The sequence below is a fragment of the Schistocerca americana genome, chromosome 2 (assembly GCF_021461395.2).
Source record: "Schistocerca americana isolate TAMUIC-IGC-003095 chromosome 2, iqSchAmer2.1, whole genome shotgun sequence".
NCBI classification, from domain to species: Eukaryota; Metazoa; Arthropoda; class Insecta; order Orthoptera; family Acrididae; genus Schistocerca; species Schistocerca americana.
In genome coordinates this window covers 435,333,316-435,582,740 of record NC_060120.1, presented here as the reverse complement: position 1 = coordinate 435,582,740, position 249,425 = coordinate 435,333,316, and the positions used below count along the sequence as shown (strand labels likewise).

Genomic DNA, 249,425 nt, shown 5'->3' with positions numbered 1-249,425 from the left:
CCGCATTGACGACATTCGTTATGCTTTATGACGCTGAAACCATCGATAAATAAAGGCCTCGCCGCTAAATCAAAACACGAAGAACTCGCAGTGAAGTGTGTTCACTCTGATATAGCGTTGTTCATGCACCAAATCAGAAACAGGTTTTTATTTTTTCGTGTCGTTGACGCAGCGAACGCTGCTTTCTTGTAAGTCTGGGGTAATTGAGGGTGGTACTTTTTTCCAATTTCCGCCAGGGCTTCACCGTAACAAGTAATGTTATTTGGCTCCAGTTTTGTAACAGACTGCTTCAAATCAGACGTCAGCGGAACGAAAATGATCACCACACGACGTCATAGTCAAACGGAGTAGGGTTCACGCTAGTCGGAATGTCAGCACATCGTCAATTCGTATTATCCCCGTACCGAACGGTGAAAGTGCGATACCATCCGTGAGACACAAAATCGGCGTGTAAAGTCGGTATTATGGAACTAACAACGATAAAGTTTATTAATGGAAAAGAGAAACTACATAATGAATGTTCTTGATCAATTTTGTATGGTAAGAGCTAAACATATCAAAACATCGACATTTATTTGATAGCGAAAATATATACATACAAATGCATCAAACAATATTTACATTCGGGTACGTACAGCCTGTTTATCTTATCCATTATCCTCACCGTCAATTTTCCCCTGTGTAGCATATAACAATAAACAATTGCATTTTTCTCCTTCAATAGCTGACTTTCTCACTTAATAAAGGGTTATTTAATGAAAATTGAGTCCTCAATTTTTATTTTTATTTATGCACAGTGGAGGTGTCAGCTCTGATATGTTAGCGTGAAACCTAAATCACTTTTCGATTTCAGAAAACTGGCGTCTCTTATGGAAGAACACTCAATGAAAAAAATATCCAAGTCTCGTGAAACGTTAGCATTTTTCGCGATAACAAGAGAAATAATAAAACAAAGGCGTAAATGCACAATATCCACTAAAGTAACATGAGTAAAAGGACTAAAATAGGTTAACTTCCGATATTTGAAGAAAATGACACAGTTATTCCTACTAATGCTAGCGCCAAAGCATTCTTCCAGAAAAACCTTGATGATGACGTCCCGTTCATTTTCTACCCGTCGATGGCCTGAGTGAATAGCTCGATTTGGAATGCAGTGGGTCGTATGAATAAAAAAAGAGAGCATTCTCCAGAGCAGATTCTCAGCCCAAAAAATAACACTCTCCAAGGAAGTTCTCAGTTTCGAATGAATATAAAATTCGAAGTACATTCCTTGACAAGGGAGTTCTTCCTTAATACGTCCCCTCCCTGGGAAGATTGTCGGCGTTTGTCGTCTGGCTCAGAACTCACTGCAATCTTACATTTCATTCAGCTTGCTCAATGAGGCAAACCATTTAATGCAGAAATATGGAACTGGCATCAATGTGTTCTGAAAGAGATGCACTATGTTTGGATTTTACTTTCCATGAGGCGACAAATTATTAAGATCATTAGAGACAGAAAATGCGTTTTCTGACGATGGTACCGAATTTTCGACGTGCGGGAAACTTTTTTGTTATTGAAGTTAGGTGAATACATTACGCAAGCGATATTTTAAGAATATATCACGTTTTCATCTACTCCATCAGGTACTCTGTTAGAGTTTTCTAACAAGAGATAATTTTGGTTAAATACGAGGGCAGTTCAATAAGTAATGCAACACATTTTTTTTCTCGGCCAATTTTGGTTGAAAAAACCGGAAATTTCTTGTGGAATATTTTCAAACATTCCCGCTTCGTCTCGTATAGTTTCATTGACTTCCGACAGGTGGCAGCGCTGTACGGAGCTGTTAAAATGGCGTCTGTAACGGATGTGCGTTGCAAACAACGGGCAGTGATCGAGTTTTTTTGGCGGAAAACCAGGGCATCTCAGATATTCATAGGCGCTTACAGAATGTCTACGGTGATGTGGCAGTGGAAAAACGCACGGTGAGTCGTTGGGCAAAGCGTGTGTCGTCATCGCCGCAAGGTCAAGCAAGACTGTCTGATCTCCCGCGTGCGGGTTGGCCGTGCACAGCTGTGACTCCTGCAATGCGGGGCGTGCGAACACACTCGTCGAGATGATCGACGGATCACCATCAAACAATTCAGTGCTCAACTTGACATCTCTGTTGGTAGTGCTGTCACAATTGTTCACCAGTTGGGCTATTCAAAGGTTTGTTCCCGCTGGGTCCCTCGTTGTCTAACCGAACACCATAAAGAGCAAAGGAGAACCATCTGTGCGGAATTGCTTGCTCGTCATGTGGCTGAGGGTGACAATTTCTTGTCAAAGATTGTTACAGGCGATGAAACATGGGTTCATCACTTCGAACCTGAAACAAAACGGCAATCAATGGAGTGGCGCCACACCCACTCCCCTACCAAGAAAAAGTTTAAAGCCATACCCTCAGCCGGTAAAGTCATGGTTACAGTCTTCTGGGACGCTGAAGGAGTTATTCTGTTCGATGTCCTTCCCCATGGTCAAACGATCAACTCTGAAGTGTATTGTGCTACTCTTCAGAAATTGAAGAAACGACTTCAGCGTGTTCGTAGGCACAAAAATTTGAACGAACTTCTCCTTCTTCATGACAACGCAAGACCTCACACAAGTCTTCGCACCCGAGAGGAGCTCACAAAACTTCGGTGGACTGTTCTTCCTCATGCACCCTACAGCCCCGATCTCGCACCGTCGGATTTCCATATGTTTGGCCCAATGAAGGACGCAATTCGTGGGAGGCACTACGCGGATGATGAAGAAGTTATTGATCCAGTACGATGTTGGCTCCGACATCGACCAGTGGAATGGTACTGTGCAGACATACAGGCCCTCATTTCAAGGTGACGTAAGGCCGTAGCATTGAATGGAGATTACGTTGAAAAATAGTGTTGTGTAGCTAAAAGATTGGGGAATAACCTGGTGTATTTCAATGCTGAATAAAACAACCCCTGTTTCAGAAAAAAAATGTGTTGCATTACTTATTGAACTGCCCTCGTAATATGAGGCGTAATTGACCACTCTCCAAGTATTCAAGTGGTCGCGCGTGCGGTTTCGACACGAGAAACAGCGCTAGGTTTGTAATGAACCAGTTATTATGCTGTAAAAAAAAATTATGATGAACATGTCAAAATGTCAGTGACACTGTTGTCTGGTGCGTACCCAAGGATTCTCCCATACACTAGTCTGAAAACCTGGGTCTGCCAAATAGCACAAAAATGTTTTCATTTTCGCTCCATTCGGAAGCTCGCGCCTTCTTCTTTCATGATTTCTGGGAAGGAAGTTCACCAGCCAAATACTGTTTTTATTTTAAGCCTATATAAGCTTCTACGATTTCTCTCTTCAGTATTTCCTCGTGCTAGGTACACCTTTTTTTGCCTACCAAGCAACATGAATTTTTCCATTCTACTAAAAAAACTCTGTAAAACTTAGCCTGAAAACAACTTACTCGAAGTACTTACAGATTCAAGTGAACCACATGAAAAACAAAACGACTTTGTAAATGGGACAGAACAAAGAATATTACTGACGCTATTTAGGAAACCAAATGCGAACGTGGTTTCAAAAAATTTGCCACTGATAAGCTGTTCTCCTAAGGCACTCTCTGTTAACAGAAAGGAAACAAAAAACAGCGCAGAACAATATTTCACATACTGCAAAGGGAGGCAGAAGATCGATAATCTCAGAAGGGTTAGTACAACTGAAATTGAACTGTATGTCGCCGGTCGTGGTGGCCGTACGGTTCTAGGTGCTTCAGTCTGGAACCGCGCGACCGCAACGGTCGCAAGTTCGAATTCTGCCTCGGTCATGGATGTGTGTGATGTCCTTAGGTTAGTTAAGTTTAAGTAGTTCTAAGTTCTAGGGGACTGATGACCTCAGATATTAAGTCCCATAGTGCTCAGAGCCATTTTTGAATTGTATGTATAGAATCAAGAGCGAAGTGTAGCCACTAAATTTAGGAGTACAAGTAAGCAGAAGTTAACTTGTATAATAAAGTCAGGAGCGAAATTTAGTGCAGTCACAATAATGAGTCGGGATCAAACGATATTGCAAGGAATAAAAAAAAAGATCTCTTTATCTCACTTAAAAGGAGTCTATTTGAACTGAGACCCTCCCAGGGGACACCGCCTTATAGTAGGCACCTTCAGTGCCGGGCGGGAGGGTTTGTGTGCTTCAATGAAGTCGAGAGTTATGCCGGCAGTAGCATAGCTACTGGCAGTGTCTCCCAAGCTGGATTGGTCTTGACAGAGGAGTCAGACAAAGTGTGTCCCACAACATAGGGCAGGGAGGGCTCTAGAGGCGTAGTGAAGCCAACTTCCCTAGAGGAGTAAACCTCATACAAATCCTGGTCCTCCAGGTTAGGGGTTGGGCATGGGGTTAATAACCCCATACTGAAAAAAAAAGAATATTACGGAAATTCAACAGAAGCCTCGGAAACTGGATGGAAAGCATGTATCACGACCCCGGCAAAGGAAATGGATAGAGGATCTAACAGTAGCATCATGGAATGTGAGGACAGTGCTTCAGCCTGGAAAAATGAAAGAAATAACCGATGAAATCTTAAAATTCAAATATGATATTTTAGGGCTACAGGAAATAAGATGGCAGGGGAATGGGCAGATAGATAAACCTGAGTACTCATTGGTATATAGTGGACCAGAAGAATGAACAGGCCAACTTGGAACAGGGTTTATAATAACTAGGGAAGTTAGGAAAAGCCTTCTAGAATTTGAAACCATAAATGAAAGGATGTGCAGACTCAGACTAAAAGATAAATTTAGGAATATATCAATAGTTAATGCACATGCACCAATAGAGGAAAAAGAGGATATAATTAAAGAACAGTTCTATGAAGACTTGGAAAAAGTATGCTATGCAGTACCTAAATATGACCTGATGCTAGTAATAGGAGATTTTAATGCAAAAACAGACTTGGAAAAAGTATGCTATGCAGTACCTAAATATGACCTGATGCTAGTAATAGGAGATTTTAATGCAAAAATAGGAAGGAATGAACATCCATATGGAGTTTCTGGAAAATATTCACTACATGAAGAAAACAATGAGAATGGAGACTTACTATGCCAATTCGAAGCAAGGAATAATATGATTATTAAAAGTACCTTCTTTCCACACAAAAGGATCCATCTGGGTACTTGGAAGTCTGCAGCCAATGCAGCAGTCAATCAGATTGACCATATTTTAGTGATTGCACGCCACTCCACGTCAGTTACGGATGTATGGAGCTGCAGAGGACCAAACTGTGATTCAGACCACTTTGTGATAAAATAAGTCTTGAGAGAGAAACTGTCACTAACAAATGGCAACAGAATGGGAAAGATGATGAAATGGAATACAGACAAACTGAACATCCCTGATGAAGTAAAAAAATAACAAGTATCACTAAGCAGAAAGTTGAGCAATGAAAGTGCTACAGAGAGAAACCAGAAATAATGTGGAACAATATAGAGAATTAAGGAGAAGAGCTGACAGACTGTGCAAGAGAAAGAAAAGAGAGTGGAATAAGAAGAAATTTCAAGAACTAGAACTGTAGGAACAGAGTGAAATAAAAAAGTTCTATCATACCATAGGCAAAATGAAGAATAGATTCCAACCAAAAACAATGGCCTATTCCAGTAAAGATGGGAAAATGATAAGGGAGGAAGAACAGATAGTGGGAAGATGGGCAGAGTATTTCAAAGATACGCTAAGAGCCAGCCTAGAAGATGAAGAGACAGCCGCACAGGAGGGAAGAGTGGAGCTGGAAGTAGACACTGGAACCAATGAGGCAAGAAAGCCAACACTACAAGAACTGCAAGAGGTCTCCCAGGCTGTGCACAAGTCAAAAAACAATCGAGCCCCTGGGGAAGACAGCATAACTGCTGAATTAATAAAAACTGATGGTGAGGCTGTAATAAAGGAACTGCACACATTACTAACAGATACATGGGAAACATAAGCTATGTCAGATAATTAGAAAATTGGAATAATAGTCCCCATTTATAAGACAGGGGACAGAACAGCATGTGAAAACTATAGAGGTGTAACACTCCTAAGTACAGCTTACAAGATCTTCACAAGTATATTAAACGAAAGGATCCATAAGTGTGCAGAAGGCATACCAGGGGAATATCAGTGTGGCTTTCGACCAGGCAGAGGAACAACTGATCAAATATTTGTGATACACAAATGATGGAAAGGTTCTATGAATATGATATAGATCTGCATTTCCTATTCATCGATTTCAAACAAGCCTTTGACAGCATAAATCGGCAAGAACTATACAGAGTACTGAAAGAAGTTGGTATATGTGCTAAATTAATAAGACTAATCAGAATGACAATGACAGAGACAAGAGCAAAAGTCAAGGTCCTTAGCAGAACAAGTGAAAGCTTTGACTTTAATGAAGGTGTGAAGCGAGGGGATAGTCTCTCTCCACTGCCCTATTCAATATAGCCCTGCGTAGTGTAGTAAATAAAATCAACAAAAGAGGCACCATATTTATGAAAACTAGCCAGATATGTGCATACGCTGATTACATTGCTATAGCAGGAAGAAACACCAATACACTCGTAGAAACATACTGGACAATGGAAAGAGAAGTCTTAAAAATTGGCCTCATAGTAAATGAAAACAAAACAAAACATATGGTAATGTCACAATCTGAGGCCAGAAGAACCCATAAAAACCTAAACATCAATGGGAAATGCTTCAATGGAGTGTCTTCTTTTAACTACTTGGGAGCCCTAATAACAAATGACAACAGTATTGGAAAGTCTATAAGGGAAAGAATACAAGCAGGAAACAGAGCTTACTTTGCAAATATGCAGCTCTTCAAACATAGCCTTGTTACAAGAAAAACTAATCTGCTAATATATAATTCCCTAGTCCGCCCAGTTATCACATACGGCTCAGAGGCATGGACGTTGACAGAACACGATAAAAATGCACTAACAATCACTGAGCGGAAAATACTACGCAAAATCTATAGGCCAATAAGGGAGGAAGAAGGCTGGAGAATACGCTACAATGCCGAATTCAAGAGTTAATACAAGGCAGGGACATAGTAAAATTTGTTAATACGATGGCTAGGACACCTGGAGAGATTGGCAGAGGATAGAATTCCAAAGAAAATGATTAAAGTTATGATCCATTCAGTTAGGCTAAAAGGGAGATCTAGAAGAAGATGTATAGACCAGGTAATAATGGATTTCACCAATATGGGAGTCCGGGGGTGGAGAAGAACAGCAAATAACCGAGAAGTGTGGAGCAAGATTGTTGAAGAAGCCAAGGCTCACCAAGGGCTGTAGCGCTACTGAAGAAGAAGAAGAATTTGAGCTGAGAGGAACATATGTAGTCATTTTTTCAGTGCCAAATCGACACGACCTGGCAGAGTTGTCGTGTGTCAACAAAGAAACTGAAAGTGCTAATACAGAGATGCAGAATATTTGCAGTCGATTTGAAAATGCAACATTTGTGGACATTAGAAATGTGAGGGAAGATTCCTCAGTATACACGGTTTTCACCTAAACAGACTAGGGAAATAAGTTATAATAACGAAGATTTCAGAAAAAGTAAATAAGATCTCAAACGCGGAGGGTGATTCTATAAAGGTCATACTTCTCATGGACAGTAAGTGCATGTTACCTGGAGAATCAAAAGTAATTTCTGCTGCCAGTGCAGCTAAATCACTCCAAGGTAACTTGCGATGTCGTTAAAGGAAGGAAACATCCCAAATGACAATAGTTCACAGAGAAGAATCAGACGAACGAGGTTAGGCAGTGTGCCTAATGCAACATATGATGGGCTACCATCTATGCCGATTTTTCAGCTTCCAGAAACATCTCAATGAAATACAATAAATACACAGGAGAGCACAGTAGTAATGTCAGATCAAGCACCCAGAGTATCTGTAACAGTAGCACCACCATCAGCGAAAACAAAGTTGGAGAAAACAGCAGTGGCAGCAAACCTTCATTGTATCCCAGAGAGCAACACATGATGTGCAGGAAACTTTTGTTTCTCAAGGATTTTTGGAGCTGCACCAGGACAAAGGACAGAACGTGACACTGAATATTACTAATATGACTAAACATACTCATATTAATAAAAAAAGTAGCTGAGATGCAAGCGAATTTAGGTAGCATTAGGAATAAATTGTTTGAATTGTCGAATTTCCATAGTAATGAGTAAGTAGATTTTACATGCTTATCGAAGCATTGGCTGAGAAGTAATGAGGTAGATTTCTTTACTCCTCAAGGATACGCTGCTGCAGATGTAATGTGTCGAGATTTGGAAAAAAATTGTGAGGCAGGCATATTTGTTAAAGAGGGTCAAGATTCACAGAAATTGATATAAAGCAATACCGTTCCAAAATAGATGAAGATTTCTACTGTATACATCTTGTGGATCATAAGCTAACCATTATAAGTCTCTACAAATCTCCAAGTGGTGATACTGATATTTTCTTGGAAAATAATAATGAAAAAGTCATTAAAATCTAAAACAAAAGTTACAACCTGTGGGGACTTTAATACAGATATTGGAAACGAAAGTGGGCAAATCACTAAGTCATTTTCAGCCTCCTCAGAAACTTTATATTTTAGTATTGGAAATACCACATGTAATGGAGTATATAGATCATCACTGTTAACACTGAAAGGGTTTTGTACACTATCAGTATTGTTGATGGGGGATTTGCAGACAGTGACGCAATACTCCTTACGTTTACCAAAAAAACTGAAGGAGTCCCATCTAATGCAGATGGCACTACTAAGAAAAAGGAGACATGGGTCATAGGACAGAAGGGAGAAGTGGTACACCAACTCATCCAGAAATGTAGAAATATTAAGTGAGACTATATTTACAAGTGTCAAATGGAAATAAATGAAACTGAAAATGCTTTTGAGAATTTCATTAAAATTTATGTAGATTTGTGGCATACTTGTTCTCCTCTTGTAAAAATCAGTTATAAAAGCAAACTTATAAAGAATAACATTAAGTGGTACACAGATGAAGTTGCCAATATCCGACAAAACATGTTATTTTTGTACCATATATATAAAATTTCTGCTGAATACGGAATTTCAGCTAAATATGGATCTGAGCTGAAAGATGAATTGTACAAAACTTATCTTGAATTAAAAGAACCTTAAAACTAAGCTTAGAATGGAAAAAAGAACAGCATACAAAAGTACATTGGAGGTGCTCTTAATAAGCGCAAAGATGTTTGGGGCAGCTGCAGAGTATCCCACATATCATGAACATAACATAGCTCTTGACCCAGACATATTTAATGTTTTTTCATGCATTCTGCATTAAAGCTACAGGTACTAATGCTACTGATCTACTTCAGCAACACTGACACAGGAACTATAGCTTTAAATGGAGCACATTCACACCTACTGAGATTTGAAAAGTAGAGGCGAAGTTCTTAGACTCCAAGAGCATAGACTACTCTTGGTTGTCCAATTATATAATTAGAAAAACAGTGTACATAATTGGTGAACCACTGGCCTTTCTTTTTTAACACTTGTCTATGATTTCGAATATTTCCTCTAGCACTAAAAATATCGAAAGTTATTCCAGTGTAAACAGAAGGGGATGAACGTGATCTCAAAAATTGCCAGCCAGTTTCAATAGTTCCTACTTTCTACAAAATATTTCAATTTCCTTATTTATAACCAATTAACATCTACTCTGAATTGCATAATCTAGGTTCTAATAGTCAATTTGGCTCCTGCAGTGTAAGAAATACTACCACTACTGTTCTTTCAATTGAGAATGAAGTAATAGTAGTCGTTTAGAATAAAAATAAAACTTCACTTCCTTTGTGTGATTTAAGTAAAGCATTTAACTGTATTTCTCATGATATCTTACTTACTACACTCAAATTCTGTGGTGAACAAGACTCTGCATCGACAGTAATTGTATCATACCTAAACAATAGGAAACAGTTTTTCGCCATCAGAAAAGGCATTTAAAGGTGCAGAAAGAAAATACCGATCATGTGCAACCCAACTTGCACTTGTCTCACATGACATACTGAAAGCTTTAGATGAAGACAATCAGGTAGATGCAGTATTTTTTGATTTCAGAAAAGCATTTGACTTACTACAACATCTATTTTTATTGACAGAAGTTCGATCGTATCAAGTGAAATTTGCGACTGGATTGAGGTCCTTTTGGTAGGGCGGACACAGCATGTCATCTTGGATGGAGAGTCATTGTCAGATGTAGAAGTAACTTTGGGTGTACCCCAGGGATGTGTGATGGGACCATTGTGTTCAATTCGTATATTGTGCCCTCGCAGACAATTTTAATTGTAACATCAGGCTTTTTGCAGATGATGCCATTATCTGTAATGAAATACTATCTGAAGGAAGCTGCAAAAATATTCAGTCAGATCTTGATAAGATTTCAAAGTGGTGCAAAGATTGGTAATTTCCTTTAAATGCTCAGAAATGTAAAATTTTGCACTTCACAAAACGAAAAAAACATAGTATCCTATGACTATAACACCACTGAGTCAATGTTGGAATCGGCCAATACATACAAAGTACCTAGGTTTAATAATTTGTAGGGATGTAAAATGGAATGAGCACATAGACTCAGTTGTTGGTAAAGCTGGTGGTAGACTTCAGTTTATTGGTAGAATACTGGGGAAGTGCAATCAGTCTACAAAGGAGATTGCTTACAGTTCACTTTTGTGACCCATCCTAGAATACAGCTCAAGTTTGTGGGACCCGTACCAAATAGGAAAAAAAGGGGAAACTGAATATATAGAGAGAGGGGCAGCACGAATGGTCACAGGTTTATTTAATCCATGTGACAGTGTCACAGAGATACTAAAGGAACTGAACTGGAAGACTCATGAAGATAGATGTTAACCATCCCTGGAAAGTCTACTATCAAAGTTTCAAGAACAGGCTTTAAATGGTGACTCAGTGACTAGACTACAATCTCCTACGTATCGCTCACATAGCTATAGCGAGAATGAGATTAGAATAATTACTGCATGCATAGAGGACTCAGACAATCATTCTTCCCGTGCTCCGTTCATGAATGGAATAGGAAGAAACGCTACCAACTGGTACAATGGGATCTACCCTCTGCCATGCACCTTATGGTGCTTTGCAGAATATAGATGTGGATGTAGACATAACTCACACAAATCTGAAAGCTGGAATTCAACTGACTACATAAGGATTAAAGCTGTAAACAACTGAAATTAACAATCACATAGACAATGTCGTAGGTAAGGCGAAACACAGACTGCATTTTACTAGCAGAAAACAAATCCATAAAGAGACTGCCTACAGCACGCTTATCTATCCTCTGCTAGACTATTCATCTGTGGGTGGGATCCTTACCAGGCATATCTGCATCAACATTTACATGGATACTCTGCAAATCACACTTATGTGCCTAGCAGGGGGTCCATCAAACCACCTTCACAATAATTCTTTATTATTCCACTATCGAACAGCGCATGAAAAAAACGAACACCTGTATCTTTCCATCCTATTTCTGATTTCTCTAGTTTTATTTTGATGATCTTTTGTCTCTGTGTAGGTCTGCGTCAATAAAAGGAAGTTGGTGATTGAAATTTCGTGATAAGATCCCGCCACAACGAGAAACGCCGTTTGAATGAAGTCCACCCTAAATTTTGTATCATGTTCATGGCATTCTCTGTCCCACTTCTCGATTATACAAATCGTGCTACCATTCCTTGGCCTTTCTCGATGCACTCCATTAATCCTGTCTGGTAAGGGTCCCCCATCATGCAGCAGTACTGCAAGGAGAATAGATTAAAGTAGTGGCTGGCCGTGGTGGAGGAGCTGTTCTAGGTACTTCAGTCCGGAACGGCGCGACTGCTACGGTCGCAGGTTCGAATCCTGCCTCGGGTATGGATGTGTGTGATGTCCTTAGGTTAGTTAGGTTTAAGTTAGGGTGTCCATTCGTCCCGTTTTTCCCGGGACAGTCCCGTTTTTTACCAAAATGTCCCGCTGTTCCGAAAGTTTTTTTGGGGACCCTCAAATGTCCCGTTTTTTATGATTCCGCTTGGCTAGAGTATTTTACGCTACTGGTTGTTTGACTTGCTATTAACTGCGTAATTATTTACGCTAGGAAGCGTGTGATGACTTTCAGCATACTCCAAACATGCACCGAACTATGAAAAATCGCAAGTAATTTTAAATGCACTATAGGTTCTACATCTACATCTACATCCATACTCCGCAAGCCACCTGACGGTGTGTGGCGGAGGGTACCCTGAGTACCTCTATCGGTTCTCCCTTCTATTCCAGTCTCGTATTGTTCATGGAAAGAAGGATTGTTGGTATGCTTCTGTATGGGCTCTAATCTGTCTGATTTTATCCTCATGGTCTCTTCGCGAGATATACGTAGGAGGGAGCAATATACTGCTTGACTCTTGGGTGAAGGTATGTTCTCGAAACTTTATCAAAAGCCCGTATCGAGCTACTGAGCGTCTCTCCTGCAGAGTCTTCCACTGGAGTTTATCTATCATCTCTGTAACGCGTTCGCGATTACTAAATGATCCTGTAACGAAGCGCGCTGCTCTCCGTTGGATCTTCTCTATCTCTTCTATCAACCCTATCTGGTACGGATCCCACACTGATGAGCAGTATTCAAGCAGTGGGCGAACAAGCGTACTGTGACCTACTTCCTTTGTTTTCAGACTGCATTTCCTTAGGATTCTTCCAATGAATCTCAGTCTGGCATCTGCTTTACCGACGATCAACTTTATATGATCATTCGATTATAAATCACTCCTAATGCGTACTCCCAGATAATTTATGGAATTAAGTTCTTCCAGGTGCTGACCTATTTTGTTGCTAAATGAAAAGGGATCTTTCTTTCTATGTATTCGCAGCACACTACACTTGTCTACATTGAGATTCAATTGCCATTCCCTGCACCATGCGTCAATTCGTTGTAGACCCTCCTGCATTTCAGTACAATTTTCCATTGTTACAACCTCTCTATATACTACAGCATCATCCGAAAAAAGCCTCAGAGAATTTTCGATGTTATCCACAAGGTCATTTATATATATTGTGAATAGCAACGGTCCGAGGAACGACACTCCCCTGCGGCACACCTGAAATCACTCTTACTTCGGAAGACTTCTCTCCATTGAGAATGACATGCTGTGTTCTGTCATCTAGGAACTCTTCAATCCAATCACACAATTGGTCTGATAGTCCTTATGCTCTTACTTTGTTCATTAAACGACTGTGGGGAACTGTATCGAACGCCTTGCGGAAGTCAAGAAACATGGCATCTACCTGTGAATCCGTGTCTATGGCCCTTTGAGTCTCGTGGATGAATAGCGCGAGCTGGGTTTCACACGACCGTCTTTTTCGAAACCCATGCTGATTCCTACAGAGTAGATTTCTAGTCTCCAGAAAAGTCATTATACTCTAACATAATACGTGTTCCAAAATTCTACAAGTGATCGACGTTAGAGATACAGGTCTATAGTTCTGCACATCTGTTCGACGTCCCTTTTTGAAAACGGGTATGACCTGTGCCCTTTTCCAATCCTTTGGAATGCTACGCTCTTCTAGAGACCTACGGTACACCGCTGCAAGAAGGGGGGCAAGTTCCTTCGCGTACTCTGTGTATAATCGAACTGGTATCCCATCAGGTCCAGCGGCCTTTCCTCTTTTGAACGATTTTAATTGTTTCTCTATCCCTCTGTCGTCTATTTCGATATCTACCATTTTGTCATCTGTGCGACAATCTAGAGAAGGAACTACAGTGCAGTCTTCATCTGCGAAACAGCATTGGAAAAATACATTTAGTATTTCGCCCTTTAGTCTGTCATCCTCTGTTTCAGTACCATTTTGGTCACAGAGAGTCTGGACATTTTGTTTTGATCCACCTACCGCTTTGACATAAGACCAAAATTTCTTAGGATTTTCTGCCAAGTCAGTATGTAACAACAACAACGCTGTACTATTGTACATATAATAATTTTTTCTTCTGATTTTCGATAAATTAGTGTAATAGATGTTCTGATTTCATTTCTTTTTCTTTTCATGTCATTGTCTTAAGAAAACTGTAAACAAATTTCGATGTGAATTTTAATGTTTATGTCAAATTTCAAGCAATATTGCAATAGAATTGAAGTTTAACAAATGTTGAGGCTGTTGTAAGATGTTAAAATTGTAATAGTGCGTCTGGTCCATAAGTAGGCAATGTATTAGAATATGTAGAATGCAAAACCTCGAGTGAATACCCTGTCTGTAGGGGAGCGGTAAAAGGTGGATGGCAGGCGAGCACGGGAAAATGCACACGGGCGCTGCACGGCATAACGGGCTCAGCAGTAGTAGTCGGAGTTGGGCATTGGTCTGAGCAACACGTTCTGGATCGAAGAGGCTCTCCTGGAAGACGTAGTTTCATTGAGCCTCGGATAAGCCGTTCCGACGCCTATACAGCATGGCAAAATTCCATAGGCACTAAATAGAAAAGTATTGCGACGCTATGAAGAAGTAAAGTGCCGATACACCAAGAGCCATTGCTGTGATTGTATGTGTGCACTGTGCTTCGCCATCTCGCCGCCTGCCAACCACCGCATCGATACGAACAGGTTGAAACTCTTATAGTTCAATTCTTTTATCTTGGCGGCTCGCGCATGCCCGCCCAGACGCGGGAGATTGCTGCGTTGCCAGTTGCACACGACGCACGCGCCAATAGAAGCAGCGCCATAGTATAGCATAGTTCGCAAACTTACATTTAGGGGGAAGCGCGCAGTTCATGAAGTAAAGCCACCACGGCCGCATTAACCCTTACGCTGCTACAAAGACGTGCTCCCTGCCTTCCGCGCCGTGCGCGATTTTGTCACTGCACTGCTCGCCTGTGCAGACACATCGTGTTCCGACTGCTTTGACACTCTTATCAATCGATTCCACAAAAACTATTTGGCCCAAAAATTAGATTTTAACACATCTTCTTGACTGATACCTTCCCCCCATAAATGACTTAATTTTGTTTCGATGTTCAACGCAGTTATTATGCAGCATTAAATATAGTAAACCATTGCACGAAATTTTGAAGAGTTTGCAGAGGTAAAAGTCCATAGAGTATACTTTCCGTATGGTCGATTTTAGTTGCCACAATGTTGAGAATGAAATGTGGACAAGATTCCTAAATTTCATATAAAATTTACTGTATAACAATAGCTCATTTAAGTACCACATAGGTGTCGTATGTAATATTGAGAAATATTCCGTCTTTCGCGACTGTAATAAAAGTTTTATTTACACTGAGCACATTTGGCTTTATTTTGAAGCACTTCAATCAATCAAAAGGAAGTAGACAAAATACATTAAACAAAACTGTGGACTTACAAAAACATTGGGACTTGAATATACCGTCTATCAGTGAAGTGCTCTGAGCTATGTCAAATATAATTTTTGTGTGTGGCACACACAAACATCATTTATTTCCTAAAACACTGATCTGCCAACACAAACGTTGAATATTGTGTTACCGCAGCACAAAACTACGAAAGGTGACTTGGCAATGGAGGAGACAAAATACTGTCCACTGAAGATGCTTAAAAAGAGAGAAACGCGTCTGGTCTAAATAAGCCCCTTATTACGGTTGCAGAAGAGGAATATATTTCAGTACCATTGCTGAAACTGCGACTGTGGAACAAAAACAAGAAAGAAAACATGAGTACCATTATGTATGTGCCATACCTTTCCTTGATTGAAGTGCTTTGAAATAAAGCCAAACGCGTCCAGTGTAAATAATACTTTTATTACAGTTGCGAAAGACAGAATATTCCTCAATATTACATACGACACCTCTGTCGTACTTAAATTAAATGAGATATTGTTATACAGTAAATTTTATATGAAATTTAGGTATCTTGTCCACATTTCATTCTCAACATAGTGGCAACTAAAATCGACCATACGGAAAGTATACGCTATGGACTTCTACCTCTGCAAACTCTTCAAAATTTCGTGCAATGGTTTACTACATTTAATGCTGCATAATAACTGCGTTGAACATCGAAACAAAATTAAGTCATCTATGGGGGGAAGGTATCAGTCAAGAAGACGTGTAAAAATCAAATTTTTGGGCCAAATAGTTTTTGTGAAATCGAATGATAAGTGTGTTAAAGCAGTGGGAACACTATGTGTCTGCACAGGCGAGCAGTGCAGTGATGACAAAATCGCGCACAGCGCGGAATGCGGCGAGCACGTGTCTGCAGCAGCGAAGGGTTAATGAAGAGACAAAGCACTAGAAATTTCAAAAAATTGCATTCAAACGAATATAATTCGTGAAGTTAGGCATTTCGATATTGTTTTTAAATAATGAAAATAAGCAGTGCACAAGGTTTGAACTCATAATCTTTCACATAGCAGCCCAACACCTTAACCGTTACGCTAACGCAACTCGTGTGAGTACATAGCGCCATGAGGATTATAACACGGCACGCAAAACACTGACAAACACTGTTGGTATGACTATGAATTACTCACGCTTCGTCTAAGTACAATAGGAAATAAACAATTACCGCTGTTCTTTATTGCGAAAAAGCGATTCGTGAGAGTGATACAAACACCTTTCCTTGCTATCACCTGAATTAGGAGTCTTATTGCTTGTTTGGCTTAATTAATTAATAGAATATGAAGCAATTGGTATAAAGAATGTTTTTTCCAAACTTTCTATAAAAGAATGTCTGCTATCAAGACATTGCTTTTGTTCTATTACTTTATATATGACTGAACGTTTCTAAAACTGAAGACACTCGTCCATGCTCTGCACTGCAGTCGAGATGTGGCAACGTCATTCTCTGTTCATTGGCTGACTGTGTTTTGTGACGCAGATGCGCAGAACGAACCTAAACTCGGCCGCCAAGATAAATGACGTGCATTTTAGTACTGTATTCGTGTGGACCAGTGTTACTTTGGTTCCATACTGTTCAATAACAACTTAAATTTTTACCAGAACTGTGCTATCATTTAATTATCCTCAAAACTAACCTAGCCAGGGTCCTTTCCAAATGTGGTGCAATCTGAGTGTCCCAAAATGAAGAATTAAAGTTTATGTTAATAATAATTACCTGCAGACCTAGCTATGTTAGAATGATCTTTAAAGAACTTTGTTGTTAACGAATTAATAGTCGAATAACATAGGTCTGACAAAGTTGGAAGATAATTTTGAAATTGAATTAGTAATGAAGTTTAATTATTTTGAGGCAGATATAATGGTATTTTAAATGAGTAGGAAATAAGATAAAAAGAGTAGTATCTCATATATTGGATATCTTGAGTGCTTAATGATTGCAATAAAAAACTGTTTTAATACAGTGATCATAACAGTTTCAGGGCTCCGCCTTTTTTTATTCATTTGAATTCTGAAGTGTTCTAAACTGATTAGACCAGCCAAGTTAAAGCCAATCTAAAAACCAAATTTTATCAGTGTTTTACATTTATCAAAATTGACAGTGTGTGTGTGTTTCGAAAGTACTATTTCTAGGGTAACCTATGCCCGATTTTAATCAGATCAATGGACAGTACGAAGTTGTGTAGTAATCATTATAGTGTAATGTTATGTATTTACGGTTTATCCATATCAGTACAGAAAGTGAAATTATCAGTTCAATAAATTTTCTGGTTCTAAAATTTACCATATTATGCAGTGTTACTACGTGTTGTTTTGTATAAACGTACATCAACTTGTACAGGGAAGAAACTCAGTTAATGCCCAATTAGGCTGGCGACCGTATTATTAACAAATTGGTAGCATCTGCTGTGTTGTTTCTTGTCCGTCCTGACGTGTAGTTGCATTTCGGAGTTGCTTGACGTATCATTGTTATTACTGAGTGGGTGTAAGTCTGATTTGCCTCCATTCAGGTACACGCAGTCAATGTCTATACAAAAATCCTTTCTCTTAAGGTGAATCCCGTCAGCTTACTTTAGTACAGGCTTTAAGGAGTATCGTGTGCACTAGCGCAGCATTACAAGTACATAGAACTTTACTTTCGAATTCATTGAATGCCTCTCGCATAGCCCTCCTCGCACTACATTTCGCTTCGTGTAATTTTTGTTTGTCTGGAAGGCTTTGGCTATGCGTATGTTTGCTGTGAAGTTCCCTTTGCTTCCGCAGCAGTTTTCTAACTCGGTTGTTGTACCACGGTGGCTCTTTTCCATCTCTTACAATCTTGCTTGGCACATACTCATCTAACGCATATTGTACGATGGTTTTGAACTTTGTCTGCTGATCCTCAACACTATCTGTACTTGAGATAAAACTTTTGTGTTGAGCCGTAAGGTGCTCTGTAATCTGCTTTTTGTCACTTTTGCTAAACAGAAAAATCTTCCTACCTTTTTTAATATTTCTATTTACAGCTGAAATCATCGATGCAGTAACTGCTTTATGATCACTGATTCCCTGTTCTGCGTTAACTGTTTCAAATAGTTCGGGTCTGTTTGTCACCAGAAGGTCTAATATGTTATCGCCACGAGTCGGTTCTCTGTTTAACTGGTCAAGGTCGTTTTCAGATAAAGCACTTAAAAAAATTTTCACTGGATTCTTTGTCCCTGCCACCCGTTATGAACGTTTGAGTCTCCCAGTCTATATCCGGCAAATTAAAATCTCCACCCTGAACTATAACATGGTGGGAAAATCTACTCGAAATATTTTCCAAATTATTCTTCAGGTGCTCAGCCACAACAGCTGCTGAGCCAGGGGGCCTATAGAGACATCCAATTATCATGTCTGAGCCTGCTTTAACCATGACCTTCACCGAAATTATTTCACATTTCGGATCTCCGTCAATTTCCTTCCATACTATTGCACTGCTTATCACTATAAACACGCCTCCCCCTTCACTGTCCAGCCAGTCTCTGCGGTATACATTCCAATCTGAGTTTAGGATTTCATTACTGTTTACGTCTGGTTTCAGCCAACTTTCTGTCCCTAGTACAATATGGGCGTTGTGACCGTTTATTAATGAGAGCAGTTCTGGGAGCTTTCTATAGACGATCCTGCAGTTTACTATTAGCACATTAATATTGTTATTCCCTGTTGCATTTTGCCTACTCCTACCTTGCTGCGTCTCGGGTGGCGTCTTGTCGGACCTAGGGAGGGAATTCTCTAAACCTAAAAAACCCACATGTGCACTCCACACGTACTCCGCTACCCTTGTTGCCACTTCCGCCGTGTAGTGCATGCCTGACCTATTCAGGGAGACCCTACATTTTACTTTGTTACGAATAACAAAGAAGATTCTTCTCTTCTAAATCGATCCACTGAATCCGTCCTTTCGGTCCAGAGATACTCTACACCACTGATACTTGCTCTCTGGCTTTCGTCACCACACTGTTAATGTTTTGCACTGTGCAATCACTGTGTCATTATGCCAAAACGAAAGTGTAATTTTAACAGCAATATTAAAAGCAAGTTTCCTTTTATCACTGGTAGTGGAGAAACTGTAGAATGTACGTTGTGCAGATCAAAATTTGCTATTGGTCATGGTGGAAGATCTGACATTGTGAATCACATAAAGACGAAGAAACATCACATGAGTGATTAAACAAAAAGAGCAAATAAATGCGTGAGTGACTGCCATGTAAGCCTAAAATCAGTAACAGTAATAGATAGGCAGTTGGCAGCACAAGAAGCTACGTTTGCATGGCACAATGCAATGCATAACCATAGCTTTAAGACAATGGACTGTACTACAGCAGTTTTTAAAAAACTTTTCGATCCTAACTTCACATGTGGACACACAAAATGTAATGCCTCAGCAGGTTTTAAATGAAGTGAAAAGTACACGATTCATTTCTGTAATGATTGATACATCGAATCATCTGGATTTGAAGTTGGTTCCTCTCCTTATCAGGTATTTTCACCCTGAAAAGGCATCAGGGTTAAAGTGCTCGAATTGGTTAATTTAGATGGAGAAACTTCAGATTTACTTCAGAATTATGTGCTAGAGGTTTTAAAGAAATATGATCTTGAGGGAAAGGTGATTGCAGTTTCTGGAGACAACACTAACACCAATTTTGGTAGTAAGTAGAGGGAAGGAAAAAACAATTTGTTCTATAAACTGCAACAGAACACAGTGAATAATATAGTAGGTGTTGGCTGTCCAGCACATGTGGTGCACAATTCCTTACAGACTGGCTCAGATTGCCTACCCAACGACTGCCAATTTATTGTAAACAAAATCCACCAGCATTTCCACATATATACAGTAAGGGTTGAATCTCTGAAGTCATTCTGTAAGTTTACTGAAACTGAATACAAAACTGTACTTGGGCACAGCAAGACAAGGTGGCTTTCCAGTATTGGAAAGAATTGTAGAGATATTTCCTGCATTGAAATCATATTTCATTTCTCTTGATAAGTGTCCTGTTATCCTTAAACAATTCTTTGATAACCCTGTGTCTATTGTTCTTCTACATTTTCTTGTTAGCCAGCTAAAACCTTTCTCCACAACAATTAAATGTATTGAAAAACAAGAAATCACAATAGTGGAAGTTTATCAAGAAATAAACAAATTATTGGGTAAATTACAATGTAGAAAACCGGAAAGATTACTCACATCCTTTGTACATGAGACTCTAAGAAAGTTGGAAGAAGAGGGTGAAATTACAGTAGAACAATTTCATATTTATGCTGACATCTTCTATGACTCTTGCATTGAATATATTAAAGAATGGTGTTTCGCATTTCTCACACCTTTTAAAGCATTTGACTGGTTTAATACTGAAAAGGGGCAGCTACAATGGAAGGATGTTCAGGACTGTTGTGTTTTTGTTAAAAGTATTGTACCAAATTTTCCTGTTGATGAAGATGAACTGTTCGATGAATTTTCATGTGAAGAAGGAGACAAAGAAAGTGTTAGTGCAACGTGGTGTAAAATATTTGCTTATTTCAAAAGTAAAAACATTAACATGAGAAACATGATTCATTTGGTGGAGTTTTGTCTGGCAATTCCTGGGTCAAATGCTGCTGTGGAACGTGTGTTTTCGATAGTGAACGCTTTGTGGTCAGATGAAAAAAACAGAATGAATGTTGAAACAGTGAGGGCCTTGCTCATTGTCAAAACACACTTTAATGGTGTATCGTGTACTGACTTTTATGATAGAATTTCAAACGAGTGCCTAGCAAGCGGTACCTTCAGTTAAACCAGTTATCAGGGAATTTTCCTATTCCAATCACCTATTAAGTGCAGAAAAATGGTTGTTTAAATGCCCCTGTGTGTGATGTAGTTAATCAAATTTAATCCTAATGATCCATCCCTGTCGGACTGCTATGTGGGCCTTGTGGTATATCCCTAGCGTCATCATTTAAAATCATTTCTTTAAACTTTGTAAGTAAGCTGTCTTGGGATATATTACATCTCTCTTCGAGAACGTGCCACTTTAGTTCTTTCAACATCTCTGTGACACTCTCCCATAAGACAAACATAGCTCTATCTATTTGAACTGCCTTTTTTTGTAGACTTACAATATCTTCTGTTAGTCATATGTATGGATCCCATACACTTGAGCAACATTCTAGGATGGTAACTTGAGTGCTTTTTAAGCAAACTCTTTTGTAGACTAATGGTGTTTCCCTAGTTTTTTGTCAATAAAATGAAGTCTGCTACTGGATTTACACATGCCTGAGCCTAAGTGATAGTTCCATTGATGTCATTCTAATGTGTTACCCTCACGTTTTTGGATGAACTGACGAAATCCAACTGTGACTCAAAGATACTGCAATCATAGGATACTACTTTCTTTGTGTTTTATAAAATGCATCATTTTACATTTGCGAACACTCAAACAAGTTACCAGACTTTACACCACTTTCAAAACTTTTCAAGATCTGAATATATATTTGTGAAGCTCCTTTCAGTCTGTACATCATTATAGATAAATGCATCATCTACAAGAAGTCTGAGGTTACTATTAATATTGTCCATAAAGTGATTAATATACAATATGAATGGCAAGGGACCCAACACATATCCCTGGAGGACACCTGAAGTTACTTCTACATGTGTTGATAACTCTCCATCCAAACCATGCGGATAACATCATGATACTGTCTCCTGTGTGGGATGATATTCTGTACTGAACTGTGGTGATATTAAAAGTCTTCTTCATAATTTTTGTTACACATTCCAACATTGATTTTATATGGTCTTTAAGTCAATCCCTCATCTAGATGTAGGTCGAGATACTGATACACATCGTCCCAACATATGAGCTATCCAACTGCTCGCTCAAATATACTCTCAGCGAGGGACAGGCAATTCCTTAAACCTGGTTTTAAGCCGTCAGCCCATGTAGCCAGCACCAACATTCGTCTTCCAGCCAGAGATTCCCAACTGCAGCATTATGTGCCCTTCCTCCTTAGGTGTATGGAGTTATAGGAAGACACTGTGACATCAGGGATCTCAGGCGACGTTTAAGGCTTCAGGCATGCCACAGCTTTCACTACAGATTGTCAACGCCACTATACCCACAAGCAGTGGCTTGAAGTCTGTCAACAGTGGCCAACAAAGTTTGCAGGTGGTTATAGACAATGGCTAATTCCCTCTACAAGTGCAATCCCTAATTACTTGCATTATTCAACAAGAATTACACTACAAATCCAAGAAGTCACTAGATACTCCTGCTACACTGCTCCTATGTATCGTTCAATCATCTGGCCGTTTGAAAGCATGGAACTATACCACAAAGTGAGATAACACCACATTAACTTTCTAATAATACGCAAACAGCTGTAGAAATAAATTCCACTACTGTACACAACCACAAGTAAACAGCTACCTATCACTTTCAAATAGGCAAGAAGCTTGTAACAAAACAACTAATTTAGGTGCATCTTAGAAATGAAATACTGGTGCTGATGCTGCCTACTGGGCATGTTAGGGACCACACACTATGGCAGTTTATTATTCATCATACATCAATAGTGTAAGTGGTTGACATGAATGATTTAATGTGTGGTTTACAACTCGATATTATCAGCATGCATTTTGTAATTCAATGTGTCTTTCATGCATCTCGTGAGTTTTAAATAGTTCTCAGTTGTTACCATTTGTCCACATTTTGTAGTAGGGATAAAGTGAGTAATTACAGTGTATAACAAACCAAGATTTGCAGAAAATTACACGACCAACCAAATGTTGCAGCTCCACCGTATTTTAGTTAATGTTTATTCTGATTTTCGGCTATAAACCATGAGATTAATGGATCTCATTTAGTTTTCAAATATATTTTTACATGTACAAAATATTACACCACTCCAAATTTGTTCATAATGTAGCAAAATTTTTACATGTTTCTGTGTGATAACAGTAGGCTGCAAATGTTAGTTATCCTACACATGTCACTTTACAATAATCTGTATCCAAAACAGAGTGTGTACATATATTATACATAATCTAAATTTTATTTTTTCCCATTATTTATAACTAATATCACATGGACTTCATTATTTTCCAAAAGTGTTTTATATTATGAGTATCAAAACTGAATTTTCATCAAACTAAGAAATAGCATTACATTTCAAAAACACACTTAAATTTTTCAGAAACAACTTATATTGATGTTGTTGTTATTGTGGTCTTCAGTCCTGAGACTGGTTTGAAGCAGCTCTCCATGTTACTGTATCCTGTGCAAGCTTCTTCATCTCCCAGTACCTACTGCAACCTACATCCTTCTGAATCTGCTTAGTGTATTCATCTCTTGGTCTCCCTCTACAATTTTTCCCTCCACGCTGCCCTCCAATACTAAATTGGTGTTCCCTCGATGTCTCAGAACATGTCCTACCAACCGATCTCTTCTTCTAGTCAAGTTGTGCCACAAGCTCCTCTTCTCCCCAATTCTATTCAATACCTCCTCTTTAGTTTTGTGATCTACCCATCTAATTTTCAGCATTCTTCTGTAGCACCACATTTCGAAAGCTTCTATTCTCTTCTTGTCTAAGCTATTTATCGTCCACGTTTCACTTCCATACATGGCTACACTCCATACAAATACTTTCAGAAACGACTTCCTGACATTTAAATCTATACTCGACGTTAACAAATTTCTCTTCTTCAGAAATGCTTTCCTTGCCATTGCCAGTCTACATTCTATATCCACTCTACTTCGACCATCATAGTTATTTTGTTCCCCAAATAGCAAAACTCCTTTACTACTTTAAGTGTTTCATTTCCTAATCTAGTTCCCTCTGGATGACCCAACTTAATTCGACTACATTCCATTATCCTCGGTTTATTTTTGTTGATGTTCATCTTATACCCTCCTTTCAAGACACTATCCATTCCATTCAACTGCTCTTCCAAGTCCTTTGCTGTCTCTGACAGAATTACGATGTCATCGGCGAACCTCAGAGTTTATATTTCTTCTCCATGGATTTTAATATCTACTCCGAACTTTTCTTTTGTTTCCTTTATTGCTTGCTCAATATACAGACTGAATAACATCGGGAATAGGCTACAACCTTGTCTCACTCCCTTCCCTACCACTGCTTCCCTTTCATATCCCTCGACTCTTATAACTGCCATATGCTTTCTGTACAAATTGTAAATAGCCTTTCGCTCTCTGTATTTTACCCCTGCCACCTTCAGAATTTGAAATAGAGTATTCCAATCATCATTATCAACAGCTTTCTCTAAGTCTACAAATGCTAGAAATGTAGGTTTGCCTTTCCTTAATCTCTCTTCTAAGATAAGTCGTCGGGTCATGTGTTCCAACATTTCTACAGAATCCAAACTGATCTTCCCCGAGATCAGCTTTATCAGTTTTTTCCATTGGTCTGTAAAAAATTCGCGTCAGTATTTTGCAGCTGTGACTTATTAAACTGATAGTTCGGTAATTTTCACATCTGTCAACACCTGCTTTCTTGGGGATTGGGATTATTATATTCTTCTTGAAGTCCGAGGGTATGTCGCATGCCTCATACATCTTGCTCACCAGATCGTAGAGTTTTGTCAAGACTGGCTCTCCCAAGGCTGTCAGTAGTTCTAATGGAATGTTGTCTACTCTGGGGGCCTTGTTTCGACTCAGGTCTTTCAGTGCTCTGTCAAACTCTTCGCACAATATCATATCCCCCATTTCATCTTCATCTACATCCTCTTCCATTTCCATAATATTGTCCTCAAGTACATCACCCTTGTATAGACCCTCTATATACTCTTTCCACCTTTCTGCTTTCCCTTCTTTGCTTAGAACTGGGTTTCCATCAAAGTTCTTGATATTCATGAAGTGGTTCTCCTTTCTCCAAAGGTCTCTTTAATTTTCCTGTTGCAGTATCTATCTTACCCCTAGTGGGATAAGCCTCTACATCCTTACATTTGTCCACTAGCCATCCGTGCTTAGCCATTTTGCAGTTCCTGTCAATCTCAGTTTTTAGACGTTTGTATTCCTTTTTGCCTGCTTCATTTACTGCATTTTTATATTTTCTCCTTTCATCAATTAACTTCAATATTTATTCTGTTACCCAAGGATTTCTAGCAGCCCTCGTCTTTTTACCTACTTTATCCTCTGCTGCCTTCACTACTTCATCCCTCAAAGCTACCCATTCTTCTTCTACTGTATTTCTTTCCCCCATTCCTGTCAATTGTTCCCTTATGCTCTCCTTGAAACTCTGTACAACCTCTGGTTCTTTCAGTTTATCCAGGTCCCATCTCCTTAAATTCCCACCTTTTTGCAGTTTCTTCAGTTTTAATCTACAGTTCACAACCAATAGATTGTGGTCAGAGTCCACATCTGCCCCTGGAAATGTCTTACAATTTAAAACCTGGTTCCTAAATCTCCGTCTTACCATTATATAATCTATATGATACCTTTTAGGTTCTCCAGGGTTCTTCCGTGTATACAACTTTCTTTCATGATTCTTAAACCAAGTGTTAGCTATGATTAGGTCATGCTCTGCACAAGATTCTACCAGGCGGCTTCCACTTTCATTTCTTCCCTCAAATCCATATTCACCTACTACGTGTCTATCTTGACCACAATAATGCGTTCACTATGCTGTTTGTAGGAGCTTACCCACACTCCTATTTTTTAATTCATTATTAAACCTACTCCTGCATTACCCCAATTTGATTTTGTATTTATTGCCCTGACCAAAAGTCTTGTTCCTCCTGCCACTGAATTTCACTAATTCCCACTATATCTAACTTTAACCTATCCATTTCCCTTTTTAAATTTTCTAACCTACCTGCCCGATTAAGGGATCTGACATTCCACGCTCCAGTCCATAGAACGCCAGTTTTCTTTCTCCCGATAAAAACGTCCACTTGAGTAGTCCCTGCCCAGAGATCCAAATGGGGGCCTATTTCAGTTTCCTTTCTCCCGATAACAACGTCCTCTTGAGTAGCCCCGCCAGGAGATCCAAATGGGCGACTATTTACCTCTGGAATATTTTACCCAAGAGGATGCCATCATTATTTAATCATACAATAAAGCTGCATGCCCTCGGGATAAATTATGGCTGTAGTTTCCCCTTGCTTTCAGCCGTTAACAGTACCAGAACAGCAAGGCCATTTTGGTTAGTGTTACAAGGCCAGATCAGTCAATCATCCAGACTGTTGCCCTTACAACTACTGAAAAGGCTGCTGCCCCTCTTCAGGAACCACACGTTTGTCTGACCTCTCAACAGATACCCCTCCATTGTGGTTGCACCTACAGTATGGCTATCTGTATCGTTGAGGCGCGCAAGCCTCCCCACCAACGGCAAGGTCCATGGTTCATGGGGGGACTTATATTGATATAAAAGCTGAATACATACAAAACTTGTTACATGACATGCTTTGAAACTGTTGAATTTATTTTTGGAACTAAATAAAATGTTTCCTATATTATTTTGTTTCTCAGATTTTTGTAAGCACAGAATGTTATAATTTTGTCTGTATTTATCAGTAGCATAAAATCAGATGTTATGAAAATCTCCAATCTGAACAATTAGGTCCTGGAACATTCCAGAAAAACATATATTAATTTACAGAATCTAATGCACACCAAATCAGTTGGCATCAGTTAGTCTGCATTTAGTCTGCGATCAAACTACATTCTGTTGTCACACTGTGATCTGTAAGAACATGTACTTGTACCTGAATGTGTCCATCTTTTGAAAAACTGTTGTGCAAAATGCTCTCTTGTGTGCAAAACCATGTATGAAATGCTTTACTTCTGTGACTAGATATGGATTTGAAATAAAGTGAGATGAAATAATGTGAAATGATATTTTCACTGAATAATGAACACCCTGGACCAAAATTATCTCCTAGAGGAAAGATGAACACTGCGTTTTTACAATGAAAATATTACTATAAGTCATATAAATATAATACTATTGAAATTTTATTACTGAATATGTTTTATTTTTATTTCATCTATGTCTACCACATCATCTACGAGAGGAACCAGAAACGTCAGTAGTTTGTCTGATATACCTCTTAAACCTTTGGTATTGTTGGAAAGTAGTCACATTTCAGGTGGTAGCCCCATTTTACAAAATTATTTCTCCTGTCTCACATAACTTTTCAGCCGCAATAATGGAGGAGAAACAGTCACAAACACTCAACATTACTTGTAAAGAAAAAAAAAAACGACAGATATATAACTGCACCTACCCAGATCTGCCAATGTTTTAGTTATTTATGGTCACGTCAGCTGCAACATCACCAATTTGAAACAGTTTCAGTTCCACTATCTAATTTCTGGACTGCTCGTCTGACAGAATGGTTCATGCGAGCGTAGTGCATTTTTCAGCAATATGATGTGTGACGTCAAAAACAAATTAAATCTTATCTGCATCAATTTGGCGAAGAATTGTTTAAAGGTTTACAAGACATAATTTCACAGCTTACCTCCAAGCAGTCAGATCAGAACTTTAAAGACAAGGAATAAAGTGCCTATCAGTACCTAAGGAACAACGTACTAAATTGTCCAGAACGAAAAGACCATCGGGAATAGAATCTTTTACAGCATAAATAGATATGGTACCTACCTAAATTGGCGGGTCAGAACCTGTTTTCAGACTCTGACTCACGGCGGTGCTACAGGAAGGAACACACCAGAACTTCAGATTGATGCAACCCGAGCTGAAGCGGATCAGGAGAAAGATTAAATTTTCTCTGCTTTCAGGGATCTACAGTAGAGATGGGTCGTTCGTGAACTAACGGGTCCAAAAGAACGGAACGAGCGAGGAACGGATTCTAAGGAACGGTATTTCATAGTTCACTTCGGTTGCGGGTTTCTACTTATAGTCCCCGCGAACGGGAAACGGTTGGTCTCGTTCCCGCAACAGCACGTCGGCTGGTCTCGTTCCAGCCTCGGTACCGTTCCCATCTGTCTCGATCTCCGTCTCGGTCTCGCTTGAATGGGATTATCCTACGTCGCGTGGCCACTTGTCACAGTTCCACTGCCGACTGCTCATAGTTCAGTATCGAGTTGTTGTTCGTTTCGTTCGCTCCGCACGCCCATTATAGATCTGTTTCAAACGTTTTTGTACTCTGAACTTCTGGTTCTTTTAGTATTCTATTCAGCGTCCTTGACCAGTTATTAAAATGTATTTTATAATTACGTAAATTATATTAAAAATTACGTGGTATGTAATACATACATGTTTTCATCTAACAAAACAGCATATCAGCTTACTTCACTATTTCGATAAACAGCAGAAGAAATACTTGTAAACAGGCAAGATTTTTTTGTTATTATGCAAATGAAGTCGTCCCGGCACACACAAGTAGCCATTTTCCGTCTTTCTTTGATCCAAGGTAAAAGAGCATGTTCATCGTTATGGAAGGCAGACCAACTTACAACCTAATGAAGCCCGAGCTCCATAATCGAGTGTCTGGTGTCACATTTTGTAAAGAGAATATGATGTTGTTGTTGTGGTCTTCAGTCCTGAGACTGGTTTGATGCAGCTCTCCATGCTACTCTATCCTGTGCAAGCTTCTTCATCTCCCAGTACCTACTGCAACCTACATCCTTCTGAATCTGCTTAGTGTATTCATCTCTTGGTCTCCCTCTACGATTTTTACCCTCCACGCTGCCCTCCAATGCTAAATTTGTGACCCCTTGATGCCTCAAAACATGTCCTACCAACCGATCCCTTCTTCTAGTCAAGTTGTGCCACAAACTTCTCTTCTCCCCAATCCTATTCAATACCTCCTCACTAGTTATGTGATCTACCCACCTTATCTTCAGCATTCTTCTGTAGCACCACATTTCGAAAGCTTCTATTCTCTTCTTGTCGAGAATATGATAACTTCTACAATATTATTTCAGTGGTACAGTGTGGCGCACGAAAAATTGGCCTGAGTACTAGACTGCTCACTGTCACCCACTAATCGTCATCTATTGTTTCTAAATTGTTGTAAGCATTAGCTTATTTGTTATTTCTTCACTGTCTAATTATTACATGTTTATCTATTACATGTTTATCTCGTACCGGTCAACAAATCATGCGTAATTGGCGAGCAGTCTGTACTCAGGGCAGGTTTTCCCTGTGCCACCTTACACACACACACACACACACACACACACACACACACACACACACACACACACATTGATTGTGACTGGGTCAAATATCTCACGAAGTAAGCATCAAACGAAAAAACTACAAAGAACGGAACCTGTCTAGCTTGAAGGGGAAGACCAGATGGCGCTATGGTTGGCCCGCTAGATGGCGCTGCCATATGTCAAACGGATATCAACTGCGTTTTTTAAATAGGAACGCCCATTTTTTATTACTTATTCGTGTGGTGCATAAAGAAATATGAATGTTTTAGTTGGACCACTTTTTTCGCTTTGTGATAGATGACGCTGTAATAGTCACAAACATATGGCTCACAATTTTAGACGAACAGTTGGTTACAGGTAGGTTTTTTAAATTAAAATACAGAACGTAGGTACGTTTGAACATTTTATTTCAGTTGTTCCAATGTGATACATGTACCTTTGCGAACTTATCATTTCTGAGAATGCATGCTGTTACAGCGTGATTACCTGTAAATACCACATTATTGCAATAATTGCTCAAAATGATATCCGTCATCCTCAATGCATTTGGCAATATGTGTAACGACATTCCTCTCAACTGCAAGTAGTTCGCCTTCCGTAATGTTCGCACATGCATTGACAATGCTCTGACGCATGTTGCCAGGCGTTGTTGGTGGATCACGATAGCAAATATCCTTCAACTTTCCCTACAGAGAGAAATCTGGGGACGTCAGATCCGGTGAATGTGCGGGCCATGGTATGGCGTTTCAATGACCAATCCACATGTCATGAAATATGCTATTCAATACCGCTTCAACCACACACGAGCTATGTGCCGGACATCCATCATGCTGGAAGTACATCGCCATTCTGTCGTTCAGTGAAACATCTTGTAGTAACATTGGTAGAACATTACGTAGGATATCAGCATACATTTCACCATTTAGATTGCCTCCCATAATGCCGCACCATACATTAACCCACCAAGGTTGCTGATGTTCCACTTGTCGCAGCCATCGTCGATTTTCCGTTGCCCAGTAGTGCATATTATGCCAGTTTACGTAACCGCTATTGGTGAATGACGCTTCGCCGCTAAATAGAACGCGTGCAAAAAATCTGTAATCGTCCCGTAATTTCTCTTGTATCCAGTGACAGAACTGTACACGACGTTCAAAGTCGTCGCCATGCAATTCCTGGTGCATAGAAATATGGTACGGGTGCAATCGATGTTGATGTAGCATTCTCAACACCGACATTGTTGAGATTCCCGATTCTAGCGCAATTTGTGTACTACCGATGTGCGGATTAGCAGCGACAGCAGCTAAAACACATTTGTTGCAGGTCGTGGTTGACGTTTCACATGTGGCTGAACACTTCCTGTTTCCTTAAATAACGTAACTATTCGGCGAACGGTCCAGGCACTTGGATGATGTCGTCCAGGATACCGAACAGCATACATAGCACACCCCCGTTGGGCATTTTGATCACAATAGCCATACATCAACACGATATCGACCTTTTCCGCCATTAGTAAACGGTCCATTTTAACACGGGTAATGTATCACGAAGCAAATAGCGTCCGAACTGGCGGAATGTTATGTGATACCACGTACTTATAGGTTTGTGACTATTACAGCGCCATCTGTCACAAAGCGAAAAAAGTGGCCCAACTAAAACATTCATATTTGTTTAGGTACTGCGCGAATATGTAATAAAAATGGGGATTCCTATTTTAAAAACGCAGCTGGTATCCGTTTGACCTATGGCAGCGCCATCTAGTGGGCCAACCAAAGCGCCATCTGGTTTCCCCCTTCAAGCTAGACGAGTTTCTTTCTTTGCAGTTTTTTCGTTTGATGCTTATTTCGTGAGTGTTTGTCCAGATGCAAATTACAAACTGTTTCAAGCAAATGTTCTTTAGCAGTCACGGGGACATCAATCAGCACGATTATCTTCGTTGTAGCTTTGTTTTTTACAAAGATATAAACAGCGGTACGACTTTTTTAAATGGCACCCTGTATTTTTTATTCAGTAATTCATTTCCTCTTCTAGAGACCTATTCAAAAATGTCACAGCGTACTATTCACTGAAACACAACGTTATAATTACATAACACAATATTGACGTTGACGCTCCCAGCGCTTAGTGCTGGTACTCAAGGATAATGGAATACATCCACGTGCTGATGTTGACAGAGGACAAATGTAAATATAAGTAGAATGTACACCTATCATTCCGTCAACCATCGTCAGTTGAAGAGTTGTGTGAGCATAATGTACATCAAAAATGAGAAGGTAAAAATGCTACTCATCTATGGGAAATGTAAGTTAGCAGAACAATAATTTGCAATACTTTTTCTTATGTACAGGTACATTTAGTACAGTAGTTTATTCCTTTTAATTACTGTTCTATAGAGTAGGTATACGCTCAGCTAGCACTCAAGCTTATTTAAAGGTGGATATTGAGTTTAGGTTCAGTTGAAAATTCAAGATTGAAAAATCAACCTGTTACACAGCTTATTTCAAGGTGGATATTGAGTTTAAGTTCAGTTGAAAATTCAAGATTGAAAAATCAATCTGTTACTCAGTTTACATCAAGCTGTAAAAATTTAGCTTGAATTAAAATAATTTTCCCAAGCTTGAAATAAACTGTAATTTCCCTGGAAGGCTGTACAGCAGATGCGCGCGCAGCATAGCTTCCATAGATGTCCACGGGAAGCGCCACAAGCGTTTATAAGCCTTGCACTGACTCTGCAAGGTTTACAGCCATTTTACTATTGTGACGCGCGTTAATGATTGTTGACTGTTGTGAAGTTTGTTTTATACTGGAAAATAGTTCGGAAAGTGTGTGGCGTCCCCTGCCTTACTGCTACACTGGGTCTGAAGAAGATATATAGTGTATTACAGGTACGTTGGTGCATTTTTCTCTAGTGGTACGTTAATATTACAAATGTTAACTATTATTACGTAACGTAAAGAAATATCATATTCCTTTACGTAGAAAAATTGAGCCTGGATGAAAGTGAAATGGATTACCAGCTAAGAATACATATTACAAGTTGTTCAGCACCAACAAATTAAAACTTAATGTTATTTTACCTTTTAAAATATCGCCTTTTTATATATATCGCCCTATTACGTTTGTTTACTTGTAAGTACTTGCGTGTGTCACACCATGAATGAATAATCATGAAGTGTGAAAAGTGTCTTTGGGAATACAAATAGTAATGACATGGTGAACGGGAAAAAGTGCTCAAGAACCAGTCACTACACAGGTGTCAGTCTTTTTTATTTACGTAGCTTTTACTGCTCTTCATCTGCTCTTAATTTTGTTGTTCCCTAGGTGAAATAATACTGCAAGGCCTACAGGTACTTTTTAATTTTATTGTTATTTGTAATGTGGCTGAAATCTAAAAAAAGGCAATATTAAAATATGACAAGAAGAACATTTTTTGTTCTTTTACATTTCAGTTCCACTGAACTGGTAATTTCTTCAATTCATTTCGATTCCATCTTTTATTTCATTTTGATTCAGTTTTACTCACCAAAAAATAATTGTGGATAGAGTAAAATGTCTACATTTTTCTAAGCCGTAGTTTCCTTGTAAGCTTACAGTATGAGGTGTATATGATTTCAAGTAATTGTTTCTTTATAATTCAGTTTAAATGGCCCTGAAACTGTTAGAAATAGTGACGTGTGGCTTCTTCATGAAGTCATCGCAAAATTACCCAAATATCATCTTCACTTTAAAAATTTCAAACAAAAAGTTATTTCAAATTGCTTTAAAAACTCTTTGGAATGAAGTCACCAGAAGCAGCTGCTTACTTAGTGACGTTTATACTAGTTAATGATTTTTACTGCATCAGTGAGTTTGAAGTTATTTTGCTAATCTGGGGCATAAATTATATTTAGGTTGATCAGTGTAAACTTTTTACATTTTTTATGTTTAGGTATGGCTAACATTTTCTTTTACCTTTTACAGGACCATTATACCGGCAGAAGTCAGCGATATTTGATCCTGCTCTGGTCTGTGCGCTGGGGTTGGAGGGGCTTCAGAATAATTAAATTTTAAAATAAAACAATTTTAAACACTTTGAAAATAAAAAAATTAAACATACATGTCTTGATAATTTTTTTCACACCGTTTCCATTCTGGTATTTATTTAATTAATTAGGTTCAATAAATTCAGATTAATAATTATGTAGCTTAAAACAAGCTGTAAATACCAGGCTGTATTCCACGTGTGTAGATACAGCTGGAGCCAAACTTGATAAGTCAAGCTTGAAATATAGCTTGAACTCTGCCAACTTTGATGTTTGTTTCAAGCTTGAATCCAACTAACAGGCCTGAATATTCCAGCTTTGATCAAGCTTATATACTTGAACTTTACATCTGGAAACAAGTTTGAAACCGGCTTACTGTGCTATCTGGGACAGTAAAGGCTGTCCTTCCTACAAACTGTATCGACATAACGTTTCGTTTATTATTGTTGTTGTTGTTGTTGTGGTTGAAAGTAGGCGAAATGATACGCAGGCAGAGGAACTACAGAAAGCGATATCCTAACAAGAACACACCTTCCCGACGGATGTTTTCCCATCTTGTTGCGATGCTTCAGGAAACGGGAAGTTTCAAACCACGACAACGCAATCGTTGTAGCACTCGCAGAGACGAAGCTGCCGAAGTTACTGTTCTCACTTCCGTTGCTATGAATCCACATGTGAGCACACGACAGCTTGAACACGAAATTGGCATTCCTAAAACCAGTGTACATCGTGTTCTTACATGTCACCATATCCATCCTTACCATGTACACCTACATCAAGAATTACATGAGAATGATTTTCAGAATCGTGTACAGTTCTGTCTGTGGGCACAGCAGCAAATCATCGCCAACCCAAACTTCTTCTCCTATGTTATGTTTACTGATGAATGTTCCTTCTCAAACAAAGGGCAGGTAAATACAAGGAACATGCAGTATTGGTCCAGCGACAACCCATAATGGCGTAGACAGGTGGAACATCAGCGTCATTGGAGAGTTAACGTCTGGTACTACAATTATTGACCTTTATTTCATCAATTTTAGTCTAAACGGTACAGCGTATGCCAACTTCCTCAGACGAATTCTTCCTCCTCTTCTGGATGAAGTGCCGCTAAGAACCAGATTGCTTATGTGGTATCAACACGATGGATGTCTAGCACACAATGCCTTGCGTGCACGTCATGTTCTGAACCGAAGGTATCCTGCCAAATGGATTGGTCGAGGAGGAACAGTTACTTGGCCTCCTATGTTTCCTGATTTAACTCCTCTGGACATCGTCTTTAGGGATGCATTAAAGATGTTGTCTATCTCGATATTCCAACAACTCCAGAGGACATGCAGGAACGTATCGTGCTTCCTTGTAATTCTCTTCAGCAGGCAACATTGGATGTAGTAAATAATTCTTTCATGCAAAGAGTGCACCAGTGTATCGGTGTCCATGGTCACCACTTTGAGCACCTTTGAATATTCTACTCCTGGGCAATAGTACAGGAGAGTCAAAGTCAATTTTGTGTTATGTTTTTACTTGGTTTTAATTTTTTTTCTAACAACTCCAGCAAGTGGACAAGTTTGTGATCCCGGCTCTAAGTCAGTGTTGTTTTATGTAATTAATAACGTTGTGTTTCAGTGAATGGTACACTGTGATACATTTTTGAATAGGTCTTTAGGAGTTGAAGTGAATTACCAAATAAAAATTACAGGGTGCATTTAAAAAAAAGTCACACTGCTGTTCATATCTTTGTAAAAAACAAAGATACAACGAAGGCAATCATGCTGATTGATGTTCCCCTGACAGCTAAATAACATTTGCATCAAACAGTTTGTAATTTGCATCTGGACAAACAGCTATTTAGGGTGGTTAATATATATATATATATATATATATATATATATATATATATATATAGTGCGAGTCACTAACTATTGCCACCAAGAATAAAACTGAAAGTATTATAGGAACTGAAAAGTTTGTGGGACAAAGTTGCATGGGACACCGGGAGCCATAATATGCCATTGGTTTTTTTGTTGCTAGGTGGGATATCTTGGCCATTCTAAATAACTGTTTGTCCAGATGCAAATTACAAACTGTTTCAAGCAAATGCTCTTTAGCTGTCAGAGGGATCTCAATCAGCGTGATTGCCTTCATTGTAGCTTTGTTTTTTACAAAGATATGAACAGCGGTATGACCTTTTTAAATGGCACTCTGTATTTTTTATTCGGTAATTCATTTCTCTCCTATATAAATATATATGCGTGTGAGCGTATGTATGTGTGTGTATGAAAAAATTATTAAAAAAGAGTAGGACTGTGTAGTAGGGCGATACTTACTTTTGTGGCGCCTCTAAGATCCAAATTCTGTACCTCACAAAGTCTGTCCTAGCAGACGACACTATCCACGCAACCGCACCTGCTCTTTCTCCAAAGAGCCCGTGCGCAATAGGCAACTGCTGACAGGAGTGTATTTTCCTGCATCAACACACGCAAAAACGGGCGCTTCCGCCGGATTTCTCGCGAGCTGGATACGACGCCACTCTCGTGTGTGAGCGTTCATGGAGCAATAGCAACAGCAGCTACACATGGGTGTTGGTTACAAATTCCTGTTTCTTCAGAAACCTGGCGGAGACCTGTAGTAACCTGGTCGATAATACCACTAGCTATTTCCACCGCATGTTGAAATCACGTCTTACCTGCTGCGGCGGCAAATGGTGCACTGCTTTGCCACTGGCCTTGTTAGCCTTGTGGGCTACCCACAAGGCCGTCTTGGAGGCATCCCCCACCGACTTGGTATGTGGATCACCCTGGTCCTGCGAGGTGACCAGGTGATGCTGTGACCAACCACAGCTGTTATGTATCTCAGTCTATGTATCCCAGTCTATGTACAGTAGCTTCAAGACTACATGGTGCAGCTGCAACTGACACCTCTGTGACGCCATGACGAGCACAAGACTTTCATGCACCACAACCTTAGGTTGTACACTCATGTAATGCCTTGAGACTCGGGCCTCCAGTCCGGTAGACCATTTGCCAGGTGCAAGTCTTTCGATTTGACGCCACTTCGGCGACTTGTATGTCGATGGGGATGAAATGATTATGGTTAGGACAATACAACACTAAGTCCCTGAGCAGAGAAAATCTCCGACCCAGCCAGGAATAAAACCTGGACCCTTAGGTTTGACTTTCTGTCGCACTGACCACTCAGCTACCGGGGCGGACTACTCAAGCAATGATACACATCGATAACTGTCAGCCTCAACTCTACCCATGGAACTCGGGCCTTACCTCATTCTACAGAGAAGTGACAAAAAATTCATTGGGCACCTCTACAGTGCCCAGTCAGTGGTGTTCATTGACAGGCTAAAGCCAGCTTATGTGTTCACCATTGATATCGTGGATGCACCACCAGCAGTCAGGGTATCCTTGCCAACCACTGACATCACGGATGCCACTGCTGCCACCAAGGCTGCCCTGACACAACCAGTGCCTGGATCGTAGGTGCAGCCACATTGTTCCTGTTCGCTACCCCTTCTGCCACCGTTCACGAGCATACGGACCCTGATGTCAAAGGCACAACACATGACATCGAGATCCATGCTTCATCATCGCTTCATGCTTCATGCACCACTCCTCTGATACCCCAACGGCCCTGGCACAGCTCAGAACGCAATCTCCAGCACCCAAGAAGCGATGCCTTTCCCTACCGCTATGCCAGGACGCCACTAGGGTGACTAGTAGATGGCAGACACCTGGAGCGCTCACTGAAGCCCGCACACTCCAGTACATGTTGCACCACATGTACTGTCAGCACCATGCGTGGCAACCGACGTTCTGCCTACCCTATTTCCTCAGTGCCACCACGCATCCAGCGAGACTGCACTTTGGTGCAGCTCCTGATGCTATGCGGCCCACTTCCTGCATTTGTCACCACATCACACAACACCTTCTTCTCTGAGTTGCAAGCCCAGCTGTGCGTCTCATGCCCCAGGCCACCACCCACTGTCACATAAAGCACACAGCTTGGACAAAGACTGTGACACAGCAGACATACGCCGCTGCCACCGCCACTGTCGTGGCACAACCCCGCCTCGCAGCAGTCAGCTGCCTTCACCTGCTGGTTGCAGCACATGCACACCGGAACATAAACGCAGGGGCTGTCAAGCTCACGGACCATCTGTGACTAACCGCCCGCCACACGCCTTCTCTGGCCACACCCAGGTGTCTATGTGGTCTGTGCCAAGGTCATAGACCAGCTGCGTCTACCTGCCAAACGCTGCATCCCCACCACCACATCCTGTGACAGAGGCCCAGCTGTTGCTCTGCATCGCACACTGCTATGTTTCGCTCCTAAGTCACGTGGTGGGCATCGACGTCCATGCAATCTGTTGTCAGACAGGCGCCTCTGAACACCCTTGTCACCTACATTCTACACTCGCATCATCAGTGACCGATGATCCAGAACTGCACTCAACATCACTTACCTGGCATCTGCCTCTCGGGGGGGGGGGGGGGGGGGAGGGGTCTATGGGGTCTTATTTTGAAATCATTGAAAGAAACTAATTCAAATATTTCGGTTTTGAAAAGGGTCGGCCCGAGCAGTTGCTACGAAGGCACTTGTATATGGTTTACCACTATCAAGCAAGTTTTGAGTGACATATCTAATATCATGAATCAAAAGGAAGAGTGTGGTAATCAAGCTTACGGACTAGTTTCGAAGATGGTAAGTTGATAAAGAGAATAATGACTATTGCTTTGAATGAAATCCTAGAAGGCTTGCGAGAGACAAACGCTTCCTTGCAGTCGTCTGATCAAGACACGGGGTACACCCTTTATAAATCGTTAGACGGGTACATCCCAGCATTGCAGTCCACATTCTCAGATACTGATGCAAAAGCTAAAGTGCCGATCGGCTGTGAAGAATAGAAGCAACAAACTTCAAGGTGACGCAAGCAAAACAGAAAGTGTGACCAACTCAGGGGTCTGCTACACTCGATGCAGCATTTTGAAGTTTAGTTCTTTATTGTCATAATTGATAATAAGCCATCTGCATTAGTAACTAGGCGCATGGAAGCATACCATTAGGTGACTGGTGTATTCAGAGTACTTTAACAGCAGACGAGATATTGAAAAGAATTTTAATCACCTTCAATGTTTAACCCAGACGATTTGGAAGGAAGCCTTGGTGACGAACTGGCGCAGTTTGTGAAGCTGCTCAAAATAGATGTGACTGCTGCTATAGACGGCAAAAAGGGCAGTCCCTGGAACTGCAGTTTTATAAAGTTACAATGGAAAATTATTTGAAATTGTGTTTCCCAAATATAGAAATAAACTTATTGTAGGCGTTTGATGATCACCAACTGCAAGCTATTTCAAAGAGCATTAAAAATGAGTTAAGGAACACCAAATGGAACAAGAACATCTAAATGATCTCACTTTAATGAACATTGAATGTGATTTGCTTAGCCACACTGATTTGACTAATGTTACCTCTAATTTTTCCAAATTAAATCGAGAATAGTTTGTTCGTAAAGTGCTGTTTTATTTTATATCCTAAATCTTTTTGAGGCCTAAAGCAAACCAAGGGCCTCTTCTTAGTATTTGCTACGAGACCCGCTCTGGCGTCATCCAAAATTGCAACAGTGACAGTGACAAAAATCGCCCAGAGTGAGTCGTGGGATTGTTGACGGTATTGTGTCAGCCATACGGCGCTTGCGAAGATCAGTTTGTTATGTCTGGTGTAGCTGATACAGTATTCCTGAATAGAGTTATTTCTCAAGTAAGAACAAATATCGTACTAGTAGGTAATATGAACACGTGCTAAGGAGTGTTACGCGTTTATCGGTATCACATGCACGGAACACTATTAGTTCAATAATATAGTGTTGCAGACAATACGTTTAGTACTTCTTTCTTCAGTGATATAAGTAAGGACTTTTTTATATCTTATAAACGTTTTCTGCTATCTGCAGAGCGCAAGATGAAACGACTAACAGATGGAAATGCTCACTGTTATGAAAGCTTAGAATCAGAAGCAATATTGCTTTATTGACTAGAGCCGCATGTGAATCTCTTGGAATGCGGAAACTATACGTTAGATTAGATTGGATTTACTTTCATGCCAGTTGATCCATAGTGAGGAGGCCCTCCAGGATGTGGAACATGTCACAAAAACAATAAGACATGACAAATATTTACAACTGAAACAAATAAGCTAATAAATATGGTAATGCGGTTTTTGTGGAATGCGTGTAGACGGCTACCGTAACAAAGTTGTGTGTGAGTTCGTTCGTCCAGGTGTAAAAAAGGAGAGACGCCCTTATTTTCACCCAGAGGCAAAAAGTTTTTCATTGTCCTTCATTATTGTTCTGCAGCCAAGATATGTTCTCAGTTTGGGATATTGCTGTAGTTATTACAGTTTTTTCATGCGTTTATATTCTCATATGGATACTGAATTTCAGTAATATTTTTACATTTTTTGATTAGTGGACTGGTATGGTTATTAATTCGAGTGCTCACAAAATTTTAAGTAAGAAATTGATTAAACTGCACTGTAGACACATCGTTTGCAGAAATTTTGCGGCACTCGGTTGCAGTTAATCCATTTACTTCTCAGCATTTGCAGAGCATACGCTATAGAATACTGTCTCATCGACTCTGTGGAGATGGAAAATGTAGGAAATGTCAGTAAAACGGACGAAGTAGAGATGTGATTTCAACAAAAGAAACTATTAGGCTAAAACACACCAGATCGTATCGCGTAAGTGGATATGATCAGTTTAGGCCAATAAGATATTATTTTTCAATTGTGCGATACCATTACAGCCTATTCATTTAATACTTAAAAGTGGCAGGAAGTACAAAATCTGGCGAAGAAAGTCTGTTCGTCAACTAAGTTGAATCCAAATTCTGCATTTGAATAGATTTTATCACAATGTTCCAGCAATCGGCCCATGATTATTTTCCTTACTTTAAAATTAACACAGTTATTCTTCATATTTTTTATTTCTTTTGGTATCAGAAACATAATATTCACAGAAATTAACCCACATAAACTATTAAACTTTTGGTGCTTCACCATCAGATCCATCCAAACAGGCTGAACGGAATTCTATATTCTCATTGTAGTCGGAAGACTCGTCATGTGAGAGTCAGCAATTCGGTTAATATTTAAGGTAATTCTCATTTATTGTTCGATGTCATTTGCGTATTTTTTATTGGATTGCCATCAACTGGCCCAACTTTTGTGGAAAAGTGATGATTTTCTGAGTACAGTTTGACAGAGTGCATAATTAATCGTTATTGTTTAAAAAAAAAACCTTTTTCCTTGAATGGACTAATGTTGCCCCATTGCACGACAACTTTACCCCATTTACAGTTTTATTTTTAGAAAATTCTGTAAGATGATATAAGGTAGAAAAAAATGCGGTTAAAGTTATGAACTGGTATTTTACGGAATATTTTACTCAATGAAAATGTTATACGTAGGAGTGCAAAACAAGTAGGGGAAGTGTCAGTTTACGTACGAGATCAGAGAAGAGTGAAGTTAGCCGGGACCAAAGCACAGTAATATCCTCTCCTAATTGTCTTGGGCTCAATTATTCTCGTTTTTTATCTGAAAATCATAGGTCATTACATCTTCTTTCCCTTCTGCTGGCCACTTCCAAAAATTCATAGGTTTTTCCCATGCATCACTTAAAATTTTTTGGTTTCTTCTGCTGTGACAAAACAAACAGGTTTGACTGACAAGGGAACCTCCCCATCGCACCCCCCTCAGATTTAGTTATAAGTTGGCACAGTGGATAGGCCTTGATAAACTGAACACAGATCAATTGAGAAAACAGGAAGAAGTTGTGTGGAACTGTGAAAAAATAAGCAAAATATACAAACTGAGTAGTCCATGGATCACATAGGTAACATCATGAGAGTGTGAGCTCATGAGTGTCGTGGTCCAGTGGTAGCGTGAGCAGCTGCTAAAAGAGAGGTCCCTAGTTCGAGTCTTACCTCGAGTGAAAATTTTACTTTCTTTATTTTTGCATAGTTATTATCTGTCCGTTCGTTCACTGACGTCTCTGTTCACTGTAATAAGCTTAGTGTCTTTGTTTTGCGACCGCATCGCAAAACCGTAGACGAAAGGACGTGCCTCTCCAATGGGAACCGAAAACATTTGATCGCAAGGTCATAGGTCAACTGATTCCTCCACAGGAAAACATGTCTGATATATTCTATACGACACTGGTGACGGCATGTGCGTCACATGACAGGAATATGTTGTCGACCCACCTACTTGTACACTTGGCGAATGGGTACAAAGATTCTTCTACCTTGCCCGATTTAGGTTTTCTTGTGGATAATCACTCCCAAAAAAGTGATGAAAACATAAGAGTTTGTCACATAAACTGAAAATAAAAAATTAAACTTTTGACTCGATGGAATATTTGAACCAAGGACCTTTCGTTCCGCAGCTGCTCACGTTACCACGAGACCACAGCACTCCTGCGTCCCTAATGTCCTTGATATTACATATGTTCCCATGAACTACTCAGTTTGTATATTTTGCTTATTTTTTCACAGTTACACACAACTTCTTCATGTTTTCTCAATTGATCTGTGTTCAGTTTTTCAAGGCCTATCCACTGTGCCAACTTATAACTAAATCTGAGGGGGGTGCAATGGGGAGGTTCCCTTGTGAGTAGAGGTATCCATTATAACTGACTGCAGAATCATTGTTTTCTTTCTGTTAATCTTTCGTGATTGGCCCTCTTATTGAGTAGGGTTCTCATTTGTGTCACAACCTTTTTGCCCACACTCCATGTCATCACGTACAGAATCATTCATACTCGTCACTAGGGGAGCCGAAACATCAGTAATTTTTCTTGGCCTTCACACCATTGTCTTTTTCTCATTTACAGGTGAGTCAAGCATTTGCACTTCCACGTCTGCAGGTGTAATTCCTCTCCCAGGCTCCACATTCACCAATTTCCTTTTGTTTTAGCACACAACAGATGTAGCCTTTGCTCTCTTACTAATTACGATTTCATGGAATGGTTCACTGACACATTCAATTTTCACAGACCTTGCAGCACCAAAAAGCCTTTGAGAACAACATTTGCATCCAAAGGATAGATGTCACAACTTCTACAACTTTAAACCATGTTTTCTTCTTTGCCTTGTGGAGATGAGATTCTGTCACTAGCTTCTTAATAATTTTGGGAACCCGTCATTAGGCATAGTCCTCAATTTTTCTCCATACTTAATTTTGTGCCATGAATAAGTGTATTTACTGAAACTGGGGCAGCTTTGGTCTGGGACAAAGTTGTTCTGGACAGCTTATATTGCAGCCCCAAGTGTGATTTTGAAATGTTGTAAGACAGCACACAGAAATTAAGCTTTATGAAAGGGATCATATTATTTGTAATTAAATAACATTGATGAACAGGTACTTATTCAAATTTTAAGGGTGAAGTTAAGATCCACACACAAGGGAGTTGTTATAGGACTTTAACACAACCAAAGAGGGGAATCCCTTGTAACAGTGCTTCCAACATGAAAACAGAGTTGGAAACCAGTGTGACCAATTTAAGACTTGAGATTATACATACTACTGAAGAGTATAGAATACCTGGATTTCCAGTGTCTTCGGCATAATCTCTGGAGGGAAATAATACATCTTCTTTCTGTATGTGGATGAAAGTTGCCTTAAAGGGCCAAAGATGGCCCATTTTACAGCACATGTTTTGATCACTTAGGATCATGAAATATCTAAGTAGTTGCATCAGCAACATGTCTTGTTTACTCATAATACATGTCAGGGTCCTGGAAGATGATCCTGAATGAGTGAAACATGTAATCTAATTTATAATATGCAACTGAGACCATCAACAATTGAGAATTATCTTGAATTCTATATTCACTAGAATAAAACCAAGACAAGCTCTCGAGACATCTATTACCCCACAAAAGAAAGAAAGAAGATTAGACTTTGACACTTTCAGTCTTAGAAGTTCTTTAAAACAGAGCACTGACTAAGATAGAGGCAGAGGGAGCAGGGAGTTTACCCTCTCCTTGTTGGAATAACTGTTCCTGTATTTTCCAGAATGGCTTTTGGGAAACGACAGAAAACGTATCCCAGACATTTGAATCCTGGCAAATTCTAAATAAACCAACGGAAGGAATTGTAGGAGAGAGCATAACATTCCATCAGTCTTTACTAGAAATGGAGTGCAAACTCAGACTGTGTAAAGATGGGAAAGAAAATCAGCTGTGGCCCACTATGACAAACAAAACGGACGTATAGCCTACATCACTTGATTGTGGAGTACAGTAAGCAAACAAAAACATGAATCTGAATGCCTGAATAGGGTTTCGACCTCATTCCTTCTGAGTGCATATGTGGTGCCTCAACCAGTTCACATCTGGCTCAGCTCATCCAATAGCACATCAAAAATTTTCAGTAGTGTAAGCAGTGAAAATTAATTGTTTTGAAATGATACATAAGATACAATCAAGCTATTCTGTTCAATGTATTAATTTATCCCTGAGCTCTAATCCTACATGAAATCTAGAAGAGTGCTTGTGGTGTTTAACCCCCCCCCCCCCGCCGCCCCCCATTCCGTATTTCATGGGAACCACTGACTTCGATGTAAGAGCTGCATTGTGTACTAGTGTCAACCATCATGAAACCACAATCAAGATGATACACTTGTAGGTCGTAAGTAGTTCTTTCCCAAATCAACTATTTCTTTTTAACTAAATATGCTGTCCAAGTATGTTGTTCACTTTGAAAGTGATATGGCTGTCTGCTGAAGATTGAGGAAATCTAGTGGGTTATTGTTATGGATTGTACGAATTTACAGCAGTTTACTGTACACTTTCATATAACACAAAGTGTGTTGTAAATACTAGCATTTTCTTTTAATAAATTGAAGCTTGTTCACTATAATATTTTCAAACATTGTCAAATTTTATAAAAAAATTCTAGATAAATTTCCACTCTGCCCATTGAGAAGGAATTTTGGACACTTGCTTTATCGGTTACGTTATTCGTACAGAAGTTTATATGTGTACTAAGTGTTATTCCTTGTATGACACAATCTGGGGTATGCTCCCGTCTCGCTCATCTTCAATTTTGTTGAAATTTATGCAGATTGTACCTCACAAATCTGTACGAACTTCCACCAAGTGTCAGCATCATCCACGTTCTAGTGTAGATGCTAGAGCCCCTTTTCATAAGAAATGAAGATAGTTTCTATCTCACGGTTTTGAAACATTACACCTTTTAAGTATTATGGTTTTTTGTATTAATACTTCAACAAACACTTATTTTATACCGTTTTTGTGGACAATGACATGTTATAATTCTACTTTGAGAAGTTTTTTTGCAATGTTCATTCAAATACAGAGTTTTTGAAGAGACCTCTGATGTCTTTGGAAAATCATTTGTGTTATTCAAGAATAGGAATGGGTCAAGTATCATACCATGTGGGGCACTAGTTACCATGGAAAATCATTTATGTTATTCAAGAATAGGAATGGGTCAAATATCAAACATTATGAGGCACTAATTTCCTACTTTGAATTTAGTTTCGTACCTGAACCTCTCCCTCTCTCCTTTTTTTCCCCAGATGTGAGTCCATCAATGCTAGGTAGATTCCTTTAGCACATTTTAATTCTTTGCCAGTTTCAGTACAAATTATTTTTGTATACTTCTATGTTATAATGTTATTTACAGTTTCTTCCACACTGCCTCCTTACATTTACATGTTTTTATCCTTTTGTTATCTTACTTTTTCTGTGTTAGTGACCCCATGTGTGACATTACATTTTACATTAATGTCGTACAAGATACCATTTTGTTTACTAGAAAGTAGAATTAAAGATACTAACTACACTTACCAAAATCACAGGATAGAAACAATCAACAGAAATTCTTATTTCTCTCTCTCCCTCCCCTCCCTCTCCTGTCCCATCCTCCCCTCACTCCCTCTCACTCTTTCTCTATCACTCACAATCACTGTCTCCCTCCATCCCTTCTCCTTTCCCTCTCTCTCTCTCTCTCTCTCTCTCTCTCTCTCTCTCTCTCTCTCACACACACACACACACACACATACTGCATCTCATTTCTATTAGATGTCAGGCACATTTCCACTGGTATTTTGTCAAATATTTTCGGTATTGTTTAGTTTTTGCAAACTCATGCACACTCAGCCCAGTCAAATACTGCTCAGCATGTGTTTCATGTGCTGCAGAGTGTCAACAAAAGCATTAGACTTGTTTCTCATCACAAAAAAATGGTACAAAGAGAAAAGTTATGCTCTTTTTGATGGAGTGGTCCCAAGTTAATGTAGTGCAATATTCAGTTTAATGAAATGCATTCAGGGAGAGCAAAATACAAATAATAACCAGAGCTACAACAATGACTGGGTAGTACAGAAAATGAAACAGCTGGCCATACTGTGAAAAATCCCTTCAAAATGATACTGTTTCAGAACATATTAATATTATGGCTGCATGGTTCGCTCTCTGTCTATAATGAAGCTGATAACAACAACAGACTCTAAAAAATTGCAAAATATTTGTCTGCCATGTCTTTCTTGCTTGTCTTGCTATGTTTTATGTGTGGACTCACAACACCCTAACTGTTTGCTATTGCCATGCAACACTGCTGCTAGTGAGATGGTCTATGCCACTTTGTATGTTAGTGACATGCAGCAGTGCTATGTAGTTGCTGTTAGAGTACTGGCAGTTATTGAAGTTTTGCTGTCCTTATTGATACTTATTGCTAAACCAAATATCACAATAGAGATGATTTAATGAAAAAGGCACATAAAATTCGTCTTAAAATAACACCATTATTTCTGATGAGAAAGAAATGGAAGCTTTTTGTTGGTGCAGTGCATCACAAACAACATACATTGAGCTGTCTTTATTGGGGCTAACTCTATTTACACAGTTGTCTGGACTCTTTCTGAGAAATTAGGTATTCGATTTTAGTATCAAAGAGTAGCTTTCTCACCCTGTCTTTCTAAGTAGTGACCCAGCCACTGTAACCTGCCCCCTTTTCAATGTGTATGTACAGGTATTTTAACTCTGATTTTATCAAGTTACTCTGCAGAGTTCTGTCTACATTTTATGGATAGTCTTGTATTACTCTTATTACTCTCCTGATGTCAGTGTCATATTTTAAATGCTTTCTGTTGATGCAGCTTTGTTTTAAATGTGTTATTATTTTTAACAGATTTTTCACCACCTATGTGTCTATTTACACTGAGATGACAAGAGTCATGAGATACCCCCTAATATGATGGCAGATCTACTTTTGCCCGGCATAGTGCAGCAACACAACATGGTATGGACTCAACAAGTCGTTGGAAGTCCCTTGCAGAAATGTTGGGCCGTGCTGCCTCTATAGCTGTACATAATTGTGCAAGTGTTCTGGTTCAAAAATGGTTCAAATGGCTCTGAGCACTATGCGACTTAACTTCTGAGGTCATTAGTCACCTAGAACTTAGAACTAATTAAACCTAACTAACCTAAGGACATCACACACATCCATGCCCGAGGCAGGAAAGTGTTCTAGTGCAGGATTTGGTGTACTAACTGACCTCTCGATTATGTCCCATAAATGTTCAGTGGGATTCATGTCAGGCAATCTGGGTAGCCAAAATAATTCACTCAAACTGTCCAGTATATTCTTCGAGCAAATTGTGAACAGTTGCGGCCCGGTGAAATGGCCCATTGCCATCCATAAAAATTCCATTGTTGGTTTGGAACATGATGTCCATGAATGGCTGCAAGTGGTCTCGAAGTAAATGAACATACCATTTCCAGTCAATAATTGGTTCGGCTGGACAAGAGGCTTCAGTCCATTCCATGTGAATGCAGGCCACATCATTATGGAATAACCACCAACTAGCACAGTGCCTTGTTGACAACTTGGGTCTATGGCTTCATGGGGTCTGTGCCACACGCATACTCTACCATCAGCTCTTACAATCTGAAATTGTGACTCATGTGATCAGGTCACAGTTTCCCAATTGTCTATGTTTCACACAATATGACCACAAGTCCAGGAGATGTGTTGTGGGTGATGTGTTACTGTTAGCAAAGGCGCTCTTGTCTGTCTTTTGCTGCCATAGCGTATTAACCAATTAATGCTGAATTTCGCTGCATTCCTAATAGATATGTTTGTTGTGCATCCCACACTGATTTCTGCAGTTATTTCATGTAGTGTTGCTTGTCTGTTAGCACTGACCACACTATGCAAACACTGCTGCTCTCAGTGATTAAGTGAAGGGTATAGGCTGCTGTGTTGTCTGTGATGAGAGATAATGCCTGAAATTGGTATTCTCAGCACACTCCTGATGCTGTGGATCTCAGAATACTGAATTCCCTTACAATTTCCAAAATGTGTGTCTAGCATCAATTACCATTCCAGATTCAATGTCTGTTAGTTCCCATTGTGTGGCCATAATCAAGTCGAAAACCTTTTAACATGAATTACCTGTGTACAAATGACAGCTCTGCCAGTGCACGTCCCTTTTATACCTTGTGTATGTGATACTACCACCATCTCTGTATATGTGCATCTCACTTCCTCATGAATGTTGTCATTTCAATGTATTTCATGCTAAGGCTCTGATGTTTTCAGCATTTAGTGCCCTAAAACAATAATCACATCACATCATACGTGTACACAGTGAAAAAAATAAATTGCAAATATCTAATGAAACAGGAGGAGAGACACAGTGTATACTTGCATGGTGGAAAGGGAGAGAATGGGAGGAAATGACTGGACAGCAAAGGAAGAGGGTAAGAGAATTAAAAGGAGACAGCTAAGGGTGTAGGCTACTGGAAATTTGGCCTGGAGGATGACTTTAATAGCAATTTTTGTTAACTGTTTGAAACTAACACATCTTTAACTTCTTTACGTACACACATTAAAAAAGTTTTGCATCAGCCCGGTTCCCAGAACTCTTGAAGATAAATGTTGACTGTGGATATTGCATCATAGACACAGTCCCTTTGACTGTTCAGAGATGCCACTAAACCCATCCAAAGATGTAAACAACCATGCATGAGCAGCGCCTAGGAAGGAACTAAACAGCTTGTGTTGTCTGTAGTTCAACCATGCCTAGCCAATCAATACCGCAGTTCAATCGTGTCTGCATTGTTACAGTGTGCCAGGAAGGTCTCTCAACAAGGGAAGTATCCAGGCGTCTCAGAGAGAACCAAAGTGATGTTATTTGGACATGGAGGAGATAAATAGCGACAGGAACTGTCAATGAGATGCCTTGCTCAGGCCGCCCAATGACTACTACTGCAGTGGATGATTGCTATGTACGGTTTATGGCTCGGAGGAATGCTGACAGGAACACCACCATGTTGAATAATGCTTTTCGCACAGCCACAGGACATCGTATTACGACTCAAACTGTGCGCGATAGGCTGCATGATGCGCTACTTCATTCCCAACGTTCATGTGAGGTCCGTCTTTGCAGCCACGACACCATGAGCGCGGTACAGATGGGCCCAACAACATGCCAAATGGACCACTCAGGATTGGCATCACGTTTTCTTCACTGATGAGTGTTGCATATGTCTTAAACCAGACAGTCGTCTGAGACGTGTTTGGAGGCAACCCGGTCAGGCCGAACGCCTTAGACACACTGTCCAGTGTGTGCAGCAAGGTGGAGGTTCCCTGATGTTTGGGGGTAGCATTATGTCGAGCTGACGTGTGTCGCTGGTGGTCATGGAAGGTGCCTTAATGGCTGTATGATACATGAATGCGATCCTCCAACCAATAGTGCAACCATGTCGGCAGCATACTGACGAGACATTTATCTTCATGGACGACAATTCGCGCCCCAATCGTGCACATCTTGTGAATGACTTCCTTCAGGATAATGACATTGCTCGTCTAGAGTGGCCAGCATGTTCTCCAGAAATGATCCCTATCGAACATGCCAGGGATAGACTGGAAAGCGTTGTTTATGGATGACGTGGCCCACCAACCATTCTGAGGGATCCACGCTGAATCGCCATTGAGTAGTGGGACAATCTGGACCAAGAGTGCCTTGCTGAATTTGTGGGCAGTATGTTATGACAAGTACAGACATGCATCAGTGCAAGTGGACGTGATACTGGGTATTAGAGGTACCGGTGTGTACAGCAATCTCTGAAGGTCTTGCTGTATGGTGGTACAACATGCAGTGTGTGGTTTTCATGAGCAATAAAAAGGGCAGAAATGATCTCTATTCCAATTTTCTGTACAGGTTCCGGAACTCTCGGAACCGAGGTGATGCAAAAGTTTTTTGATGTGTGTCTATTGTTTCAAATTTTATGATTCCATAAAGTTCATTCATCAATCCACTCACACATTATCTTCCATAAATTCCACCTTGAAGGAGAATCTTTAGGAACGCAGAATGAGTCAAATTAAATATTAAGTGCAGACACAGCATCTGTAGGATACTTTTCTAAAATAAGTATTAGGTTGGTGCTTAAGTTCATAGCATTTTTCGTTTGCATGTTTGTATTCTGGTTGATATGGGTTTCTTTAATGACTGTCATTTTTTATTTGTAGTGCACTGCTGCTATTTTGTAGTTTACTATTGCTATTTGAGTTTACATATTGTCATTTTGTCATGTGGAGATGGTGAGTGGTTTTGTGGATGCTATAAAATGGAGTGCCAAGTGGAGAAATCGGAACATTTCTGACATTTTCTTCTGTTTGAGTTCTATAAGAGGGGTGACAACAGCAGAGGCAGCCAGAAACATTTGTGCCATGTGTGGGGGTAATGTCATTCAATGACAAGAAAATGATTTTCTCATTTTAAGGAGGATTGTTTTGACATTAGTGAATCTGCACATTCAGGAAGACCTTCAGGGTCATTTAAATACATTAATCCACAATGATCCACATGATTGTACTCAAGACCCGGCAGTTGTGATGAACTCTGGCCATTACTCCATTGTACAACATTTGCATGAAATGGTGAAGGTTATGAACAGCACCGACTATTCCTATTCTGTATCATTACTGGTGATGAGATATGGTGTCTTAACGCTAACACAAAGAAAAGAAAGCTATGGTTGAGTCAAAACAAGGCAGCTATGCCCAGTACAAACACCTCTGTGTATCCACGAAAGATAATGACATGAATCTGGTGGAACAGTGATTATATGGTGTAATATGAATTGTGTCCCTGAGGTGTAACCCTCACTGCTCACATTTGTAGTCAACAGCTGAGTTGACATGCAGACACAGTCCAGGAATAATGACCAGGAAGACTGTGTGAAATAATGCTACTCCATGATAATGGCTACCTACATTCTGCTAGACGGACAAAAAAACACTATACAGGAGTTGGTTGGAAAGTCATTCCATACCCACATTATTCACCTGATCTCACACCATCAGATTTTCACCTTTTTCACTTTATCAAACAACCTTCAAGGAACTTCCTTGTTGGATGAAAATGCTCTCCAGACATGGCCTGAAAAGTTCTTCATCTCCAAACCACATGATTTCGGCAGGCATGGAATCAGAAAGTTACCCCAGGATTGGCAGACTATTGTAAATAGTGAAGGAGAATACATCCACAATGTAGGAAAAGACAGATTGCTATTTGCCAAAAAGATGACATATTAAGTTGCAAAAAGGTGCAATTAAAAGACACACATAAGCTTTTGGTCACAGCCATTGTCAGAAAAAGAGAAACATACAGCATTCATACACACAAAGAAGCACACCTCACACACACACATGGTCACCAAATCCAGCAGCTCAGCTGGTGTATGTGAATGGATCCTGTGTGTTTCTCTTTTTCTGATGAAGGCTGTGGCTCAAAGATTATGTATAAGTGCCTTTTAATTGTGATGGTCTCCATCATAACATGTCATCTTTATGGAAAGTAGCAATTGGTCTTTTCCTATGTTGTTGATATTCGTACCTGGAGTTTTCATTATTTGAAGAAGAAAATATTATTGATGACTCAAGTCTCTGTTATGTGTATCTGTTGTTGTGAAAATACCAACCCATTAACAACTAATTATTACGAGTGCCAATGTACTCTTTGATAATCATGCAGTTTTCTATGTGTGTGTGTGTGTGTGTGTGTGAGAGAGAGAGAGAGAGAGAGAGAGAGAGAGAGAGAGAGAGAGAGAGACTGTGTATGTGTGACTGTGCGCATGCATGTGTTCGCACCCATAAATATACCTGTAAGTAATTTTAATTTGTTTGTGATTGCATTGTATCAATTTTTGTAAGATTAACGGTTAAGCTGCTTGATGTGAATTAGTTGTAGGTCTGGTATGATCTGGATGTGTTTAAACCCTTGATCAATATACTTCTCTCATCAGGAAATATAAGATTTTTGAGGAAATATGGTGTCTTTATTAAGCAAGAATAGGAATGTGTCAAGTATTAAACCTTGAGGGAAACTATATATATTGTTTCCCTACTCTGAATTAAGTTTCATTCCTGCAGTAACGTTTGTTAATATGACCTTCTGTTTTCTCTGTTTGAGATATGACCCCATCTGGACCAGGTAGATGGCTTTAAGACCATAGTTTAACTTTCCTAGTGATCAGACCAATCAAAGAAATTTTTGTATTTCAACAATTGAATCATGTTGAAGCATTTTCGTCATTTTTAAATGACTTCCAACAAAATAAATAAATAAATAAATAAATCAGAACTACAGGTTTTGAGATGTGGTATGACGGAACTTTATTTTTCTACAGATACAAATATTTTATCACACTTTTAAAATGTGCAGACAAGTGTTAAAATAAAGTTTTAAGAAGTCTAAATTTCAAAACACCCCCCCCCCCCCCAAAAAAGGTCAAAGTATGGGAACCTCTCTTTTTAGAAATTGGCACAGTGAAAACCCATTTTAGTACTCCATGATATACATATTTTATATGCTAATGATGTTTTTAATCCTTCTCTGACCAAGTTCCCACATTTCTCAGAAATATTCAGAGGTCTGCCTGAGTAGTTTCGAAGTGACCTGCTTGTTAACTGTCGGAAAAACACTGATGATCCAAAATGTTATCACCTGCTTAATAACATTTTGGCCCACCTTTGAAAGGCAGTATAGCAGCAGTTCTGCATGGCATGGATTTGTCAAGTCCTTGGTATGTTTCCAAAGGTATGTGGCACCAGATGTTTACATACAATACCTGTAAATTATGAACCAGTTATTTATGAGTGTGGAGCTGGAGCGTGCTAGTATCTCAGATGTCTTCTGTCAAGTTTAGATCAGGCTAATTTAGTGGCCAAGACAACAATGTGAGTTCACTACAAGGCCCCTCAAACCACTGTAGTACAATTTTAGTCTTACGATATGGACAGTTATGCTGTTAGAAAAGACCACCAGCAGAGGAAATGCGTCATGAAAGGATACAGGTAGCCTGCAGTAATGTTTGCATAGCCTATAGCTGCCATGATGCCTTGGGTCATTCCATGTAATCGAGAAATCATTATCAAAAAATTAATTTTTCTGTGGGAATATTTTACTCTGTTACATAAGTAGTTTGGGCATTGAATTTTGTTGGCAAGATTGATTTTCCCCTCCAAAACCTATTGTTTTCTTGTGGGAGCCATTGTTGTGAAGACTATATCGTTGAGTTTGTTCATGCAGAAGATTTGATCAATTTCAAGGTAAGTAAAATTCATGAAATTTATAATTAGTCTTTATGATTTATATATGGCCTTTAAATGCATACTTCTACTTCTTCTTTATGGTATATTTTTAGAAGCAAAAAATTTAAGCATGATAACCCAAAGTGCGTAACATGAGTTACCAAATGCCAATTTTTTTAAGATTTTCACAAAGTACATTAAAGTATAGAAAGTTATATGCCATGCTGTCCTTCACATAAGTGTACCTGATAATTTGGTGTCTCAAATAAATTTCCTCCTGGAAGCCTTCGCTTGGTATAGGATATTTAATTCACATAATGTGGTTTACCTTTATTTATGTCACGTGAGTTACCATAATTTTTGTAGGATTAGTTATAATTTTGAGCAGTCATATTGGTTCTTAATTACATACAACACAATTAACAATATATTTCAACATATTTAATGTATATTTATCTCCATATTCCACATAAAATCCCATAGGGAATAGCTATTTCTACTTTACAACAATTTGCAATTTTTGCAGAATGCCTTTAAGTGCAGCAGAAAAGATGAGAAGAAGAAGGCAGAAATTGAAAGATGCAGGCAGATATGAAGAGTATAAAATCAAACACAAGGAAACTGTGGAAAAATTTAGGACAAAGAAGCAGGAACAGGAAAAATGTTTGATTAAAAGAGAACAAGAAAAGATTGCTGCAGACAGGAAACAGAATGTTAGCAAAAGAGTTGTGAAGTGCAGGAAGTGGCTAAAGGAAGCATCTTCAGCTGCACCAAGTAGTTCTGCGTCTCCACCATATAAAAATAGGTCTTCATTGGGAAAAGCCATATCGAAAGTAAAAAGTGTACTTCCAGGATCACCCAGAAAACAAAAATGAGGAAGAAGGTACATTATAGTATCTTATTGATCATATTCTTACCATGGGACCTAAATTTTTAGAGCACTGCTACTTTAAGAGAGAACAATCAAAGAACTATCAGAGTGATGAGGAATCACTGCCTTCTGCGATGCTAACTGCCATGATGCAAGTCAATTTTTCTGAAAATTTTATATGTTTAAGTCAAGATGAAATTCAAAGTTTACATTGGCAACAGAATCAAATTAATATTTTTATCGCCGTGATTTGGCATTCAGGTACTTCTCACCACTACGTGTTGGTATCTGATAATCTGGACCACACAAAAAACACTGTCATTCCCTATGTTGATAGACTTCTTGAAGAACTGTCAAAAAATATTACATAAGTTACAATCTGGTCAGACGATCCTGCTTTCCAGTTTAAAAACAGATATATTGCAGAGGCTATAAAAGTTCTAAGTAAGAGTCATGCCAAAAGAATTACACGGAAGTACTTTGCAACTTCTCATGGGAAGGGGCCAGTGGATGGAATTGGTGGGGCTGTCAAAGGCCAAGTTTGGTCTCGTGTGCAAAATAGGAAATGTGTTGTAAACAGTGCAACAGATTTTGTGACAGCATTGTTGAATTCTTCTTCTAATGTGACAGCAGTTCTTAAGGGTGAAGAAGACTTTAGCCAAAGAAGCAAAAACTGCAGCTCTCGGCCTTAATCAAGAACTGCAAGCCTTTCTTGAACATTTCTGAAATTCATCACTTGGAACTCTATAATAATGAAGTTGTACAACACACCACTTCATCATCTGCAGAGAAAAACACTAACAGAACAGAAAAATCACTATAATTGCAAGTAGATGACTGGGTGGTGGTAAAATACGACAATTCATATTTTCCTGGTAATGTTACTAAAATTGAAAATGGTGAGTTTAAAGTTGATGTTATGATGAAAGAGGGGAAGTTTTGGAAGTGGCCTGAAATTAAAGATGAGATATACTACACTAAAGACAAGCTTGTCAGAAAAGTGAACCCTCCAAGTGTTGTAAATTCCCATGATTTTTTTCAAGTTTGACTGTGATCTGTGACAACGTAACGTGAGTTACCATATGTTGTAACGCGAGTTTCCTCTTCATTATGTTTTAGTATTTATTTTATTGGTGATTAAATGTTTGGAACTGTGTTAAAATACTTATAAGATCGTCTGGAATTGTGTGTAAAACTTACAAGAAATGTTCACATAAAACAGAGCAGACTTTTGTATTTTCTTTATTATATGCAAAAGCCATTTCTTGGAAATGTAATGTGAGTTACCAAGAATAATTATAAGATTTGGTTTTATAAATATAGTAATGTAACAGTTATTGTGATATAGATTTATAGAGCCTTCTGTATAAAGTGTGTTTTGAGGTATAAAAAATATTTAATAGAAACACTTCCTTCTGTTAATTGTCCAAAACTTATAATATAAACATCACTCAGTAATGTGTTACCATCGAATGACCCTATTCGATTACTATCACAGGTCCCATGGAAGACCAGGTCAGTGTCCCCACAGTACAATACTGCCCTCACCAGCCTGTGCTTGTTGTGTGGATAATGGAATATCGGGACACTACCATCACCTTGGAGTAATGAGAAGTGTATTTCGTTTGACCAGGTGACAATGTTGATTGTCCTGCATTCACTGCAGTCATAACTGATATCATTAGGATAACATAGGAACATGTGGTCGTCTGCAGCAGAGGCCCATATTTAGCAGTGTGCTCTGAATAGTGTGCTCTGAACCACATATGCTTGCACCAGCATTGTGCACCGCATCAAGTCTACCACAGATCACCACCTGTCTCACTTTACAATGTGGGCAAGCCTCCAATCTCCACAGTGTGATGAGGTGTGGATGTCCAACACCTTTCTGCCTGCTTGTGATTTCACTGTCAAACAACCACTTACTATAAAAACCTATGACTGCAGTATGTGTACGGCCAACCAACTTTGGTGTTTCCAAGATACCTGTTTCTAGGCACTTGGCCATAACAATGTGCCCTTTCTCAGAGTAGCTTATGTCAGAGGAGCTCCACATTTGCAGCCTGTGTTGTCAGTAGAATGATACCCATTCATCTCAACTACATTTATAGATTTTCCTTGCTGTCACACATGCCTGCAGCACTGCTAGGAGGCATTCAGTCTAGCAGTGGGCAGTGGTCATAATGTTTTGGCTCATCAGTACATCAACCATCATCAGGTGCTCTGATGTAACAGGGTCATACAATAATGGCAACATGGCAAAGTGGTATAATATAGTGAGAGTTCTGTGATTCTCTCTTCGAGAGGAGTTGGAAGGACTCATTCATCTAATAAACTAGGAAAGTTTTACTAATTTTCCTTTTTCAGATGGATGGTTTTGTGAAAGGCCAAGTTCTCTTGGTAAAGACGAAGGAAGGAAATCTTCGTGGGTGTTTTCATTCAATATCAGATGATTGTTCCATACTGACATTAACTGATGTGAAGTGGCTGCCAATGGAGGACCCAGTGGACGGGTTGTTTCACATTAATTGTTTTGAGCTCCTGTCTAGTAAGTATAAATCTTTCTTAATGCTATGGGGAAACATTCTTTAGAGTAGCACATAACCTGCCATGCACTGTCATTCGATTCTAGAAGAGCTGTATATAGACAAGTAAGATCTGGAATGTACATCTACATCTACAGTTCACATTTAAATGCCTGGCAGAGGGTTCATTAAACCACTTTCACACAATTTGTCTACTTTTCCACTCTGGAACAGTCCATGGGCAAAGCAGGCACATAAAACTTTCTGTGTGAGCTCTTATTTCTCCTATTTTATTACAGTGATCATTTCTCCCTTTGTAGGTGGGTGTCAAAAAAATGTTTTTGCATTTGGGGGAGAAAGTTGGAGATTGAAATTCCATGAAAATATCTCGCCACAGCAAAGAATGCCATTGTTTTAATGCCTGTCTCCCCAATTCATGTACCATATCCATGAAACTCTCTCCTCTATTTCGCAATAACACAAAACAAGCTACTATTCTTTGAACTTTGTTGATGTCCTCCATAAATCCTAGCTGACAAGGATCTTGTACCACTCAGCAGTATTCCAGAAGAGGACAGACAAGTGCAATGTAGGCAGTCTGTTTAATAGCTTTGTTGTACCTTTTAAGAGTTCTACCAATAAAACTCAGTCTTTGGTTCACCTTTTCCGCAACATTAGCCATGATCATTCCAATTTAAGTTGGTCATAACTGTGATCACTAGGTATTTAGTCGAACTGACAGCCTTAAGCTTCGTGTAACCGAAATTTAATGGATTACTTTTAGTACTCATGTGTGACTTCATACTTCTCATTATTTAGGATCAATTGCTACTGTTTGTACCAAACAGATGTCTTATCTAAATCATTTTGCAATTGGATGACTTTGATGGACAGTAAAGGACAGCATCATCAGACAATAATTTAAGATTGCTGCTCAGATTGTCACCTAAATCATTTATAAACTCTGATCAGTCAGAAAATTATGACCAACCTATTTTTTATATAAACTCATCCAGTCAATAGGAACATCACCTGACGAGGAGTGACTGCTAGTCAGACACACATAGGGTGTGTGAACATACTGTCTATTTGTAGAATGGGGACGGTGTGCAATCTGAGTTTGACCAAGGCAGACTGTGAAGGCCCAGAGGCTCAGCATGAGCATTTCGGAAACTGCACAACTTGTCGGTGTTGGGGGAGCACTGGGGAGAGTGTTTGTAACATGTGGCAAAACCAAGGTGAAACCACGTCCATAGGTAGTGTGGTTGGGCTGCCACCCCTGATTACAGATGCTGGACGTAGTAGGCTGGGCAGACTGGTAAAACAGGGCAGGCAGTGAACTGTGATAGAACTAACGTCAGACTTTAAAGCTAGGCAGAGTACAAATGTGTCTTAATACAGAGTGCACCGAACAGTCCTGACAGTGGTGGGCCTCCCCAGTCAATGACCCATGCTTGTGCCAGTGTTAGCACTGCGACATTGGCAACTATGACTGAAATGGACATGTGACCATCGGTACTAGACATTGGCGCAGTGGCAAACATTGCATGGTCTGATGAATCCTGATAACTCTTTCATCGTGCTGGTAGGAGTGCGCAAGCCTGTCATCTTCCAGCAGAATAACTCCTTGACACCTGTACTGCAGGATGGAGACAAGAAGGCAGCAGCTCCATTATGCTTTGGGAAGATTCGCATGGGCATTCATGGGCCCACAGGTCATCATGCAAGGCACCATGATGGCCAATGAGTACCATACACTGGTTGCAGACCACATACACCTTTTCAGGATGATCGTGTTTCCCAAGAGCAGTGGCATTTTTCTACAAGGTAATGTGCAGTACCACAAGTCCAGGAGCAGGATGGAGTGGTTCGAGGAATACAGTGGCGAGTTCCATTGGATGTTTTCACCCCTGAACTTGCCAGATTTGAAGAGCTCATTGCCCTCCTCCCCAGAATGTACAGGAATTAGGTGCCTTGTGGGTGTAGATGTGGTGCCAACACTCTCCTGCGACCTACCAAGGCCTCATTTGCTTCCATACCACCATGCATCACCGCTGTTATTCATACCAATTAGGTAGGTGGCCATAACGTACTGGTTGATCAGGGATATATCATTTCCTTGGGGAATGCCATATATACTTCTGTTTTACTCTTTTGCTGTCAATCGGTTACTACAAACTTTGACCTTACTGACAGGAAGTCATGAATCCAGTCACATAACTGAGATGATAAGCCATAGACATGCAATTTGGTTATATCACTCATGAAGAACAATATAAAAAAAAAAGCTTTCTGTAAATCTTCACTAAATTTGATATCCCCTGTTGATACCACTCATTACCTCACGGGAATAAAAAAGCTAGTTACTTTGAGCAAGAATGATATTTTCTAAATCCTTGCTGACTATGTGGCAGTTGATTGTTTCCTTCGATGTAATTCATAATAATCAAACGAAGTATATGTTCCCGAATCCTACTGTAAATTGACATTAGTGATATGGATCTGTAATTCAGTGGATTTCTACTATTTCCTTTCTTGAGACTTGGTATAACATGTGGAACTTTCCAATCTTTAGGTATGGATCTTTTGTCAAGTGAGGAGTTGTATGATTGCTAAATATGGAGCTAAAACATCAGCATCACCTTAAAGGAACCTAACCGGTATGCAATCTGGGCCAGAAGAGTTGCCTTTATCTACTTCAAAGTCACTCCTGTCTGCTATAGTTCTTAATTCAAATTCTGGAATATTCACTTCACCTTTCTTGGTGGAGGAAGTTTTGAAAACTGTGTTTAGTAACTATGCTTTTGTGGTGCTGTTATTGGTGCTAATACAGTTGCTATCACACAGTGAAGTTATTGATTGTATCTTGCTGCTGGTGTACTTAACATATAATCAGAAACTTCTTGGATTTTCTGTCAGTTTTCAAAACGAGATTCAATGTGGAAACTACAAAAAGCATCTTGCATTGAAATCTGTGCTAAATTTCAAGCTTCTGTGAAACTTTGCCAATCACAGGGACTTTCTGCTGCAACAGTATTCTGACCTTTTTCTTGTGCCCTGGGGGATCAATTCCATCTCATCAATTTATTTGGTGTTAAACTCTATATCGTTGTAAATAATATTTCTTTGAATTTACGTCTGGTCTACACTTACATAGTTAGTTTGGGTGAAATGGTGACAGTCTCTTAGGAAGGCATCAACCAAATTTTTATTGTCTTGCTACAATGACCTTGTGGACTCTTAACACTTGTAAAGTCATCATGATCTCTATTTTTTCAGGTTTATTTGTTTCTAAGAGGTCAAGTATGTTTTTGCAACCAATTACACTTAGAGTTGGTTTCTGAACTAACTGCTCAAAATATGTTTTGGAGAAAACATTTAGGACAATTTCTAAGGATTTTTATACAGCCAGATTTTAATGTGTATATTGGTCAACACAACAAGGGTAGATTGAAATCACTACTGACTGTAACTGCATGAGGAGGGCACCTGTTTGAGAAGATGCTCACGTATTCTTTGAACCTTTGTCACCTGAGTGAGGGGTCAGTGAAAGGACCAATTTTTAATTTATGCAGTTAGTGAAGTATAACCATTACCCACACTAACTCACAGGAATTATCTACTTTAATTTCACCACAAGATAAACTACTTCTAGCAGCAACAAATATGCCAACACCAATTGTATTTAATCTTTCTGAACACAGTAAGGTACTTTGTAAAAATGTCAGCTGAAATTATCTCTAGCTTTAGGCAGCTTTCAATACTATAAAGATTTGACCTTGAGTACTTTCTATTAGCTCTTAGAGCTCTTGTTCTTCTCCAACAAAACTATAACAATTTACCACCATAATATCTGTGGTTTCTAGGTTTATCACCTTCCTATGCTTGATCTGCACTCTTTGAGATGGAAGGCTTTCTTGCTCTTTCTCTAGACTCTCCAATCTAAAAAAACTGCTCAGTCCACTCGAAACAGACACTACTTTGCATGTAGCTGTCTTCTGTGTGTAATAGACCCCTTAAATATTAAGCATAAGCCAATACTCCACCACCCTATGGCACAAGTGAAGGAATCTGCAGCCTGCACGGTCACAGAATAGAATGTAGGCCAATGTATCATTTTAATGCAGTTGTCAGCACAACATACAGTCTCATCAAGTATCATTTACCAATGTTCATCTTCAGTGCCTTACATTCTGTACAATGGAGGTCATTGTGATAGTCCTGTTGCATGAGGTGAATTCTACATGTGTGTTCATAACAACAATGTGTGTTCATAACAACGGTAATGAACATCTCCAATCCTATACTTAAAACAGTTGCTGTTTTTCTTGACAGTTCCTGTTGTAATGATGCACTGTGAAATACTGGAGTCATAATGATAAAATTGTGCCTCATTTGGCAATTTATGATTCATGTTTTTCATCCTTCGTGGTTCAAAAGCTTCAGTAAATATTTTCCAGTTGCTTGGAATGCTTCATTGTCTCAGCAATCTATTTATTTAGTTTATTATGAGGTTCAGTTGATTTCAGTAGCAGTAGAATTGCTGGGATATGGAACGAGTCAGTGTTTTTTTAATAATGTTGTACATAATTTGTGTTAATGATTTTTTGTAAAATTTAACAACAAAAAATCCAGGATGGAGTGCGACAGTATTATGAAAAGGAAAGTTGCCACTCTTCATATAGTGGATATGCTGAGACGCACATAGGCACAACAAAAAGACTGTCACACACACACACACACACACACACACACACACACACACACACACACATTCATGCAAACGCAACTCACACACACATGACTGCAGTCTCATGCAATTGTAGCCACATTGGCAGTGTATGAAGGTATCTTTGAAATTGCTCGGAAAGTGATTAAACTAATAAGACCCTGCAAAACAAACTCAGTAGGCATACTGCACATTTACAAGTAACATATGAATGTACTGAATATGAAACCACATACCTGCTGTTACCAGAATCAAACTGTGCTTCCACGTAATGGTGAACCAACAATATTCCCCTCTTCTCTACTCAACTGCCAGTCATTTTATTATTCAGATCCAGGTATAGTTCCCTTATCAGTGGAAGTACTCTTTTAAATGTTTGTTGTGTGTCTGAAAGCTGGTTGGTTTCAGATCTCGAATCTAGTCTATCCTCTGCACGTTTCTTCATTGCTGCATAACTACTACAACCTACATCCAATTGAATCTGCTATCTGTAGTCAATCCTTGGCCTCCTTCTATAATTTTCTCCCTCTCCACCATTGTCTAATTATCTATCCCTTGACATCCCAGAGCATGTCTTATCAACTGATACCTTCTTTTAGTTAAATTGTACCATAATTTTTCCTCCAGTTTGATTCAGTATCCAGTCTGCAAATTTCAAAAGGGTCTATTCGCTTTTTGTTTTTATGTGTATCATCCAGATTATGGTCTAGTGGTTAGCATCACTGCCTCTAGACTGCAGGATTCTGGGTTTGGGTCCAGGGCGGGTCAGAGATTTTCTTCAGTTGCGGAATGGGCGTTTTCTGTTGTCCTAATCCTTCCATCTCATCATCCTCAACACACAAGTTGCTGAAGTGGTGACAAATAGAACGACTTGCACCAGGCATTTGAACAACCTCGGATTGTGTCTCTCTGTCAATAAAACCTTATCATCCCATCATTTCTTTACTGGTTATCATCCTTGGTTGACTTCAATTTAAGTTTACAGTTTTACTCAGATAGTTTTGTGTTGCATACATCATTATTATGATTGATTATAATTATGTGGAACAAGTTATCTACACACTTAAATTTACATTTTTCAGTAGGTGGCAGATATTTGTTGAGAATCATGTAGCATACTGCTATGTTTTATGAAAATGTTTATTATTGCTCCTAGTTCTGATTGTTACTAATCATCGTTGGGGCAGTAAGTTTTTCAGTTGCAGCTTCTGTGTGGATACAAGATAATTGTTGAGCACCCTACGTACTTGAGTGCACACACATGCACATGCATGTGCGCGCACACACACACACACACACACACACACACACACACACACACTGTTTTCTGCTTCACACTGTATGACATTAAAAGCACAAATTGAAAAAGTTAAAAAAAAGATATTCATTCGTATGATAAAAAAATAGAGGAGAGAGAGTGTCACAGATGTGATAAGTGAGTTCATGTTTTTCATTGCTGTGAAATGTTTTCATAAAATATCAATCACTAAGTTTCTCTTCCGAATGCCAAAATATTTCTTCGACTCCCACTTACATAGGGAGAAGTTACCATCATAATAAAATAAGAGAAATCTGAACTAACATGAAAAGATTCAGCTGTTCATTTTTTTCCTTGTACAAGAGTGGAATTGTCAAGGAACAGTCTTTTAGTGACCATTTATGGTCACACAGGGGTTATACCATATTAAGTCAACACACGATCCAAATCCCATCGTCTCAGATTTTGTTGAAATATGGCGCAGGTGTAGTGTTGGTATAGACTTAGAGAATTATGAAATTTTACTGAGATATGTCAACTCATTTCTGAATTACAGAGCCATAAAGTTGTAAGTTGCCCCACAAACAGAGAACAGCAGGTTTTAGATTTGCTGTAGAAGCTTTTCCAATTGAGCTACAGACCTGAGATGTATAATGTTTAACAGCATTTTTCACACCCTTTCCTATGGTATACAATAATATATAGATTAATATAAGAAAATTCTTTTCAAAACTAAATTTAAAATTTTCATTTTTTTTCAAGAAGTACTTATTTTATAATTTCCAAATTTATTCCATGCATAGCTAGTATTGTTGTAGATCACAGGCCAAAATATAAATTTGAGATGATAATTTCTTCATTGTTATTGTTGTTGTGGCCATCAGTCCAGAGACTAGTTTGATGCAGCTCTCCGTGCTACTGCATCCTGTGCAAGCCTCTTAATCTCTGAATAACTACTGCAACCTACATCCTTCTGAATTTGCTTAATGCATTCATCTCTTGGTCTCCCTCTATGATTTTTATCCTCCACGCTTCCCTCCAATACTAAATTGGTGATCCCTTGATGCCTCAGAATGTGTCCTATCAACCGATCCCTTCTTCTAGTCATATTGTGCCACAAATTCCTCTTCTTCCCAATTCTTTTCAGTAGCTCCTCATTAGTTACATGATATACCTCTATAACCTTCAGTATTCTTCTGTAGCACCACATTTCGAAAGCCTCTAGTCTCCTCTTGTCTAAGCAATTTATCATCCATGTTTCACATCCATACATGGCTATGCTTCCTGCAAATACTTTCAGAAAAAGCTTCCTGATGCTTAAATCTATACTAGATGTTAGCAAATTTCTTTTCTTCAGAAACACTTTCCTTGCCATAACCAGTCTACATTTTATATCCTCTCTACTTTGACCATCATCAGTTATTTTGCTCCCCAAATAGCAAAACTCATCTACTACTTTAAGTTTCTCATTTCCTAATCTAATTCCCTCTAATTTGTCTGAATTCCATTATCCTCATTTTGCTTTTGTTGATGATTATCTTATATTCTCCTTTCAAAACACTGTCCATTCTGTTCAGCTGCTCTTCCAGGTTCTTTGTGGTCTTTGACAGAATTACAAGGTTGTTGGCAAACCTCAAAGTTTTTATTTTTTCTCCATGGAGTTTAATTCCTACATCAAATTTTTCTTTTGTTTCCTTTACTTCATGCTCAATATACAGATTGAATAACTGTGGGGATAGGCTACAAAGCTGTCTCACTCCCTTCTCAACCATTGACCCTTACTACTGCCACCTGGTTTCTACAAATTGTAAATATCCTTTCGCTTCTACAAATGCTATAAATGTTGGTTTGCCTTTCCTTAACCTGTCTTCTAAGATAAGTCACAGGGCCAATATTGCCTCACATGTCCCAACATTTCTAGGGAATCCAAACTGATCTTCCCTGAGGTCAGCTTCTACCAGTTTTTCCACTCATCTGTAAGAATTTGTGTTAGAATTTTGCAATCGTGACTTATTAAACTGATAGTTCCGTAATTTTCACATCTGTCAATACCTGCTTTCTTTCGGATTGGAAATATTATGTTCTTCTTGAAGTCTAAGGGTATTTCACCTGCCTAATACATCCTGCTCACCAAATGGAAGAGTTTTGTCATGGCTGGCTGTTCCAAGGATATCAGTAGTTCTAATGGAATGTTGTCTACTCTCGGAGTTTGGTTTCGACTTTGGTCTTCCAGTGCTCTGTCAAATTCTTCACACGGTATCATATCTCCCATTTCATCTTCATAGTATTGCCCTCAAGTACCTTGCCCTTGTATAGACCCTCTGTATACTCCTTCCACCTTTCTGCTTTCACTCCCTTGCTTAGGACTGGTTTTCCATCTGAGCTCTCGGTATGACAGCTGGTTCTCTTTTCTCCAAAGGTCTCTTTAATTTTCCTTTGGGCAGTGTCTATCTTACCCCTAATGATATATGCTTCTACATCCTTACACTTCATTAGTAAAATAAATAAATAAGTAAATAAATAAATAAATAAATAAATGAAGACCGAAGCTCTTTTTACAATAATGTGACTGTTTACTCATGTTAATTGTTACAACAATACTCTTTGCCTTAGAGTGAGTGGAGCTGTTCCTGAGTGGATGTGTTCTGAGTTGGTTGTGTGTAATAAGTTAGTTACTTATGAACTGGTATTAAAGATTAATTATTCTTATGCCAAGTATTTCGTGCTTCCATAAAACAAGGTGTTATTGGAAGCTATAAAGTGATTTAAAATCAATCATGAAAACGTAAAGGTACTGCTAATTTTTAACGAATGATTTTCTATTTTAACATATGTGCATTTTAGTGTTTTTTTCCTCTCCAGATGTCCCTCAAGATGGAAACAGTCACATTGAGAATACAGTGTTGAGATCCATTACAGAAAACAAATCACTTTGTATAGACAGCAGAAAGCTCAGAAATCTCACATCATGGATGCTTGAATTGCATCCACAAATAGTCAGTGGTTCAAAAATCTGTGGTTAATGTGGGAAAAAATCATTATGTTAAAAAATGCACAGTTCCCAAGTGACAAAAATGTTGAATACAATCATTCTCACTCAGAAACATTCCTCCATAGTGATACGGAATTTATAACTACTTCAGAAGTTGTCCAGTCACTTAATATATCTCTTGAGCAGTTGGGCGAGTCTCCCATTGCAAAGACAAAATGAATTACAAGAAGTTTTACACATTGAAAGTAAGAAAAATTTCCACAACTACAAAGTGTTAACTTTTTTCTGCTTCTGCTGAAAGTTTGTCATCAGAAAAAAATAGTGATGTTGAGAAATGTGAAGTTGTAAAAAGAATTTGAATAGTAAGTTTTCCCATTGTATGGTAGGACAAAAAGACTAATGCTTCTATCATGTTTACCAGATAATTGAATCATTATGAAGGTAATGTGTGAATTTAATCTGCTGAACTATATGGCCAGGCAGTCATAAGTAATTCTTAAAGAAAAAGACTTTTTGGAGGGTCCAATTTTAAAACTAGGGAAAAGCTTTCCAATAGAGACAATGGGAATTGTATATTTATTTTATGAAGATGATTTAGTTAGTACGACAGTGACAGATATTAAAGACTATGTAACAGTTACTGAATCAGATGGAAGTTAATCTAAGATTTTAAAAAGATTCATAGTCCATAACTGCAAAGAAGCATACAAAAATTTTAAAGAAAATTTTTTCAGCATAAAAATAGGTTTCTCTAAGTTCGCTGAATTGAGATCTAAACATTGTATTGTAGATGGTCAAAGTGACACAAACTATTTGTGTGAGCACAAATCACCAAAACGTGAAACTAATGATAGAAAATACTAAATTGAAAACTATAACAAAGGTAAAATTTGAGATTACAGGTAATGCCTCACAAAAGAGCTTTGTAACCCATCATCTATCAATTGCATCAGTGGGAACAGTGCCTACTGTCAGGTGGAACTGAGATGCATAAAATTTTGGAAGAACCTTTGTTGAAAATTCAATTAAAAAAGTACAATTTCACCAGTGTGTTTCAGTTGACCTTTGTAATCTAGAGACTTTGGAGATATATTCAGAGGTGTTTATTGATTTATTCTGCAGCAAATTGTCCTCTTTGGTTCAGCATAACTCCACTGCCATGCAGCAGGGATATTTTCTTAACTGCACAAAATAAAACTGGAAGGAATCAGAATTCATTGTCCTGTGTGATTTTTCTGGTAATTTGATTTATTCTGCAGCAAGTTGTCCTCTTTGGTTCAGCATAACTTCATTGCCAAGCAGCAGGTATATTTTCTAACCGCACAAAATAAAATCCGAAAGAATCAGAATTCGTTGTTCTGTGTGATTTTTCTGATAATTACAGTGGAGTTCTGCAAGATGAACATAGAGTTACCACTGGACAACACTCCATCCCTTTGTTATATATTTCAAAGAGGAAAACAAAGTTGAACATCTTAGTTATGGGCGTATGGCATCATTGGTCGGGAGGCCCCATCCGGTTAAGTTCGGCTGCCAAGTGCAAGTCTTATTTCAGTCAATGCCACATTGGTCGACTTGTGCACCGGTGATGAGGATTAAAGAATGTTTTAAAATACAAAAACAAGTACCCGTAGCAGTGTCAGTATATATTGAAAGACCCAATTTTTCAGGTAGCTAATACATGTCATCAACTCACCGCTTCACAGCATTAGTGTATGTTTATACACTGAAGATCCAAAGAAACTGGTACACCTGCGTAATATTGTGTAGGGCCCCTGTGAGCACGCAGAAGTGCCGCAAGATGGCATGGCATGGACTTGACTAATATCTGAGGTAGTGCTGGAGGGAACTGACACCATGAATCCTGTAGGGCTGTCCATAAATTCCTTAGAGTATAAGGGGGTGGAGATCTCTTCTGAACAGCACATTGCAAGGCATCCCAGATATGCTCAGTAATGTTCATGTCTGGAGAGTTTTATCATCAGCAAAAGTTTAAGCTCAGAAAAGTGTTCCTGGAGCCACTCTGTAGGAAATCTGGATGTGTGGGGTGTCGCATTGTCGTCCTGGATTGCCCAAGTCCGTCGGAATGCACAATGGACAGGAATGGCTGCAGATGATCAGACTGGATGCTTATGTATGTGTCACTTGTCATATTTGTATCTAGACGTGTCAGGGGTTTCATATCACTCCAACTGCACACGCCCCACGCCATTAAAGAGCCTCCACCAGCTTGAACAGCTCCTTGCTGACATGCAGGGTCCATGGATTTGTGAGTTTGTCTCCATATCTGTACATGTCCATCCGCTTGATACAATTAGAAATGAGACTCATCTGTCTAGGCAACATGTTTCCAGTCATCAACAGTCCAATGTCGGTGTTGATGTGCCCAGATGAGACATAAGGCTTTGTGTCGTGCGGTCATCAAGTGTACATGAGTGGGCATGTGGCTCCAAAAACCGATATCAATGAAGCTTCGTTGAATGGTTTGCACACTGACACTTGTTGATGGCCCGGCATTGAAATTTCTGCAATTTGCTGAAGAGTTGGACTTCTGTCATGTTGAACAATTTTCTTCAGTCATCATTGGTCCCGTTCTTGCAAGATCTTTCTCTGGCTGCAGCAATGTCAGAGATTTGATGCTTTACCAGATTCATGATATTCAAAGTACACTTGTAAAATGGTCGTACCAGAAAATCCCCACTTCATCGCTACCTCAGAGATGCTGTGTTGCATGCCGAATATAACACCACGTTCAAACTCACTTAAATCTTGATAACCTGCCATTGTAGCAGCAGTAACCAATCTAACTACTGTGCCAGACACTTGTCTTACAGAGGCGTTGCCGCCTGCAACACCGTATTCTGTCTGTTTATATATCTCTGTATTTGAATATACATGAAAATACCAGTTTCTTTGGCGTTTTAGTGTATGTCACATTGTGTCTGGTGTAGAGAGTGATCCATGTTGTTCTTTCACGTGTTATAGTGAGTTTTTCCGAAAAAATGGAAAGGTCAATGCAGAAGATGGTCGAGTTATTACATACCTCTGTACCAATCTGAGGTCTGCTTGTTGAATTTGTGAACAAAGCAGTAAAAGAACAACATAAAAAAAAGATGCTCTGCAGAATTCATTCTCCTTTCACATTCATAAGCAACCTGGAAAGTAATGACACTTTTAAGGAAGTACTTTTTGATGATTTATGCAGGATCATACCAACTAAATAAAAATTTGATAATATCCATATTTAATGATGTTTTTCACTTAGTTACACGTTACACAAACCTTCAGGACTTCCACCAATGCCCCCTTAATTTCAGATACTATTTGGAATTTAAAATCAGTGGATGACATCCAAGTGAAGTTTTGAAAACCAGAGCCATCTTCCGTATTCAGCTCCTATAGCAAGTTATTACTGCCAGTTCTTCTCTATTATGTTTTCATCCACAACAGTGACAACACCTTTTACTTTATTTGCGTAAACTTTCTTGGGGTATTAATAGTTCAGCACCATTATTACAGTTTCCTCATCAGTAGACATAACATAGCTGAAAATACGAAAACTATACGACAAACAGCGCCACAGACTATGGAAGTACACTGCAGGAAATCACTGTCACCAGTGTGTACAGAATACAAGAAACGAAGATGGAAATATGTCACAAAATGACACAGGAAACATGTTTCAAGCACAAATATATTTCCATATGTTTCCTTTGACAGTTTTTACGAAGCTTAAACACAATAATGAAGAACGTGTGTGTGTGTGTGTGTGTGTGTGTGTGTGTGTGTGTGTGTGTGTGTGTGTGAGTGTCTTAAAATGGTGTAAGTATTTTGTTCTTCTTCTCTTAGTTTTAGTTTTTGCATATTTAAATTTGTGATTTCGTAGCAGTTTCCTTACCTGATGAAAGACTCACAGCAGTTCAATCATAATAATCGCACCCTTGCTTGACACGTACTGGACAACAGACTGTTCTAAAATAAGCTTGATTTATGTCAGTTGATATCACACATTTTAGCTTTACAGTTGAATGTTTGGTATTTACCACTTGAGAAATATGCACTCTGTTTCCTTTCACACTTGCTAAGTAGAAATATTTTTCTACAGTGCTTAATATTCCTGTTATTGTTTGTAGTGACTGGTCTCTATAACAGCCTTGTGTTACTTGATGTTCATATGTAAATTGACTGAATATAAATGTTTGGGTCTTCTAGCCAGCATTAGATGTAAGACATTATCCTTGTAAGTTGTTCCTGTGACTAAACAACTAAAGGCAATTTTCAGAGGAAATTTTTGGGTAAGCCTTTAGTACAATAGCACCAAATCCTTGTGTTTTCCCCCAGGTACAATCACTCGAGCCTCAGACTATTACTGGTTAGTGAAATCCCTGCTCCCCCAGAAGCTGTTGTCATAAAATTGTGAGACATTGAATTTCCTTTAATTGCTTTAAACCATGCATCAAGTGGTATGTTAAAAATATCAATAAATACTAAAAGCAATGGACTGTTAATTAGTTTATGAAATTTTCTTTTTGTTTCCCACAGTTCGTGTATTGGAACCAGGAAATAATGCAGCATCAAGCAAAGAGAATAAATCGGTCTGCAACTTTAAACTAATGAGACATGTTCCACCACCTACTCATCCTGGACGTGATGTTGGAAATGTAACTGAATGTGATGTCGTTCCTAATTACAACCCATTTTTACTCAGTGGAAATCCTTCTTGGGGTCAGTAACAAGTTGAATAAATATTGTGGCATTATACCTATTTATAAAAGGTTTGCTGATAGTATAGCTGTTTTTGTTCTTAGTAGTTGGGAGGAATATATCTCAACATAGAACAAGTAAAATAAAAAAAGGCACTGCATTTAGGCAAAAAATGGTGTTACTGCAAAGCATGTACAAAAATAATTATAAGCATGGCACTAAACAGGCAGATGCTTATTTTAAGGTATATCTCTATTACCACGTGATCCGTGTGAAACATTTACATTTTTATAGTTTTAAGTAATAACATACCAGTATTACTTGTAATTTTCAACTTCTAACTATAACATTTACATTTACCTGTTGTCGAAGGGAAGTGTAATGAGAAATATGAGTGTAAAATACAATGTTGTGTTTGCTTCTTACATGATATATCACTAAGGCAACAATAGCCTCTAACTGTATTTTGAGATTTTGCTGTGGGGTCTTTATGTCGAACCCGGGACTCCAGACGGCAGAGCTGAAGCCAGGACCCATCGTGCCATATTTTGTCAGGAGGCCGAGCAAGTTCAAGAGCGTCGAGGGGCAGTGCAGAGTGATACAGCGGTATTCGGTAACATTGCGTTATTCAGCTAATTTACACAGGGTGTATACGATCCGGGACAACCGGGAGATCCGGGAAAAACCTGGGAATTTTTTCATCCGGAAAAAACCCGGGAATTGTTTAGAATTCCGGGAATTTTTCATTGTTTTAGTTTTCAGTAAAATTTTTGTGATTTTGACTGGTAAGAACCAATACTCTAACAAAGTATATTATTGTATCCCACTACTGCAGAATAATACTGCAGCAGCAAAACATGAATGGGGGGGGGGACTCAAGTTGCAAAGGAAATGCGCCGCATACAACAACAAAACGGTGCTCATACGAGCGTCTGCCAACAGTAAAGTGTGTCAAAGGCTTTAGGAACACTATGCAATGCTTTATAACAACAAATTGCCTCCAGTAAGCGTGATTCGTTTGAGCAGTTGCGGGCAGGCTCTTGCGCATGCGCAGTTGAGTCGCGTATGAGTAGTACCTTCTCCCGCTTCTGGTTACGGAAGTGTGGCTGGGCACCACTACTTAATATTGCCCCTGTTCAGAAATATCGTAAATCCGGGGCTGATGCACAGAGCAGTCCGAGTTGTGGTGGGGAGGTGGGTAGTCTCCACGTGACCTGTATTTGTTGTTTCCTCTTCGTTTATTGCTCTCACGTTAAATGATAACAAAACGGATTTTTGTGGCCGGGAGCTATCAGATGAATTAAAATACGTTCGCATAATTATGGCAGGCTAAAATATGTTAATAGTTTCAGATTTTTTTCCACCTTTGACAGTCAAGCATTAATCGCCTTACAGAACAATGATGTTATTTTTGCCGGTTTGCTAAAGAGATTTTGCTTTTATTAATCCTTTCTACTGAGGCAGTCAATTTATTTGAAACTAAGTGTTTAATTTCACACTATTGGCTAGTTTCAGCTGTTCGCTACATTTCAAGTGCACGTATGGCATTATGCTATAATAAAGAACCAAACATGAGTACTGGTACTCCAAGAAAATTTACATATGGATGTGCATTTTAAGCCGAATTAGACATTTTAGTATGGTTTGCGAAATCCCGATGCTCTTGAAGTATTCTTTGATGTCTTGTTTCTTTTATGACATAATGTAAAATCTTTTAATGTTTTACACGTACAAACATATGGGCTTCCTGCATCATCGTAGCTGCACAAGCACGGTGATGCCAGTTATCTGGCGCTTTTTTGCGACTGCAGAAACGAACCTATTTCTAACAGGTCGCGGGAAAATATTGCGAATGGTGGTTTGAAAAGCGTTACATTCAAAGCAGATTTCCTTCTCTGAAAGATGAACTATGTGGGAGAATGTACGATGAATTTCTTAAATCACAAAGCGCTTGACTCTCCTTTAAAAATCAACTCTTTGAGGATGACCATTTAGAAGAATTTCGAGCCCAGAAGATGAGACATTTGAGACGTTATTAAAAATTTTGCTGGCACATTTGTGTGATGTATCTTAAAGTGTAACATGCACAAAAAAAGATCAACATTATATGTGGAAGCTTAGCTTCTCTTCCAACTTATTAATCTCCGAGACCAATATTATAGTCTATGTATATTAATTTAAGCCATTAACTTTTCTTATTTGTGTATTCGCACTACTTAAAGAGTGATCTTGCTATTGGCTGACTACAACACGTGTCCTATTGCTGTCATCAGCTGGTGAGATCACGTGAATGAGCTATGACGCTTACAAAAGCGCATAGCAATCTCAATTTCAATGCTTCGGAAAGTGACATGCGTTGTTTGGTGGAATTCAGATTTATACCTTCGTAATAAGAAAATATGCAGTGTACGTGTTGCTGCACATCAAAGGTCTTTCAAAACGTGTTTTTGCCCCTGAGTTTCGTTTTCTAAAGTGCCGGGAAATTCTACGTCGGTATATAAAACCATAAACATTCAAAGGTTTGATGAGTTTTACAGTGCCGAGGAAGAGTATACTGTCACTTAACACGGAAAAAGAGTATTTTCACCTGGGAGAAAGTGTATTTTTAACCGGGAAATCCGAGAAAAATCCGGGAATTTTTTTTCCTTGTCCATGTATACACCCTGTTACAGTACTAGATGGTGAAGCATAGTGTCAGCGTGCCGCCCGCCAATGTCCCGCGATTCCAGCTGGCTGTCATCAAGGCCCCTCCACCCCGTTCGGCCTGCTCTGTCCGACCATGGGATGAAGGTGGGTGTACTGGTCACCCGTGGCCCTTAGGCCGTCGCTGGTCCCAGGACAGGACTGGACTCGAACCAGCACCCTCCTGGACACTGTGCCGCAACTTGCCGCTAGTGGTGCATGCTGGATGGCAACACCCGCCACTGTCTGGCACTGTTGCAGTGCTGCTGCGCCTCCCACAGTGTAGGCCTTGCCCGGACCCCGGTACGCCAGGTGGGAAACGAATGTGACCTGTAGACTTGAGTGGATCCAAGCCCCTCCTGGACTCGCTGCAGACCACTGTCACTGTCCTCTTTCAGGCAGACTGTGCGATCTCCAAGTTCCAGGGTGCCGTGCCATCCCGCCCTGGTGTTGTGTCCCCGGAGGTGGAATATAGTCCGAACAAGACTGTAGAAACAAAGTACAAGTTCATGCCGAATACTTATAACATTGCTGTCAGACTGGCTATGAGTGTAGACCAGCACAGGTCCGTCCTGACACTTGACTGACCTGGCACGTTCTGTTAAGCTTTTTTTTTAAAGAGCTGGAGCCCCTCCACGCCCACACTGGCATGATGGCCAACTCAAAAGATCTACTGCCATCTCTGAGTAAGGGTTAGTTTTCACTAGAGTGAGGTGTTGCAGGATGTGGGTACTGTGATGTTTGTGTACATCTAGTTAAGGTTAACCATTAATAAGCGCTCATCTGGAGATAGATTGGGTCGGAAGTCGAACAAAGGGTAGCAGTCTGAAGGGCAGAGGAAAAAAAGTGCCAAGGCAAGAGCCAAGGGAAAAAAACCTCTGCGATAGTTAGGTTGGGTGGTAAGAGCAGTAGCGGATGTCTTGCTGGCTGCGACAGGTCATACAAGGGTAGGCTTTGTTAGTAGTGGGTATCATACACGTCAATACCTTTGATGTTGTGTGGTGGTGTTGCTCAGCGGCTACCACTGGGTGCCGGTGTTGAACTCTCAATCAGCATCAGCAACCTGCAACAGTTAGGTTTATCATCATTTTTGTGTCCGATAGGTCATATATCAGATGCACAGTGTATGGAGATGTTGGCGATTTGTTTGTGCGTCAGTGGGTGAGCTCGTCGGTTTCCCTCCTGTGGCTTGTTGGTCGGCTCTAATAGCAGCTGGTAATTTTGTCAGCTGTCAAGCTAAAATTGCTCATTTATTTATATTGGTTTCTCGCTCGCTTCTGACGTAGTGTCAGAGAGAGACAGAAACTATGGCAGGGATAAATTCCCAAATGTCAGCCATTTACAAATTGCCACTCCTGGTTCTGGCCTAGTGCCCCACCTCATACATTGCAATAACTTATAGCAACGCTGCAGTTTCCTGCCTTGTTGTTGCTCCACTCAAAATAAATATTGCGTGCAATACCACTGTTACAGCTCCGTGCCCGCAAGTGCCGTGTTTACCTTGTCTGGCCTGCTGGCCAGCAGCCCCAGATTTCATCGTCCAACCGCGCCATCATTGAATTTTGATAAAATTTCCCTTTCCTTCGACTATGACTGACACTAGTGCAGCAATTTTAATTGAACTTTGTATTTTATGTAAGCTTGTTAGACTGTAGTAGCAATAGGTAAATCACAGTTCAAGGTGGCAGTGACAAATTTATTTGTTGTTTCAGAGATTGTACTCCTTTAGAAAAGGCAACTTGTGTGACAGACAGAGATAATGGATTACCACAGTGGTTATGGTTGTAATCTGTGCTTATTTGTGTGTGAATTATCCAGTTAATAATTACTTCAAAACAAAAAAATGGTATTTATAATAAGATAATATGAAAAGTGAGTTTCCTATTTGTGATTAGTAAGTTAGCTTTGTAAAATGTAGGTATGCAGCTGGGCATATGTGATGCTCTTTTGTGTATGACAGTTAAGCATCTCTTTTATGTTACATTTTTCCACAAATAGTAAGTTGAAGCTGAAAATCAGTATGCAGTGTCAGGAGCCAGTTAAAAATCCTTTCTAGCAATACCTCATTCATATCTGTGTGGTTAGTATATGTCGACAAAATGGGACGTTGACTTGAGAATTAATAGATATGATATTGATAATTCCTTTTACATATGTGAGCTTCTTCATGCTATTACAAACTTACATTTAAAATAACTTTTCAGATTATGGATGCCAGTGATACCACATTATTTCTCAGCTACAGTTGTACCAATTTTTGGGTATAAAGTAAATTATTCATTTTTTCCCATGATTACGCACAATGCATTAGCACTCTGATGAAGTTCTGTATTTCTCAAAGTTGGTCCGTTATGTATTGATAATTTTATATGGTTCTGGATTATAATACAAAAATATTGTTGTCTTCCCATAAATGACTCTACAAAGTACAAAATACACCCTCGTTTTTATTTCTGGGTGATAATAGGTATAACATTGTTGACAACAGATGCCACTTATACACTCCTGGAAATGGAAAAAAGAACACATAGACACAGGTGTGTCAGACCCACCATACTTGCTCCGGACACTGCGAGAGGGCTGTACAAGCAATGATCACACGCACGGCACAGCGGACACACCAGGAACCGCGGTGTTGGTCGTCTAATGGCGCTAGCTGCGCAGCATTTGTGCACCGCCGCCGTCAGTGTCAGCCAGTTTGCTGTGGCATACGGAGCTCCATCGCAGTCTTTAACACTGGTAGCATGCCGCGACAGCGTGGACGTGAACCGTATGTGCAGTTGACGGACTTTGAGCGAGGGCGTATAGTGGGCATGCAGGAGGCCGGGTGGACGTACCGCCGAATTGCTCAACACGTGGGGCGTGAGGTCTCCACAGTACATCGATGTTGTCGCCAGTGGTCGGCGGAAGGTGCACGTGCCCGTCGACCTGGGACCGGACCGCAGCGACGCACGGATGCACGCCAAGACCGTAGGATCCTACGCAGTGCCGTAGGGGACCGCACCGCCACTTCCCAGCAAATTAGGGACACTGTTGCTCCTGGGGTATCGTCGAGGACCATTCGCAACCGTCTCCATGAAGCTGGGCTACGGTCCCGCACACCGTTAGGCCGTCTTCCGCTCACGCCCCAACATCGTGCAGCCCGCCTCCAGTGGTGTCGCGACAGGCGTGAATGGAGGGACGAATGGAGACGTGTCGTCTTCAGCGATTAGAGTCGCTTCTGCCTTGGTGCCAATGATGGTCGTATGCGTGTTTGGCGCCGTGCAGGTGAGCGCCACAATCAGGACAGCATACGACCGAGGCACACAGGGCCAACACCCGGCATCATGGTGTGGGGAGCGATCTCCTACACTGGCCGTACACCACTGGTGATCGTCGAGGGGACACTGAATAGTGCACGGTACATCCAAACCGTCATCGAACCCATCGTTCTACCATTCCTAGACCGGCAAGGGAACTTGCTGTTCCAACAGGACAACGCACGTCCGCATGTATCCCGTGCCACCCAACGTGCTCTAGAAGGTGTAAGTCAACTACCCTGGCCAGCAAGATCTCCGGATCTGTCCCCCATTGAGCATGTTTGGGACTGGATGAAGCGTCGTCTCACGCGGTCTGCACGTCCAGCACGAACGCTGGTCCAACTGAGGCACCAGGTGGAAATGGCATGGTAAGCCGTTCCACAGGACTACATCCAGCATCTCTACGATCGTCTCCATGGGAGAATAGCAGCCTGCATTGCTGCGAAAGGTGGATATACACTGTACTAGTGCCGACATTGTGCATGCTCTGTTGCCTGTGTCTATGTGCCTGTGGTTCTGTCAGTGTGATCATGTGATGTATATGACCCCAGGAATGTGTCAATAAAGTTTCCCCTTCCTGGGACAATGAATTCACGGTGTTCTTATTTCAATTTCCAGGAGTGTATTTGATTAATTTACAGACCTACATTATGGGAAGCATGTGATGTGGCATGTCCTGATAAAGTTGTTTTATGTGCACTGTATATCCAAAAGTTTTTCATTCACAAGAAGTATAGTTTAATATAGATGGATCTTAAATCTTAAAAGTGGAAATGTTCTCATTGTTAATTTGTTCTGGATGTTTCCAGAATAAAATGTAACTTATATATATTTTTTGAAATTCGTGCCAAAGGTGTCACATATACTTCTGTCAGGTTAGCTGTTCAGTTCAGGACACACATTTTGTAAGCTCTTAGAACAATGAGATACTGTACATTATGTTTTGCATGAACATTACAACGTATAGTATACAATAGTGTTTCTGCATTAAGTGAAGGTGTTATTTGACAAGAATGATCTAAAAATAAAAAGTATTGATGGCAAGAAACTGGAATTAAGCTCTAGTTTTATCAAAACAAGCACCCTGGACCATATTTAATTTCAACAAGGTTATGCAATGAGAGCTACAACCATACGCTGATGCCTACTTCAAGTTAAGTAATATTAATAGTATATTGTCTTCCCTTAGAAAGACATTACATATATTGCAGAAATAGTGTATAACACTAGATTGCAATAAGGCTTTATATTCAATACGAAATATCTAAGGGGAATATGTGCGGGCTCTAGCTGGGATATGAATTTTTTCAGAAGTATGTTATTATGTGAAAACAATATTTTGAAAAAAATTGTTGAAGAGAACATGATGCTAAACATGAATTCTGATAACTGGGACTTCTAGCAAATGAAAGTACAAATTCAGACATAAGATCGTAAAGCAAGACTTCGAAAGAAGAGACAAGAAAAATGCAGATTAAAAATTTCTGTTTTTTGATGTGTGTAGTTTTTGAAAGTAGTAAACATGGTAAAAAGTGAAAAATCTATAAGTGAGTCAGTGTGTACTGCGCCAGGGCATCAGATGTGGGTCAGGACTCAGACCATTTGCAAGTTGAATGAAAACCAGACAAGGACAGTTTGTTGAGAACAATTTTAGCTAAATTAGATGAACTGAAAAGTGAAATGAAATCCAATAATGACTGCTTAACATCTGTACTGAAATCTGAAATACAAAAGAGCAGAGAATGAGTAATAACTAATTTAGAAGAAAACAGTAACATAAAAAAGCATATAAGTAGCCAATTTACGGAAGTAAAAATCTCAAATAAATAACCAATTTACAGATGTAAAAAATCTCTTTGATAGTGAGGTAAAGGAAAGTAATAGCAAAATCAGTTGTGTTGTTGTAGGTTTTTGTGAGGATTTTGGCTCCAGTAATAGTTTGACAAAAGTGAAAAGACCTCTGTAAAATCTGTGTTGCCAGTAACCTTTTTTTTTTTTTTTTTTTTTTTTTTTTTTTTTTTTTTTTTTTTTTTTTTTTTTTTTTTTTTTGTTAGATTTACAAGCAAAAGAGCTAGGAGAAATTTCAGGTGTTAAGGCAGTATGTTGGACAGGTGCTAAACAGAGAACTGGTAAGACTGGAATTTGCTATTGAAATAATAACCGTATCTGAAACAGATGAGTTACAGGAAATTCTTGATGAGGATTGTTAATGAACATACTTCAGAGAACTACAATCTCTATTTGTGATGTTGGTCTGTAACATTTTCGCTAAATATGGAAACTCTCTTATATACTGTATGTCATAATGTTCAAGGAAAGACTTATTGTGCAGTATCTCATTGTTTTAAGAGCTTACAAAATGGAGAATGTCCTTAGCTGAACTGATCTGATGGAAGTACAAGTGACGCCTTTAGTGCCAATTTCATAGTACATATATGAGCAGCTGCATTTTACTCCAGAAACATACGGAACATTTGGTAAGTCCAATTACCTAAGAGAACATTTCCATTTTTTAGATTTAAGATCAATCTATACTAAACTGTTTTTTTTTTTTCTGAATGAAAAACTTTTGGAAATATAGTGCAAACAAATGATGCTGAGATGAGTGTGAAAATAAATTGAATACTTTTTCGAAATAAGCCGTGTCACATGCTTCACATTATGTAAGTTTGTAAATTAATCAAATGTAAGTGGTGTAGGATTGCATTGTGTACTTTGTAGGGACATTTATGGGAATACAACATAATTTTCATCTCATAATCCAGAAGCATGAAAAATTATCAGGGACTTGATGCTCATGCAATATTATTTCAGAAATTTCATTTCTCAGACTGCATGCTTTTTTCAACTCATCACTTTAACTTTTCATAATTATCTTCTATCCATCTGTCATCTTCTTTTTTGTGTAGAAATTATTTGGTAGATACATAGGTGACTTATAATAAGGAAATAATCTCAGAATGTCAGGAAAAGATTGCTCTGTAATGTTATATGCTGAAATTGAAAATTTTCCTGTATATTGAAACTAAAAGTATTTATTATTACTATTTATGTTGAAAACCTTTTGAATATGAAATAACATTTATTACTCATTATGCAAATTGAATGTGGATAAGAGAGAAAGAGAAAGGAAAGGGAAGGAACTATTAACGTCAGCTGCACTGGTACTTTATACAGAATCAACAGTGATGAGTGAAAATGTGTGGCAGACTGGGATTCATCCAGAAATCTCCTGCTTACTAGACAGTTGTGTTAACCACTGCACCCTCTGGACACAGTGTTTATAGTAATTGCGTGCACTATCTCGTCACGTCTACCAGCCTACCCACATACCCACCAAGCACCCACCACCTGTCCACAGTCACCATCCATGTCCTCCATGCTCACTACTTTATGATTCCCACAGGACATCGAATGTAATTATGCATCTGCACTGAAGGCGGTGCATTCGTTGTTCATTGAGGCGAATCAGTTATATGAATGCATGGTGTCTGGTTCTTTTGGACATGTCTGAAAGAACAGACATCATACCTTCATCTAACATTATTACATTTAAAGTTTAATTCGAAGTCTGTGTGATCGAAAGTTGTTTGTAGGATACTTATATGCATTTTTCAGACATAATTTACATTTGATCTAAATTGTTCAAAGAAAGATGTGATCTATAGTATTGTTGCTGTTTTGAAATAGTTGACGGTAAATGGTTATGAAATTTCGTTTTGTGGAACTTTTGTGAAATTTTTAAAAGTATGTGGTTTTGATGATCAAAAATATTCATTATAGCACAAAAAATATATTTGGAGCTGTTACAGACTCTTCATCGATGCACCAATCATCCAGAACACTGATATACGATATAAAAAAGTATCTGAGGCACATTCAGGCCACCTAACCTCTTGGAGCCGTGCTGAGTATTTTTTTTTTTTTTGTATGGTTTTGCGAAACTCAAGGTTTTTCCAGATAAACCACATGCCTATTACTTTCTGTATGCAATAAATGTGTAGTTCAAAAGACCGTAGTTCTCAAGGCAGCAATATCACTTTGTTCCATAAGGGATTTGTGTCCATCCTTACATTTTCCGAACTAAAAAACCCAAGTCTTTTAGAAGGCAAAGAATGGGCATTTCCAAATCCTCATTTTCAATTGTGTATTGTAGTTGGGTATGGACTTAACTGGCCGTAGGATGCTTTGCTCTGCTGTAGTATTCTAACAAATATTCCTGCAGACCATGTCTTTATTAAAATTGTCCCTGTGAGTGAGTCTGCATTTCCCTTTAAATTTCTTTTTTGGTGAATGGAAGACAGTACTTACAGCCTCTGAAGAAATTATGATGCCACTAACATGTGGCATTGTTCTTTCTCAGACTCTTCTTGCTCCTGCCATTATGTTTGTGCTTGAACAAAATTATAAGACTTTAAATATTACATCTTTAGTTTGTTTTTAATGTTCACATTTGGTCCTGGTAAACACCAATAAGATGCAGGCTAGTAACTGTGCTATGTACAAAATGTTACTCTACAGTACCACTTATAACAATCTGTGAAGGAGAACAATTTCATGGAACAAACCGAAACAATCACATCAAAGTAGGAAATTTTGATGACTGACCAGCCTATACCTGACACAGCAACATTACAGGGGCAAATTGGCATAAGGCATAAGGGGCTGACACGTGTGCAACCTTGAGCCACCTGGTTTCATTATGGCAACTGGAGTGTTCATTATGACTTGACGAACACTAGGTTAAAAAACTGTATCTTCTGTGGTTTGATTTTATAACTGTTTATATATTTGGCATCAGTTATCGTCTTATTTTTATTCCTTTCTTTATGGACTTTATGCTGACTTTTCCAAATGGAGAAACATATACAACACATGTTGAATGTGCATGCTTCTTATGGTGTATCAAGATTTAAAAGAACAAGGAATTGGGATGCATATTTAAGACCATCAGTTTTAAATTACAAGACAGGGATTAAATGCCCTCGGGCATCATTTTGATTTATTTATGTTATGACATAAATTTACTGATGAAGATGACTGGGATACAGTAGACACTTAATATACAGAGTGAACCAAAATTAACGATTTCGTGTGTCAAAGCACAATTCCTTGGATCCTAACAACACAAAAAGTCTGTAACAAATATTTCTTTCTGTGCATATTTTTAGTACAAAATGAACAGTAAAGAACAGCTTAATCACATGTACAACAAGCATCTTAATTTAACATTGCAAAGTTATACTACTCAGTTAGTGCAGTGGATAGAATTTTGCACTATAATACGTGAAGAAATGAACTGGCAGTTTAGAAGATAGATGGAAACTAACCTGAGAAAGTCTGCCAACAAAGTTTCAAGAACTGGCTTTAAGTGATGACTCCAGGAATATACCACAAACCCCTACATGCCACTCTTGTAGGGATTGTGGGAACAAGATAAGATTAATTACAGCACACACAGAGGCATTTAAACAATCATTTTTCTTGCGCACCTCATTTTAGTGGAATGGGAAAATGCCCTAATGACTCATACAGTGGGATGTACCCTCTGCCATGCACTTTGCAGTGCTTTGCAGTGTATAGTTGTAGATGTATGTTTCCTAATTTTAGACTTCGTGATATGGTGTGTGGCTTCTTAATCACTATACAACAATTACAAATACTAACAAAGAGATAGAGGGGCTGGCCAGTATTTACCTCAGCTCAGTACAGCCGATAGATACACAAAAAACAGAACTGAAAATTTACGTTCCTAGCTTTCGGAACAAATGTTCCTTCATCAGGGAGGAGAGAGGGGAAAGAAAGGGAAGAAGGGAAAGTGGATTCAGTTACTCACAACACAGGTTATGAAGCAACAGGGAAAGGAAAACACGGAGGATAGCAAGGATGGAGGCATGGTGGTCAGGGGGAAGCCAAAGATATTCTGCTGTAAGTACTGTGCCAGCTTCAAACCAAAGAGGATGCATACAGAAGTAAAGAGGTATACAGTATAAAGATAAACACAACTATGTAGGATGAAAAGATGCGTGAATGGCTAAAGACGAAAGGGAAAGAGGAGAAGACTGAAGAGTAAATGGGAGTGAGGTTGTTTAACGTAGGTTCAGTCCAGGGGGATGGCGGGATGAAAGGATGTGTTGGAGTGCAAGTTCCCATCTCCGCAGTTCAGAGGGACTGGTGTTGGGTGGGAGAAGCCAAATGGCACATACGGTGTAGCAGATTCCTAGGTCCCTAGAATTGTGCTGGAGGGCATGCTCTGCTACTGGGTATTGGACATCTCGTAGGCGGACAGTTCGTCTGTGTCCGTTCATGTGCTCAGCCAGTTTAGTTGTTGTCATACCGATGTAAAAGGCTGTGCAGTCCAGGCATGTCAGCTGATAAATGACATGTGTAGTTTCACACGTGGCCCTGCCTTGAATTGTGTATGTTATACCAGTAGCGGGGCTGGAGTAGGTGGTTGTGGGGGGATGCATGGGGCAGGTTTTGCAGCGGGGTCGGTTACAGGGGTAGGAACCGCTGGGTAGAGAAGGTAGTCTGGGAATATTGTAGGGTTTAACAAGGATGTTACGGAGGTTAGGGGGGCGACGAAAGACAACTCTGGGTGGTGTGGGGAGAATTTTGTCAAGGATGATTTCATTTCAGGGGTTGACTTGAGAAAGTCATATCCCTGGCGGAGTAATTTGTTGATGTATTCAAGGCCAGGAACGGGGAGGAATGTATTGCTCGGGAGACTGTTTGTGGACAAGGTCTGCAGGATAGTTGCGGGAGAGGAAAGCACTGGTCAGGTTATTGGTGTAATTGTTGAGGGATTCATCACTGGAGCAGATACGTTTGCCACGAATACCTAGGCTGTAGGGAAGGGAACGTTTGATGTGGAATGGATGGCAGCTATCAAAGTGAAGGTACTGTTGTTTGTTTGTGGGTTTGATATGGACAGAGGTGTGGATGTGAGCTTCAACAAGATGAAGGTCAACATCCAGGAAGGTGGCTTGGGTTTTGGAGAAGGACCAGGTGAAATTCAGATTCGAAAAGGAGTTCAGGTTATGGAGGAAATTAAGGAGTGTTTCTTCACCATGAGTCCAGACCACAAAGATGTCATCTATAAACCTATACCAGGACAGGGGAAGCAGCTGTTGGGTCTTCAGGAAAGCCTCCTCCATGTGGCCCATGAAGAGGTTAGCATAGGACGGAGCCATCCTGGTTCCCATGGCCATTCCCCTGATTTGTTTGTAGGTCTGGCCTTCAAAAGTGAAGTAATTATGGGTTAGGATGAAGTTGGTAAGCGTGATAAGGAATGAGGTTTTTTGGAAGATCTTCGGGTGGGCGTTGGGAGAGGTAGTGCTCAAGGGCAGAGAGACCATGGGTATGTGGGATGTTTGTGTAAAGGGATGTAGCATCTATGGTGACAAGAAAGGTTTCAGGTGAGAGAGGAGTGGGAATGGATTTGAGGCGTTCTAGGAAGTGGTTTGTGGAGAACCATCTTGGCCGTCCCATTGTAGCAGGCTTCAAAGCCCCAACAGAACGTATCTCAGCTCTGGTAGACCAACACCTCCAACCTATCACCCGCACACTCCCATCCTACATCAAAGACACACCAATAACCTGACCAGTGCTTTCCTCTCCCGCAACTATCCTGCAGACCTTGTCCACAAACAGATCTCCCGAGCAATACATTCCTCCCCGTCCAACAACAATGTTCCTACCCCCAGACCACACAGAAGCATCCCCCTTGTCACCCAATATTATCCTGGCCTTGAATACATCAACAAATTACTCCGCCAGGGATATGACTTTCTCAAGTCAACCCCTGAAATGAGATCATCCTTGACAAAATTCTCCCCACACCACCTAGAGTTGTCTTTCGTCGCCCCCTTAACCTCCGTAACATCCTTGTTAAACCCTAAAATATTCCCAGACTACCTTCTCTACCCAGCGGTTCCTACCCCTGTAACCGACCCTGCTGCAAAACCTGCCCCATGCATCCCCCCACAACCACCTACTCCAGCCCCGCTACTGGTAAAACATACACAGTTCAAGGCAGGGCCACGTGTGAAACTACACATGTCATTTATCAGCTGACATGCCTGGACTGCACAGCCTTTTACATCGGTATGACAACAACTAAACTGGCTGAGCGCATGAACGGACACAGACGAACTGTCCGCCTAGGAGATGTCCAATACCCAGTAGCGGAGCATGCCCTCCAGCATAATTCTAGGGACCTAGGAACCTGCTACACTGTATGTGCCATTTGGCTTCTCCCACCCAACACCAGTCCCTCTGAACTGCGGAGATGGGAACTTGCACTCCAACACATCCTTTCATCCCGCCATCCCCCTGGACTGAACCTACGTTAAACAACCTCACTCCCATTTACTCTTCAGTCTTCTCCTCTTTCCCTTTCGTCTTTAGCCATTCACGCATCTTTTCATCCTACATAGTTGTGTTTATCTGTATACTGTATACCTCTTTACTTCTGTATGCATCCTCTTTGGTTTGAAGCTGGCACAGTACTTACAGCAGAATATCTTTGGCTTCCCCCTGACCACCATGCCTCCATCCTTGCTACCCTCCGTGTTTTCCTTTCCCTGTTGCTTCATAACCTGTGTTGTGAGTAACTGAATCCACTTTCCCTTCTTCCCTTTCTTTCCCCTCTCTCCTCCCTGATGAAGGAACATTTGTTCCGAAAGCTAGGAACGTAAATTTTCGGTTCTGTTGTTTGTGTATCTATCGGCTGTACTGAGCTGAGGTAAGTACTGGCCAGCCCCTCTGTCTCTTTGTTAGTATTTGTTTCACATCTTTATATGAGATTTTCCATTAATTATTTATACAACAATTACAGCGGGTTTTATACAAAACACACGAAAAAAATGTGTATGTGTGTGTGTGTGTGTGTGTGTGTGTGTGTGTGTGTGTGTGTGTGTGCGTGTGTGTGTGTGTGTGTTTGCGCGCGCTTGCGCGTGCGTGTGTCAAAAAGGAGGACAATGGAGAACAGTGCTAAATGAAGTGGTGTGCTGGAGACTGGAGCCTGTTACAGATACTATACTCTTCATTTGGGCACATCAAGAGGATCCAGAAACCAAATTAACAAGAAGAATTATAGCGACACTGGAATCTGAAACAACAACTAGGACAGCGCCAAAGAAATTAGAGAGGATACGGAAGAACTAGAAATAGTCCTGGATGATCTACAAAACGAAGCAGAAAATCTCAGGAAAATGTAAACAAGAAAATAAGATGCAAACCAAAAATAGACAATTGACAGATGAGGAAATACAGGAAAGATTAGAACAAATTGAGAAATACTGGGCAGAAGGAATGAAACATGGATGCATTAAAGAAGTTGGTAAGAAAATGATTGTGCAAAGTGGTTTAATGAGGCCATAAAATTGTATACTAATGACATGTATGCTAGGTAGTTCCTGTGCAGATATGCAAATCACATAGTCACATTGTGTAAGTGTATTGTTTCACACTACTCCACCAACTGCATTAGAATCCAGTTTCCAGTATATCCTTGTGCCATGGGTTCTGTTGATTAGGACTAATCATCAAGCTTGCCATTTTTAAACCCATTACATTTCTTAAACACATTTCGTCACCAGCAGGGCTATCAACTCACTTCAAAGGTACTCTGTTACCATTTGTATTATAATCATCTGGAGCTTCACTTCAGAGACATGTTCCCTTCTTTTTCCATCACTGAGCAGAGTTCGTCTATAGGCTAGACTTACTCCAGCTAATGAGGAAGCCACTATAAAAGCTATACACCAAGAACTGAAATGAAGTACATGTGAGGTAGCTAGGTAATTGCCTGCATTGCAACAAACAGCCAGAACCTTTCCTAGGAAATGGATTAGTCATGGAGGTTCCGTGTTATGATCTTAATATTTGGCTGATTTGAATCCACTAGATTTCATCTTTGTGGGGGCACTTGAAGGAGTGTGTTTATTCTACTTCACCCATGAGTGTGGAAAAATGGGTAACAGGCTTCCCTGCAGCTCTTGTAACTGTAGATGAAGTTATGCAGTGAATGTTCAGGGAAGCAAGAAGCAGTGGCTTGCTCAATATTTAGAAATTAAAGAGAGGTCGCTTTGAGCATCTGTTATGAAGGCTGTGTATGTTCTGTGAAAGACATGTTGTCAGTGGTAATGTGTTTGATATATTACATCTGGCCCCTCTTACTGAATTTTATATGTATCTATAACATCTTCACATTGATAAGCCTTGTAGTTATTTCTTTCCTATTGTAGGTAATTTATTTTTAACTCTCCTACTCTTTACCCTTCATTAATTTTTCTGACATGTTTGACTAATAATTGTTATGTTCAACATTGTAGTACTGGAATTTTTATTGTTTAAGGAATACCATGTGCTACCTCATTATTGGAGAGATTAAAATCACAAAAATAATTAAACCCAAAATCAAATGATGAACCCTACCCACCATCTGTGTGACACAGCTACACGATATTGAATGAAGATATTGTCATACGTGTGATATAGTATTACCCTATGTATCACATAAATTCATTGGTGTAAAACTGCACACACAGAGTCATGCTAACAGAACTCATACACATGACCACTGTCTCTGGCTGCTGTGACCAGATTGTGAGCAGATACGCATGATGGGAGACATAGTCCTGGTGGTGGCGGTAAAGAGGGGCTGAGATGGGGGTTGATTTGATTTGATTTTATCAGGGAAGCAAAAACAACATTGGTGAAGCCCATTGGTGAGTTTATTGTGTAGTATCATGCCCTGTGTCTCTAGTAAAGCCAACCAATGCCCTTGAACAGTGCAAGGAGATCCTTTACCAGTGCTTTGCTAGACACATTTTCTTCAGGTCTGGTTGATCTGCACATTCTGTGTCTTTTAATCTCCAATGCCTCGCATTCAAAGATCAAATGTGATGTGGTTTCCTCTCCCACACCACACATCCTACATTTGGGGTGTTCTTCTATTATCCCCATTGTATGTAGGTGTTCTTTGAAATTCTCACTGCCAATCAATAGTCCAACTGTGAGTTCCATTTCTCTCCTGTTCAAGCCTAGGTTTGAGACACTTCTCTTAGGACATGGCTCCAGCATCAATACCTTTCCATGTTTTTGATTTTGGACCTTAGCCCAATATTCTACATGGTGTCTGCTTGTCCAGTCTCATAGTTTTAGATCATTGCCTTGGTGATTGTCAGGATAGGTTCTGGTCCAATAAATGGTGTCATCGCCCCTATCCTGGCCAACCTATTGGCGTGCTCATTACCACTATTTCCTGAGTGACCAGGGACCAACAGTAGGTTTACCCTGTTGCTTTCCCCTACTCAACAAGGGCTTTTGCATTCTGCTACGATCTTTGGTCTTGTTGCAGAGGCTCCCAGTGCTTTCAGGGCTGCTTGGCTGTCTGAATAAATGAAAATGCTACAACCTCTGTAGCACATCCACAATTTCTCCTCCTCACACACCCTGATAGCAGATATTTCTGCTTGAAACACGGTGGCCATCTTCCCTAGACAGAGTGCACTCTCCAGCCTTGACTGCACCCTGTATACCCTGGCCCCAACATCTTGGTCTGTTTTCGAACTGTCAGTGAACCAGACTATGTCTCCAGTATGGTGTCGAAATTTGTTCTCCCAGAGCTCTGTAATTCCAATTACTACTTTGAATGGCCTGTTGAAGCAACTGGGAGTTATTATATAGTCGACCAGCATTTCCCCAACCATACCTATATCTACCTGACTCAGTATTTTACTGTGAGATCCTGGATATCCCAGTGAGTTCCAGTTTTTGCCAGTCTTTAACCTGTGTGCTCCTGCTGCTGCCTCCATCTTTACCCACAGGTATAATGGGAGCATGTCCAACACGGTTCCCATCCCAGCAATGGTTATGCTGCTAATTCCGCCTGTATGGCTAAGCAGGCCAATTTCTGCACCTTAGCTAGCTCCTTACCAGCTACCTGCTGTTGTACCTTTTTCCACTGCACTGTAGCCCCATAAGTGATGATAGGTCTTACTACTGTGGTGTATATCCAGTACATACTCTTGGGGCTTAAGCCCCAATTTTTACAAGCTCTCCTTGTACTCACTAGATTACTTTTCGCCTTAGAACATGGGCTCTGTATGTGAGGGGTCTTCAATAGTTTCTCATCCAGGGTTCCCCCTAGGTATTTCACTATCCCCTTCACTGGTAAAGTTTCATCGAGAAGCCTGAGATTCCAGCATGTGTGTGGGATCTGCTTCCTCATAAATGGTACTACAACAGTCTTCTTAGGACTGACCCTTAGATCCTGTTTCCTGCACCAACTTTGCACAATGTTTAATGCCCCTTGTGCTATTGCTCTGACTGCACTTGAAAATTTGCCAAGTATTACTATGACAAGATTGTTGCATATCCATGGCTCCAGTTTTTTAAAAAAAGTAATCTACATTTTTGTATAAATAACACACTAACTGAATATGCATTCATGTTCCAAGATTCGGCATAACAAATTTTAAGTGAATAATTACTTGAATTATGTTATGTGTTATGCATTGATAAGTTTCAGTGCCATTCCGGAAGCACAAAAGTAAAATATTAAGAAAAAAATGACGATAATATTACACGAATGAAAACACTTTGTACCAGAACTATGTAAAGCACAAAGAAAATATGTAAATTAATTGGTCACATATGTATATAGATGATTACAAATGTTAAATGTCCTGATGTACAGTATATACAATTACATATTTTGTTCAGAGATAAATTCAGAAGATGACCATTTTCGCTTTGCTTGGCATTTATACACCTACTCGGGAACATCCCGTATGACAGTCCAGCAGAAATCTGCTGAAATAGTAGGGCTCCACTTTCTGGCATACCTCTTCTCAAATGTGGCAATATCTTGATGAAATCGCTTCCCACGTTCATCACTTACTGCACCACACTCTTTGAGGAAGAACTCAAGATGAATATGTAAGAAATGCATTTTCAATGACATGTTGCAATCAAGTTTTTCATAAGATGATAACATGTTATCTACAATCTCCTTGTAATTTATTGCTAGTTTGTTCCCTAAGAACTGTAAACAGACTGTCTTAAAACATTCCCTTGCATGCTTCTCATCACGTTGTATGATTCCATCAAAAGTATGGTCTCTAAAAAGCTCTCAAATCTGTGGGCCTACAAAGATGCCCTCCTTTACTTTGGCATCACTTAAGTAAGGGAATTTTTGCCATAAGTACTTAAGTGCATCACCATCTTTGTTCATTCCCTTAACAAAGTTTTTCATGAGACCCAACTTGATGTGCAAGAGTGGGAGCAGAATCTTTTTAGGGTCTACTAGAGTTAATGTTCTTTATACCTGCTTGAAGAGATTTTCTTGTGGGCCATTAGTGTGTACTGTAATGAGATGCACGAGCTCTGCTATCTCATTCACAGAGAAAGCAGCAATATTTAGTATACCATTACTGCCTACGTAATAGCAGTGCAACCACTTTCAAGTCACCACAAATCTGCCATTGAGAGTTATTATACTCGATGGTTTCTAGTAAAATTTTCATGTTTTGGTATGACTCTTTGATATGCACACTATGCCCAACTGGAATAGAAGGAAGCTCATTACCAACATGTAAAAGCACTGCTTTTAAGCTCAACTTTTGACGTATCAATAAAGAGTCTCCACTCATCAAGGTTGTAATTAATTCCGAGAGCCTTCATTAGACCATTTATGCCTACACAGCCCACAAGACTATCTTTCATGTTAAAAAGAAAGTAGTGAATTGTTTCTCTCTTCTGTGGTAGAATGAAACATTTACATTGCTTTCCAGAAAATTGCGCTGCTGCAATCTTGATGCTAAAATCTCAGCCTTAGCTTTAGAGACCTCCAAATCTCTAATGAGATCACTTAATTCATTTTGAGACAATTTTTGTGCATCATCAGTTGATATATTTGGAAGAAGCTCTGGATCTTGTGATGTACATGGTTCAGTACATTCAGGATCCCCATCAGAAGTAATCTCGTACTCTGTCGGTGGTTCAGGTATTGGCAATGCTTCCCCATGTAGAACTGGACATATGGCAGATGGAATGTTAGCATAGATCATTGTCCGCTTCTCCTTCTTAGATATTCTCTTCTTGATAGGAGGAACTTTACAAAAGTAGCAGTCACTGACATGGTTTGTTGGCTCTTGCCAGATCATGGGCACTGCAAAGGGCATTGAACGTTCTTTCTCATGCATGAGATTCCTGAGGTTGCTGGCAAAAGTGTTGCAGATCACATGTGGAGCCCAGGTTTTATCCTGATGATCTATTTTGCACCCAAAATAACAACTGTAAGCTTCTTTAATCAATGGAGCTATTTGCTGTTTTTGCGAAGTAAATGTCACTTCTCCACACATACACACACACACACACACACACACACACACACACATAGCAAAATGTGTCAGCACTGTTAACACAAACTGTGGCATTTTTGTTCTCTTCAGTAGCAGTCAACTTGAACAACTGGTAGTTAATCTGGAGACAAATGTGTAAAAATTATTACGTGCGTTAATGAAGTCACTGAAGTTGAAGAAGAGGGAGACAAAAAGATCACTAAAATTGGTATCAAAATGTTTGTATCCAAAATATTGCACACAACCAAGAACAGGGACAATAATATAATCCATTGTTACTAATTATTATGACTTTGACAATCCATTATAATATTTGATTTTAAACTTTAACATAAAAATCTGTGTATAATTATCTCACTGTAATAAAAGAGTATACAATTAAAACTAGAGCTAATTTTGAATTGTCTTTGTGATATTTGCGGTCAGCATGTTAGAATTGATAGGAATTGAGTATTTTCATTCGATTTACATTTTCATTGTTGCAAAGTGTAATCATTTACCTTTATATACAATAACTGAAAGAAGCAGCAGTTCATGCATGGCACCAGTGTTAGGAAATCAAGCAGTATAAATAAAGACTTGTTCACTTAGGCTTAGATCAGGAAAAACCTATGAAAGATTGGCATTATTCTGAAACACACCTTTTGAAAAACTTGCTGGCACCTATAGAAAGTCTGGTTTTGAATAATATGTAGTTCAAGAGTGCAAAGGGCTTAACGGTGACTTTTTCACTACATTACCAAATTGAGGAGAACAGAATGAAGCATATAGTATTAACAAAATCTAAACCTCAGGAATTATCTTATACACCTCTGTATACAGGGTTGTCAGAAACAGTCTGAAAAGCCAGTAAGGGTGTTGCAGGGTAAGTTGCATGAGAAATAATTGTCAAGGAAAAAATTTGGTATGTTGTGCTGTTTTTGAGTTAATTAGTGTTAAGTCAGCCAACCAGGCTGTTGCACATGCAAATTCATGTGGCCTGCTAGAGATAGTGTCGCCAAACATGTTTTTCATTTGGTTTCCTAGAACCGAACAAGACAACGATACAAAAATTAGGTACGACATTAGTGAGGACTGAACCTGAGCCAAAGGTAAATTCAATGTTAACTAACTAGGAAATGGCAAAACATATTGAATTTTTTTCTTATTAATTATTGCTCAGGACAGCCTACCCTGCAACATCATGACAAGATTTTTAGGCAGTTTCTGATCGCAGTGTAACACAATTATATGTTTGTAAATAATTTTGTACCAAATTGTAGATAAAGAAGTGTTGAAAACTTTTTACCTATTGCATATCCATGGACCATTTCACTTAGGATGTTTGGAATAATCATTGTAACAGTTCTTTTGTAAATATTGCGTTTTGTGTTTTCACTTTTCTGAGATGCTTCACTTCTGTGAAGGTCTTCTTCTTGTGGGTCTATTGATGGAACAGTGTATCTCATCTAATGTAATATAACTAATTTTTAGAATTCTGTCCAACAGAAAAATTATTTTATTAGTGATTGTAATTTTTCTGTAGCAATTAAAGAAGAATCCTTTACATAAATATGAGAAATATAGTTTTTCATTGTGTTTGAACAGATAGAGAGGGTTTGACATTTATGATTTTGAGAAATGCTTGTTTTGGATATAATACTAGGCATGTGTGGCTGTGATTTTGTTATGCCTACCACACATCCACGTAGCGTGTTCACAGCAGTTGTTGATAATGTGGAGCATTGAACTTGTTTAACTTTTTGTGGTGTTCATCTTACATGTAATCTAAATTAAAGAAAAATTTTCAATAAAGCGCACTCTGATGGTCATTTGAAAAGTATACACATATTGATGAAAAAACAGGTTTTTTATTCTCTGTCTGGCATAAACATCATTTCAGAAATAATATTCTTTGAACCAATATGGGTTTCTTCTTTGTTGGCAGCAATAATTTCACTTATGAACTGGCTGATTATAAAAAAAAAAAATGTTTTTCCCTGATCAACAATCACCATCTGATTAACTATGACCACCTAGGTGCATTCACTCTGGAACACATGAAGGGCTCGATCACATCCACAAAATAAATCAATTTAGTTCATTTTTTCTAAATGTTGATAAAAATTATTTGTTCCTTGCTTATATGCTTGCTCTCTGTGACACTTTTAGAATGTCCGAACAAACTGTTCAGCTTCACAGTTAGACTGAGGCTGAAAAGTTGCAGTAGACACGTGCTGGATGCTGGTGATGCTGTTGAAAATTTGGCGAAGTGAAGTGTGAATTATTGTCCAAGACAATGACCTCAGGAATAACTTCAAGACAAAAAATAGAAGACAAAACTGAAACCATGTTTGCAGTAGTGGTGGATGTCATAGGGACAACAAAAGAAAATTTACTGTATGCGGACATGGCCACTCAAAAAGACATTGTGATGGAGCTGATTGATGTTCCAAACATCTTTGCAATGAGACATCATTCATGCAGTTCAGGCATCCATACCCTACCATGTACAATGACATTGGGCAAGTAGCTTTGTGTGACGTATACCCCAATGAATCTGATGCAGTAAAGACAAAACTACCCATACAGGGATTGAGGTATCACAAGATGCACATTGTCATTCACCAATTGCAACAGCAGAACACCTGACCGTGCGGGTAGCATGTGACAAGAAAAGACAGAAACATGCCACTGGGTGGGGAATTTGTTTTAAAATACAAGATCACCTATGGTGCACATATTTTGAAAAAACCTGAAGAGCTGGGTCAGAAGCAGTTGCTGCAGCACTATGCTGAAAATTGAGAGTAAAACTTTAAAGATTTTAAAAATCCTGAGTATCAATTTGAAAACATGATTCCTCAGGTGAATGCTGTGTTAATACTGACTGGTAATCAATATAAGTCATCAGAATGTGGCATTGCAATTTTTGTGCTGTCAGAGGTGGGAAAGGCTTTGCAAGGATTGAACGAGGCCATTAAAGGCCAATGATCTGTAATCATATAGAAGCTCCGATTTTACAAAAGCTGGTGGAAATTGATAACAACTGGAGATAATGGTGATTATCTCTTTTTAAAGCTGACTGTAATTACTCTGTGCTTTGTTAACAGTTTTTGAGGTAAAACAGTAGGTCTGTCAGAAGAATCAATTCTGTGGGAGAATTCAGCTTCAATCCCACAAGAAGATGCATCCACAGTTAACAAAATGGGCTTACCCGGATCAAAATGTATCTAACAACAGTGGCTTAATAATGAGTTCTTTACTTGCTAAAATGCATCCTGACATTCTTGGGACCACACAAAAATATCATTTCTCTGGTGCTCCCGGTTCACAGAAGCATCAATTTGCACATTGGTTTTAATGAATTCGCAGGAATGTACAAAGTAGCAGCATGAATTTTCTGTGTGTTTATCATGTGTCTTGGAAGAAGGAGCACTTAAACTTGTAGCACTTTAAGCCAGCCACAGAAAGAACTTGAAACAACCAACCTAAATTTGTCAGATGTTCAGCAGGCATATGACCTGCAACAATGATATTGTCCAAATAGTTTATACAAGAGGGACTCTTGTCATTAATTGTTCCAAGAACTGTTGAAAAACAGCAGGAGCTGAAGCACTTCTGAACAGTAGTCTTTGAAACTGGCGCAAACCTAGGTGAGTGTTTATCACAAAATATTGCTTGGACTGCTTGTCCAGTGGTAATTGTGCCTCATGTGAATCGTCTTGGAAAAGAATCTTCCCTGCCCTAGTCTATCCATTTATAACTCAGGTCATAGAAGAGGAAAAGAATCCATGACAGTTTGTGGGTTTACTGTTGCTTTAAAATCAGCACATGGATGCAAACTGCCTTATGGCTTTTTTGAATGACCAAGGGTGATGCCCATTGACTTGCAGAAACAGGTTAGATAATCCCAATGTCTTTTCATCATTGCAGTTCTACAGCAACCTTCTCACCTATTGCATGGGGTACAGGTGGTGCATGAAAAAATGGCAGTTGCACTTTTTCTTTGACAGAAATGTGTGCTTCAGAATTATTAGCCCTCCATAAACCTGGTTCAAAAGGTCTGTTTACTTATCATACAAGTCAGAAACATTAGTGGGAGGCACTGAAACACTGAGTTGTATCACATTGCCTTGTACACAGGTTGAACAACTTAAACAAATTTAAACAAAAAATGTTTGCCATGTTTCCAGCATGAAGTACCTTTCATAACTCCACAAAAAGTTGATGGCAAGCTGCACATATGAAGTACTAGTACTTCGTGTCTGTTGTATGCAGCAAAACAGAAATATACTACTGAACTGTGGGCTACCGATCTTTTCATATGTGTCTTTGTTAATAAGGGAAACAGATCCACCAGTGTTTTAAATGAAATTTAATTGTCCTTCGAGGCACTCATAATTGATCAAAATGTTTGCTCTCCTGTCTATGGAAAGCAGCAAAAGAGTTCCATGATCCGAAAAGTACAAGCTCTTTAGGGGTCTCACTATTACAGACTACACTTGTTGATAGCAATGCTGCGACCGTGTGCCTGCATGACATCAGCCAGCACTCGAGCTTGGGTTGCCTTGTAAAACACATTGTTTGAATATGACCTTGCTTTCCAAGCTGGAAACATTTTGCGTCATGATATGAACAAGCTTTTTGGTCATGATTAGAAAACCGTTGAGGACAAGACTTCCTCATAGTACCAGGAGACTGAAAGTTCTTACCTCTATGTTTACTGTTTGTCTGAGCCCTATTAACACTGGCATTAACTTTAGACTGTGAAGTGCACTTTGAATAACAGAAATACATGGAGCCTCAAAATGAACTTCAGTTGAGTCCACAATAGTCTGAGATTCCAAAGTAGACAGTGCTGTTTTTGATAAGGATACAGCAATTTTAAAATAGTACACAACAACACTTGTACCTGCAATGTCTTGTTAGCCCTCTTGATTTCAGGAATCCAGTATTTGAACGTTTGTGCTGTCTGCCTCTTGAGCTGGGAAAATTTAAACCTTACTGCTGTGACATGCACCTGACTCTCATAATGTTCATTCGGCAGCTGAATCAGATTGTCGTAACTGGTAGTCTTGGGATGAGAATTGGGGCACAATTTTAAGCACATGCAATACATGCTGGCACTGACCATCAACAGTAAAAGTGCAGTGCATACCATACTTGTGATGGTGTATTCAGCGAAGTGGACCTCCAACTGTGCACGATGTTCCAACCATTTCTCTTCCATGCTACTGAATGGGAGAAATTAAGGTGCAGCAACTTGTGGCAGTGTTGCTTGCTGTTAGAGGAAGGTTGTCATCTGTTGTACACTGAGTAACTTGACATTTATTATGCTGCACCTGAAACTGAACAACTTTGGACATGCATGCATGTGCCAAAGAAACACCATAATTCGGAATAACACAGACACAGCTATATCGTATTTATCCGCCAATACCGGACAAGGGAACTGGGTTTGGGTTTGGCCGTGGGTCATGTTTGGATATCCAAATAGTAAGGTGACCAGAAAGTGGGAAATTGGAGTTAGAGTCCCACTCTGGCACAAATTTTCATTGTCATCAATCCATTATACAATTGAAGGTTGTCTGTATTCGCAAGTGTGAATATATTTCATGTATTTCATAATGGTTGTAGTCGCTGCAGTGCCTGTTGCTTCAGATGTTCATGCATGCCTGAAGGAACATTGCATCATAATTCAGAACAACACAGCCACTGCAATATCGTATGTCAAGTAAAATGTCTCCCCTGTATGAGAATGTACATAATAGATGTCCAAGTACAGGTTGTAAACACATGGTTGATGACATATAGAAGTTTGGGTCTGGCTATGAGTTGTGCTTGGATAGCCAGATGGTAAGGCGATTACTTGTGATAAAAGGAAAAATCAGATTTGAGTCCTGCTCTGCCACAAATTTTTGTTGTTGTCATTCCATTATACAGCTGATGGTTGTCAATGTTCACAACTGTAAATACATTTCATGTATTTCATAATGACTGTAGTTATCACAGTGCCTGTTTCATTGTGTCATAATTCAGAATAACACAGGAACTGCAGTACTGTATTTATCTGCTGAAACCAGAGAATTGACTTTCACGTAAAATGTCTCCCCTGTTCAGAAAGTACAAGTTGTTGGGGGGTAGTTGGGTTGTTTGGGGGAGAAGACCAGAGAGCCAGGTCATCGGTCTCATTTGATTAGGGAAGAATGGGGAAGGAAGTCGGCCGTGCCCTTTCAAAGGAACCATCCTGACATTTGCCTGGAGCGATTTGGGGAAATCACGGAAAACCTAAGTCAGGATGGCCAGATGCGGGATTGAACCATTGTCCTTCCAAATGTGAGTCCAGTGCACTAACCACTGCACCACCTTGCTCGGTACAGGTTGTAGATGCATGACTGGCGACATATGGAAGTTTGGGTGTGACTGTGAGTTGTGCTTGGATAGCAAAATTTTAAGGCGACTGCTTGCTATAAGAGTGAAATGCAGGTTTGAGTCCTGGTCTGTCACAAATTTTTGTTGTTGTCATTACGTTATACAGCTGATGATTTTCCATATTCACAACTGCAGGTACATTCCAATGTCTTCTCTTGTGGATACACTGTATTTTTTGAGGTACCAGCCTTACTTCGGCAACTCACTGTTCGGCCAACACCTCAAAAACGTAAATACATAAAGTGAATAATACTTTTTTGTTGCTCCGTTTTGTTTACTTTGAATACACATTGCAGCATAGTTGTGATGTAATAATGGTGCAGTCAATTCTGTCTTTAAGTTACTGTAATGAATGTGAACACCAAGATGTTTGGATACCATGAATTCTGTGTGTCAGTGTTTTGTTGACTTACCACCGTTTATAGATCATTTCAAAATATTATTTTTTTCAACTACCTATATGTGATACACTTGTAACACCATCAGTCCTACATGCTTATCTCCAATATATCAATTTATTTACTTCATCCTTAAATATATTTCACAGTATAATACAATAAGCATTGGTTGATTTTGGTTGCTATAAACATTTTACATGTGCTTGTTGAGCCTAAAACACCTATTTTCATGGTGTTCTTCTTATTTCCCAGGGAAGTCTTTAAAGAAGCTGGATGATACAATCAGGAGACTATGTGTTGTAACAGAGAAGTACATTTTTGTGGATGATGCTGAAACATTCGAAGCTGTGGTCTGTATGTTATGTCGTCCCACAATATGTGCTTGGTAGAATGTATTATACTCTCTATTCTTATTCAATTTTCCATGTGTTAGTGGCATGTAAATCTTTTACATTTAATTATTGCAAAACTGAATGTTTTCGAAAGAAAAATAATGAGAAAAATCTGGGGACCAGTGTTGGAGAATGGCGTGTGGAGAATTCAAAAGAACAATAAAATTTATCAGCTAATGGAGCAACCCACTATCATCCAGAAATTAAAAAGAAGGAGACTGCAATGGGCTGAACATGTGGCTAGAATGGAAAACAACAGAATCACCAAAAAAGCCTTTGACGGAACTATTGAGGCAACAAGACCATTGGGGTGACATCGTAAAAGGTGGAAAGATGGCATAGAGAAGGACATCGCAGCATTAGAAATTTCCGCAGGGTAGAGAGAGACTGCGAGAGATAGAAGGCAGTGGATGCAGATCGATGGTGCAGTGCCTGGTCTACAGGGCCTGTGATTACTGAGGAGAGGAAGAAGAAGAAATATTGTGAGATAATGTTTCACTTCGGATTGAATTAATTAAATGCAGATGTATTTTCTCTTATACAATTTTATTTCGGGATGCTATAATTTTCAGTTGATCTCCATTTTTATAGTATTTCTAAAGCTTTGTACTTTTTAATGTTTTTTCCTGAATTGCTTCAGTCGATATCATTACAGTAAGTTTCTTCTACAAAGTGAGAGGGACTTTTATGGTGGCAGCTTAGACTAATGTTTGGGATCAAAGTATTTTTCGCCAGGAGGAGAGAACTTTATTTAACAAGAACTTATTCTAAAGAAGACACACAAACTTGCAGACAGGCACAATTAAAAGACACTTGCATCAAGCTTATGGCCACAGTCTTCATCAGTAAGAGAGGGACATTCACCTTTCTCACACATAAGCAAGCACACCTTATGCACAAATGACTGCCAGGTCCAGCATCTTGGGCTGAAATGGCATTCCTGCCTGAGATGCTGGAGTTGGCAGTCTTGTGAGTGTGAGGTGTGCTTACTTGTGTGTGTGGATCCTGCATGTCTCTCTTTCACTGATGGAGGATGCAGCCAAAAGCTTTATGTAAGTATCTTTTTAATTGCGACTGTCTGCAACTTGACATGTCTTCTTTATGTTATGATAAGCAGCGATCTGTCTTTTCCTACATTGTTGATACTCCTACCTGGAGTTTCCATTGTTTCATTTTTGTAGAACTTTTATTTAATGTAGATGAGTAGACTAGCTTTAATCAAGACTAAAAGTAGTATATGGAATTCTTCACAGTATCAGCAAAAATAGTGAAACAAAGCATTATGCAAATCAACCCACAGCCATAGTGAGAAAAGTGGTATCAAATTCAAATTGGTGATCACTAAATCCAAAGAATTCTTCCTAAAAGTAGCTGAAACTACGAACAAAAAAAGTACCATTAAAAGCAAATCTATGAGACCTTACAACAGAACATTCCGAAGTGATCAAAAGTATCTGGACACCCCAAAAAAACATATGTTTTTCATATTAGGTGCATTGTGCTGCCACCTACTGCCAGGTACTCCATATCAGCGGCCCCAGTAGTGATTAGACACCGTGAGAGAGCAGAATGGGGCATTCCACAGAACTCATGGACTTCGAACATGGTCAGGTGATTGAGTGTCACTTGTGTCTTATGTCTGTACATGAGATTTCCACACTCCCAAACATCCCTAGGACCACTGTTTCCAATGTGATAGTGAAGTGGAAACATGAAGGTACATGTACAGCACAAAAGTGTACTGGCTGACCTCATCTGTTGACTGACAGAGACTGCTGACAGTTGAAGAGGGTCACAATGTGTAATAGGCAGACATCTATCCAGACCATCACACAGGAATTCCAAACTGCATCAGGATCCACTGCAAGTATTATGACAGTTAGGCGGGAAGTGAGAAAACTTGGATTTCATGGTCGAGCAGCTACTCATAAGCCACGCATCATGCTGGTAAATGCCAAACAATGCCTCACTTGGTGTAAGGAGCATAAACATTGGATGACTGAACAGCAGAAAAATGTTGTGTGGAGTGAAGAATCATGGTACACAATGTGGCGATCCGATGACAGGGTGTGGGTATAGCGAATGCCCGGTGAATGTCATCTGCCAGCGTGTGTAATGCCAACAGCAAAATTCGGAGGCGGTGGTGTTATGGTGTGGTCGTGTTTTTCATGAAGGGGGCTTGCACCCCTTGTTTTGCATGGCACTATCACAGCACAAGCCTACATTGATGTTTTAAGCACGTTCTTGCTTCCCACTGTTGAAGAGCAATTCAGGGATGGTGATTACACCTTTCAGCATGATCAAGCACCTGTTCGTAATGTACGGCCTTGGGTGGAGTGGTTGCATGACAATGGCCTTTGGCAAAGTGGTTGCATGACAGTAACATCCCTGTAATGGACTGGCCTGCACAGAGTCCTGACCTGAATCCTATAGAACATCTTTGGAATGTTTTGGATTGCTGACTTCGTGTCAGGCCTTACCAAGCGACATCGATACTTCCCCTCAGTGCAGCACCTAATAGAACATATGCCTGCGAGAGTGGAAGCTGTCATCAAGGCTAAGGGTGGGCCAATACCATATTGAATTCCAGCATTACCGATGGAGGGCATCATGAAATTGTAAGTCATTTTCAGTCAGGTGTCTGGATACTTTTGAGCACATAGTGTAAGTAAACAATTTTGACATAATGTGGTGGATGTATAGTGAGGGCAAAATAATACAACATGTTTTTTTGTTTATGCCTATTTTTACTTTTAATGTGTAAAACACACCTCAAAATGTCAGTTGGCATGTTAGGTTGAAAGGGAATATCTTTGAAATATAATTAACTTTCTTGAAAACTGAATAATCAGCTTTTGGAATAATTTGAAATTTTGCAAAATATCCCACCACCATTAATTTATTTTGAAAAACGAAAACTTTTGTTATAACATAAATTATAGAAGCTTGTGAGACATATACATCCATGTATAATAATGCTGGTTTCCGAATTACCATTTTTGGAAAACAAACTGTACACAATGTCCTGCTGGAGATTTTCAGTTTACCTAATTAAAATATCTAGAAACTTATTATTATTCTAATTATTGATTTTACTGATTTTTGTTTTATGTTTTAAATTGTTATTTTATTTTTTACATTGATGTTTTTGGTTTACCATTTCACAGATGTTTATTGTTGGTTGAAAATAATAAGTAATCATTATTATGGTGCAAAATTACTCCAGTAATTTTAAACTGTAAAGAAATTCTTAAAGCTTAATGTTTTTTTACACCATGCACCTAAAATCAATGAAATTTCTTCACATAGTATATACAACAGGGAACTCAGTATTAAACAAAATTCAACAGGATTTCAAATTGTCATAGGTGATCCTCCAAATATCCTGATGTATACCAATCAGTACATTGGTAGGTCTTGATGAAGAGAATGGATTATGTACTAGTGACTGCAGCTTTATTATATTGTTTCTCAAGTGGAAACTGATACCACCATAATCATTCAGCAGAACTAGATCTGAAATTCTTCTCACAAAATTCTTCCAACATCAAAAGCTGTGTATATCCCATGGCTGTACCTATGCCATCGATACATTTGGAATCATCAGATGACCACATTCGTTCTCCTCAGGTATGACATTCTAAATGGTTCTTTCACATTCCACCATCCCCAAAGAGTCTAACAGTAATACAGATTTTTCTCCCTCACTCAGAAGGAAAACATCTTTCAAATATCTTTTGACTTGGTCAGATGTTTGTTTGCCAGATTTTGATGCTGTCATAAGGACATTTGGAGCTTCAAAAAGAGATTCTTGAATTCTCGATTCAAAATCTCCATTAATCTTTAGTTTCTTTTAAAAATATGAGAAGTTGGGTGGTCAGCATGAAAAAACTATTTTGAATGTCATCCCCAAGGACAGGAAACTTGTTCACCTGGTCATCCCAGAGGACTTGACAGCAGCACACATACAACCATGGGATGTATGTGGTTTCAGTGTTGGAAGTACTTTGTGAGCAGATTTTCAGATCTAGTTCTGTTGAATGAGTATGATGTCAGTCTTCACTTGAGAAATAATGTAACCAAGCTGCAGTTTGTAATCAGTTCTCTTCACCAAGGTTTACGAATGCCCAACACAATCAGTATATTTAGAGGTTAACCCATGACAATTTGAAATTTTCTGAATTTTGATTTTCATTGTGTTCTCCCTTTTCTGAGTTCACCTAACATTCCTCTCTCCCAAACCTACAGAAACTTGGGTCCATCCCACATTAAAAATTTTGTAACGGTGTGCATAGCTTCTAACCCTTAACTTTTTAACTTCCAATGATGAAGTTTTCCATAGCATATTGAATTTACCTGGTTATTTTAAATGCATTTTTTCCTGACTCCTTCTTTTCTACCACTCAGGCTATGCTTATTGCAGTGCTTAACTCACATATATTATGTTGAACTGTGTAATAACAAACCTTCTCTCAGGTTATCCTTTCTATATTGATTTTCCCTTTAATTATGCTTAACATTTATGCACATGTTGTCAAAAGGTTTTTCACCAATGATCTATTTATTCAATTACGATGTTTATGTTTCTTTATTATCAAGGTGTTCATAGTCTGCCTACCACAAAAATGATGACAAAGTGGAAGTTGTGAAGAGTGAATGTACTTTAGACGAATATTTGCTCTGTGTATTATAAAGTAGCTTCCCATGTTCTGTTAAGCTCACTACTATGTTTTTTGTCAATCCACAATATTAAGAAAAGACTTCCCTTGAGAGGAGAAGTAGTTGTGTGTTAGGATAAGTTGGTTGGATGTATGAGGGATGGGGTAGTGGGTTTGAAGTGTGAAGGATGTTGGAGAGGGGGTGTTCAATAGGAGCAAGACCACACTTATGAGGGATGTTGATGCATAGGGAGGTTGTATCAACAGTGATGAGCAGAGATCCAAGAAGTAAAGGGGTGGGGATGGTGGAGAGTTGTGAAGGGAGTGATTGGTATCTTTGATGTGGGGTGCCAGATTTCAGGCAGTTGGTTGGAAGTGTTGGTGACTGAATGCCAAAATTCTTTTAGTGAGGGCACAATAGCCAGATAAATGGGGTGTCCTAGGTTGTTGTGTTTGTCGATGTTGGGAAGCATGTAGAAGGTGGGTGTGTGGGGTATCATAGGAGTGAGAAGGGAAATGGATTCAGGGGAGAGGTTCTGAGAAGGACCTAAGGTCTTAAGCAGAGATTGGAAATTATGTTGGACTTCTGGGATGAGATCACTCTGGCAGAGTTTATAGGTGGAGGAGTCAGATAATGACCAGATGCCTTTCACCAGGAGGTCTGTTCCATAAAGACAGTGGTGGAACCTTAGTCTGCAGATAAGATGATTAACTCCTGATTTGCTTTGAGGTTGTGTATGTGTGTCCTTTCATCTGCTGAAATGTTAATGTTCTTAGGAACAGACCTGGGTTAGGGTGGTGAGGCCAAGATGGAGGTAAAGATTTCCTGGGAGATGGCCAAGGGGTTGTTAGGTGGAAGGGGGGAGGATTGCAGTTGGGTGTTAGTATACACTGGGTGGTGGGGGTGGGGGGTCAGGGGCAGGTTCGGTGCTGGTGTTAGGTTGTCTTTGGTTGGAGGAACTGGTGGCAAAGAAGCGTTTCCATTGCAGGGATCGGGAGTAAGAGAATAGGTCTTTGACAAGGCCAACATTGTTAAATTTGACTATGGGGCTGAGAACTTAGGTGGAAAGCTTAACAGGAGTGTTCTGGGTATGTTTCACTTCTGAATTTAGTGGAGTGTTGGCAGGAAGTTTTCGGGGATATGTCAAGTTGAAAAGGTCAGCTAGGCAGTGTCTGGATGCAATGAGGGGTTGAAAGGAGGAACACTGTGAGTAGATTAGGGGGTGGATAGTGCTTCACCATGGTGGCAGTAGGATGTCAGCAGTGTTGGATAACTTATGGTAATGGTGTCGAGAATGTTCCTCCATGTGCTGGATACTGAGGGATTCAATTTCAGTGATGTGATGTATGTAGCAATGATTGCACAGTAGCAGTATTTTGCAGAGGGAGCAGAGGTGATTTTAGAAAGCCTGTGCCATGGAGATGTGTTTTTGCAGTACCAGGTTTGTGAGGGCCAGGGATGGATGGAATGTGACAAGGTAAATGTCATTTTGAAAGGAGGATGAGTGGTGTGATCCAGAGAAAGGAATTTTTATGGTTAGGTCATTGGGGAGAAGGAGAGGACAATTCCATGGTTTAGGCAGCATTTAAGGAACATGATGGTGAGTTGCATGCAGGCACAACAAAAAGACTATTTACACAAGCAACCACACTGCACACCATATGACTGCTAACTCTGGCAGCTTGGACTGAAATGCAGCTGGCACATTGAACAAAAGTTTCAATTTGGAGTTAGACGGGGAAGGAGGAGGGATAGTAGGGTATGGGTGGGGAGTGAGAAGAGTGCTGTCTGGAGGAGCATGCAGGACTACAGGAAAGAATGAAAAGTGGAAAAGGAGAGGAGCAGGGAAGGGGAAAGATGGGCAGGAACATCGGCGGAGGGCGGCACACAATTTGGGTGGGGACTGAAAACAGGGTCGTGTTGAGGGTATGTGACAGACAGGCGGTGGTAGGACAGATGGGGTGGGAACTGTTAAGTGGAGAATATGGGGACAGAAGGTTACTTAGGTTAAGGCTGGAATAATTCTGGAGCGGAAAATGTGCTGTGAGGATAACTCCCAATTACCGAATTCGGAAAGGCTGGTGGTGGAGGGGAAGGTTCAGATGGCTCTGGTTGTAAACCAGTCATTGTAATCAAGCATGTTATATTCAGCTGCATGTGGTGACACAGAGTGATCTACGATGATGCTGGCCACAGTTTGGTGGTGGCCATTTGAACTGATGAACAACTGATTGGTAGTCGAACCAGTATAAAATGGTGTGCAATGATTGCAGCGGAGCTGGTATATGATATGGCTGCTTTCACAAGTGGCCTTGTCTCTGCTGTGGTAGGATAAGCCTGTGACAGAACTGGAGTAGGAAATGCTGGGTGGGTGGATTGGGCAGGCCTTGTATCTGAGTCTTCAACAGGGATATGATGCTTGTGGTGATGAGTTGGGGTTTAGTGTGACATAGGGAAGGGACTAGGATGTTATGGAGTTTGCGTGGGTGACAGCATACACTTTGGGAGGGGTGGGAAGGATCTTGGGTAGGATTTCTGTCATTTCAGGACAGGGTGATAGGTAATCAAAACCCTGATGAAGGATGTTGTTCACTAGTTCAAATCTGGGGTGGTACAGAGTGACAAAGGGGGCTTTCCTCTGTAGCTGGGTTCAGATGTTGGTGGGGGATTGGTGTGTGGGGAAGTGACACAGAAAATTTCGATGAGCAGCAATCTGTCCCTTTAATAATCTTGTTAAGGACTAGGTCCAGGGGATACTGGCTGTCAGAGTAGGCCTTTGTGAGACTGTCAGCATCCTGGGAAAGGGAGTATTTGTCACTGCAGATACAGTGTCCAAGGGTGGTCGGGCTGTGTGTGAGGGACTTTTTGGTGTCGAAGGAATGGCAGCTATTGAAACACAGATACTGTTGGTGGCTGATGAGTTTAATGTGAACAGAGGTGTGGATAGGGCCATTAGAGAGGAGGAGATCAATGTCCAGACATATGACACCCTGGGTTGAGGAGTACCAGATGAAATGTATAGGAGAGAAGTTTTTGAGGTTGTGGTAATGATGATAAGGCGTCTCGACCCTTAGTCCAGATCATGAAGAGGTCATCAGTGAACCTTGAACCAGACCAGAGGTTTGGGGTTCTGGGAGGATAGAACGGTTTCCTCTAGATACCTAAAAATAGGTTGGTGTAGGAGGGTGCCATGTAGGTGCTCATGACTGTGCTATGGATGTGTTTGTATACCTTTGATATCTTTGATCTGGGAGCCTAGATTTTGGGTGCTTAGTTAGAGGCATAGGTGAGTGAGTGCCAAAGGTCTTTTAGTGCGAGCACAATAACTAACAATAATGGGGTATCCAAAATTGATGGGCTTGTGGATGTTGGGGAATATGTAGAAGGTTGCCATGAGGGGTATCATAGGTGTGAGTAGAGAAATGGATTCAAGGGGGAGATTCTGAGATGGGCCCAAGTTTTTAAGCAGGGATTGTAGGTTATGTGTTGAACTTCTGGAATAGGATTGCTCTGGCAGAGTTTAAAGGCGGGGCAGTCAGATAATTAGGAGATGCCTTCTGCAAAGTAGTCACTGTGATTCATAACAACAGTTGTGGCACCTTTGTCTGAAGGTAGAATGATTAGGTCAGAATTTTTTTTGAAGGGAGTGAGAAAGGTATGTTATTTGATATTGAAGCATAGAGGACATACAGGATGTTCATTTTAACTAAAGACATTGAAATACCTTAAAAACTACCCAGAGGATAAAAAAAGGTTATAATTTCAATTTTTTTGTGTCAGAGGTAGACACCCTGTGATACCACACTTGACCCGTCACTCCAGCCCGTGCATTGGTAGGGGGGATGCAACTTTGAAATCTTCAATCAGAACCCCCGTTTTTTATTGCTGATTACAGTTGTATGGCAAAGTCTACATCCTTTTTGCCTTAAACATTTTCTTTGTTTTGTCACAGATGGCACTGTAGTTGGAGGATCAGAAATTGGTACACAGTCATTACATACGACATGCTACACAATGGCCCTTAAATATGCAAGGGTGCATGGGACCCTATTTCCATGCTGTGACTGTAGGACAGGCCAGTATTTCATAACTTCTAATTGGAAACCCCATTCACAGTGTCGTATTCCTCTAACATATCGAACAGGGGACTACTCGACCTGCTACTGTTTCTGTATAGTGAACTACGACATGTCATAATGAGTAGTACACTGTGACTGGAGCTCACGTACTGTGCAGATGTAGGACAAGCAGCAGCTCTAGACATTACAATACTTACACAGTGTTTGTTGCCTGTACACCTACGTATCACCTGGAGTGGAGTGCAAGTGGATGGTGAGTTCTGCAACTGCAGAAGAAAAATTGAAATGATCTTGAGATTTATGGAAAATGCAGCATAAATGTTGAGGCTGCTGTTGCCTCATATGCTGAACATTTTCCAGAGAAAGCTCACTCTCATTCGTTCATTTACAAGGTTGTGAATGCCATTATGTCTGATGGCAGCATAAAGACCAGCAAAGGGAACCAAAGCATACATTTCACAGAAGAAGATAATGAAATAGCTGTAGTAGTGGCAGGCCACCACAAGCCATGGATAAGCACCTGGCAATTAAACATCGGTCCAGGTATGTCTATAGATAGCATTATCACAATACAGCATTGTCATAAGTATTGTCCACACTGAGTCTTACTGCATCAAGAACTTCATTGCACTGATTTCCATAACTGGGTAATGTTTTATGAATGGGAATGTCAACAAATGCAAATGACCCCATGTTCTTTGCCAATGTACTATTTTCCGATGGGTGTACATTCACAAACCACAGTAGTGTTGACCAGAATAACTGAAGTGTAAACAATCCCCACTGAAACTTCCTGGCAGATTAAAACTGTGTGCCAGTCCGAGACTCAAACTTGCGACCTTTGCCTTTCGCGGGCAAGTGCTCTACCATCTGAGCTATCCAAGCATGACTCACACCCCGTCCTCACAGCTTCACTTCTGCCAGTACCTCGTCTCCTACCTTCCAGACGTTACAGAAGCTCTCCTGCTCTGGTTTGCAGGAGAGCTTCTGTAAAGTTTGGAAGGTAGGAGATGAGGTACTGGCAGAAGTGAAGCTGTGAGGACGGGGCGTGAGTCATGCTTGGGTAGCTCAGATGGTAGAGCAGTTGCATGCGAAAGGCAATGGTCCCGAGTTCAAGTTTTGGTCCGGCACACAGTTTTAATCTGCGAGGAAGTTTCGTATCAGTGCACACTCCGTTGCAGAGTGAAAATCTCATTCCGAAAAATCCCCACTGGTATATTAAAGTTGATGTTACTGTGTTTGAACACTTACTCTAATTGGAAAAGTAGAGTAGGATTCACCTCCAGCTATGGCCACAGGCAAATCGAGTAGTCCCATATTGAATATGTCAGAGGAATACAATGCTGTGAATGGGGTTCCCAATCAGATGTTATGAAATACTGGTGTGTCCTATCCTTGCTGCATGGAGTTGGGGTCCCACGTGTCACTGGATATTTAAGGGCCATTGAGTAGCATATCGTAAATTACATTTGTGTACCCATTTCTATTCCTCCAATTACGGTGGCACTGTGGCAAAACAAAGAAAATGCTTCAGACTTATGTAGATGTTGCTGTAGAATTATAACCTGCAATAAAAAATATGAATCCCATAGAAGATTCCGAAGTTGTGCCCCACTACCCATACACGAACTGTGGTGAGGGGGTCGAGTGTGGTATCGTTGGATGTCACACTCTGAGACAAACAAATTGGAATTATAACTTTTTTTGATCTGATGTGTAGTTTTCAAGATATTTCAGTGCCTTCAGTTAAAATGAACACCCTATATATATTATTAAATATATGATTATAAACAACATGTGTGCTCAAGCACACAAAACCCATGAATGCAATAAAATTTTTATTTTACAAGCTCTATTTGAATGTAGAAAATGTGCTTTTATATGTTCTGTATGTATGAATTGCATCGTATTCTTTCCTTTTATGAATAATGGTTGGTTTTTGTATATCTTTTAAAGGGTATGTTTGGTAATGTAATTTATTCATAAGTACTGTAAGTCATTAAGTACAGAAGTACTTATGACTGAGAGGGAATATTATGCATCATATATACTTTTTACTGTGAGAAATGCTGTCATTGACTACACTCTTACAGATCGACAACAAAAATTTAATACTTCGAACAAGTGGTTACCCAATCTCTATTCACCTTGTATAGGGGTGTTGTTAGGATTAATTTTCAGGGCGTGTATGGATGAAACTGAGACGTCTGTTCTGTATAGTATAACTAACAATCTGCTTCCTCCTCTGTCTCGGTGAAGAACCCTTCAGGGTGGGCATCTTGAGGTGAGATGGGAATCAGTCTTTGGAGATCTAACTTCTTTATTTTTTCAATTCTAACACATTTAATCTTATATTTTCTTTCTTTCTTCTCTGACAGGAGTGTTCTATTTTCCTTCTATCCAGATTCATTTGTTTTTTTCTTGCTGAAGCCCTTCTTTTGTCCGTGCCACATTGTGGTAATTACAATCTGTTTTCACAGGTAAAGCCAGGAGATGAATCAGGTGATACAGGGTAACACACTTATTATGAATTGAGACAAACAATTTTTTATTTATTCATTTTTATTTAGTTATTTATATTTTTTATGCACAGTGAACTAGAGGATCGTTTATGTGGTGGTTTAAAGAAGGTTTTAATGATGTCAAGAGATCAGGGGTAGAGGAAGGGAAACTATTCCCTAGGTCCAATAAGGCTTGTGACATGCTAAATGTAAGATGAGAGGAAACAGTGTGTCAAGCAGGCTGTGTTGCCGCTGCTGCAGTATATGGAATTAGTGTTATCACTGGTACAAGAGAATCGATGGCTCGTTTAGCAGATAAGGAGCAAAATTAATTTAAAGAAACTTGCACTATCTCTGATAATGAGTGTCCTAGTGCGTAAAAGACTTGTGTAATAGTCATTAATATGTTTAATGTGAAATGGTAGGATAGTTATAGTTATCAAAAAAGAGGTGAAACCGAGACTAACAACAAACAATGGAAAGTCAACTTTGGAATATCAACAACTTTAGGAAAAAGATAGATTGCTACTTATCATAAAGATAACACGTTGAGTTGCAGACAGGCACAATGGAAAGAATATTACACATTTGGATCTCTGGCAGCTGTGACTGGAATGCAACAGTCATGTTGAATGAAAATAGCAAATAGCAATTTGGTGTGAGGCAGGGAAGGGGAAGGGATAGCAGTAAATGAGTGGGGAGAGGGAGGGTGGGGGTGGGGGGTGGGGGGGGAAGAACGCAGTCTGCCACAGCATGCAGTGACCGCTTGAAGGCATGACTTGCCTTCTAGGCACAGTGCAGGAGGCTATGAGGTAGGGAGTTGGGGAGCAGAAAAGTAAGGGACCAGGGAAGGGAAAATATGGAATGTGTGTTTGCAGAGAGCTGCATACAATAAGAGTGGCTAGTGTCAGGTTGATGTGAACAGGGGTGAGTCGACGGGACAAAAACTGTTGTGTGGACGGTGTGGGGAGAGTAAATTACCAGTTACCATAGGTTAAGGCCAGAATAATTTTGGGAGCAGAGAATGTGTTGTAACCATAACTCCCATCTGTGCAGTTTGGAAAAGCTGGTGGTGTAGTGGCAGATCCAGTTGGCCTGAGGTGTGAAGCAGACAGCATTTGTATAAGTTATCCAACCCTCTGACATCCTACTGCACCACTATCCAATCCCTGTCATAATTATATTATTCCTACTCGTCAATGTGTCATAGCCCCCCAGACCCTGCCTAGCTGACATTTTCAACCTGCCACATACCTCAAAACTCGCTACTCCACTAAATGCAGAGCCAAAACCTTCTCAGAACACTGTTGTTAAGCTTTCCACCAAAGAACCAAGCCCCACAGAAGTTTTAGTCTCATTCAAACTCCTCACCTTTGCCATGCACCCAAATTTAACCCTGTTGGACTTATCACTGACTATTCTCCCTGCATTGGAAACACTTCTTTGCCACCAACACTGACCTCTGCCTCTGCCTGTTCATACCACCATATAATCACAATCCTCCCTTGCTCCCACCTAACAACTCCCTGGTTATCTTCCAGGAATTCCTTACCTCGAACCTGACCTCATCATCCTTCTGCAGGTCCCATCCTAGAAAACAAACCTTTCAGCAGAAGAATGGACAGCTATACTCAACCACAAAACAGATCCTGATCTCATCATTCTTCCTGCAGACAAGCGTTCCACCACTGTCGTTACAAGTCACGATGACTACCTGGCAGAAGACATCTGTCAATTATCTGGCTTCTTTGCCTATAAACTCTGTCAGAGTGATACCATCCCAGAATTCTAACATAACTTGCAACCCCTCCTTAAAGCCTGAAGCCCTTGCCACTACCTGTGCCATGAATCCATTTTCACCCTGACCTCTATGACACCCTGTTCATATGCCTCCTACATATTCATCAGCATCCACAAACCCAACAGTGATGTCAAGAGATCAGGGTAGAAGAAGGGAAACTTTTCCCTATGTCCAATAAGGCTTGTGACATGCTAAATGTAAGATGAGAGGAAACAGTGTGTTGTTTATTGTACCAATGTGCTGGTTATTGTACCTGGGACTGATAGAATTTCAGCACTCAATGACCAACACCAATCATCTGCCTGAAATCTAGCTTCTCACATCAAAGATACCAAACATTTCCTTCACCGACTCAGCATCATCAGCACCCTTTACTTCCTGGAACTGTACTCGTCACTGATGATGCCACTTCCAAATACACCAACATTCATCATGTGCATGGTTGTAATGTTGTTGAAAACTACCTTTCCTAATGTTCTTCAGACTTCACTTCCTTATCTCTCATACAGCTTACCAACTTTCTGCTAAAACACAACTACTTGTCCTTTCAAGAGAAGGTGTACAAAAAAATCTGCAGCAGTCATGGGCACCTGCCTGGCACCCTCCTATGCCACCAAAATTATTTGCATTTTGACAGCTGCCACTCCCTCCACGCCAAAAAGTACGTCCCATACAACCTGACCACCTAGGATGCGATATCTGCAGTGCTCCCATGCCCAGTACACTGAAAGTCTCACCAAGGATTTCACCAACAGACACAATCCCACAGACCTAGCCCATGACTAGATCTCCCGTGACTTTTCTCCATACGCCGTCAATCCTCCCACCAACCGCAAGAACCAGCTATGAAGAGTGCCCCTTTTATCACCCAATAATACCCCAAACAAGAACAAATGAACAATATCCATCATGAGGGTTTTGACTACCTATCATCATTCCATGAAATGACGGACATCCTACCCAAGATCTGTCCCACCCCACCTAAAGTGGTGTTCCGTCACCCACCCAACCTCCAAAACATCCTAGTCCATTCCCTATGTCACTCCCAATCCAAACCTCTTGCCACAAACATCATATTCCTGCTGAAGACTCAGGTACAAGACCTGCCCAACCCATCCACCCTGAAATTCCTACTCCAGTCCTGTCACAGGTGTATCATACCTTATCAGAGGCCAGGCCATCTGTGAAAGCAGCCATGCCATATATCAGCTCTGCCACAATCAATGCATATCTTTTTGTATTAGTATGACAACGAACCAACAGCCACTGTCAAACTGTGGCCAAGAAAATGGTAGATTCTTCTTTGGCACAACTTGCAGCTGAACATAATCTGCTCGATTACAAGTGCTGCTTCACAACCTGAGCCATATGGATCCTCCCCTTCACCATCAGCTTTACTGAACTGTGCAATTGGGAGTTATTCTTACAACATATTCTCTGGTTTCAAAATTATCCCAGCCTTAACCTACAGTAACACACTGTTCCCACTTGCTCCAAACAAGAGTTTATGACCTCCCTGTCCTATCACCTCCTCCCTGTCCACATACCCTCGTGACCGCCTCACTGTGCACGTTCCCCACCCTCATTGTGTGCTGCCCTCTGTCAACAACTCGCTTGTCTTTCCCCTTCCCTGCTCCTCTCCTTTTCTGCCCCCCCCCCCCCAATCCCCCTCCCCCCTGCCCCCATCTCACTGCCCCACAGCCTCCCGGCACAGTGCCTAGCAAGCTTGTCATGCCTTCAGGTAGTCCCTGCGTGGTCTGCCAGACACTGCTCTTCCCTCCCCACTCCCATTCCCTTCTATCCCTCTCCCTTCCCTGCGCAACTCCAAATTGCAGCTATTGTTCAACGTGACAGCTGCTGGAGATGGGGTTCATGTGTGTGTGTGAGGTGTGCTTGCTTATGTGAATGTGTGTGTGTGTTTCTTCTATTCTGAAGAATGCTTTGGGCTGGAAGCTAAACTTGTAACAATCTTTCCATTGTGGCTGTCTGCAACTCAATGTGTCATCTTTACAGTGAGTAGCAATTTATTCTTTTCCTAAAATTCTTGATATTCCAGCCTGGGGTTACCATTGTTTTATTTTGCCTAAGTTTTTTCTGTCATCCCATAACCCTGTGATGTTTTTCTTTGTTACTATTCCCTAAAACATTACTCATCTCAGTGACCATTCCTTCTCTTCCATCCAGTGTTTTATATTCGATTTCCAAACCACACGCTCTCTGACTTCTGAGGTATACTGTATTAACCATCTCATCTGTGCACAAAATGAAGCTACTTGACTGTGTGGATTGTTGGTGCAGCATATCATGCACCAAATTTTTCCGAACGATAATTATGATTATTCCTATTGAGCACATTTCTTCACTCATCCTCGTGTATCTTCACATTTACTTTCCACACCTAACCTGCCATACCCCACACGGCCACCTTCTACATGCTCCCCAAAATCGATAAACCCAACAATCCTGGACACCCCATTGTCGATGGTAATTTTGGCCCCACTGAAAGAAATATCCCCCTCCCCCCCCCCCCCCCCCCCCCCCATTTTTACCAACAGTTCCATCCATTTGCCCGAAGTCGTGCGTCCCACATCAAAGAAACCAACCAGTTCCTTCACTGAATCTCTACCATCCACACCCCTTTACCTCTTGGATCCCTACTCATCACTGTTGATGCCACTTCCCTACACTCTAACATCCCTCATGCCCATGGTCTTTCCCCTATTGAATGTATCTTTTTCCAATGTTCTTCAGACTCCAAACCCCTTTACCTCATCCCTCATACACCTTGCCAACTTTATCTTAACACACAACCACTTCTCTTTTGAAGGGAAGGTATACAAACAAATCCATAGCACAGCCATGGGCACCCGCATGGCTGTGCCAATTGAGTGTGGGCCATCTAGAGGGAACCTCCCTAGCCTCCCAAAACACCAAATCTCTGGACTAGATAAGGTCCACCAATGATATTTTCATGATCTGGACCCAGGGCTAAGACACCTCATCCTCATTTGTTCATGACCTCAACACCTTCTCTCTCACCTGTTTCATCTGGTCTTTCTCAACCTTGCATGCCACCTTGCTGGACGTTGATCTCCCCCTCTCTGAAGGCTCCAACCACACCTCTGTCCATATTAAACCTGGCAACAATACCTGCATGTTGACAAGTGCCCTCCCTTGCACACCAAAAACATCCCTTCCAGACAGACAGCCTGGTGACCAGGGGACAGCGCCCCTCCTGAAGTGATGTTCTATTGCCCACCCAACCTCCACAACATCCTAGTCCATCACAGTGTCACACCTGAACCCAGCCCCTTGCCTCGAGGATCTTATGCCAGTGGAAGGCTCAGGTGCATGACCTGCCCAACCCTGTGGCTAAACATGCAGCTGAACACAACACACTTGATTTCAATGGCTGCTTCTCACCCCAGGTGACCTGGATCCTCCACTCCACCACCAGCTTTTCCGAACTGCGCAGGTGGGAATTATGCTTACAACACATTCTCCGGTCCCAAAATTATCCCGGCCTTAACCTATTGTAACTTACTCTCCCCACACCCTCCATATAACAGTTTTTGTCCTATCATATCCTTTCCATTGATGTCACACTCACACCCCCTCTCATATTATGCTGCTCTCTGCCAATGCACCTTTCATCTTTTTGATTCCCTGCTCCTCTCCTTTTACTTCATAGAAAACTAAACATGAAGCTACAAAGCAATTAGCTGGAATTACCAATGAACATTATTTTGCTGAATTTGCAAAGGGTGCTAATTGTCCAGCGATTTAAATTTCTTTATTGCATCAATATTATATAATACTTTTTCTTGTCCCATTTTAGGGCCTACTAAACAGATTTTGGATGTCGAATACCAACTGTTTTAAAATGTCCGTAATACTTCGAAAAAAATTTACTATTCTCTTTATATTTGAATTACAGTGATAATACTCATTCAGTTCTAATTCATATGTATTAAATATGGGTGTATTCGCAAGTGCATTTTATTTCTGTGTTCTGATTTCTGCTTGCTTTATGTAAACTGTTATCTGCCACCTTAAGAAATTTTTCTGCTTCTATCTTTTCTTAGGTGGCACTTAAATAATCTTAATATTGGTTCCCCAGTAAAATTTTTTATTCATAACTGTGGCAGGATAGTCCTATAGACATGTGTGGTAATTTGTTTATGATCACTTGAAACTCGGGAATCATCTGCTCCCGTATAGTACTTTTCTCAGAATAATATTTTCTGCACAGTCATCTTTCTTGTTTCAGTATTCACTCTCATGGTTTCTGTTGTGTTGTGGATGGTATTTTGAAATACCCAAACTAGCATTTGTGTGTGTGTGTGTGTGTGTGTGTGTGTGTGTGTGTGTCTATATATATATGTGTGTGTGTGGAGTAGCAAATTACAAAATGTGCCAAGGAAGGGAGTAAATAATTTAATGACTGTTAGTGACATGTGTAGCGTGGTAAGCTCATAATTGTCTTGGTGTGTATATACACTCCTGGAAATGGAAAAAAGAACACATTGACACCGGTGTGTCAGACCCACCATACTTGCTCCGGACACTGCGAGAGGGCTGTACAAGCAATGATCACATGCACGGCACAGCGGACACACCAGGAACCGCGGTGTTGGCCGTCGAATGGCGCTAGCTGCGCAGCATTTGTGCACCGCCGCCGTCAGTGTCAGCCAGTTTGCCGTGGCATACGGAGCTCCATCGCAGTCTTTAACACTGATAGCATGCCGCGACAGCGTGGACGTGAACCGTATGTGCAGTTGACGGACTTTGAGCGAGGGCGTATAGTGGGCATGCGGGAGGCCGGGTGGACGTACCGCCGAATTGCTCAACACGTGGGGCGTGAGGTCTCCACAGTACATCGATGTTGTCGCCAGTAGTCGGCGGAAGGTGCACGTGCCCGTCGACCTGGGACTGGACCGCAGCGACGCACGGATGCACGCCAAGACCGTAGGATCCTACGCAGTGCTGTAGGGGACCGCACCGCCACGTCCCAGCAAATTAGGGACACTGTTGCTCCTGGGGTATCGGCAAGGACCATTCGCAACCATCTCCATGAAGCTGGGCTACGGTCCCGCACACCGTTAGGCCGTCTTCCGCTCACGCCCCAACATCGTGCAGCCCGCCTCCAGTGGTGTCGCGACAGGCATGAATGGAGGGACGAATGGAGACGTGTCGTCTTCAGCGATGAGAGTCGCTTCTGCCTTGGTGCCAATGATGGTCGTATGCGTGTTTGGCGCCGTGCAGGTGAGCGCCACAATCAGGACTGCATACGACCGAGGCACACAGGGCCAACACCCGGCATCATGGTGTGGGGAGCGATCTCCTACACTGGCCGTACACCACTGGTGATCGTCGAGGGGACACTGAATAGTGCACGGTACATCCAAACCGTCATCGAACCCATCGTTCTACCATTCCTAGACCGACAAGGGAACTTGCTGTTCCAACAGGACAATGCACGTCCGCATGTATCCCGTGCCACCCAACATGCTCTAGAAGGTGTAAGTCAACTACCCTGGCCAGCAAGATTCCGGATCTGTCCCCCATTGAGCATGTTTGGGACTGGATGAAGCGTCGTCTCACGCGGTCTGCACGTCCAGCACGAACGCTGGTCCAACTGAGGCGCCAGGTGGAAATGGCATGGCAAGCCGTTCCACAGGACTACATCCAGCATCTCTACGATCGTCTCCATGGGAGAATAGCAGCCTGCATTGCTGCGAAAGGTGGATATACACTGTACTAGTGCCGACATTGTGCATGCTCTGTTGCCTGTGTCTATGTGCCTGTGGTTCTGTCAGTGTGATCATGTGATGTATCTGACCCCAGGAATGTGTCAATAAAGTTTCCCCTTCCTGGGACAATGAATTCACGGTGTTCTTATTTCAATTTCCAGGAGTGTATATCATGATCAAATCCAGCCTCACTGAAAGCCTACGAGCTTCTACTTGTAAAGGCATATGTCTCTCTATCATACATCATTTAAATGACACTGTCATTTAGAGTCATCAAGTGGCTCAGAAGCTGTAAGATATGTCTGATGTTCAGCAGCTAAAATGAGGATTGTATTTCAGCAGCTAAAATGCAAAGAAGTTGCATGGAAGTATGAGTTAAACACTTTGAGGATTGCATAACTATTATATTCATTGCATTGAATCATATTATGTAGGACATATTAAACAATAAAAGCATTTTCACAAGTATGATACAGTTCAAGATTCAAAGAGTGAAAAGATTTTTCTGAGAATAATTATTGTTTCACGTTTCATGTTATGTTCTTCAAATCAATAAACATCTTGATGTGTGATCTGAGGTTTTCCTGGGGTTCAGAAATCTTGAAAATTTCTTGGGTATTCAGCCGGGTAGCGTCGTCCAAGCGGGTAGCCTTTTGGATGATGCTACCTGGCTGAATACCAGAGAAATTTTCAAGAATAAACATCTTCTGCTACAAACTATCAGAAGCAGCCTACATGTTAATATAGAGTATAAGCAAATTCCTTTCCAAATTTCTCCCCACTCCAGCCAGCCATTTCAGCATGAAGGAGTAACAAACATACTCACACCCAGATGTTCACATTTATAATATATATGGGATTTTAGAGCCCCAAATTAACATTTGAGGTTTTTGTATACACCACACAATAGCTAACTAACATTTCTTTCTTAGTTGCTGTACAGTTGAGCCCATGTTCATTTAAACTTCTACTCATGAAGGCAATGGTTTTATGTTATCTTATTTCGGGATACTATTCACCTTGTAATAGTTCACATGCCACACCATATCCTGAAGTATCTGTCACTAATTTAATTGCTTTGATAATTGTAGGGTGTTTTAATACTGGTGCAGTCATTAAAGCTTTCTTAATGTTTCAAAATGCCTCTGATGTCCCTTTGGTGCATTCCCATTTAGCTCTTTGCTTTAACAGTATCAGTAGCCTAGTATCATTTGTAAGTCAACCTTATATGAAATCTGACCAAACCTAAGAAAGAATGTAATTATCTCACATTTTTCGGTTCTGGGCAGTCCTTGATTGCCCTTAGTTACTGTGGGTCTGGTCTTATTCCCTGTATTACTATGATATGTTCTAAAAACTTGAGTTCTTCTCTTATGAAATGTAATTTTGATAACTTAATGGTAAGGCATTTTTCATAAAACATGATGTTTGAGTGAACAATATACAATATTCTTCCTATGTCACTGATACTAGCAAAATATCATCTACTTAAATTATTAATTCTTGTAATGACTCTTTATCCAGTACTTCATCCAATGCTCATATAAACTCTGAGACTGAAATGTTTAATCCAAAAGGTACAGATCTAAATTGATATGAATTTACATCAAACAAAAATTCAGTATGCCTTCAGGAATTGTCTTGCAGTTTTATGTACCAGTACCTGGCAGTCAAATCCACAGAGCAAGCAATTTGTCAATACTGATGAGTCTGTCTCTCTCTGTCTCTTTATGTTTATAGAGTGTTCATGCATTTAATACCAAGTGCACCCGTATATTAGTTTTTTTTACTACTAAGGTGGATAATAGATTGTCAATACACTTAAACTTCTGTCCATTACCTTGGTTTCCATCATCTTATTTATCTCTTCATTTACTGCAGGTTGTATATTTAACGGAACAGGGAAAAGTTTACAAAATAATGGTTCATTGTCTTTTATTTTAAACTGGCAGACATACTCACCAAGCACTCCAGATTTATCGGAGAATGCTCTACTATACTTTAACAAGATTTTATATAAATCTTGCTTTCGTTCTTCAGTTAAAATATTAAATTCTAAGCCTTAATCTGTATTTGTTCATTTATTCCTCACAATCCACTACTGATTGTTCTTTGCATACCACCTGAGCAGTAGGGAGTAAATGCATTTTAACTGGCAGTATAGATTAGATAGATTACATTAGATTAGATTAGATTAGTTTTTTGTTCCATAGATCCATGTTGAGGAGATCCTCGTGGATGTGGAACATGTCTTTTTTTTTTTTTTTTTAAGCTGAAATAACAATACTAATAGTATGAATATATACAATACATCATTTGTTTCTATTAAAAAATTCGTCAGTGGAGTAGAAGGAGTTGGCCACTAGTAAGTCTTTCAGGCTGCTTTTAAACCGATCTTTATTTGTAACTAATTTTTTTATGTTTGCTGGCAAATTATTGAAGATGAGTGTTCCTGAGTTGTGGACCCCTTTTTGAACTAAAGTAAATGCTTTTAAGTCCTTGTGCAGATCATTTTTGTTCCTGGTATTGTATGTATGAACTGAGCTGTTTGTTGGAAAAAGAGATATATTGTTTAGGACAAATTTCATTAAGGAGTAAATATAATGAGAGGCAGTAGTTAATATACCCAGTTCTTTGAAGAGGTTTCTACAGGATGTCTGTGAATTTACTCCACAAATAATACATATTACACGCTTTTGGACTCTGAAAACTTTTGTTTGACTTGAAGAGTTACCCCAAAATATTATACCATATGACATTATGGAATGAAAGTAGGCAAAGTATGCAAGCTTTTTCATTTTTATGTCGCCTATGTCTGATAACACTCGAATTGCAACTACAGATTTCTTAAGGCATTTCTGCAGTTCTGTGGTGTGCTCCTCCCAACTGAATTTATTATCAAGTTGTAATCCCAGGAATTTAAGACTGTCAACCTCTTCTATCTGCTCTTCTTCATACTTTATGCATATGCTGGGTGGAAACTTCTTACAGGTTCTGAATTGCATATAGTGAGTCTTTTCGAAGTTTAATGTCAGTGAGTTGGCTTTAAACCATTTATTAATATCCATGAAAATATCATTAGCAGATCTTTCTAGAACTACACTCGACATACTATTTATTGCAATACTTGTGTCATCTGCAAACAAAATGAACTCTGCTTCTGGCAGTGTAACAGATGATTTATTTGCTAAGTTATTTGTCTTAAATGGTACTACATAATAGAATTTCCACAATTCCAGTGCAATACTTTAGCTTCAAAATCTAATCAGTTTATATGTCAGTTACCAATCAACATCTAATTAGTGTTTGCGAAAGTCTTACTTCCTGAGCTTGTGTAAATATCTGCTTGCCCTCCCCACACATTTCCTACTACTATAGGTTTCACTTATTCTTCTTCTAACAGCTTATCTTCTTCCAATAACCATTCCCATGTAGGAATAGCCTTCGTGGAAGCAATCGATTTCTCTGTATATTTCTCTGTATATAGGCCTATGATTTCATTGTTACTTTGAGGTTTCTGGTCCATCTTTCAGGATGTTTCCCATTACTATAACGGGATAATTGCTCATTTCTTGCAGTGGTTAGTAAAGGACAAGCTATGTTTTACAATAGTGTCAACAGCTCTTGAGTTACTGGGTATAAATATCTGTAAGTTATTATTCTGTTTATCATTTTTTGTTTTCTTTCCAGTGTTGCTGTTCATTTTATGTATGCAACAGAAATTACATTCTTTTCTCTTTTGAAATTTCAAGGGGTAACGAATGTCTTCAACTATCCTCTGGGTTGTGGTTTTCTCTTGTTGTGTAGTCTCCTCTTTCTTTTCTAAGCTGTCCAGGCCTTCTATAGAGACCCTCAACAGTGGTCCATCCCCGATAGCAAATCCCTCTCTTAAGATAATCTCCTAACGAAGGTCGCACAAATTTTTTTTTCCTCTACAGGATTATCTAAATATTTAGTCAAGTTAAGTGGCACTCAGTGAATTTATTGTAGCTACTCCATGTACTGAGAACCTACACAGCCACACAATGTATTTCTTGTAGCTACTCCATGTACTGAGGGCATACATAACTGTCATGGCTGCTACCAAGCAGTAGTACTCCCTTCTTCCTGACATTGGTGATACTGCTCTGCTTCCTACTCATGGGCAGAATGTGCTGCACATTTCCTATTACTACACCAGTTTGAGGCTGCTCTCCCCTCAACTGTGGCAGCTGGAACCTGTTATTGATATGCACAACAAAACTACATTTTCCTCCTCCCATCCTTTCCACCAACTGCCAATATCCAATCACTCCCCCCTCACCACTGCTCACCTTCATCCTCATTAGTTTTCTCCTAGCTTCTGCCACATGTGCATGAAGGGCACTGGTCTTCCATTCTTTGAGCTCTGCACATTTTGCAGTTCCAACAGATAGCCTCTCAGTAGTGACCTTCCAGGAGTTCAACCCCCCCTCCCCACTCCCCAGTGAAACCATTTGCTACAGCTCCCACAAAATACCTCCTACTCACATTCCTATGGAAACTCCCACACTTTTTTCCACTCATGATCAAATAAAATAACTTTAGCCAAGGAAAGAAACCTAATACTTAAAACTAAAAGAATATTTTGAGATCTAGCATGTTTACTCGGTTGTAAAAGTATGTACTCTGCAGTAATATGTTAAGTTCACCATGAGCGTTCAGTAACATCAGATGTAAATATGTCAGCAGAAATGTAAGACTGAAGGCACACCTACCAGAAATTCAAAACAACATAAAATATTTCTTAAATGCAACACAGAGTTCTAAAACCTTTATTTGTGCGACAAAAGACACTAATGCAGATACTCACAGTACCAGGACCTTGTAAAAGACCAGTGAATGTGCACAGTTTGTTATGGGCTTGATTTCAATATATAGTGTGAATTAAAGATGCGACACTTGGTGGATGACGTGTGATTCCTTCGTGGGTACAGTAACATCATCTGTATCCAATGAGGTACAAAAAACACAATAGGTAGGCTACACTAGGTTTTACATTATGCTAAGCCCAGTCATTCCATTTGGAATGTTTGATTTCCAGGCATATCATCACAGAGCGTGTATGAGCAACACTTACTTTACAGATAATGTTCAAAGTGACCACCTTGCATTTGCAAACACTTTGCCACTTGCTGCGTCATACTTTGCTGGACCCTACCCAACACTCCTGCATCCACTATTGCCGAAGCAGCATGCACACCAGCTATTAGGCTATATACATCCATGGATAGAGAACTACAGACTTTTTTCTGTAAGTGTCTCCACATATAAAAAGCCATTAGATTAAGGCCCAGAAAACATGAAGGCCAGAACACTGGACCTCCATGACTTTAAAATTTTCTTGGAAATGCTTCATTGAAATAGCTACACACATTCATTCCAAAGATTGGCAGTGCATTGTCATGCTGAAACCAGAGCTGTTGCCGAACACAATAGGTAAGGGCCCAAAAGTAGTCCTCGCATGATTTGAGCCCACACGTTTATGCCAAAGCATGTCTGAAAGCCATGTTCATGGGGGACATGGGTTGTGTTCCGACCAATAATGGCTGTCATGTGGGTTGAAAATATGTTCACGAGTGAAGATAGACTCATGTGTCATTATTTTAAAAAATATTCATTATCTTCTACTTGGTGCAAAAGCCATTCACAAAACTGTACTTGTTGAAAGCGGTCTTCTGAATTCTGGTGTTGTGTTGACGTGTAGTGATATGAATACAGTTCTTCATCACGCAACATGTAGTGATTCGAGAATTTCTGTGTAAATTCTAGAACCACTCAGCCTTCTACCATCTTGAACACACAATATTCTGGATATGAGTGTGGGATGGTAGAATCCTACCTACTGCGCACCACATGTTTGTGTGTGTAGGTTTAAAATAAGTCATGGGAAGAAAGTAGACGCGACAGACAAATGGCACCGACAGGTACCTGCCGGGCAATCCATAGATGTTTTAGTGAGTGTGCAAGGAAGAATCATGGAGTTTATGTGTAGCTCTGTGCTTATTGTGGCATTGACTATTGGTATTAAAGCATAGACAGTTGAAAAAGAACTCTTAAAAAACTTGTGGCGACTATAGACCTCGCACACCTGGCCCCAGCACAACAATCAGATCAAGAACTTGAAAATTGCCTAAACAATGACACAGCAGGCCTGTAGCTCAAGCTCATTGATGTACCAGAATCAGACACTAAGATATATTGTGACACCTCCAATAACAAAGCGAACCCATTCGCCCTGGCAGACCTGCGCAAGCAAATATTTAATAACCTCCACGATTTATGTCATCTAGGGGTAAAGGCAATGACAAAGCTCGTATCTGGTCATTATGTGTGGCCAGGGATACAAAAAGATTGTGGTCAGTGGGCTTGCACGTGCGTCAGTTGTCAATGCAGCAAAATTTCATGTCATGTTCATGTGCCAGTTGGCAAATTCCCAGATACGACCAAGAGGTTCGCCCACGTCCACTTGGACGTCATGGGACCTTTACTGCCCTCAGAGGGTCAACGCTATTTGCTAACCATCATTGATAGATTCACTCACTAGACAGAAGCTACTCCAATTGACAAAAGGCTGGCTGCCGCATTTATGTCCAGCTGGGTCACTCATTTCAGCTGTCCATTACATATAACAGCTGACAGTGAACTCCGTTTTGAGTCCGAATTGTTTACTCATCTGAGCAAGTTTTGCAGCACATCACATCACATAGCAACGAGGTATCATCCAGCCAGCAACAACATGGTTGAACGGTGGCACCGGCCCTCAAGGCCGTCTTAATGTGTCACAAATCGAAGTAGATCATGGCTCTTCCTTTAGTGCTACTCAGCCTCCGCAGCATCACTAAGCCAGACCTCAATGCATCCCCTGCTGAGTTGGTCTGTGGGGAATCCCTGCAGCTACCATGTGAGTTTATTGATCTAGGTGCCTCACCAGGGGACTTATCACAGTCGTCCCAGTTTATAATACAATTGCGGGATCGGATTTCATACATTGGACAGCATCCAGCATCGTAATGTGGAACACCACATACTTTTGTATATAAAGAGTTAAAGTATTGCACCCACGTCATGCTATGTAAAGGCAGCATTAAACCAGCGCTCATGCCACCTTACACTGGACCACACCGCGTAATAACAAGACGGGACAAAACGATGGACATTACGGTGAATGGGAAAAGGAACACAGTGTCGGTTGACCGAGTTGAACCTGCTTTTGTCTTGGAGGAATCTTTAGATGCGTACAGTTCCCTCCACTGACTGGTGTTTTCGCCAGCTGATAATCCAGCACCTCACGTAGCTCCTTTGATGGGGACACAACGTACATCGCAGTCTGGACATCATGTGCACTTTCCGGCCAGATTCAAGGACAGCGTCTGAGGCAGTTACCAACAACAACGGTGCCCTGCTCTTCTGTGGGGGGCTGTGTGGTGAACAAGGCAGTTGTGCGGCTGGCAGCCGCCATCAGCTGATCGAACGCAAGTGTCAACGAGGTTCGCATGCCGGCCACGTGAAGTGCTGACAGGTACTTACTCCTTGCTGCGGCGCGCAAGCATTCCATGACTTTTAAACGATGTGCTACATTATAATTGTTCCGTTGTTGATTTCACAGAATGTTTCTTGGAAGTTCTACCCAAGTTTTCTGTAACTTTCCATTGGTTATTATTGTGTAATCACTGCCTATGTTATGTGTTCTTTTGTGAGTGATCTTCAATTATAATATGATAGACATGGAAGAAGTACTTCTTCCACAATAAGAACGCGATAGTTAGTTGCGAGCCTAATGGACAGTGCAAACGCGACGAACTCTTGACGTAACCTTGCTATAGGCGAAACTTTTTTCTGATTCGTGTTGAGAGAAGTTATGGTATCTAAGCCAACTTTCTTTTAACTGTAACCCAATTTGTTTCCGAGATTCGGCTGTACGAGAGACTTACAGGAAGTTACATATTTATGTGGAAAGTGAGAGTTTATTGTGTATGGAGGTTAAATACATCGTAAATTGACGAAAAGTAAAGTTTGTATGTCTACTTATTTCATAAGTAGAAAGAGTCTAAATATTCCTGTACCTAGTATTATTCTGCAGAGAAGAAGTCAAGAGGGTTTCCAGTAGCAGCTAGCCAGGAAAGAAGAGTGGCTGCAAGTTCCATGTAAGTCCCCTCGTAATGAAGTGGAAGGTGGGTTGGGGGAATAAACTGATATAATTCAGATCCACACTCACAGTTTAAGTTGTTAGAATGTTAGAACGTGGGAACTTGTGTGAAAGGACCAAGAAAACAGGAATTTGAAGTCAATAACGAGAGAAGGGGTCATGGGTGACTCGAAATCGATAGTAGAAAAAGGGAGAGAAGGAAACATAGTTGGTGAATATGGATTGGGGTTAAGAAATGAAAGAGGAAGCTGCCTGGTAGCATTTTGCACAGAGCACAACTTAATCATAGCTAACACTTGGTTCAACAATCATAAAAGAAGATTGTATACATTGAAGAACCCTGGAGATACTAGAAGGCATCAGATTATATAATGGTAAGACAGAGATTTAGGAACCAGGTTTTAAATTGTAAGACATTTCTGGAGGCAGATGTGGACTCTGACCACAATCTATTGGTTATGACCTGTAGATTAAAACTGAAGAAACTGCAAAAAGGTGGGAATTTAAGGAGATGGGACCTGGATAAACTGACTAAACCAGAGGTTGTACAGAGTTGCAGGAAGAGCATAAGGGAACAATTGACAGGAATGGGGGAAAGAAACACAGTAGAAGAAGAATGGGTAGTTTGAGAGATGAAGTACTGAAGGTAGCAGAGGATCAAGTAGGTAAAAAGACGAGGGCTACTAGAAATCCTTGGGTAACAAAAGAAATATTAAATTTAATTGATGAAAGGAGAAAATATAAAAATGCAGTAAATGAAGCAGGCAAAAAGGAATACAAACGTCTCAAAAATGAGATCAACAGGAAGTGTAAAATGGCTAAGCAGGGATGGCTACAGGACAAATGTAAGGATGTAGAGGCTTATCTCACTAGGGGTAAGATCGATACTGCCTACAGGAAAATTAAAGAGACCTTTGGAGAAAAGAGGACCACTTGCATGAATATCAAGAGCTCAGATGGAAACCCAGTCCTAAGTAATGAAGGGAAAGCTGAAAGGTGGAAGGAGTATAATAGAGGGTCCATACAAGGGTGATGTACTTGAGGGCAATATTATGGAAATTAAAGAGGATGTAGATGAGGATGAAATGGGAGATATGATACTGTGTGAAGAGTTTGACAGAGCACTGAAAGACCTGAGTTGAAACAAGGACCTGGGAGTAGTCAGCATTCCATTAGAACTACTGACATCCTAGGGAGAGCCACTCCTGACAAAACTCTACCATCTGGTGAGCAAGATGTATGAGACAGGCGAAATACCCTCAGACTTCAAGGAGAATATAATAATTCCAATCCCCAAAGAAAGCAGGTGTTGACAGATGTGAAAATTGCCAAACTATCAGTTTAATAAGCCACAGCTGCAAAATATTAATACGAATTCTTTACAGGCGAATGGAAAAACTGGTAGAAGCCGACCTTGGGGAAGATCAGTTTGGATTCCATAGAAATATTGGAATATGTGAGGCAATACTGTTCCTATGACTTACCTTAGAAGAAAGATTAAGGAAAGGCAAACCTATGTTTCTACCATTTGTAGAAAGCCTTTGACAATGTTGATTGGAATACTCTCTTTCAAATTCTAAAGGTGGCAGGGGTAAAGTGCAGGGAGCGATAGGCTATTTACAATTTGCACAGAAACCAGATGGCAGTTATAAGAGTCAAGGGACATGAAAGGGAAGCAGTGGTTGGGAAGGGAGTGAGACAGGGTTGTAGCCTCTCCCCAATGTTATTCAATCTGTATATTGAGCAAGCTGTAAAGGAAACAAAAGAAAAATTTGTAGTAGGTATTAAAATCCATGGAGAAGAAATAAAAACTTTGAGGTTCGCCGATGACATTGTAATTCTGTCAGAGACAGCAAAGGACTTGGAAGAGCAGTTGAACGGAATGGACAGTGTCTTGAAAGGAAGATATAAGATGAATAGCAACAAAAGCAAAACGAGGATAATGGAATGCAGTCGAATTAAGTCGGGCGATGCTGAGGGAATTAGATTAGGATATGAGACACTTAAAGTAGTAAAGGAGTTTTGCTATTTGGGGAGCAAAATAACTGATGATGGTCGAAGTAGAGAGGATATAAAATTTAGACTGGCAATGACTGAAGAAGAGAAATTTGTTAACATCGAGTATAGATTTAAGTGTCAGGAAGTTGTTTCTGAAAGTATTTGTATGGAGTGTAGCCATGTATGGAAGTGAAACATGGACGATAAATAGTTTGGACAAGAAAGGTATAGAAGCTTTCGAAATGTGGTGCTACTGAAGAATGCAGAAGATTAGATGGGTAGATTACATAACTAATGAGGAGGTATTGAATAGAATTGGGGAGATGAGTTTGTGGCACAACTTGACTAGAACAAGGGACTGGTTGGTAGGACATGTTCTGAGGCATCAAGCGATCACCAATTTAGTATTGGTGGGCAGCGTGGAGGGTAAAAATCGTAGAGGGAGACCAAGAGATGAATACACTAAGCAGATTCGGAAGGATGTAGGTTGCAGGGAGATGAAGAAGCTTGCACAGGATGGAGTAGCATGGAGGGCTGCATCAAACCAGTCTCAGGACTGAAGACCACCACCAGAACAACATCAACAGCAACAACAAGAGAAGGAGCTGTTATGTGTTGCCATAGCAACCAAACATAATAAGACAATAGAATTACTCCAAGAAATTGGAATATGTGCAAGTATCTAATGGAGCAAAATTTAAATGGAAAAATGGTGAAGAAATGAAAATATTCAGAATGATAAGACAACAAAGAAGATTTTAAAGTATTTGTCTAAGAAGAAATATGCATGAAGAAGATCCAGTGTGGGGAGTATACAGCTCTCACACACATTGCAGGGACGCAGATGTCGAAACCAACATACACCAGATGTCACCAACACCAGCTGCAGTTCACTGGTGCTGACCTGCCTCCACATCTGCTCACCTTCACCACGTGAATTCTACATCGGGTGAACATTAGACAAAACTTGATTACTTAGTATGAAGTGATACAAGATACTGTTGAGTGAACTTTTATTGTGTGATTATCATATTTAAAGTTATTTTTAAAAGCTTAAAAGAGCATTAAGTTCTCAATTAAATATCCAGAGTGAAGCCTTAAATGCTCAGGGTGAGACTCTAAGTAAAGAACTATACTTAGTAAATTCTCAGTTAAATGCTCAGAGTGAAACTGTAAATGCTCAGAGTGAAACTCTAAATATTTAAATGACAAATTTAGGTTTGTTAAATGCCAAAGTAGACTCTCAAAGCAAAGAATTTAGTAATCTATGCAAAGGCATCTGTGCCTTGAAGACTGAGTCCGATGCTACAAGTAATAAAGTAGAGAACTTAAAAGTAGATTTAAAGAATGAGTTGACAAATTCTTTGACCACACACATAAATCATATGTTTACTGACCTTAGCCAGAAACAGAAGGACACTTTTCATGGTTTATCAAGATCCCGAGTTATTTCTGATGTTTCTTCCAAAATAGTTTTCTTGCACCAGATTCCTTTAAAACCTCATTAAAGTATTCTGTCAGCTATCCCCCAGGGATGTTAACATTCTAAGTAAATGGGCGGAGTAACGACCATCAGTTCCTGAGTTGTCTTTGGTGTTTCTTCCAAAATAGTTTTCCTGTACTGAATTCATTAAAATCTAGAACTATTCTGTAATATTTTTGCTCAGAAAACTGGATATGACTATAAAATAGAGCACAACGTAAGAGAATCACAGAAAAAAGTGATATCTTGATGAAATAAACTGAATACAGTGTTATATTTGTAGAAAATATAGTATGATGTGACTAGCTGAACAACTGTTATACCGTAGTGTATAGATTTTCTATTTTGTATAGAGTATCTTATACCTTTTATGAGACATAATATAGATGGGAGGGTTTGTATAAATTTTGAAAGGGGTGGGTATTGTAGCTAAAAGCATGATTTTCAAGAACAGGTAAAGCAGGACTGACACAAACACACATCACACCTTTCAAACAACCCTCACAAACAAGTGCGTCTGATTTTTCATCATTTGCCATTTCCATAGGGTTGGAAGGGTTTCCTGTCTTTGGGGCTATCTTCATTTTCTTCTTCGATTCTAGCGTCCACATCTATTTTTTCTTTTCTTACTTCTCATTTGCGGACCTGTCTATTTTCTCCCTCTTTTCATATTCACAAAATTCTATTGCTGAAGTTCTTCCTTATTTCCATGTTTACTAGAAACCTAACTCTTATCTTCAGATAAGAAGGCCGAAAAATCAGACTACATGAACAAACATACACACAAATACACACTTCTACACAAACATTAAATTATGTAAGACAAAGCCTGTCATGATGTGAAAACCACCAGGTGTTGTAGGGGAAAATGTGTGTACATATGGAAATATGCACCCATATATAGGAAGCTATGACAATTCAACATTGAATGTACATAAGAAGAAGTGCACATAAACAAGGAGCAGTGACAGTTCTAAACAGAGATTAGAATAGGCACAATGAACTGATGTCAAAGAGAGACAAAAGCATATAAGTTCATAGAACAAAAACTCTACATAATGAACAACTATAAAACAGTAATGAGTAAAGGATAAATAAGAAAGAGGAATGAACAGAGAAAGAAAATGAAAGTAGGAGAGGAATTAGTCATGTTGATCATTAAGAAACGTCAGTGTAATAAGTACTCTGATGAATTGAGGGATAGTGGGACGTAAATAGTATATGTAGACATAGTAGCTATTGAAAATATAGAAGTTGATAAGTAGAGGAGGACTCTAGGGAGTAAACGATATATTAAAGAATGAATGTGAAGCTTAAGTAGATTTATATCTTTGCCAGACAATACTTAATTATAGTATACATAGAAATGTATACTAGGGTAATGAACCGTGAGGCCTACTCAGAAAGGATAAGGAGGCTGTATGCGGCATTCACTAAGTATAAAGGGCAGGCATACCTATGTGGAGATAGTACAATCTGTGGCCTAAAAACAGGGATGTTTTACAAGGGGCATACCTACCAGAATGGAAAGAGGAAGTTCTCTCATCGGGTCAACCCACAAGCAAGGAATAGATGCTGATCCTAGGAGAAGGGGACAGTATTGTGACAAATGTCACAAATTTTATAGGGATTATTCTGGGAAGTGTGAATTCTATGAACGACTAGCATTATTATTTTTTGTGGAAATAAATGAGTGTCAAAAGAACACTTTCATTTTGTCCTGAGTTCCTCCAAGCTGCAAATAATGAAAATAGTACATAATAGGTAAAAGGTAGTATAAAAGATAAGAATAGAAAATAGATTTCTTGTGTGTCATAAACACCTGAAATTTATGATTGAAAAAAAAAGGAAATAAAGAAAAGAAAAAGAGTCCTCACAATTCCTAAATATTAGTAAAGCTGACTAAAACCATGAGTAAATGCTCACTTCTTAATAACAAAGATAAAATAAGAAAAAAGTAGAGAAACAATAAGCGAAAGATTGTTCAAGAGAGGACAGAGAATTGTTATTGAAAGGAAAGATATGTATATAAACATATGTAAGATATGAAATGTTATTATGAGTGATATTATTTGCATAATCATTATGCATAAAATATCGCTTGTTCAATTTGAGGGAGGGATATGTAGTGATTCGAGAATTTCTGTGTAAATTTTAGAAACACTCAGCCTTCTACCGCTTCGAACACATGATATTTTGGATATAAGTGTGGGATGGTAGTATCCTATCTACTGTGCATCACATGTTTATGTGTGCAGGTTTAAAATCAGTTGCGGGAAGAAAGTAGATACGGTGGACGAATGACACCGACAGGTACCTGTCGGGCAATCCGTAGATGTTTTAGTGAGTGTGTAAGGAAGAACCATGGGTTTATATGCAGCTCTGTGGTTATTGTGTCATTGACTATTGTTATTAAAACAAGAGAAGGAAAGTTGCTACTCACCATGTAGCGGAGATGCTGAGTCGCAATATGCGCAATAAAAAGATTCACACAGTTAAAGCTTTCAGCCATTAAGGCCTTTGTCAGCAGTAGACACACACACACACACACACACACACACACACACACACACACACTCATGTAAATGCAACTTACACACACATCTGCAGTCTCAGAGAGCTGAAACCACACTGCGAACAGCAGCACCAGTGCATGATGGGAGTGGTGACTGGGTGGGGGTTAGGAGGAGGCTGTGACGGGGAGGGGGAGGGATAGTATGGTGGGAGTGGCGGACAGTGAGGTGTTGCAGTTTAGATGGAGGGCAGGAGAGAAAGTGTGGAGGGGGGAGGGTGTAAGTAGCGGAAAGGAGAGAAATAAAAGAAATTAAAAGACTGGGTGTGGCGGTAAACTGACGGCTGTGTAGTGCTCGAATTGGAACAGGGAGGAGGCTGGATGGGTGAGGACAGTGACTAACAAAGGTTGAGGCCAGGAGGGTTACGGGAACATAGGATGTGTTGGTGGGAAGGATCCATATGGCACAGGCTATGAAGCAGTCACTCAGATGAGGTATATCACGTTTGGCAGCATGTTGAGCAACAGGGTGGTCCACTTGTTTTTTGGCCACAGTTTGTTGGTGGCCGTTCATGCGGGCAGACAGCTTGTTGGTTGTCATGCCAACATGGAATGCAGCACAGAAGTTGCAGCTTAGCTTGTAAATCCCACCTACAAACCGTGCCACAGTGATCCCATTCCAGTAATCCAGCAGTATCTCCAGTCACTACTCAAATCCTTAGGCACATCCCAGAACCTCTCCCCAGAGCTCATCTCTCTACTTGCCCCTACCACTCCCTGCACTCCCACCTTCTACATGCTTCCTAAAGTCCATAAACCCAACCACCCAGGACGACCCATTGTGGGCGGTTACTGTGCCCCCACCGAGAGAATATCTGCTCTTGTAGACCAACACCTAGCACCTATTACCCAGAACCTATCCTCCTGTGTAAAAGACACCAACTTTTTCCTCGACCGACTCTCCACAGTTCCTGTCCCTTTACCACACAGTGCCCTGCTCATCACTATTGATGCCACCTCCCTGTACACTAACATTCCTAATGCCCATGGTCTTACTGCTATCGAACACTACATCTCCAGACGCCCTATGGATTCCAAACCAACAACCTCCTTTCTAGTCTCCATGACCAACTATATCCTCACCCACAATTACTTCTCCTTTGGAGGCATTACCTACAAACAAATCCGCAGTACAGCTATGGGCACCCACATGGCACGATCCTATGCTAACCTATTCATGGGCAATCTAGAGGAATCCTTCCTAAAAACCCAGTATCCTAAACCCCTCACCTTGTTCAGATTTATTGATGACATCTTTGCTATCTGGATTGAAGGCAAGGACACCTTATTCACATTCCTCCAGAACCTCAACAACTTCTCTCCCATATGCTTCACCTAGGCCTACTCAACCCAACAAGCCACCTTCCTAGATGGTGACCTTCACCTCAGAGATGGCTACATCAGTACCTCCGTCCATATCAAACCTACTAACCACCAGCAATACCTCCACTTCGACAGCTGCCACCCATTCCATACCAAGAAGTCCCTTCCGTACAGCCTAGCCACCCATGGTCGTCGCATCTGCAGTGATGAGCAGTCCTTCTCAAAATATACCGAGGGTCTCACTGAAGCCTTAACTGTGCATAATTATCCTCCCATCCTCGTACAAAAACAAATCTCCCGTGCCTTATCTTTCCAGTCTTCCACCACCTCCCAAAGTCCCACAGTCTGGCCACAAAGGAGCATTCCCCTTGTAACTCAGTATCATCCGGGACTGGAGCAGCTGAATTTCATTCTCCGCCAGGGTTTCAATTACCTCTCGTTGTGCCCTGAAATGAGAAATGTCCTGCCCAGTATCCTTCCTACCCCTCCTACCGTGGTATTCTGCTGTCCAACGAACCTACACAATATACTCGTCCATCCTTACACAACCCCTGCTCTCAATCCCTTACCTCATGGCTCATACCCCTGCAATAGACCTAGATGCAAGACCTGTCTCATACATTCTCCAACCACCACCCATTCCAGTCCGGTCACTAACATCACCTATCCCATCAAAGGCATGGCTACCTGTGAAACCAGTCATGTGATTTACAAGCAAAGCTGCAACCTCTGTGCTGCATTCTATGTAGGCATGACAACCAACAAGCTGTCTGTCCGCATGAATGGCCACCGGCAAACTGTGGCCAAAAAACAAGTGGACCACGGTGTTGCTGAACATGCTGCCAAACATGATATCCCTCATCTCAGTGACAGCTTCACAGCCTGTGCCATATGGATATTTCCCACCAACACCAGCTTTTCTGAATTGCGCAGGTGGGAACTTTCCCTGCAATACATCCTATGTTCCCGTAACCCTCCTGGCCTCAACCTTCGTTAGTCACTGTCCTCACCCATCCAGTCTCCTCCCTGTTCCCATTCCAGCACTACACAGCCATCATTTCACCGCCACACCCATTCTATTAATTTCTTTTATTTTTCTCCTTTCCACTACTTAGCCCCCCCCTCCCCCCCTCCCCCTCCTCTGCACCTTCTCTCCTGCCCTCTGTCTAAACTGCAACAATCCACTGTCTGCCACTCCCACCATACTACCCCTTCCCCTCCCCACCACAGCCTTCTCCTTAGCCCCACCCAGTCACCACTCCCATCATGCACTGGTGCTGGTGTTCGCAGTGTGGTTTCAGCTCTCTGAGACTGCAGACGTGTGGGCAAGTTGCGTTTACATGAGTGTGTGTGTGTGTGTGTTTGTGTGTGTGTGTGTGTGTGTGTGTGTGTGTGTGTACGTGTGTGTATGTGTGTCTACTGCTGACAAACGCCTTAATGACCGAAAGCTTTAATTGTATGAACCTTTTTGTTGTGCCTGTTGTGACTCAGCATCTCCGCTATATGGTGAGTAGCAACTTTCCTTCTCTGGTATTGTTACATTCTATCCTGGATTTTCCATTGTTTGATTGTTATTAAAACAAGGATAGTTGAAAATGAACTCTTAAAAAACTCTTGACGTAACCTTGCTATAGGCAAGACTTTTTTGCTTTTTCATGTTAAGAGAAGTTATGGTATCTAAGCCAACTTTCTTTTAACTGTAACCCAATTTGTTTCTGACGTTCGGCTGTATGAGAGTCTTACAGGAAGTTGCATATTTATGTGGAATATGAGAATTTATTGTGTATGGAGGTTAAATACATTGTTAATTGAAAAAAAGTAAAGTTTGTATGTTTACTTATTTCATAAGTAGAAAGAGTATAAAAATTCCTATACCTAGCATTATTCTATGGAGAAGAAGTCAAGAAGGTTTCCATCAGCCAGCTAGCCAGTAAAGAAGAGTGGCTGAAAGTTCCAAGTTAGTCACCTCATAACGAAGTGGAAGGTGGGTTGGGGGAATAAACCGATATAGCCCAGATCCACACTCACACTTTTAAGTCGTTAGAATGTTAGAAACACTTAAACAACCAGTCTTTGAGATATCTGAATCTGCCTTGCAATATCATGGATACTTCACTTTGGTGATTGGTGAATACTTTCAAGAATCATGTCCGCTATTTGTGGCATTTGTGTGGTTCTTGGACGATATCTGTCCGTTATTTGTGGATGAAGACCACCTGTTTCCTGAAGGCATTGTTCCAGGTGATGTGAAACATTCTTATTGGGATGGCGCCTTTGAGGGTACTGTGCAGTATACGCACAAGCAGCAGCAGCAGCAGCTTGGTTATCATATGCGACCAACACCATAAGCATATCGATGTATTCATAATTTGTGACTCCATCGGGATGCCGCCCTACATGAACTTGACAGGCCCAGTTATGGTTGTGCACTGCGCACTTAGTAGGCACATGCATGCAGTGTGGTGGGTCCCACTGTCGTGTGATAGGCTTTTGTCATGTGACAAAATGATGCCCTGCTTCTAAGCAATGGGAATTAGGGAACAGACCTTCCAAAAGTTAAAAAGGAACCTGCTAAGGATTCAGGAATCTGATGAGGATTTGCATCATAGTTCTATGATAGATGTGGGTTTGATGTCCCAGCATCTACTCATTGAGCTATGACAGTAGTGCGGGATGATACATGTTCCACTGTACATTCTGATTCGTTGCAAGCTGTGGCAGTGTTTCCAGTTCCTCATTTTCATACATGTGTTTTCAAAATTCACCTAATATGATTGTGCTATATAAACTTTTGTCTTGAGTCTGGATGAGGAATCACATGAGGACCTCGCAAGTGCGGTACTTTTTCTTCACCCTCTATAAACAGAAGTCAGATTTAGATAATGACTATTGGAAATTCAATTTACAGTGCACAGGTAAACCTTTAATATACAGGGTGGTCTATTGATCGTGACCGGGCCAAATACCTCACGAAATAAGTGTCAAATGAAAAAACTACAAAGAACGAAACTTGTCTAGTTTGAAGGGGGAAACCAGATGGCGCTTTGGTTAGCCCGCTAGATGGCACTGCCATAGGTCAAATGGATATCAACTGTGTTTTTTTAAACAGGAACTCCCATTTTTTATTGCATATTCGGGTAGTACGTAAAGAAATATGAATGTTTTAGTTGGACAACTTTTTTCGCTTTGTGATAGATGGCGCTGTAATAATCACAAACATATGACTCACAATTTTAGATGAACAGTTGGTAATAGGTAGGTTTTTTAAATTAAAATACAGAATGTTGGTACGTTTGAACATTTTATTTCAGTTGTTCCAATGTGATACATGTATCTTTGTGAACTTATCATTTCTGAGAACACGTGCTGTTACAGCATGATTACCTTTAAATACCACATTAATGCAATAAATGCTCAAAATGATGTCTGTCAACCTCAATGCATGATGTCCATCAACCTCAATCCATTTGGCAATACGTGTAATGACATTCCTCTCAACAGTAAATAATTCGCCTTCCATAATGTTCGCACATGCATTGACAATGCGCTGACGCATGTTGTCAGGCGTTGTCGGTGGATTACGATAGCAAATATCCTTTAATTTTTCCCACAGAAAGAAATCCGGTGATGTCAGATCCGGTGAACATGCGGGCCATTGTGTGGAGCTTCGACGACCAGTCCACCTGTCACAAAATATGCTATTCAATACTGCTTCAACCGCATGCGAGCTATGTGCCGGACGTCCATCATGTTGGAAGTACATCGTCATTCTGTCGTGCAGTGAAACATCTTGTAGTGACATTGGTAGAACATTACTTAGGAAATCAGCATACATTGCACCATTTAGATTGCCATCGATAAAATGGGGGCCAATTGTCCTTCCTCCCATAATGCCGCACCATACATTAACCCACCAAGGTCGCTGATGTTCCACTTGTCGTAGCCATCGTGGATTTTCCATTGCCCAATAGTGCATATTATGCCGGTTTACGTTACCGCTGTTGGTGAATGACGCTTCGTCGCTAAATAGAACACATGCAAAAAATCTGTCATCATCATGTAATTTCTCTTGTGCCCAGTGGCAGAACTGTACACAACGTTCAAAGTCATTGCCATCCAATTCCTGGTGCATAGAAATATGGTACAGCTGCAACTCATGTTGATGTAGCATTCTCAACACCGACGTTTTTGAGATTCCCGATTCTCGCACAATTTGTCTGCTACTGATGTGCGGATTAGCTGTGACAGCAGCTAAAACACCTACTTGGGCATCATCATTTGTTGCCGGTCATGGTTGACATTTCACATGTGGCTTAACACTTCCTGTTTCCTTAAATTACGTTACTATCCAGTGAACGGTCTAGTCACTTGAATGATGTCGTCTAGGATATCGAGCAGCATACATAGTACATGCCCATTGGGCATTTTGGCCACAATAGCCATACATCAACATGATATCGACCTTTTCTGCAATTGGTAAACGGTCCATTTTAACACGGGTAATGTATCATGAAGCAAATACCGTCTGCACTGGCGGAATGTTACGTGATACCACATACTTATACATTTGTGACTATTGCAGTGCCATCTGTCACAAAGCGCAAAAAATTGTCCAACTAAAACATTCATATTTCTTTACATACTACACGAATATGTAATAAAAATGGGGGTTCCTATTTAAAAAAACGCAGTTGATATCCGTTTGACCTATGGCAGCGCCATATAGTGCCATCTGGTTTCCCCCTTCAAGCTAGATGAGTTTCGTTCTTTGTAGTTTTTTCGTTTGATGTTTATTTCGTGAGATATTTGGCCCGGTCACTATCATTGGACCATTCTGTATAGTGAAGCCCCTACTTCACATTTTCGCATGGTGCACACTTAAAAAAAATGCAAAATTGAGGAAAATGTTTAAACTGGCCCCCCCCCCCCCCCCCCCCCCCGCCCCGCAAAATATGAGCGGAGACAAATGTAAGTGGCATATACGATTAAAAATTGCAATCCTTTCCTGTAATTTTTATAAAATCTGTCCGAGTGAAGGAAACTAAATGTATAATACAGTATTTATACAATAATTTGTAGTAATGAATTTCATCAGTTCTTTAAAAATGACAGACATACAACAACAACGAAAAAACTCATCAGAAATTGAAATTCGTATCTGTGTACAAGGTAATCGAGCTGTTTTCTGACATGCTATACCTACAAATTATTCATTCAAAACACAAGTTTTTGAGTGATCATCCTTTGTGCTCACCTAGAAAAAAAGCAAAAAATTGATGAAAAAAAAACCAATTTAATTAATCCAAAAACGTTACAGCAGGTAAGTGGTTAAACGATAAGCATAAATGCGGATATCAGTGTAATGACATATTTTGCCAACATTGCTGTTACTGTTCAAGCTTTTCTTAGGAGCCGCACTTCATATGATCACCACCATTAAAGTGTTAATTTAGGCTTGTTGAGAGACACAGAGCGTGAAAAAATGAGTTCATTTCCCCAACTGATATTACAAGATTATTAGAAGTTGGCTCAGTGAGTTTCTGTGCCCTGTGTAAAATGTAAATTTGAAAGAAAGCTCAGGTGCTACAATTTCGCTTCATGGCCTCTATCGTGCCCTTTATCACTGCTGCCAATATTTACGATCTTCAGTGAGTGGCGCAAAGTATGTGCATAAGTAATGTATGTAGTTGTTGCAACTGTATCATGTTAGATTTGAGCACAAAAGTCTTAAAAATGTGCTGTCACAAAGTCATAGCATATCATCTGTACAAAAAGTATATTTTCAACACTTCACAAAATGCTTTCACCTCTACCTGCACTCACTTCGCTGCTGCCCCTCTCCACCAATCCAGTTTGCGAGCTCATATTATGTACGTTAGTGTGGCATGGTGGCTGTGCTGGCTGCTGGGTGAGTTAACAAGTCACCAGCCATTAAGATTTCACTAGGCAGAAATGGGCGTTGTTTCCTTGGTTATGGCCGGGCGTCTTCTCCGAGGCTCAGTGTTTCAATTTGAAAGGTTGACAATTGATATTGTTGCTGAATACAGTACATCGTAAATACTTGCAAAATTGATGAGGCTGAATTATAAGTGGCACAAGGAAAGCTGATGTCTGGGCCCCTTTGTCACGTATTAGCTCGGTCTGGAATACTTTGCATCCACTGTCTTGTTTTTCCATTACCGCTGCAACCTAGCAGTAGTTGTATCACATTTGTGCGGTGAAGTTCTGTGTTGCAAGTTGTGATTGTAACACTGATCATGGATTATGTCAGCATTTCCTCTTTCACATCTCCCCTCTTCACAATGGACTAAAATATTCCCTTAATTCCATCACCACCCGTGGTGCGAACTGTCTGTCTTTTGAGTCACTTGTAACTAGTTCAGTCACATCAAACATCAATACGAAGCAAAAATGGCAAAGTCAAGATAGATCTCAAGTAAGAACTTAGAATTGAGGTAAACCTTACTAGAAAGAAATCTAAAATCAAGGAATTTTTAGCATTGATCTTACAGGTTTTTCACTGGTACTATGAATTTATGGTGTAGAATTGCGAAAAACGTAAAACAGAGAATGCAAAATCAAAGTTCTACTGTAATAACAACTGAACTTACTAAAAGTGTGATAGAGGTGAAAAGAATGAAATTCAATCAAAACTGAAATCACACTTGTTGCTTGCCAGCCATCTTATCAAATCTGGGGAAAGGAATGTCTTGTTTTAATGCTCCTGTTTCTTCACAGTTACTACTAATTAACTAAACATGCCCTTAAACTACTTCAGGTTGCTAAATAATAAGAATCCATTTCTTACAAAAACTTAATTGGTGCTTTTTGGGTGTGGCATGTCATCAGAATATCAGATACAAACTTGATACAAAGTATCATCTTAAGTGTCAGTAGAGCACAATTCTTAGTAGAGTTACCTTGAAAGAAAAGTCAGGGGAAATAACATACTTGTAACCAGAATGAGATTTTCACTATGTAGCGGAGTGTGCGCTGAGATGAAACTTCCAGGCAGATTAAAACTGTGCACCGTAGCGAGACTTCAACTCGGGACCTTTGCCTTTTGCAGGCAAAAGGTCTATCAACTGAGCTACCCAAGCACGACTCAAGACCCGTCTTCAAAGCTTTAGTTCCGCCAGTACCTTGTCTCCTACCTTCCAAACTTCACAGAAGCTCTCCTGCAGGAGAAGCTTCTCTGAAGTTTGGAAGGTAGGAGATGAGGTAATGGTGGAATTACAACTGTGAGGATGGGTTGTGAGGTGTGTTTGGGTAGCTCAGTTGGTAGAGCACTTGCCAGTGGAAGGCAAAGGTTCCGAGTTCGAGTCTCGGTCCGGCACAGTTTTAATCTGCCAGGATGTTTCATATTTGTAACTAGTTACCAAAACATTTATTAAAATCAAACAATGGAAACTCTAGGTAGAAATATCAACAATGTAGGAAACAACAGATTGCTACTTACGATAAAGAAGACAAGTGAAATTGGAGACAGGCACAATTAAAAGACTCTTACACAAAGCTTTTGGCCACAGCCTTCATCAGCAAAAGGGAAACACGCATCATTCATTGACGCATTCTGAGCTGCTGGAGTTGGCAGTTTGTGTGTGTGTGTGTGTGTGTGTGTGTGTGTGTGTGTGTGTGTGTGTGTGTGTGTGAGAGAGAGAGAGAGAGAGAGAGAGAGAGAGAGAGAGAGGTGTACTTGCTAGTTTGTTTTGCTGACGATAGCTGTGGCAGAAACCTTTGTGTAAGTGTCTTTTTATTGTGCATGTCTGCATCTTAACATGTCTTCTTTATGATAAGTAACAATATATCTTTTCTGACATTGTCAAAAATTTTATTAATGCTTTGTAACATGATTTTAGGTTTCAACACTTATCTTCAAGATGTTTCTGTCTTCATTTAATAAGTAATAATTTGAATGGTGTTAATATAATAAAAGAAATAGACAGTTTCTGGTATTTTTTCTTACACGCTGTCATAAATCCTTACTGTTGAACATGGTTAGACTGAGAGAGTTGTTCATATTGATTTTTGCAACTTGACACTTGTTGTTGTCTTCAGTCCTGAGACTGGTTTGATGCAGCTCTCCGTGCTACTCTATCCTGTGCAAGCTGCTTCATCCCCCAGTACGTACTGCAACCTACATCCTTCCGAATCTGCTTAGTGTATTCATCTCTTGGTCTCCCTCTATGATTTTTACCCTCCAATACTAAATTGGTAAACCCCTGATGTCTCAGGACATGTTCTAACAACTGATCCCTTCTTCTAGTCAAGTTGTGCCACAAACTCCTCTTCTCCCCAATTCTATTCAATACCTCCTCATTAGTTATGTGATTGACCCATCTAATCTTCAGCATTCTTCTGTAGCACCACATTTCGAAAGCTTCTATTCTCTTCTTGTCCAAACTGTTTATCGTCCGTGTTTCATTTCCATACATGGCTACACTCCATACTTTCAGAAAAGACTTCCTAACACTTAAATCTATACTCGACGTTAACAAATTTCTCTTCTTCAGAAACGCTTTCCTTGCCATTGCCAGTTTACATCGCATATCCTCTCTGCTTCGACCATCATCAGTTATTTTGCTCCCCAAATAGCAAAACTCCTTTACTACTTTAAGTGTCTCATTTCCTAATCTAATTCCCTTAGCATCACCTGACTTAATTCGACTACATTCCATCATCCTCGTTTTGCTTTTGTTGATGTTCATCTTATATTCTCCTTTCAAGACACTGTCCATTCTGTTCAACTGCTCTTCCAAGTCCTTTGCTGTCTCTGACAGAATTAAAATGTCATCGGTGAACCTTAAAGTTTTTATTTCTACTCCATGGATTTTAATACATACTCCGAATTTTCTTTTGTTTCCTTTACTGCTTGCTCAATATACAGGTTGAATAACATCAGGGAGAGGCTACAACCCTGTCTCTCACTTGAGACTTAACGCGAGTAGAACATTCCCTCATGGAAAACAGGCATTAGAAAAATACATTACGAAGACTTATCTTAGTTTTTGAATGAATACACTGCCATTTGACTATATTGTTGTTTATGTAGTTACAACCTAGGTTTTGGCTTTTTATGCCATTTTCAAGTGATTGAGTTTATTTCATTAACATATATTGGAGAACATAAAGCTCAAAACTGTAAAAAAGGCCAAAATGTAGGTTATAATTAAATAAACAACAATACAGTCAAATAGTGGTGTTCTCATTTAAAATTTATTCTTTGACTGTTGCTCAGAAACATCAATAACTATTTATACTAGTATCAGTGCAGGAGATAAAACTGAAATATCATCAGAATTGCAGTTGATTTGGGTTGAGCTTGGTTACTATCATTTCCTGGAGTTTTATTCCAGTTAATTGAGTGGTATTAGAAATAGAGTGCACTCAAGATTCATTTTTTTCTTACATGACAAGCAGAGAAATAACTATATCTCTCACTTGAAAAAGTGTCGTGAATGTGTGGGCAGTATTATTCCTTTTTCTCCCTGGAACTAATTGTGTACATGGATTAGGCAGTAATGCAGAAGAAAGAGCATTCATGAGTAAACATTTGTAGCTATTTTTCTGGTTTCACACCTAGTCTACTTATGGTAGATTATGCAACTGGCTGGAAGGAATCATTTTATTTAAATTATGTGCTGAAATTAATGGAAATTTGAGCATTTGTTAACAGTAGACCATTAGTATGTTTAAAACATAAACCATCACTCAAAATGAGCTTTCAGTATGGTATACTAAAAAGAATTTTTGAAACAAAGTTTTACGCTGTCATTTCTCTTCCTGTGTTTCCAACAGTTTGGTTATGAGACACTACCTGAAATTTATATCTGCACCTTCTTTGCCTTTTCAGTGGCTTAATAAACAATAAATGCACTGTATACTGAAGTACGTAGTAGCCTTCTAAATGTTTTCGCATAACAGTTAACATATTTATTTGTTTGTTAAAGTACAGGCGTTCAGATTACTGCCAGTGCAAATATTTGCTGCATGCTAGAATGTACTTCGGTTTCCAGCTTGAGAGGTTAAAATATAATACAAGTGCACTGCACTACACTCCCCTGCAAAAAAGTTCATTACAGAATCTGCAGCAAGGTTCTCTCATTCTGTAACAGCCCAGGTGAAGCCATGGGAAATAGACTACATTGTGGTTTTAAAATTCAGATACAGCCATATTCTAATTAAAAAGATGAAATGTTTTGAAATGAACAGAGTATAATGAAAAAGACGTTGGAATTCTAGGTATTAACTAAACGAGAGAACTTAAGAGTTAATTTGTGTAGCTAAACACTGTCTTACACACAATAAAATGTTCTAATACTTATTTCCAAAGTACTGACAGTCTGCAATAGATATCATATCTGAATATGTTTAATTTTTAAATGATTATTTTCCCCTGTTTATCGAAATAACTTCTCTCAGTTTATTTTTCATCACTTGAATACCCCAAATATTATGATTCTTCCGCTACTATGAGGATATGAACTGCATGATAGAACTATCCTTAGTTAGAACACAGAGATAAAATCCAAAGGTGAATAGTAAAACATTTGAGTTACTTTTGGTGGATAATGCCACACAAGAATGGAACTGAGTGACTAACACTAAACAAGCATAAATCACTAGACAAAATAGCATTTAGGCACATGTGTGAGATAAGTAGTTTGAGAAAAATTCTTGAACTAGTTCCGACGATCACCAAGCAACTGTGATCAATTTGGAGCCATTGATTGAACAATTACTGCTAGCCACAGATAGTTGAAAATTGTCAGCAGCATTACCTGAACACCTTTTTCACTGTATATATGTACATATTTGTTTTGGAATGCTTCTTGGATAGACCTATTACTATCCAAAGGATAGCTCCCCTAGCATTCTATTTTCATACCTCTGCTACTGTTTGTCATCTCTGTATCACTGCCACTGTTCACTGACGTGTGTGTGTGTTTTTCTGCAATCTCTGCTGAGGCTGATGCCAAAGCTGTCACTGAACCTGCAGTAGGATGTTTCCTTTTACATAAGCTATAGACACCTATTGCCATAGACTCAAACCATTAGGAAATGTCTGCACCTTGTGCTGCTGTGGAATTGTGTGGTTTTCTGTTACACATAATGCAATCATGTGAGCCATCTGTCTGCAGTCATTGTTCTGAAATGGTGTTTACTGCTACGTACCTACTTGATGGTTGCCTGATTTCTTGGTGGTGTACGGATGCAGTCCAGTTCATCAGCAATGCAGCATTTAGATGGAAAAGCTAATGTTTTTCACAGAGAGTGCTTGATGTTGAATTACAAATTGATTGAATATGACATTTGCAGATTCCACCAGCACTTCAGAAATTGTTTGAAATCTCTGAAGGAGGTCATACATTTGTTAAGGCACTGGACTGGCATTCAGTTGGACAGGAGCACAAATTGCTGTCGGAACATTCAGATTTAGTTTGTGTATGTTTTTCGTCTATCTCTTAGGCAAATGTTGAGTTTGTGCCTCTAAATAAAAAAGCAATTAAAGAAAATATTTTTGTAACTATGACAAGCAACATAAAACACCATATCTTTGGTCATCTATATGGACTGCATCTACATCTATTTACATACTCCACAAGCCACTGTACGGTGTGTGGTGAAGGGTACCCTGTACCACTAATAGTCATTTCCTTTCCTGTTCCACTCGCAAATAGAGCATGGAGAAAAATGACTGTCCATATGCCTCCATATGAGACCTAATGTGTCTAATCTTATCTTCATGGTCCTTACACTAAACGTACATTGGGGGCAGCAGAATTGTTTCATTTATGTAATACTTGCATGTTGTTTGAACCTACCGGCAACAAATTTAGCAGCCAACCTCTCAACTGATTTGATGTTTCCCTTTAATCTGACCCAGTGTGTATCCCAAACACTTGAACAATACCCAACAATAAGTCACTCTAGTGTCCTATATGCTGTCTCCTTTACTGTTGAACTACACTTTCCTAAAATTCTCTCAATGAAAAAGTCTACCATTCACCTTGTCTACTACAATCCTTACATGCTCATTCCATTTCACATCACTTTGCAGCATTATGTCTAGGTATTTAATCAACATGTCTGTGTCAAGCAGCATGGTATGCTGTACTCAAACTTTATGGATTTGTTTTTACTACTCAATTTTTCTACATTAAGAGCTATCTGCCAACTAGAAATTTTGTGTCATCTTGAATACTCTATAGTCACTCAATGATGACACCTTCCAATACACCACAGCATTGTCAGGAAATGGCTGCAGACTGCTGCCTATTTGTTTGCCATATCATTTACGTATATAGAAAATAACAGTGGTCCTGTCGCACTAACCTGAGGCACTCCTGGTGGTATCCTTATCTCTGATGAACTCTCACAGTTCAGGAAAACATACTGGATTCTGTTACTTAAGAAATCTTTGAGCCACTCACATACCTGGGAACCTATTGCGTGTGCTCGAACTTTCTTTAGCAGTCAGCAGTGTGACACTGTGTCAGATGGAAATCTAGGAATATGGAATCTACCTGTTGCCCTCCATCAGTGGTTTGCAGGACATTGTATGAGAAAAGGGCACTCTATGAGCTTTGCACAAGTGATGCTTTCTAAAACCATGCTTATTTGTGGACAGGAACTCTTCCCTCTCAAGGAAATATATTATATTCAAACTGAGAATACATTCAAGAATTCTGCAGAAAATTGATATTAAGGATATTGATCTGTAATTTTACAGGTCCGTTCTTTTATGCTTTTTACGTACAGGAGTCACCTGCGCTTTTTTCAAGTGACTTGGGACTTTGTGATGGTTGAGAGATTTGTTATAAATTCAAACTAAGTAGGTTGTTGTTTGTTTTGGGGAAGAGACCAAACAGCGAGGTTATCGGTCTCATAGGATTAGAGAAGGATGGGGAAGGAAGTCGGCCGTGCCCTGTCAAAGGAACCATCCCGGCATTTGCCTGGAGCGGTTTAGGGAAATCACGGAAAACCTAAATCAGGATGGCTGGACACGGGATTGAACCGTCGTCCTTCCGAATGTGAGTCCAGTGTGCTAACCACTGCGCCTCCTCGCTCGGCAAACTAAGTAGGCCCCAGTGCTGTAGAGTACCCTTAGTCAAACCAGACTGACTTATTTGCTTTCGACTCTTTCAGTTGTTTCTCTGCACCAGGGATGCTTGTTACAAAGTACTCCGTATGGGAGTCTGTGTGACTGTCAAACAGTGGTATGTTTATATAGTTCTCCTACGTGAATGACTTCTTAAATGCAAATTTATAACTTCGGCTTTACTCGTGCAGTCTTCATCTGCCATACAAGACTGATGAATGAGTGACTGGATAGAAGCTTTAGACTCACTTAGTTATTTTATGTAGGACCAGAATTTTTTCGGGTTCTCGGCAAGATCTTATGCTAAGGTGTGACACTGGTAGTTGTAAGTGTCATGCATCAATCTGTTTACAGATGGACAAATTTCTGTTAACTTTTGCCTGTCATCATTTATGCATTCTCTTTTGAGCCAATAGTGCAACAGCCTATGTTTCCTCGGCATTTTCCAATTTTCATTGTTAAATCACAGTTGGTCTTTCCCATCCTTAATCCACTTACTTCGTCCATACTTCTGCAAGGTATGATTTGCAGTGTATTTCATCTTTGCCCATAATTCTCCTCTGTGTCCATCATACTGGAAATAAATGATGTCAATTCATTGTCTAAGTGGAATGCTATCAACTTTGTATGTGCTCTTTCTAGCAGAAATATTCTCCTAGCATTCTTGATTGATTTATTAACTTTAGTAACCAAAGTTGTTACGATGATATCATGATCACTAATCCCCATCTCTATACTGATACGATCGACTAGATCAGGCCTCTCTGTAGCTACAAGGTTAACAATATTTCTGTTGCATCTAGGCTGTTGAACTAACGGCTCAAGACAGTTATGGATAGGAAAAATATTTTACAGTCATGATAATATCGTAACATGATAATTGGTCTTGTGACAGAACCTGTGGAATTATAACCAACTTTATACTTTCAAATATTACAACAAATAGTCTGTCAGTATTGCAAACCTTTTCACATTGCATACACAGTTTCCAGTATCATGATGATCACTACAAATCAGTATGTGAAAAGGGAAATTACTATGGACATACATAAACATAACTAATGCTCCAATTACAAGTGTTCATGTCAGAAACAGCTGACGACTGATGAAGAAGTGGTGTAAGCACAGTGACCACCACATATGTCCACCAGGTGACACTGTGGTGGTTGACTGGATTATCTTCATGTATACAGCATAAAACATAGATACATAATTCCATATAATTATTAAAGACTATTTTAATTTGTGGTGAAGGGTACCCTGTACCACTAATAGTCATTTCCTTTCCTGTTCCACTCGCAAATAGAGCATGGAGAAAAATGACTGTCCATATGCCTCCATATGAGACCTAATGTGTCTAATCTTATCTTCATGGTCCTTACACTAAACGTACATTGGGGGCAGCAGAATTGTTTCATTTATGTAATACTTGCATGTTGTTTGAACCTACCGGCAACAAATTTAGCAGCCAACCTCTCAACTGATTTGATGTTTCCCTTTAATCTGACCCAGTGTGTATCCCAAACACTTGAACAATACCCAACAATAAGTCACTCTAGTGTCCTATATGCTGTCTCCTTTACTGTTGAACTACACTTTCCTAAAATTCTCTCAATGAAAAAGTCTACCATTCACCTTGTCTACTACAATCCTTACATGCTCATTCCATTTCACATCACTTTGCAGCATTATGTCTAGGTATTTAATCAACATGTCTGTGTCAAGCAGCATGGTATGCTGTACTCAAACTTTATGGATTTGTTTTTACTACTCAATTTTTCTACATTAAGAGCTATCTGCCAACTAGAAATTTTGTGTCATCTTGAATACTCTATAGTCACTCAATGATGACACCTTCCAATACACCACAGCATTGTCAGGAAATGGCTGCAGACTGCTGCCTATTTGTTTGCCATATCATTTACGTATATAGAAAATAACAGTGGTCCTGTCGCACTAACCTGAGGCACTCCTGGTGGTATCCTTATCTCTGATGAACTCTCACAGTTCAGGAAAACATACTGGATTCTGTTACTTAAGAAATCTTTGAGCCACTCACATACCTGGGAACCTATTGCGTATGCTCGAACTTTCTTTAGCAGTCAGCAGTGTGACACTGTGTCAGATGGAAATCTAGGAATATGGAATCTACCTGTTGCCCTCCATCAGTGGTTTGCAGGACATTGTATGAGAAAAGGGCACTCTATGAGCTTTGCACAAGTGATGCTTTCTAAAACCATGCTTATTTGTGGACAGGAACTCTTCCCTCTCAAGGAAATATATTATATTCAAACTGAGAATACATTCAAGAATTCTGCAGAAAATTGATATTAAGGATATTGATCTGTAATTTTACAGGTCCGTTCTTTTATGCTTTTTACGTACAGGAGTCACCTGCGCTTTTTTCAAGTGACTTGGGACTTTGTGATGGTTGAGAGATTTGTTATAAATTCAAACTAAGTAGGTTGTTGTTTGTTTTGGGGAAGAGACCAAACAGCGAGGTTATCGGTCTCATAGGATTAGAGAAGGATGGGGAAGGAAGTCGGCCGTGCCCTGTCAAAGGAACCATCCCGGCATTTGCCTGGAGCGGTTTAGGGAAATCACGGAAAACCTAAATCAGGATGGCTGGACACGGGATTGAACCGTCGTCCTTCCGAATGTGAGTCCAGTGTGCTAACCACTGCGCCTCCTCGCTCGGCAAACTAAGTAGGCCCCAGTGCTGTAGAGTACCCTTAGTCAAACCAGACTGACTTATTTGCTTTCGACTCTTTCAGTTGTTTCTCTGCACCAGGGATGCTTGTTACAAAGTACTCCGTATGGGAGTCTGTGTGACTGTCAAACAGTGGTATGTTTATATAGTTCTCCTACGTGAATGACTTCTTAAATGCAAATTTATAACTTCGGCTTTACTCGTGCAGTCTTCATCTGCCATACAAGACTGATGAATGAGTGACTGGATAGAAGCTTTAGACTCACTTAGTTATTTTATGTAGGACCAGAATTTTTTCGGGTTCTCGGCAAGATCTTATGCTAAGGTGTGACACTGGTAGTTGTAAGTGTCATGCATCAATCTGTTTACAGATGGACAAATTTCTGTTAACTTTTGCCTGTCATCATTTATGCATTCTCTTTTGAGCCAATAGTGCAACAGCCTATGTTTCCTCGGCATTTTCCAATTTTCATTGTTAAATCACAGTTGGTCTTTCCCATCCTTAATCCACTTACTTCGTCCATACTTCTGCAAGGTATGATTTGCAGTGTATTTCATCTTTGCCCATAATTCTCCTCTGTGTCCATCATACTGGAAATAAATGATGTCAATTCATTGTCTAAGTGGAATGCTATCAACTTTGTATGTGCTCTTTCTAGCAGAAATATTCTCCTAGCATTCTTGATTGATTTATTAACTTTAGTAACCAAAGTTGTTACGATGATATCATGATCACTAATCCCCATCTCTATACTGATACGATCGACTAGATCAGGCCTCTCTGTAGCTACAAGGTTAACAATATTTCTGTTGCATCTAGGCTGTTGAACTAACGGCTCAAGACAGTTATGGATAGGAAAAATATTTTACAGTCATGATAATATCGTAACATGATAATTGGTCTTGTGACAGAACCTGTGGAATTATAACCAACTTTATACTTTCAAATATTACAACAAATAGTCTGTCAGTATTGCAAACCTTTTCACATTGCATACACAGTTTCCAGTATCATGATGATCACTACAAATCAGTATGTGAAAAGGGAAATTACTATGGACATACATAAACATAACTAATGCTCCAATTACAAGTGTTCATGTCAGAAACAGCTGACGACTGATGAAGAAGTGGTGTAAGCACAGTGACCACCACATATGTCCACCAGGTGACACTGTGGTGGTTGACTGGATTATCTTCATGTATACAGCATAAAACATAGATACATAATTCCATATAATTATTAAAGACTATTTTAATTTACATTAATATATAATGCAGATCAGAGAAATATAGAAATTTTATGTATATAATTAAAGTACATAACTGTGATAAATTTTGTAAGATGAAAATATTTATGACATATATTAGGGAACAAAAAAATTATTAGGCTCGTAGTATTTTTAAAATGTAGACAAGAACTTAAAAGGAAAGTTATCTTCAGGGAATGATATCAGTGTTATGGTGTAATCTGTGTCATGTTCACAATTTACATTTGAATGCCCATAGTTACAATCTTATTTTCTCATCATAACAGCTAGGCAATATATTCTTTTTTTTCTTTTTTAATTTTTTTAAAAAACAGTGGCATACACACAATATTTGAAACCCATTGAGGTTAAAAACAGTAACAGAGCTTATATAATTTTAACCATAGTAATATGATATTCATGCGTGTCATGTATGTTGCCCAATGTCTAGGTTACTCAGCCTGGAAGTGAGTTGAATGGCAATCATCATGATCTACCTCATAAAATTAGAAAAATTAAAATAGTGGTGATTTGTACATAGAATTTATACAGGAAATATCCTAAATCTAAGTAGTAAATCGAAATATAGAACAAATTTTAAGAACAGTGTCATGCTTTTAAAAAAAAGATTACTCTATCCTTTGTTACCAAATTTCAAAACTCTTTAATGCATTTAATATATCCAAATCTGTAATGCAAAACTAGTACAATCTGTGTTTTCAAAAAATTGTAGGGTCATACAAGTGTTAAATGCCATCCAATGCCGTAATTTAAATCAGGAGAAACACATGACTGCTGTCTTCATTTACATTTTACAAATGAGATAAGTTATCATGCGCAGAGAAGGGTATTAATTATGTATGTAGAACTCCTGTATTTATCAGGTTAAAATAAATTTCTTGTTATATATGAACATGCTGCTCGTGGTCTCGCGGTAGTGTTCTCGCTTCCCGAGCACGGGGTCCCGGGTTCGATTCCCGGCGGGGTCAAGGATTTTCCCTGCCTCGAGATGACTGGGTGTTGTTGTGTCGTCTTCATCCTAATCATTCATCCCCATTACGGTCGGAGGAAGGCAATGGCAAACCACCTCCACTAGGACCTTGCCTAGTAAGGCGATGCGAGTCTCCCGCATCGTTCCCCTACGCTCTGTAAAGAAGCATGGGACTTCATTTCCATTTTTTTTTCCATATGAACATGTCACTCAGTGTCTACATGGACTCAACAGATTGTAGCTATTGAGACGCATACACATGTATAATATGTACAGGGTCAAGAGAAACGTACTAACAACTTCCTCGCACTTTATATACATGTCAGATCTCTCCCATAAGATGAGGATACCTTCTTTGTATCTTGCAGATAAGATGTAAATGAAGATAGCAGTCATACATTTCTCTTGATTTATATTATGTTGTTGGATGACTAGTAACATTTGTTTTGATCCTTTAATTTTTTTAAAAATATATTGCAGTAGTTTTGAATTTTTGATTTGGCTGTATTAAATAGTCTCTGAAATTCTGTAATAAAGGACATTGTTCTCTTTTTTAAGCATAACATTGTTCTTAAAAATTTGTCCTGTATTTTGATGAACTAGTTAGATTTATGTTATTTCCCATATAAACTGCAAATACAATTGTAATTTTTATGAGGTACATAATGATGAGTAACCTAAACATTGAGTGACTTAAGTGATGTAAAGTACTGATTTGCATAAAAATACACTGATGTAGTTAATTGTTTGATAATTGAAGAAAAAGATCTTTATCAAATCTGAATCCTGAATAATTATCTCCTGAGTTTATGGCAGATATACATGTCTGAAAGTAATGTGTCTGGTGCAGACTACAGCCACTGTTGAACGTGAATAGAAGAACTCTTAAATACAGACAGACGACAAGAGGACGGTTGCTCATAATCACAACCACTGAAGCCAGTAAACTGGCAGATAGCAATTCCTGGTGCCTAAGTTCATAAGAACTGTGGTTGAGGCTGAAGCTCATTGCTGATGGTTGGCTGTGAAGGCACGGTGTCCCTTTTGGTTCGGTGGCTGGAACTGCTTGGCTGCTGCAATGCATAGACCCACGGTTGTTTCAGCAAACCAAACTGACAGCAGAGCACCCATGCAGCATCCTAAAAAGCTGGGCAAAACAATTTTGCTTGGAGGGCAACTGATTTCCATATATGAAGTATTTCTTGCAATTGCAGCATTGTTGATGGTGATATTGGACTGCTGGTAGTGAGGTTGGCTCCTTTTGTGGCAAAAACAGTGGCACACATTTCTGTGTCTGCTGGTGGAGATGCCTTCAGTAACAAACCAGTGTGACATTGTTGTCCAGAGAGTTTACATTCAGTCCTTCTGAGATGGTGCTGCCATTGGACCAGAGCTTTTGTCAAGTCCCAACACACTTCACCTACACCAAATTTTTTCTTTTGTCTTAAGTGTTATCTGCATGGCTCTATCAGGATGTTAATGACAGTATGGATTTAGTTAGCTTGCTTGTCAACCTTTACAATGGTGATGAGAGGTAAGAACTTTCCTTGGTTGGGGTGGGTGTTTGGTTACAACAGGTTGCTGATTCTTGTGGAACTGGCAGGACTGATGCGCTGAAGTAGCAAGTTATTACTTTATTGTTTTAACCAAACATTTGTTCTTTGAGGGGTCAGACCAAAACCCCTTAACAGTATGTCAGGTGCTTTCATTATCACTGAGAAGGACCTTATCAGGAATGAGTACTTTTACTGCCTCTCGGTCTGCTAACTACTGGCCACTCGGACTAAATAATAAATCATCAACAATTTAAAATATTTCATATCAATCAAGGGTTACTTGTCCTACAGTACAAGAGACAAGTACCAATCAGTAACTTGTTCCTGCTATTAACTGAAATTCCTTTCACTTAGTTGTTTGAGACAGCAATAGGCATTCTCTGTTCAATGCTATTCCAGTGAATACTGAAAATTGCTACTTAGCTTGCAGTTGCTGTGTGTCCACCAGAGACTATCACTGTATTCTCATAGTTGAAGTGTCTATTGCATTATTATATGTTGCTGACGTGTGTTACAGCTTTCTGGCTGCTTGAAGCACTCCGGCTGCTCACATTACTTGCTGAGTCTCTACTTTCCCTTAATCTGCTCCTGTGTGAGATTTTATTCTGTTCTACTTTTATTCTGGGTGTGCATGGCCTTCTGCAAAATTTGTGTGAAATATTCAGTTGGAAGCTTACCTTGACATGTGGTCATCTTAATATTTGACTTCAACTAGAAATTCCTACATTACGTGCATTATGCATGTGACCTCAACCCCCATCACCTTGGCGAACCACCAACAATAATCCTCACTGGCGTGTTTGGTCACAGGGAAACAAATGGTTTTTGGTTGCCTCGGGGACTTGTTGTCCCAACCTGTTTGTCACTCATCTGTTCTGTGCACCTGAATGCCTGTGTCCACTCCCAGTTGTGAACTAACATGAATTAAAATTATTAGCATTTTTTACAGTCATGACACTTTACCAACCCACCGGGCACACCTGTACTGCTGGTTAGCTGTTGTTGCAGGATGCTCTGATGGAGGATATTTATGTGCCATTTTGAAGTTGAAGATCTAAATGACTTGACCCTCACCACACCCCTCCATCATTATGTGATTTTTGGTAGTAATGTATTCTCTATAGTGCTTGGTTTCTAGTATTTGTCTGTTCATTAAGTAACTGTTTATTGCATGTTAATACCTTGTGTATGTGGAAGTTTTGTCGAAATGATAGGAGTTACCTTCTGTCTTTATTGACTTTTATGACGTTCACATCTTTCTCTATTGTATTTGATCTATGGAATTTATGTTTAAGGTGCTCTACAAATGTTGAGTGGTTTTCACTGTATTTCCATGCTCTGATGTGCTTCTTATATCTTGTGTCAAATGTCCTGCTGGTCATCCCAATGTAGATTTTGTCTGAGTCCCTACAATTGAGCTGGTAGATACTAGATTGTTGGCATCTGTCTAGTTCTGGTTTTTGTTTTGAAACTTGAGTCTGTACTGAATTACTCATTTTGCAGGTAATGTTTATACCCTGTTTTTTTAAAAATATGTTACCAATTTTGTATGCGATTTTATTGTGGTGCAATATTGTATGCAGTTTTCTTGTGATTGTGTTGCTTTTATGTTTTGTTATGATTTGTTTTGTTTGTTTGTTCCATCATTTTTGTTTTAATTTTTATGTTATATTTATCTGCTAGTATTTCTTTGTATCCAATTTAGTGCTATATGTTTCTCAGTGTCTAGTTCTTTTTGGTTATCAGAAGTGTTTAGGGGATTGAATGTGCTTATCGTGTAACTGATTGCAACTTGTTTGTGATTCTGAGGGTGGTTTGAGACAGTATTTATTATTGTGTCTGTTGTTGTGGGTTTCCTGTAAATATAAAATGTGTGGTTCTGATTGTCTTTTTGTTCTGAAATTTATCTACCATGAATATAATGTCATCAATATTCCTGTTCTAGTAGATGATGTAGTTTTTCTTTGTTATTACATCTTGAAATACTGGTTTTGTGCATGATTAATGAAGATGTGAGCCGGCGTTCCTGAAAGATATGAACCCATAGGCAACCTTCTTCTTGTATGTAGTACTCCTGACGGAAGATAGAATAGTTTTGTAGTCTTACTAATTGTAATTTTCAGTCTAGAAAGCAAGCCCTGTTGCAAATACCTTTCACTGTAGATCACTGATAATGTTTTATTTCAATAAAACAAAACACTTTTAGTGATAAAAACACACATTTTCTTGTAGTTGCAAAGATAGATTCAAAATACCTTAAGTAATTACGAAACAAGTATGGGCAATAGGGCCACACACAAGATTCAGGTTTCTCCTCCTCATCCTTCAGATACTCCCTCCAGTACCTTTCAATGTTTACAGATTCTGGTATTCCAGTCTATGCAAGGTGTAGGTTTGTATTCCAGTCCAGCACATAGTCTTAATCTATCAGGAAGTTTCTGAACAGTCCTGATCCTTACTAAAACCTTTGGTTGTGAGGACAGTGATATTCTACAGTGCAAGTAATATGGTACCAGCCCTTTAGTATAGTTCTAATGTTATCTTCTTAACAGAATTAAGTCTTGTCCTGAAAGTGTAAGAACCTCAACCTCGTACATTGCAAGGGCAAGGGATCAATGCTTCTGAGTGATTTTCTGAGTGTTGCACCACTACCTCTTTATTTTATGTTGTCTCGTTGTCTTTGTAGAGCTGTACCATGGGAAACAAGGGGAGAATTTAGTTTGGCAACTGGTATCTTCTTTCTATAACACAAACTGCATGCATAGAGTAACTGGGTTCTTTATTCATAAGAATGGAAAGTTTACTTAACTCAAGATACTCGTTGAGGTACAAGCTCTTCTGTATAGTCCACATTAGCCTCACTGCTGGTGAAGTACAAAGTTAGCTATGTACACTTTTATGATTGCTATGTGCTCCCTGTCTCTGAGTTAGCAGTGGAGCTAACGGCTACTGCGATTTCTACTGGGCTGCAACTGATGACACTGGATTGTACTATGGGCGACAGACTTGAGCAGACTCACCCTCCAGCCTGTGGCTGCGATCCTCAAATACTGGCAGCTGAGAGGGCATTGATGGCGTGTTTCCTGTGAGCCTGTTGTTGGCCTCTATCTATCATCTCGCTACCTCCTTGCTGCAAGGTGTGCTGGCACCAGCTTATGCCAGCACATTCCTTGCCCCCAAAATGCTGCGTAATTGTCATGTAGTGAGGCTGCGAGTGACAACAGGGAGGGAGGCAGGACACTGGACGTGCAGATGGATCAGTAGCCCTAGCTGTGGATGATGGCATACTCCCGACCGTACCCAACATTACACTTGCAAGGCAACAGGAACATCCTCCAGAAAGCTGCTGCTAGGGCACACGTCCAGCCTAGAGTGCGTGTGCTAGGGTGATGGCAGCAGTGGGGACAGTGACAGCAATGGCATGTCCAGGTCCATGGACTCATTGAGCAGGGACAGCGAGGGCAAGGGCGCATCGTCCATGCACTCCTCCTGGGATGCCCTGGTGGCACCAGTGCGTGGCTGTGAAGGCCATGCGGTCCAATGACATCCGCGAATTTGGTTCTGATGGCAGCACTGAAAACGATTGGGATCTGCATTCAAATACATGTAAGAGCCAATGTGTTCCTGGATCATGCCTCTTTCCCAGTGCCCACAGTTGCCATAAACCATGAAAAGAACAAGATCACGTTATGCAAAGCGATATTTGTGAACCATTGGTGGTGCCAGATGCTGCGGTGGGTGTAGCAAGTAGAAATTGAGACTTAGGCCAAGGTGAGAATGCTTGTGGTGAAGGAGAATGGTTCTCCATGCGTGCGCAACACTGTGACATCATCTGTTCAATGTGGGCATCCAGGCCCTGCCAAGTACAGTACTGTCATGCTAACTGTTTAGTGCAAACAATTCCCCAATGTCCTTGAAGGAGCAATCACAACACATCCTTTTGCAACACTTTGGGAATAAGCACATGGGATTGTCCACTTTCATTTTGAATTAGAATTACACCTATGCCGATGTGCAAAACATCGGCGCGGAACTGAGTTCTGGGTACTGCTCAGTGAATGAGGCCAAGATATGTGGATGTTATGCAACAAAATCTTGAGGTCTGGCTCTGCTTCTGTGGCCTGCACATGTTTTCTGTAGTGCCAAGGAAAAGCTTCTAGCAATTCAGAGTCCTGTGCATCGATTTGGCAACAAGATGTGGCAGATGCATCAAAAACAGAGTCTGGGCGAACCGGAAGGCAAGATAGGGGTCTGCATTGCCATACTTTGCTGTAGGTCTGTACACAATTTCATACTGATACTGCAAAAGCAACAAAGCCCAGCTTTGCAGTTTGTGAGCAGTGCACATAGGAACCGGCTTTGACAGATGAAACAAGGACTGCAAAGGTTTGTGAGCTGTCACTAAACAGAACTTGTGACCAAACAAATAGTGATGGAATTTAGTCTCACCATTCACAATAGCAAGAGCTTCTTTTCCCATTTGCAAATTATTGCACTGAGTTTGAGTACTGTAGTTCAGTTTGAAAAAATTTACACTTTTCGAGACAACACTTCTGCTTCTGACAACATCCAGAAAAGAGTACACAAATTGGCAACGTGCTCCTCTGGTGGACGACCTGAGATGACAATTTTGGCAAGGTAGTCTGAACAATATGGCACTTTTGCAGTCAGATGTTCCAAGTAACACTGAAAAATGGTGGGGGTAGAAGCACTACTAAAGGGCAAACACAAATATTTTAAGAGCTCTAAGTGTATATTTACAGCAAATACTTTCTGTGATTCTTGATCCAATGGAATTTGCAAATAGGCATCACACAAATCTATCTTAGAAAAGTAACATCCTGCACCAAGCCTGTCCATGAGTTCCTCAGGGTGAGGTAACGGGTAAGTGTCAACTACTGTCTGTGGACTGACTGTGGACTTGAAGTCAACATAAAAGCAAATGCGACCAGAAAGCTTAGGCAACAAAACTACTGGACTTGCCCATTGACTAACTTGACTGGTAGCAATTACACTATTATCTGGCAATTCTTTCAATTCCCTGGTTACTTTGTCTCTTAAAGCAATTGGAATGGGGCAGGCCCGGAAAAACTTAGGCTGCACATTGTCTTTCAATGTAACATGTACTACAAAGTTATTAGCTTTTTCCATTCCTTCTGAAAATAGTTCAGGAAATTCTTTAAGCAAGCTGTCTACAATGTCTTGTGATACAAATGTAGAAAGTGACTGTACATTGTTGTGGATGCTAAGGCCAAACTAATTAAAGGTATCTAAACCAAAAATGTTCTCACTGTCTCTTGATTTCAGCACCGTAACATTCACTGTTCTCGTGTGAGGTTTGTAAGTGCAGGCAATAAAACTGTCCAAGCACTGGAATTTCCTGTCCATTGTAAGCAGTAAGATGCTTGTTAGATTTAGAAAGGCATGGTGAGCCTAACTGTTTGTACGTGGCACAATTAAGCAAAGTGATTGAAGCAACTGTGTCTAACTGAAAGTTCACACAGTGGCCAGCAATTCATAATGAGTGGACATAGACTTTTTTTTCCACACGTGTAACACGCTGTGTTATGTAATGGGCAATCTTGTCTTTTATGGCAAGGAAATTATCTATGGTAAGTTCACAGGTCTGTTTACATGTTTACGTGGCTGTGTATGCACTCGATATTGTGGCTGCTTGGGGCAGTCGTGAGCAAGGGGTGACTCAACCTGACAAATCGGGGCCTGGCCAAACTTATCAGCCACTATGGCACCCGAATCCTATTGCTCTAAGATTTGCAACACTTGAGGAAGTGAAGGATCAGAGTACTTTAGGATCTGGTCCAATATTCTACTGTCAGGCACATTGAATGTTATAGCATCCCTAATCATTAAGTCACTGTAAAAGTTGACACCACCACACTTAAGTTTACACTTCCTAGTCATACTCGTTAATTCTATATACCACTGACAGTATGTCTGTTCCGGCTTTTTCTGCAAACCAAAAGACTAATATCTGTCCACAGCTACTTGAATTTGCTGGTCATTGTACTGAGTTAATGCAGCGATTACTTCAACATAACTGAGTTCGTTGGGAGACGCAGTTGGGAATAGTTTTTGTATTAACCTGAACACTGGGGACCCGACAATCGAAAGAAAGTATTGTAGCTTCATATTACTGTGAACTCGATGAACTGCATAATGAGCTTGAAACTGTGTCAGGTATTTGAGCTATTCCTATTCTGTTTTGTTAAATTGCTGGAACGGTGGTATGCTGATCGGTGGCACTTGTTAGGTGTGTCGGTTGGTTGGCTTCTGTTATTGTACGGCCGACACCGCTTGTGCAGTCAGAAGTTGTTGTACCGTCATCAGCAAGGCAGCAGTTTATTGGTTCTGGAAGTGAAAAGCTTGTGTTAGATTCATCCTAATGGCAATCTGCAGCTGCGACACGGTGGCAGGGGGTGAGGTGGCTATGGCTTACGCAAATATGTTATAGACAACAAAAAAGCAAGCAAAGTCTCTGAAAAGAGAAAGTTGGTTAGTTCTGTGCCTCCCCTCCTCGAATACATGCAAGAACACAACAAAAATTTAGCAAACACTCTAATGCAATCATCCAAGCTATCTGAAACACAAGAGAAGCAAGCAAATTCTTCTTCACTCGAGGGTTCTCGTTGCCATCTTTCATGTCATCTTGCTGTCTCTGTATAGTTGCACCATGGGGAAAAATGAGAGGATGTTGCTTAGTGACCAGTATTCTCTTTCTATAACACAAACTGCATGCATAGATTAACTGGGTTCTTTATTCAGAAGAATGGAAAGTTTACTTAACTCAAGATATTCATTGTGGTACAAGCTCTTCTGTATGGTCCGCTTTAGCCTCACTGCCAGTGAAGTACAAAGCCAGCTATGTACATTTTTATGGTTGCTAGTGCTGCCTGCCTCTGAGTTAGTGGTGGAGCTAACTGCTACAGTGATTCCTGCTGAGCTGCAACCGATGACACTGGAATGTACTGCCGGCCGAAGTGGCCGTGCGGTTAAAGGCGCTGCAGTCTGGAACCGCAAGACCGCTACGGTCGCAGGTTCGAATCCTGCCTCGGGCATGGATGTTTGTGATGTCCTTAGGTTAGTTAGGTTTAACTAGTTCTAAGTTCTAGGGGACTAATGACCTCAGCAGTTGAGTCCCATAGTGCTCAGAGCCATTTGAACCATTTTTTTTGGAATGTACTATGGGCGACAGGCTCAGACAGACAGACTTGCACTCCAGTCTGTGGCTGCGATCCTCGTATGGTGTGCTAGCGCCAGCTTACCCCAGCACATTTTACATGGTGGATGTAGCTGCAGCCATGCTAACAGCAGACATCACCATTGATTAATGCAAGTAGCCTCAGAAAGGCAGGATGGGAGGAAGACACAGAGGCATTCTTTTGCAAGAAGCTGTAGACAGGCTGGGCTGACCCAGCAAGAACAGCCATTCAGGACCAGGTTGTAGGCAAAATTACCACACATATAGACCTTGACACCACTGCCAGGGCTGCCCAGCACTGACAGAGCAAAAATATGAAATCTAGACTGTAGTAGCACTGACCTGGGGTACCACACATCCTGTCCAAACATCAGTCCCCTTCCCTGTCCTACACGACAAGGAGTGCTAGCCTGACAAAACAGTGGTGAGCCAAGCCTTCATAAGTACTACCCATTTTAGGCCATGTAGTATCTGTCACCATTTGCAGCCAACTGTTAGAGGTATTTCATACCAGCTAGCAACCTGAAGTGGGTCACCCAGTCTGCTAATAAATGCTGGCTTTACTAGCTGCAGAGCTATGAGCTGCACCAAAGTCCAGATGCCACTAGTAGCTCAACTGGAGCCTTCCAGATGGAGGAACACCTACTGCCTGACTTCTGCAAATTGCAGGATGTCTACTTGGTGGTCTGTGGTTCATAACTGGGCATGACTAGATGCTGCCTGCTGTGTCCAGGCGCACACTGCTGCTGCTAGGTTGTCTTTGCAGACGTACCTTACTGCTGCAAGCCACTGTCACTGCTGCCTATTCTGGGATCCTTGGTTCAACAGTGCATGCATAAGTGTTTTCTGCACTGAATTGTGTGTCTGCTCCAGCAACCGCAGATGACTACTGCATAGGACAGCATAGTTGCTTACTGTTTTTCCTGGACCCTGATGCTGCACTTCCTTGCTGACCTAGTGTGACAATGGGTCTGCCTCATTACGGCCTGCTTAGCATTGTGATCTGTATATGCCATTGAAGACTGCATGCTGATTCCTGCACTATTGCCATGCTCCAGGGTTAGAGGCTGACCTGACCATTGAGTGCCAGAATACAACCACTGAACCTGATGAAATAATAAATGAGTGTTATCACTTATTGGCAGATGGCCACTTTGTTCCAAACCATCCGCTTGGCTAATCAGCTCACACCATCACTTGTAATGGAATACTTCATCACAGCAACTGTCTGACACCTGGTCATAGAACTAGCTTCTGACAATTACAGTCAGAAGTAGCCAACTGTGTTTGGGGTGGTGTTGACAGCCACGAAGCATAGCCTGATCAACACAGTAGGGCAAGTTCAGTAACTATTTTGTTTTTCCTTCTTACGTTGTGTGGGCAAGTGTGTTGACAGGACACCTTGATTTTCATAGGACCTTGAAGGTGAATTTTGTTAGGCCGGACGAAGACTTAGACTTGTCTCAGTTTTGAGGGAATGCAAGAGAGAGCTATGCAGTCTGGTGAGGAGCGCACAGTGTAATTGCCCCAGTGTGCCCTGTACAGAATCGGCTCCAGTGATGTGCTTTTTATTTGTGCTGTAGGTGTGGCCTTTATGCTAGCCAGTATCATAAAACCAAATGGCTGATGATTAGATAGAAAGATTAAAAGAAGTGCTTCAGAGTTATGATTGACTATGCTTTTGTTACTTTTGTTTTGTTTTGCTGTTGTATGTTTGTGTATCAGGTAAAGGCTGCATAATGCCTGAGTCAAAAACACGGAAGAGGCTGTTCGGTCCTTGTTAAAACAAGTAGCTCAGTTGAAAGCAGATAATACAGAACTGTGTAAACAGTTGAATTCTTTAAGAGAGGACAGGGCCTCGTCCAGTTTGACTGCTCCATCATTAGATTCAGCTGCCATTAAAGTAGTTAGTCCCTTTTCAGGTAAAACAGCGGAGGATGCATTAGCATTTATAGATGAGCTCTTGGCAGTTTCAAAGCTGGGGTTTTGGACTGATGTTCATTTGTTACAGATGACAAAGTTGCTCTTAATGGGGTAAGCAAAAATATATGTATCCTGAGGCCTTCAGGAATGCTCTGACATTCAAGGAACTCTGTGGAGTTATAAGCTGATTGTGTTGGGAACAGCTGGAAAGTGGGTTACAAAGACAGAATGAGTCCCATCAAGAATTTTGTGGATAGAATATGGATGATGAATGTCAATACTTATCAGTTGACAGATAATGGTGAAACAAATAGAATCATTCTGCAGGAATCAAGACATAGGACAGTAGATGGATTTCTATGGTGGCTATCACCTGAATTGTCAAGAAGCGTATGCAGAGAACTTACAAAGGACCTGGCTGGTACCATTGATGTGGCCACAGCACTGATGGAAATAGACATGGTAATGAAAGTTCAGAATATAAGAAGGGACCTCTTAGTACTGATGTGAGGTGCTATCAGGTAGATGTTCAGGTCACGTTTGAAGAAAGTGTCACCAGCCACATTGTAGAAAATGTGGGAAAGTGGGACACAGTGAGCAAGACTGCAGAGGTAAAGAATAACAGGAAAGTACGGAGTGCAAATAATAAATTGTTAAATGGCAACAGGAACACCAATTATGCCAAATGGCATTCCCAGTAAGTTTTGATGATACAAAAATGGATGTAGATGTGAAGTGTTGCTTGATTGGTGTAGTAGACAGTAGGGAATATACATTTTTATTAGGCACAGGGACTCACATGTCTGTGGCAAGTCTGGATGTCTTGGGAAAGAGGCAGTTAATCCCTCCACGATATAAGTTATGTGGAGTGGGCGATAGTGATATATTGTCATTAACGTTTCAGGATGGAGCAAAGTGGTTCTGTGAAAATATGGATGTTTTGCCCCTTGTAGGTAAAGGGCACTGTATGATGTTAGGGTTGAATTTTCTGTATGATCATTAAGCTAAAATTGGTCTTTGGTAATGTCCAATGGAACTCTTTGAGGAACATTGTTACAATTGGTAAAAACTGTTGCCAGTGATGTACTGTTGGTAGGTTAATCTGTCATCAAAGATAAATCAGTTAAGCTATAAAAAAAGTTGTTAGGATTCAATTTGCAGTAAGAGCTGTAAGATACAGGGATCTTACTTTGAGTGAACATGAGAACAGGATACCTTCAAACATAATGTGTGTCATGGTACTACTTGAAGAGAATGATGATCTGGATAAAGAGTTATGGTTTCTACACAGGAGTGTTGTATGAATATGGGGAATAGACAATGAATAAGTAGTGCCCATCAAGGTGAATAATTTTAGCACTGAGGATTACATTGGTCAAAGGGATTATTGGTTGTCAATTTAGATTTTCGTAGGTGAAGATGATCTAGACAGGCCAAGTTCAGATCCTTGCTATGAGCAAGCTGCCAATATAAGTGCATTAGACAAAGATGATTTAGGCAGGACAAGTTCAGACCCCAGCCATGAGCAAGCTACTAGTATAAATGCATTATGTGCAAAACTGGAATACAGGAAGGAGTGGAGAGAGTGGTTACGGAAAAACTATTGTTGGAATTTGAAGACCTACTTAACCCGTATGACACATTGCTAGCAGTCCTGGTGACGCAACTCAGGATTCCAGCTGTAGGTCACTCATCTGTGTACTGAAAGCCATATAGTGTGACCTATCACCTACAACCCAACCGGTGATGGAGGAATTCTTCAACCAGCAATTAATTAATGGCATCATTGAGGAAAGTGTTAGCCCATGAGCTGCACCGGTCATTGCAGATTGAAAAAGTTGCAGGGTGGAATGAAGAAACACTGATTTCATTGTGCTACTATTACCTAACCAATTAGATTAGATTAATTATTCATTCCATAGACCCATAAAAGAGGAAATCCTCCTGGGTATGGAACATGTCAGATAAACACATTACAAAAATGTAATTAGAAAAACTTGAGTTTCATTAATTTAAATGATTCTCAGTCAATAAACAGTAAAATTATGTACATGAATTAAATTTAAACTTCTAATATTTACAGGTTTAATACTTACATCTGCTTTCATTAAATCCATCATTCAGACATTTGCTAGTTTCTTGGCTATTACAACCAAGTATTGTCAAAACTTACAGTAAATGATTCATTTCAGTGATCCTCAGTTAAGAACAGTCAGATTATGTACAAGATTTAAAATTAAATTTCCACTATTTACAGATTTAGACTTACATGTGATTTCCATACATCCATCATTCACACAGTAGGTAGTTACTTGGCTGTTACAACCAAGTATTGTCACAAATTAAAGTATAATAAATTTTCATGAAAATGGTCTACTGCACGTGTTGAGAAACTCATGGATGGAATAGAAGGAGTTGGCCACCAAAAATTCTTTTAAATTATGTTTAAATTGTGCCTTGTCTGAAACTAAACTCTTAATGGTTGCTGCTAACTTATTGAAAATATGTGTTGCTGAATACTGGACTCCTTTCTGGGCAAGAGCAAGTGATTTTAAATCTTTATGTATATTGTTCTTATTCCTAGTATTGATACTGTGTACTAAGCAGTTAGTTGGAAAAAGAGATATATTATTTGCAAGAAACTTCATTAAGGAATAACAGGGTGTATACGACCCGGGACAACCGGGAGATATGGGAAAAACCCGGGATTTTTTTCATCTGGGAGAAAACCGGGAAAAACCCGGGAATATTTTAGAATTCCAGGAATTTTTCATTGTTTTCAGTTAAATTTTTATAATTTTAACTGGTAAGAACCGATACTCTAACAAAGAATATTACTGTATCCCACTACTGCAGAATAATACTTCAGCAGTAAAACATGAACGAGTGAAAAAACGAAAATAAAACTTAAACTGCAAAGTAAATGCGCCATATACATCAACAAAACAAAGTGCTCATTCAAGGGTCTGCCAACAGTAAAATTTGTCAAAGTCTTTAGAAAGAATATCCAATGATTCATAAGAACAAATTGCCTCCGATGGACGTGATGTCACAACTTATTACATTAGATTCGTTTTAGCAGTTACAAGCGGAATCATGCGCAAGCACAGTTGAGTAGTATCCCGCCTCTGGCTACAGAAATGTGGCTGTTGGCTGTGTAAGCAGCCACAGGTTCGAATGTCTTGTTTCTTTTATGACCTAAAGTAAGATCTTTTAATGTTTTACACTTACGAACATACGGCCCCTACGACATCATAGCTGCACAAGTGCGGTGACGCCTGTCATCTGGTGCTCTCTGGCAACTGCAGAAACAAACCTATTTCTAACAGTTCGTGGGAAAATATTGTGAATGGTGGTTTGAAAAGCGTTACTATCAAAGAAAATTTACTTTTACGCAAGTTGAACTACGTACGAGAATGTACGATGAATTTCTTAAATCAAAGAGCATTTGACTCTCATTTAAAAATAAACTCTTTGATGACGAGCCATTTAGAAATTTCGAGCCCAGAAGAACAGACATTTATATCGTTATTAAAAATTTTAATGGCACATTTGTGTGATATATCTTAAATTGTAATACGTGCATAAAAGACCAACATTATATGTGAAAACTTAGCTTCTCTTCCAGCGTATTAATCTTACAGACCAATATTATAAGTGAAAGTTTTACTTTTCTTGTAGCAGCACTATGTATATTAATTTAAACCATTAAATTTTTCTGTTTGTGTGTTCGCGCTGCTTAACAGTGATGTTGCTATTGGCTGAATTCATCACGTGTCATAAGCTCTGAATACCTGGTATCATCGAGTGATGAAAATCACATGACATGAGCTATGACCGACTTACAAAAGCGCATCACAATCTCGATTTCAATGCTTCGGAAAGTAACATGCGCTGTTTGGTGGATTTCGAATTTATACTTTCGTAATACGAAAATATGCAGCGTACATGTTACTGCACATCAAAGATCTTTCCAAAACGTTTTTTCCCCCCTGTGTTTTGTTTTCCAAAGCACCGGGAAATTCTACGCCCGTGTATAAAACCATAACCATTCAAAGGATGGATAAGTTATACAGTTCCGAGAGAAAATGTACTGTCAGTTAACAGGGAAAAACTATGTTTTCACCCGCAAGAAAATGTATTTTTAACCAGGAAATCCGGGAATTTTTTTTCTTTGTCCACATATACACGCTGAATAAATATACTGAGAAGCTGTGGTTAATATGCCCAATTCTTTGAAAAGGTTACGACATGATGTTCTTGGATTTACACTACTCATTACTCTTATTATACGCTTCTGTACTCAAAAAATTTTTCTCTGTTTGTGGAGTTACCCCAAAATATGATACCATATGACATAATGGAGTGAAAATAAGCAAAATATGCCAGTTTTTTTATATCTCCTATGTTTGACATCATTCGCATTGCAAACACAGACTTGTTTAGGCGCTTTAGCAATTCGTTAGTATGTTGCTCCCAACTGAATTTATTATCAAGTTGTAATCCCAAGAAGTTTACACTCTCAACTTCTCCTATTTCCATGTCACCATATTTTATACACACACCAGAAGGAAATCTCTTGGAAGTTCTGAACTGCATATAGTGGATCTTTTCAAAATTTAATGACAGTGAATTGGCTATGAACCACTTATTAATGTCAGTAAAATTTTGATTAGCTGCCCTTTCTAAATTTATATTTGATTTACTATTTATTGCAATGTTTGTATCATCTGAAAATAAGACAAACATGGCATCTGGTAACGTAACAGATGACAGGTTATTAATACACACAAGAAACAGTAGTGGACCTAGTATGGAACCTTGGGTAACACCACATGTAATTTCTTCGCAGTCAGATGATGTCTGATTGCCTACTGCTGAAGTGTTACGTAATGCCACCCATTGTTTTCTGTTAGTAACATATGACTGAAACCACTTTGGAGCACTACCAGTGACACCATAATATTTTAATTTACTTAAAAGAATGCTGTGATTCACGCAGTCAAACACCTTTGACAGGTCACAGAATATGTCAGTTGCCTCTAATTTGTTGTCCAATGAATTAAGGACATTTTCGCTATAAGTGTAAATAGCTTTCTCAATATCAGAACCCTTAAGAAACCCAAACTGTGACTTTGACAGTATGTTATTATCACTAAGGTGCTTAAGTAGATGTTTGAACATAACCTTTTCAAAGATTTTTGAAAAAGCTGGCAAAAGTGAGATCGGTCGGTTATTTGATGTTATTTCTTTGTCCCCTTTCTTGTGGAGAGGTATAACTTCAGCATATTTAAGCCAGTCTGGGAATGTTCCTGTGACAAGTGATTGATTACACAAATAACTTCACCAAATCACTAAGACAGATGTACAACAAACATCCAAGATAATTAGTTTTGCAAGCAGAACTCTTACTGAATGTGAGCGATTACATTCAGTAATGGAGCATGAAGCTCTCTCTATAGTGTGGGATTTTAAGAAATTTGAATATTATTTGTGGGGAAAACACACCAAAGTCTACTGTGACATACCAAGCACTGTCTTTTCTCATGACATTGCAAATTGGTGCAAAGAAGAATAACCTGATGATGGTCTCTTTACTTGCTGGAACTCAGTTTTGAGGTAATGTACATCAAAGGTAAACAAAACATAATTGCTGACACCTTGTCAACCCTACCCCAAACGTCATGTGGAATTTTAGAATTCAATGAACAGAATTCTCAAACCATGTCCTACTTATGCAAAACAAAACACACCAACTCTATTAATGTGTGGTAGCCCTTAAGAAATTTTTATACTATTTACAAAGGAGTCCTATTTTACTGACATACACCTAACGAAGAATGGTGGTGCATATGCTTACCTGAAAAGTTTGTAGATGAATTCATTCTTTACACTCATTCACACACACTAACACACACACACACACACATACACACACAAATAAGTGTGAATGATAGGTTGGTTAGCATTGGACCAACTATGTACTTAGTTTATAAGATAATATTAAGTTTTTTTGCAAGGAACACTGCAAGGACATGTCCCAGTAATGACAAGAAAGAGAATTTATGTAGCTGGTTCCAAAAGAAGTGGGCCACACCAAAATACAAGTAATTATTTATATATAAATGTATGTCTGAATGTGATAGTGTAAATGTTATGTGAGAATATGAGGAATTTATAGTATGTAAAATGTTGTGAAATGAAACTGAGGTCCTGCACTACCAAATAATTAAAAGAAAAGAAAGGGGGGGGGGGGGGGGGGGATCAGACCAAAATTGAAGAATGCAAGTAACGGATATGAATGCCAAATACAAGTGTTCAAGACCCAATTACATAAGATCATGGCTTTTCTGAATGTCCTTCCACAAATATTTATTTTAGCATAACTTTTGTAGCAAAGTATTTATTTAAAAAACAAAGAATCAAACACCAGCCGAACAGGCTGGACCAGTGGCACTGCCTGGCTGCTGTGTTGTCCTCAGCCGATAGGCGTAACTGGATGCAGAGGTGGAGGGGCTAAGTGGTCTGCACATAGCTCTCTTGACCATTGTCAGTTTTCATGACCAGTGGTGCTACTTCTCAATTAAGTAGCCTACAGAAGGTCATACCTGGACGGTGACACATTTAAGTGCTAGCCAAGCCCTACAGTGCATAAGTTTGGTGATCTGATGGGAACTGGTGTTAACCACTGTGGCAAGGCCATTGAGTAAATAGTTTGTTGCAAAACACAAAGAAGCATTCACAGAGTATTTGCTTAGTTATTGTGTGTTCTGCAAATGACTGATTTCAGCAGGAGATGATAAATGTTTCTTTCCATTCCTTATCATAACTGTCTGTAGATACGGAGACCAGCTCCTGGTAGATTTGAGAGAGGTGCGGCTAAGTGTAGTTTTGCTTGCCAGTGTCAGAAACGCAAGAGTGAAGTTCTCTGTTCCTTTTGTTGGTAATCAAGAATTATAAACACTTGAGTGAAATGAGATGATGGTAGTAATTCATGCATATCATCAGATTTTTTATATGTATATTGTTTTTTCAGGGAGCACTAACTCATCATGTAAATATAAATGATGAATTAATGATGAGAATTAATATGAAATACCTTGTCACAGAAATGTTTGCTTACGAATACGAATTTTGAAGGCAAAAATGGCTTCTTAAATGTTATTCACTTATGTGTAAATATTGTTTTTCAGACAGAGAAAATAATGTGACAGATTCATGTATAAGCTTGTATGTAAGTAAAATGTATTAGACCTCATGTGTCAGCTAATATTAAAATGACATTTATGTGTAGTTATAAGGAGCAAATGTACATCATGTTTTAATTTCTTTGTGTAAGTGTTGTAAAATTTTATGCACTTGTATAAAGACATGTAAGGAAACCTGTATATGAAAATGGCGTTTAACATAAGTGAAATTAGAAGGGACTTCAAGAAAACTGTCTGCACATCATATGTTTACTGTGAGTTGAATGAGAAATACACACTCGAGTGAAGTAGTGACTAAGCTTGTGTATACCTATAATGACAAAAGTGTTCTAACCGCCATTTGTAGTGCATTAGACACCAAACGTTACTACAAAGGATGAATTAAAGTAACAATTTTATGAGAAGGAAAGTTGCTACTCACCATATAGTGGAGATGCTGAGTCGTAGATAGGTACAACAAAAAGATTTTCACATTTAAAGTTTTCGGCCTATGGCCTTTGGCAACAATAGACACACATAGAGACTCCGCTATATGGTGAATAGCAACTTTCCTTCTCATAATATTGTTACATTCCATCCTGGATTTTTCCATTGTTTGAATTACAATAAGTCGTTTATGGACTTGCCTGGAATATGTGAGCTCTTGACGTGGTGCTGATGATACGGGATGGCCTTTTGGACCCTGAAATATGTGATGTACTATGTGATCTACATAAAAACGGCCAGAACTTTATGGCTCCTCTGTTGCAGCATCAAACTTTTTAACCAAACAAACATCAGTGTCCACTTATCCTACGGAAACCTCTGGACACTATAAGAACATCCAATTCATCATTGTCTACAAAGTTATAGACCCAAGGCTGTGAACAGTTTTCCATAGTTGCACCAATGGTACTTCAGGACATGCACACAAGAACACTTCTTTGTGTGTGGAGATTTGGGTGTGCAAACTATGGATGGTGGTTACACCTCAAAAATGGAGCAAAAGACTATTCAAATGAGCCTTTTCTCGAGTCATGATCTCTCAGAAACTGAACCTTTAAAGTTTTGTAAATTTCATGTAAATTAATTGTACTATAAAAAAGTTGACAAATCAGGGGATAAATAAAATATAAATTGGGCACAAGGAATGGGGGTTTGATACGCAGCTAGACCAAAAAGTAGTTTAAGTGCTACGTGCATATGAAATTTGATTATTTATGTTATGTATATTTGTAAAATGCACAACTACTGTACACTGTCATCCAGTAATCATGGATAACATCAGTAGACAGTAGGGTGGCAGTTGTTATGGACCTTATTTTGGTGTAGCCATTAAATTTATGCCATTCAGTAAGTATTGGAACACTGTGCCTGGCAAAGATGTAATCTAAACATGCCCACGCCAAAAGGATATATGTAAGAAAGGAAAGATGAACATATAGCTCCTTTTATTATTTCCTTAAACCAATATCAAAGTTTTTCACTCTTAAACTATCAATCTCCTGATGCTCATGATTCTGGGTGGATATATTGTGTCAGACAACAATAAACGTTGGTGTAAAAGTTTTTACAATACATCCTCTGGAGAGAGAGACAGTTTCTTTCATTTCTAAATTTCTTCGTTGTGAAAATGATACCTGGATGCATTGTAGCCTGCAAACTTTCGAACACATGGTGACATTATTTATGATTGTATTATACTGCATTCTTTATTACAGAGCTGAACGCTGCATTTTCTTCTTCAAGAAAGAAGAGGGAAATATCACTCTGTTCAAAGGAGAGTTAATATATCAATCAATTTAGACTGTTATGAATATAATAGAGGGAAACATTCCACGCGGGAAAAATATATCTAAAAACAAAGATGATGTAACTTACCAAACAAAAGCGTTGGCATGTTGATAGACAAACAAACAAACACAAACCCACATCCTTTCATCTTTCCCTCTCCTTCCCTCTTTCCTGATGAAGCAACCGTGGGTTGCGAAAGCTTGAATTTTGCGTGTGTGTTTGTGTTTGTTTGTTTGTCTATCAACATACCAATGCTTTTGTTTGGTAAGTTACATCATATTTGTTTTTAGATATAATTTAGACTGTTACACTGACAATCGTAGCGAGAAGTTGTGGAGGTGCGGACTTAGACGCATGAATTGCTGCTGGTGAAAGTATCCACCAGCCACACACTTTGAAATAATACACATTATTTGCTTCTCCTTATGGACCAGTACTTAAATTCCAGAACAAAGATCCGTCAAGTAGACTTATACTATGGGTGTTAAAATTGAGTGAGTTTGATTTTGAAGTAGTTCAGAAACCCAGTAAGAAAAGTGGTAATGCAGATGGGCTTAGCAGGAAAATTGACATAGTGTGGACAGTAGGTTGTAGCCTTGCTGAAGAGCAGAGAGCGCAAGTTGCTGATGCAAATTGCAAGCTGTGTGCAACACAACCACATGTTGTCATTCCCCACAGGGTGTTGTGGAAGTCAGCAAGACTGAGGCCTCGCATAGTGTTCCCTTCTGTGCTGTGGGAAGATATATTGAAGGAAGCATATGATCATGTATTGTCTGATCATGGAGGATGGAACACCACAGACCGAAGAGTAGCTGAGCTTTATTGGTAGAGAACATGTAAACAAGACATAAATCAGTGTGTGATGAACAGACTGCAGTGGGCAGCCACTACATTCTGACTATTATAGGTAATTTCTCCCACTATGGTGTGATTGTCAACAGGCAGACATAGTAACACATGCATTGGTAAATAACTGGTTTGGTGTTCCAAAATTTATAATCACAGATCAGATGACTGACTTTAGTTTGTGTTGATGAACCATTTATATCATATTTGTAAGCCAAGAACTAGCCTATTACATGCACAGGCTAATGGAAGGACAGAACACGAACATCAGATGAGAGGTAATATATTGAGCTGTTGCATCCATAATGACTGGGATACTTTCTTATTGTACATGGTAACAGTTTCTAATTTGAAAAATCATGATAGCATAGGCCTATCACAATACTATGTCATATGTGGTAGGAAAATCCCTTTACCATCTGAAGTAGTCAAACCAAAGATGGGGAAGAATAAAGAATGTGTATGGAATTGCAGGAGGCTATTGAGACAAGTGTGGAAACAGATGCAAAAAGCTAATACCAAGGCCATTGTGCAACAGGAAAGACTGGGACATCCATAATGTGATAGATTTTTTAGAGTACACTGCTGCATTTGCTGTCTGAGTGACCAAAGGATATTTATTTCTTTTAAGATGTAATTAAAGAGTTTTTGCACATTGTGATTGTATGAAATAATTACAAAGTGTGATTTTTTTGTTTGATGTTGAATGAACGGGGATCAGAGCAGCACGGTTGCATTTACTTTGCTCTGTGTGCACTATCGCTATGCTGGTCAGAACAAAATCTTTAGCTGATGGCCAGTGACTGTGAGAAGATACAGCTGCTTTGTTCAGATCACCTGTGACCATTATTTTTTTAACTGTGGAAAATAAAAGATGGAAACTGTTGGAACTAACTGTGGAAATGATTAGTCTTCATGTTGCACCCAGTAACAAAAGAATGTCTGTTTGGAAAACTAAGTAATTGTGATTAAGACACACTTCTGTTAACTGTTGATGCTTTAAAAAAACGAAGAGTGAAGATAAGTGTTGTGTTACAGGGTGTTAAAATTAAACTATGCTGTTTGAAAATTGGAAGCTTTGAAGAATGTTAAATGAAATTGGAGTTTTCTAATAATTATGAAGGTGAAGTGACCAAAGATAATTTATTGCTGTATCAGTAATATTAAAAGATCCAAAATATACAAGAAGTACTAGCTTTGAAATACTAAAAGTTCGGTTAAAGGAAAAGCTGTGCATATCCTAAAATAAAAAGCTACAGGATCAGTTTAATAAAAAGGAAATTTCATCTCTAGTTGATCCTCTCATTTCAAACAAATAAAGAATAAAATTATCTTTTGGTGATGCAATAGTGATGAAACATAAACAATATTGAAAGGCTGTTATCTAAAGGAGCCACAGATTTTTGAGATGTAGTATGACAGAACTTTTGCTGTGGTTGAAACAACGTGAAATAAATGTTGTATTCACGTTTAAAATGCTCAGGCCAGTGTTAAAATAACATTTTTAGAAGTTTAAATTTCAGAAACACCACCTGGAAGGTCACAGTGCCAGAACCTCTCCCTCCCTCTCTCTCTCTCTCTCTCTCTCTCTCTCTCTCTCTCTCTCTCTCTCTTTTTTTTTTTTTTTTTTTAGAAAAATCATGCACCAGTTATAGGTATGGATCTTAAATGATGGACTTGGAAGGAGAGTGATTACAGATTCTTTTCCAGATAAAACCACCAACAAAGCTAACTCTGGGTTGCATTATAGTATTGGCAGCACTGCACCTCTACTGCGGCAAAGGAGTGAACATGTTGCAAGACTTGACTACTGGAGGAAGGGGACTTTTTTCCAGACAGGAAGACATCTTAACCAGCCCCTACTATACACTAAAACAAACATACAATTTGTGGGAAGTGAGAAATGAAGTATGGAGGCTGGGAGAAGCATTCTCAGAACTGCACTTTGAGACAGTGAATAAGGGCATGTTAGGAGAGATAGTGGGAGAGTGCTGAAGGCTTATGTTCTCCTACAAATGCCTGCAAGATCAGTTGTGGCAAGCAGTGTATTTGGTGCCATGTATGTTGCAACAGCATAAGAGAGGGTGGTTGCATGTGGGAGGTAGACCATTGAAAACAGTATTCGGGACAGTGATCATCGATGACATACAGGAGCTTAATGACTCTCTAGTGCTGGCAGGGAGAGGAGCAGAAGGTAATAAGGTTCTAGTGGAAAGGCTCATCATGTGCTTGGCAAACCTAATAAAGCAGAGAGCATGAAACAACATCAAGATGCTATGAGGGCTACCAGTGGGACTAATGGGTTTTGTGAGAGTGGCTACCATTACAGTGAATCGGGATCTAAATGTAATACAGACCCAGTTAGACTGGTGCTCCCATGACAGCTGTGAAAAGACTTTTGTGAACACTTAGTGGAGGTAGTTGGGTTGCAGGTGGCTATATATCATATGGTACATGGACAGTTAAGCCCTACCCTGCTGCCATGTAAACAGCTTCTGGCAGGACTACTTAAGGCGCAAGAGGAACTACTGTCTCCATAAGAGCTCTTTGCTACTCCAGACAATGTGCTCATCTGATTCCTGGTAGCAAGTACTGATACTACGAATGGTATACAGTCCTCTCCTACACCAGGACAGAAAGACTGTGCATCCTGCACCACATCCTTATTTTCAGAGAGCAGGGGTACAATGGATATAGTCCATGTGAAAAACTGAAGTGGTTATCATGAGTTGGTCATCATGAGCTGTTATGAGCAAGGTTGACTTGAGAATACAGTATGACTAGATTTGTGAGGCAGTGGTATGATGATTCAATGGCATGGCTTGTGACTTCTCAGGCCCAAGCATTCATCTCCAACTACCATAACAGGAGCTACAACTGCAAATATGACATACCTTTTGTTATACTGATCTGAAAAGCCACTAGAAGTACTCCTAGCCAAAAACCTAAAGCACCTTGGACTCTGACCTGCCCAGCTTTCCAGGCAAGCTAATAAAGGTTGCATTACAGCAGAGAAAATGCTCCAGCAAGTACAGCAATATCGTAGTGTACGACATGCAGAGCTGGAATAATAAATGTTTCAATGTGGGTAGAACTGTGGTCTTTGACTCTTGTCTGTCCAGCCTATATCTATTTAAGGCAGAGAACCGCCCACCCACATGAACTCCCTGTATACCAGTTACCAGCTGACTGGTTCGCCCTTAGTAAATAGTGATTAATTATACAGCCACTGAACATTGGGGTTCAAGTCGAGTTAATGTGAGAGAAACTTGACTGGACTATATAGTGCAGCAAGTCAGTAACATAGCTATTGCCAGTCTGTGATCCGTTGAACTGGATAACTTCCAAAGAGGAAGGCTTATTGCACCACAACCTTTTTATGTGGTGGATGGGCAGAGCTGACCCAGCAAGAATTGCCTTCCAAGGAAATGCAGTAGGCGTAATTATGACATATATAAATTGCAGTGCTTCTGCCAGCAGAAATAAGAAAACCAGAATAAATGCTGCTTTTTTTAGCCATGAACTAGCTGTCACTGCCTGCAACCAGTTATGAAAGGTACTCCATGCCAGGCTCTGAAGTGGGTCACTCAGTCTGCTACTTGGTACTGCCTCCATTAGCTGCGGAGGTAAGAGCTGCACCTTATTCCAGATGCTGCTGAGAGCTGAATTGGTGCCTTACAGCGGGTGGCCCCCTACTGGCTGACTTATATTGTCTGCAGGTCACCTACTTGGGGTACTACCTGTCCTGACAAGAGTTGCCATTTGCCGTGTGCTGTCACACTCTGCTGCTGCTATCTTGCCTTGTGTGAGTACACTCCACCCCTGCAACCACTGTCACTGTTGCCTATGCTGGGGTCATGAGTTCATCCTTTGTGTGTGTTTGAGTGTTTTCTGCTCCAATTAGCACATCTCTACCAGCCACCGTGACAGCTTCTTCAGAGGTCAGCATAGCTGCCTGCTGCCCTGGCCTGGGCTCTGGTAGAATTCCTTTCTGCCTTAGTACTGATGATGGAACTTGAGCTGGCAGCATCAACAAAGGATACATACTGATTTCAGCACCCTCGCCATGCTCCAGGGCTTGTCTCTGACGCTGGCCCACTGACTACAACAACACAATCCCTGTACCTGATGAAATAAGAAATCAATGTCACTTCTATTTATATAATTTGTTAGTGGGCATCCATCCACTTGATTTCAAATGCTCTGCCCAGTTTATCAACTCATACCATGAGTGCCACTTGTTGTGGGATATCTAATTACATGAGCCATCCTAACATACTACCACACCTAATTGAAAATTTATTTACTTCTTAGTTTTCTTTTGAATCAAGATTTCAGTGTGGAGGTGGTCTTTAATTCCTCATAGTCCACCCAATTTCCACAAAATATTTGTAAATCATATACACAAACCTTCCACATGAATTATTCATTTAGTCACATCAGATCAAAATCCCTACAGTAGTTCCTGTGACAGAAAGCATGACATGGGACTTTAATTTATATATGTACAGAAGATAAAGAGGTGGAAAGAACAAAATTATTTTATTTTATGACAATATATAGAGCATCAGACTGTTCAATACACCACCCCCACATATGAATCAGTCCATCAAGTACTAGCATTTAATAGATTTAATGGTTCGGTGGGAGCAGGGCCCAACAGTGACTTCCAGCTACTGAACAGCTTTTATCGCAGTTATTTGTAACAATGTATAGCACTAGAGAGAGGTTACCTAACATTAATTTCTGAATTTTAATCATAACTCCACTCATTGCCCTGTAAATTAAACCACCGCTACACCAGACAAGTTGCTCAGGCATAGATATTTGGTGCTGCTCATGTGAAGCTGGTGTGAGTTGCTAGTATATATATAAACCGAAGATCCTTGCCACAGTTTCTGTCTCTATGTGTGGTCTAATTTCAGGAACTACTATAGCGATTTTGATAAAGTTTTCACTAATACATTGATTGATCCACAAATATTTTGTGCAATGTCATGAATTGAAGTCTCCCATCGCTCTCAAAATGATGCCATTGCCATCTAGCAGTGAATGGCAGAACTTCTCAGAATCAACTTTTGTGACAGAAGGTGCAACCTACCAATGTTGTGTATTGGTGTGTGCTCATGGATGACTGTCAGTGGAGTCAGGTGACTGACACTAGCTGTAGCTCATGGCAGAATTTTAATCATAAACTCTGTGCAGTGGCCCGCAAACAAAATTACCACTATGCTAGACAAGTTATCTGTACTTAGATACTTAGTGCTGCTTGTAAGAAGCCAGGGCAGATCACTACTGTGTGTAATAAATATTTCACCTTCCTTAATTACATGTTTCATAGATCATATTCATAACAAATGTTTAGATGTGAAATGTTTCAGCTGAACAAACTAGAACACATACTAAAATGTATAAAAATTGATAAATATTAGTATGTCTACCATCTTTCTGTATAAATGACTATTTATTTCTATTTCTCTATGGTATAGAAAGAGTTGTTAAGGAGAACCATCTGTAATCTACATTGGAAACACTTCTGTTATCTGTGAGAGATTTGTTTTTGCATGGGTAGATTTGCAAGGTGTTTTATAACTGCACTTTTCACACCTTTCTGTGCTGAAGATAGATTTATTAAAGGATAACACAGATCGGTTTTCTTTCTAATTTTGTGTTTCGGAATATCTCTATTACTCTCAAACTCAGAAGGATTTTTGGTAACAACTTTCATAAGAGGTTAATATTCCCAGCTTCTAAAGATATGGCTATAGGATATACATCTGTGGACACCACATATAATTCTAATTACTATCTTTTTTTCAATGAATATGTGTTACCTAAGTAAATAATCTATAATATAACCCATAAAGACCAGCAAATGAAAATTACAGAATATGTAAACTTACTGGCTTCTGTATCTCCAATGTTGGCAATTATTCTTAGGTAGAAGTAGCCATGGATCAGTTTAATAAAAAGGAAATTTCATCTCTAGTTGATCCTCTCATTTCAAACAAATAACGAATAAAATTATCTTTTGGTGATGCAATCAGGTTTATCAGGTCTACTATAAGCTTTTTGGAAGCTAATGTTCTCACTAACATATAATACGTACATAGAATGGAAGTGCTATCCTTGGGCTTTCATTAACAATTGACGACTTTTGTTAAAACAAGATTCATTATTAACTTCATCGTGAACAATATCTGATGATGCCACTCAAGAATGTTTAAGGTACTGCATATTCTAAAGTCATTCTCAGAGGCTCTGTCCAAGTTGATGGACAACAAACATCCGATGAACCAGCTCCGCCACCTACTGTCCGCTGTGCTTGGGTGTTAGTTACACACAATGCATCATGGCATCACATCACTGAGGAGACTGAAAATTACAAATTGAACAGCATAAGCTTATAAAGTTAATGGCTTAAAGGCTCCAAAAATGCTTATTGGAAATCAAGAAATACTGCATCTACCCGACTGCCTTTATGCATTGCTTTCAGGATGTTGTGAGGCTCTGGCTCTAAGCACTGTGGGACTTAACATCTGAGGTCATCAGTCTCCTAGAACTTAGAACTACATAAACCTAACTAATCTAAGGACATCACACACATCCATACCCAAGGCAGGATTTGAACCTGTGACCGTAGTGGTTGCACAGTTCCAGACTGACGCGCCTAGAACTGCTCGGCCACACCAGCCGGCGATGTGAGGAAAGTGTGAATTGGGTTTTGCATGATTTCTGAAATCTGTATTGGTGGAATGGAGATGGTCATTCTGTTTAAGACACCTCATTATGTTTTAGCTCACAATATGTTCTAAGATTCTGCTCCAAATGGATGCCCAGCATATTGGACAGTAGTTTTGTGAATCATTTCTGCTTCAGTTTGTGTAGATGAGTGTGACCTGCACTTCTTTCTGACTGCTGGGCATAATTTTTTTTTGTTTGAATGATTTATGGTAGATTGTAGTACAGGAGAGAACTAACTTAACTGTAAATTTGGTACAGAATCTGGTAGAGATTCCATCAGGCCCTGAAGTTTTATTCAATTTTAGTAATTTCAGCTATTTCTCAGCACAACTGACGCTAATATCAGGACCAGTCAGTTCATGTTGCCCACTTCGCAGCATCTTTCTGTCTTTAGAGCTATGTGTTGTTACAAATAACAGTGATAAAAACAACCATTCACTCTCTCACAGATGATTGATAAGTAGTGCAGGAATAACATAACATCAACTAATTGTTGAGGAGCCACAGATGGTTGCATTTGAGGCTTCATGTGGCTGTATGTAAACTAGAGAAAGATTAGTAGCTTGAAAGCTCATTAAGTACAGGGCTATTACAAATGATTGAAGTGATTTCATAAATTCACTGTAGCTCCAATCATTGACATATGGTCACGACACACTACAGATACGTAGAAAAACTCATGAAGTTTTGTTCAGCTGAAGCCGCACTTTAGGTTTCTGCCGCCAGAGCGCTCGAGAGCACAGTGAGACAAAATGGCGACAGGAGCCGAGAAAGCGTATGTCGTGCTTGAAATGCACTCACATCAATCAGTCATAACAGTGCAACGACACTTCAGGACAAACTTCAACAAAGATCCATGAACTGCTAACTCCATTTGGCGATGGTATGCGCAGTTTAAAGCTTCTGGATCCCTCTGTAAGGGGAAATCAATGGGTCGGCCTGCAGTGAGCGAAGAAACGGTTGAACGCGTGCCGGCAAGTTTCATGCGTAGCCCGCAGAAGTCGACGAATAAAGCAAGCAGCAAGCTAAATGTACTACAGCCGACGGTTTGGAAAATCTTACGGAAAAGGGTAAAGCAGAAGCCTTACCGTTTACAATTGCTACAAGCCCTGACACCCAATGACAAAGTCAAACGCTTTGAATTTTCGGCGCGGTTACAACAGCTCATGGAAGAGGATGCGTTCAGTGCGAAACTTGTTTTCAGTGATGAAGCAACATTTTTTCTTAATGGTGAAGTGAACACAATGTGCGAATCTGGACGGAAGAGAATCCTCACGCATTCGTGCAGCAAATTCGCAATTCACCAAAAGTTAACGTGTTTTGTGCAATCTTATGGTTTAAAGTTTATGGCCCCTTTTTCTTCTGCAAAAAACATGTTACAGGACATGTGTATCTGGACATGCTGGAAAATTGGCTCATGCCACAACTGGAGACCGACAGCGCCGACTTCATCTTTCAACAGGATGGTGCTCCACCGCGCTTCCATCATGATGTTCGGCATTTCTTAAACAGGAGATTGGAAAACCAATGGATCGGTCATGGTGGAGATCATGATCAGCAATTCATGTCATGGCCTCCTCACTCTCCCGGCTTAACCCCATGCGATTTCTTTCTGTGGGGTTATGTGAAAGATTCAGTGTTTAAACCTCCTCTACCAAGAAACGTGTCAGAACTGCGAGCTCGCATCAACGATGCTTTCGAACTCATTGATGGGGACATGCTGCGCCGAGTGTGGGAGGAACTTGATTATTGGCTTGATGTCTGCCAAATCACTAAAGGGGCACATATCGAACATTTGTGAATGCCTAAAAAAACTTTTTGAGTTTTTGTATGTGTGTGCAAAGCATTGTGAAAATATCTCAAATAATAAAGTTATTGTAGAGCTGTGAAATCGCTTCAATCATTTGTAATAACCCTGTATATGTGTTGTTACATTTGTCTATGTACCACACATCTCTCAGGTGTTACCTTTTCCCACATGTGTTTGTTGTTTTCATCGTGGGATTTTCAGTTGTGTAACCCTTCTGATGTTAGTTTTGTTTTCAGAATTTTGTGCCAATATCAATGCCACTAGTAAACTCTATTGGGAAGAATTTCCCTGTTACGTATTCTTGTCAGAAGTACTTGGAATTTTGATTCCTGAAGGTTATTATTAGCTAGCCAATCTGTCTTCTTGTAATATGTAGCTGACTTTGGTTAATTTCAGGTGGAGCATCTTGAAATGGAAACAATAATAGCTTTGGAATTTGAAGGTGTTACTTTTGGTGTCTGGAGAAAAATTAGACTAATAAACATAGCAACATGGCAAAGAACCTTCCTTCTTGATCTGCAAGCTCTTGATACTGTGTTATTTATCAAGAAAATGAAGGGAATTTTAGAATCAGAATACATATTAAAGGTGATTCACAATTGCCGGCTTATTTCAGCAATTCTTCTTCAGGATTATAGCATAATGCTAAAGAATGTATTCGACACACAGGTAAATATAGAAATGTTTCAAGTTTAATGATTTTGTTTTAAGCTTTTGTAAGAGATCATATAAAATTTAGTTTCTGTCTTTGACAGTAAGTTTAGAGATGAATGGGGGTTTTGGAGAGAGAGAGAGAGAGAGAGAGAGAGAGAGAGAGAGCAAGCCTTACTGCTGAAAAGGCAGCTGCAAAACGTAGGTATTAATCATGTTTGAATCTGTGTTAGTGACTAGAGAGAGAACTCACTTTATTCAAATGTTACTTCATTATTTTTGTGTTCTAGTTCATTCATATTATTCTCAAATGCCAAGGACTGGTTACTGTGCTAGTGAGATAGCTGAAAAATATATTGATACCTGTATTATTTTTTTTCCCCCATAGGCAATTGGAAATACATCTGAGGTTGTATAAAGTGATTTAATTTGTTTATTATGCTTCAGTTTTTATTTAGTTTGGTTTTCATTCACCCAAAACTGCCATTATAAATAAATAAATAATGAAAAACAGTCCTCGTGGAAGTAGTATTGTCAAACATGGGGAATTACTGTACTGCATCTACTGCTCATTCCCTCTTGACACAATATACTATCTGTAAACTATTTCTTTAGTGCAGGGGACTAATTCTAAATTTTCAGAACCTTGAAGACTTTGCGCTGTTAGTAATTTGTGTCTTCTCACTTCCAGTCTTAGTAGTCCAACAACAATATGTGCAGTAGTACTGTAATAGCAAGTGTAGAAAGCCAGCTTCATTTCACTGTGCTTTGTTGAGACCCTTCATTCTAAGATGAGTTGAAGCAGCTCTAGATCTTTCACTACTGTTATGATACATTATCAGAAAAGAAAAATTACTATCCACCTGCTAGGTACAAAGTACATAACACAGGTTTATTGATGTCACTGTGTGAGGGTTTTGGGAGCTGCTCCCACTGCACCATTCCATCCGTATAGCAGCCTATGTATTTGTTCCCATCACCCCTGCCCCCTGTAATATTAACAAACATGAAAGGGTTTGTTTTTGCAGTCATTCTGTTTTCAAGTAAATAGTAAAAGAAAGTAACAGTAAGGTTGGTTTGACTGTTCAGTACAAACCGTTGAAGTCTACAAGGATTGTACAAAAAGTATCAAGAAAAGTGTCAGTAAAATAGATTTATTTGAGATATTGCTACAGTGCTCCAAAATTACTCAAAGTTCAGCCATTGAGCATCGACACACCTTTGCCAGCGGCTTTCCCATTACTCAAAGGCTCCCTGATAAGCAGTTTCTGAAATGTCCTTAGGATTGTGCATGGAAGCCTCTTTGACAGTACTTAGAATCCCATTGTGGTTTCCTGTGAGGAAGGATTTCACTCTTGGGAATAGGAGTTAGTCTGCTGGTGTCAAGTCAGGACTGTAAGATGGTTGGGAAATCTTTGTGATGCCATTTATCATCATGCAGTCAGTAACAAAGGAGCAAGCATGGCTGGGCACATTGTAGTGAAGTAATTTCCAATTTCCGGCAATGACTGACCTCATCTGGTTGACGCTTCCCTTCAGTCTTCTTACTACTACAAGGTAAAAAGCATCTTTAACTTTCTGCTCCCCAAGTACAAATTTGTAGTGGACAACCCCCTTGGTTTCAAAGAAAATGATGAGCATGGCTTTAACTTGATTTTTTTCATTTGAGCCTGTTTTGGTTGATGTGATGCTCCAGTGTGACATTTTGAACTTTGTCACTTTGTTTCCAAATCACTTTCGAATATCTAAGTTTTGTCTCCTGTGATTATGTTGTCCAAAAAGCCAGGGTCTTCTTCGGGGCATTGCAGAAGGTCTTTGAACCAGACGTTCACCTGTCAAGGCCTTCAGGATGAGTTTAATGCAGATCTGTCATATCCCCAAAACCTTCAGTGATAATGGTGTCCACTGTCATCTTATCAATGCCAATTATATGTGCTCACTTAACCGACAGTCTGAATCCAACACTTCATGCAGATGTTGCACACTTTTTGCGTGTTCACTGTTTAGCTAAACTGAACTGTTGTGGCAGCAACATCCTTGGTGCTATCTAGCTGGCTTCCTGGAAGTGTGGAGTGCCACCAGATATCAAGGGCATTCATTCAGTTTTGTGGTACATCCAAAGAACTTTCGGCATTCAAATAGCAGTGTAGTGCAAGCAGAAGCACATTTGTTGCCAATATACACAACTCTATGTGTCATAAATATCAATTTAGTTTATATAAATATTATACATATATTTAAACAATGGAAAATCAAGGATGGAATGTAACAATATAATGGAAACGATAGATGCTACTCACCTCATAGCAGAGATGCTAAGTCACACAGAAAGGCACAACAAAAAGTCTGTTGGAAAGTTAGCTTTTGGCCAGCAAGACTTTTGTCAAATGTAGACAACATATATGCATTGACACAAAAGCAACTCGCAGACACTTCACCACAATCTCTGGCAGCTAGAGCCATACCTATATTTGTGTATAAAAATGAAAGATAAGTAGCAGACACTGTGTTTATTTCAGCATTGTCAAATAATGCATGTGTAATATTATGGAAGAACTGAGTTCATTTCTTCTGTGTCAATTCACAAATACATGGTGTATATAATACACCTATTGTTTGTTTGAAATGGAAACAAAAAGAAAATAATGTTCATATTTGCTAGTGGCAAGAGTTCTTAGTGCTTTGTACAACGTGAGAAAAGTGTTACCTGATGTTGATACAGCAAGAATAGCAAGAATAAAGTGTGTGTGGTATGTAATTTAATTGTTGATGATTGACAAAAAGGAAAAGTAGAAGTAAGCTCAAGAATTAATGTTTATTTCTGCAATTTCATTTGTCTCACAACAAAACTATGATTTCAATGTATTTCTGTGGCACCAATGTAGTTATAAAATAAACTTTGCATACCATTTTAACTGAGTGCTTACAATGGTGAATGTAACATAAAATAGAAATATTAAATGTCACCAATATAAAACACCAAAGAGCTAGGAAATAGGGAATATATTAGCAGTTACAATGGTCATAACTGGCAAAAACAAATTGGGCAGTCTGCAGCTGAGAATCAACTATTCACTGGGCCTGGCTGGGTAGCTGTGCCCCGTTGTTGCCAATTTTTAAAGGGTTGATATTCCAAGAGACCAATATGACTGCATGTCTGCCATCCCTGAGACAACTGTACAAGTTTTTAAGAAAATAAGTTTGTCATTTAATAAGAGAAATAGATGCAACGAGATCCGATGTTTGATTTTGAATAATTGTATTGATAAATAATTTTCATCAGGAATCTTTTCCATGTTTGGCAAGTGCTACATAATTCATTTTAAGTCAAGATACTACTAGAGTAAATTTTATCTTACCATGAAATGAAGTCATAAGAAATAGATACAGTTCATTTTTTGCCAACTTAAATGCTATACTGGACCAGCCTGGTATTTTAGTGGCAAATGAATTCCGTATTTCCATAGACATCACTTAAATTATTACAAAACTCTTGAGTATGGCAATACATTTTTGTTTTGCAGGTAGCTGATCTCTGTGTTGCACTTAATAAGTACCAGGAACTACCTCTCTTTGTCCGAAGTCTACCTGATTGTCTTAATCTTTACTTGGATTTACCTGAAGTGCTTATTCATCGACCATATGTGCGAGATGGCTACATTGATGTAAGTTTCTACAATGTATATGCCTTGCACCACTTAATAACATACTTTGAAGCTTTTCAAAACATATATAATTATCATGACCTATGATTGTGTTTATTGTGGAAGAGAGTTAGAAATGATGGTGGTGTATTTCTTAACAGACTGTTATTGATGAATTAGAGAGATATGTAACACATGATTCTTCATCTTAAAACGTATGTTTCATGTGGAAATGATTATTTCTGGAGTCACAAAGGTCTTTGCCAATAGCTGTTTTGTCTGCTTGATAGCTGAGATTCTGAAGGATTGCTGAAAATGACAATATTGCCAGTGATGACTGAACAAATGTGGTCAAATTCAAGAGAGTCCAAATTTAGGCCAAGATATGTGTAACCTAACTTGATGCACAAGCACACAAAAACTCCATTAACATTATTCTAAGTAAATACTGATCTTAAATCAATCTTCTCCTTTGTTTTTGGCATCTACAACTCTTCCCATTTAACTAATGTGTTTCTTGTAAGATTTTGCTGTGCACTAATCTGATGGTGGTCTGTGACGAAGTTCCTTTCCACATCTCTATGTTAGCATAACTTACATGAGGGTAAGTCCATTATTATCCGCAATGTAGTTATAAAATTTTATTGTAATCAAATAAGAAACTTACAAAAACATCATTTTTTGACATAGAGTCACCTTGCATTTCAATGCACTGATCCCTTCATAAAAAGTACTCGGTTGAGCTGTGAGCCAGGAATGCACCGCTTCTTTCACTGCTTCGCCCGAGGCAAATTGATGGCCCATTAGTGCCTGTAATAGTCAGAAGGGGCAAGATCGGGACTATATGGAGGATGATCCAGTACTTCAGATTTGAGTTTCTGAAGCGTTTCAGTAGTGTGGGCAGCAGTATGCAGATGGGCATTGTCGTGCAACAACACAACACATTTTGACAGAAATCCTCAGCATTTGCTTTGAATTGTAGGCTTTAGCCTGGCAGTAAGCATCTCACTGTAATCTACACTGTTTATTGTTGTGCCCCTTTACCCATAATGTTCCAGTACTGGATCTTGTACGTCCCAAAAAACAGTAAGCATTAGTTTTCCTGCGGACGGTTGGGTCTTGAACTTTTTCTTGCACAGCGAATTTGGATGTTTCCATTCCATACTCTGCCATTTACTCTCCGGCTTGTAATGATGAATCCATGTTTTGTCACCAGTAATGATCCTGTACAAGAAGTTGTCCCCTTTGTTACCATGGTGATCCAAATGTTTTTTGCAGATCTCTAAGTGTGTTTGTTTATGCAACTGTGTGAGTTGTTTTAGGACCCATCTTGCACAAACTTCAAGAAACCCAAGTCTGTTGTGGATGATTTTGTAGGAAGAACCATGACTAATTTGCGTCTGTCCAAGAGAATCATTTCACGTGAATGCTCAATGGTTTCTTCATTTGTGGTGGTAAAGGGCCTTCATCATGTGTAACACTTGTGCGACCATTTTGTAATTTTTCAGTCCATTTGTAGATACTCTGTTGTGGAAAAACATTGTTCCCGTACTGTACTGAAAGTCTTTGATGAATTTCAGCCCCTGATATGCCTTCCGACCACAGAAAACGGATCACTGGACGTTGCTCTTCTTTGGTGCAAATAGACAGCAGAGCAGCCATGATTAACAGCACGGCAGCGATAATGAAACTAACCTAGCTGCTTGAAAATTGCAAAGATACAACAGCAAATAAACAAAGCAAGCATCATCAATGTAAAATGACACTACTACCAAAACAAACAAAAATATACCTAAATTGCCGATAATAATTGATTTACCCTCATACCAATGATTGTGTGCATTTGAAGCTCTTATCTGTAAATTTAACAGTTGGTGTGCAATGTGTTTATGGATGTAAAGTACACTGCTCTGCAAAACTTCGGGATGAGCTAGATGAAGTAACATAACATATTATCTATTTGGTAGAAACGAATGAAAGTGCAGAAGCAGAGGCCTTCTACTCGTGCACAGAAAGCTGGATGTTACTTTGCATGAGGTCAGCATGACTGTAGCGCAGTATGTGGCTGGCCCAACAACACAAGGCAATTCAAGAACAGGAAAAGACAGTGTGCCTCAATCACTGCATTCATCTCCATCGTTTTGGAGAAACCACTAATAATGATGAACAGGTTGCCTGATATGATAGATCAATGGTCATTTGTCTGTTGTGTAGAGATCCTCATGAAATGCCTTACCTCTCTGTCTCAATGTAAACACTAAAATCATTGCACAGTACAGAAAAATGTGTGAACTTGGGCTGATTGAAGTGGCCAAGGATACTAAATAGTATTGATATATAGGGGTAGTGTAAACTATTTCGATCATTAATATTTGTCCAACAGGACAGGAAAGGTAGTGGCTGCACACTTTGTTATATGAAAAACATATATCACTGTCCTGCTTTAACTGTGTCAAGCCTATCAATAGTGAAGGTGCAGTATGCTGCCAATAGTGCATTTCCTTTGATGGAGTCAATCATCATGATTACCCCTTTCCCTTTTTAGCTGCTATATATAACATGGTGGCTCTTTCTACACAGCTGGTCATATAAGTGGCAAATCCATGAGGTCAACATGTCACTGATGTCAAATTAACATGCTTGGATTATCAAATGATTATCATTGCATTGCAATGATACAGAATTGGTGTGAGTGACATCATCTACATTCTGTGTATCACATGGTCTCATGGTATGGTATGCCATTGCATATACACTGTGATCTCCTCTCGATCATGTAGTTGTTAATTCTGACAGCAGGTTGTTCATATCTGACATGTCAAAGTCAGTGGCTGTCATATCTGACGTGCTAAGGTCAGCGGCTGTTACCTGTTTTTAAAGTGTTTCAACATGATGATGGCAGGCCAAATCTAGAGTGTGCTGCTGTCACCTGTCTTGATACAGAGGGTGTTGAACAGTCGCCCAGACAAGAATGTTCTACATATCTTTCACTCATTGAAAACATTTGGCCATGGGTTTACAAGAGATTGGCATGCTACCACACACACCAGGCACGATGCTAAATGAAGTTTGGCATAGTGTTGAACCAGGATATGTCTACCTGTCAACCAAACTCAGTTAGACTCAATACACAGACAAGTTGAGCATTTTTTACTGCTAAAGGTGACAAGTCTGTGTATTAATCCATATCTACTCTGCAGAAGTAGGAAGCTAGCTTAAATCCTGAAATGTCTAACATATCTATACCTGACTAACATATCCTCTAGCTTAATCAGAATTATTACTGATAAAACCATAGAAAAACTCGTACCCTCTCATTTGCTGCCATTTATAGATGAACAAGTGTCAAAATCACTATTCAAGTGTGATGAAACATAAACTAGGATCAAACTTATTTTGAATATTAAATTATCCAGATGTCGTTTGTACGAGTATACACATAATTACACAATATCAATTAAGCCATGGTTTGGTTCACCTTGAAGCCATAAATGTATTGCTTGGATTTATGTAAAGTCATGTTCACCTTAATAGTGAATCACTAAAGGAGACAGTAGGTTAAAATCTTATCTTGTAGTCTTTTAACACTGAAGTTGTCCATTTTTTCACCCTAAAACAGTAATTACTACAAAAATTCTCATTTGTTCGATATGAGATAGCACAAGTTTATCATATAGTGCAATATGTCAGATAAATAGTCTGTATCATAACAACCTATGAGTTATTATTTGATTGCTTAGGGAAATTCAGTTATAAAATAATGAAATTTGTGCAAAAATAATGAAACTCGTATTAGAAAGGCAAATCTTTAATGCATCATCTCCAATGGACGGAATCAAGAGACGCTGAATTGTTTCTCTATTCAGTGAATTTCATTGCAGCTCACCTGCATGCCGTTTGATGAGGCAATTGTGTTGTTCGATATGAGATAGCGCAAGTGTATCATATAGTGCAATATCTCAGATAAATAGTCTGTATCATAACAACCTATGAGTTATTATTTGATTGCTTAGGGAAATTCAGTTATAAAATAATGAAATTTGTGCAAAAATAACAAAACTCATATTAGAAAGGCAAATCATTAATGCATCATCTCCAATGGACGGAATCAAGAGACGCTGAATTGTTTCTATATTCAGTGAATTTCAGTGCAGCTCACCTGCATGTCGTTTGATGAGGCAATTGTGTGACTGGCCATTGACAAATTTATAATGATACTTAAAGCATCTCACACTAATCTGACATATATTTATATGGAAAGATGGGAATGTGGGTGTTTTTATCAAGTAAAATTTCTTCTATAAAATTTAATATGTACAAAACTTGATAGAGTTATACACAGATTTTGTCTTCTTCATATTTAGTCATAAAAAACTTTTCATGTCAACCCTTCAGTGCTTTAGAAATAGTGCTACAGCACTGAGTATAGTTTGGCCACGTAACATGGCATTTGACATGGAGAGACTCAGGAATTGCTTAGGCTCCATTTTGCCGTGTTGCTAACAACATTAGTAACAACTCTGATACTAGGACCAATGCTTATTAAAGAAGTGTTCCTCGCAGTAAGGTATGTAGTAAGATTCCTTCTGCAGTCATAATTGATGCAGTGACCTCAATAATAAGAACAGTCTCCTTCTTCTGGAGCCACTACTTCTACGCATCTTCCATACATAAACTATCAAACACGAATATCGATGCAAAACCCCTCTGTCCAACCTAACATTTCATATTAAGATTGCTTCTGAATCCTAACATTAACATTCATTATACGATCACATTTCAGTTACATGCTCTTAGATAAGGCGCACATCAAAAAACTGATGTTATCGTATTAATATCATAATACAGTGTTAGCAACTACATATCTATTTCTCCACTATGATTAACAATAGGTTACTGTTGATACCTCAATTCAGCATAATGCTAGTTAAGTACTATTTTTAAATCTTTTAACTACTACAGGCCAAAATGGGACCCACTGCCAAGTGCCCAGTAAGTTGTCAGAAGTTTCCAAGTAGACTTTGTATACCAATAATTTTGAACAACATGTTACTGGCGTTTCTTCTCCCTTTAATCAGTTAAGGATGGTTGTAAATCTTGAGTACTATACATAAGCCTACATTTTTCTGCTTTTATGCCTCTTTGGTTAACAATTATTTAATGTTATCTACTGACACTGACTGAGCGAGTGTATACCTGTCCTTTTTTCCCCCTAAGGTAAGTCTTTCCGCTCCCGGGATTGGAATGACTCCTTACCCTCTCCCTTAAAACCCACACCCTTTCGTCTTTCCCTCTCCTTCCCTCTTTCCTGACGAAGCAACCGTTGGTTGCGAATCCTTAATTTTAAATTTAGTACTGATGCTTTGGAATATTGAGTGGCTTGTAAACTGTTTCAAGGTGAATGGGATCCTACAAGAGAACATAATACATTATCATTTGCCAGTAGAGCTTGGATGAAACATGGATTGAATTATACGGCAACAGAGAAAGAGTTACTAACTATAGTCTGAAGCATACAAAAGTTTCAAACTTTGATATGGGGATCCAAAGGATCCAAAATAGTGGTGTATATTGATCATCAAGCTCGAGCATTTCCCGTGGTATTTGTTTAATACATGGGAGACTGATATGGTGGGTATTATTCTTACAAAATTTGGTTACTGGTGCCCTGTAACATTTTACGTTGGGAATGAATGATCCGGTAAGGACAGATGGTCCTGGAATTACTTACAATATAATTCTTTTAAAATTAAGTTAGACCAACAGTGAAGAAAAGAATTTAGTCTTATGCATAAGGAACGATACAGCTGATGATCCATATTTTAAAGATAAGTGGTTGATGATTAAAAGAGCTTTAACCATAGATAATAAAACATCAGAATGGATGATACATAAAGAGGCGTTATTGTGGAAAATGAAGAGAATAAAGTTGAAATGGGAACTATGGATACTTGTCACAATAGAATTGGGCCTTATTACATTTATTCACAAGGGATACGGACACCTTGGAGTACAGAAGTGTGTAAAACATGTGGTAAAGTTTTATGATTTTAAGAACTTAATTAGAAAAATATGAACAATAATAAGAACCGCTGAAAGATGCCAGAAGATAAAGGAAGACAATTGAGCTGTTGTGTATAAATTGTATCCTGTAACACCTTTCTGCAGTGGATTTTTTTTGTAAAACCTTCCTGCAGGCTGGGGTGGAGTATTATATATATTTGTGCTAGTAGAGTGCTGGTCCAAGTCTGTTAAGCTCTGCCCTGCGAAACAGTGATTCATTGTTTGAGAGAATATCTCAGAGATTAGGGAAAACCACACAAATTATTGACTGATAATGGTCCACAATTTATAAATGAGGCATTTAAAGAATTTGTAGCCTGGAAACAAGTAAAGCAAATAACTATTTCTAAACATCACCTTCAAAATATTGTAAACCTTGTGAATGATAGTGAATGAGATTTTGCATCTTTATAGGACATATTGTCCCACAAAACAGACATCCTGAGCACAGTTAATTCCTGAATTTTAGGGACTGATTAAGTGAATTACTGCATGTGATGACAGGACTATCACCTGTAAAGGTAATGTATAAACTTTTAATAGGATAATTACTATTAAAAATGTTTGGTTGGTCTAAAGGGAGAGAATTAACTATAGGTGAAGTACAGAGGCAAGTAGAGGTTAACCTACAACATAATGAACAATGTCTGCAGTGACAGAATAATATTGCCCAGGTACCGGAATTCAAAATTGGTGATTTGGTTTTAATAAGTGATCATCATTTAAGTTGAAATATTAAAGGAGAGACAAGTAAATTTTTTCCTAAATTGTGGGACCATACTGAGCATTGTTCTTAGTGGAGCCAGGAAGTGGTAAAGAAAATGGGTTGTATAATGTAGAAATGGTGAAATAATTTCAACCCAGAGTATAACTAGCTGACACACATTAATATGACATCATTATAAATAATTTTAAGTGTTATTTGTTTAGAATAAGTACACATAAATCAATCAATCAAGTTTTCTTGATGATACACAAAGGACAACAAATGACACGGTATAGAGGACCCAAAGCTTAATGAACATATACATGCACACACATATGTGGGTAACCACAAGGATCAAAAGGACACCAGAATAAAATTGTATAGTGTTTTTTGGAGGGAGAAATACAGTGCCGTAATCTTATTTTCTTATAAGACAATAAATGAAAAGCTAACACTGAAGAGGTACAGTGATCACAGTCACACGAGGTAGAAAGGGGATGTGATGGACATAGATAGAAGTATACATAAAATTTAAGGAGGAGGCCTGAACAAAGTAGACTGTATAGTGATCAGGAAGTCAGAAATGTCTGGTGGATAATATATTTGAAGGAAGATTGGACCGTAGTGAGTCTTGAATGGAATACTCATTATTAGGGTACTGGAGGGATATGATGTACCTTGTTATGGTATAATATGGAGTTGTGTTGTGTAGGTTAACACCCATAGATGGGAAACTATACCAGCTTTGGGTGGACCTGTAGGAGGGATGGCCCCAAACATATTTTTTGTTGATGAGTGAAGGAGGTAGAGGGATGCATCACATTGTATTTTGAGTAAGTAAGGGAAAGAGTACTGGTTCCTGGAAAGATGGAGGAAAGAATAAGTTGAAAGAAAAAGAAAGGGAAAATGGCTGAAATAAAGTGAAGTTTCCTCCAGATTGAAGGACTTACCTGTTATGAGCTTTATTAGTGGGATACTGTCATGTTCTGAGGTTTGACCTTTATAGTAAGATACTGTAAGATAATCTTTAAAGAAGTGCTAAGGCACATGCACATTCCTGAGTTGTGGAAATAAGTAATAAGGCAAAAATGATATGTATTTGTCAGAAATCTGGAGACAAGAAACAATTAGAAACTGCAAAATTGTTTAATGAAGAACGCGAGTAACAGTCGAATTCTTAAATAATATTACAGATTTTAAATAGTAGAAATAATTTATTTAACAATGAATGATGACAAAAATATAGAGCCCACATAATTATATTGGGATGACAGATTTGGTCTAATAAAAACAATGAAATATATATTAGATAATAGGAAATTTCTTTACAGTAAATCTAGAAATCATGTAAGATGATGTAGTATGCCGGCCGGGGTGGCCGACTGGTTCTAGGGGCTACAGTCTGGAACCGTGTGACCTGTACGGTCGCAGGTTCGAATCCTGCCTCGGGCATGGATGTGTGTGATGTCCTTAGGTTAGTTAGGTTTAAGTAGTTCTAAGTTATAGGAGACTGATGACCTTAGAATTTAAGTCCCATAGTGCTCAGAGCCTTTTGAACCATTTTTTGATGTAATATGCATGATATCTTTCATTCAAGTTGGAGAGTAAGTAGTTTAAAATCATATTTTGCTAGGAAATGCCTTGGTACAGTCTTAGGCCCTTTGATAAATTGATGATATTTACATGAATGTAGAGAGAAAAACTATTATTTTATGCTAACAGACCCAGAGTGGTGCAAAACACTGTTGCTAGGCTTTTGTTAATGCAGAAACAAGAACATGTCCAGGAGTTGCACCTCCAGTGGGCACGAGTGGTGAACACATGTCATCACTTGCTGTGGTGGATGTGTTATTCCATGCAGCCGCTCATAGAAGGTGTTGTGGTGGCCCACCAAAGAAAACAAAGAGCCTGTATTAGTAGTGTACATTATTTAAAAAGTTATGTATTGGACTTACTCTTTTGTGTACAGACTAAAGAGGAGGAGCCTGGAGATCATTGTAAAGTATATTGTATTAATGGTTAATTTGACAGTACATGTTTCAAATGATGTAACTCTGATTATGACTGATTTACATTGTTTGAGGAGTGTAATGAGTTATTTTTGCAACTAATTCATGAAATCTTTGTGGAAGGAGATCATATCACAGTGAAGAAGATTATAGACTGGGACTGAATAGCAGGACAAGGTCTGCAAGATAGTGTTGTTGGCAACCATAGATTCGAAAGATATTAGCAAACAAACTGAATATACAATAGTAGTCTACTATGCTGGGAGGACATATGTAACTGATAGGTTTGACGTCTCCCTCTGAGGATTGGCACAAGACAGTGTGTGATTAGTCCAAAGTGAGCTTAACCTACATGCGTATACCACATTAGTAATATGAAATTGTCTCTATGTATGCACAGTAACTGTTTATCTTACTTGTACCTGTGAAATAAAATTCCTTCATGTATTTCTCCAATTTTCACTGTTACTTGTGTTGTTTTGGGGTGAACAATGAATGTGATTGTTTAGATTGACATCTTTTAGAGTTCGTAAATTGAAACAGAGTTTTCTTATATCTTTTTTGTATTTATTAACTTTTTCAAAATATATAGCAGTTTCCTCTTTCCTTTATAACTTGGGTTGGCTACAAACCTTCTAATGCCTTAGATGACAAGAATCGATGTGGAGTTGACACAAGCAGACATTTTGCTTGTGTCTGTATATGTGCGGATGGATATGTGTGTGTGTGCGAGTGTATACCTGTCCTTTTTTCCCCGTAAGGTAAGTCTTTCCGCTCCCGGGATTGGAATGACTCCTTACCCTCTCCCCTAAAAACCCACATCCTTTTGTCTTTCCCTCTCCTTCCCTCTTTCCTGATGAAGCATCCGTGGGTTGTGAAAGCTTGAATTTTGTGTGTGTGTTTGTGTTTGTTTGTGTGTCTAGCAACATACCAATGCTTTCGTTTGGTAAGTTACATCATCTTTGTTTTGTATATAAAAAAACAAAGATTATGTGACTTACCAAATGAAAGTGCTGGCAGGTCGACAGACACACAAACATACACACAAAATTCAAGCTTTCGCAACAAACTATTGCCTCATCAGGAAAGAAGGAAGGAGAGGGAAAGACGAAAGGATGTGGGTTTTAAGGGAGAGGGTAAGGAGTCATTCCAATCCCAGGAGCGGAAAGACTTACCTTAGGGGGAAAAAAGGACAGGTATACACTCGCACACACACACATATCCATCCACACATATACAGACACAAGCAGACATATTTAAAGACAAAGAGTTTGGGCAGAGATGTCAGTCGAGGCAGAAGTGCAGGGGCAAAGATGTTGTTGAATGACAGGTGAGGTATGAGTGGCGGCAACTTGAAATTAGCGGAGATTGAGGCCTGGTGGATAACGGGAAGAGAGGATATATTGAAGAGCAAGTTCCCATCTCCGGAGTTCGGATAGGTTGGTGTTAGTGGGAAGTATCCAGATAACCTGGACGGTGTAACACTGTGCCAAGATGTGCTGGCCGTGCACCAAGGCATGTTTAGCCACTGGGTGATCCTCATTACCAACAAACACTGTCTGCCTGTGTCCATTCATGTGAATGGGCAGTTTGTTGCTGGTCATTCCCACATAGAATGCGTTACAATGTAGGCAGGTCAGTTGGTAGATCACATGGGTGCTTTCACACGTGGCTCTGCCTTTGATCGTGTACACCTTCCGGGTTACAGGACTGGAGTAGGTGGTGGTGGGAGGGTGCATGGGGCAGGTTTTACACCAGGGGTGGTTACAAGGGTAGGAGCCAGAGGGTAGGGAAGGTGGTTTGGGGATTTCATAGGGATGAATTAAGAGGTTACGAAGGTTAGGTGGACGGCGGAAAGCCACTCTTGGTGGAGTGGGGAGGATTTCATGAAGGATGGATCTCATTTCAGGGCAGGATTTGAGGAAGTCGTATCCCTGCTGGAGAGCCACATTCAGAATCAGATCCAGTCCCGGAAAGTATCCTGTCACAAGTGGGGCACTTTTGTGGTTCTTCTGTGGGAGGTTCTGGGTTTGAGAGGATGAGGAAGTGGCTCTGGTTATTTGCTTCTGTACCAAGTTGGGAGGGTAGTTGCGGGATGCGAAAGCTGTTGTCAGGTTGTTGGTGTAATGCTTCAGGGATTCCGGACTGGAGCAGATTCATTTGCCACGAAGACCTAGGCTGTAGAGAAGGGACCGTTTGATGTGGAATGGGTGGCAGCTGTCATAATGGAGGTACTGTTGCTTGTTGGTGGGTTTGATGTGGACGGACATGTGAAGCTGGCAATTGGACAGGTGGAGGTCAACGTCAAGGAAAGTGGCATGGGATTTGGAGTAGGACCAGGTAAATCTGATGGAACCAAAGGAGTTGAAGTTGGAGAGGAAATTCTGGAGTTCGTCTTCACTGTGAGTCCAGATCATGAAAATGTCATCAATAAATCTGTACCAAACTTTGGGTTGGCAGGCCTGGGTAACCAAGAAGGCTTCCTCTAAGTGACCCATTAATAGGTTGACGTACATGGGGGCCATCCTGGTACCCATGGCTGTTCCCTTTAATTGTTGGTATTTCTGGCCTTCGGAAGTGAAGAAGTTGTGGGTCAGGATGAAGCTGGCTAAGGTAATGAGGAAAGAGGTTTTAGGTAGGGTGGCAGGTGATCGGCGTGAAAGGAAGTGCTCCATTGCAGCGAGGCCCTGGATGTGCGAAATATTTGTGTATAAGGAAGTGGCATCAATGGTTACAAGGATGGATTCCGGGGGTAACAGACTGGGTAAGGATTTCAGGCGTTCGAGAAAGTGGTTGGTGTCTTTGATGAAGAATGGGAGACTGCATGTAATGGGTTGAAGGTGTTGATCTACGTAGGCAGAGATACGTTCTGTGGGGGCTTGGTAGCCAGCTACAAGCTGCAACCATCGTTTTCTACCAACCCAAGTTCACCACAGGATCAACAAGCCCAGCTATAACCAACACTTTTTCGCCGTCCACCTAACCTTCGTAACCTCTTAGTTCATCCATATGAAATCCCCAAACCACCTTCCCTACCCTCTGGCTCCTACCCTTGTAACCGCCCCGGTGTAAAACCTGTCCCACGCACCCTCCCACCACCACCTACTCCAGTCCTGTAACCCGGAAGGTGTGCACGATCAAAGGCAGAGCCACGTGTGAAAGCACCCACGTGATTTACCAACTGACCTGCCTACACTGTGCAGCTTTCTATGTGGGAATGACCAGCAACAAACTGTCCATTCGCATGAATGGACACAGGCAGACAGTGTTTGTTGGTAATGAGGATCACCCAGTGGCTAAACATGCCTTTGTGCACGGTCAGCACATCTTGGCACAGTGTTACACCGTCTGGGTTATCTGGATACTTCCCACTAATACCAACCTGTCAGAACTCCGGAGATGGGAACTTGCCCTTCAATATATCCTCTCTTCCCGTTATCCACCAGGCCTCAATCTCCACTAATTTCAAGTTGCCGCCACTCAGACCTCACCTGTCATTCAACAACATCTTTGCCTCTGCACTTCCGCCTCAACTGACATCTCTGCCCAAACTCTTTGCCTTTTAATATGTCTGCTTGTGTCTGTGTATGTGCGGATGGATATGTGCGTGTGTGCGAGTGTATACCTGTCCTTTTCTCCCCCTAAGGTAAGTCTTTCCGCTCCCGGGATTGGAGTGACTCCTTACCCTCTCCCTTGAAACCCACATCCTTTTGTCTTTCCCTCTCCTTCCCTCTTTCCTGACGAAGCAACCGTTGGTTGCGAAAGCTTGAATTTTGTGTGTATGTTTGTGTTTGTTTGTGTGTCTATCGACCTGCCAGCACTTTCGTTTGGTAAGTCACATCATCTTTGTTTTTTTATATATATATAAAAAAAGCAAAGATATGTGCGGATGGATATGTATGCATGTGCGAGTGTATACCTGTCCTTTTTTCCCCCTAAGGTAAGTCTTTCCGCTCCCGGGATTGGAATGACTCCTTACCCTCTCCTTTAAAACCCACATCCTTTCATCTTTCCCTCTCCTTCCCTCTTTCCTGACGAAGCAGCCGTGGGTTGCGAAAGCTTGAAATTTTGTGTGTGTGTTTGTGTGATTTTTTATTGTGCCTATCTACCAGCACTTTCCCGTTTGGTAAGTCATGGAATCTTTGTTTTTAATATATTTTTCCCATGTGGAATGTTTCATTCATATTTCTTTGTGTGTATGCGTAAATGTGTTTGCGTGTTCTGATTCTTCGGCCTTCTTATGTGAAAATACGTTGTAGGTTATTGGAAACCATGGAGACTAGGAAGGACTTCTGCAATTGAAGTATATGAATATGGAAAGAGGGGAAAAATAGACAGGTCCTCAAATCAGAAATAAGAAAGGAAGTAAATAGAAATGGTTGCTAAGATCGAAGAAGAGAAAGACGATAGCCCCAAAGACAGGAAACCCTTCCCATCCCCCTTCCCCAGGATCCCTACCTCGCCAGTACTTGAGTGAGAAGCCAGAGGAGGTATGGTGTTAAATTGTCTCCTACATAATGGACATTCCCACCTTCACCCTTGAGGTCCCCGAAGAAAATCTTAGCAACCCTATGGAAACGGCAAATGGTAAAGAACCAGTCAACTTGTTTGCAAGGGTTGTTTGAAAGGTGGGAAGTGTTTTCTGTGTTAGCCATGATTTATCTCTTGGTGTAAATCATGCTCTTATTTACACGATCCACTCCTTTCAATTTCAATACAAACCCTCCCATCTACATCACATCTCATAAAAAGTGTAAAATGTTCTATACAAAATAGAACATTATGTGATATAGTATCATCATTATTTAATTATTCATCCAGTATTATATGTTCTGCTAACGTAATATGCATTAGGAAATATAAATTTGAACTTTGGACCAACTATGTCTGTACAATTGTCAAAGAATAATGCAGTTGTAAGGCCAGCTCAGTGAGGACGGAAACCTCATGTAGAGCAAAAAGGTTAAAGCTGGCTTGAATATATTACATTTTGCATGAGAATAGTATTCCCATGACCGAGGGAAATAAGAACTGACCAGGCTCCTAATTTATCCTGTCTCAAGGCTGTGCCAAATGACTGAGATCGGAGACAACATGTGTGCAATTCTCCGCCTCATGCTGCAGCCGAGCAAAGTTGGGACATCTAACTGACCATAACAAGAAAATATCTTACCAGGAGCAATTTTGGATGAAATAATAACAAATGCTTGTTGGTATGTTTCTCTCACAACTGAGGACGACACAATCAAAAATTTATATGGAGTTAGAGGTTGTTAGTAGCCTAAATGACTGGAACAAGTAAATCTCTTACCAGGACCAATTTTGAATGACGTAATAACAAATTCTCACTGGTAAGGTTTTTTATCAGTACCTTTAAGTGTGGAAGGATAGAATAATGTAAGAGTTTGGGGGAATTCGGTGCAAGAAAATTATTACATAAGAAACACCGAAAACAACTCAGGATCCGACAGTCATCACTCCGACCATTGACACAGAATGTTAACGTCTCTGGGAGATGTATAACTTTATTTCTTTTACATTGTATTTTCCCTTTTCTGATCTAGTTGTTGGATCTACTAAAAATAATGTCTTGGGATGGACTACCATTTGTACTCGGTAAGGTCCTTCATATTTTTTGGAAAAACTTGTGTGTTTCTTTCTTTAGGGCAGAGCTTTGAAGATGTTGTTTTACTAGAACTAGGCCATCAACCCTGTACTGAGGTTCGACAGCTTTCTCATTATATCTAGTTACTCGTTGTGCTTTTTCAACTAAATGTTTAGGAATTAATTCCTGTTTTAAGTTTGTAATCGTCATTAGGCTGCTCAGGCCAAATAAAACATTTAATAAGAAGTTCTCCTGCAAAGAGTTTTCCTATTACTTCTAAATGTGTTAATCCAGTTGATAAATGTGGTAATTCATTTAAAATAAGTTCAAAGTATTTAATTTTCGTTGCCCATAATGTGTGTTTTTCATGGCAGTAGGTGCGGCATAATTTCCCAATTTCTTTCATAACCATTTCACACGGATTCAAGGATGGGTTATTGTTGGATTTTAACACTTGGCGAATATCTTCCCACGCTAGAAATTCTTTAAATTTGCTACTCACAAACTGTGGTCCATTATCTGTGAGAAATCGTTTTGGTTTACCTACCTCCAGAAAGTATTGCAAACAGTGTATAACTGTTGGCGTATTTGCTTTTTTGATAGGGCATAGCTTAATATACTTTGACCAGCACTCTATGATGACCAAAATGTATGACACTCCTCCCTTTCCTTTCGGAACTAGTCACAAAAAATCCGCTGCTGTGAGATTGTGTAACGACTTAGGAATAATTGGGTACATTTTGTACTTCGCATGAATGTTACTCTCTTTCACCTTCTGACAGATCTCACAGGTTCTGATTAAAGATGCTACTTGATGCTCTAGATTCTTAAAATAATATAACTTATTCATGTGAGCTATACACTTTGCTATTCTGAAGTGTCCATATCCTGTATGAACATACCACACAATTTACTCTTCCATTATCTTCGGAATATATGTGCGCCAACGTTGCAATGTTATACTGTCTCTCCAAAACAAATTATGCCCTATAATTGTCCACTTCTCTGTTTGATTAGGAGGTAAGGAATTTCTGACACACATAGCAAACATTTCTGTAAACTAGGGATCATGATGGATGTTTTCTGTTATTCTTTGAGTCATCTCTTGCACCCTGGTGTGCGGATATTCTACTGTCATAAACGTAACTGCAAAAATTACGCTGGGTCTTTCTGTATGTTTTAATTCTTCCATTCCTTTGGGTAATATAGACAAAGCATCTGGTACAATATTCTCGGTACCTTTTATATATTGTATCATAATATCATATTCCTGGTGGAAAAGCATCCAGCGCATTAATCTACTATGTAACAATCGACTACTCATTAAAAAAGATAGAGATTGATGATCAGTATAGAAATGGATTTCTGACCCCCATACTAGTGTTTGGAATTTTTGGATACTCCATATTATTGCCAATAGTTCTTTTTCAGTAGCTGTGTGGTATATTTCATGTTTATTAAGACTAGGGATAGCAAAAGCTATGGATCTATGATTTACAATATCTAGACCCCACTCTCCTTGAAAATGTTCTGTTGCGATACCTTAATCAAATGCGTCGGTTGAAATTTTAAATGGCTCACCCATACTCGGATGATGTAATATGGATGATTCTACCAGTGCTCTTTTTACATTTTCAAATGCACCATTTGCCTCTTGATCCCAAACCCACGGTATTCCCTTTCTTAATAAACGTAAAATTCTTGGGTCATTCAGTTCTTGACCTCGTATATACTGTCTGTAGTATCTGGCCATTCCTATAAATCCCTTCAACTGTCTTTAGGTTTCTAGTGGTGGACTGTCTTAAGTTACTAGTGGGTGGACATTCTTCAATAGCTTTTATGCACTCAGGGTCTGGTCTAATCCCCTGTACCCCTACAATATGCCCTAGAATCTGAAGCTCTTGTCGCGAAATGTGTGATTTAGACAATTTCACTGTGATACCTTTTTCTTTAAATTTTTTCAGGGTCTTACTCAAGGTGAGTCAGTGTTCTTACCTGGTAGCTGAGATTATGAGGATATCATCTACATATATTATTAAATCCTTCAATTAATCTCTTCCTAATGCCTCATCCAGAGCACGTATAAATACAGATATTGAGATATTTAGTCCGAAAGGTAATAAATTGAAATGATACGATGTACCATCAAACAGAAACGCTGTATACTTCTTTGATTCAGGATGTAGCCTAATTTGCCAATATCCAACCATCAGGTCCAACATGCTAAAGAACCTTACTTTTTCAAATTTGGATAATAATTCATCAATGTTAATTTGTCTGTCTCGTTCTGTCTCCGTATGCTTATTCAATGTATGTGCGTCTAGCACTAATCGCTCACCTCCTGTAACCTTTTTTCCCACTACTAAAGGGTTATTCATGATGCTAGAACTATGTTCTATTGTTGCCAATCCTTTGTCAATTTCCTCCGTAACTGCTTTTTTCAAATTACCTGTTTTGGATATGGCTTACAGAAAAATGGAGCGTCGTCTTCGATTTTAAACTCACATATGTAATAGCTGATATTACCTGGAAGATTGGAAAATACTACTTCATATTCCACTAGAATTTTATATAAATCTTGTTTTTGTTCACTGGTTAATTTTAGAGACTCATTTACTTATTTTGTATGTCAGATCGATGTGATACGTGCTCTACATTATCAATCTCTGGTGACAATCGCGCTGTAGCAGTTAATTGTAAACATTGACACTCAGTTGTTTGTTTTGCAATGTAATTATAGGTCACAAATGGTATCCAAAATCTATTGTCATCTTTACCAAAACAAAGATTATTTTCCTCAAAATTCAATACGATGTTAAATTGTAATAACCAATCTAAGCCAAATAATACATCCCTATTGATATTTTCTACTATTAAAAGTGTTTGTGAAAATGGGATATTTCCAATGTGGCAGTTCACTTGGGTTTCGTGTTTCATAACCATACTTTTCATCCCAGTTATACCGACTATGTACACTCTAGTTACTGGTACAGTGGTAATGTTTAGTCTGTAACGTTTTATAGAACTTGCTAGACATGCGTGACACCTCACTCCCTGAGTCTATAAATATGTTAACTTCATGAGTCTCCATGGTTCCTGCTACTATGGGTTGTGGATTATTGGTAGTCAAACTTGGTTCCTCCAGTAACAACCATTCTTTTGTAAGTATTTTGTGCATGAAATTAACATACTTATTATGAACCAGGCCTCCTTGTGTATCTCTTCGACCTGGGCTCCGACTCTGGATCCAGATCACACTGCGTTTTCTTCATTATTAGTAATCACTGGTTGGTTACCAAATCAGGGTACTACGTTACCACTTTGTGCTCTATTATTACTTAGCACAAATTTCTGCGAAGTTACTGGACCTAAATTCGAAGGTGGATGCTTCTTCTGATAATTATCGTTGCCATTATTTCTGTTTCACTGGTGTACTCTAGCTAAGTTGGCCTCATGTCTTTTAAAATTATTATTACTATTCCTTTAGTAATTCTGATTTTCATTTTGGTGTTGGTGGTAAGGTCTTCTATGATATATGGGGCAGAGACATGGCCAATCACAGTAGCCCAGGAAAGGAAGATGGAAGTAGCGGAAATGAGGATGCTGAGGTGGATGTGTGGTAACAAGGAAGGACAGGATTAGAAATGAATTTGTTAGAGGAGCTGTGAACGTGGGACCCATGGGGAAAAAGATACAAGAGAGCAGACTAAGGTGGTACGGACACTTGCAGAGAAAAGGGGAAGAGTATATCGGAAACAGAGTTGAAGATATAAAGATTGAAGGAGCAAGAAGGAGAGGAAGACCGAAGATGAGGTGGAAGGATAAGATATCCGGGGACCTAAGGGAGAAAGGATGGAAGAAGGAAGAGCCAATGGATAGAGTACTATGGAGGAGAAGGATCCAGAAGAGCAATGCCGACCATACGTAATATGGGACAAGGCGACAATAAAGAAGAAGTACGCTCTAATTGCAGTCTTTATTTAAGGCATCAAGTGTGTCCACAAAGGACATCAATTCTTCTACTGTTTTCTACCCACTACATAATATATCTTTCCTCACATAAATGGGTAATCATATTATTAAAATTCTTTCTAACCCCTCTTCTTCCATTGGCTTGGGTCCCACAAATCTGATATCAGTTTTTCCTGTGCACTAGCGGACCAGTATTTTTCCTTAAATTTCTTCTGGAAGTCTCCCCAAGAAGAAAAGTTCTCGATATTTACAGTACCCCACTCCGAGGCTTCCCCAAAAGGTACCCCACAACAAATTCAATTTTTTTAGAATGTTACCAGTTCTTTGGCAAGGCCTGCTTGAATCTTTTCAAAAAATGTGTAGGGTGTTCATCCCTCTCTGGCTTAAACTTAGGGAATTGCCTCGCTAACCCGGAATTGCACCCCCCCCCCCCCCCCCCCCAATTGTAGATAGTCAATACCACATTAGGAGAAACCACCCTCTTGTCTACTTTATCCTGGATAAGTTTAAATTCTTTCCACAAGTCATCTATAACCTTTTGGGTATCTGAAAGTTCGGAAGAAACAATAGGCGACACGTTCCTGGATGTTATTCTCTCTGTGACTTTTCGATCAATAATTCCTTCAAATTATTTCTCCAGATTACTTATATTTATTGTATCAGAGTTAGCTATTCTCTCTTGGAAACTTCTTTCTACATTTTCTACTCATGTATTAACGCCTGTAATGCGATTGGATTATTGGTATTAATTCACTATTATTATTGACACTCCCTTTTAAAGTATGCAGTCTCTGTTTTACAGCATCAAACTTAACATTACACACATTTTCAAATGATCATAACCTTTCACTAAGTTCAGATTCCACATTATTATATTTATCTTCAATACCAAATTCTAACTTTTTTTATCAAATCCTGAATTTGATCATTCTGTTTCTGACTGAAGTCAGTGAACAGTTGATTTACATGGAGGTTTGAAGAGTTAGTTACTTCATTCTTTAATTGTAATTTCAAATTCTCTACTTTATTTTTTAAATCGTCAAATTCAGTCTTTAATGCCCCCATGCTTTTGCATAGACTAACAAATTCTTTGCTTTGCGATTCTACTTTGGCATTTAACAAATTTAATTCAGAATTTACAGAGCCTAGTTCTTTACTTAAAGTAGCGTTTTGGGCAGTTGAAGCTGCACTCTGGGCATCTAATTTAGCATTTTGAGCTTTTAAAGTTTCATTTAACTGTAAACTCTGGGCTTCTAGTCTGGCATTTAAAGTCACACTTAGTTCCTTTCTATAAGCCGCTGAATCTGCACTTTGGTTTTTGATTTAATTTACTAATTCAGACCAATTTGGCACTTCCTTACTCATAGCCATGGCTAGTTCTGAAGTTTCCCAAAGTCTCTGTGTATTATCCATATTCCTATTAATTTTAGATCTAGTAATCGTTTAATGTAGTAACTCTTAAGTATAATAACTATACCAATAAAAGTCACTCTACTGTTTGTATCACTTCTTGCTAAGGTATTAAAGTTCTATTTTGTGCTCACCCAGTGTTGAATTCTCACAACGTAGGTAAGCGGATGTGACGGCAAGTCAGCTCTGTGAACAGCAAGCCAGTGTGTCAGGCGCTGGTGTTTACGCTGGAGTCGGTAGGCAGCAGTGGAGGCAGGTCAGCACCAGTGAACCACAACTGGTGCCAGTGGTTCGGAAGTTGGTTCCGCGTCAGTGTTGCCGCAATGTGTGTGAGAGTTGTATACTCCCCCACTGGATCTTCTTAGTTAAATTATTCTCGCTCGTATCTCTTCGTAGTCTAATACATAGACGTCTTCTTTCTGTTCTTTTAATGTTTTTACTTCCTTATGTGTTCCCTTTTCTGGCATCCAGAATTTTTCCATGTGATTTCTGGACTTAATCCAATTACACGAAACAGTTCTCTTGTCTTGTTATATCTGGTTGCTATGGCAACACATCATATCTTCTTCTTCAACTTCTTCTCAAAATTCCCATTTTTCCGAGTCCTTTTCACTGGTCACCACGCTCTAACACTTTTTGACAATAGAATGTGTGGAGTAAATATACAAAATTTATGTTTTCAGCAATTAATGATGTATTGGATTATGCAGAGTAACATTCTTGCATTTCACATGTAAATATTTCAGTCTTGTAGTATTTCACTTGTATTTCGAGCTTTAGAAATGCATTAAATTAACATTCATAAGAGAGTTGGTTTAAGAACCACTCATAATTTATGTGAACATGTCTTGCTTCTAGCAAGTTCAACACATGAATTACTTGGAAGTCTAACCTCATTTCTTCATTTGTCCTTAACAATCATCACAGTCACTAAAAGCACAGAATAATACATAAACACTCCTTGTTCTTCTCTACACATACGCTGAAACACTATGGATCATACAGGAGGTACTTGTTGGCCGCCATGTCCACAATTTGCTCGTGACTGTTTTTAGACACGCACACACAAACATGCAATGCGCAGTAGGTCAGATTCATCTCTCTCATACTTCTATTTAAAATATTGTGTGTTCAAGACGGAGGAAGACCAAGTGGTGTAGAATTTATGCAGAAATTGTAGGTACCATGTTGTATTTTCCATTTATGTATCTAATTGACAACCTTAATTCTTGCAAATAGACAGCCCATCTTGTGAGTCTACTGTGTAAAAGTCTGTTTTTAATAAGAATGTTAATGTGCTGTGATCAGTGTGTGTTACTGTTTCAATGCCCACACATCAAAAACAGTTTGCATTACCTTGGTTCTGAGAGTTCCGGAACCTGTAACAGAAAATTGGAGTAGAGATCAACATAAACATTATTTCCGTCATTTTTATTGCTCATGAAAACCACACATTGCATATTGTAACACCATACAGCAAGACCTTCAGAGGTCGTGGTCCAGATTGCTGTACACACTGGTACCTCTAATACCCAGTAGCACATCCTCTTGCATTGAGGCATGTCTGTATTTGTCGTGGCATGCTATCCACAAGTTCATCAAGGCACTGTTGGTCTGGGTTGCCCACTCCTCAATGGCGATCTAGTGTAGATCCCTCAGAGTGGTTGGTGGGTCACGTTGTCCATAAACAGCCCTTTTCAATCTATCCCAGGCATGTTTGATAGAGTTCATGTCTGGAGAGCATGATGGCCACTGTAGTCAAGCGATGTTGTTATTCTGAAGGAAGTCAATTCACAAGATGTGTACAGTGGGGGCACGAATTGTCATTCATGAAGACGAATGCCTCGCCAACATGTTGCCGATATGGCTGCGCTATCGGTTGGAGGATGGCATTCACATATTGGACAGCTGTTACGGGCCTTCCATGCACTGGCAGCGTATGTCAGCCCTACATGATGCCACCCCAAAACAGCAGGGAACCTCCACCTTGCTGCACTCATGGACAGTGTGTGTAAGGCGTTCAGCTTGATCGGGTTGTCTCCAAACATATTTCCGAGAATTGTCTGGTTTGAGGCATGTGCAACACTCATCTGTGAAGAGAACGTGATGGCAATCCTGAGCGGTCCATTTGGCATGTTGTTGGGCCCCATCTGTACCGCACTGCATGGTGTCATGGTTGCAAAGATGAACCTCGCCATGGACGTCGGGCATGAAGTTGGGCATCATGCAGCCTATTGTGCACAGTTTGAATCATAACACGACATCCTATAGCTGCATGAAAAGCATTATTCAACATTGTAGTGTTGCTGTCAGGGTTCCTCCGAGCCATAATCCGTAGGTAGTGGTCATCCACTGCAGTAGTAGCCCTTGAGCAGCTTGAGCGAAGCATGTCATTGACATTTCCTGTCTCTCTCTGTATCTGCTCCATGTCTGAACAACATCGCTTTGGTTCACTCTGAGATGTCTGGACACTTCCCTTGTTGAGAGCCCTTCCTGGCATAAAGTAACAATGTGGACATGATCGAACCGCGGTATTGACCGTCTAGGATGGTTAAACTACAGAAACCACAAGCCATGTACCTCCTTCATGATGGAATGACTGGAACTGAACAGCTGTGAGACCCCCCCCCCCCCCCCCCCCCCCCAATGGTCTAATAGGCATGCATGGTTGTTTACAGCTGGGGGCAGGTTTAGTGACACTATGCATAATGTACATTTCTGTTATACTGTAATGTGCTCATAGTGCATTTGTGTTCTGCTTGCAAGATCTATAAGAAAGTGTTGTACAGTATCCTGCATAGGTCATTCCGGAAGTATTTGACATCCTAGACCATAGTCTGCAACATCCTTTGCTACGTGAAATGGTAGGTTGCAATCTTAATGAAATATTAGTGGTGTCAGAACTAAATGTTCCTTTGTTTTGATTAATCTCTACATACAAAGTGTATTCTAGTTCCAGGTGCTTTTAGTTTTAATAGTTTCACTGCATTTGGTGCTTTTAGCACTGCTTCTGGAACGAATTTTTTATAGAAACTTACCATTTCTAGGTAGGAATTTAATTACCTTTTATTTGTTGGCTCAAAACAAAGTTTAATAGCATCAAATGTATGTAGATCAAGTCTAATTCCTGTTATATTTGCAAAGTGTCCCAAAAATTTTACATCATTTCTGCCAAATTGTGACTTCGATGGTTCAACTGTAATGCCCTGTGAACTTAATCTATTAAAAAACCCACCCAAAGTTTGAACATGTTCACTGCATGATGTAGATACAACTACTCATCAACGTAAATTAAAACTCTAACTCAGCTCATTGTGTATGGTTCTGTCTGATGCTTGCATAAACACTAATACTGCAACGTTTAGTCGAAAGGTATTACCTGAAATTGATGTGACCTGTCCTAGAATAGAAAAGCTGTGTACTTTCCAACAGTTCTTATGTAGAACTATTTACCAGTATCCCTGTATAAGATCCATTGTCGTAATGTATTTTGCTGTGCAAATTTCATTAACATTTCTATTATAGCTGGTCTATCTCTTTAAAGTTCAATTATTTTATTAACAGTTCTCAGCTGTAGTACTAGCTCTGCTTTCTGTTGTTACAACAACTATCAGAGGGTTCAATGGTATATCACTTAATCATTCTGTCACTTTCTTCTTGTACTAACATCTTCGTAGACACTGGTGTAGTGTATGATCTCTTATAGAATGGATCAAGTGGCTTAATCTTTAGAATTAAAACAAAGTCATTAATTATTCCTGGTTTCATTGAAAAAATATCTCTGTGCTAATCTAATAATATACAATATCCTGCTTTTCTTTTGTGTAAAGGTTATTTGATTTACTAATGTTATTAACTATATCATGTAAAGTAACTCTTTGTTCATTTGCTGTATATGGAAATTTCACTGTAGCATTTTGAAAACCCAATGTAAACTTCCGTTCTGTAAACCAGTCTATTCCTAGCATTATAGGTACATTTCAACCTTCAATGATGAACTTTGGGTATTGAAATGAATATCCATTTCATGAAAATGTAATTAATATTTCTTCATGTACTGGTTTACTTGAGACTTCTGTTATCCCTGTGATCTTGATTCTGGTTATCACAAATCTAAGAAACATGTGTAATATGTTGGTTTGTTCTAGAAAATTGTGATCTGTAATGGAAATATCGCTACCTGAATGTAGGATTATCCCTGCTGATGTGAGTCCTGTAACACCCTTCAGTTTGGTTGGATATATTCTTTGATAGGTTGTGTGTTTCCCTGTAATGGTACCTATTATAAATTTATTAAATGATTGTATCTAATTAAATTAGAAATATTGGTGCGAATTGTTCTATTTTGAAGTTCTTTAATTATTCCCTTTCCCCCATCTATGTTCCATTCTATTATTCTCTTGACTGGTGTCGTCTGTTGTAAAGGAGATGCATTGTGACTTGTTGGTTACTGTTATTACTGTCACTATTTGGTTGTTGCCTTTCAGATTGTCTCTCACTGGTGTCTGTTTGTTCCAAACATTTTAATAAATTATTAACTGTGCCTCAATCTCTTCCTAATCAGTTGTCTCTTACCCTTACTATTTTAAGATTTGTAACATGAAAGTTGTACATGGAACTTCTTCTGTGCGTCATTGCTCCAATATTTCTTTTATTTCAAAATGGTTTCCAAATTTTTATAAGATTTAAAATCTTCTAATTGTAATATTCCCCATTGCACTGCATCTCCAGTCATTTGGCTTATCACAAAACTTATTTTTTTGTAATCTGTCCATTCTTTTAGGCAATAGACCTCTAAAAGATTTCAGTTATAAAACATGATTATATCTCATAATGGTGTAAATTTAGGAAATTTATGATTCAGTCCTTTACTTAATACAGCAGTGAAATCATTGCAGCTGTTATTTACGATCACATTTTTTGTTAATGAATTTTCAGCATCTCTCCTTATTTCCCATTTTCCATCCCTTAGATTTGAATTAGTATTATTGTGTGATACCTCTTTTGCATTGTTTATGTAATTGTCATTGCCAGTAGTTGTTGATCAATCTTATTTGAGGGTAACTGATGATATGGGGTCCTTAAGTTTACTGTAAATTTCTTTATTTCATAGTTTCCATTTTATTTCAGGTATCTGCAGTTTAGATTCCATTTTATTAATGATTACTAAAAGTCCACCTATATTCTTATTTGTAAAATGTCTTTAGTTCCTAATAAGTCCTTACATCTAGAGTCATCTTGCATCCTCACACTGTTGGCTGCCATTGTGTAGTTTTGCCAGTGCAGCTGTCCATAGTGATGCACTGTACTCCACACCTGGAAATGGTCAATCTACGATGCTATGTTCTTAACACTGGATGCGGTAGGCGAACTTGTTGTCTCCCTGATTTGTTCATGGATGATAAGTTTGTGCACACCATTATGAGTGTAGCAGAATATTTTCCAAATTCTTATTGGTAAATGAGTTTAAATTTATTTTTGTGGCGCACAGAATACCAACTAGTGTTGAAGTATCGCTTATCTGGTAAGTTTGTGTTGTGAACCACATATCAACTTCTGTTTGTTTGTATGTATCTCTTATTGCTTAGCAAACTCTTGTTCAATGCATTGCTGAGCTTCTTTCTCCCCCCACCCAGTGCACAACCCCCCCCCCCCCTGGTCAGATGTAATCTTCTAAAGAATCTTCTTAATCAGTCATAACTTATCAGCAATTACAATTTTTTTTAATGTCACTGTCGTAATGTTCTAATAATGGTAACAAAATTTTTAGTTTTAAAGTTACACACTTTCAGTACTGTATTTCTGCTTCACTGCTTGCAATTACATGGTGTGAACTTTGTCTTCTTATTGATTTTTCCATATTTATTCTTGGTATTATTTGTTTTCTTGACTGAGTCATGGATAGGCACGCAAATGAAAGGTACAGAGCTTGGCTATCTTTCAGAATGCACTTCCTTTTTCTGGTTGTAGGAAAAATACACACACACACACACACACACAAACAATGACCCACCTGTCCCCCCCCCCCCCCTACATTGTGCTCAGTCAACTACCAGCTCTTTACTGGGCCATGGTGAGTGTACAGGGGTGAGGAGGGGTATGAGGTGAGGTGAGGTGGGGTGGGGGTAGATGGAGGGATGGAGTGAGGCAGGAGACAGGGAGGGGTATAGGGTAGGGGGAAGTGATTCCTGGGAGAGTGGGGAGCCATCTGTGGGCTAACTAGGGGTGCAAGTGGGGGGGGGGGGGGCAGGTGGCAGACAGCTGGGCATGTGATTTCACAGAGTAGGTAGGAAGGTTACAGGAGCTAAGGATGTTCTGTAAGGATAGCTTCCATAGCGCAGCTCAGAAAAGCTAGTGGTGGTGGGGAGGATCCAGATGGCATGAGTTTTTGAGACAGCCAATGAAATCTTGCATGTTGCGCTCTACTACATGTTGTTTCACTGGTGGTCCATCTTGTTTTTGAGAATACTTTGGCGGTGACCGTGCATTCTAGATGATAGCTGGATCGTTGTCATACCAATGCAGGATGCTGTGCTGTGGTTGTAGTGGAGCTGGTATACAATATGCCTGCTTTCACAGGTGGCCCGGTCTCTGATGGGGTAGGATAAGCCTGTGACGGGATTGGAGTGGCACAGGGATGGACTAGATGTTGTGGAGATTGGGTGGCTGACAGAACATTACTTTGGGGTGGTTGGAAGTATCTTGGGTGGAATGTCCCTAGTTTCTGGACATGATGATGGATAATCAAAGCCCTGGCAAAGAATGTGTTTCAGTTGTTCGAGTCTGGAATTGTATTGGGTGACAAGGAGGGTGCCTCTTTGTGGTTGGTTCTTGGGATGGATGTGAGAATCAGGTGTGTGTGAGGATATGGCATGGAAAATCTGTTTGTGAATTAGGTCTGGAGGGTATTGCTTGTCTGCGAAGGCCTTTGTGGGACATTCAGTATACTGGGCAAGGGAGTTCTCATCACTGCAGATGTGTCTACCAGGGGTGGCCACATTATATGGGATGAATTTCTTAGTGTGGAAGATATGGCAGCTGTCAAAGTCCAGGTACTGTTGGTGATTGGTGGGTTTGATGTGGATTGAGGTATGGATGGAGCCATCTGAGAGGAGGAGATTGACGTCTAGGAAGGAGGCGTGATGGTTGGAGGAGGACCAGGTGAAGTGAATAGGAGAGAAAGTGTTGAGTTTGTAGAGGAATGAGGATAAGGTGTCGTGGCTTTGGGTCCAGATTATGTAAAGATGTCATCAATAAACCTGAACCAGACTAGGGATTTGTGGTTTTGGGAAGCTAGGAATCTTTCCTCTAGGTGGCCCATGAAGAAGTTGGTGTTGGAGACTGCCATGTGGGTGCCCATGCTTCTGCTATTAATTTGTTTGTACACCTTCCCTTCAAAGGTGAAGCATATATGGATTGGGATGTAGTTGGTTATGTGTATGAGGAGTGAGGTGGTGGGTTTGGAATCTGCAGGGCATTGGGAGACCTGTGCCATGTGGATCTTCCCAACCACCACCAACTTTTCTGATCTGCAGAGATGGGAGCTATCCTTACAGCACATTCTCCACTTCTGTAACCTCCTTGGCCTAAACGTAAGGTAACTCACTGCCCCCACCCCCCACACAATAGTGTGTGTGTGTGTGTGTGTGTTTTTTTTTTTTTTTTTTTTTTGTACAGCTATAAAAAGGAAGTGCATTCTGAAAGCAAGCCAAGCTCTTTTGTCTGCCTACCTGTGATGCAGCACTTCTGCCTTTTAATGAGTCGTCTCCTTTATTCATAAGTAGTGTCTTGTTTGAAACTGAAATAGTTACTCAACCAGCAATTCAGATTTATCAAAAAGTGCATTTGAAATTTGTGCCTGGTTTTACAGTTTTATTAATATTACGTATGCATATACTTTGCTTGGCTGTTCCCCACATTTGGCTGTTAGCATAAATGTCAATTCTATGTGATGTTTCGCTGGAACTATTGTTTTGATTGGCACTTATGGTAGCTGCTTCATTAAATTCAGTGACTGTGTGTTTAATTTTTTTTCCATATGTGCTCCTTCTATGCAGTTTGTGCTTTGCCTCATTACAATAAAAGTCATTGCTTTTGTTCAAGACGGATCTCTCTTCTTGGATGAACCGACCACTCCACCTTGCTCTTCAGCAGGAGGCTGTGAAAAATGGAGTGTTCTTACTTTTACTTCATGATAAACACATGGTTCTAAGTGATGAAGCTTTCAAACATGGATGTAATATTTATCTCAGCATTGGACATAAGATGAAGAAAAGTGAAATTGCTGCTTATCTGGTAAGATGCTCTTTTCCCTCTGGACTGTATCTCTTTATGACATTGCCATATTTTTCTTCAACAGCATGTGCCCAAGAGAAAGACGAATCATTCACTATAGTTCAAGGGGTGTATTATCATTAATAGTGCTTAGAACCAACTTTTAGAAAATAGTGACTTTTAATAAGTACCTGCTTAGAACCAACTTTTAGAAAATAGTGACTTTTAATAAATACCAATTTTAAAATTTTTCAAATTTGTTAAACATATGAATTAGTTTCCAGAGGCATTAAATTCAAAAAGCTGTAGTAAAACTATTGGGATCATGATGGAAGTAGAGCATAGAGCGTGTGATACAGTCATTTTTTCATTGCTGATGCAGGAAAGTTAACCAAGTATTCCATATGTGATAAGAATACGACATGACAGTGTTGTGAAAAGGATAGTTGCTAGGCGCAACAGCAAGACAGAAAGACTGTTAGCAGGTAAGCTTTCAGCTGAAAAGGCCTTCATTGGAAGAAGACAACATACACATACACAATGCGCTCATGCAAATGCAACACACACACACATACACACACACGCATACCTATGATCACAATCTTTGGCTGCTGAGGCCAGACTGTGAGCAGCAGCGCATGGTGGAAGAAGTAACCGGGTGATGGCAGGTTAAGGTGGGGGCTAGGGATGGGGTGGGGAAGGGGAGGGATAGCAGGGTAGGAGTCGGGGATGGTAAAGTGCTGCTTGTGGGAGCATATTGGGATGAGGTGGAGAGCGGATAGGGCAGTTAGGTGCAGTCGGGAGCTTAGACAGATTGGAGGGGGGGGGGGGGGGGGGGGGGAGATAAGTAGAAAGATTGTGGGTGTGTAGGTGGAATGGCAAGCTGTTTTGTGATGGAATGGGAACAGGTAGGGAGTTGAGGCCAGGAGGGTTACAAGAATGTAGGATATATTGTGGAGAGAGTTTCCACCTGTGCAATCCTGAAAAGCTGATGTTGGTGGGAAGGATCCAGATGGCACAGGCTGTGAAGCCGTCATTGAAATGGAGAATGTCATGCAACTGGATGGTGCAGCTGTTTCTTGGCCACAGTTTGTCGGTGGCCATTCTGGCCATTCATGCTGACAGATAGCTTGTTGATTGTCATGCCCATGTAGAATGCAGCACAGTGGTTGCAGCTTAGCCCACAGACAACACGACTGCTTTTATGAACTGCAACATGAAAGTACAATCAAACAAAAGTCATCAGGCAAAAATCAAACATGGGAATGTAGGATATATTGTGGGGAGAGTTTCCACCTGAGCAATTCAGAAAAGCTGGTGTTGGTGGGTAGGATACAGATGGCACATACTTTGAAGTTGTGTAATTAATATTGTAACATGAAACTACAGTTGCATATTTGCAGCTTTTACTGTTATTTATTAAAACTACTCTGCATTAGTGAGAATCCTGGCATTTTATGAGGCATTAATGTGTGGCAGTTTCAATACACCACATTGTTCTTACCGACCGTACACAAGGAAGTTATTTGAGTGTGTACAACCATACCAATTGACTTTGCAAATGGTGATAATGGTTTAAATGGTGGGAGATACAGGATTAGGCTTTGGTATGTAAGAACTGAGATGTAGCCATGATGGTTCAGTGTGTCCCAATGGAAACTGTTTACATCTAAACCATTTTACATGTTAGTGTGAGGTCTCGCACTATTGTACATCAAACACAGAATCTTCATCAATTTGTGAATGATATATTGGAGCCAATATGTGTACAGATTTATGGATTAGATTGGAAGTAAAAACATAATTACCAAAATCCCTTACCCGTGATAAAAGAATATTCTCATGAATTTTGGACATGGACTGTTTTACCTCTCTCTTTCTTTTCCTATGGGGCACCATTATTTCATCACTACATCAGTCACCTTTTCAATTACAGTGTGCAACAGCCCTCACATTCCACTCCCCATCACAGTAGAATAGAGAAGTTATTTACCCCCCCCCCCCCCCCCCCCCCCGCCCACCCCACACTGATAATGACGTAGAAAATACCAGGCCAACTGAATGAGAATTCTTCTGGGCTGATTGCTAACTGACTAAGTAACTAACTAACCAGCTTAACCATCTCAGAATTCTCTGAGTGCAGAATTTTCAGACATTTGATTACACAGTTTATGTCTTGTACAATTTTACCAAGCACTTTATCCACAGTTGAGCAGGGAAATGAAATGACCATATGGCATTCTTGACTGGGAGACCTCATCTGACACTGTTCAGCTGCCTAGTGCAGCTCTTTTCATGTGACACTACTTCATGACTTCTGCATTGATGATGATGAAATGATGATGAATACAACACAACACTTACTCCTCAAGTGAATAAAATCTCCAACCTGGCCTGGAATCGAACCTGGGCCCCCTGCATGGCAGTCAGCCACACTGACCACTTTGCTACGGAAGTAAATTGTTGAGTGGTAAATTGAGTGAATCAGCCAATCCAGCTTGAGCTAAGAAATCCCAAGCCACCTGAATCAGATTTTTTTTTTTTGTGCTCATCGATTAATAATTTTGGCATTCATTCAGCGCTGAGTTTTCAGAAGTTTGAGATTGCACTATTTGAGTAAGTTCTGCATACATTTGAAGCACTTTATGAACTGTAGAATAGGGATCTTTGGGAATCAGCCATTCTAATATGTCCACGTATGTGCCAGTCATCATAACATAGTTTGCTGATATTTAATTTCCCTAAACCACATTATACCCACAGAAATTGTCGATGAGTCTGTTGTTTTCCATAAGTGACAGCAGGTAATGGTACACACTACACTCATGGTGCAATAAGGAATTGCTGAGTTAAAGTTTAGACGTTATTCTGGCCCAAGTGTTTAGGCTACCAACTGCTGTGGTGATATTAAACCTTAATCTTTCTTTCTTCTGTGTACACCACTTGCCATAGGAGCTTTAGAGATGAATGGAGAATGTTATGGGTAAATTTTCTGGTTGCACTATTGTAATAAAGGCAGATTTGAACTTGCCAGCTGTAGACTGTGGTGCCAAGAATAGAGATTCACATGACGCTGTTCTGGCTATGTCTTAGATCTCCAAGTAACTAACCAGGTGAACTTCTGAATCAGTTACATAGAGGAGTGAAACTGTGACCATAAGGGTGCTATAGCATCAGAGTGCAGAAATTAAAAGGAATGATATTTAAAATAGCACTAAATGTAAGATGTAACTCATGATAAGAAAAAAAGTGTTCAATTTGTGAAAAACTGAAAGTTTATAACAATGAAATATGTATCTCGTGTAACATAATTTTGAAAGTAAGTGAGAAAAAAAGCTATAAACATGGTTATGAGATACCCCATACAGTGTCAATGTTGTTTCATGAGCATACCTGCATAATGGAAAAAGTGATGAATTCAGGACGTGTTACTGAAAGAAAAGACATACTAAAGGTATTATGTGATTAAAATACAAAACAATGTTTTATTATATTTCCGTAAGTATAAATCTGATCTATAAATTATTTACATATGCCAACAAAGATTTAGCTTCAAAATATAGATGATAATATTGAAATTGTATCAGTTTTAACTAAAGAGAATATAACCTTAAAATATAAATGTGGGAAGTTTCAACAAAAGAAGATTGGACCTAGAATATCACAGTTCTTGGAAAATAAATATATTACAATGGTAGTTTCAGGATCCATTCACAAATTAAATTCTTCTAATGGTGAAAGCATGGAACATGTTAACAGTGTAGTGCACAATCTTGAAGGACATAAACAATCAGAAAATAAGTGTGTCACAAAAACCACCCCAGTGATAAAATAGTATTACTTTCATATAACCATTGCGTGAACTGTGTGAGCATACTGAATAAAATCCAACTGCAAGTGTGTATCATTTATTAAGCTGAATGGCATGTACAAATATATTACAAGCAACAATGAGAAAAAATGACCATGTAATTATTTTTGTGAAGGCTCTTAATTTAAATCACAAAATCAAACATTTATAAAACACATAAGATTATTGCTTACATTTGCTGTGGAAACTTGGTCATTAGCATCAAAAGATATTGCAATGCTGGATGCCTTTGAATGAAAGATACTTCACCTGTGAAAATGGAAGATGGAGGAGGAGGGGGAGGTACATTCATGAGCTGAACACTGTTTGTAAAGATCCACCTATTAGAAAAGTAATGAAATCAGCCATATGGGTGGGCACATGATGTGGCTGAGTGATACAGAGATAGAGATATTAGATGGAAGAGCAAGTGCTCAAAGAGTGTGAGAAAGGGGATACACTTACCCAACAGTTTCCCCTGCCCATCCTCTGTCTCATCACCCCCTCCCAATCCATACTTCCACATCACCCTCAATGTGTACCATACATCACTGGCTCTGGTCCCAGTATACCACATGCCTAGACTTGCCACATCTCCCTCTTTTATTCCTAGCCACTAAAACTGCAGCTTCCCTCAAAGCCACTAGCTACTCATTCCCAATTCCTGCTTCCCACATCTTTGTCCCTCTGCATACCCCATGTGACACAGCCCCTACCCCACCTGCCAATATACAATCCCAGCATGTGTGTGTGTGTGTGTGGGCACACACATGCATATGCTCTAGCCTGTTAAAGGACTTATGGATGTATTTGGAAAGCTATCAAGTTTTCTTTCTCTCTAATATGTGCTTATTAATGACTCAACACCTCTGTTATTCAGTGAGTGGTCTCCTTTACACCTAAATTATTTACTACTCATATTTTATTGTTTGAGAATCCTATTTTTATAGCTTGTAGCGATCTAGGAGAAGTACTGAACTGTAAGCACTGAGTTGTGTCAAAATTCAATTATAATCAATTTGCTTTCAGCCCCCTGTTAATGTTTCCAGAAATTTCATTACCGTATTTACTCGAATCTAAGCCGCACTTTTTTTCCGGTTTTTGTAATCCAAAAAACCGCCTGCGGCTTAGAATCGAGTGCAAAGCAAGTGGAAGTTCTTAAAAATGTCGGTGGGTGCCACCACAACTTAGTTCTGCCATCGAATATATGTAGCGCTACACAGGCATGCTTTGTAGGCACAAAGATAAATACTGGCGCCAAAACCTCTGCGTCAGTAAAAAAAAAAAAAAAAAAAAAAAAAAAAAAAAAAAAAAAAAAAAAAAAAAAAAAAAAAAAAAAAAAAAAAGGTGGAAGACAAGCTTTTTTCCTCCGCGCCGAGTTTCGACCACTGCATTTTCATACATTATCCAACGAAGTAAATACAAATTCCGTATTGTTCATCTTCGAATGTAGCAGCATTTCAATGTACTACAAAAACCCGACTGGCAAGAATGTTTAGAATGTTTGTCAATATGGCCAACTCTACGTTCTGAATTTTTTCCTATCTGTGAGAAGAGATGGTTGCTAGTAGGAACTTTTATAAATTGTGAATCACATGCAGTATTCTCGTCACCATAAGAATAATATGAATATAAACATTTTTCCATGTATTGTTTCGTGTTTGCTGCTATCTCATTTAAATCCTGTCTGCGTAATAAACCACAGAACTAGAGTGAGACAACAGCAAACGCGGAAGAATATACATATCATGTCATGTTTATATTCGTATTATTCTTATGCTAAACAGTGATACAGTCAGAATTGACTAGATTTTTAAATCTAAGATGACTCTAATTTCCGTGCAGAATGTAATGTACTAAAGAGGCGCCTGCAAAGATTGTAAAACGGAGGAAAATTTTCGCTAAACTCTCGTTCAGAACATCTTCTATCATACGCAGTCTATTATTTGGTTCTTGTTGATCATTATCAAAGAAAGCAGCAGTGTAAGTAACAACAAGTAGCAGTCTCTTGCCATTGTTTCACTAATGAGACGATTCCTCTCTCTCTCTTTTTTTTAATTTGTAAGCGGCGGTAGCGCGCACAAAAGCAAGCCATACCGCGATCGGCGACAGGCCGTAAACACGCAGTATCTGAGTACGACAAACAATGCATGACACAGTACAGTAATGCATTTTCAGCGTAGAGTGACGTAAACACCTATAACAAAGAAAACTGCGCTTATCAGATCAAAGAAAAATAAGCAATCAATTCAAACTATATGAAGCACATGAAAAAGGAAGGGTACCCGTATAAATACGGACAGAGCGCCTGACGCATAGCAATGGCTACCTGGTAAAGCTTAACTGCTAAGCTTACGACTCCAACCAAACTACTGTAGCTGTATTGTCATTCATTCGGCCTAAATTGTCTCGTATTACAGTGGACCAACTTTGTTTCGATTTGGAGATGCGGCCTAAAACTTTTCTCTCCCCTTGAATTTCGTGTCTCAAATTTCAGGTGCGGCTTAGAGTCGGGAAATTTTTTTTCCTTTATTTCGAGTCTCATTTTTCAGGTGCGGCTTAGATTTGAGTGCGGCTTAGACTCGAGCAAATACGGTAGTCCTATACTGATATCATCTGCATCTTCTGAGATTGCGGTGGAAGAGTCACAACTTATTCCTGATTTATTGATACTAGTATATCGCTTGTTAACGTAAATATAGCCTATTCAGTTGACATTCCCATTTGAAGTCCAACTGCTCCAAAATTTTCACTGTAGAAAATCTTGATGCACTCTTTTACTATAATAAAAAAATTCTTCCTCTGTTATGGTTTTTTTACTGACTCCTAAGTGGGTGGTGGGTTGTATCAAAGTCATCATTAATGCCTTGGACAGTGTCATTGTAACTGCCATCTGCTTCACATCTCCTGTGCAGCAAGCTATGTAAATTTAAGTATTAACTGCGTTTTTCTTACTTGTCACTTCTTTTTCAGTGTGTTTTTGCTTTTAAGAAGCTTTAATTTTCAAGGACTAGTAATAGTGTTCCATAGGTTTCATGTTTGTTTTGAATACAGTCCAGAGACAGTTTGTGCTTATTTTCATTGTTTCCAACAAGAAGTGTCTAGTAACCACAGTTTAGTCAGCTATCAGCTGCCTTTAGTGAATTAGCAGTCTAGTTAAAAGTTGATTACTTAACCCTCTACAGTAAATTGTTGATTTCTTATGATGGATAGGATGTGTGACTGCTGTGTACAGATGCAGGAGGAGTTGGCCACTGCTCGTGAACAGCTGAACATGCTGATGGCTGTGGTCAGCCATCTTCAGGCTGCTGCCTCAGAGTGTAGCGGCAGTGGGGAGTCGGGCGTGTCACATGGTACACCCCAGGTGTTACATGCTTCACCCATGGTCTGTGCTGTCGAGACATCTTCGCGGGTACCAGACGTGGTTGGGCCACCCTCTCCCCAAGGGGAGTGGTGGGTTCAACGGCGTTCACGATGTCGCACGAGGTGGAGGGTCAATTAGTGATTGGGAGCTCCAATGTTAGGCAGGTGACGGAGCCCCTTAGGGAAATAGCGGAAAGGTCGGGGAAGAAGGTCAGTGTTCACTCTGTCTGCTTGCCGGGGGGTCTCATCCGAGATGTGGAAGACGCCCTGCCGGCGGCGATAGGGAGCACTGGGTGTACCCGACTGCAAATTGTTGCTCATGTCGTCACCAATGACTACTGCTATCTGGGTTCAGAAGTCATCCTCAGTTCATATAGGTGGTTGGCAGATTTGCTGAAGGCGGAAAGCCTTGTTCGCGGGGTGGAATCAGAGCTAACTATTTGTAGTATCGTTCCCAGAACCGATCGCGGTCCTCTGGTTTGGAGCCGAGTGGAAGGCTTAAACCAGAGGCTCAGACGATTCTGCGGAGATCTGGGGTGCAATTTTCTCGACCTCCGCTATCGGGTGGAGAAATGTAGGGTCCCTCTGAATAGGTCAGGCGCGCACTACACGCCGGAAGCGGCTACAAGGGTAGCGGAGTACGTGTGGAGTGCACATGGTTTTTTTTAGGTTAGATACTTCCCTCCCTAGGCCCGACAAGACGCCTCCTGAGACGCGGCAAGGTAGGAGTAGGCAAAATGCAACAGGGAATAACAATATTAATGTGCTAATAGTAAACTGCAGGAGCGTCTATAGAAAGCTCCCAGAACTGATCTCATTAATAAACGGTCACAACGCCCATATTGTACTAGGGACAGAAAGTTGGCTGAAACCAGACGTAAACAGTAATGAAATCCTAAACTCAGATTGGAATGTATACCGCAGAGACAGGCTGGACAGTGAAAGGGGAGGCGTGTTTATAGCGATAAGAAGCGCAATAGTATCGAAGGAAATTGACGGAGATCCGAAATGTGAATTGATTTGGGTGAAGGTCACGGTTAAAGCAGGCTCAGACATGGTAACTGGATGTCTCTATAGGCCCCCTGGCACAGCAGCTGTTGTGGCTGAGCACCTGAAGGATAATTTGGAAAATATTTCGAGTTGATTTCCCCACCATGTTATAGTTCTGGGTGGAGATTTTAATTTGCCGGATATAGACTGGGAGACTCAAACGTTCATAACGGGTGGCAGGGACAAAGAATCCAGTGAATTTTTTTTAAGTGCTTTATCTGAAAACTACCTTGAGCAGTTAAACAGAGAACCGACTCGTGGCGATAACATATTAGCCCTTCTGGTGACAAACAGTCCCGAACTATTTGAAACAGTTAACGCTGAACAGGGAATCAGCAATCATAAAGCGGTTACGGCATCGATGACTTCAGCCGTAAATAGAAATATTAAAAAAGGTAGGAAGATTTTTCTGTTTAGCAAAAGTGACAAAAAGCAGATTTCAGAGTAATTGATGGCTCAACACAAAAGTTTTGTCTCAAGTACAGATAGTGTTGAGGATCAGTGGACAAAGTTCAAAACCATCGTACAATATGCATTAGATGAGTATGTGCCAAGCAAGATCGTAAGAGATGGAAAAGAGCCACCGTGGTACAACAACCGAGTTAGAAAACTGCTGCGGAAGCAAAGGGAACTTCACAGCAAACATAAACATAGCCAAAGCCTTGCAGACAAACAAAAATTACACGAAGCGAAATGTAGTGTGATGAGGGTTATGCGAGAGGCGTTCAACGAATTCGAAGGTAAAGTTCTATGTACTGACTTGGCAGAAAATCCTAAGAAATTTTGGTCTTATGTCAAAGCGGTGGGTGGATCAAAACAAAATGTCCAGACACTCTGTGACCAAAATGGTACTGAAAGAGAGGGTGACAGACTGCAGTCCAAAATACTAAATGTCTTTTTCCAAAGTTGTTTCACAGAGGAAGACTGCTCTGTAGTTCCTTCTCTAGATTGTTGCACAGATGACAAAATGGTAGATATAGAAATAGATGACAGAAGGATAGAAAAACAATTAAAAATTGCTCAAAAGAGGAAAGACTGCAGGACCTGATGGGATACCAGTTCAATTTTACACAGAGTACAGGAAGCGATGTACCGTAGGTCTCTAGAAGAGCATAGCGTTCCAAAAGATTGGAAAAGGGCACATGTTATCCCTGTTTTCAAGAAGGACCAACAAACAGATGTGCAGAACTATAGACCTATATCTCTAATGTCGATCAGTTGTAGAATTTTGGAACACATATTATGCTCAAGTATAATGACTTTTCTGGAGACTAGAAATCTACTCTGTAGGAATCATCATGGTTTTCGAAAAAGACGATCGTGTGAAGCCCAGCTCGCGCTATTTGTCCACGAGACTCAGAGGGCCATAGACACAGGTTCCCAGGTAGATGCCGTGTTTCTTGACTTCCGCAAGGCATTTGATACAGTTCCCCACAGTCGTTTAATGAAAAAAGTAAGAGCATATGGACTATCAGACCAATTGGGTGATTGGATTGAAGAGTTCCTAGATAACGGAATGCGGCATGTCTTTCTCAATGCAGAGAAGTCTTCCAAAGTAAGAGTGATTTCAGGTGTGCGTGTTGTAGGACCATTGCTATTCACAATATATATAAATGACCTAGTGGATAACATCGGAAGTTCACTGAGGCTTTTTGTGGATGATGCTGTAATATATCGAGAGGTTGTAACAATGGAAAATTGTACTGAAATGCAGGAGGATCTGCAACAAATTGACGCATGGTGCAGGAAATTGCAATTGAATCTCAATGTAGACAAGTATAATGTACTGTGAATACATAGAAAGAAAGATCCTTTATCATTTAGCTACAGTATAGCAGGTCAGCAACTGGAAGCAGTTAATTCCATAAATTATCTGGGAGTAGACATTAGGAGTGATTTAAAATGGAATGACCATACAAAATTAATCGTCGGTAAAGCAGATGCCAGATGGAGATTCATTGGAAGAATCCTAAGGAAATGCAGTCCGAAAACAAAGGAAGTAGGTTACAGTACACTTGTTTGTCCACTGTTTGAATACTGCTCACCAGTGTGGGATCTGTACCAGATAGGGTTGATAGAAGAGATAGAGACGATCCAACAGAGAGTAGGGCACTTTGTTACAGGATCATTTAATAATCGCAAAAGCATTACGGAGATGATGGATAAACTTAAGAGGAAGACTCTGCAAGAGAGCCGCTCAGTAGCTCGGTATGGGCTTTTGTTGACGTTTCGAGAATGTACCTTCATCGAGGAGTGAAGCAGTATATTGCTCCCTCCTAAGTATATCTCACAAAGAGACCATGAAGATAAAATCAGATAGATTAGAGCCCACACAGGGGCATACCGACTATCCTTCTTTCCACGAACAATACAAGATTGGAATAGAAGGGAGAACCGATAGAGGTACTCAAGGTACCCTCCACCACACACTGTCAGGTGGCTTGCGGAGTATGGATGTAGATATAGACATAGACAAAAAGAAGCACTTTCACAGTGTTAGTTATGCCCGTATTTTTACCCCGGGTAGACTATCAGTCAGATTGCTTACAGTTAACCAATTTGTTGTTCAGATTCAGTTCTTTGTCTTCAGTTGAGCACATTGTTGTCTTGACAGATGATTTCAGTCACATTAAGTGTACATTTCTTGAAGAACTCCCTGTTTGCCAAAGTACCCCTTCTTCTTCCTCTTCTTCTACTCCTCCCCTCCCAGTTTATATGCCGCAAAAAAACTAACCCAACTGCTTCATGGTTATTTTGTTCTGATTAAAAGATTTTGTTGTTTTTTCAATTGAACCATCATTTTGTGACCTTGGAAATACCCATTATATTCTGTTTCAAAATGTCATTTTAGATAGTGTTATTGGAAAACTGCTATGTCTTCATTGTAAATTAAATGTGCAATGTTATCACCAACACTTGTTGAGAGAGAGAGAGAGAGATGAAAAGCAGAAGAAGAAGTTGTTCACTCGTTGTTGAATTATAGATACTGGTATCCATTTTCCTGCTTTTTTCATCATCCATCACACTGAAACGTTATGATAACAGTTCACTGAAAGAGAACATCAGTCTTCCAGAAAAGCAGATGCTGAACAACTGAACTGCTGAAACGTTGTTGTCATGAAGCTAAGAACACAACTGTCACCATGTCAGAGTCATCACCAAGTTGTCACTCTTATTTAATGAGTGATTGTTGTAATTTTGAGCACTAATGGTAAACAGTTATTTAAAAAAACCATAATTTTTATAATGAAATAACAGATTTAGAAAAATATGTTATTAACTATCTTGATACTGTTGATGGTTACAAGGGAAACCTATTAACCCAGATTAAAGGTAGAAATTATAGAAGCAGATACACTCCATATTTTGCTAACAAGGTTGTGCAAACACATCCAATAGCCCATTTATAAAAACAGTAGTTGTATTTTGTCCACTTGCGGTCTAAATTTCTACATAACTACTTTTTAGTCAGGCATTGTTTTAGAATTAGTATCATATGCTGATTTAGCATTATTTGACACATGCTGTGTGTGTGTGTGTGTGTGTGTGTGTGTGTGTGTGTGTGTGTGTGTGTTTAATCATTATTATGATTTATTAATTAATGAGCTATCTGTATTTTACTGCATCATTCTTGTAAGTTTATATATTATATTTTTCAGCCAAAAATATTCATGGTACCTTCTGATATGCTGGAAGTGATGCATATGGTTCGTGGTGGTTCTGGATATTATGTATGAGCAACAAGATACCAAAGGCATACAAAACAGAAATCAATAACTTGTCTCAATCATAAATGTTTGTGTAAAGTTATAAAACTTAAAAAACAAAAATAGAATTTTTCATTATTTTGCTAAGATTTCAATAAAGTTAACAGTAGAGAAAATGCTTTTCTGATTCTGATGGCGCTTCACAGAGTACTTCTGCTGCTTTGTGTATTTTACAAATACTATTTTGTTTGTGCCACATAAAGGAAAAGGCACTGAAAAGAATCCTCGGGATTCATCTGAAACAAAATATCTATTGTCCTGACTTCATTCAGACACATTCTATCCTAAACCAAAATATGTATTAAAGAATCACCTTGCACTGGAACAATTCACTGAAAGAACACACATTTGACATGGTGAGGAGAATACAGGATATGAGGGAAAATTTAACTGTTGAAAGAAGCAGCATGTGTGACTTGTGTTCTGTGCAGAATGAGCTGGTGCATTGTCATGGGGCAAACACCTTATTTGACAGCTTGCCACAACACTTTGTAAACCTACTATAACTTGGGTAGACACAAAGCATTTACAAACATTGGTTACAATTGGGCATTGATTTAAAACAATGGGACAAGTTGAAAATTTGAGTGGAATTGGGATTTGAGCCTATGAGGCAGATGCTCTGAACCCTAAGCCATCCAGACACAGTTGTGATTACAACTGCCTGGACTAACCTAGCCCTCCCATCAGACCCAAATTCTCAGCTTATTTATACACTACTAATGTACTCCCCTCTGCCCATTATCCATGCTACTTATGGCATTTTGTTGATTCCAGTAAGAGTTCAAGCCTGGTGCGCATCTGCACTGCAGAAATCATTGTCATCTCGCCTTTAAAAAAAAAAAAAAAAAGAAAAAAAAAAAATGTATATATAAAACAAAGATGATGTGACTTACCAAACGAAAGCACTGGCACGTCAATAGACACACAAACAAACACAAATATACACATAAAATTCTAGCTTTCGCAACCAACGGTTGCTTCGTCAGGAAAGAGGGAAGGAGAGGGAAAGGCGAAAGGATGTGGGTTTTAAAGGAGAGGGTAAGGAGTCATTCCAATCCCGGGAGCGGAAAGACTTACCTTAGGGGGAAAAAAGGACGGGTATACACTCGCACACACACACATATCCATCCACACATATACGGACACAAGCAGACATATTAAAAGGCAAAGAGTTTGGGCAGAGATGTCAGTCGAGGCGGAAGTGCAGGGGCAAAGATGTTGTTGAATGACAGGTGAGGTATGAGTGGCAGAAACTTGAAATTAGCAGAGATTGAGGCCTGGTGGATAACTGGAAGAGAGGATATATTGAAGAGCAAGTTCCCATCTCCGAAGTTCAGATAGGCTGGTGTTAGTGGGAAGTATCCAGATAACCCGGACGGTGTAACACTGTGCCAAGATGTGCTGGCCGTGCACAAAGGCATGTTTAGCCACAGGGTGATCCTCATTACCAACAAACACTGTCTGCCTGTGTCCATTCATGTGAATGGACAGTTTGTTGCTGGTCATTCCCACATAGAATGCGTCACAGTGCAGGCAGGTCAGTTGGTAAATCACGTGGGTGCTTTCACACGTGGCTCTGCCTTTGATCGTGTACACCTTCCGGGTTACAGGACTGGAGTAGGTGGTGGTGGGAGGGTGCATGGGACAGGTTTTACACCGGGCGCGGTTACAAGGGTAGGAGCCAGAGGGTAGGGAAGAAGGTTTGGGGATTTCATAGGGATGAACTAAGAGGTTACGAAGGTTAGGTGGACGGCGGAAAGACACTCTTGGTGGAGTGGGGAGGATTTCATGAAGGATGGATCTCATTTCAGGGCAGGATTTGAGGAAGTCGTATCCCTGCTGGAGAGCCACATTCAGAGTCTGATCCAGTCCCGGAAAGTATCCTGTCACAAGTGGGGCACTTTTGTGGTTCTTCTGTGGGAGTTTCTGGGTTTGAGAGGATGAGGAAGTGGCTCTGGTTATTTGCTTCTGTACCAGGTCGGGAGGGTAGTTGCGGGATGCGAAAGCTGTTGTCAGGTTGTTGGTGTAATGGTTCTGGGATTCTGGACTAGAGCAGATTCGTTTGCCACGAAGACCTAGGCTGTAGGGAGGGGACCGTTTGATGTGGAATGGGTGGCAGCTGTCATAATGGAGGTACTGTTGCTTGTTGGTGGGTTTGATGTGGACGGACGTGTGAAGCTGGCCACTGGACAGGTGGAGGTCAACATCAAAGAAAGTGGCATGGGATTTGGAGTAGGACCAGGTGAATCTGATGGAACCAAAGGAGTTGAGGTTGGAGAGGAAATTCTGGAGTTCTTCTTCACTGTGAGTCCAGATCATGAAAATGTCATCAATAAATCTGTACCAAACTTTGGGTTGGCAGGCCTGGGTAACCAAGAAGGCTTCCTCTAAGCGACCCATGAATAGGTTGGCGTACGAGGGGGCCATCCTGGTACCCTTGGCTGTTCCCTTTAATTGTTGGTATGTCTGGCCTTCAAAAGTGAAGACGTTGTGGGTCAGGATGAAGCTGGCTAAGGTAATGAGGAAAGAGGTTTTAGGTAGGGTGGCAGGTGATCGGCGTGAAAGGAAGTGCTCCATCGCAGCGAGGCCCTGGACGTGCAGGATATTTGTGTATAAGGAAGTAGCATCAATGGTTACAAGGATGGTGTCCGGGGGTAACAGATTGGGTAAGGATTCCAGACATCCGAGAAAGTGGTTGGTATCTTTGATGAAGGATGGGAGACTGCATGTAATGGGTTGAAGGTGTTGATCTACGTAGGCAGAGATACGTTCTGTGGGGGCTTGGTAACCAGCTACAATGGGGCGGCCGGGATGATTCGGTTTGTGAATTTTAGGAAGCAGGTAGAAGGTAGGGGTGCGGGGTGTCGGTGGGGTTAGGAGGTTGATGGAGTCAGGTGAAAGGTTTTGTAGGGGGCCTAAGGTTCTGAGGATTCCTTGAAGCTCCGCCTGGACGTCAGGAATGGGATTACCTTGGCAAACTTTGCATGTGGTGTTGTCTGAAAGCTGACGCAGTCCCTCAGCCACATACTCCCGACAATCAAGTACCACGGTCGTGGAATCCTTGTCCGCCGGAAGAATGACGATGGATCGGTCAGCCTTCAGATCACGGATAGCCTGGGCTTCAGCAGTGGTGATGTTGGGAGTAGGATTAAGGTTTTTTTAAGAAGGATTGAGAGGCAAGGCTGGAAGTCAAAAATTCCTGGAAGGTTTGGAGAGGGTGATTTTGAGGAAGAGGAGGTGGGTCCCGCTGTGACGGAGGACGGAACTGTTCCAGGCAGGGTTCAATTTGGATAGTGTCTTGGGGAGTTGGATCATTAGGAGTAGGATTAGGATCATTTTACTTCATGGCAAAGTGATATTTCCAGCAGAGAGTACGAGTGTAGGACAGTAAATCTTTGACGAGGGCTGTTTGGTTGAATCTGGGAGTGGGGCTGAAGGTGAGGCTTTTGGATAGGACAGAGGTTTCGGATTGGGAGAGAGGTTTGGAGGAAAGATTAACTACTGAATTAGGGTGTTGTGGTTCCAGATTGTGTTGATTGGAATTTTGAGGTTTTGGAGGGAGTGGAGCTGGAAGTGGGAGATTGAGTAGATGGGAGAGACTGGGTTTGTGTGCAATGAGAGGAGGTTGGGGTTTGCTGGAAAGGTTGTGAAGGGTGAGTGAGTTGGCTTTCCAGAGGTGGGAAACCAGGAGATTGGATAGTTTTTTGAGGTGAATGGTGGCATGCTGTTCTAATTTGCGGTTGGCCTGTAGGAGGATGCTCTGAACAGGTGGTGTGGATGTGGGAGAGGAAAGATTGAGGACTTTTATTAAGGATAGGAGTTGACGGGTGTGTTCATTGGCTGAGTTGATGTGTAGGAGAAGGATTAGGTGGGTGAGGGCAATGGATTGTTCAGTTTGGAACTGGTATAGGGACTGATGGAAAGAAGGGTTACAGCCAGAGATGGGAACTTTAAGTGTGAGGCCTTTGGGGGTAATGCCAAATGTCAGACAAGCCTGCGAAAATAAAATATGCGAGCGTAATCTGGCTAGGGTGAAGGCATGTTTGCGAGGGAATGTAAATAAAACTTAATGGGGTCATTGTGGGGGTGTTGTGAGGGTGACATGGTATTAGAAGGTGGAAAGTGTAACATGAGGCTGAAATGAAAATGAAAATAAAAATATATGGGGAGAGATAAAGGTGAACTAGAAAGTAACTGGAGATCTGTTGTGTATGTACGGATGGATATGTGTGTGTGTGCAAGTGTATACCTGTCCTTTTTTCCCCCTAAGATAAGTCTTTCTGCTCCCGGGATTGGAATGAGTCCTTACCCTCTCTCTTAAAACCCACATCCTTTCGTCTTTCCCTCTCTTTCCCTCTTTCCTGATATGAAGCAACCATTGGTTGCGAAAGCTTGAATTTTGTGTCCATGTTTGTGTTTGTTTGTGTGTCTATCAACATGCCAGCGCTTTTGTTTGGTAAGTTACATCATCTTTGTTTTTAGGTATATATATCAATGCCCACTTACAGCCAATGTCTGTGATTCATCTGTGTCTAAACACACTATGGCTGCTAGATCGAAATAGTTCCTGTTCTTTTCTTTTGAACGTGTCGGACACGTCTTGTCAGCTACTACATACAGTGTCTCCAAACAAATTGTTGCTGATATATTTGTATGCATCATAAATGTGCATTGTCTCCATTATATTTTGAAGGGGTGTTTTCTTCAGGAAGATTCACTTTTGAAATATGTTTGCATCTTTTTAATATAGGTATTGATAAAAACATCACTCTGTTTCTACATGTAAGTTTCCATTTTCTCTAGCTCTTCACATTTTGATAAGCAGCATTTTCTTTTCATCACTATACTTTTGTCCATGATCATTTTATAGCCAACATTTATATTATGCAAGTGGCAGTGGCTGATGATTTACTAAAGTAAAAAGTCATGAAAACACTTATAGCAACCTTTGATAGACAACACTTCATTACCAATCGGTATCAGATACTTATCTGAACATTGTGCGAATTTGTGACCACACTCAAGAACGACAGCCCCAGCAACTACAATCTGGTACAGTAAGATTTGATTGATATTGCTAAGAGTTAAAAATTTAAGTCTGTAGGTGAGTTTATTGACAGTACAAAGTATTTGGATATGTGGAGCTCAAATAGCTGACAAAACTACTGCACTAACAAGAGTTTAGATACAAACAGAAAATAAATAATTCCTTAAAAAATTGCACTTACATGAGTAAAATAAGTTCAGACATCTGATTACTTTACAGAGGAGATAATGTGTTAAAAATACAGCATTAAGTATGTTATCAAGAAAATGTTTAGAAAAGGTTTGAAATTACATTTAACTTTCGGTTGGAAGTTAGTAAGTGCTCTCATTATCAAACAGTAGATGAGTATAGTCTGAGCAATTTGCACTCTGTTTTAAGAAAAAGCTAGTCTTTCACACGTCTCAATGTTTGTGATGTGGTATCTCCTGAACTATGTATTGTATAATGAAGTAATTTTGCAGGTACATTTAGTAGTATATACGGATACCATCTGCAGAAACATTTGCAAATAGGGTTAATAGTAAAGAAATAATAAATCGAAATGTTATGTCTGATGCTGACATTTTACAGCATGAACATCGAAAATATAATAAGCGATAAACATTTTCCCTGTCATCATTTTGTGAAGGCTGTCAGTGAGAAAAAGTTTTTTAAATATTTCAAATTATGTGCAAAGTTTATTAACAATTGTTAAATGCTCTCATTCTTGAACACTAGATGAATAAAGTCTGGGTAATTGTGCATCATCAGTTACACTGCTTCAAGACATATTCACAGTTTTTAGAGTAGCTACTTATAACTAAATAATAATGAAGTAATAATAATAAAAACAGTAGTAAAACACTGAAAACCCTATTTTATCTTTTTCATTGGTTCCAGACTTAACAATCACATAATTGAGGAAAATGCAAAATTGAGAAAAAAGTTAAAACCCCCAAAATATGAGCAAAAACATATGTAATTGGCACATATGATTAAAAGTTGTAATCCTCACCAGTATGATATATAAAATCTGTATAAGAGAAGGAAATTAAATGTACAATACAGTGTTTATATAATAATTTGTGGTTGTTAATTTAATCAGTTCTTAATCAGCTGTGTGACAGCAAGTAAAATCTCATCTAAAAATTGAAAGTGTAATCTGTGTACAAAGTACCTGAGCTATTTTCTGGCATGCTACAACCACAAAGTTTTTTTGGCGAACTTGGCTTGCGTGGCTCTGCTAACACACTTGCTTTAATGGTTCCTCTATTGTAATACAGTTTTCTGTAGGGGTAAAGTTGGTCTGACTCTGCTCATATTTAGTCTGCTTACTAATTTGAAAACCATTCTTGCACACCAAATAAGTCAAATAAAATACTGAAGATTCGCCACACTTGATTCGCACTACTTGCAACACAGCTTAATCCTGAATTTCAAATATGATCCAACTAAATCCAACAGCCTTGTAGAAGAGAATCTAAATATTACTCAATGGCGAGGTTTCCGCTATATAAACGCAAGCGAGAAAATTATATGAAACATAGCTAACTCTACAACAAAAGATGTGTTAAGTTAAACGTATATGGAATCTATAGCATAACTATGGCTCATTGTCAACTTCTCACATAAAATTGTTTTTTGATTTGCGTGCGCTTATCTTTTATCAAGATGTCTTTTGTATCGCATCCACTTTTGTATTCTCCAAAATTGGACACATAAAACTACTTATTACTTAGTTCCTATGTCTGTTATGTAGAGTATCTACATATTAACATACAAAGTTTTATCCAGTGTGAGGTAATTCACAGATCATGCCTGCAGACCACTCTCAGACAATTGTGCAGTACTAGCAGAGCAGTATGAGTACACATTATTCTCCATTGCTTACTCTTTGTTGTCTAAACTATTTGCACAATATGTGATCATGAAAATTAAATGTGTCCTGGGTAAGAGTTAAATTTACGAATTGAAGTGGCAGTTTTTGTTTTTTTGTTTATTCCATAAGCTAATAGTATTGTTTCTCTAATGTGGGTACATTTGTTACCGGTGAAACTTTTTTAAGATTCTCTCAGAAATTTGCTTTGCAAGTTGCTCATAAATTAGGCAGTGTGATTTGGCATGATTTTATGTATGATTCCATTTCCTTTTTTCATCTGGAGTATTATCCTTGTTTTCTGCTTCCTGGGTTTTCTGTTTATAAATGTAAATAATGAGGTATATTTTTTTACATTACAGGATAGATATAAATATTCTGTAACGTTTCTTACAATATAGGTTTAAAATTAGTTTATTTTGCTGTACATATGACTTTTCATAAGATTTCTCTTCATAATCTCTTTACAGTATATATTGCTAGCGAATAAATTTCTCTCAACCACTTCCTTGTATATCAGGCACTAATGTTACTTTATACATGTCTTAATTGGGTGCATTCATCAAATTTTCACTTATATTTCAGCTAAAATAAAGCTTATGTTCAGTTGGTGCTTAGTGTGCAAATTTCTTTAACTCTTTGTGCGGGCATAAATATCTTATCTTTCCTGCCTTTAAATGTGCCAAAAGGTAACATCCAGTTGTGGAACATCAGTGATCACATGTGGACATGAGTACATTGACTGCCATGTATGGTTTAAGTTCTTTAGTGTAGTTGATTTTGTGTGTGTTCTAACAAGGGAACCTCCCCATCGCACCCCCTCCAGATTTAGTTATAAGTTGGCACAGTGGATAGGCCTTGAAAAACTGAACACAGATCAATCGAGAAAACAGGAAGAAGTTGTGTGGAACTATGAAAAAACAAGCAAAATATACAAATCGAGTAGTCCATGCGCAAGATAGGCAATATCTAGGCAAATGTGAACAGAGGAGCGCTGTGGTCCCGTGGTTTGCATGAGCAGCTGCGGAACGAAAGGTCCTTGGTTCAAGCCTTCCCTCGAGTGAAAATTTTAATTTTTTATTTTCGGTTTACATGACAAACTCTTATGTTTTCATCACTTTTTTGGGAGTGACTATCACATCCACAAGAAAACCTAAATCGGGCAAGGTAGAAGAATCTTTTTACTCATTCGCGAAGTGTATAAGTTAGGTGGGTCGACAACATATTCTTGTCGTGTGACGCACATGCCGTCACCAGTGTCGTATAGAATATATCAGACGTGTTTCCTGTGGAGGAATCGGTTAACCTATGACCTTGCGATCAAATGTTTTCGGTTCCCATTGGAGAGGCACGTCCTTTTGTCTACTAATCGCACAGTACTGTGGTGCGGTCGCAAAACACAGACACTAAACTTATTACAGTGAACAGAGACGTCAATGAACGAATGGACAGATCATAACTTTGCGAAAGTAAAGAAAGTAAAATTTTCACTCGAGTGAAGACTTGAACCCAGGACCTTTTGTTTCGCAGCTGCTCACGCTACCCACGGGACCACGGCACTCCTGAGTTCACACTATCCTTGATGTTGCCTATCTTGCGCATGGGCTATTCAGTTTGTATATTTTGCTTGTTTTTTCATAGTTCCACACAACTTCTTCCTGTTTTCTCGATTGATCTGTGTTCAGTTTTTCAAGGCCTATCCACTGTGTCATCTTATAACTAAATGTGAGGGGGGTGCGATGGGGAGGTTCCCTTATAAATAGAACTACTTCTTTGATCCAATAATCACGTGTGTGTGAGCCTTTTGTCAAAGAGTTATTTCCTCTGTTTTGCATTTTCACTTGAAGTTATCAGGGCTTGCTGAATCCTTTCTTCTGGAGGAACTTTGTCAGGTGGTATTCGAAGTAGTGTTTATCCCACTGGTCCACTTCTGACTTTCACAGCATCAATTCTGTTGGAGTAAGTCCTGTGGAAGATATTTACAATTTGCTCCAATGGACACACTTAGTCAGTGTTGTAGACACATACATCCTTATAAACCTGTTGAATTCCTTGAAAATCCTTCCCACAGGATTTGCTTTTGAATGGAGAAATGTGCTGTGTTTGTTTGTCTTTCAGAAAGATTTTTCACGTGGGGAAAAGGGCCCACGGGATCCAAGGATACTAATTCTAAAGGCCTTGTAGGAACAACAGAATGTAATTCAATCAGGCAAGATTGGTTTGAATGTTTTGCTTTCTGGCAAACAATTTGATTTCAAAACTTACAGAACTTGCTGCTGCACACTAGGAAAATATCAGTTATCAGTACATGACAATTTTGTTCATGCACTTAGGAACTCCGTCACATCCCCTAACACGATGGTTATAATTAATAAATTACACATGCACAACCAAGAAGATTCAGATGTGCAATGATGAAATAATACCCCATTGTTTAAGGTGTAGGATTTACATAGTTCATCATGACTATTTTGTTGAAGCTCTTGCTTTACGGCTTCTCATTGGGAATCAGCATCTTGTGGAAGACTCGTGTTATTACAGAATTTTAAGTAATAGGAACAGAAAGTGTCATCATATATACAGGGTGTATACGACTCGGGACAACCAGGAGATCCGGGAAAAACCCGAGAATTTTTTCATCCGGGAGAAAACCAGGAAAAACCCAGGAATTTTTTAGAATTCTGGGAATTTTTCATTGTTTTAGTTTTCAGTTACATTTTTGTAATTGTGACTGGTAAGAACCAATATTCTAACAAAGGATATTACTCTATGCTGGTACTGCAGAATAATACTGCTTCAATAAGACATGAATGAGAGAAAAAAAAGAAAATAAAACTTAAGTTACAAAGGAAATGCGCCATATACAACAACAAAACACAATACTCATACAAGCGTCTGCCAACAGCAAAATGTGTCAAAAATTTTAGGAAGACTATGAAATGCTTCAGAACAACAAATTGCCTGCGATGAGTGCGACGTAACAACTGTTTACATTAGATTCCTTTGAGCAGTTGTGAACAGACTCATGCGCATGCACAGTTGAGTCGCGTATGAGTAGTACCTTCTCCCAATTCTGGCTAAGGATCTGTGGTTGTTAGCCGTATAAGCAGTAGCACCAAGCAGTGAGGTGCTACACGGAAAAATTTTACTGGCACTTATGCGCAACAGGCCCAGATCTAGGGGACAGAAGAGTGGAGGGGCAAACTGGGGTGTCTGCCACAGGTGGCAATTTCAGGGTGGAGGGGATGCCAAATTCATATTCTTGAGGAAAAAACCTTGTTTCACAAAGCGACTCGCATCCAGCACATGTTGGTCTATTGATTATTTATATGATTTTGAAACACGTCCCTGTTGGTATTTGAACATTTTTGAACACTTTCTGAGTGAATCCTAAGCTGATTTTTGAATGCGTGCATAGTGTAAGCGATGTGTCTGCTAGGGGAATCCCCATCGCATCTAGAAGTAAACTTCCCTGCAGACAAAAGTGGACGGGGCCATACGAGCTGAACGGAATAAAGCCGAACAGTTGAATGCCAATGTTTGTTTGTGTGGTTGACTGTGTTTGCAAATGATGAGCATTGTTATGATTACTAGTGAAAGCCATAGATTCAGACTACCAGTGTGGAAATAAATGACTAACAGGAATAACAGGTAAGAAAGATTACTTGTTATCTTCTCCGTGTATCCAAGAAAATGAAATTTTGATAGAAAGCTTTTGACCAGATCGCTACACTAGTAAGGGCCAGTTGTACAGTCCCTGGCCTTAAGTTCTATTCTGTAAGTAGCACAGAAAAAGCGTTGTGGAAACACGTAATAATGCCTAACCGGAGAATAAATGTGGGATAACTAAACTGTTGATTGTAGCAGGGTAACTGAAGTTAACCGGAGAATAAGTTTTGACACAGTCAGGAATAGTTACATGTTTACTTATGACAAGATTGTTTGTTAGAATGAGGAAGGAGAAGTTGAGAAGCTGGAGTGTATGAATGAAATGTGAAACTATTTCCTAACATAAAGCTTTTTGCCTGTAGTAGGCCTAATAGGCATTTGATAGTGGTTCTTCGTGAATTATATTCTGTCGTGTCGTAAAAATGACCATTTGCTCCAAAACAGTCTTGTTTATTTGGGGTGTATTGCTGCATTCTTATACAGGCCTATTTCATTTTATCTAGCAGACAGTGACAAAATACACGTAATCAGCTCCAGAAACAACACCAGTCTTGGGTACTATTTGTATTAACAGCTTTTTCAGTATTAGACAATGACATTTCATTTTTTCTTACAGCAGAAGGTTTGACGAACTTCGATGAGGAAATAGATTCTTTTGGAGAAAGGAAAGCATGCCATGTAAAGCTGTAGCATGATTAGAGAGAAAAAAATGCTATGACTTAAGAATTGGAGAAATGTGTACTGTGTCTTACTTGTGTCTTGTCTTTATTGGTTTTATGCATCCTTTATTTAATTTTATGTCACACAAAACAGCAAGTTATTAGCAAATAGTCAATAAAGAGTGTAAATTTTCTGAAGAGTTCTAGTCCTCCTTGCTACAAATAATCCCATCCAGTATTAATTGTGAGGTTTTTTTTAATAATATAAAAGGGGGGGGGGGGGGGGGGTAGGATGTCAAACCGGCTGACTGGGAGCCAGTTAGGCACCACAGGACATTTTAATTTCCACTGTCCTGAATATAGTTTGATGGCATCCATTACAAAATGACAAAATGTACACGTTTGAATTTGACAGAGCAAAATAGTGATGTGCAATAGAAGTGGCATGACACTGTACTTTGGCACACTACAGACCAAATAACATGTCTTACATTTCCTTGAAGACACATTTTTTATGTATCAGACTCTGCAGAAAGATATGCGCTACAAATCGAACATTTCTTGAAAAGTCGATTTAATTTTTAGCGTCCTATTTAAAACGCTCGAGGAAGGAGGGAGCCACTATCTAGTACTCGTATTGCCCCAGTTTGGAAATGTCGTATGAGGGGGGACCCAAAAGTAACCGGAATCGTAACACTCCACATTGTTTACTTGTTGTAGCAGGTTGCGCTGCCAGATGGTTGTAGTAGGAGCTCTGCTGAGTCATTCTGCCACGCAGCGTCACCCAACAGTGAGAAGTGTGGTTTCTTTGGCAGTTCTTTGAGTGTGCGTACAGTGCAGACGTGACATGAGGAAATGGCTAGTTCTTACAAACAACGTGCAGCACTGAAGTTTTGTTTCTTGCTCGGCGAAAACGCAGCAGAAACTGTTGCGATTATTCAGACAGCCTACAAAGACCATGCTCTTAGTAAAAAGCAAGTGTACAAATGGTTTTCCTGGTTTAAAAAGGGAGAAATGGTGGTTGAAGATCATCCCCGTTCCAATTGACCTTCAACTGCTCGAAGCGAAGACAACATCAACAAAATCCGTGATCTCATCAGTGAAGATTGATGCAGGACAATCGACCAACTTGAGAACTTGTCTGGGTCATCCTGGAGCTCAATTCAGCGCATCTTGACCATCGATATGGGGATGCGTAGAGCGGCAACAAAATTCGTGCCGAAGCTTCTTACCGGAGATCAAAGGGATCGTCATGTTCAAGCCTGTCTCGAAATGAAGGACGCGATCCACATTTTTTCAATGAAATCACTACGGGTGATGAGTCATGGTGCTATGGGTACTATCCAGAAAGTTAACAACAGTCATCACAATGGAAGTTACCTGGCTCACCTCGACCAAAAAAAGCTCGAAAAGTGATATCGAATGTGAAAACGATGTTGATCTGATTTTTTTTTTTTGACATCAAAGGGATCGTATACTCTGAATTTGTCCCTGAAAACCAGACAGTAAACCAACAATTCTATTTGGAGGTTACGAAACGGCTTCACAGAAGTTTGTCGCGAAAACATCTGGCTTTGTGGGATTCTGGCGTGTGGTTTTTGCATCACGACAATGCTCCTGCGCTCATGGCTCTCAGCATTCTCCAGTTTTTGGCCTCAGTAAAGATGACTATCTTGACCCACGTGCCCTGTTCGCCGGATTTAGCACCCTCGGACTTCTTCCTATTCCCAAGGATGAAAAGAGACTTGAGAGGGAAGCGTTTTGCCTATGTGGAAGACATAAAATGCAATGTCATGAAAGTGCTAGAAGGTATCAAAGAGGACGAATTTAAAAGGTGCTTGGAACACTGGTATGAATGTTTCGACAAGTGTATTAATGCTAATGGAGAGTACTTTGAAGGAGATTAAGGTTGTATCTGAAAACAATAGAGTATATGCTTTCTAGAAAGAAATTCCGGTTATTTTTGGGCCCCCCCCTCGTAGATCCGTGACAGAGGACTCTTGAGTTGTAGTGGGGAGGATGGTAGTCTCAATCTACAAATGCTAGAAACGTAGGTTTGCCTTTTCTTAATCTTTGCTCTAGGATAAGTCGTAAGGTCAGTATTGCCTCACGTGTTCCAACATTTCTACGGAATCCAAACTGATCTTCCCCGAGGTCGGCTTCTACCAGTTTTTCCAATCGTCTGTAAAGAATTCGCGTTAGTATTTTGCAGCTATGACTTATTAAACTGATAGTTCGGTAATTTTCACATCTGTCAACACCTGCTTTCTTTGGGATTGGAATTATTATATTCTTCTTGAAGTCTGAGGGTATTTCGCCTGTCTCATACATCGTGCTCACCAGATGGTAGAGTTTTGTCATGACTGGCTCTCCCGAGGCCATCAGTAGTTCTAATTGAATGTTGTCTACTCCCGGGGCCTTGTTTCGACTCAGGTCTTTCAGTGCTCTGTCAAACTCTTCACGCAGTATCTTATCTCCCATTTCATCTTCATCTACATCCTCTTCCATTTCCATAATATTGTCCTCAAGTACATCGCCCTTGTATAAACCCTCTATATACTCCTTCCACCTTTCTGCCTTCCCTTCTTTGCTTAGAACTGGGTTGCCATCTGAGCTCTTGATATTCATACAAGTAGTTCTCTTCTCTCCAAAGGTCTCTTTAATTTTCCTGTAGGCAGTATGTATCTTACCCCTAGTGAGACAAGCCTCTACATCCTTACATTTGTCCTCTAGCCATCCCTGCTTAGCCATTTTGCACTTCCTGTCAATATCATTTTTGAGACGTTTGTATTCCTTTTTGCCTGATTCATTTACTGCATTTTTATATTTTCTCCTTTCATCAATTAAATTCAATATTTCTTCTGTTACCCAAGGATTTCTACTAGCCCTCGTCTTTTTACCTACTTGATCGTCTGCTGCCTTCACTACTTCATCCCTCAGAGCTACCCATTCTTCTTCTACTGTATTTCTTTCCCCCATTCCTGTCAATTGTTCCCTTATGCTCTCCCTGAAACTCTCTACAACCTCTGGTTCTTTCAGTTTATCCAGGTCCCATCTCCTTAAATTCCCACCTTTTTGCAGTTTCTTCAGTTTCAATCTGCAGTTCATAACCAATAGATTGTGGTCAGAATCCACATCTGCCCCAGGAAATGTCTTACATTTTAAAACCTGGTTCCTAAATCTCTGTCTTACCATTATATAATCTATCTGATACCTTTTAGTATCTCCAGGCTTCTTCCACGTATACAACCTTCTTTCATGATTCTTAAACCAAGTGTTAGTTATGATTATGTTGTGCTCTGTGCAAAATTCTACCAGGCGGCTTCCTCTCTCATTCCTTCCCCCCAATCCATATTCACCTACTATGTTTCCTTCTCTCCCTTTTCCTACACTCGAATTCCAGTCACCCATGACTATTAAATTTTTGTCTCCCTTCACTACCTGAATAATTTCTTTTATCTCGTCATACATTTCATCTATTTCTTCATCATCTGCAGAGCTAGTTGGCATATAAACTTGTACTACTGTAGTAGGCATAGGCTTTGTGTCTATCTTGGCCACAATAATGCGTTCACTATGCTGTTTGTAGTAGCTAACCCGCACTCCTATTTTTTTATTCATTATTAAACCTACTCCTCCATTACCCCTATTTGATTTTGTATTTATAACCCTGTAATCACCTGACCAAAAGTCTTGTTCCTCCTGCCACCGAACTTCACTAATTCCCACTATATCTAACTTTAACCTATCCATTTCCCTTTTTAAATTTGAATTTATACTTTCGTAATACGAAAATATGCAGCGTACATATCTGCACATCACAGATCTTTCCAAAACATGTTTTTTCCCCCATTTATAAGACCATAACGGTTCAATGGATTGATAACTTTTACAGTTCTGACAAAAAGTATACCGTTACTTACATGGGACAAGTGTATTTTCACCTGGGAGAAAGTGTATTTTTAATCAGGAATCTGGGGAAAATATGGAAATTTTTTTTCCTCATCTGCATGTACACCCTGTATATAAGTGAAATATGAAAGTCAGATGTTTGCCCAGTGAGTTCCACAAGCTCATTAGTACCTCATGAAAGATGCAAAAGAGCACCTGCAACAATGTTCTGTTCTCCATCTACATATACAGTTTCAAAATTAAACTCTTGAAGAAAAAGAAATCATTGTGCTAGTTGTATGTGAAGCAGCTTTCAAGTTAAAAGAACTGACAACGCTTGGTGGTCAAAGAAAAATTTTTTATATTTACCCCACTTATAATTTTCAAATTCTCTAAAAGCTCAAACAACTGCTCATGCCTCTAACTCTATCACTGAGTACGATCACTCACACCTCATGGGAATTTTGATCGCATGAGTTTTTGTACAAATGATTGGTCTCCCATCAATCTCTACTTTGAAACAGAAACACATCTGTGGCTAAACAAAAATCTTTATTCATGTCCCAGTGGTGCAACAGGTTTTTATTGACTAAGGCTTTCTTTAGTGTCTCAAAATCCTTGTGGCACTGGTTTGACCAAACTCAAGTGGAATTCTTATGCAGTAGAGCGCAGCAAGGCACACTGCATAAGATCCCACCAGTCCAAGGAATGCTTTAGGTTATTGTTTTGTTTGAGGTACAGGAAAATATTTAATTGCTTCAATTTTTCTGCTATTTGGAAGTATTTCAGATGGCGGAATGACATGAGCTTAAAATTTAGACTCCTGTCTGCCGAATTTTGAATTTTGTATATTCGCAGAAACTCCAGAACTTGGGAATCTATTCAGCACTGTTTTAGTAGTTCCAAGTGTTCCTCCAGGATGTGGTCACAAGTGAAAGATTCTGCATACTGTTGCTCTGCATAATAGCTCTGGGCCCAAAACAATATCCAAAGATGAGATGAAAACTTCTGCATCAATTATCAAAACAAAGGGAAGAACACAAAATTGAGAGCATCTGCCTGAGCAAACAAAGGCGCATATTTGCGACTGCCTGGATGGAGAGAAACCTGCCAGTAAGAAAATTACAAATCTATGCAGGAATTTTAGTAGTTCGTCTAAATTGTCTGGTTTTGCTCTGGCTGGTATGATCATTTTATTAATTGCTTTCACATCTAACTCTAGGTGAATGCTACCCTCTGGCTTCACAACTGCAGATGGAGATTTTATTATTTTCTGTTGGATCTTTCTTTCAATTTCCCTTCTAACAGTGTCTCTTTTCTCCCGAGGTATAGTATAAGAAGACTGACAAAAGTGTGGTGAGGAGAAACTTCCATCTTGCACACACATTCACGAATAATCTCAAGTCTCTTATCAAATTGGCAAATATTGTGATGACAACCCAACTGGGCAAAGAATATTTCGAAGTAAATAAGCAGCAAATTCACTTTCTGACAAACGTCATGTGATCTACTGCCCACTGCACTCAGTACACAACAGTTTTGAACAGGAAAGGTGAGAATGTAAATCATTTTACTAATTTTACTAAATACACCTGTAGATATGACATTGTGGACACACCAGTGTCAAGACAAGATGTATATACTCCCCAGGACAGCCAGGAAATCCAAGAAAAAGTAAGAAATTTTTTCATCCATGAAAAACCTGGGAATTTTTCATTGTTTTAGTTTTCGAGAACTGAGACTCTAGTAAAGAATTTTATTTTAGCCCACTTCTGGAGAATAATACTGCAGCAATAAAACATAAATGAGAGAGTAACACCAAGATAAAACTTTCTTTGTAAAGAAAACACGTTGACAAACATTACTTTCAAAGTAAATTTACTTTTACACCATATCAATTGTGTTACATTTGAGGAATTGCGGAGCATTATACTTTCATTCAAAACTTAACATTGAGGACCAGTCTCTTCGAAAAATTTTGTGTGCATGAGATCAGCCTTTTATGCCCTCATTTAAAATTTTTCTGGCATGCTAAAATGACCAAAGCATCAGTGTTAGTTTTTGATATTTATTTTTGTTCTTTCACAGATAACAAATTATGCAATAACAATGGCAAAAACTATACTTATCCTTAAAAAAACTTGCAAAGTGAGCTCTTGAGCAATTTCAATCATAGTGTAACTGGCCTTTCTATTGAAAATTCAAAGTGCTGGACGAAATATGTATTCGGTCAGGTAACGTTTGACATTTGATGATATATTCAGCTGTGCTCTTAGGAACCTGGTTAACCACACCCTCAGGGGGGGGGGGGGGGGGGGGGAGCAGGGCAGAGGACAGCAAAAAAAAAAAAAAAAAAAAAAAAAAAAAAAATAGCTATACTGTATGCATTGTAATTTAAACCGTTAACTTTTCCTGTTTGAGTGTTCACATTACTTAAGTGATTTTGCTATTGGATGATTGCATCACATGTCCTATGCTCTGAATATCTGCTGTCAGTGAATGGCAAGATCGAGTTGCATAAACTATAACCAGCTGACAAAAGTGCATAGCAATCTTGATTTCAGCCCTTCAGAAGCTGCCATGCTGTATTTGATGGATTTCGTGTTTGTACTCCGGGTTTCGTTCCATAAAGTTCTATGCCAATCTATAAAACCTTTGCCATTCAAAGAATTGTGAAGTTGTACAGTCCCAAGGGAAACAATATTGTCACTTAACACCAAAAAAATGTACTTTCACCAGGGCTACAGCATATTTTCACTTGAGAAAAAGTGTATTTTTAATTTCTTCAGTTAGTTCTTGAGATGGTGCCTCCTGGAAGCACAGTTTGTCACGAATATCTTATTCGTGGTTATATTGTAAAAATTGTATATGCTCATATTGTCTGCTCCCACTGTGTGCTTTGATCATCGCTGGAAGGTTTGGCAAGGCCAGTACATGTTTTCTGCCAACAGCAGAAAAAAATGGCTCTGAGCACTATGGGACTTAACATCTGAGGTCATCAGTCCCCTAGAACTTAGAACTACTTAAACCTAACTAACCTAAGGACATCACACACATCCATGCCCGAGGCAGGATTCGAACCTGCGACGGTAGCGGTCGCGCGGTTCCAGACTGAAGCGCCTTTAACCGCGTGGCCACACTGGCCGGCGCCAACAGCAGAATAATGTTGCTACTTTCCATTACTTTGACTATGTTGATAAGGCGTTCTCTGTTCCACCAATTCATGTTAGTGTTGTTGTGAATATTTTGGTTATTCGTCCTTGCATTTATTTGGCATTTGCTGTTCTAGCATAACCACACATATTATTGTTTTCCCAGCTTTTGTCAAGACATTTTGCCTGTTAGAGTAGCAATTTATGTACTTCACCAGGAAGTTTGCTACAGACAGACTGTAGTTCAGACATCTTTGTTCAAACCACAGACACAAATTTTGTCAAGTTGTCATATTCAATCTGTAAAGTATTTTGTTGTTTTGTGAGATCATTCAACCTCTTCGAAACCTTCTGCTGTTCATGAAGCATTTGTGTACATTGGTTAGAAAAATTATTATCCTTTTGTTAAACAGCTTGCTTACAATGTCATGTTGAGTTAGCACTGTTTACATATATTTAAGTAGCAAATTTATGTTACTTCCTTCATTTAGAGTATTATTCAGCTTGAGGAAGAAGATGAAATATTGTTGGATTTAAAGTGAGATCAGTCACCATCAGTGGTGTAGCAGTGGGTGGTGAACTGAGGTAGGAGTAGACAACATATCTGAAGAAAAGGAAGAAGCCTATAATGATAATGAAAAGCCTGACATATTCTTCATCCTTCTCGAAGTTATCCAGTTGGTAATCCAGAAGTAACAGGAATTTAGCTTTCAGGTCTCTTTTATGCCTCTCACAAAATTTCTTAAAATCAGGGAGTATAGACCGAAAAAATGTCTGCTCAGCATCACTAGCTGCTGTCTCCCAGTGTCTTTTTATTGCAGTAAGTTGTTAATCTCCAGCTTCGGCTCGTATTGACAGCTTATGAAACAGAGATAAGCACCAAGTAGCAGGCAGCAATAGCACCACATGTGGCACATAGCTGCCAACTTCTTCATGGGCAGCCTTTGACATATCTCTTGTACTTTCTTGAGAAGTGAAAGGAGTATTGCTCTTCTTCCACCATAAAACAATTTTGCTATGTTAGCTATAAATGCACCCCCATGAACCATGGACCTTGCCGTTGGTGGGGATGCTTGCGTGCCTCAGCGATACAGATAGCCGTACCGTAGGTGCAACCACAACGGAGGGGTATCTGTTGAGAGGCCAGACAAACGTGTGGTTCCTGAAGAGGGGCAGCAGCCTTTTCAGTAGTTGCAAGGGCAACAGTCTGGATGATTGACTGATCTGGCCTTGTAACAATAACCAAAACGGCCTTGCTGTGCTGGTACTGCGAACGGCTGAAAGCAAGGGGAAACTACAGCCGTAATTTTTCCCGAGGGCATGCAGCTTTACTGTATGATTACATGATGATGGCGTCCTCTTGGGTAAAATATTCCGGAGGTAAAATAGTCCCCCATTCGGATCTCCAGGCGGGGACTACTCAAGAGGATGTCGTTATCAGGAGAAAGAAAACTGGCGTTCTACGGATCGGAGCGTGGAATGTCAGATCCCTTAATCGGGCAGGTAGGTTAGAAAATTTAAAAAGGGAAATGGATAGGTTGAAGTTAGATATAGTGGGAATTAGTGAAGTTCGGTGGCAGGAGGAACAAGACTTCTGGTCAGGTGACTACAGGGTTATAAACACAAAATCAAATAGGGGTAATGCAGGAGTAGGTTTAATAATGAATAGGAAAATAGGAATGCGGGTAAGCTACTACAAACAGCATAGTGAACGCATTATTGTGGCCAAGATAGATACGAAGCCCACACCTACTACAGTAGTACCAGTTTATATGCCAACTAGCTCTGCAGATGACGAAGAAATTGAAGAAATGTACGATGAAATAAAAGAAATTATTCAGATTGTGAAGGGAGACGAAAATTTAATAGTCATGGGTGACTGGAATTCGAGTGTAGGAAAAGGGAGAGAAGGAAACATAGTAGGTGAATATGGATTGGGGGGAAGGAATGAGAGAGGAAGCCGCCTGGTAGAATTTTGCACAGAGCACAACATAATCATAACTAACACTTGGTTTAAGAATCATGAAAGAAGGTTGTATACATGGAAGATCCCTGGAGATACTAAAAGGTATCAGGTAGATTATATAATGGTAAGACAGAGATTTAGGAACCAGGTTTTAAATTGTAAGACATTTCCAGGGGCAGATGTGGACTCTGACCACAATCTATTGGTTATGACCTGTAGATTAAAACTGAAGAAACTGCAAAAAGGTGGGAATTTAAGGAGATGGGACCTGGATAAACTAAAAGAACCAGAGGTTGTACAGAGATTCAGGGAGAGCATAAGGGAGCAATTGACAGGAATGGGGGAAATAAATACAGTAGAAGAAGAATGGGTAGCTTTGAGGGATGAAGTAGTGAAGGCAGCAGAGGATCAAGTAGGTAAAAAGACGAGGGCTAGTAGAAATCCTTGGGTAACAGAAGAAATATTGAATTTAATTGATGAAAGGAGAAAATATAAAAATGCAGTAAGTGAAACAGGCAAAAAGGAATACAAACGTCTCAAAAATGATATCGAGAGGAAGTGCAAAATGGCTAAGCAGGGATGGCTAGAGGACAAATGTAAGGATGTAGAGGCCTATCTCACTAGGGGTAAGACAGATACCACCTACAGGAAAATTAAAGAGACCTTTGGAGATAAGAGAACGATTTGTATGAATATCAAGAGCTCAGATGGAAACCCAGTTCTAAGCAAAGAAGGGAAAGCAGAAAGGTGGAAGGAGTATATAGAGGGTCTATACAAGGGCAATGTACTTGGAGGACAATATTATGGAAATGGAAGAGGATGTAGATGAAGATGAAATGGGAGATATGATACTGCGTGAAGAGTTTGACAGAGCACTGAAAGACCTGAGTCGAAACAAGGCCCCCGGAGTAGACAATATTCCATTGGAACTACTGACGGCCGTGGGAGAGCCAGTCCTGATAAAACTCTACCATCTGGTGAGCAAGATGCAAGATGTATGAAACAGGCGAAATACCCTCAGACTTCAAGAAGAATATAATAATTCCAATCCCAAAGAAAGCAGGTGTTGACAGATGTGAAAATTACCGAACTATCAGCTTAATAAGTCACAGCTGCAAAATACTAACACGAATTCTTTACAGACGAATGGAAAAACTAGTAGAAGCCAACCTCGGGGAAGATCAGTTTGGATTCCGTAGAAACACTGGAACACATGAAGCAATACTGACCTTACGACTTATCTTAGAAGAAAGATTAAGGAAAGGCAAACATACGTTTCTAGCATTTGTAGACTTAGAGAAAGCTTTTGACAATGTTGACTGGAATACTCTCTTTCAAATTCTAAAGGTGGCAGGGGTAAAATACAGGGAGCGAAAAGCTATTTACAATTTGTACAGAAACCAGATGGCAGTTATAAGGGTCGAGGGACATGAAAGGGAAGCAGTGGTTGGGAAGGGAGTAAGACAGGGTTGTAGCCTCTCCCCGATGTTATTCAATCTGTATATTGAGCAAGCAGTAAAGGAAACAAAAGAAAAATTCGGAGTAGGTATTAAAATTCATGGAGAAGAAATAAAAACTTTGAGGTTCGCCGATGACATTGTAATTCTGTCAGAGACAGCAAAGGACTTGGAAGAGCAGTTGAATGGAATGGACAGTGTCTTGAAAGGAGGATATAAGATGAACATCAACAAAAGCAAAACAAGGATAATGGAATGTAGTCTAATTAAGTCGGGTGATGCTGAGGGAATTAGATTAGGAAATGAGGCACTTAAAGTAGTAAAGGAGTTTTGCTATTTGGGGAGCAAAATAACTGATGATGGTCGAAGTAGAGAGGATATAAAATGTAGGCTGGCAATGGCAAGGAAAGCGTTTCTGAAGAAGAGAAATTTGTTAACATCCAGTATTGATTTAAGTGTCAGGAAGTCATTTCTGAAAGTATTCGTATGGAGTGTAGCCATGTATGGAAGTGAAACATGGACGATAAATAGTTTGGACAAGAAGAGAATAGAAGCTTTCGAAATGTGATGCTACAGAAGAATGCTGAAGATTAGATGGGTAGATCACATAACTAATGAGGAAGTATTGAATAGGATTGGGGAGAAGAGAAGTTTGTGGCACAACTTGACCAGAAGAAGGGATCGGTTGGTAGGACATGTTCTGAGGCATCAAGGGATCACCAATTTAGTATTGGAGGGCAGCGTGGAGGGTAAAAATCGTAGAGGGAGACCAAGAGATGAATACACTAAGCAGATTCAGAAGGATGTAGGTTGCAGTAGGTACTGGGAGATGAAAAAGCTTGCACAGGATAGAGTAGCATGGAGAGCTGCATCAAACCAGTCTCAGGACTGAAGACCACAACAACAGCTATAAATGACCTGAAACTTGCCAAATGTAAACTGGCCAGAGACTACATTTTTCATTGCAAACTTTTCAAAATATTCCCAGTCATTTAATTATTTTTGAAGTATCACAATAACTACAGGTGATAACAAACAGAATACCAGTTCATTATGAAGCAGTAATGTCAAACTATAAGATGTGGAAGAATCAATATTTCCTGGAAATCTAATGAGAAAGACTGCGTTGCAGAGAACACACGCAAATCCCAGAATAACAGTTTTTAATATTTTTGTCCAAAAAGTTAAAGTTTTGCTGAGAAACTAACCACAGAGACAAGTGTAGCTTTGCTTCATCTACACAAAATAAGTTTTTTAGGCACATCAGCTGACCTGAAACTTCCCTTGCCATGCATTGTATGATGCTAGTTGCATGGAATGACCAGCATTCCACATTGCACTACGCGATATGACAGAGATATATGCTAGTATTATGTTACTGTCATTCCATTATGAACCAGTTAGGTCACTTCCACTATGTGTCTATGCGCTCCACTGATGCAAGTTGCTTATGTGTCATATTGTGAGTTACATCATTTATTGTATCCCGTATAGTATCGTCTCAGTGTGAACCGCATTACAGTCTAATCATTAGTGAGTTACATATTCTATAGATTATTGGAAGGATTCTTTTATCAAAATGGAACAGCAAAAGTAGTCGAACTTAACTGTTTGAAAAATATGTAACAGGCTTCTTCCAGTTCAACTTTTCATCAATATATCACCCAAAAATGTGGAGCACCATATTTACTGACTCCGATTCATGTGCTACATCAATTGTTTTTATGATTCTGTTGTATACAGTTGAATATAGTGTGTTTTCTCAAAATTAAGGGATAGTCTATTTTCAGATAACCACTTAATAATATTATGGAAAACATCATCAACAATCCCTTCTGATGCCTTCTTTGTAATGGGATCTATTGCAACACTAGTATCATCTGCAAAAAGTACTAATTCTGCTTGTTGAATGTTAAGTGAAATGTCATGTTGTTGTTGTGGTCTTCAGTCCTGAGACTGGTTTGATGCAGCTCTCCATGCTAGCCTATCTTGTGAAAGCTCCTTCATCTCCCAGTACTTACTGCAACCTACATCCTTTTGAATCTGCTTAGTGTATTCATCTCTTGGTCTCCCTGTATGATTTTTACCCTCCACACTGCCCTCCACTGCTAAATTTGTGATCCCTTGATGCCTCAGAACATGTCCTACCAACCGGTCCTTCTTCTTGTCAAGTTGTGCCACAAACTCCTCTTATCCCCAATTCTATTCAATACCTCCTCATTACTTATGTGATCTACCCATCTAATCTTCAGCATTCTTCTGTAGCACCACATTTAGAAAGCTTTTATTCTCTTCTTGTCCAAACTATTTATTGTCCACGTTTCACTTCCATACATGGCCACACGCCATACAAATACTTTCAGAAACGACTTCCTGACACTTAAATCTATACTCGACGTTAACAAATTTCTCTTCTTCAGAAACGCTTTCCTTGCCAATGCCAGTCTACACTTTATATCTTCTCTACTTCGACCATCATCAGTTATTTTGCTCCCCAAATATCAAAACTCCTTTACTACTTTAAGTGTCTCATTTCCTAATCTAATTCCCTCAGCATCACCTGACTTAATTCGACTACATTCCATTATCCTCGTTTTGCTTTTGTTGATGTTCATCTTATATCCTTCTTTCAAGACATTGTCCATTCCGTTCAACTGCTCTTCCAAGTCCTTTCCAGACAGAATTACAATTCCATTGCCGAACCTCAAAGTGTATTTTTCTTCTCCATGGATTTTAATACCTACTCCAAATTTTTGTTTTGTTTCCTTTACTGCTTGCTCAATATACAGATTGAATAACATTGGGGAGAGGCTACAACCCTGTCTCACTCCCTTCCCAACCAGTGCTTCCCTTTGATGCCCCTTGACTCCTATAACTGCCATCTGGTTTCTGTACAAATTGTAAATAGCCTTTCGCTCTCTGTATTTTACCCCCGTCACCTTCAGAATTTGAAAGAGAGTATTCCATTCAACATTGTCAGAAGCTTTCTCTAAGTCTACAAATGCTAGAAATGTAGGTTTGCCTTTCCTTAACCTTTCTTCTAAGATAAGTCGTAAGGTTAGTATTGCCTCTTGTGTTCCAACATTTCTACGGAATCCAAACTGATCTTCCCCGAGGTCCGCTTCTACCAGTTTTTCCATTCGTCTGTAAAGTATTCACATTAGTATTTTGCAGCTGTGACTTATTAAACTTATAGTTCGATAATTTTCACATCTGTCAACACCTGCTTTCTTTGGGATTGGAATTATTATATTCTTCTTGAAGTCTGAGGGTCTTTCGCCTGTCTCATACATCTTGCTCACCAAATGGTAGAGTTTTGTCAGGACTGGCTCTCCCAGGGCCGTCAGCAGTTCATTCACATATATATAAAGTTTAGGAACTCCAAAGTGACATAGATGCCGCTGAGACAGTTAATTTAATATAAGACACACGGGGCTGCAAATATCAGGAAATACCTAAAAAGTGGATTGCAAATGTTGAACTGGTGACATCACCAGATGACATGTGTTGCATGTGGCCTATCAGGTCTTCTTTTATTTTTCAGGTCGTGGCATAGATTTCTTTTCTCCTCATTTCAGTTCAGTACCTCCTCATTGGTTATTCCCTCTACCCATCTAATCTTCAAAATTCTTCTGTAGCACTACATTTCATAATCTTCTATTCCCTTCTTGTCTGATCTGTTTATTGTTCACATTTCACTTCTGTTCATGGCTACACTCCACATAAATATCTTCAAAAAAGACTTCTGACACATATATTTATATTCAATTTCACAAATTTATCTTTTTCAGAAATTCTTTTCTTTTTATTGTCAGTCAACATTTTTTGTATCATTTCTATTTCAGCTGTCTTCTATTAATTTGCAGCCCAAATAGCAAAATTTGGCAACTACCTTTAGTGTCTCACTTTCTAATCAAATCCCCTTAATACTACATGATTTTTTTTTACTAAATCCCGTTAACCTTGTTTCACTTCTTTATGTGCATCTTATAACCTCTTTTCAAGACACTATCCATTCCATTCAGTTTATCTTCCAAACTCTTTGTTGTCATTATCAGAAT

The 249,425-nt window shown here is 39.7% G+C and overlaps 1 protein-coding gene across 1 annotated transcript; it reads left to right on the top strand.

Annotated features, from left to right (window-relative positions):
• The first annotated feature begins 77,782 nt into the window (after positions 1–77,782).
• On the top strand, positions 77,783–223,658 carry LOC124594073 (piRNA biogenesis protein EXD1-like). The gene is made up of 7 exons (XM_047132423.1): positions 77,783–77,807; positions 78,315–78,389; positions 97,694–97,791; positions 179,698–179,970; positions 183,477–183,617; positions 211,465–211,656; positions 223,558–223,658. The coding sequence occupies exons 1-7, from the start codon at positions 77,783–77,785 to the stop codon at positions 223,633–223,635; spliced, it is 882 nt and encodes a 293-aa protein (XP_046988379.1). The 3' UTR covers positions 223,636–223,658.
• The last annotated feature ends 25,767 nt before the right edge of the window (positions 223,659–249,425 follow it).

What these genes read in the sequence shown, in the direction of transcription:
- LOC124594073 (XM_047132423.1), top strand. Translation starts at nt 77,783, where the DNA reads ATGGTAAAAAGTGAAAAATCTATAA. An exon ending in AAAAAGTGAAAAATCTATAA is followed by an intron (nt 77,808 to 78,314) that starts GTGAGTCAGTGT and finishes TTTTTTTGTTAG; the next exon opens with ATTTACAAGCAAAAGAGCTA. An exon ending in AGAATGTATTCGACACACAG is followed by an intron (nt 179,971 to 183,476) that starts GTAAATATAGAA and finishes TTTGTTTTGCAG; the next exon opens with GTAGCTGATCTCTGTGTTGC.